Source organism: Manis pentadactyla, chromosome 2 (genome assembly GCF_030020395.1).
Source record: "Manis pentadactyla isolate mManPen7 chromosome 2, mManPen7.hap1, whole genome shotgun sequence".
NCBI classification, from domain to species: domain Eukaryota; kingdom Metazoa; phylum Chordata; class Mammalia; order Pholidota; family Manidae; genus Manis; species Manis pentadactyla.
The window spans coordinates 183,764,958-184,053,315 of NC_080020.1; the positions used below are offsets into that span (position 1 = coordinate 183,764,958).

The 288,358-nt window shown below is 38.6% G+C and overlaps 3 protein-coding genes and 1 pseudogene across 7 annotated transcripts; 3 read left to right on the plus strand and 1 right to left on the minus strand.

Annotated features, from left to right (window-relative positions):
- Window positions 1–2,146: 2,146 nt before the first annotated feature.
- Window positions 2,147–176,830, minus strand: COMMD1 (copper metabolism domain containing 1). Of its 2 annotated transcripts, XM_057497159.1 has the most exons (4): window positions 176,621–176,830; window positions 131,089–131,370; window positions 66,978–67,026; window positions 2,147–2,359 (listed from the first exon to the last, which is right to left on the minus strand). In XM_057497159.1, the coding sequence occupies exons 1-3, from the start codon at window positions 176,795–176,797 to the stop codon at window positions 67,024–67,026; spliced, it is 462 nt and encodes a 153-aa protein (XP_057353142.1). In that variant the 5' UTR covers window positions 176,798–176,830; the 3' UTR covers window positions 2,147–2,359; window positions 66,978–67,023. The 2 variants fall into 2 exon arrangements, with proteins under 2 accessions (XP_057353142.1, XP_036760199.1); XM_036904304.2 differs by lacking the exon at window positions 66,978–67,026 and having other exon boundaries at window positions 176,621–176,829.
- LOC130679716 (40S ribosomal protein S20-like) lies at window positions 134,406–147,253 on the plus strand (annotated as a pseudogene).
- Window positions 176,831–197,868: 21,038 nt separating the features above from the next.
- On the plus strand, window positions 197,869–211,985 carry CCT4 (chaperonin containing TCP1 subunit 4). The gene is made up of 14 exons (XM_057497172.1): window positions 197,869–198,138; window positions 199,906–199,958; window positions 201,642–201,731; window positions 202,629–202,737; window positions 203,382–203,524; window positions 204,444–204,565; window positions 204,887–205,019; window positions 206,031–206,170; window positions 207,200–207,296; window positions 207,381–207,491; window positions 207,596–207,726; window positions 207,841–208,075; window positions 209,438–209,551; window positions 209,799–211,985. The coding sequence occupies exons 1-14, from the start codon at window positions 198,012–198,014 to the stop codon at window positions 209,811–209,813; spliced, it is 1,620 nt and encodes a 539-aa protein (XP_057353155.1). The 5' UTR covers window positions 197,869–198,011; the 3' UTR covers window positions 209,814–211,985.
- A 14,351-nt stretch (window positions 211,986–226,336) lies between these two features.
- Window positions 226,337–262,720, plus strand: FAM161A (FAM161 centrosomal protein A). Of its 4 annotated transcripts, XM_057497170.1 has the most exons (8): window positions 226,886–227,006; window positions 236,100–236,173; window positions 248,436–248,674; window positions 249,807–250,973; window positions 251,335–251,502; window positions 253,130–253,229; window positions 261,694–261,848; window positions 262,305–262,720. In XM_057497170.1, the coding sequence occupies exons 3-8, from the start codon at window positions 248,499–248,501 to the stop codon at window positions 262,441–262,443; spliced, it is 1,905 nt and encodes a 634-aa protein (XP_057353153.1). In that variant the 5' UTR covers window positions 226,886–227,006; window positions 236,100–236,173; window positions 248,436–248,498; the 3' UTR covers window positions 262,444–262,720. The 4 variants fall into 4 exon arrangements, with proteins under 4 accessions (XP_057353151.1, XP_057353152.1, XP_057353153.1 ...); XM_057497168.1 differs by lacking the exon at window positions 236,100–236,173 and having other exon boundaries at window positions 226,337–227,006; XM_057497171.1 differs by lacking the exons at window positions 226,886–227,006; window positions 236,100–236,173 and adding an exon at window positions 246,809–247,450.
- The last annotated feature ends 25,638 nt before the right edge of the window (window positions 262,721–288,358 follow it).

Consider the following 288,358-nt stretch of genomic DNA (forward strand, 5'->3'; position numbering starts at 1 on the left):
TCAGGTGAGAAATTGGGGATCAACAGAGGGGAGGCTTAGAACCTCACCCCCCCTGTTTTGAGAGAAATCTTCTGCATCCGTGGATGTTTTGTTGCCCTTGTCTAGCTTGGATTAATACTTAGTCTATAGGCACAGACCTGATCATCTACATTTGCCCTCTTACAGCACTAAATTATGTTTTCTACCTTTATCTTGCATCTACCTACCACTCCAGCGTTTTATTAAAAAAAAATAATAATAATAATAATAAGGGAGAAATGTGGGATTCATATGTAAATCAAGTACAAAAATCGAATGAATAATCATATCTGACTTGATTGTTTATAGTTCATGATGCGTGATCAAAACCGAAAGTTTCTGTGATATGACTGCCCTTGCACTGTTCACCATGTAAGAACTTGTTCACCATGTAAGAACTTGTTCGTTATGCTTCAGAAGATTGGAGACTGTTGAGAAATAGGCTTGGGGTTGATTAATGACTGTGCATTGAGTCCCCTATACAGAATTTTATTGTTGTTAACAACCATTTGATCAATAAATATGAGAGATTCCCTCTCAAAAAAATATATATATATAAAACACATGCAAACATTCCCTTGTCCAAAACCACTTGCATTCTAAAAAGTGTTTACTGTTAAATGTGGGGACCATCTTCAGCAACCAGTTTATTATTAATACTATTCTGAAAACTCACTATACATTAACAGTTTTTCCAACAACCTAGGGCCTGGGGATGTAAGAAAGCCCACGTCCACTTTTATGGCTATTACTTTCACAGGATGACCTAAATAGAGTGACCACGACAGTGTCTCCCAGGTGAGCCCACGGACTATTCCTTCAGGCTTCCACAGACTTTCACTGGATATGTGAATCAATACTAATGTGGTAGCTACACTTCTTCCTTTCAGTGACATCTGGAATCCCATTATCTGATGAGATACTCTTTTCTTCCATTTTACAGCAGGAGACATTATCTAAATTCTCCTGGATCACATGACAGTAGCCCTGGAAACAGAAAGCAAGTCTTAATATTTATCTGGCCAAATCAAATGCATTTTCTGAATCTATTTACTATACTGTTTCAAGAAGTTTTCTGAAGGGCCCACAGGGGCTACATTTAAAACCTTTGGGTCACTGTTGGCTAACTGCTGAGATGGTTTTGATCAGGGAGAAAGCCAATATTTTCAGAGTGGGTGTTGGAAGAGCTCCTAAAATGTCTCCAAACTAATTTAGGAGGAAATGCTTAACAGAAGAGGGCTTATTCCTGCCTTGAAATAAACTCATTAAAACTGACATGCTATAACTGCCCACCAAGAGAGGTACATTTTTTTAACACATTCATCCCAGGCAACTGAGGTTTCTAAATGCTATCAGTATCAGGTGACAAAACCTGTTCAACAAAGACCACTGCCTCAATACACTAGTTGACAGCTTCCTCCTCTTAGAATATGCTTGATGTTTGGTAAAACTTCTCTACTAGGACCTAGTTTTTACACTAATTTTCTTGAAGACATTTCCTTGAACAGGTTTTACTTGGTGACTCTGGTAAAATTTTGAGGTAAAAGACCTCACATCGCCTCAGTAGACATTTTTCCCTTCCCACAACCTAACCTGAAGTCAGTGAAGGAAGTCATGTAACAAGACCAGTTTAGTTCTAGGTTCCAGAAAAGCCCAAGTTTCTCAATAGCTCAGATCAAACAGGAGACCTCAGATTTAGGCAGAACTAATCTAAATGACAGAATCAGTTCCAGAAGCATCTCAGGTTTTATTAGGGTCAGTAAACCTTTTGTAGGTTAGGCAGGCTCCTATAGGCCTCAGTTTAGGGCATATGGCACTTGGTCAGTCTTGTATTTGCATGAGTAAAATGTTTTCTTCCCCTTTCCTAACTCTTACATGATTAATCGTGTATAAATTCCTAAAATCGGACCCAGGAACAAACTACCATAGCAAGGGTTTCTAAAGTTGGCTCCATCCCAGTCCCACTGAATTCAAGTCTCTGGGGATAGATGGTCCTGGAAGCCTTTTTTAAAAATGCTTTTGTGAGTTCCTCTGCATGATGAAGTACAAGAACCTCTGCAGTAGAACAACTATATGAGTGCATAAAAGAGAAAGAGAAAGAAATTTCAGCAAGCAGAGGCAAGCAAGATTGGAATTTGAGGATTTAATATTAATGGGGGAATAAGACTTTTTTTTTAAACAGGTCACTGGGGAGGGATCATGAACATCTTTGCTTCAGTAACTCCATCTTCAGCTAGGCTGGCTGCATCAGTGTACTGATACTTTCTTCTATCTCTGAGAGCTTCTTCAGAACTTGGTTAATCTTGACTTCATCAAATTCCAAACAGAGAAATTCCGATTCCTGCAAAACATAAAAGGATGTTTTAGAAGAGCCCCTCAAGGTAGCCAAGGCTGTGGATCTGGCATGAATCAACTCTAAAGGCTCAAGGCCACTACCCAGCAAGCCTTACTTAAGCCTCAACACCTAATAATATTTAACCTAGCAAAGCAAATCCACACAATGCCCAAAATGAACCTATTTCTATGAGGTGTTTCATAAATGGTAAGGGAGTATACAAATGTCAGTTATTTTCATAAAGAAGCATGGGAGAAGTTCAAATCAAGAACATTTGATCCCATGATAACTTTTAAGGTAAGTACTTAAGTATTGCTGTTTTATAGATGACGACCCTGGGGTAGAAAGAGATTAACCTGTAACACAAAATCAGAAAAAGGCAGAGTGAGATTGTAAATGCCCAGCTCTAGCTGACTCCAAAGTCCATGCTGTCTCCAAAGCACCCTGTAGTACAATGATGGAAGGAGGGTTTGCATTGGCCTCCGTGTTAGCCTGGGAACTGGGCTTCTGTGGATTTAAGAGTTAATTAGAAATTGTGACAAGTTGTGACCAAGTTGCTTGGGTAACATCAGATAATTGAAACAGACTTCTGGTGCCTTCTGCTTGCTGCAAGCCCAATCTCCCAAGATTTCTCTCAGACACACTCCCTTCAATCACTGTTACGGTCAGTAGGATCAATCAATCAACCCTAGATTAAGTAGATATCAAAGAAAAAGGCTTCTGAAGTGTGGTGATAGAAATTTCACATACATCAGACAATGCTTAGGTCCACATTTTTCTCAAAAGACAAGGAAAATTATATGTATTAAGAGTGACTATATTCAAGACCCTTAAGGACAATAATCATGTAATTTTAGAGCCCTATGAATTGTTTTTGTTATATTTTATTTTTATTTACCTATGGTATCATTAATACACACTTACATGAACAACATTGTGGTTACCAGATTCTCCCCATTATCAAGTCCCCACCACATACCCCATTACAGTCACTGTCCATCAGCATAGTAAGATGCTATATAATCACTACTTGTGTTCTCTGTGTTACACTGCCTTCCCCGTGCCCCTCCCCCCACATTATGTGTGCTAATCGTAATACCCCTTTTCCCCCTTTATCTCTTCCTTCCCAACCATCCTCCCCAATACCTTTCCCTTTGGCAATGTTAGTCCATTCTTGGGTTCTGTGAGTCTGCTGCTGTTTTGTTCCTTCAGTTTTTTTCTTTGTTATTGTACTCCACATATGAGTAAAATCATTTGGTACTTGTCTTTCTCCACCTGGCTTATTTCACTGAGCATAATACCCTCTAGCTCCATCCATGTTGTTGCAAATGGTAGGATTTGTTTTCTTCTTACGGCTGAATAATATTCCATTGTGTATGTGTACCACATCTTCTTTATCCATTCATCAACTGATGGACACTTAGGTTGCTTCCATTTCCTGGCTATTATAAATAGTCCTGCGATAAACATAGGGGTGCATATGTCTTTTTCAAACTGGGCTCCTACATTTTAGGGTAAATTCCTAGGAGTGGAATTCCTGGGTCAAATGGTATTTCTACTTTGAGTTTTTTGAGGAACCTCCATACTGCTTTCTACAATGGTTGAATTAATTTACATTCCCACCAGCAGTGTAGGAGGGTTTCCCCTTTCTCCACATCCTCGCCAACATTTGTTGTTTGTCTTCTGGATGTTGGCCATCCTAACTGGTGTGAGGTGATATCTTGTCATTTAGTTTGCATTTCTCTGATGACAAGCGATGTGGAACATCTTTTCATGTGCCTGTTGGCCATCTGAATTTCTTCTTTGGAGAAGTGTCTGTTCAGATCCTCTGCCCATTTTTTAATTCGTTCATTTGCTTTCTGTTTGTTGAGGTGTGTGAGTTCTTTATATATTTTGGATGTCAACCCCTTGTCAGATATGTCATTTATGAATATATTCTCCCATACTGTAGGATGTCTTTTTGTTCTATTGATGGTGTTCTTTGCTGTACAGAAGCTTTTCAGTTTGATATAGTCCCACTTGTTCATTTTTGCTTTTGTTTCCCTTGCCCATGGAGATATGTTCATGAAGAAGTTGCTCATGTTTATATTCAAGAGAGTTTTGCCTATATTTTCTTCTAAGAGTTTTATGGTTTCATGACTTACATTCACATCTTGGATGCATTTCGAGTTTACTTTTGTGTATGGAGTTAGACAGTAATTCAGTTTCATTCTCTTACATGTCACTGTCCAGTTTCGCCAACACCAGCTGTTGAAGAGACTTTCATTTCCCCATTGTATATCCATGGCTCCTTTATCATATATTAATTGACCACATATGCTTGGGTTAATATCTGGACTCTCTATTCTATTCCACTGGTCTGTGGCTCTGTTCTTGTGCCAGTACCAAATTGTCTTGATTACTGTGGCTTTGTAGTAGAGCTTGAAGTTGGGAAGAAAGATCCCTCCTGCTTTATTCTTCCTTCTCAGGATTGCTTTGGCTATTCAGGGTCTTTGGTGGTTCCATATGAATTTTTAAACTATTTGTTCTAGTTCGTTGAAGAATGCTGTTGGTATTTTGATAGGGATTGCATTGAATCTGTAGATTGCTTTAGGCAGGATGGCCATTTTGACAATATTAATTCTTCCTAGCCAAGAACATGGGATGAATTTCCACTTATTAATATCCTCTTTAATTTCTCTTAGGAGTGCCTTGTAGTTTTCAGGGCATAGGTTTTTCACTTTCTTCGTTAGGTTTATTCCTAGGTATTTTATTCTTTTTGATGCAATTGTGAATGGAATTGTTCTCCTGATTTCTCTTTCTGCTAGTTCATTGTTAGTGTCTAGGAATGCAACAGATTTCTCTGTATTAATTTTGTACCGTGCAACTTTGCTGAATTCAGATATTAGATCTAGTACTTTTGGAGTGGATTCCTTAGGGTTTTTTATGTACAATATCATGTCATCTGCAAACAGTGACAGTTTGACTTCTTCTTTACCAATCTGGATGCCTTTTTTTCTTTGTGTTAGATTGCCATGGCTAGGACTTCTAGTACTATGTTGAATAAAAGCAGGGAGAGTGGCTATCCTTATCTTGCTCCCAATCTTTGGGGAAAAGCTTTCAGCTTCTCACTGTTCAGTATGATGTTGGCTGTGGGTTTGATATATATGGATGGCCTTTATTATGTTGAGGTACTTGCCCTCTGTACCCATTTTGTTGAGAGTTTTTATCATGAATGGATGTTGAATTGTGTTGAATGCTTTTTCAGCATCTATGGAGATGATCATGTGGTTTTTGTCCTTCTTTTTGTTGATGTGGTGGATGATGTTCAAATGTTGTACCATCCTTGCATCCCTGGGATGAATCCCACTTGGTCGTGGAGTATGATCCTTTTGATGTATTTTTGATTTTGGTTTGCTAATATTTTGTTGAGTATTTTTGCATCTACGTTCATCAGAGATATTGGTCTATAATTTGTTTTTTGGTGGGGTCTTTGCCTGGTTTTGGTATTAGGGTGATGTTGGCTTCATAGAATGAGTTTGGGAGTATTCCCTTCTCTTCTATTTTTTGGAAAACTTTAAGGAGAATGGGTATTATGTCTTCTCTGTATGTCTGATAGAATTCTGAGGTAAATCCATCTGGCCTGGGGATTTTGTTCTTGGGTAGTTTTTTGATTACCGCTTCAATTTCTTTGCTGGTAATTGATCTGTATAGATTTTCTGTTTCTTCCTTGGTCAGTCTTGGAAGGTTGTATTTTTCTAGGAAGTTGTCCATTTCTTCTAGGTTTTCAAGCTTTTTAACATATAGGTTTTCATAGTATTCTCTAATAATTCTTTGTATTTCTGTTGGATCCGTCGTGATTTTTCCTTTCTTGTTTCTGATTCTGTTGATGTATGTTGATTCTCTTTTTCTCTTAATAAGTCTGGCTAGGGGTTTATCTATTTTGTTTATTTTCTCAAAGAACCAGCTCTTGGTTTCATTAATTTTTTCTATTGTTTTATTCTTCTCAATTTTATTTATTTATTCTCTGATCTCTATTATGTTCCTCCTTCTGCTGACTTTGGGCTTCATTTGCTCTTCTTTTCCCAGTTTCAATAATTGTGAATTTAGACTATTCATTTGGGATTGTTCTTCCTTCTTTAAATATGCCTGGATTGCTACATACTTCCTCCTTAGAGCTGCCTTCACTGCATCCCACAGAAGTTGGGGTGTTCACTATGAATTCTTAAAGATCATATAAACCAACTGACTTGTTTTTAAGATAATGAAATTGAGGCCCCAGAGCATGTTAAATGGCATGCCTATTGTCCAACTATTGATGCGGAGCCACCAGATCAATGCTCTTTTCTCTAAATTTTCCTCTCTAAATACACAGCATTTTCCACCCTCATTCCCAAAGTGGCAGATACAAAGGACAACCAATAAGCTTCTTCAGAGGGAGGGAATAACTCTGTCATCAACTAGAACCCTTGGGAGTTGATTTTGGAAAAGTAAGTTTGCTGTTGCTAAGCTGCTTTGCTGAGTCTATACTGATGCCACTAAACATTCCCCAGGAGAAACAAGTGCAGAGGGAAAGAAGGGACCTCTCGGATGAAAGTCTTCCAAAGAGAGGAAAGGCAGCATTCCCCTCAAACATGTATTTAGATAGGAGAGGGGTATCATCTCTTGTGAGCTTAGAAACTGCCAGGTTTCATTTAGTCAAAAGTAAAAAGCAATTAAAAAAAAAAGATGCTCCCTTTCTTGAGCTGCAGGAAGGATTATATCCTTTTGGAAAGAAGAGCATATTTATGGCAAATTAGGCAGTTCACATGGCTAGATTAAGAACAGATCTTAGATCTGAAGGTCTCTTATTCTTCTTTTAGGCATTTTTTTTTGGAATTTTATTTATATAAAATATTATATTGGTTTCAGATGTAATCACCCAGTTTTACTGAGACCTTAAGCCTGTCTAAAACATTTCTTAACATCCGGCCTCTGAAACAATGGTCTAGAAATTAACAATTACCAGAGTTTAACATATATATTCAGGAATTGACAGATAAGAGGATATAATCCATGTTTCACCTCAGTGAAAGAAAGTCAGTTACTTTAATAAACTACCTAGTTTTATATTTATATAAGAAGAGATTACCAAGAATAATGTTCATAGAGACTGGAATACCTGGCTAAGAAAGAGCTAGGATCTTTTCTGACTGGGGGTCATTAATTTGTTGTAGGTTTCAGTACTCAATTATCTTTGATTGAACCTTTAAGTATCAATGAAACTCAGTTTATTCTTAAGGAAAATCAAATACTAGAGAGAAATAGCAGGCTAAATAAAGAGTCTGAAGTTAAACACTTCCATCCACTCCCAACATTTACCTCTCTGCCCTTGAAATAATGCACACTAATGGTCTTAGAAAGACACATCCATACATGACTCTTTAAGAAACATTTACCTGAAACTCTATTATCAAGACCTAGCTTCACCTACTTATGCTATCAAGGTATTTTATGAGGAATTCAAAAGGTTTTACACTTCGGCTTAACACACTTAAGAGAATTGTTCAAATTTCACATTCGGCTGGAGTACCCTACAGAAAGTATGTTTAATTCACTTGAAAATATCTTTAGAAATGCAGGTGATGCTTATCCAACCAGAGGAAGAAAGCACAAAAGCAATCTGAAATACTTGACTTTTTTTTCAAAGTCATCCATCCTAACATAGGCCTAACTGGTCATAATAACAAGGGATGACAAGACTAAATTCCTATATATAAGTATCTGAGTCAAGAATTCTTTTGGTAGAGTGTAGATACAGAATGTGGTGGAGTCAGAAGGTGCTTAGCAGATATATAAGCAAGCACATCATTATTAAGAATATGCACTTTGTGATAATTGGGAGTAAGTATATCAGTGTGTTAATAAGCTGAAGAGTTTAATAACTATTCCAAATTAGGAAAGGCAAAAATTCAAATACTCTCTTCAAGTGCAAAAGCTGAAGTCGTAAAATCCCAAAAAGAGGTATTTGAGAGGCCATCCTCTTCAAACCAATCAACCACTACCACCAAACAAACAAACAAACAAGCCAGCTCTAATAACTCTGACAGGACATCTCACAGGCTGGAACAGGAACTCCTCTCCCGGGTTATAACCACTCTAACATTCTTCGGGAAAACTCTTACTTGTAAAGCCTAAATCTTTGTTGCTTTAGCTGAAACTCATTTCCTACCAGGGTCAGAGGGTATAAATGATTATTAGTTTACATAATAATTGAAGGCTGTTATTAAACAAATGTTTGGTTTTCTCCATATACACATTAAATAACCTATTTGTGTATAATGTCTGTTTAAATGACTTCCTTATCTGGGCCCATAAACACACCCTGAGCAATTCTTTGGCAAAACAATACTAAAGTGACAAAATGCTAAAAAGAGAAAACAAAAGGACTGTGATTTATTAAATACTGGAGTGGAACCATTTAGAATAAATTCAACAGGAAACAAAATAGAAATCCTATAGCCTATTTTCTGTATTATTATATATTTTACATTATCTATCTATATTATTATTACATAGTTCCAATGAAAAATTTCCACAGAGCTTTAAACCAAATTTATTGGGTTATATTTGGCATTATAACACAACTTTGGCAAGCCCTAACACGTTGTGGTTTCTTAAAAAAATCCTAAAGTTTGGAGTTGAAGGGTGAGAATGGGAAAGGGTGCCTTTGGATACTGCTAACCAAAGCTGTCCAGAAGGCCACATAAACCTGGCCAGATTTCAAAAGGTTTATTATTCCCCCAATTTTTCTTTTGGTTTCATTTACTGACACAATGGGACTGTGGGCTGGGAAAAAACTTTCATAAAGCCTATCCCTTTGTTGGGGCTGTCATTTCATAAACTTTAATTAACCCTCTGACCTGCAGCTCTGCCACTCTGTCTTCTGTGTTTAACAACTGGAGAGAAAAAGAGAACATGCACCAAAGGTCATAATTGGCAATGGCTTCTTGAAGAGTAATTATATAATAAATAAGATACCCAGTAACTTTAACACTGCCCTCCAGAGAAGTTCAAAATATCTTCATAAGCAAATCTGTGTTCACCACTCATTCCTATACTTCCTGCAGCTTTCTCAGGATTATATTGATACTGCTCCCAAATTACTTCAGTAGACCTTGATATAGCTTCTCTATAGCAAAGGCTTGTCCAAGTTCCTTCCCAAGGAATCATTTATCTAAAATTAAATTTTATAGTCCCCTGAAAACTGTGCTGATTATTCTCCATGTGCTTTTTTATATCCATTCTCCACCAAATACAAACTCCAAAGATTCAGAGCAAGGATTTTCATCATACATAAGCTGGTAGGAAGGCTGCCCTCCATATGATAAATAATAGGATGAACCAGAACCACTATCTGACTTTTTCTATTTATGTAAGTCTTGTATAGTAGCACTTTGATATTAAAGAAGAGGAACAGTAGCAACAACAACTGTAGATGCGATTTCATTAAGAATTTGCATCAACGTTCTTGATAGAGAAACATGGCTAAAGCAATGGATAGCTTATGCTGTAGCTTAAAACAATACTTCAAAAAAAGAAAACATTTGATTTATATATTTTAATTAGCAATACATATTATAACCAACCGTCCTTACTCAGGCCATTTTTATCCTGAGGAAATCCTCATTTCAAATATAACAGCCAAAAAGGCCTATATCTACTGTCTAAAGAGCATGTTACCCCAATTTTTCAAAAGGGAAAAAAAAATTTTATTGTATATCACAAAGCAAGTCATCCTGAGAATGAAAAAAGACTAAAATCAGACTCTCTGGAGCCTAAGACTGCTACTTAATGACCAAGCAATTAAAACTCAATAGGTGTCCATAATGTGCTAAGAGCTAATGTGGGACTAAGACAGGGTCTTCAAGAACGAAAAAAATTCACTCTAATAAACAAATACAGCAGTGCTCAGCACATACCATGTGCTTTCAGAGCCAGAGAGCTTCTAAAGGAGGTGTTTATCCATATTCTCACGATCTCCTAGAAGAGGACAGAGTATTACCAGTGAAGTATAAAAGCATTAAGCATTGCTGGAAAACAATTAACTAAATTCTCTAGAGTTGTCAGTCAGGCATTTCAAAGCACTTTGGTGAGGACAACTTGACAAGGGGAGTTTACAGTGCTTTAAAAAAATTTAAAAGCCACCACTCCCACAAATTCTTATTATATTAAGATATAAACCTTTAGGGAAAACATGAACTTTTAGTAAGTTAGCTAGAAATTCAAGGGAGAAAAGAGACAATGGGAATTTAAGGAGTTTCAGGTATACTACTGGTGTAAATCAATTACTGCTAAACAAACCTAAGGTTACCTATCTTCAACTTTCCAAGTGGTACACCACAGGTTTTACATAAAGTGTCAAAATTTTTAAATAAAACAACATCATATCTTGAGAACTATTATCTGGGTCTCTGCTCTTTCATTTCCTCCTCCTTTTTTGGTCTACCTTTTAAATATTTCCACAAGATGGAAAATGGAAGTGAATTTAAACTGGTTAATCTGAATAAATCACAGTAGCTCAGCAAAAAGTTTTTATAGAAAAGGAGATTAGCACTATTGGGAGAAACTTTATGTCTTCATTGCTTTTGAAAATCATATCCATATGGTGCATTTTAAGCCAGAAGGTCTTCTAATCCCAAATATTTCCCTTCCTTTAGTTAACAGGACTACTATTCTAGTCTAGATAATACCTTTAAAATATAAATACTCCCACAGAAGAAGTAATACAAAAAAAATCATTAACACCTTCCTCTTACTTAAATCAGGAGATTCATTTTCTTTCAGGAAGAATAAATCTTAATATTCTGCCTTAAAACCCAGCATTCAGAGGGACTGAAGGGAAGCAGGTTCCATGGGTGAAGCACCTTAAGCTCCTCAGATCCCTGATCCAAACTCTCCACACCTTTCCATGCACCTAATCACCAAGGTTGCTAGGCACCAGGAAAACCTTACAAAAGGGGCATTAGTAAGATAATCTAAATGAAAACCAAAGGTTGAATTTACACACACAACCTGCTGCTGCTGTGCATTTTTATCTACAGGGGCTTAAGGCCTGTGAGCCAAAAAGGCAATGAGAGTCCAAGAACTCTGTCCTCTGAGTTGACTGAATTTCTAAGAGAGAGAGTACAAGTGTGCTGAGAAGAGGACCCTGAGGTTCTTTTGGTTTAAGATTTTTAGGCTAGAAAAATTTCAAAGCCATGATTTAGAAGAAAACTAGACATGCCTGTCCCACCAATGTGTGGTCAAAAGCAACATGTATTTTGCCCAGGCACCTCCGACTTGTTTCTGAAAGAGAAAATAGTTTTGACTTCACAAGGAGAGCTTTTTTTATTGGCTGAATTATGTACTGCTAAACCAAGACTACCACTATTCTTTTTCTCCCAGAGATTTCAAAGAATCCTGACATATATCCTGCTCCCTGTTACAAGTCAGTGGATAGTGAAAGGTAGAGGCACCATCAAGTTTCATTTTATCACTAAAAAAAAAAAAAGAAACCCAGCAACAAGCCCATTATGTGAAGCACAGGGTTCCCAGTTCTTTGATTCAACCCAAAGACCTGCTAACAGCCACATCTGACTCTGAATTTGGATACTTTCAAACCCAACTAGCATACATTCAGCAGAGCAGAATGGGAACTAATTAAGAAACACCTGATTCTGTGCTGATTTACATAAGTACCAGCACTCTTAAGCATTTACAAAAACTGTTTAAAACACCCAACAAAAGAAAATAAAACAGAGCCAAGTTATATAACATTAAAGGCTCAATACAATTAGATTGTTGGCTGATTTCTATGTTTTTCTAAATATTTTGCTCCAGTTCACTTTACTACTTTTCATCTTTGGCTGGATTTAATGTTTAACTGTTAAGATTTTCTGTATTTTGAAAAACATTGGCTGAAAAATATCTGGGTACAAAACTATTTTTAGGTGTTCTGGTTTGATATGCAGAAAATCATATTAGCATTTGGCTAAACAGAACTAGTTCCCATGGAACAATGGACAAAGAACAACCGCTAAACAGATGAAATGGCAAATCACACTGAGGAAGGAGAAACTTCACTTAAATCCTAGAGAAACCAAATGACAAATCTCTTCTGCACATGAGAAAAAGAGCATTGCTAATATTAGTCTGAAGTTCAAACTGGGGCCCCTCATCATTCCTGATGAGGTACATTCCAGAGCAAACTCATTTGCAAACAACTCTGACAAACAAACTAAAATATATTTACATGAAAGGAACAGAGAAGATTTAACAAAACTCATCCAGAGTTGCTCATTTAGGCAATAGCTTTAGGCAAGCAGAACAAAGTATACTTTCTAGGGGGGCGTTCTTGATAATCTACAGATTACGATGGGAGAAACATCTTAATACATCCAATAAACAGGAGTGCAGCAATGAATAACACCTTGGCATGAGAGGAAGACAAAAGCTGTACTCATCAAATCAACTCCGGGATCAGATTTTCTCCAACTAGTGGGATCACCAACTTGCTCTGCCAACAGCACCACTAGCTATTCCCAGCTTTCTCAGTGTGGGTTCTTGTAAGTCAATCATGACAGCACAATTAAGCAGAAACAGGCACAGTTAGATAACAGCATTTCCCTCCACCCTTCTCTATCAAGGAAGCAAATAAGGAGTAAGGAGGGCAAAGATCGGATAGGATGGCTTTGAAATTCAGAAAATGCTGACTTGGGGAGAAAAGGTTTTGAATTAATTTTTTTTTTTTTGCCAAGGTTGTGGAAAAGGGGACTAATTTTGTTAAGTTTCCAAAAAACTCCAAATACAGTTACATTCTGAGGCACTGAGGGTTGGGACTTTTAACATATGAAATCGTGGGGGAACACTATTTAGTCCCTAACAATCTTACTGCTTCGAGGGTCCTGGGTTTATCAAGCATCTTGTAAGCATCTCCAGCAGATGATGATTCTACATTTGCTGTTCATACTGTACAGAAAAGAATTTCTAATAGTTCAGAAACAAAAACACACATACACAAAAGCTGCCTGCTGATTGTTCTGACCTCATCCTCACTGGACTTGATTTTGAAATGCCAATTAATCTATGGAGGCTGCCAGGATAAAAACTTCCAGGATGGGAACTGGAAAATGGCACAAAAGAAATTTTTCCTAATCCTCACTTTCTGATGCTATTAAGCACCTGCTTGTCATACTGTGTCCCAAAGTCCAGCCTTGAAAGCTGATTCAGAATCTGGCACATGATTCTGTGGGAGAATATGGGAATGAGGGAAGAAGAGAGGATTTACAGACACTGCATGAAGTTAGTCACCAGCTTCTGAAGTTCAAACAGTTTACTGAAAACTTCTGGAGGTGGAAGGAAGAGAGGAAATCACATCATTATGATCTAGGGTTGAATTCTGACATCACTTAGGTTGCTGGAGCCTTTGTTCAAATGCAATAGCCAATTTAGGTCTGTCTGGCTTCAGAGTCTGCCTACTTAACCATTTCATAACCCTGACTCATATTCATACGTAACATAAACATCACTATTAGTCACTAACTATGCACATGTGAAAATTATTCTGATTCAGGTAACTTTAGCAAAGACTCAAAAGAAAGCTGAGTTTTGATAGTGTAATAACCCAAAGTCAATCTAAAGTGGCCTATAAAACATCTGGATAGGCAATAAGCATATCCTGGCTACATATGAAGATTTCTAGCATTATTTTACGTGTAATGATGCAATAGCATAAGCTGAATTAATATGTGCATGAGATCCAGGCAGAGAAGCATATTAAGAGACTAAGTTCTTACTCTGAGGCAAGATGCCCTTTAATTCCCTTTCTCTTTGTGTGTGTGTGTGTTGGGGTGAGGGATGGGGAAGACCAAAGTGTGGGGAGAGTTCAGTTTTATATATATGTATATATAGCTAACTTGACCCTATCAGCAGAAGAACTGTTTACCTTTGTTGTTCTATTGACTAATATGCGGAGCACCTTGATTGAGACTCCTTCTCCCAAAGTACAGTCAGGAGAACCAAAATGCCTGTTTAAATCCAGGGTTCTTTCCATCCATAATCATAAGTAATCCCCAATTCTGCCTTGTTGTCTAACCCAAGAACATCAAATTATTCATCTGGAAAAAGATCTCATCAACATTTATAAGCACTTTTGGAATGCAAAAAGATAAATATGATCATTTTGCAATATATACAAATATCAAATCATTATTGTACAGCAGAAACTAATATAATGTTACATGTCAATTATATCTCAATTGAAAAAAAGGAAAGAGTAGATAAATACTGAAAAATGTATTATATTATGAGTTTAAACTTTAACATTCTTTATATTTGGACAATATCTATTCTCTGGCCAAGCCAAGGGTAAACAGGACTGGGTGGAGTGAAGGGGAAGAAAGTCCTTGATAACGACCTAAACAGCATCATTCATACAAACACAATCAAACTTAACCAACAATCACCTAAAACAGGATGAAAATAAAGTCAGCATATACACTGTTAGAAATAAAAACAAAACAAACATAAATAATAAGTAAAAATAATGTTTACTTTGTAGTCTACCCTTTGGTTACAAAGGACACATTTACCACTCTCCAAGATAATGTCAATAAACCAGAAATATAAACTATGTAAGAGAGATCAAAAGATATAGGGACAAAAATATTAGCGAAAGCAACTATTATGAAGAAAAATGAGGTATATCCCCAATTGGAGGTATAAGAAAAACACCTTGACAGTATGACTTGTATACATTTCCTCTGTGTTTGTCTCCTCAACTTGACTTAACAAGTTATTTGCCAATGGAGCTGGCATGAGTAGAATGTGATCCTAACTCCTGGCCAAGATGCCTCAACTTGGGTTTTGCTGGTTTCTGAAGAATTTTAGCCACATTTGTAGATAATAAAGCAGTTTAAATATTTCATTCCATAACTTCAAGTATACCAAAAATATGACTCTCCCATACTTGTTCCCCTAATTCACCATTTGTTCAATTGTTTACAAATTTGGCCACATTTGCTTGTTCATTCTTTTTCTCTTTCTCATAACCACTTGAGAGTAAGCAGGGGAAGTCATGCCCTTTGATTCCCTAAAAACTTCAGTGTATATTTCCTAAGGACAAGGTCATCCTCTAATATAGTCTAATATAGTTATATAATAACAATGAACAGTACTATCTAATCTGGTCTATATTCAAATTTCATCAAATGCCCCAATAGCATCCCTTTCCCTACTCCCAAATCAAATTCCACAATCACATATTGTTTGCATTTCGAGGTCATGCATCAAGAGTCTCCTTTAATGTAGAATAAAGTTTCTCAGTCAGCCTTTCCTGTGTTTTTTGAGCTTGACATTTTTGACAAATACAAGCTAGTTTTTTTTATAGAATGTTGACTTGGGTTTGTCTGATGTTTCCTCATAATGAAATTCTGTGTGTGTGCAAATGCCTATCTACTAGTTACTATCCCCAATGATTAGTGAACATGGGTTTTGAAGCCATACAAACCTAAAATCAAATCTAAATCAAAACTCTATTACTTTCTAGCTATATGGCTGGCTAGTTTTAATTTCCTAATCTGTAAAACAGTGACTTTAACAGACTTAACTGGTAAGGCTGTGGCTAAGATTTAAGAGATGATGCATCTAAAGCAACTTAACAGTTTTTTTCTTGGTTAAGGGGGCGGAAGGGGGTACTGTATCTTACACCTCTCTGGTTTTACCACAGTATCTCATACCCAGCAACATTAAAAGAGTATTGGCTGATTAAGCAACATCTCTACTTTCCCAAAGGGAACAGGAAGTACTTCACTCTGTCATAACATGTTGCCTCTAGCAATCTAGTCTGGCCAAGGTACTTCATTGCCAGCCTGTGCCTAGCAGCAGCACCTCATTTCCTGCATGCTCCCAACAGCTGCCTCCAGATATCCTGCTGCTTGCCTGTACCAGCCCAATAAGTACATGGCATTGGCTAGTAGGAGAACACCCTAAGTGCTACAGAGAGTGTTCCTTCCTGCTGGGCCCCTGCCTGGGGACTGGCCAGTGGACAGGAATGGAAGAGTTATGAGAAAGGCACCAAACCAAAGAAGACTCCAGGCTAGAACTGCTAAGAACATGAGCTTGTGTAGGGGACTGCTAATGAGTGCTCTGACAACAAGCATGGTCAGGAGCTCAGGTGCAAAAACTGTCCTTCCTGTCAAACTGTCACTGTCAATCCTAAGAAAGAATACCCAAATTAAGGAATTTTCTTATAGTCAAATTGACAGATAATTTTAATATTCAACAATAACACTGCAAAATCAGGAAGTCCACAGTTAAGATGGCATTCTTACTTCATTTCCATAATTACCTCTCCAATAGCAAGGGCAAGGGAGCTGGTATGCAGAGCATTTCCAATCTACTGTTTTCATATGAAAATTTCATCCTCCCCACCTTTTCTCAGAAAACATCAATACAATTATTCTATTTATGTTAAATTATTCTTCTAAGCCAGAGATTAAAAGAAATGGGTTACAGCAGCTACAGTAATTCTTCAAGGCATAAAAGTACAAACACACTTTTTAAATTAAGTTTATCATTGATATACAACCTTATGAAGGTTACTTCACATGAGCAACATTGGGGTTACTACATTTACCCGTATTACCAAGTCCCCCCCACATACCCCATTGTAGTCACTGTCCATCAGCGTAGTAAGATGCTGTAGAGTCACTACTTGTCTTCTCAGTACAAACCCACTTTTGAGATTTGGAATAGAATTTCATTTGGGTTTTTCTATGTTATTAACTCAAGTATTCCATCATTTTTCTGGCTTTCTCCCTCTGTCAATTAAAACTGCAAATGAATCAAATGATCCCTAAAGGTAAAAAAGTAAATAAAATGAAACAAACAAGAAAAGTACTGCGTCCAACATTTCAAACTCTTTGAGGAGGGGCCTCTAGCAAAGCAAATGGAAGTTTACATCTGTAGTCTGAAAAAAGAAAGAAAATTCTAATGCAAAGCCTTTACCTTCATCAGTGAAGAGTACAAATATTGCATTGTGAACATTAAGCTAGAACTTCTAATAATTCTGTCAATAGTTCAGAGGCCTTAAGTCTGAGTCTGCTGCCAAGGAATACTTAGTTAGAATCAACTGCTTTAGAAATGGAATTCTCACCTGGGGGTTAAATCTAAACATAGGACAATGAGAATACTATACTCTGAAGGTTACTATTAGCCTCCGTTCCTTAGGACATAATGACTCTTAGAAATTTCAAAAGTCATATGTAGTTCTGCAAACATCTTTACTTTGGCAAGAAAAACACTTCTGAGTTCACTGTACTACATCACTCATGGAATCTCAGTATTATGTCTAAAGTTCAATATTTTTAAAATGTTTTGAAGGTTAGGGTTAGAAAGGAGTACATCAATGCATGTTAATTCTTCCACTTAATGCTCATTTTCCTTTTCCCCCTACAGAAAGATCAGTAAGTGAGCCGTTGCTATCATTAACCATTGAACCCAAAACAGTTATTGGGGGGAGGGTGGGAATCTTTGGTTTGAAAGTTTGACAATTTGGATTTAGATCTGGCTCCATTATTTTTAGCAGCGTGACCTTGGAAAAGACATTTAATTTTCTTGAGTCTTGGTTTCCAAATCTAGAAAATGGAAAAATACCTATATTCTAGGAAGATAATAAAGACTAAATAAGACAGCATATGTGCAAACACCTATCACTGGATCTTGTGTGAAACAGTCACCATAAACGTTAGTCTCTCTTTCTACTGTGTTAACACACATCCTGTCCCCTGGCACTTCCTAAGGAGTTCTACTGAACACTTTTAACTACCACCTCTGTTTTCTTCAAAACAGGGACTTGGCTCTTAATAGTGACAAATAGTCATGTGAAAGACTCCTGGGACCTGACATTGTCCTGGAGAAACAAAAAAAGCTCTCACACTGGGGAACAGCACCAACTGCTTCAGGCTATGACAAGCCCCAAACAGTAAATCAGGTCCTACGTTTTTACAGTGTTACTTAACATCCTGAGAGCTCTGTGCTCTTTCGGCAGTCTTTTTCTCCCTGTGAGGATCAGACACACTACTTGCCCTCTTTTCCCTTCTTAATAGAGGTCTTTATTCAACAAGACCACCCAATGGATTCAAATATTAGGAATCAGAGAAGGCCAGGTTCAACCACGAAGGAACTGGCAAAGTCTCAGAACTAAACAGTACATCCTTCTTAACCATGTAGAATCTGGATTTTTATGGTTTCTGTTCTTGGAACTAGAAGACTTGATGATGTACTGGATCAAACATGTCTATTTATTTACTTCACCTACGTTATCACAGAACTCTTACCATGTAGAATATTTCTTACTGGAGTCCAGAATCTCAGACTGACTACAATCTAACAGAGTAATGCTTCCCAACCTCTCCTACTTCTTGATATACGCAGACCTTGACAAATGACAGCTCTTAACAACAGGGACCTGAAAATATTGATGGCTAGAAACAGTCAAAGTACAAGCAGCACTGAGAGAAGAGGTATACCAACATAAAAACTATTTGCCACCTGACTTTTACCACACAGACATAATTGTTTCAACTTCAAGCAGATCTAGGTCAATATCCACACTCCTTCTCAGGGCTGACCATCCCTGTCAGACCTAAAGGAGAAAAGTGTCGGTCAGAAAAGCAACCAACATTTGATTTGGGGCAACAGGTTCTCAATGTAAGGATCCATACAAGGTCAATGAATTAGGCATCAAATACCTATTGTCTTATACCTGCCAGGTATAGTTCTAGACACTGAGGATTTAGCAGTAAACAAGACAGTCTCTGTTCTTGAGGAGCTCATGTTCTAATGGGGGAAAAAAGACAATAAATTAAAACAATTTAAAAGGGAATTTCTGTGGATCAGTATGTTATCTACAGTACATATGCAGATCAAAACTTTTGATGTACGAGAAAACAGCTTCCTCCCAGATAGTTTATTCAAGGAAGAAAAGAGGACTGAATAAATTATAAAGGTTGACCCAGTTCCAAAACTTCACTCTCACATTATTGTCCCCTTGCTATGGACTTAGTGTCATTGCCTCTGTCCTTTGGGAGTACATACAAAAGCAGGATGAGATCATTCATAGGAAGATAATGAAGACCCAGACAGTATAAGATTACAGAGCACAAGACCAGAAATCCCAAGGTCTAGGATCTACTTTCAATTCTACCACTTAATATTCACATGAACTTGGGTAATTCACTTAAACTCCTAGAGCCTGACTTTCTTCATTTATTCTATCCCACTCAGTAGGGTTTTTAAGTTTAAATGAAGCAATATAATAAAAGAACCAACTATTTTTGCTTAATCAAAATGTTTATAGGAAGAGTCAGATGAGAAAAGAGACAAGGGTAACATTAAAAACAAAATGAATCCTCACTCCTGTATATAAGCTGTTTTGAAATCTTCCATTTCTATTCTATTGTCCCAAAGGGCTCACCCTTTGGAGAAAATGGGTCCTAAGAAGTGATGTCACGGTTCAGACAGTTCTTCTTAGTGACCATTCCCCACCCTGAGCCAAATTATTTCCTATCTTGGTATCCTACCCCATGATTACATAGCTTTACTTTACGAGTTATTCTCACTGATCATTATCAACTATGAGACAGGAAGTAAGTATAAACTCACCTCTTTCAGCTGTTAAGACAGACTATCAAGGACCTTGATATCTTTTTTCCTTGGAAGATTACCCTTTCATTTTCATTGGATATCTCTATAGCCACCATCTTAAATTCAACCGCCCACTGGGCAAATGGACCAAGTAGAGAGCCAGACCAACCTGAGGGAATATGAGGACAGAATAAGGAGTAGTGGGACTAAAGTGATGAATATAGGTATCATTTAAATGGATAATTTCTCAGCTCCACTGTTATTTGTAGCAAACTGGGCCCAGTGTTGACAGTTCTGTTATTTCAAAAGATTCTAGAAACTACATTTTTGTGAGACATCTCTGAAATTTTATTTGCAAAATGTCCAGCCACCCGGGGCTACTATAAATTTATAGTGCAGATTTCTTTTGCCAATGAAAAGATAAGCCACTTATTTTGAAAGCATTTTTGATGATGATATATGATTTATCATTATTCTGATTTGAGGAAGTAAATATTAAGCCAGGCCTTGCAAGCTAGAGTTAGGAGAGACAGAATTTCAAGCTAGGAAAATTATGTGTGAAGACACTGAAGTAGAAATATGCCTGGAATGTTGGGGGCAGGAAGAAAATGAATAGACTAGTTTGGCTAAAAAAAGAGAATTCCTTTAGAAAAGGAATGGGATGGGGATGGGGAAAAATTACAAAAGACACAGATTTCTAAAGTAAAGAGTTAAGATTTTTACAGATAACCTTTAAAAGATAAAGGCTATAGACAATGGAGAGCCATTATAAGGAGGGAGGATCATTTCATTTCCTATCTTGCCAAGAGTTATATGTTGATGTTCTTCCCACCTTTTTCAAAAATAGATGAGGCCAAATTCTGACCCATGAAATTTGGAGTTCTGAAAAATCCCCAAATGAATGCCAGTTTAATCAACTGCACTGTAAGTCAACTCTGTTGGCACTGTGGTGGTCAAGGCTTTTAAAGCAAAAATTAAATGGTCTCTACAGGGCTATTTTTTTCTGATCAATAAAAACATTTAGAATTTAAAACTCAAAGAAAAGGTCACTGGACAGTTTGGCGCACTGTCAGATTAATCACCAGACAGAGCTCTCATCAGACTGTCAGCTTGCAAGATGCTAGATGGGGGAGGCTGACCTCCTAAAAGACTTCCACTATGAGCAGACTCCCCAGAATGCACCTACATTCACCATGTAGACACATGCCTCTAGCAGCTCTGAAACATTTGTTTTCTTATGCAACAAATGATTCTGGGGCTTCCAGTCCAGTTGATACTCTCATTGGAGACAAATGGCCAAGAGAATACAGCTACTGACTTTCACCATGACCTGATATACTAAAACCCAAATTAAATAAATTTTTTTTCTTTTAGACAAAACATCTTTGAAGGCAGAGTTGAAAAAGGCCACACACACATTGCTAAGGAACTTAAACTTTATATGAAGGTAATGCAGGAACCACTAATGATTTTTGGCCAGATAAATATTATGATCAGAGCAGATTTTAAGGAACACTATTGTGGTGGTAATACTCAGAATGGCCTGAAGTGAGGAGAAAGAGCAGAAGTAGGGAGACCAACTTAAGGAAATGCAGCATTGATAATGAGCACCGTAGGTCCGTAGGATGTTAAGGAGGCCAGTCTGGGCCTCTCAAGGCCTAGGAACCCATCAAAACTGTTGTTACTCCCTCTCAGACATACGTCTTTCTCTTACATACACACAAATCCTCACACAAACATGCATGTGCACATCCCACACACAGGTGTCTGTTTCTGCTAATCAGTTCTTTTTTCTTCTCCTTCTAGAAAAACTAAAACAGTATACAGATGGCCAATAACTACTACTCTAAAGGAAGCTCTATGTGACCTCTCAGCTACAGTGCTCACCACTATATGGCAGTTTCCCTAAATCAGTAAACTGAAAATCCTGAGAGGACTTTATCTCACCCCAAAACAATTATCTCTGACTGAACAGAGCCTGTAATGCCAAACCATGTCACAAATGCCTGTTTAGCTTATGGATTGGTGACCCTTGTTCAGGGTTCCCTCTGATCTATTAGCTGGGGCCAGTGGGTAGGGCTGAAAAGCTGTCACGATGTACTACTCATACAGCAAGGGCTGTAGGGAAGGTAGCTTCTCTTAGGTCAATTGGCAGGGTGGGGCAGACAATAATAGACATTTTTTGCTATAGCATGTGAAGAGCAGAAAACAAGTTACCCTAGGTAGAGCACAGAGAACTTTTAAAGCCAAGTAGAGTGATGGCTGTTTAAGATTAGCAAACAGGTAAGATTAACTTATACCCAATGAAAACAAATAGTTCATTTGACTGAATACAATGTCTGTGTATGTATATGTGTATGTGTATACACTTTAATTCAAGCAAAATAACATATAAAAGGGCTTAGCTTCACACAAAAAATGACTGTTCATTTTCTAAAGTTTTTCATCAGTCTTTTAAATCTCCTAATGCTGAAAAATTATTAAAATTTAAAAAATTTGATGTTCATGTGATTTTTCTAAGAAGTTACATATTATTTAGCATGAGTAATGCATTTACTTTAAACAATGATATTTGTTTAACAAATTCTATTTCTATTTAATATTTATATAATCTGGAACTCAAAATACAAACCCTAAACAAAATTAGCATAAGCAATGAAGGTGACAGACAAGCAAGGATTTAAACAGAAATTTAAACTTAAAGCAAGTAATTTAGCACAATTCTGACAATCATATAGAAATAGATTTTCTGTGTTTTCTTAGCATTTTGTGGAGATCTTTACCTACTACTATACTGCATATATTTGTTTTCTTTATATGACTGTTTCCTGAACCTACAAGACAGCCTATGTTTACAGTTTTATCTCTAGCACCTAGAATTGTGCCTGGAACATAGCAGACACTTCTTTTTTTTCTTCTTGATGATATTCTGAGCTTTTTTCATTAAAGTATAGTTGATATATAGTATTATATTAGTTACAGGTATGTAACATAGTGATTGAACAGTTATATACATTACAAAATGCTCACCACAATAAGTGGTTACCAACTGTAACCATACAAATATTTCACAATATTAGACTATATTCCCTGTGCTGTACTTTTCATCCCTGTGATTTATTTTATAATTGGAAGTTTGTCCCTCTTTATCTCTCTAAGTCCAGGGACAGGAAATCCTGGGGCAAAATACCTCTAAGACCAAAATCAGTCAAAGGGAGAAATAAAGTTTAAAACCTGTTTATTGCTTACAAACTGCAGTCCAGGCCCTTCTCTTTTTCCTGCTCCAGCAGAAGCAAAACAGGCCCTCCCCTCACCTCTCAGGTACAGGTAAGCCCTCCATTGCCCAGGTAATTACCCATTGATATGGAGATGAACTTCTCTTCATCCTTGAGGAATGATGCAAATGCACTAAAGCCATACTTCTCTCTACCCTTGAGCACCTGTTGATATGCATATGTACTAGAGCGCAGACGAGATATTCTGGAAATACTACAATTTTACCCACAATCTCCTTCACCTATTTCACACATTCTCCCCCAATCCCCTCTTCTATAGCATCCACCAGTTTCCTCTATATTTATGAGTTTCTTTCTGTTTTGTTTGCCCATTTACTTTTTAGATTTAACATATAAGGAAAATCACATGGTATTTATCTTTCTCTTACTTATTTCACTTAGCATAATACTCCCTAGGTCCATCCATGTTGTCACAAATGGCAAGATTTCATTCTTTTTTATGGCTCAGTAGTATGCCATTATATATATATAGGTACCTCCTCTTCTTTATCCATTCATCTATAGATGGACACTTAGGCTGCTTCCCTATCTTGGCTATTGTACATAATGCTGCAATGAACACAGGTGTGTATGTATCTTTTCAAATTAGTGACTTTGTTTTCTTTAGGTAAATTCTCAGATAATGAAATTACTAGGTCATATGGTATTTTTATTTTTAATCTTTTGAAGAACATCCTACTGTTTTCCATAGTGGCTGTACCAATTTACATTCCCAAAAGTACATGAGGATTCCCGTTTCTCCACATCCTTGTCAACACTTGTTATTTCTTTTCTTGCTTTTTTATGATATCACTTACTTAGTGATAAGTAGAACATCTTTTCATGTGTCTCCTGGCCATCTGTATATTTCCTTTGGAAAAATATCTATTCATATTTTCTTCCCATTAAAAAAATTTTTTTTTATTGGTGTTAAGTTGTGTGAGTTCTTTATATATTTTAGATATTAACCCCCTGTTGAGTATATCATTTGCAAGTATATTCTCCCATTCAGTAGGCTGCCTTTTTGTTTTGTTAATGGTTTCCTCTGCTGTGCAGAAGCTTTTTAGTTTGATGTAGTCAAACTAAAATAAACAAAATTTTTTTATGTAAAACAAAATTTTATGTAAAAATTTTTTAATTTGATGTAGTCAAACTAAAATAAAATAAAATAAACAAAATAAGCTTGTTTATTTTTGCTTTTGTATCCCTAGCCTAGGGAGACATATCCAGAAAAATATTACTAATGCCTATGTTCAAGAGTTTACTGCCTATGTTTTCTCAGAAGAGTTCATTTCAGGTCTTATATTTAGGTTTTTAATTCATTTCAAATTTATTTTTGTGTATGGAATAAGACAGTGGTCCAGTTTTCCCAAAACCATAGCAGGCACTTCTAAATGATGAGTATGTGGCTGCTGAGAAGGATGTAACAATGGAACAAACCAAGGGATGCTTTTGAATTCTGTCAGTCTGTATTAATGTCCTACAACAATTTCACAGGAAATAATACAGTCAGAACACATAAAGTTCAAAATTTTAATTGTTTAGAGTGGTTTACTGTGGACAATAGAAAACTCTATTTCTAGCAACATTGCTGATTCCAGGAAACATGTACAAAAAGAGCAGTTTTTCCTGAGCTTTTATCTGTTAAACAAATTATTCCTTCTAGAAAATTTTTAGAGGTAGTATGAAGATGAATCAGTTGTTGAAATTGCTCGACTGATATGCTCAATGAATTACAGAGTTGAAGTAGAAGTTGAAAGCAAAGATTACTAAATGTAAAGTTATTAATGTTATACATTCTCCACCCACAGCAAGCTCATGGTAGTATAGGAGAGATATATCTATACAATTATAATTCAAAATAAAATGTCAAAGATGTAGTACAAAAGGCTTATTCCAGGTATTATGAATGTATGTAAGAGAGATATTAAATCTAAATGGAGGAATGAGAAATTTATGAAGGAAATGGCATCTGTATTAGAATTTCTACAGGAAGAAATGGATAAAGGGGTATTTCAGAGTGTAGGGAACAGCAAAAAGTACAAAAACAGTGAAAACAGTGTTTGTATGAAGTTAAAAAATCTAATCTGATGGAGAGCCAGGCTGGGATACAATCAAGGTGACATTTCATAATAAGGCATTAGGACTTCAGGAAGCCATTCAAGAGGACTTAAATGGTCATGTATATTTTAGGAAGCATGTGAAAGACTAGAGAAGCAAAAGATTGGTGACCAGGAGAAGAAGATCTGATCTAAGCCATGGCCATAGAAACGAATGGATAGATAGTTACCACAAAATACTGTAGACATGCAGGACGAGGTAACCAAATGGACTGGAGGCAAGGGAGAGGAAATAAAGATCACTGATATTTCCAGCCTGGGTTATAAGTATGATGCCATTAATTGAAACAGGAAATGAGAGAAAGAAGTGTTTGAAGCAAGAATAATAAACACTGATGTGTAGAACTGTCTCCTTTCAAAAGGTATCAATGCTAATAATTGGCACCCAAATTGGCTTTGGATCCTAGGCATATTGTCTAGTCCTGGAGAGCATTTAAAAACAAAATGTTATTTACACTGAGGACATTTAGGTGATAAATAATAAATGATAGTGTGTCCATTGTTCTCTGTAAAGTCTTGAATATTTTTGATAAGAGGGACCATCATCATTAAATATTTATTAAGCAACCACTAGAAATGTTTGGTTGAGCATGAAATGTACTAACAGAACACACTGAAATTTTCACTTCATGTTTTTATCTTTTATTTAGAAAAACTTCAAACTATATTATAATAATACTTAGAGTTCTAAAAAGAGTAATTGTGAACTTAGAGTGGTCTAGAAAAAGTAAGAAACAGTTTTTAAAATTCATTCGTACTTTTGCTTTTAACTCTATGTGAAGCAGCTCTCTAACCTTTTAAAGACTACAAGATACTTCTGCAAACTGGGGTAATACTTATTTGCCAGCCAACGTCAGAGAGCCATTTGAGAATTATGAGATAATGTTCTTGTAGTTCTCTGAACTATACAGATAAAAGGCCTTAATTATCAATTATCAGTGGAATTATTCTGATGTCATCTTTCCTACCTCATGTTTACCTGAAGTCTGTTTGGAAGAGGCTACAAAATAAAAATATTTTAGATATAAGTCTGGGCTTGTCTAATCTAGGTGTAGGCCAGTTATAACAATTACAGAGCTTATATAGAGCATTTAAAAGAATACCAGTCAGACAAGACGTGTATAAAAATAATGGTTGCCATCTAAAGAACAGAAAACCATGATGGTGGCATATTTTCACCTATTTACAAAAAAAGATCAAATGAACCATTTTGAACTGATCCTATAAAGAAAAACAAAAACCAATCCAGAAACCATTTGAAAGTTTAAAATTTGCTTTATTTAGGAGAGAATATAGAGATTAAACACCAGAATTCCAGTAGTCAATATCAGTAGGTCGAATACTTTGAGGATAATGCAGCCATTAATGAATGGTCAATAGAAATGCTTCACAAAAACTAAAAACCCCTTTGTTCCAGTACACAGAAATATTTTTTGTCATTCCCTCTGTTTTGTCCAAACTTTTCTCAGATGCTGGATCTCTTAAGAGTTCAGGTATCATTCCTAAAGCTCTATACTCTAAAAACTGTCTCTGCTTCTTCCACTGGAACAAAACTTCCATTTAAAATTTCACCTATAAGATTGACAAAAAATGTTTAATCTGAATCAAATCAAATCTCTGGACTTAAGTGTCATTTTACAGGAAACACAAGAACAAAAAGAATATGACACATGAGGAAGTACTGGGATATCCAGAAGTGGGACATTGTATAATAACATTGGTGTAGACTCTTCAAAAAGAAAATAAAATGAAGAAAGAAAGAAGGGAAGGATGAGAAAAGACAAGGTGACAGTACTGCCTAGATCAGAAACTGGCAAATTTCAGCCCATAAACCAAATGTAGCTTGCCCCTGTTTTTTTTCAATTTAAGTTTTATTGGAAAACAGGCTCATTAATTTTGTTGCCTATGATTGCTTTTGCATTATAATAGCAGAGTTGAGTGGTTGTGATAGAGACCATATGGCCCACAAAGCCTAAAATATTTTCCGTTCAGGTTCTTTACAGGAAAAATTTGTGAACCCCTGCTCTAGAGTAACACAGATTTAAGGGGACACAAAACAATGCAATGTAAGAATATTTATTTGATCCTGGTTCAGGTAACTGCAAAATATGCATTCAGAACTGTAAAAGGCTATTTTCTGTTCTTCAGGATCACAGAGAAGTAAGAAATTCAGCATCACAAATCAAAAATTTATACAAACTTTTGGAATTTGATCCAATTTTTAACCTTCTACCTAGTGACAAATTGTATTGAATGAATGGATACAAGATTAATTTTGAGGTCCAATGATAAGTGTATATATATATATATCTAAGCAACACTTTTCTAGCTACTAGAAAAGGGAAATCAGACCCTCAATTTTCACAATATAAAAATTCCTAATGCGTTATAAATTAATGTCAAAAAAAGAAAAGGAAAACCCCCCAAAAAAACAGGAGAATATTTTTAGAGCTGATCTAACAAAAAATCAGCAGACTTAAAAGCATAAAGAAAAAGACTGACATAATTGAATATACAGAAATTAAAAATCTTTCTAGAGAAAAAAATCATCATTAACAAAGTAAAAAAAGAGCAATGAGCTGTAATATATAATAGATATAAAATTCCTATAATACAAAAAACTTCTTTAAGTTTATAAATCACAAGCAATCCAATAGAAAAAAAACAGCCACAGGATGTACACAGGCTTTTAAGAGGAGGAAATACTGATGGCTAATAGACATTTACCAAAAGACTCTACTTCATTAGTGGACAAGGAACTGCAGAACAAAGCAACAATGGGGTATCATTTTTTTAAATCCAGGTTAACATCCAGGGATAGTAAAGATGTAGGCAAAGGAGCAATCTTATGTGTTTCTTGCAGAAGTGTGAATTAGTACAACCTTTTGAAAAGTGATCCAGCAATAACTATTAAAAGATAAAATACATATACACCTTACAACAGAAACTCTGAACTTTTAAGGTTCCCTTATACAAACAAAAGCACACGTACATAAGGATACATATGTGTATATGTGTTTGTGTATGTATATATATATATACACAAGGATATTTCTTGCTATATTATAGTGGCAAAAACAAGAATTAAAAACAACAAAGGTAAACATCTGGAATGTCACTAATAAGAGCATAATTGACTAGGATGTGGCATATTATGCAGCTATTAAAAAAGAATTATTTATGCCTGTATCTATTGATGGGGAGAGTTGCCCATGACCTATTTAGAGGTAAAGCAAGTTAGCACAGTAGTATATATGATATAATCCAATTTTGGTAAAAACATCCAACGACTGTTCAAAACCTCTGAGTATGATTATATTTGTATTTGCAAGGAGACAATGTGCAAGAATACTATCATTGATAGAATTGGGGGATATCTTACTAAGTTTTATGTATTTTTGTACTTTTCACTAGATTTATGAGCATGTATTCTTTTGTAATTTTTGAAAAGGAGCTTAATAAATAAAATGTACTTGAGAAGGGGGCTCTTTATCCCACTTAGTGACTGTTTAGAGAGAGTTGGGACTATATACCAATTCCTCTGCTGGAAGTCTTTTGCATAAGCTTCCACTAATACTGTGGTCAGGCCCTGAACAATTTCTCTCCTGACCACAATATAACCCAAATATATATCTCAGGTACCAATTCACATACACCAAGTGCACAAGTTACTCACTTAATCAAACAACAACTTACTTACAGCCAACTATGCTGGACACTAGAGATATAACAGTGAACAATGCGAACAGTGCTAGTCCTAGCATTCTTTGGAGACATTCATTGGAAGCATATTCTTTATATGACACGTGTGGTATGAGAGCAAATCATATAGAAAGCCAGCCATTCCTACAAAAGGAAATCTGGGGCACACAACCATTTATATTTCCCAGGGAGTAGAATTCCTTCGGGTACTTACTTCAGACCTTTTGGAAAGATTACCTCAGACAGTTACTTCTTATTGTTTTACATTCTAGCATTCCCCACTTATTTAAACACTGCATAAAATCCTTATGTATCAGAAGGGGATTAAGGGGCATTACGATTAGCACACATAATGTAGTAGAGGTGGGGCACAGGGAAGGCAGTATAGCACAGAGAAGACAAGTAGTGATTCTATAGCATCTTACTACACTGATGGACAGTGACTGTAATGGGGTATGTGGTGGGAACTTGATAATGGGGGGTATTTAGTTAGAACCACAATGTTGCTCATGTAGTTGCATATTAACGATACAAAAAAAAAATCCCTATGTATCAATTCTCAGTGAATTGCCAGTTCATTCAATTTTTCTCTACTGATGTCTGACCAAGGCATAAACAGAAAGAATTTGCTTTAGAAAATGAGGTCTACAGGATTACTGTCTAACTCCATACACAAAAGTAAACTCGAAATGGATCAAAGACCTGAATGTAAGTCATGAAACCATAAAACTCTTAGAAGAAAACATAGGCAAAAATCTCCTAAAGATAAACATGAGCAACTTTTTCCTGAACACATCTCCTTGGGCAAGGGAAACAAAAGCAAAAATGAACAAATGGGACTATATCAAACCAAAAACCTTCTGTAAAGCAAAGGACACCATCAGCAGAGGAAAAAGGCATCCTGCAGTATGGGAGAATATATTCGTAAATGACCTATACAATAAGGGGTGAACATCCAAAATATATAGAGAACTCACATGCCTCCACCACCAAAAAACAAATAACCCTATTAAAAAATGGGTGGAGGACCTGGACAGACAGTTCTCCAAAGAAGAAATGCAGATGGCCAACAGGCACAGGGAAAAAATGCTCTGCATCGCTTATCATCAGGGAAATGCAAATCAAAACCACAATGAGATAGCACCTCACCTCACACCAGTTAGAATGGCCATTATCCAAAAGACAAAAAACAATGAATACTGGCGAGAATGAACAGAAAGGGGAGACCTCCCACACTGCTGGTGGGAATGTAAATTAGTTCAACCATTGTGGAAAAGCAATATGGAGGTTCCTCAAAAACCTAAAAATAGAAATACCATTTGACCTGGGAATTCCACTCCTAGGAATTTACCCAAAGAAAACAAGATCCTGGGTTCAAGAAGACATATGCACCCCTGTGTTTATTGCAGCACTACTTACAATAGCCAAGATATGGAAGCAACCTAAGTGTTCATCAGTAGATGAATGGATAAAGAAGATGTGGTACATATACACAATGGAATACTATTCAGCTGTAAGAAAGAAACAAATCCTACTATTTGCAACAAGATGGATAGAGCTGGAGGATATTATGCTCAGTGAAATAAGCCAGGCAGAGAAGGAGAGGTACCAAATGATTTCCCTCATTTGTGGAGTATAACAATGAAGCAAAACTGAACGAACAAAATAGCAGCAGACTCACCGACTCCAAGAAGGGACTAGTGGTTACCAAAGGGGAGGAGTGTGGGAGGGAGGGAGAAGGGGAGTGAGGGGTATTATGATTAGTACACATGGTGTGGGGGGGATCATGGGGAAGACAGTGTAGTACAGAAAAGACAGGTAGCGACTCTGTGGCATCTTACTATACTGATGGACAGCGACTGCAATGCAGTATGGGGGGACTTGATAATATGAGTGAATGTAGTAACCACATTGTTTTTCATGTGAAGCCTTGATAAGATTGTATATCAATAATACCTTAATAAAAAAATTCTTGGCTATTATATATAGTGCTGCAATAAACATAGGGATGCATATGTCTTTTTGCATCTTAGAACTTGTATTTTTTGGGTAAATTCCTGGGAGTGGAATTTCCGAGTCAAATGATATTTCTATTTTGAGTTTTTTTGAGGAACCTCCATATTGCTTTCCACAATGGTTGAACTAGTTTACATTCCCACCAGCAGTGTAGGAGGGTTCCCCTTTCTCTGTGTCCTCACCAGCATTTGCTGTTCTTAAGTCTTTTCGATGCTAGCCATACTAACTGGTGTGAGGTGATATCTCATTGTGGTTTAAATTTGCATTTCTCTGATAATTAGCAATGTTGAGCATCTTTTCACGTGCCTATCGGCCATCTGAATTTCTTCTTTGGAGAAGTGTCTGTTCATATCCTCTGCCATTTTTTAATCGGGTTATTTGCTTTTTGTGTGTTTAGGCATGTGAGTTCTTTATATATTTTCGATGTTAACCCCTTGTCAAATATGTAATTTACAAATACATTCTCCCATACTGTAGGATGCATTTTTGTTCTGCTGATGGTGTCCTTTGTTGTACAGCTTTTCAGCTTGATATAGTCCCATTTGTTCATTTTTGCTTTTGTTTCCCTTGCCCGAGATGTGTTCAGAGCAATTTTATTAAAAACAAATTAACAATTAAATAAATATCATAGCCTCATTATCTGAATATTATTCTTGAAAGAGCATTTAAAATGAAAATAACAATTCCAGGTTCCCTTTAAAGTAAGTACATACAAAATGTCACTATTATAATTTTCTGGATCATGGTAGCCTGGAGTTATAATTTGTATTTTGAATTTCTGCATTCTATTGATAGTATTTCAATCTTCATCATCCACTTGCCACATTAACAATAGTGTATATTTTTACAAAGACAGATACTGACATAATGGGGCTAATTAAGTTCCTTTGAATTAAGTATTTACATTCATCCAGTGCAGAATAACTTTAATAATACTATAGGGTTAAAGTAACTGAAGACTTGAGTTTCTGAGAACATAGTGGGCAATCTCCCTTACAAGACATAAAATCTCCCTTAAAAATCATTTAGAAATGTTGGATAAATATGCATCTTTTAAAATAAATAGCTAGGCTCATAAAAAAGCAACGTGGCAAAAACCAAAGAGCTGAAAAGCAGTGGATTTTAATTCACACAATACAGAAGACAAAGCCTTAGTCCATACATGTCAGAGAGAATTGAGATTCCTAAATAAAGCTACAACCTTCACAATTCCTTCTCCTCAGAAAAAGGTGAACAAGCCAAAAATCTGCTTCCCATAAGGGAAGGAAACAGAGAGAACACATAAAATCTCCATCCCCAATTACACAACACAGAAAGAAAAAAAAAGCCACAGCTAAAGGTTAATTTTATGTGTCAACTAGTAAAGGGACACCAAGATAGCTGGCAGAACATTATTTCTGGGTGTGTCTGTGAGGGTGTTTCCAGAAGAGATCAGCATCTGAGTTAGACTGAGTAAAGATCTGCCCTCAACAATGTGGACAGGCATCATCCAAACCAATCAGAGCTCAACAGTACAAAAAGGAGGAGGAAAAATGAATTTTCTCTCTCTCCTTGAGCTGGGACATCTGTCTTCTCCTGCCCTTGGACATGGGAGCACCTGGTTCTCAAACCTTTGGCCTTGTATTGGGAGTTATACCACTGGCTCCCCTGGTTCTCAGGTCTTCAAACTCAGACTGAATTATACCACTGGCTTTTCTGGTTCTACAGCTTGCAGACTGCAGATGGTGGGACGTATAACCCTCAATAACTGTGTGAGCCAATTCCTATAATAAACCTCCTCTTACCTCTGTATCTATATATTACCCTATTAGTTCTGTTTCTCTGGAGAACATTGACTAATACAATCACCATGAGTGAGAATAAGCAGAAATGAAATGGGAATTTGACCTTCAAGAAGTTCAAAAAATGGAATCACAAGATACAGAATGAGGAATAATATATAATTTTAATGACCAGATAGATTTGAAGAAGAGTCAAGTAAAATTTCTAGGGATAAAAATAAAATCAGTAATTCAAGTGGCCATACTAATCAAGTAAAAAATGCTAAAAATGCTCACACTGGTGTTAGAATTTATACAAGAGATTCTTAAGTTAATTTGTATATAAAAAATTCTAAAACTACAGACCAATACCCCTGATGAACATAGATGCAAAAATACTCAAAAAACATTAGCAAAACGAATTGAAAAATATACCAAGAGGATCATACACCATGATCAAGTGGGATTCATCCCAGAGATGCAAGGATGGTACAACATTTGAAAATCCATCAACATCATTCACCACATCAACAAAAAGGACAAAAACCACATGATCATCTCCATAGATGCTGAAAAAGCATTTGACAAAATTCAACACCCATTCATGATAAAAACTCTCAACAAAATGGATGTACAGGGCAAGTACCTCAACATAATAAAGGCCATATATGACAAACCCACAGCCAACATCATACTTAACAACAAGAATCTGAAAGCTTTTCCCCTAAGATTGGGAACAAGACAAGGATGCCCACTCTCCCTGCTTTTATTCAACATAGTACTGGAGGGCCTAGCCATGGCAATTAGACAACACAAACAAATAAAAGGCATCCAGATTGGTAAGGAAGAAGTCAAACCATCACTGTTTGCAGATGACATGATATTGTACATAAAAAAAACCCTAAGGAATTCACTCTAAAACTACCAGAACTAATATCTGAATTCAGCAAAGTTGCAGGATACAAAATTAATAAACAGAAATCTGTTGCATTCCTAGACACTAATGATGAACTAGCAAAAAGAGAAATCAGGAAAACAATTCCATTCATAATTGCATCAAAAAGAATAAAATACATAGGAATAAACCTAACCAAGGAAGTGAAAGACTTATACCCTGAAAACTACAAGACACTCTTAAGAGAAATTAAAGAGGACACTAACAAATGGAAATTCATCCCATGTTCTTGGCTAGGAAGAATTAATATTGTCAAAATGGCCAGCCTGCCTAAAGCAATCTACAGATTCAATACAATGCCTATCAAAATACCAACAGCATTCTTCAACGAACTGGAACAAATAGTTCAAAAATTCATATGGAACCACAGAAGACCCCGAATAGCCAAAGCAATTCCTGAGAAGGAAGAATAAAGCAGGGGGAATTATGCTCCCCAACTTCAAGCTCTACTACAAAGCTACAGTAATCAAGACAATTTGGTTACTGGCACAAGAGCAGAGCCACAGACCAGTGGAACACAATAGAGTCCAGATATTAATCCAAACATATATGGTCAATTAATATATGATAAAGGAGCCATGGATATACAATGGGGAAATGACAGTCTCTTCAACAGCTGGTGTTGGCAAAACTGGACAGCTACATGTAGGAGAATGAAACTGGATTATTGTCCAACCCCATACACAAAAGTAAAATTAAAATGTATCAAAGATTTGAATGTAAGTCATGAAACCATAAAACTCTTAGAAAAAAACATAGGCAAAAATCTCTTAGACATAAATATGAGCAACTTGTTCATGAACTCCCTGGGCAAGGAAAACAAAAGCAAAAATGAACAAGTGGGACTGTATCAAACTAAAAAGCTTCTGTACAGCAAAAGACATCATCAGTAGAACAAAAAGATATCCTACAGTATGGGAGAATATATTCATAAATGACATATCCGACAAGGGGTTGACATCCAAATTACATAAAGAGCTCACGCACCTCAACAAACAAAAAGCAAATAATCCAATTAAAAAACGGGCAGAGGATCTGAACAGACACTTCTCCAAAGAAGAAATTCAGATGGCCAACAGACACAAAGATGTTCCACATTGCTAGTCATCAGAGAAATGCAAATTAAAACCACAATCAGATATCACCTCATACCAGTTAGGATGGCCTACATTCAAAAGACAAACAACAAATGCTGGCAAGGATGTGGACAAAGGAGAACCCTCCTGCACTGCTGGTGGGAATGTAAATTAGTTCAACTATTGTGGAAAGCAGTATGGAGGTTCCTCAAAAAACTCAAAATAGAAATATCATTTGATCCAGGAATTCCACTCCTAGAAATTTACCCTAAGAGTGCAGGAGCCCAGTTTGAAAAAGACATATGCACCCCTATGTTTATCGCAGCATTATCTACAATAGCCAAGATATGGAAGCAACCTAACTGTCCATCAGTAGATGAATGGATAAAGAAGATGTGGTACATATACACAATGGAATATTATTCAGCCATAAGAAGAAAACAAATCCTACCATTTGCAACAACATGGATGGAGCTAGAGGGTATTATGCTCAGTGAAATAAGCCAGGCGGAAAAAGGTAAGTATCAAATGATTTCACTCATCTGTGGCACTTAAGACCAGAGGAAAAACTGAAAGAACCAAACAGCAGCAGACTCACAGAACCCAAGAATGGACTAACAGTTACCAAAGGGAAAGGGACTGGGGAGGATGGGTGGGAAGGGAGGGACAAGGGGAACAAAGGAGCATTACGATTAGCACACATAATGTGGGGTGGGCACACGGGGAAGGCAGTATAACACAGAGAAAACAAGTAGTGATTCTATAGCATCTTACTATGCTGATGGACAGTGACTGTAATAGGGTATGTGGTGGGGACTTGATAATGGGGGGGAGTCTAGTAACCATAATGTTGCTCATGTAACTGTACATTAATGATACCAAAATAAAAAATTTTTTTAAATTATAGCAAACATGCAATTTGGAGTAACTAATGTTGCTTTAAGGAATCTAGTCCTGCCCTCTTGAACTTGATAATTTGATTTTATTATTAGAAAAACTGTCTTATTCATTCATTTAACCATTTAAGAAGTATTTATTGAGCATCTCCAATGCACTTGGCAGATATAAATTAAATTAAGGAAAATCCAGCATCTACCAGTATGAAAATAAGAGATGATAACTTGGTTTATGGTTGTTTTAAAAGAATTCTAATTTTATTTTTATGGTGTTTCAAATAGACAAAATGACCAAGAAATATGCCAAGATTGTGGAAACTTTCATTACTAGATTTAGTAAAGAATGTATGATTGGCAATCAGAATACTTACACAGCTAATAAACTCTTTCTCAATTTCTCATCTTTTAAAGATTGGGTTCACTTGCTCTATAACTTTTATAGAGAGATTGAGAAGAACACAAAAATAGATGTGAATAGGCTTTAAATGTGCCAAACAGATGGAAGGTATTGGTCAAATAATGTTTTAAGAGCAAATGGAAAAAAAGTATTCATGTATTGGTTGATCCATGTAATATTTTGTTTTAAAAGAAACCTTAAAGGACACCATAGGGAGACAATTCTCCACAGGTCTCTCACATTTATGGGTGGTTTGTACTCTGAAGCACTGACTGCTCTTGTTCAACACCAGCGTTTCAAAAATGCTCATATAGCAAACCGCTTTGGAAGATAATCACCCTTCCCAAGAGAGGGCAGGGTTGGTTACTGTCTAGTATTATCAAGATAGTATCTCCATTGAGGGGTTAGGGCTCCTCTCCTATAACATACACAACTACACATGCAGGATTACATGATCCCCTCTCAGCATCACTCTGCTAGAATTGGGGCTTGGACAAATGGTGCAAATGCTGATGCTCTGGCTACTCCTACTACTACAACCATGAGTAGTAACGTCTTTTGTCTTTGACCCAGGAATCTGCCAGCATCCATATAACTGTGGCAACTAACCTTTTAGCTGGCAAGTAAGGCAAAATCTTAAACTCTTCACAGTTCTTGAGAGACAAGAACCACAGCAATTCATCTTTATTCTTTAGTCAGCACAGCACTCTAAGTAATGACACATTGTTTTGAGTTCAATAACTCTGTAACCACCCAATGTTTTCACAGTAAACAATTTATCTAAATGTCTATATTCTTCTGCTCCAAGATGGTCTTCAGTGGCTTTCCAAATCAACATTATGGACCTATCAGAGCTCCTCACTAGGGCCGACCCCATGCTCATTTGTGAATAGAAGTAGTTCATGAATAGAAGTTCATCACAAATAGAAATTATTTAGGATTTAAATTCCTCATCCCTGGCTTTCCTTCACTTTTTGGAAGGGAATATTTTTATAACCTTAGATGCAACTAATGTTAGTATTTGGAACAATCTTTTGAGTCCAGAGAATTTGAGTTGTAAATATAGGAAGAAAAAAAAACACCACAATGAAAAACATAGTGTAAAGAATATAAATGTGAAATGTCAGGTTTAAAACATTATTTAGTAGCTGAAGATTTTTCCTTATGAACACATGCCACCAGACACAAGAATATGTACAGTAGATCTATACAAGTGCATACCTGCTATTGGAAAAACAACTCAAAGTGTGGATCTCAATTAGAGTAAGTTTATTATCCAGGGATGGTTCAGGTGTGAAGTGTTTAATAGTTTCATCTTCTCTCAACAGCAGCTGGTTAAACAGGTGAGCCTTTGTTACTTGTTCTGTACCTTGTAAATTGAAAACGGTTGGTGGGCAATGTATTATTTTACTACTGATGATGATGACACAACAATACCTAGCAGATGTATTATTAGCAGCACTAGCATAAGGACTAAAGACCTTAACTCCACATTCTGCATATAAACTCTTCTGAAATACCTGACTGATAAATTCTGTGTGCATGGGACAGATTCTAAGCAGCCCAGATAAAACTAAAAGATCTGAACAGAAGTTTCAATTATTACCTACTGTAGGGAAGAGAGTTTTGTGTTGGATTTAGGCAAATTAATTGCTTCAGAACACAAACAAAAAATCAACATTCCTCAGATATCATAACATAATTCATAATATCTACAATGCATTATTCATAATGTGTACTATACATATAAAAATTTTAGACATATGAAGAAACAGCAAAATGTTAGACAAACTCAAAAGAAAGGACAACAAATAGACACTAAATTTTAAATGACCCAGTTATTGGAATTAGCAGATACAACTTCAATGATACCTGTTTAAAGATGTAAAAAAAAAAAAAGATGTTTGAAATGAATGCATACATAGGAAATCTCAGCAGAGAAATAGAAACTATAAAATAACCAAATTGAAATTCTAAAAGTGAAAAATATAGTATCCGGAGCAAAAAATTCAATAAATGGGTAAAAAAGCAGGTTGGAGATGAGAGAAGAATCAGTTAACTTGAACACAGACTGATAGAAATTACCCAGTTTGAATAACAGAAGGGAAAAAAAAAGATTGAAAAATGGGGAAAGGTTGGGGGGGAGAAGAGAGCATTAAGGGAAAGGTGAGACAACATTAAGAGATTTAACTTATGTGTAATTGAACTTGCATAAGAAAAAAATGTGTATATTTTGGGAGTTGGGGGTTGGGGGGAATGAGACAGAAAAAGTACTTGAAAAAAACAATAGCCAAAAATTTCCCAACTTTGGTAAAAGACACAATAGTATAAATTGAATAAATCCAATGGATGATAAATACTAAGATATCCACACCTACACACATCATATTCAAATTGCTGAAAGGCAAACATAAAGATAAAATCTTGAAAGCAACTAATGAAAAATGGCACAGTACATACACAATAATACACATGACAACTGCTGTTACACTGGAAACAATGGAAATCTGAAAACAATGGAACAACATTGTTCCTGAAAGACAAAGTCCTGAAAGAAAAACAGTATTTCATATTCAGCAAAAATATCCATCAAGAATAAAGATGAAATAAAGTTATTTTCAGGTAAGCAAGAACTAAGCAAACACACAGCCAACATACCTGAATGCCACAAAATACTATAGGAAATTCTTCAAAATGGTGAGAAAGAAAACCAGATGGAGAAATATTTTCAAAAAGAGAGGAAGAACAGTAGAACTAATAAAAATGTTTGAATATATAAGGCTATGTTTTATTTTCAATTTTAAGAACTACATATGACTAAAGAAAAAGTTATATAGAAATATGGAGTTTATCACATATAAAGATAAAAAGCTATGACAACCATTGCATAAAAGATGAGACATAAACAGAACTCTATAGCAATAGGACTCATACACAAAATAGCATAGTTTTAAGTATATTGTGAAAAGTTAAGGATGTATACATATACAATCTCTAGTGTGATCCTATAAAAAGATGTAGCTGAATTCTACCAAAATTCAGAAAGTCAAACCTAAGAAAATCTGTAGGTATTGTGAGTCTTGACTTCAAACTATACTAGAAAGCTACAGTAATAAAAAAAAGTATGGTGCTGGTCCAAGAACAGACCCAAAAGAATAGAGAGGCAAGATATAAACTCATGCATATATGGTCAATTAACATATGATAAAGGAGCCCTAAATATACAGTGGGAAAAAGACAGTCTCTTCAGTAACTGGTATTGGGAAAAATGGATAGCTATGTGTAAGGCAATAAAATTGGGTTACACTCTACCTACATACACAAAAGTAAACTCAAAATGGATAAAAGACCAAAATGTAAGATATGAAAACATAGGCAAAAATCTCTTGAACATAATAAGCATGAGCAATTTTTTTCCTGCACACATTTCCTCAAGCAAGGGAATCAAAATGAAAAATGAACAAGTGGGACTACATCAAAATAAAAAGCTTCTGTATAGCAAAGGATACCATAAGTAGAACAAAATGTCAACCTGCAGTATGGGAGAATGCATTCATAAATAATTTATCTGATAAAAGGTTACCATACAAAAAATATAAAGAACTCATGTGCTTCAACAACAAAAAAACCAAATAACCTAATTAAAAAATGGGTGGGGGACCTGAACAGACATTTTCCAAAGAAGAACTACAGATAGCAAACAGGCACAGAAAAAGATGCTCCACATCGCTAATCATCAGGGAAATGCAAGTTAAAACCACAATGAGGTATCAACTCACACCAGTTAGAATGGCCACCACTCAAAAGACAAGAAATAATAAGTGTTGATGAGGATGTGGAGAAAAGGGAACCCTCCTACACTGTTGGTGGGAATGTAAATTGGTGCACCCATTCTAGAAAGGAATATTGAAGTTCCTTCAAAAAACTAAAAACAGAAATACCATATAACTTAGTAATTCCACTTCTAGGAATATACCCAAGGAAACAAAGTTCCTGATTGGAAAAGATATCTACATCCCTTTGTTTACCACCACATTATTTACAATAGCCAAGATATGGAAGCAACCAAAGTGTCCATCAATAGATGAATGAATAAAGAAGATGTGGTGCATATACACAATGGAATATTATTCAGCAATGAAAAAGAAAGAAATCCTGCCATTTGTGACAACATGGATAGATTTAGAGGGTATTTATGCTCAGTGAAATAAGCCAGGTGGAGAAAGACACATGCCACATGATTTCAATTATTTGTGAGGCCTAAAATCAAAACAAAACAAAATAGCAATAGATTCAGAGCTACTGAGAGGTGACTGGTGGTTACCATAAGAGAAGAGGATGGGATGGGTGGGTGGTGAGGGGAATAACAAAGCATAAAAATTCTCAATCAGTCATAGGGATGGTATGGCAAACCATGCAGAATACAGCCAATGATTCTGTGGCATCTTTCTATGTTGACATACAGGAATTGCAATAGTTGGGGTGAGGATTTAGTAATGTGGGTAACAGGATTGGCTTAAAGATGGCAGCATGAGAGGTGAGACAGAAACCTCCTCCCAAAACCACATATAATATGAAAATATAGCAAATACAACTAATCCTGAAAGAGCAACAGGAGAAAAGGGTGCAACAGACTGCCAAAACCTGGGAAAAGAGCAGACCTCAAGGAAAACGGTAAAGTAACAAGGCCACTATACAGTGGGACCCAAGCTCTTCCCCCACTCCAGCTCACCTGCAGGAGGAAGAAAAATGGAGTAGGGAGTGGGTGGAGGCCTAAGATTGCTGACCATCCAGGCCTGGAAATCTGTGCTGGGATCATGAACCTACATTACATGGTGCTCTGGAGATTAGTGAGGTTGGAAAGCTAAGACACGCAGAATACTCGGAGAGACTGAGATTCCAGTGGCTTGTGGAACAGTTACCCACAACTGGCCGCTCTGGGACAAAAGAGAGGAAGGCACTCTGAGAGACTTCCTAACAGTAAGAAGGCTGCTGAAGGGGCAAAGATTACACAGAGCAGGCTCCTCAGGAGAAAGGACAGGTGGACAAACTTGTCCCAGCACAATCAGCCCAACAGGTTGGGAACTTTCAGGAGCTTCAAGCACTCCATCCCCGTGGCTGACAACACAGAATCAAGGCCCACCACCACGATATGAAGCCTGCCACTCCTTCCTCCCAGCTGACACGGGATCACGAACCTGCTGCCCCCACCATTGTGCCAGGACAGTCAGAGGGCAGCCCCGCCTATGGGAGATACAAGGGTGAACCATAGAAGTTACTCCCTGCACACTTAGCACACTGGCCCTGGCAGTGGAGGCAGGCACTGCAGCCAGGAAGCAGGAAAGAGCTCTCTCCTCCCGGCAGTGACCACCACTGTTTGTTTCTGACGTCCACCATTGCTCAAGGGGCTGAGCAGCTCCACAGAGTAGATAGAGCTTCTGGGCACTGGAGGGTGGCACCTATACCAAGTTATTACTACAAATATGAGATGTCATATTTTGGTAAAAACCAAAATCCAACAAACAACAGAAAAAGGGCCAAGTGAAATTGAATGCACCAATCTTCCTGAAAAAGATTTCAAAATAAAAATTATACACATGCTCACAGAGCTACAGAAAAATACACAAGACCTCAGAGAGGCATTCAAGAAAGAGATAGAAACTTTGAAAAATACAGTATCTGAAATGAAACATATAATGGAGGGATTTGAAAGCAGATTAGATGAAGTAGAGGAGACAGTAAATGAAATAGAAATTAGAGAACAGGAATACAAAGAAGCTGAGGCACAGAGAGAAAAAAGGATCTCTAGGAATGAAAGAATATTAGGAGAACTCTGTGACCAATCCAAACAGAAAAATATTCACATTATAGGGGTACCAGAAGAAGAGAAAAAGAAAGGGATAGAAAGTGTTTTTGTGGAGGTAATTGCTGAAAACTTCCCCAGTCTGGGGAAGGAGATAGTCACTCAGGCCATGTACGTGCACAGATCTCCCAACACAAGGAACCCTAGGAAGACAACACCAAGACATATAATAATTAAAATGGCAAAGATCAAGGATAAGGACAGAGTATTAAAAGCAGCCAGAGAGAGAAAAAAGATCACAAACAAAGAAAAACCCATCAGGCTATCATCAGACATCTCAACAGGAACCTTACAAGCCAGAAGGGAGGGGCATAATATATTTAATGCAATAAAACAGAAGGGCCTCACACAGAGAATACTCTACCCAGCAAGATTATGATTTACATTTGAAGGAGGGATAAAACAATTTCCAGATAAGCAAAAGTTGATAATTTGCCTCCCACAAACCGTCTCTACAGTGCATTTTTGAGGGACTGTAATAGACGGAAGTGCTCCTAAGGCTGTCACCAGAGAAAATAAAACCACAGAAAAGGAAGCAGACCAATTAGTTACTAGTAAATGCAAAATTAAATCAACTACCCCCAAAACCAGTCAAGGGATACACAAAGAGAAGAGAATATGATACCTAATATCTAAAAGAATGAAGGGGGAAGAAAAAGAAGGAAACAAAAAAAGGACCTTTAGATTGAGTTTGTAAGAGCATAATAAGTGAGTTAAGTTAGACTGTTAGACAGCAAAGAGGCTACCCTTGACCCTTGGTAACCATAAACCTAAAGCCTTCAATGAGAGTAAGTACATATCTATCGATAAACACCCTAATTGTAAATGGGATGAATGCTCCAATCAAAAGACACAGAGTCACTAAATGGATACAAAAACAAGACCCGTCTATATGCTGCCTACAAGAGACTCACCTCAAACCCAAAGACATACACAGACTAAAAGTGAAGGGATAGAAAAAGATATTTCATGAAAATAAACCAGAGAAAAAAGCAGGAGTTGCAATACTTGTATCAGACAAAATAGACGTCAAAACAAAAAAAGTAACAAAGGAGGACATGATGTAATGATAAAGGGGTCAGTCCAACAAGAGGATATAACCAATATAAATACCTATGTACCCAGCACAGGAGGACTGACATATGTGAAACAAATACTAACAGAATTAAACAGGGAAATAGAATGCAATGCATTCATTTTAGGAGACTTCAACACACCACTCACTCCAAAGAGCTGATCAACCAGACAGAAAATAAGTAAGGAGACAGAGGAACTGAACAACACACTAGAACAAATGGACCTAACAGACATCTACAGAACACTCCACCCAAAAGCAACAGGATACATATTCTTCTCAAGTGCACCTGGAACAGTTTCCAGAATAGATCATATACTAGGCCAGAAAAAGAGCCTCAGTAAATTCAGAAAGACTGAAATTGTGCCAACCAGCTTCTCAGAACACAAAGGTATGAAACAGGAAATAAATTATGCAAGGAAAACAAAAAAGCCCACAAACACACGGAGGCTTAACAACATGCTCCTAAAGAATCAATGGATCAATGACCAAATAAAAACAGAGATCAAGTAATATATGCAGACAAATGAAAACAGTAACTCAATAGCACAAAATCTGTGGGAAGCAGCGAAGGCCATGCTAAGAAGTAAGTATACTGCAGTACAGGCTTACCTCAGGAAGAACAATCCCATATGAACAGTCTCAAGTCACACTTAATTAAACTAGAATAAGAAGAACAAATGAGGCCTAAAGTTAGTAGTAGGGACACAATAAAGATCAAAGCAAAAATAAATGAAATAGAGAAGACTAAAATAATAGAAAGAATCAATGAAACCTGGTGCTGGTTCTTCGAGAAAATTAAAAAAATATATAAACACCTAGCCAGACTTATCAAGAAAAAAAGAGAGTCTACAACACATAAACAAAATCAGAAATGAGAAAGGAAAAATCACTACAGACACCACAGAAACACAAAGAATTACTAGAGAATACTATGAAAAATTACATGCTAACAAATTGGATAACCTCGAAGAAATGGACAACTCTCTAGAAAAATACAACCTTACAATGCTGACCCAGGAAAAAGCAGTAAATCTAAACAGAAAAATTACCAGCAATGAAACTGAATTGCTAATCAAAAAACTACCTAAGAACAAAATACCTGGACCAGATGGCTTCACCACTGAATTTTATCAAACATTTAGAGAAGACATAACACCCATCCTCCTTAAAGGTTTCTAAAAAGTAGAAGAGGAGGGAATACTTCCAAATGCATTCTATGAGGCCAGCATCAATCTACCAAAACCAGGCAAAGCCACCATCAAAAAAGAAAACTACAGACCAATAACCCTGATAAACATAGATGCAAAAATGTTCAACAAAATATTAGCAAATCAAATTTAAAAATACATCAAAAAGATCATCCATCATGATCAAGCTGGATTACAATATTTGAAAATCCATCAACATGATACACTACATCAACAAAAAGGACAAAAATCACATGATCGTCTCCATAGATGCTGAAAAAAACATTTGACAAACCTCAACATCCATTCATGATAAAAAATCTCAACAAAACGGGTATAGAGGGCAAGTACATCAACATAATAAAGGCCATATATGACAAACCCACAGCCAACATCATACTTCACAGTAAAAAGTTGAAAGCTTTCCCTTTAAGATTGGGAACAACACAAGGATGCCCACTTTCTCCACTATTATTCAACATAGTACTGGAGGTCCTAACCATGGTAATCAAACTGCACAAAGCAATAAAAGGCATCCAGATTGGTAAGGAAGAAGTGAAACTGTCACTGTCTGTAGAAGACATGATATTGTACAATAAAAACCCTAGAGAATCTACCCCAAAGCTACTAGAACTATTTGAATTCAGCAAAGTTGCAGGATACAAAATCAATACACAGATGTCCATTACATTCCTGTATACTAACAATGAACTAGCAGAAAGAGAAATCAGGAGAACAATTCCATTCACAATTGCATCAAAAAGAATAAAATACCTAGGAGCAAACCTAACCAAGGAGGTGATAGACCCATACTCTGAAAACTACAAGACACTCATGAGAGAAATTAAAGAATACATCAATAAATGGAAATACATCCTGTGCTTATAGATAGGAAGAATTAATATTGTCAAAATGGCCATCCTGCCTAAAGCAATCTACAGATTCAATGCAATGCCTATCAAAATACCAAAGGTATTCCTCAATGAACTAGAGCAAATAGTTCTAAAATTCATATGGAACCACAAAAGTCCCCAAATAGCCAAAACAATCCTGAGAAGGAAGAATAAAGTGGGGGGGATCTCACTCCCCAACTTCAAGCTCTACTACAAAGCCACAGTAATCAAGAAAATTTGGTACTGGCACAAGAACAGAGCCACAGACCAGTGGAACAGATTAGAGACTCCAGACATTAACCCAAACATATATGGTCAATTAATATTTGATAAAGGAGCCATGGACATACAATGGCGAAATGACAGTCTGTTCAACAGACGGTGCTGGCAAAACTGGACAGCTACATGTAGGAGAATGAAACTGGACCATTGTCTAACCCCATACACAAAAGTAAATTCAAAATGGATCAAAGACCTGAATGTAAGTCACGAAACCATAAAACTCTTAGAAAAAAACACAGGCAAAAACCTCTTAGACATAAACATGAGTGACCTCTTCTTGAACATATCTCCCCGGGCAAGGAGAACAACAGCAAAAATGAACAAGTGGGACTATATTAAGCTGAAAAGCTTCTGTACAGCAAAAGACACCATCAATAGAACAAAAAGGTACCCTACAGTATGGGAGAACATATTTGTAAATGACAGATCCGATAAAGGATTGATGTCCAAAATATATAAAGAGCTCACCCACCTCAACAAACAAAAAACAAATAATCCAATTAAAAAATGGGCAGAGGAACTGAACAGACAGTTCTCCAAAAAAGAAATACAGATGGCCAATAGACTAATGAAAAGATGCTCCACAACACTAATTATCAGAGAAATGCAAATTAAAACCACAATGAGGTATCACCTCACACCAGTACGGATGGCTATCATCCAAAAGACAAACAACAACAAATGTTGGCGAGATTGTGGAGAAAGGGGAACCCTGCTACACCGCTGGTGGGAATGTAAATTAGTTTAACCATTGTGGAAAGCAGTATGGAGGTTCCTCAAAATGCTCAAAATAGACTTACCATTTGACCCAGGAATTCCAGTCCTAGGAATTTACCCTAAGAATGCAGCACTTCAGTTTGAAAAAGACAGATGCACCCCTATGTTTATCGCAGCACTATTTACAATAGCCAAGAATTGGAAGCAACCTAAGTGTCCATCAGTAGATGAATGGATAAAGAAAATGTGGTACATATACACAATGGAATATTACTCAGCCATAAGAAGAAAACAAATCCTACCATTTGCAACAACATGGATGGAGCTAGAGGGTATTATGCTCAGTGAAATAAGCCAAGCGGAGAAAGAGAAATACCAAATGATTTCACTCATCTGTGGAGTATAAGAACAAAGGAAAAACTGGAGGAACAAAACAGCAGCAGAATCACAGAACCCAAGAATGGACTAACAGGTACCAGACAGAAAGGGACTGGGGAGGATGGGTGGGTAGGGAGGGATAAGGGGGGGAAAGAAGAAAGGGGGTATTATGACTAGCATACATAATGGGGGAGTGGGACAAAGGGGAGGGCTGTACAACACAGAGAAGACAAGTAGTGATTATACAACATTTTGCTATGCTGATGGACAGTAACTGTAAGGGGGTTTGTGGGGGGGACCTGCTTTAAGGGAGAGCCTAGTAAACATAATGTTCTTCATGTAATTGTAGATTAATGATAACAAAAAAAAAAAGAAAAAGAAAAGGGGGATTACTCCCTGATAGGATAAAACTAACTGCAAATCACCGATTAATGCATGCTTTAAACATCCTTAATTTTGATCATTTAAAGAGTGTCAGATGATCAGCTATGGAAGTACATTTTTCTGATAATATTCCTTTCTCTTAAAAAAAAAAGCAGTTCCTGTGTGGTGATCTCCAATAAGTTCTTCACAATGGTATAAAGGACATACCAAAGTGTGGGCAAAGGGTTTGTTTGTGTTTATACAGAGGATCAAAGCCTAATTTGGCTACCCAGAAAATGAATTAAGATACAATATGAAGAAGAACTTCCAACATCAACATTCTCTGGAAGAGTCATTCCAGAAGGCGATCATCAAAAAACTTCAACAAATATCCTGGTGCTGTTGCAGTTGTAGCTGCATTCATCCCACCAGTACCTGGACTTGCCACTGGAAGGAAGAAGGAGATATCTAAGCTGGCCTGTGCATACAGTAAAACAACAAATTTGACTGGATCTATACTGTCGGAACTCAACCAAGAATTAGGAGAAGTGCAAGTTGCAGCGCTCCAAAATCTTGCAACTATTGACTATCGACTGTTAAAAGAACATATGGGATGTGAACAGTTCCCAGGAATGTGTTGTTTTAATTTGTCTGATTTTTCTCAAAATATTCAAATTCAGTTAGACAATATCCATCATATCATTGATAAGTGTTCACAAATGCCTAGGGTGCCTAACTGGTTTTCTTGGTTTCACTGGATATGGCTGGTAATTGTAGGTCTGCTTTGGTTATGTAGCTGTATTCCTATTACGTTAATGTGTGTGTGCAATTTAATTAGTAATTTAAAACCTATACACACTTATGTTACACTACAAGAAGATATGTCAAAAAAATAATCAATCTTCCCATGTTTTCTTCCGTCTGCTACTTCTATAGCTTCTCCTCTTCCTTCATAATTATAACCCCTAAGTAGAATTTGTGCCTCATATTGAAATTACCGAGTATCATAATTCTTCCAAGTGGTAAAGATACCTCAAGACAAATGCTGGGCATAGAAGCCACAGGGCATAAATCTGCAAAGAAGTAAAAAGCTAACCTTTTCAAACAATATTGCTTCTCTCTCACTTACCAACTTTACATTTCCCTGTATGGTCCTGGAAGATGACTGGTTAGCCAGAGACGGGTAAGATTCCTCAAGGGAGGAACAACCTAAGACAGGCACAGTTGCAGGGGGGCCATCAGGTGAGAAACTGGGGATCAACAGAGGGGAGGCTTAGAACCTCACCCTCCCTGTTTTGAGAGAAATCTTCTGCATCCGTGGATGTTTTGTTGCCCTTGTCTAGCTTGGATTAATACTTAGTGTATAGGCACACACCTGATCATCTACATTTGCCCTCTTACAGCACTAAACTATGTTTTCTACCTTTATCTTGCATCTACCTACCACTCCAGCATTTTATTAAAAAAAAAAAAATAATAATAATAATAATAATAATAATAAGGGAGAAATGTGGGATTCACATATAAATCAAGTATAAAAATCAAACGAATATTCATAATTGACCTGATTGCTTATAGTTCATGATGCGTGATCAAAACCGAAAGTTTCTGTGATGACTGCCCTTGCACTGTTCACCATGTAAGAATTTATTCACTATGTAAGAACTTGTTCACCATGTAAAAATTTGTTCATTATGCTTCACAAGATTGGAGACTGTTGAGAATTAGGCATGAGGTTGATTAATGATTGTGCATTGAGTCCCCTATACAGAATTTTATTGTTGTTAACAACCATATGATCAATAAATATGAGAGATGCCCTCTCAAAAAAAAAAAATGAAGATGACAGGAAGCCAAGAGTAGACACTTGGAATGAAAAAAGGGGGTGTGACAAGGGAAACAAAAGCAGAAATGAACAAGTGGGACTATTTCAAGCTGAAAAGCTTCTGTACAGCAAAGGACACCACCTACAGAACAAAAAGGTACCCTACAGTATGGGAGAATATATTCGTAAATGACAAATCCGAAAAAGGGTTGACACCCAAAATATATAAAGAGCTCATGCACCTCAACAAACAAAAGGCAAATAATCCAATTAAAAAATGGACAGAGGAGCTGAACATACAGTTCTCCAAAGAAGAAATCCAGATGGCCAACAGGCACATGAAAAGATGCTCTACATTGCTAGTCATCAGAGAAGTGCAAATTAAAACCACAATGAGATATCACCTCACACCAATAAGGATAGCCACCATCCAAAGACAAACAACAACAAATGTTGGTGAGGTTGTGGAGAAACGGGAACCCTCCTACACTGCTGGTGGGAATGTAAATTAGTTCAACCATTGTGGAAAGCAGTATGGAGGTTCCTCAAAAAGCTCAAAATAGAAATACCATTGGACCCAGGAATTCTACTTCTAGGAATTTACCCTAAGAATGCAGCAGCCCAGTTTGAAAAAGACATATGCACCTCTATGTTTATTGGATCACTATTTACAATAGCCAAGAATTGGAAGCAACCTAAGTGCCCAGCAGTAGATGAATGGATAAAGAAGATGTGGTACATATAGACAATGGAATATTACTCAGCCATAAGAAGAAAACAAATCCTACCATTTGCAACAACATGGATGGAGTTAGAGGGTATTATGCTTAGTGAAATAAGCCAGGCAGAGAAAGAGAAGTACCAAATGATTTCACTCATATGTGGAGTATAAGAACAAAGAAAAACTGAAGGAACAAAACAGCAGCAGAATCACAGAACCCAAGAATGGACTAAGAGTTACCAAAGGGAAAGGGACTGGGGAGGATGGGTGGGAAGGGAGGGAGAAGGGCGGGGAAAAAGAAAGGGGGCCTTATGATTAGCATGTATAATGTGGGGGGTGCGCATAGGGAAGGATGTGCAACACAGAGAAAACAAGTAGTGATTCTATAGCATCTTACTATTCTGATGGACAGTGATTGTAATGGGGCTTGTGGCGGGGGCCTTGGTGAAGGGGGAAGTCTAGTAAACATAATGTTCTTCATGTAATTGTAGATTAATGATAACAAAATGAATTTAAAAAGGGGGTGTTGTGCTATATAGACACAACAATAGATTTGAATTCTTTTACCCCATTCATGATACATAGAAGTATGTTTCTTAGAATTTAGTTAAGATTTCCATTAGTTTCTTGTATTTATTTTAGATTTATGATGTTTTCTCTTTTCATTTTTTTTTTCTTAAGTATAATAACTCTACACTGTCCTGGGAAAATTACTCAGTTCTTTTAAATTTCTGCATTCAAAATTATTTTTTAAGCACTCTGATATATCTCAAAAGTAGTATATGACTAGGAAATGTATCTTTCAGCTTCCCTTATAATTATTTCTATTAACATTTGTAATTGAATAAAGGATACTAAAATTCTTGCTTTTCCAAGCCTCATTTTAAATGGATAAAAATAAAAATGAAACATTCAGTGACATATAAATACCCTATGTATATAAAAAATATGACAACACTCTCAAAGAGCTCTTTTCTCTAGAGTAAGGGGTGTAATGTCCATGGACATGCCCATTCCTCCTTGGAACTTGATCAAATGTATTTTTCAGATGCCTGCTGGACTGCATGACGGACAAGCCAACCATCTCAGTCATTCCTGAAATACAATTGCTGAGGTCAGTCAATCCCACCGGAACTCACTGAGCTCATTCACAGTTGAGAAGAAGGAACTGGCCCTCTCTGTTCTTTTTTCTCAGTCCCATCCTTAGACTCAGTTCATTAGCTTCAAAAGTGCTTTCAGATCATTCAGAATACTGTTTCTCTTATCAACTGGGTAAGCAAGGTAGAAGTAGCACCCCATTCATTTTATTTGTACAAGATACTATTTTTAAATTTTTGATACTTAAAAAAAAGCCAGACAAGTACCTTTCATAATACAGAAACAAATTATTTTCCATTAGCTGGTCTTGGTCTCAATTTCCTTTCCAGCGATCCCAAGTTCTCATGGTTCAATGTTCTGTTTCTATGAAAAGCATCCTGCCTTAAACACCCTGTATTATTAGGAAAACTTCTCTATTAATACTGTGTCTTCTTTCTGTAAAAGCTCCCACACTCATCTTCCCTTCATACTCATAATCATATTCCCCTCATTTTTTAATACTCTGATGCACTCAGGAGCACAGCTTTCTAAGGAGGTGAAGTAGGCATCAAAATTATAAAAGGTATTATATTATAAATGACACTTTTTAATGAGTCTAAGTTTTGTGCCCAGAATTCTTTGAAGACAAGAAGAATCTTGCAAAAACATGACCTCCAGTCAGCTGTCCCTTTGGACCGAATGATAAAGAAACTGCAGTGATTAGTGAGAAAATAAACTACTAATACATGGAAATTCAAAAAGAGAAGAACTATATGAATACCCTGATACATAGCTCATGTTAGTTCTATTTTCTTCCCTAATCTTAGTTTACCAAGTCTTTATCAATAATATCCCCAAAAGACACCATCCTAAGATTAGGATAAAATGTGTTGAAATTTATTCTATTCAATGACAATGGATGAAACAGAATCATAGTGAGTATGACTCTCTCACCATCTGTTCCCCAATATCCATTATCCCTTCTTCCATAATAGTAAATTGGACATGTAACTACCCAGAATCAAAATATGTCTTGTCAATGGGTTTCAGCCCCAGGCAAGTTCACTGTGGATTCAATATGACCAAGAAAATGAGAGTAAAATGTTCTTGGAGTGAAAGGGTTATACCCAACTTTATTTCCACAGTCGCAGTTAAATCACTAAAATTCCATTCACTCAGAGCAAGTCTGCACGCAGCAAGCCAGTCTCTGCCTCTGGGCCTCTCTGCCCGCACAGCTGTCCTCTGGGCCTCTGCCTGCACAGTCATCCCACACAACTGTCCTCTGGGCAGCTGTCCTCGGCGATGCCACCACTCCAGCCTCTGCCCTGCTCTCTTGCAGCCTTGCAGCCATGCCTCCAAGTTGCCCCCCTCACTGGGTGGAGCTCCTTATTTAGAGTCAGTAACAACATATTGTCCACTCGTGTGTAGTGAGCTGGTCAACCAGGGCCATGTAAGAATCCTGGCCACAGGACCTTTCATTGTATTCACACTCCACCCCTCCAGGATTCTCTCTCAATCTATGTGCCCTCAGTCATCTACAATGGTCCCTGTGCAAGGATGCTGGAACAATGTTCGCCAGCCTCTCCAGCAAAAAGTCTTGCAGACACACAGGCCTATCTTGTTGCTCTGTCTCTGACCTCTGCCTCTTTGGTCTTAATGGCTTGAACTGCTGCTCTGGTTTCAGTTGTTGTCATAGCTCCAGTAAGATCCTATTTGGCTTCACGTCTAATTTCCTTCCATCTGCTCCTGCCCATCACATATGGGTCCTCATAACCTTCATGGGGCCCTTTACATTCTTCTTGTGAGTATCAGACCTTCCATGTTCTTATTCCTTCAGCCTGAGTATAGGGGCGGAGCACAGAGTGCTCCACAACCTGGGGAGGGGGCTGCTCCACGACCTGGGGAGGGGGCTGCTCCTCTCCTTGGGGAACCCTCGGCTGCTGGGTCTTTTGCCTTTCTTTACAACCACTGGATGTGCTTTCAGTAGAGGTGGGGTCAGTGCCCCCGGCACCACCCCTTCATCCTTCTCCAGCTCCTCCATTTCTGGGGCTGATGGCACCTTTCTCTCCCCTCCCCCTAGTGCCTCCTCTGCTACAACCTTTACCTTTTCTAATGTGCCTCGCAGCAATGCAACCTCAGTCTTCAGAAGGTCTCTTACCTTCAGCTCAATGCTTCACAGCTGATGTTCTCATGCCACCTCCGCCTGTGCTTCCCTCAGGAGTTTGTCTTTTTCCTTTATGGCCTTTTCCTCCTTCAGAGCACCTGGCTGCGCTGCTGTCTCATTCTGTAAGGAATCTTTTACCTCTTCAAGGCACCTCCCAGCTGGCATTCTCGTGCTGCCTCCTCTCATATCAATGCCATTTCCTTCTTCGGTGAATCCACAGCAGTTTGCAGCTCATGTTCTCATGCCATTTCTTGGGTCTTTTTTAGGAGCATGTTCTTCTCTTCTGTAGACTTTTTTAATACTGTGAGAAGCAGCCAACCCACAGTCCCTGCTGCCTCATGAGCACTCTGTCTCTCAAAAGACCTACTTACTATACCAAGGGCCACCCCTACTGCCTCAGGTGTCACCTCCACTTGCCTCCAGTCCTGCGGTGGGGCCCAGTCCTCTAGGAGGCAAGCCAGCTCAAACCACATACTCAATAGGGGAAAATCCACTGTCTCCCCATTCACAGGGACAGCCTGCTGAAGCACCCCTCCTATGAGGGCAGCCTGTCTTTTTCCTTGGTCAACAACGAACCCTGTCGATTATGCCAATTGTCTTGCCAATGGCTTTCAGCCCCCGGCAAGTTCACTGTGAATTCAATGTGACCAAAGAAATGAGAGTAAAACGTCCTTGGGGTAAAAGGGTTATACCCGACTTTATTTCCACGGTAGCAAGTCAATCACTAAAATTTCACTCACTCACACTGAGTCTGCATGCAGCAAGCCAGTCTCTGCCTCTGGGCCTCTCTGCCCACACAGCTGTCCTGCACAGCCATCCTCTGGGCCTCACTGCCTGCACAGCTGTCCTCTGGGCCAGAGACAGAGAGCCTGTACAGTTGTCCTGCACAGTCATCCCGCACAGCCGTCCTCTGGGTGGCCATCCTCAGTGCTGCCATCACTCCAGCCTCTGCTCTGCTCTCCTGCAGCTTTGCAGCTGTGCCACTGTGTCACCCCCACACCACTGGGTGGAGCTCTTTATATAGAATCAATAGCAGCGTATTGCCCACCCATGTTTAGTGAGCTAGCCAAACAGGGCCAGGTGAGAATCCTGGCCACAGGACCTTTCATTTTATCCACAATGTCTTTTCCTTCCTTGCAGCTAACTATGACCATGTCAATAATTTCTAACCAATGGGAGAGATATAAGTGGAAAAACTGTTGTGTCAGCATCAAAGAATCTTCCTTCAAGGACAGGGGATATGTACCTGTCTTGCCAATGGGTTTCAGCCCCAGGGCAAGTTTGCTATGGATTCACTGTGACCAAAGAAATTGATAGCAAAATGTTCTTGGAGTGAAAGGGTTATACCCAACCTTATTCTCACAGTGGCAGGTCAGTCACTAAAATCCCATTCACTCAGAGTGAGTCTGCACGCAGCAAGCCAGTCTCTGCCTCTGGGCCCCTCTGTCCACACAGCTGTCCTGCACAGCTGTCCTCTGGGCCTCTGTCCTTGGCACTGCCACCACTCCAGCCTCTGTTCTGCTCTCCTGCAGCCTTGCAGCCCTGCCACTGTAAAGGAATGCAGGAAACACTCTAGAGCAAGAGCCACTTAGTTTCCATACCCTAAGGGGGACAAAACTCGTGACAAGACGTTAAGGGATGCTCGTGCAAAGGTCAGGCAAGCGGCGGGTCCCCGTTTCAACTTTATTGGTTAAAGCATGGGGTGTGTTTTAAATTCATTGGTTGTGGTAATGTATGGGCTTTGGTGTAATGGCTGTGGAAATCCTATATAATCTATACCTAAAGTTGCTTGGGGGTCGACAGCTCGGACTCGACCTATGTGTCAGGGGAGGTGCTGTCGGCCCCAGCTAGCTGGCTGAATAAAGACTTTGCTTGGATTTACATCTCCGTGCCTGCGTGGCTTGTTCTCTGGAAAAGCCCTGGAGTCCCGAACCCTAACATTTTGGGGGCTCGTCCGGGATCCGAGCGACTTCCCGGAGAGCAAGGGACGGCTGGAGGCAAGGTCTGATTGTCCGGACGGGGCAGTGTAATTCAAGGTTCGCCCCCTCGTGTCTGCATAAATCCAGTATAAAGCGGGAGTCGCCATCCCGTGTCTGGTCTCGGGTTAGTGATCCTGAGTAAGGAAGTCCGAGTTGTTAGTCCCGGCCCCCAGGTTAGTGACCCTGGGTGAAGCCCAGGTAACCAATCCTGGCCCTAAGATCCGAGTGATTCGGCCTTAGGAAGGGAAGTCCGATCGGCAGGAACCTGGCGCCCGAGGAAAAGATCGAGCTCGTCACCCTGCGGCAGTCCGAGTGGATGCCTTTCGGGAGAATCACAAGAGTTTTTGAGGATCCTGAAAGTGGTGAGTGTGGTGCGCACCAGAGTGAGAGAAGGACCGGTCCAAGTGAGTGCAATCAAATGTGGTGTGTGTGTTTGGTGTTATTGTTGATTGTTTTATTGTGTATTGATTTATATTTCCTTTTGCGCTTTTCCCTTTAAGTTTCTCTTACTCTGAGGCTCTCCTGTTCATGTTCTCTCCGTCCCTCCTTTCTGCCACTAAATCATTCCCCTGCGGGCACGGGTCGGGCAATTAAGAGCCATTAGGGCGCCCGCCGCTGGAAGACTCCCGTGACAGGATAAGGGGGTCACAGCCGCGAATCCCAGATAAATTCGCGTTCCCCGCAGAAGAAAAACTGTGCAATGACAGGCACCCGTCCACAAGCACATACACCAGTCATCATCTTGTTTAAAGTGGCACTTCTACTTTTTGCCTTTTGTCTTCCTTGCATTATTCACCATGGGCCAGACTCAGGCTACTCCTAAAGGTCTGATCCTTTCCCACTTTCCGAAGGTCAAGGAACAGGCCCTAAACATGAGTCTTAGTATCAAGAAAAGTAAGCTTGATACCTTTTGTTCAGCCGAGTGGCCCTCCTTTGGAGTAGGCTGGCCGACCCAGGAGTCTCTTTCCCTGGACCTTATTGGCAAGGTCAAAGCCGTCATCTCCCGGCCAGACCCTGAGGGCCACCCTGACCAGCTTCCCTATATTCTTGTCTGGGAAAATTTGGCCAAGAATCCCCCTTCCTGGCTGAGGCCTTTTTTGGTGGGGAAATTTCACACTGACCCACTAAAAACCTCCGTCTTAGTTGCCCCTGTCATAGAGGAAGATCTAAAACCCCCTGATCATAGGGCCAGAAACCCTGTGCGCCCAAGTGTGCCACCTGTTCTCCCTGACAGTTCCCCCCTCTACCCCCCTCTGCCGATTGAGCGGCCACCCCTGTATGCAGGAGAAGGGGGTGAAGCTGCCGGAGGGGTAGAGAACGAGGTTGGGGAGCCCAGCAGGGATCTGGCGGCCACAGCTTCCCCAGACTCTTCAGCAGGAGAAGGCAGGAGGCCGGAAAGAGCTTCCTCACGCTCTCCCGCCCTGGCTCCACGCTGGGCACCAGGTAGAGTGGGAGGAATGCAGTTGAGGCCTCGAGGGGCGAGGGAGCAAGAAGGGAAGGTCCCCTCCTCCACCTCAGAAGAAGCAGTACCAGTTCTGCCCGTGCGTGCCATCGGTGCAGGCGGTCCAGGCGGAGCTCAGCAATATCAGTATTGGCCCTTTTCATCTAGTGACCTTTATAATTGGAGGACTCAGAACCCTCCCTTCTCGGAGGACCCCAAGTGTCTTATAGGTCTGGTAGAGTCCATTATGTTCACCCATTGTCTCACATGGGACGACTGCCAGCAGTTGCTCCACACCCTCTTCACAACGGAAGAGCGAGAGCGCATCCTCAATGAGGCCAGGAAAAATGTCCTCGGAGAAAATGGAAGACCTACTACCCTCCAGCCCATCATTGATGAAGCGTTTCCACTTACACGCCCAAACTGGGACTTCGGGACTGCAGAAGGTAGGGAGCGTCTCCGGGTCTACCGCCAGACTCTGATGATTGGTCTCTAGGCGGCCGCCAGACGGCCCACTAACCTACCTAAGGTAAAAACTATTGTTCCAGGAGAAAAAGAAAGCCCGGCCACGTATCTGGAGAGGCTGTTTGATGCTTACAGGCAATATACCCCCATAAACCCAGAGGCAGAGGAACACAGATCAGCTGTAGTCCTCTCATTCATCAACCAGGCAGCCCCCGATATCCGGAGGAAACTCCACAAGCGGGATGACTTAGGAGAGATCTCTATTAGAGAAATGCTGCAGCAAGCGGAGAAAGTCTTCAATGCTAGAGAGACTCCGGAAGATAGGGAAGAAAGGCTGAAGAAAGAGAAATGGGAAGTGCAAGAGAGAAATAGGAAGGAAGACAGAGAATTTCAGAAGAGGGAGAACAAGAAGCAGAGAGAGGAGATGGCTAGGATATTCTTAGCTGGAGTAGAGGGGAGCCCTAGATCTCCTCGAAGGGACCCCGCCTATCCCGGCTAGGATGAGATCAGTGCGCCCTGTGTAAGGGATATGGGCACTGGAAAAGAGAGTGCCCCAAAAGGAAGGAACAAGGAGGAGGGAACCCCGTTAAGACCCTGCACCTAGGAGAGGAGAATTGACAGGGACGGGACTTGGCACCCCTCCCCGAGTCCTGGGTAACCGTGTGTGTGGAAGGGACTCCTATTGGGTTCATAGTAGATACAGGGGCACAGTATTCAGTTCTCAACCAAGCCCATGGTCCCCTAAACCCAAGATACACAAGTGTAGTCCAGGGAGTAAAAGGGTCCAAGAAATGTGCGTGGACTACTAATAGAAAAGTAGACCTAGGAAGACATCAGGTCTCTCACTCATTCCTGGTTGTACCCGAAAGCCCCGCACCGTTACTGGGCAGAGACTTATTGACCAAGGTCGGGGCACGCATTCATTTTGAACCCGAAGGGATAAAGATCATGGACAGAGAAGGGCAGTCCCTACAACCGGTGCATGTGCTAACCCTATCCCTAGCCGATGAGCATCACCTGTTTCAGGCAGATCAAGAAAAGGGGGGCCAGGGAGAAATAGACTCTTGGTTGCAGAAGTTCCCTTCTACATGGGCCGAAACCGGAGGAATTGGTCTCATCAAACATCTGCCTCCAGTTGTTGTTCAGCTCAAAGCCACGGCCCTGCCCATCCGAGTCCGGCAGTATCCAATACCGGAAGAGGCTAGGAGAGGGATAGCACCCCATATCCACAGACTGTTAGAGGCTGGAGTCCTTAAATCTTGCCAATCTGCATGGAATACGCCCCTGCTTCCAGTAAGGAAGTCTGGCGGCAGAGAATACCAACCGGTGCAAGACTTGCAAAAAGTTAATGAAAAGATCGAAGACATCCACCCCACAGTGCCCAACCCTTACACCTTGCTCAGCCACCTGCCACCCTCACATGTGTGGTATACTACTCTGGACCTGAAAGATGCCTTCTTCAGTATTCCCCTTTCTGAAGTTAGTCAGCCTTTGTTTGCCTTTGAGTGGCAGGAACCAGGGAGAGGAAGAAACGGGCAGCTTACCTGGACTAGACTGCCACAGGGTTTCAAAAACTCTCCCACTTTATTCAATGAAGCCCTAAGCCAGGACCTGGAGCCCTTTCGCAGGAGCCACCCCCGCGTGACATTGCTGCAGTCTGTGGATGACTTGTTGCTGGCCACAGAAACCCGTGAGGAGTGCGAAGAAGCCACAGGGAACTTGTTGGCTGAACTAGGCAAACTGGGATATCGAGCCAGTGCCAAGAAAGCCCACATCTGTCAAAGGTCAGTGATCTACCTGGAGTACAAAATATCTAACGGAGCCAGGTGGCTAACGCAGGCAATGAAACGAACTATTCTGACTATCCCCGTCCCTTTCTCACCCCGGGGAGTGAGAGAATTTCTTGGCTCAGTCGGGTTCTGCAGGCTCTAGATTCCAGGGTACGCAGAAATAGCCCGCTATATGAGGCGACCAAAGAAGGGCAGGGCTGGCGATGGACTCAAGAACAACAAGAGGCTTTTGACAGACTAAAAGAAGCTCTCCTCCGGGCCCCCGCCTTCTCTTTGCCAGATCCAGAAAAACCCTTCATCCTGTTTGTAGATGAAAAGAAAGGAGTGGCTAAAGGAGTCTTAGCTCAGCAGCTAAGCCCATGGAAAAGACCTGTGGCCTATTTGTCCAAGCGACTAGACCCCGTGGCCTCCGGATGGCCACCTTGTCTGCATATCCTAGCAGCCATTGCTCTACTGGTAAAAGAGGCAGACAAGCTCACTTTTGGCCAGAACTTGAGAGTAACAGCCCCACATACTGTGGAGGGGATCCTCAGGCATCCTCCAGGAAAATGGATGATGAATACAAGACTCACCCACTACCAAGGGCTCCTACTAGATTCTCCACGAATTGCCTTCTCCGACCCTGTGACCTTAAATCCTGCCACCCTTCTGCTGGACCCAGATTTGTCAACCCCCATCCATGACTGTAGAGACATCCTCTCCGGAATTATCCAGATGCGAGCAGACTTGAAGGACACACCATTACCAAACTGTGAGCTAAATTGGTACACAGATGGGAGCAGCTTTGTGCAGAAGAGAGTCAGGAGAGCAGGGGCAGTGGTAGTGACCCACGAGGGAGAAGTAGTCTGGAGTGCAGCCCTGCCCCCTGGCACCTCAGCACAGAAGGCGGAACTTATTGCTCTTGCTGAGGCCCTGGAGACAGCAGAAGGCAAGTGGGCCAACATCTACACAGATAGCAGATATGCCTTTGGCACTGTCCATGTCCATGGTGCCATTTACCGGGAAAGAAGATTCCGCTCCGCAGAAGGAAAGGAGCTGAGGAATCTACAAGAAGTCCAAAGATTACTGGCTGCTATCGAAAAACCGAAGGCAGTAGCAGTTATACATTACCGGGCCACCAATCAAAGAAGACGCCTGAGGCCATCGGCAACAAACATGCTGATGCAGAAGCTAGGAGGGCGGCCCTCTCAGACTCCCTTGTACTTGCAGCCCTCGAGGTACCCATACCTGAACTGCCCGTCTTGCCACCCAAACCTGAGTATTCCCCTCAGGATCTTGAGTGGATTAGGAAACAAGTCTCAGGGAAAGTGTTGGAGGAGAGAAATTGGAGCAGGGACCAAGAAAGTAGATTGATCCTGCCAGAAGCATTAGGACAGTACATGCTTGCTAATCTGCATAAGTCCACCCATCTAGGCTGGAAAAAACTGCTCAGCCTTTTTCAGTCTGCGCAGTTGGTGTTTCCCCACCAGAATGAGGCAGCTTGTCAGATCACGAGAGAATGCAGCAGCTGTGCAATGCTGAAACCAGCCCCAAGAGGGCCCCACCCGACAGGTACTCGGGAAAGGGGGAGGTCTCCCAGGAGGAGCTGGGAAATAGACTTCACCGAAGTAAAACCAGGGAAGTATGGGTACAAGTATTTGCTAGTTATGGTAGATACCTTCTCAGGGTGGGTAGAGGCTTTTCCAACCAAGCATGAGACAAGCCAGGTAGTAGCAAAAAGATTAACTGAAGAAATTATCCCCCGATATGGGGTCCCTGAAGCCATAGGTTCAGATAACGGCCCGGCTTTCGTTAGCAAGATCCTGCAGGGACTGGCCCAGGCTTTGGGGGTAGATTGGAAGTTACATTGTGCTTATAACCCACAAAGCTCTGGGCAGGTAGAGAGAATGAATTGGACCTTGAAGGAGACCCTTTCTAAATTAGTATTAGAGACTGGCGGGGACTGGGTGACCCTCCTTCCCTTAGCCATCTTCCGTGCTTGAAACTCCCCCTATGTACATGGTTTAACTCCATTTGAGATAATGTATGGGGCTCCTCCACCCATAACTCGGCGAGTACAGCTTTCCGGGGCAGGGGACCCGGCCCCTGACGACCTGAATGTGTTGCAAGCTCTCGCTAAAATGCAACAGTAAATCTGGCCCCTGATTAGAGCATATTATGAGGGCGGGAAGATTCCGAGCCCGGAACATGGCATAGTCCCAGGGGACATGGTGTGGGTCAAGAGACACCGAGTGAGGACACTCGAGCCCAGGTAGAAGGGACCTCACGTTGTATTGTTTACCACCCCTACTGCCCTCAAGGTAGATAGTATCGCTCCCTGGGTGCATCACACCCACGTTCGGAAGGTCCTGCCTCATAAGGATCCAGGAGCCCGCGAGGAGGAGTGGAAGGTGCAGCAGCATCCTGCAAATCCTCTAAAACTACACCTAAGCCAAAGATGAAGGGGATCCTGCTGATAAGCGCCTTAATATGGACTTTCGAGGGAACCACATCTGTGAAGCTGATTCCAGAACCCGCAGGAAGACCGGGTTTGGGTCCGTCCGGGTTAGATAACCCCTTGTGGGAGATGGTGCAGGCAGTAGCAGAAACTCTGAACCACACCACTCCCTCCTTCACTGATCCCTGTTGGTTATGCTACCCAGGTTCACCCCCCTTCTATGAGGCAGTCGGGATAAATGGCTCCTACACTATCAACGACTCCTATCCCACTCCTTGGGACAGGGGACCGAGGGGACTTACGATCGCTCAGGTCTCAATCGCTGGTACATGTGTGGGCACAGTCCCTACGGCCCAGAGTCAGTTATGCTCCTCCTATAATAACACCACGTGGGAGCCGGAAAAGTGGATTATACCCTCCTCGGGTTGGTGGCTCTGTTCAAAGGCAGACCCCTCCCCGGCCCTATCCACCCTTGTGTTCAATGCTAGCAGTGAGTTTTGTGTGCTCGTGGCCATTCTACCTCGCCTAATATATCGTTCTCATGAATCCCTCCTTTCTTTTTGAGAAGAAGTGCCGAGCCCCCACCGGAGAAAGAGAGAGCCCGTTACTGCCCTGACAATTGGGGCCCTCTTCTCCCTAGGGATAGCAGGGGCAGGCGCTGGGGTCACAGCCCTTGTAACTCGGGAACAAGGGCTTACAGCCCTGAGGCTGGCAATTGATAAGGACCTAGAACAACTGTCAGACCTGGAGCAATCCCTCACTTCCTTGTCGGAGGTGGTTCTACAGAACCGAAGAGGCCTGGACCTCCTGTTCTTAAGAGAAGGTGGGCTGTGCGCAGCCTTAAAAGAAGAATGTTGTTTCTATGTAGACAAAACAAGTGCAGTAAGAGACTCCCTGGCCAAACTGAAGAAAGATCTAGAGAAGAGACGTAGAGAATATGAAAGTAGCAAAAGATAGTTTGAGTCTTGGTTCAAATACAAACCTTAGTTCGCTACCCTCCTCTCGGCCATTGCAGGGCCACTGGTCATCCTGCTGTTGCTGCTTACGATTAGCCCATCCATAATTAACAGGCTTGTTAAGTTTGTGTGGGAAAGGATTGACACTGTCCAACTTTTAGTCCTTCGTCAAAGGTATCAGGCCCTAGATGCCACTGTGGAAGATTCCTCAGTTTAGTCAAGAAAAGGGGGGAATGTAAAGGAATGCAGGAAACACCCTAGAGCGAGAGCCACCCAGTTTCCATACCCTAAGGGGGACGAAACTCGTGACAAGACATTAAGGGATGCTCGTGCAAAGGTCAGGCAAGCGGCGGGTCCCCGTTTCAACTTTATTGGTTAAAGCATGGGGTGTGTTTTAAATTCATTGGTTGTGGTAATGTATGGGCTTTGGTGTAATGGCTGTAGAAATCCTATATAATCTATACCTAAAGTTGCTTGGGGGTCGACAGCTCGGACTCGACCTGTGTGTCAGGGGAGGTGCTGTCGGCCCCAGCTAGCTGGCTGAATAAAGACTTTGCTTGGATTTACATCTCCGTGCCTGCGTGGCTTGTTCTCTGGAAAAGCCCCGGAGTCCCGAACCCTAACACCACCATGTTGCGCCGAGAGCACTGGGCGGAGCCCTTTATATACAGTCAACAGCCATGTATTGCCCACAGGTATGCAGTGAGCTAGTCAACCAGGGCCAGGTGAGAATCCTGGCCACAGGAACTCTCATTTTATCCACAGTACCTTTTGCCCTTTTCTTCACTGACCCTTTCCTGCATTATATCCATGTGGCTATAATGGCCTTTTAGGCCATGAGGACAAAGATCCCCTCCAAAGGAAAATGGAGTGATCTGATGGAAGAGTCTGGGACTCTGAGGACTGTGTGGAACAGAGCCTGCCTTGGGATTATAAAGAACAGAAATAAACTTCTGTCTTTTTAAAGCCTTCGTTAATTTGGATGTCTGTGATGGACAGATGAACTTAATCCCAAGTATTATGGTAAGTGAAGAAAAATAGAATGGTAAAGAGATTTCTTCTGATTGAGTTGTAGAGTCATTCTACTAAAGCAGAATGAAAAAGGGGATGATAATTCTCTGAAAAGAAGATGAGGAACTTTTAATTACTATTACTCCAATATAATGAGGCAAATCTGAAGGGTTGTTTGTATAGCATAAATTAGAGTCCTTTAAAAAGTGAACTCAGCTGAGTGAATGCGCTAAGTCTGGCATATTCACAGAATGCTGATAGTTGCTATGAGGCCTAATCACGTTGGTGACTTGACAGAGTACATGAGCTTATTGAACCATTAACATGCTTTGCTGAACATATGGTTTCAAAAAACCTTTGGACTATTTACAGTGTTGCATTCAATCAATTCCTGGAGGCCCAAATGGAGACAGTTATGATATAACCATAGGAGACTTAAAAATCCATCCCTCAAAGAGTCAAACCTAAGAAAATCTGTGAAAGAATCACTACTAACAGCAGTTACAGAGCAAAATAACCAATGCAATACATCATTTAATAACTCTCAATTTTCAATTTAAAGAAAGTACTAAGAGGCTTAAAAGATATAAATGTCATAAAAGACAAAGAACAAAGATGAGCAGAAGAAATGTTATAAATCACTGACTTAGATTGACAATTAAGATGCAATATGAAGAAATGGTCAACTCTCCAGCACAGCAATAAAATTTCTTATGACTCTACAAAATGACTCTGTAATTTTAAAAAATGATGCTTTCTAGAAATTATGAGTTGAGATGAAAGAAGTGTATATGGTTCACTGAAACTTCAGGGACCTCAGATGGCTTGGAAGTTCAATGGACTTTAAAAATAATCAATAACACCAGAGTATAAACTAATTGCTTGTCAATCTGGAAGTCTATCATGAGATATACTGAACCTATCTAAGGGAAGCACGTAATAAATGGCATCAAAATCATAGAGCAAAGGGTAATTTTCTCTAACAACCTGTAAATTTCTTTATAAACTTCTCATTACAGGGCATATCTGAACCAATAACTTAAGTAAATGGAAAAACATTCATGATCACAAATACTCAACTCAGTTTCAGTAACTGCACGTATGAAGGCTCTCTTGTACTTTAATCTCACATTTGTTACTGAACTTCCAATTACAAGGAAAAAAGTTAGTTCCTTAAGGAAAAAAAATGTTCAACTTTGAACAGCAATAACATATTTCTTGACTAAGTCAAGTTTCAGAATATCAATTACCTATCTTCTAGGAGAAAGAAAACAAAATGTAAAGGGACAGACTTTACTCAGTTTTGTTTTTCTCAATGACAAGAAATTTATTTTTAACTGCCACATGACATAAGTCAGCTTAAAAAATGATGTCTTCACAGCAAGGCATGTGATCCTTTATCCCTCTCAGCAGGCCTCTTTCTAAGTGATAAATTCTTTCCTAAGCTTAATTATTCAAAGCTGAACAATATAATTAAGTAGAAGAGAGGACAAGGAAAGTAAGAAAAAAGAGGAGGGACATTTTTTCTTCCTTCTTTTCAACAAAAGCAGATACAAAATTATATAATACATACATTGATTTAAAGGATAAAAACTAAGGCCCTTAGAATAAAATAACTGAAATATACAAAATACTAGCAACTTCACTAGAGTGGAGATTACTACTAATTTCCCATATTTTTTGTTTTTCAATTTCTCCTTTAGTTTTGTCACTTTTATAAGCTAAAGTGAAATTATAAGGAAGTTAAAAGTAGGAAAAACATTTTAAATTTAATCTCTTTGGTCAGTGAATAGTGATATTTCAAGCATATTTATTTTGTGCTATGATTTAATGCTTCATTTAACCTTGCTGGTCAGAAGCTTGATAGAAATTTGGAATTGCAGGCTTCACCTCAGAGGTACTGAGCCTACCTTTTAGTAAGATTTCTAGGTGTTTTATAGGCACATTAGGCTAGTGAAGCACTGTTCTAGAGTATTCATCTAGAAATAAACACCTATTTTGATCCCTTTCTAAGTCCTCCCAGACTTAACTAATTATATGTTAGTTTACAGTGAGTGATTATGTTGTCAGCTTTACCTGTTAAATATATACATGCAATTCAGTGAAAATACTGATGATGAGAGAGATAAACAATATGGCTATGTTAATCATACTACCTTATGGGCAATGTATTTAAAGGAAAGCATAGTGCCAAACTTGAAACGCAAGGCACCATTCTCTATTACATTAACCACATTGTTGAAATGAACCAAAAGTACATGAGTATACCAGAGAGTCTTTCAATAAAGTCTGAAACCCCACTAACGAGAAAACACTGAACCACAGGGTAGAATGATACTGCAAAACCAGAGTGCCGGAGTAAGTACTGTCTCTGCCTTATTAAGGCCTCCTAGCATCTTTGTTCATTTACTTTGAACAACTTTACCACATAACCTTGGTGCTATAGACAATTTGTGCTGGATAATTCTTTGTTGTGGAGGCTGTCCTGTGCAGAAGGTTTGACAGCATCCCTAACCTCTCCCTATTCGATGTCAGTAGCATCTTCCCAGCTGGAATGACCAAAAATGTTTCCAGATAATGCCAAATCTCCTTTTGGGGCAACTCTTCCCCTGCAAGCCCCAATGAGAACCACTTATCTACGAAGACACCAACCATCAGAAAGGGGTTCTGTCAATACAGGTCAATGATTTTTATTTGGGATTTTCCCAAAGACACACATGTAAGAGTATAAGTTAATAAATTATAGATACATTGGTGAGATTTATTTTGAAAGCTCCAGGACAGCAAAGGCTAGGTCTGTTTTTTCTGGCTGTTATATTTGCAGCAGTTTCTGGCCCATGATAGTGTTTGACAGTGTTTGTTAAACAAGCTAAAACATGTAGATACTAAACTGTTAGTAGGGGCTGTGAATTACTATTCAATTTTCAGGTTAAACCATCATGATTTCTACTACATGTATTATAATTTCTTAATGTATTTCTCTCACCCACCTTAACTAGAAAAAAATTCTAATAGTTAAATCACATCCAAAAATTATTAAGACTATGATATAATCAGCCAACTACTACATCCAAACCAATTATGACTTGGAACATAGGGGATAGCAAAGGCAAATAGGAACACTGCCACGGAAAATAAGCATAAGAAAGAAAGTAAACTCCACGTGGAATCTAGGCTAAAGATCTAACAGCTTAGGGCATTACTATTTGGAGAAGATAAAAGAAATTTAGGGTGTTATCGTCTTTCTGCCCAGATTGCTCTTTGCTTGGCTTATTGTTCAGGACTCAACTCAAGGTCTCACTCTCTAAGTGTTCTCCAAATACTCTAGACAAGTAATTTTAAAACTTCTTTTTGGAGCCACAGACTCATTTTCAAAATCTGATTATAAACAAATGGCAATGATGCATAAGTTTTTTTAAAAAGGGAAAAAAATCTGACTCAAACTATGAACCCTCTTCCTAGAAAAATGCACTTACATACAAACTTTACCACATAAATTCAGGGAGTTTGTGTATCTCCTAAAATCTACTGATAGACAATGGTTTCTCTCATTTCTGCATGACCATTAATACTTATTGTCCATACCACACAATTTAGCATTTCAAGTAAGTTCTGGTATCTAGTTTCTTATACCCAAATTGAGTTAAATCATGTACTTCTAGTATGTCAACTAAGTAGCTGGTAAGGTGATTCTGAGAATCTCATAAAATAGAACATGTGGAAAATGCTTATAAACTGTAAAGTACCAATACACATTCTTCTATTATATTCTTCATTTCCATCTCCTCCACCATATTATAAAGAACTTGGGAGTAGGGACTGTCTATTGCAAACTCTCCTGAATACTTTTTAGTGTCCAGTAAAACTGAATGGATCTTTCTTAGTATCTATCTCAAGCAAGGAACCCTGGCTTATTTCCAAGGTTGAGGGTGGTGGTGGGAGTAACCCCCTCTAATCTGCCTCCAAAGGTAACAGAGAGAGATGAAACACTTTGCTTCACAAGAACTTCAATTGTCCTATCTTTGTAAGTCATGTATTAGTTTACATACTCCAATATATAGCTACTGTGGACAGCTAAATATTGAAAAATGTGAAGGGCTTGTAAATATTAAATCGAAGAGAAAGAAAAAAAAGAAATGCATCAAGTTTCTTACCTTAAAATTGGCATCTGTTGAATTCTTTGAATCATGTTGCCAAGATTCACTGCAAGAGAATGAACTATATTTGAAGGGCCAAGCCAATAGATAATAGGTGTAAGGATTCATAAGCTCTTCTCTTTGCTTAACTTCTTCAGACAATGTTTCATGGTAAGTTCTACATTAATTTTAATTTTCAGGAATAAAGTGGTGGCATAAAACAAATACCATAATGAACAACAAAACCCAAGCTCTGTTAAAAGCTAAGGAGCTATACCTAGGAATTCACCCAAAGAATACAAGTTATCAGATTCAAAAAGACATATGCACCCCTATGTTTATCGCAGCACTATTTACAATAGCCAAGATATGGAAGAAACCTAAGTGTCCATCAGTAGATGAATGGATAAAGATGTGGTACATATACACAATGGAATACTGTTCAGCTATAAGAAAGAAAGAAATCCCACCATTTGCAACAACATGGATGGAGCTGGAGGATATTATGCTCAGTGAAAAAAGCCAGGCAGAGAAAGACAAGTACCAAATGATTTCCCTCATTTGTGGAGTATAACAACGAAGCAAAGCTGAAGGAACAAAATAGCAACAGACTCACAGACTCCAAGAAGGGACTAGCGATTACCAAAGGGGAGGGGGAAGAGGGTGGGTGGGAAGGGAGGAGAAGGGGAATGAGAGGTATTATGGTTGGCACACATGGTGTGGGGGGGGATCATGGGGAAGTCAGTGTAGCATAGAGAAGGCAAATAGTGACTCTGTGGCATCTTACTACACTGATGGACAGTGACTTCAATGAGGTATGGGGGGGGACTTGATAATATGGGTGAATGCAGTAACCACATTATTTTTCATATGAAGCCTTCAAAAGAGTGTGTATCAATAAAACATTAATTTAAAAAAGCTAAGGAGCTATAGATTAATCCTACCCTCTTTTAAAGACCAACTCAAGTCACCATTTCTTAACTTTTTTTTTTACTTGTCTCATTTTACTTGACTTTGAGTTGCCTAGCATTTTGTCCACAATCCTTCAGGTTACATTATCATAAATTTTACTGGTCAGAACTGCACACACCGAAGTACCTGTCTTATCTCCTCATCCAGATCATGTTCTCTGTAGCATATCTGTGTAGCACAGAATCAGCTACACACATAGTACCTGCTAATGAATAGCTGAAACAGAATGAAGTTAAATGATTTATTCAGGACTCAAATTCTTCTTCTATAAAAACAATACTAATAATCCCAGTTTTCCAATTTCTGTATCACAGATGAAATCAATGTGAAGGTAGTGACAGAAGACCTCTAAGAATTTATACAGGAAGAAAATAGGTCATTCTTTTCATGGTCAGGAGCCTATTTTTTTGAGTGTTTCCTACACACAAATGAGCAGAAGCCCATTCTCACCAGATTGTTTCTTTGGTAGGTGATAGGTGAAGGAATGGAACTCCCACCCCTAAAACTCCTATTCTGTCATTTTTTTCCCCACCTTTCTTTGACACTGGATGCTAGTCTGGAATACTTGCTTGGTTCACCCTTTGAGTAAATATAAAAAAAGGAAAACAGAATAATTCCAGCCCTTTTACTCTATTTTGCAAAGATACCAAGAAGATAAATAAGAAACTTACAGAATCAGGAAGTACTCTGGAGGAAAGACACTATGCAAATGAAATACATTAAAGAGTTACTTTCACATTTTTAATTATGTGCCTAATTTCCAATTTAAACTGGTACTTTTTAAAAAATAGGGCCAACAAAGAAATCAGTAAAAAGAAACCAGAAAACTGAAATAAACAAAAAGCAGAACAGATTAACCAGGAGGTAGATTAGAAGGCTATCAGAAATAATATAAAGACCTCTCCCTTCAAAGTGACACGTCTACCTGATGTTACAAAGTCTAATTGGACAAAATGAAAGTCTGACACACAGGCCACATATTTAAATAAATGTGCAAATTAAAATCTAGTCTTCGTTAATCATAATGAAGAAAATAAACAAATGGATTACAAATTTGCCAAAATTTACAAAACTTTTGCACTGTAATTACAGGTTTATTTAATATAAAGGAAGGAAGCCAAAAAGCAAAAAGAACTCCTGGAGGTTAACAGCAGGAAGGGCATAAAAAGAACAAAGAACAAAACCTTACTTCTTAAGGATCAGGGTTATTCTGTGGAAAATGTTTTGATGTTCCCTCCCTCCTAGAGAAAGAAAAATGTTCTGCAAATGTTATAACAAATATTCCTAAATACCACAGTGCTACAGGGCTATTAAACCAATAACCCTTATGATTTTAGGTTTGGTTTAAAGGGTCATTCAAATAATTATTTTATTTCTTATCTTTCAAGCACTACCCACACATGAATGTACATACAGCTAGTTACTATGTGAAAACTTATAAATCTGTAATCCCTTCTATAAATCAAAACCAATGAATGCTCAGACAAAAACCAAAAATTAACACGAGTATCCAAGAAAATACTAATGTAGAACCTAGCCAGAAAGTAGAAAAATAAAATACACATAACCAAAAAACCCAGTGTAGGTAAAATTGCGGTATTTCCAGAATCTCTTGCCTGGCCTTAGTGCACCTCCATTTCAATAGGTGTTTTCCAAGGGTGGAGAGTAGTCCATCTCCATATCAATAGGTAATTACAAGGGCCACAGAGGGCATATCTGGACAGGAGAGGTTAGATGTGGTCTCTTCTGCAGCCAGGTCACAAGAGACACGGGAGAGCAGAAGTGGAAGACTGCTTGTAAGAAATAAATGGGCTTCTCCCATTTTTACTTCTCCCTTTGACTGATTTCAGTTTCAAAGGTAGTTTGCTCTGGAATTTTCCCCCTGGAATTACATCTGGTGGTAGTTGGCAGGACCACTGCACCCAAAATCTGTCTATGTGGGTGCGACCCTTGGGCGGGCTGCCACTAGAGATGGCCGGAACCCCCTTGTGGACAGTGGGGAGGCCCCAGTGGCTGCAGCGGTAGAGGGTGCAGCTTCACCCAGGAGCCCCCTACCTGTGTGGTTTCCAACTGGGAAGCCCCTAGGGTAGAACTCATCTAGGGTAAAGCACCTCCTAGAAGGGTGGGGCCTTCCCCAAAATTGTGGAAGGGTGGAGACACCAGAAGCTGTGGAATTAGCCCTCCGTGAGATGGAAGACTGCTTAGAGGCCCTGAGTGGCCATGTACCAGCTGGGTTTGTAGGACCTCTATCCCTCAAGATACTGGAAAGTGTTATCAAAGTAAGAGGGGGTTTTCAAGAAGAGAGAGAGGGTTATTGAGGTGAGAGAGAGACTTTGGCAGGAGAGAGACACACCCCAGCATTGCCTGCAGGAGCTGGGCAAAGTCCTACAGGATAACTGCAAGAAAGAGAGAGTTGTTGAGAAGACAGGTTGTGCTCCTGGAAGATTCCCTAGCAGCAGCGAGGGAAGAGGCAGCAAAAGGAGCCACATTGCAGGAGGCCATGGAGGAGGGAGAGGAAAGAGAGGTGCCTTCAGCCCTGGAGATGATAGAGATGTTGGGAGAGGATGAGGGGGTGGGGCCAAGGGCCGACCTCCTGCTGAGGCCACAGCCGGAGGCACCAGCCTGTCCCATAGTAAACGCTGGCCTGGTTGTAATTAAGAAGGTAAAAACAGAACAATCACAGGCTCCTCAGTGGGAGGAGCCACCCCTCCCAGGATGTGGAGCACTCAATGCTCTGCCTCTATACCCAGGAGGAACTGGTGGACATGAGCATCTGGTACCAGCAGGAACTGTCAGAACCTCTGCCTGCATGGCTTTTGTGTCTCTAGGATATGGGGTGGAAAACGTTGTGTCAGGCTCTGAAATGACTAGACTGGCTTCCCTGATGACTCACCCTTCCCTCTGGCAGCGGTTGCAAAGTTCCCATCACACCTCAGGGAATCAGGCGCATCTGGATTGGATGACAGCAGCCATCAGGGCAGTTTGGCCTAATCAGAGTGATTCACCATACTCACCCATGAGCTGAAAAACGTATGCAGACCTCTAGCAGGTGTTACAGGAGGTGGGCATGAAAAATATCACCTATAATATTGACCCACCAGGGTCTTGAAGAGCTGTTGTTCACCACAGGAATGAGAAATATGGTGCTCCATACAGATCACCCATCTCTCTTTGGGTCCCTAGTGACTATTCTTGCCCCCCACATAGGACAACCCATAAGTGAGGCTACTCATACTTTAGCAGATCTGGGGAAGGTTGAAACAGTAAGAGCATGGAAGGAAGAGCAGGCTATGACTGAAAGGAGAGGTGCAAAGGGCCCCATAAAGGTCTTGAGGACCCAGATGTGAGTTGATTAGATAAATAAAAACCAGGGTAGTGAAGGAAAAACTTGATGGGCAGCCCACAGGATCTTGTTAGAACTGTGGCACCAATTAAAGCCAGAGCAGCAGTTCCAGCCACTAAGGTCCAGGACATGGAAGCTGGGGCAAAGCCCAATGTCCGGCCCATGTCCCCACAAGACTTCCTGGGGAACAGTACTCAGGCTCCACCTGGGCCCTCACCCCGACAGGACAATAACTGGGCACTGTGGTTCAACTGAGGGGGAGGTCAAGGTCCCCACCTTGGGGGATGTGGTGGGGACCAGAGGTCACATGTAGAATTAGCAATTCATTGGTCCCCTGTGACTGTACAACGTTTCCTGGAGCTGGTGGACACAGGAGCTGAACGTTCTCTGATTTATGGCAACCCTGAGCATTTTCCTGGGACCCTGCTGTGATAGATGGCTATGGGGGTAAGGCAATTAGAGTGAAGAAAGCCCAACTCTCACTGGGGATAGGGCATTTACCCCCAAAGGAGTATACTGTGTACATTTCTCCCATCCTTGAATATATTTTAGGAGTACACATCCTACAGGGCCTGTGGTTACAGACCACTGCAGGTGAGTTCAGACTGAGGGCACACGTGGTAAAGGCAGTTCTGAGGGGATATGCTAAGCACCCGCCTATAGCTCTTCCTGTACCTCAGCGGCTCACAAAAAAAAGGCACAAGGAAATTGGAGAAACTCTACAGGAGTTGGAGATGGTAGGCATCATAAAGCCCAATCACAGTCTTTTTAATTCCCCAGTGTGGCCAGTGAAAAAGCCAGACGGCTTCAGTGAATGACCATAAATTACAGGGAATTGAATAGTCACACCCCCTTTGCATGCTGCTGTCCCCACTATAGCAGACATTCTGGACACCCTCAGCCATGAACTGGGAACATATCATTATGTAGTAGACCTTGCTAACGCTTTCTTCTCTATTGACATAGCACAGGAAAGTCAGGAACAGTTTGCCTTCACGTGGGAAGGCTGGCAGTGGACATTCACTGTCCTCCAACAAGGATACCTCCACAGACCCACCATTTGTCAAAGACTTGTAGCCCAGGACTTGGCCACATGGAAGAAACCACAAATGGTGTGGCTGTATCACTACATTGAAGATATCATACTCACATCTGATTCTCTTGCAGATTTAGAAGAGGCAGTTCCTAGACTGCTGAACATGTACAGGAGAAAGGATGGGCTGTGAACAGCACCAAGGTTCAGGGACCTGGTTTGTCCGTGAAATTCTTGGGGGCTGTCTGGTCAGGTAAAACTAAAGTTGTTCCTGAAGCAGTCATAGACAGGGTCCAGGCTTTCCCCACTCCTACCACTCTGGCAGTATTACAACAGTTTTTGGGTCTTTTGGGCTACTGGAGAGTGTTTATCCCACACTTGGCACAAATTCTGAAGCCCTTATGCCAGTTGGTATGAAAGGGCATCAGGTGGGACTTGGATGAAACATGTGCAGCTTCTTTCACTGTTACGAAGTGAGCAGTCAAGGCCGTACACAGGCCTTGAGTGTAATGGACTCAACAAGGCCCTGTAAGCTAGATGTTCATGTAACAGAAGATGGTTATGGATGGGGCCTTTGGCAGTGGTTTGAATGGACATGCTGACCTATTGGATTCTGGTTACAACTATGGAAAGGAGCAGAGTCCAGTACACCTTGATAGAGAAGCAACTGGCTGCTGTGTAACATGTCTTGCTGGCTATGGAGCCCATCACTGGAACAGTTCCAGCCAACATAATAACTACCTATCCCATCACACGGTGGGTGCGAGACTGGACCCAAAGGCCATGGAGTGGCATGGCACTGGCCAAATGGTATTCATATTTAGAGCAGCATATCGCCCTCTCTACTAGCCCCTTAAGTGAAGAACTCCAATGCTTATTGGGGTGAGTGATGTATACCAGTGGAAAGCAGGAAGAACTTGCTTTTGAACCACTGGTAGTTGAGAGTCCTTATCAGGAGGGAAAAGCCCCTAAATCTAAAAATGCTTGGTATACATATGGTTCCAGTCGTGGGCAGTCCCTGAAGTGGAGGGCTGTGGCTTTCCATCCTAAGACTGAGACAATATGGATGGAGGATGGAGAGGGAATGGGCAGCCAATGGGCTGAGTTGCAGGCAGTATGGCTTGTGATCACTTAGGAGCCCTCCCCTAGTTATCTGCACTGTGAGCTCTAAGAGGGACTTACACCAATTCCCACAACAACATGGCACAATAGTACAGGGGCTGATACCCCTTGTCAGATGGCAGATAGACTACACTGGGCCTCTTCCTATATCAGAAGGGTATCGGTATGCCATGACTTATGTGAACACAGCTACTGCCTTGTTGGTTGCTTTTCCTGCACATCATGCAGATCAGCAAACCAACAAAAGGGGTCTAGAGTCTCTTTGCAGTCTATGGCCAGCTGCAGGTGATTGAGAGCGTTCAAGGTACCCACTTTACCAGACGTGCATTACAAGAATGGGTGCAGCAATTAGGAATAAAGTGGAAGTTTCATGTACTATATAACTCTACCAGGGCAGGCATGATAGAGAGGTACAATGGTTTGTTGAAATCTAGCCTGAAGTCAGACACCAATAGTCTATGGGGCTGGTCAGTTCATTTATGAGCAGTGCTACAGTGTTTGAATGAGAAGCCCCGAAAAGGAGCCTTGAGCCCTGTGGATATGCTAACACACATTGTGGCCTCTCCTACACAACTGTATGTGCAAACTAAAGAGGAGTTTTTGAAGCCAGGATATGGCCAGTAGAGCAACATCCTACTGCCAGCCCCAACTGCATTAAACCCTGGAGACTCAAGTGGACGTGACCCTAGACGTTTCGACACATGGACCAGCGATGACTGGCCCTTCTGGCACCTTAGGGAAAAGGTCTGGAAGCTGGCCTCCTGTGTGCTCCTGGAGTAACAGCAGAGTGGCCCCCCAAGGATATACCAAAAAATGACCAGGAGGTAAAAGCATCTTATGGGGAAGTTTTGTTTTCTCTTTATGGCCAGTGCATGTATCTTCCATAGCCCTATATATTGACCCATCAGTAACTCCCCCAGGGAGGGGAGTGAAAATCTGGTATACTAGACCAGAACGAAATCCCATTCCTGCCACTGTCCTATCACAGGATCACTCTCTTGAATGCATCCTACCTGACAGACAAGATTTGCCTATACCTATGTATCTTATTGCCCTTAAGGTTATTTTCTTCTAAAGTCCCTGTGACTCGAACATGCCCCCTGGCTGCAGCTGCTGCATGATGATTGCTTTGAACTCCCTACCTGTTCAGCTACTGACTGCCTCTGGAATGGGCAAGCTATGGATTTAATCTTGCTAGGACTGTGAACCTAGCTGAAGCCTCCAGCTTGAGGACTATACATTTTACTGCTGTTGATGTTATATGTTATTACTTTGGTTACAGTGCTCCAGTGTTCTCACACAGAGGCCATTGCAGAAGATTGCAGTAGATTGTAAGGTGAGATTTCTGGAGGAGTGGGCTGTGGATAAAATAGCAGTATTTCCAGAATCTCTCGCCAGGCCTTAGTGCATCTCCATATCAATAGGTGTTTCCAAGGGGTGGAGAGAAGTAATCCATCTCCATGTCAATAGGTAACTACAAGAGTAAAGGAGAGGTTAGGTGGGGTCTCTTCTTTTGCAGCCAGGTGGCGAGAGACAGGGGAGAGCAGAAGTGGATGACTGCTTGTTAGAAATAAACAGCTTTCTCCCACTTTATTTTTCCCTTTGATTTCGGTGTCAAAGGTAATTTGCCCTAGGATTCCCCCCACCCCTGGAGTTACACCCAGCAATAATAAATTTAGAAACAAATGGCTCAGCACACCTGTGGCTACTAAAAAATAGGTTACCACTTAGCTTGTAAAATCATATACAACTTCCCTTAAAAAAGCTAACTTACTCCATATTCATCCTTAATGTTCTCTCAATCTCTACATAGACAAGGTAGTTTGAACATTTTAGAGAGGAGTTCTTTATTAAGGAAACTAAAATTCTGGCAAGAATGAGTTAGGCAAGTGCTCATCCAGAATTATTAGCCTCTCATAACATCTGACCACTCATTTGCTCACTAATGCAACAAGTTTATATTTAGCATCACTATGCCTGATGTCATAAGCACCTGTGATTCAATAAGGAATAAAAACAGCATAATTCCTACTTTTGTGGCTCTTAATGTTTGGTGAGACAGACAGTAAACAAACTATAAATGAAACAGACATTATAAAAAGGGAAAGGGAGGAGCTGTGGAAGGTACTATGATAGGCACAACACACACATACACACACACACACAAGTCAAGGAAAAACCTACATAACAATGGACATTTGAGATACAGAGGAAGAAAAGAAATTGGTAAAGCTTCCCAGGATAAATAAGCATCTAAGCTTCCTTCTACTTATTCATATGAATAATAATAATAGTAATCCTTCACCTTCTCTCCTACACCAGTTTGCCATCTTTGTTTCAGGTTCATTGCATTTCAAACTTTAGGACATCCTGAATAACTTGACTATGAGCAGAAAGAAGAACATACCAGAAAAGTCTATTCTGCCACTGTTTGCAATAATTTGGTAGGTAGATTTAGTTGGACCTAACTTCCCAAAATATAGTTCAAACTGACTTAAACTTAGAGGTAAGGACAGAGCAAATAGGAATATACTTTCTACATATGAGATACTGTAAAATGAAAACAAATAAATCTAAAAACCTTTCCTTAAGGGATTGAAAAATGATTCCAAAGAGATTTGTTTCTAAAAAAAACTAAAATATACAAAAATGAAGAGCGCAGTTAACAAAAAAATATGAAATAAGGCAATGAACTCAAGTTTGAGAATTTAAAGAGACACCCTTAGACCACCTAGCCATTATTAAATAGGGGCATCTTCAGTGAACAGTAACTGCTATTTTGTTTAATCTCCAGCTGCCCAAGATACAAGCTATTCCCTTGCCTAAAGCTACACCCAGTGTCACTGCCTTAGCTGGTATTTGCAAAGGCTCTGTATGACTTATAGACAAATCTCAAGATGATGACAGTGTTAGGCAGGAAAATAGATATGAGTGGGGTGGAAAGAGAACAAGATCAGTAAAGACCCCTAGAAAGGATTCAATTAACCAGTTAAAACTAGAAATCCAGAAAAGACTCAGAGTTAATGAGTTAATCAGTTAAGGCTCAAAAGGTCAAGAGCAACTTGGCCTTGAATGTTTGAATATTCTCCAGATAAGGAAAAGTATCTGAGCACAGCCCACATCTTCATTGTATCAATTACATTATGCCATTCTAAGATTTACTCTAGACTGCTAAAAGGCCCACCTATAAACAGCATAATAAAGACAGGGAGATCCCACCTTAAAGCCAAAATTGACTTTTGAAAAAAAACCTAGGAAGTTTAAGAAGAAAGATTCTTAACATACTCTTTAGCAAACAAATAACTCTGCCCACCTTAGAGGAAGGGCAAACAGTCTTGATTGATATGCTCCCAAACCAGGAAGTGCTATCCTGGGAGGGGACCAAAGCAGTAAATTTCCTGTGTTAAGCTAATTTTGTAGAATTACCTAGAGGACTGATAGGAAACTTAATGTCTCATCAAAAATACTTGGGACCGAAGGAGAAGCCAAGATGGCAGTGTGAGTAGTTCAGTGAAAATCTCCTCCCGAAAACACATATATTTCTGAAAATACAACAAATACAACTATTCCTAAAAGAGAGACCAGTGGATTCAGTACAACAGCCAGGCTACATCTACATCTGCGAGAACTCAGAATCACGCGAAGGGGGTAAGATAAAAGCCACGGTCCAGCGGGACCCAAGTGCACCCTCCACCACAGCTCCCCAGCGGGAAGAAAGGAGACAGAGTGAGGAGGGAGTGAAAGCCCAGGACTGCTAAACAAGCAGCTCTAGTAATCTGCACCGGGAGCGCAGACACATGGTGCATAGTGTGCTGGATATCAGAGAAACAGAAAAGCAAAATCTGCAAGCGGATTCCCGCAACCAGCTCCCCTGGGACAAAAGAAAAGCAAGTGCTTTTTGAAAGTCTTAAAGGGACAGGGACTTCACAGATGGACAAAATCGTCTCAGCAAACTCAGCCCAGCAGCTGGGAATCTGGGAACTCCAGGAAACCTAACGCCCTGGGCGGCACCGCAGCTCTGTAGCCCCTCACGGCGATAAGCAGCCAGCGAGTCGTTCCCCCGGCTGGGGCAAACCCCAAAACACCAGCCCAGTAGCAGGAGAGCAGCTGCACACGCCAGTGGCAGGGAGCACAGACGTGCACCAGCAGCGGTGGCGCCACAGGGGTCCGGGAGAGGCCCACCCGAGCTGGCAGCGGCCAAGTAGCACGGAAGAGAACTGAACGAGCCTGCGGTGATGGCCGCCGAACGGCCTGAGAGTGGCTGTGCCCCCAGCAGGCGACCAGAATCTCCTCCCAGCGAACAGGCCCCAGGCCAGACCCAAAGGCTGCCACCAGTGCACAACTGCCCAGCAGAAGCAACGCTCTCACAGGAACTGCACACCTGGCATGCTTGCCACTCCCCGCAGGGCTCTGCCCTACCCTGACGAAGACCCCGCCCACAGCAGCTTAGGCAATTAATCCACAGGCTGCTCCAGGAGTGCGGGTAACAGACACAGGCAGCAGAAAAGCACAAGGCGACCAGCAAGCAAGAAAGGACTTTGTTCTCCAACCTAACAGACGTGCTACCTGCCTATAGCTACCTCCACTACCACAAAAAGGCAGAAGAATTTGGTCTGGTAGAGAACCACCCAGACAACCCCTGAGAGGGCCTGGGGAGATAGACATAACCAATCTCCCCAAAAAAGAATTCAAAATAAAGGTCATAAACATGCTGATGGATCTGCAGAGAAATATGTAAGAGTTAAAAGATAAAGTTGGGAGGGAGAATACAGAAATACAACAATCTCTGGAAGGACTTAAGAGCAGACTGGATGAGGTGCAAGAGGCACTAATGGAATAGAAATCAGAGAACAGGAATGCAGAGAAGCTGAGGCAGAGACAGATAAAAGGATCTCCAGGAATGAAAGAATAATAAGAGAACTGTGTGACCAATCCAAAAGGAACAATATTCGCATCATAGGGGTACCAGAAAAAGAAGAGAGAGAAAAAGGGATAGAAAGTGTCTTTGAAGAAATAATTGCTGAAAACTTCCCCAAACTGGGGGAGGAAATAGTCTCTCAGACCATGGAGATTCACAGAACTCCCAACACAAGGGACCCAGGGAAGACAACACCAAGACACATAATAATTAAAATGGCAAAGATCAAAGACAAGGCCACAGTACTAAAGGTAGCCACAGAGAGAAAAAAGGTCACCTACAAAGGAAAACCCATTACACTATCATCAGACTTCTCAACACAAACGTTACAGGCCAGAAGAGAATGGCATGATATATTTAATGCAGTGAAGCAGAAGGGACTTGAACCAAGAATACTGTAAGCAGCACAATTATGATTTAAATATGAAGCCGTGATTAAACGATTCCCAGATAAGCAAAAGTTGAGGGAATTTGTCTCCCACAAACCACCTCAAAAGGGTATTTTAGAGTGACTGCTCTAGATGGAAGCACCCCCAAGGCTAAATAGATGTCAACAGAGAAAATAAAATCACAGCAGAGAAAGCAGAGTAACCAAATACTAACTAAATGCAAAAAATAAAATCAACTACACAAAAAAGCAGTCAAAGGAAGCACAAAAGAAAACAGAATAAAACACCAAACATATAAAGAATGGAGGAGGAGGAATAAGAAGGGAGAGAAATTAAGAATCATCAGACTGTGCTTATAATAGCTTAATAATCGAGTTAAATTAGACAGTTAGATAGTAAAGAAGCTAACCTTGAACCTTTGATAACCACAAATCGAAGGCCTGCAATGGCAATAAGTACATATCGTTCAGTAATCACCCTAAATATAAATGGACTGAATGCACCAATCAAAAGACACAGAGTAATAGAATGGATAAAAAAGAAAGATGCATCTATATGCTGCTTACAAGAGACTCACATCAAACCCAAAGACATACACAGACTAAAAGTCAAGGGATGGAAAAAGATATTTCATGCAAACAACAGGGAGAAAAAAGCAGGTGCACAGTACTGGTATCAGACAAAATAGACTTTAAAACAAAGAAAGTAACAAGAGATAAAGAAGGACACTACATAATGATAAAGGGCTCAGTCCAACAAGAGGATATAACCATTCTAAATATATATGCACCCAATACAGGAGCACCAACATATGTGAAACAAATACTAACAGAATTAAAGGAGGAAATAGAATGCAATGCATTCGGTCTAGGAGACTTCAACACACCACTCACTCCAAAGGACAGATCCAACAGACAGAATATAAGTAAGGACACAGAGGCACTGAACAACACACTAGAACAGATTGACTTAACAGACATCTCCAGAACTCTACACTACACCCAAAAGCAGCAGGATACACATTCTCACATGCACATGGAACATTCTCCAGAATAGACCACATACTAGGCCACAAAAACAGCCTCAGTAAATTCAAAAAGACTGCAATTCTACCAACCAACTTTCAGACTACAAAGGCATAAAACTAGAAATCAACTGTACAAAGAAAACAAAAAGGCTCACAAACACATGGAGGTTTAAAAACATGCTTCTAAATAATCAATGGATCAATGACCAAATTAAAACAGAGATCAAGCAATATATGGAGAAAAATGACACCAACAGCATAAAGCCCCAGTTTCCATGGCATGCAGCTAAGGCAAGTCTAAGAGGAAAGTATATTGCAATTCAAGCCCATCTAAAGAAGGAAGAACATTCCCAAATGAATAGCCTAATGTCACAATTATTGAAACTGGAAAAAGAAGAAATAATGAGGCCCAAAGTCAGCAGAAGGAAGGAAATAATAAATATCAGAGAATAAATAAATAAAATTGAGAAGAATAAAAAAATAGAAAAAAAATCAATGAAACCAAGAGCTGGTTCTTTGAGAAAATAAACAAAATAGATAAGCCTCTAGCCAGACTTAAGACAAAAAGAGAATCAACACACATCAATAGAATCAGAAACGAGAAAGGAAAAATCACGACGGACCCCATAGAAACACAAAGAATTATTAGAGAATACTATTAGAATCTATATGCTAAAAAGCTAGAAAACCTAGAAGAAATGGACAACTTCCTAGAAAAATACAACCTTCCAAGACTAACCAAGGAAGAAACACAAAATCTAAACAGACCAATTACCAGCAATGAAATTGAAGCGGTAATCAAAAAACTATGCAAGAACAAAAGCCCTGGGCCAGATGGATACACCACTGAATTTTATCAGACATATAGAGAAGACATAATACCCATTCTCCTTAAAGTTTTCTAAAAAATAGAAGAGGAGGGAATACTCCCAAACACATTCTATGAAGCCAGCATCACTCTAATACCAAAACCAGGCAAAGGCACCACACACAAAAAAATTACAGACCAATATCCCTGATGAACACAGATGCAAAAATACTCAACAAAACATTAGCAAACCGAATTCAAAAACGCATCAAGAGGATCATACACCATGATGAACTGGGATTCAACTTAAGGATGCAAGGATGGTAGAACATTCGAAAATACATCAACATCATCCACATCAACAAAAAGAAGGACAACAACCACATGGTCATCTCTGTAGATGCTAAAAAAGCATTTGACAAAATTCAACATACATTCATGATAAAAACTCTCAACAAAATGAGTATTCAGGGCAACTACCTCAACAAAATAATGGCCATATATGACAAACCCACATACTACATCATACTTAACAGCAGGAAGCTGAAAGCTTTTCCTCTAAGATCGGGAACAAGACAGGGATGCCCACTCTTCCCACTGTTATTCAATATAGTACTGGAGGTCCTAGCCACAGCAATAAGACAAAACAAAGAAATACAAGGCATCCAGACTGGTAAAGAAGAAGTCAAACTGTCACTCTTTGCCGATGACATGATCTTGTACATAAAAAACCCTAAAGACTCCATTCCAAAACTATTGGAACTAATATCTGAATTCAGCAAAGTGGCAGGATACAAAATTAACACACAGAAATCTGTTGCTTTCCTATACACTAACATTAAATTAACAGAAAGAGAAATCAGGAAAACAATTCCACTCACAATTGCATCAAAAAGAATAAAATACCTAGGAATAAACCTAACCAAGGAAGTGAAAGACCTACACCCTGAAAACTACAAGACACTCCTAAGAGAAATTAAAGAGGACACTAACAAATGGAAACTCATTCATGCTCTTAGCCAGGAAGAATTAATACTGTCAAAATGGCCATCCTGCGTAAAACAATCTACAGATTCAATGCAATGCCTATCAAAATACCAACAACATTCTTCAACAAACTGGAACAAATAGTGTTAAAATTCATATGCAACCACAAAAGACCCCGAATAGCCAAAGCAATCCTGAGAAGGAAGAATAAAGCAGGGGGCATCTCGCTTCCCAACTTCAAGCTCCACCACAAATCCACAGTAATCAAGATCATTTGGTACTGGCACAAGAACAGAGCCACAGACCAGTGGGACAGAACAGAGTCCAGATATTAACCCAAACATATATGGTCAATTAATATATGATAAAGGAGCCACGGACATACAATGGGGAAATGACAGCCTCTTCAACAGTTGGTGTTGGCAAAACTGGACAGCTACATGTAAGAGAATGAAACTGGATCACTGTCTAACCCCATACACAAAAGTTAATTCAGAATGGATCAAACACCTGAATGTAAGTCATGAAACCATAAAACTCTTAGAAAAAAACATAGGCAAAAATCTCTTGGACATAAACACGAGTGACTTCTTCATGAACATATCTCCCCAGGCAAGGGAAACAAAAGCAAAAATGAACAAGTGGGACTATATCAAGCTGAAAAGCTTCTGTACAGCAAAGGACACCAGAAAGAGAACTAAAAGGCATCCTACAGTATGGCAGAATATATCTGTAAATGACAGATCTGATAAAGGGTTGACATCCAAAATATATAAAGAGCTCATGCACCTCAACAAACAAAAAGCAAATAATCAAATTAAAAAATGGGTAGAGGATCTGAACAGACAGTTCTCCAAAGAAAAAATTCAGATGGCCAACAGACACATGAAAAGATGCTCCACATCGCTAGTCATCAGAAAAATGCAAATTAAAACCACAATGAGATATCACCTCACACCAGTAAGGATCGCCACCATCCTAAAGACAAACAATAATAAATGTTGGCGAGGTTGTGGAGAAACAGGAAACCAGCTACACTCCTGGTGGGAATGTAAACTAGTTCAACCACTGTGGAAAGCAGTATGGAGGTCCCTCAAAAAGCTCAAAATAGAAATACCATTTGACTGAGGAATTGCACTTCTAGGAATTGACCCTAAGGATGCAGGAACCCAGTTTGAAAAAGACATACGCACCCTGATGTTTATCGCAGCACTATTTACAATAGCCAAGAAATAGAAGCAACCTAAGTGTCCATCAGTAGATGAATGGATAAAGAAGATGTGGTACATATACATAGTGGAATACTAATCAGACATAAGAAAAAAACAGATCCTACCATTTGCAGCAACATGGATGGAGCTAGAGGGTACTATGCTCAGTGAAATAAGCCAGGTGGAGAAAGACAAGTACCAAATGATTTCACTCATATGTGGAGTATAAGAACAAAGAAAAAACTGAAGGAACAAAACAGCAGCAGACTCACAGAACCCAAGAATGGACTAACAGTTACCAAAGGGAAAGGGACTGGGGAGGATGGGTGGGAAGGGAGGGATAAGGGTGGTGGGGGGAGAAGGGGGACATTACAAGATTAGCATGTATAATGTGGGGTGGGCACGGGGTGGGCTGTGCAACACAGTTAAGACAAGTAGTGATCCTACAGCATCTTACTATGCAGATAGACAGTGACTGTAATGGGGTTTGTCAGGGGGACTTGGAGATGGGGGGAGTCTAGTAAACATAATGTTCCTCATTAATTGTAGATTAATTATACCAAAAAAAAAAATACTTGGGACCACTTAACAAGTTCACACCCCTAGTCCTTTGTCATTCCTGAAAAATCCTTAAAGGGTGAACCCCCAAGCTTTCAGTGCTCCTCTCTCGGAGGTCGCCCACACTTTCTAGGTGTGTAACCTTTTATTTTATTTTATTTATTTATTTATTTATTTTGAGAGGGCATCTCTCATATTTATTGATCAAATACTTGTTAACAACAACAAGATTCTGTATAGGGGACTCAATGCACAATCATTAATCAACTCCAAGCCTAGTTCTCAACAGTCTCCAATCTTCTGAAGCATAACGAACAAGTTCTTACATGGAGAACAAATTCTTACGTAGTGAATAAGTTCTTCCATGGTGAACAGTGCAAGGGCAGTCATCACAGAAACTTTCGGTTTTGATCACGCATCATGAACTATAAACAACCAGGTCAAATATGAATATTTGTTTGATTTTTATACTTGATTTATATGTGAATCCCACATTTCTCCCTTCTTCTTATTATTATTTTTTTAAATAAAATGCTGAAGTAGTACGTAGATGCAAGATAAAGGTAGAAAACATAATTCAGTGCTGTAAGAGGGCAAATGTAGATGATCAGGTCTGTGCCTACAGATTAAGTATTAATCCAAGCTAGACAAGGGCAACAAAACATCCATGGATGCAGAAGATTTCTCTAAAAACGGGGGGGGTGAGGTTCTAAGCCTCACCTCTGTTGATCCCCAATTTCTCACCTGATGAATCCCTGCGACTGTGCCTGTCTTAGGTTGTTCCTCCCTTGAGGAATCTTACCCGTCTCTGGCTAACCAGTCATCTACCGGGGCCATACAGGGAAATGTAAAGTTGGTAAGTGAGAGAGAAGCCATATTGTTTGAAAAGGTTAGCTTTTTACCTCTTTGCATATTTATGCCCTGTGGCTTCTATGCCCAGCATTTGTCTTGAGGTATCTTTACCACTTGGAAGAATTATGATACTCAGTAATTTCAATATGAGGCACGAATTCTACTAAAGGGTTGTAATTAGGAAGGAAGAAGAAAAGCTATAGAGGTAGCAGATGGAAGAAAACATGGGAAGATTGATTATTTCTTTGACATATCTTCTTGTAGAGTAACATAAGCATGAATAGGTTTTAACCTATGAATTAAATTGCGCACACACATTAACATAATAGGAATACAGCTACATAACCAAACCAGACCTACAATTACCAGCCATCTCCACTGAAACCAAGAAAACCAGTTAGGCACCCTAGGCATTTGTGAACACTTATCAATGATATGATGGATATTGTCTAACTGAATTTGAATATTTTGAGAAAAATCAGACAAATTAAAACAACACATTCCTGGGAACTGTTTACATCCCATATGTTCTTTTAACAGTAGATAGTCTGTAGTTGCAAGATTTTGGAGCACTGCAACTTGCACTTCTCCTAATTCTTGGTGAGTTCCGACAGTATAGATCCAGTCAAATTTGTTGTTTTACTGTATGCACAGGCCAGCTTAGATATCTCCTTCTTCATTCCAATGGCAAGTCCAGGAACCGGTGGGATGAATGCAGCTACAACTGCAACAGCGCCAGGATCTTTGCTGAAGTTTTTAGATGTTCATCTTCTGCAATGACTCTTCAAGAGAATGTTGATGTTGGAAGTTCTTCTTCATATCGTATCTTAATTCGTTTTCTGGGTAGCCAAATAAGGCTTTGATCCTCTGTATAACACAAACAAACCCTTTGCCCACACTTTGATATGCCCTTTATATCATTATGAAGAACTTATTGGAGATCACCACACAGGAACTGCTTTTTTTTTTTTAAGAGAAAGGAATATTATCAGAAAAATGTACTTCCATAGCTGATCATCTGACACCTTTAAATGATCAAAATTAAGGATATTAAAAGCATGATTTAATCGTTGATTTACAGTTAGTTTTATCCTATCAGGGAGTAACCCCCTTTTCTTTCCTTTTTTTTTTTGTTATCATTAATCTACAATTATATGAAGAATATTATGTTTACTTGGCTCTCCCCTGTACCAGGTTCCTCCCACAAACCCCTTTACAGTCACTGTCCATCAGCATAGCAAAATGTTGTAGAATCACTACTTGTCTTCGCTGTGTTGTACAGCCCTCCCCTTTCTCCCACCCCCCATTATGCATGCTAATCATAATACCCCCTTTCTTCTTCTCCCCTCTTATCCCTCCCTACCCACCCATCCTCCCCAGTCCCTTTCCCTTTGGTACCTGTTAGTCCATTCTTGGGTTCTGTGATTCTGCTGCTGTTTTGTTCCTTCAGTTTTCCCTTTGTTCTTATACTCCACAGATGAGTGCAATCATTTGGTATTTCTCTTTCTCCGCTTGGCTTGTTTCACTGAGCATAATACCCTCTAGCTCCATCCATGTTGTTGCAAATGGTAGGATTTGTTTTCTTCTTATGGCTGAGTAATATTCTATTGTGTATATGTACCACATTTTCTTTATCCATTCACCTACTGATGGACACTTAGGTTGCTTCCAATTCTTGGCTATTGTAAATAGTGCTGCGATAAACATACAGGTGCATCTGTCTTTTTCAAACTTGAGTGCTGCGTTCTTAGGGTAAATTCCTAGGAGTGGTATTCCTGGGTCAAATGGTAAGTCTATTATGAGCATTTTGAGGAACCTCCATACTGCTTTCCACAATGGTTGAACTAATTTACATTCCCACCAGCAGTGCAGGAGGGTTCCCCTTTCTCCACAACCTCGCCAACATGTGTTGTTGTTTGTCTTTTGGATGGCAGCTATCCGTACTGGTGTGAGGTGATACCTCATTGTGGTTTTAATTTGCATTTCTCTGATAATTAGTGTTGTGGAGCATCTTTCCATGTGTCTGTTGGCCATCTGTATTTCTTTTTTGGAGAACTGTCTGTTCAGTTCCTCTGCCCATTTTTTAATTGGATTATTTGTTTTTTGTTTGTTGAGGTGGGTGAGCTCTTTATATATTTTGGACGTCAATCCTTTATCGGATCTGTCATTTACAAATATATTCTCCCATACTGTAGGGTACCTTTTTGTTCTATTGATGGTGTCTTTTGCTGTACAGAAGCTTTTCAGCTTAATATAGTCCCACTTGTTCATTTTGGCTGTTGTTGTTTTCCTTGCCCGGGGAGATATGTTCAAGAAGAGGTCATTCATGTTTATGTCTAAGAGGTCATTGCCTATGTTTTTTTCTAAGAGTTTTATGGTTTCATGACTTACATTCAAGTCTTTTATCCATTTTGAATTTACTTTTGCGTATGGGGTTAGACAGTGGTCCAGTTTCATTCTCCTACATGTAGCTGTCCAGTTCTGCCAGCACCATCTGTTTAAGACACTGCCATTTCACCATTGTATGTCCATGGCTCCTTTATCATATATTAATTGACCGTATATGTTTGGGTTAATGTCTGGAGTCTCTAATCTCTTCCACTGGTCTGTGGCTCTGTTCTTGTGCCAGTACCAAATTGTCTTGATTACTATGGCTTTGTAATAGAGCTTAAACTTGGGGAGTGAGATCCCCCCTACTCTATTCTTCTTTCTCAGGATTGCTTTGGCTATTCGGGGTCTTTGGTGTTTCCATATGAATTTTTGAATTATTTGTTCCAGTTCGTTGAAGAATGTTGCTGGTAATTTGATAGGGATTGCATCAAATCTGTATATTGCTTTGGGCAGGATGGCCATTTTGACAATATTAATTCTTTCTAGCCATGAGCATGGGATGAGTTTTCATTTGTTAGTGTCCCCTTTAATTTCTCTTAAGAGTGACTTGTAGTTTTCAGGGTATAGGTCTTTCACTTCTTTGGTTAGGTTTATTCCTAGGTATTTTATTCTTTTTGATGCAATTGTGAATGGAATTGTTTTCCTGATTTCTCTTTCTATTGGTTCATTGCTAGTATATAGGAAAGCCACAGATTTCTGTGTGTTAATTTTGTATCCTGCAACTTTGCTGTATTCCGATATCAGTTCTAGTAGTTTTGGAGTGGAGTCTTTAGGGTTTTTTATGTACAATATCATGTCATCTGCAAATAATCACAGTTTAACTTCTTCTTTACCAATTTGGATTCCTTGTATTTCTTGGTTTTGTCTGATTGCCGTGGCTAGGACCTCCAGTACCCCGTTGAATAACAGTGGGGAGAGTGGGCATCCCTGTCTTGTTCCCGATCTCAGAGGAAAAGCTTTCAGCCTCTTGCTGTTCAGTATGATGTTAGCTGTGGGTTTATCATATATGGCCCTTATTATGTTGAGGTACTTGCCCTCTATTCCCATTTTGCTGACAGTTTTCATCATGAATGGATGTTGAAGTTTGTCAAATGCTTTTTCAGCATCTATGGAGATGATCATGTGGTTTTTGTCTTTCTTTTTGTTGATGTGGTGGATGATGTTGATGGATTTTCGAATGTTGTACCATCCTTGCATCCCTGGGATGAATCCCACTTGGTCATGGCGTATGATCCTTTTGATATATTTTTGAATTCGGTTTGTTAATATTTTACTGAGTATTTTTGCATCTACATTCATCAGGGTTATTGGTCTGTAATTTTCTTTTTTAGTGGGGTCTTTGCCTGGTTTTGGTATTAGGGTGACGTTGGCTTCATAGAATGAGTTTGGGAGTATTCCCTCTTCTTCTTTTTGGAAAACTTTAAGGAGAACGGGTATTATCTCTTCTCTGTATGTCTGATAAAATTCCGAGGTAAATCCATCTGGCTCAGGGGTTTTGTTCCTGGATAGTTTTTTGATTACCACTTCAATTTCTTTGCTCATAATTGGTTTGTTTAACTTTTGTGTTTCTTCCTTGGTCAGTCTTGGAAGGATATATTTTCCTAGGAAGTTGTCCATTTCTTCTAGCTTTTCCAGCTTGTTGGCATATAGGTTTTCATAGTAGTTTTTAATAATTCTTTGTATTTCTGTGGAGTCTGTCGTGATTTTTCCGTTCTCATTTCTGATTGTGTTGATTTGTGTTGATTCCCTTTTTCTCTTAATAAGTTTGGTTAGAGGCTTATCTATTTTGTTTATTTTCTCAAAGAACCAGCTCTTGGTTTCATTGATTTTTGCTATTGTTTTATTCTTCTCAATTTTGTTTATTTCTTCTCTAATCTTTATTATGTCCCTCCTTCTGCTGACTTTAGGCCTCATTTGTTCTTTTTCCAGTTTCATTAATTGTGATGTTAGACTATTCATTTGGGATTGTCCTTCCTTCTTCAAGTGTGCCTGGACCGCTATATACTTTCCTCTTAAGACTGCTTTCGCTGCGTCCCACAATAGTTGGGGCTTTATGTTGTTGTTGTCATTTGTTTCCATATATTCCTTGATCTCTATTTTAATTTGGTCGTTGATCCATTGATCATTTAGGAGCATGTTGTTAGGCCTCCATGTGTTTGTGAGCCTTTTTGTTTTCTTTGTAGAATTTATTTCTAGTTTTATACCTTTGTGGTCTGAAAAACTGGTTGGTAGAATTTCAATATTTTGGAATTTACTGAGGCTCTTTTTGTGGGCTAGTATGTGGTCTATTCTGGAGAATGTTCCATGTGCACTTGAGAAGAATGTATACCCTGTTGCTTTTGGATGCAGAGTTCTATAGATGTCTAATAGGTCCATCTGTTCTAGTGTGTTGTTCAGTGCCTCCGTGTCCTTACTTATTTTCTGCCTGGTGGATGTATCCTTTGGGGTGAGTGGTATGTTGAAGTCTCCTAAAATGAATGCATTGCATTCTATTTCCCCCTTTTGTTCTGTTAGTATTTGTTTCACATATGCTGGGGCTCCTGTATTGGGTGCATATATATTTAGAATGGTTATATCCTCTTGTTGGACTGAGCCCTTTATCATTATGTAGTGTCCTTCTTTATCTCTTGTTACTTTCTTTGTTTTGAAGTCTATTTTGTCTGATATTAGTACTGCAACCCCTGCTTTCTTCTCTCTGTTGTTTGCCTGAAATATGTTTTTCCATCCCTTGACTTTTTATCTGTGCATGTCTTTGGGTTTGAGGTGAGTTTCTTGTAAGCAGCATATAGATGGGTCTTGCTTTTTTATGCATTCTATTACTCTGTGTCTTTTGATTGGTGCATTAAGTCCATTTACATTTAGGGTGACTATTGAAAGATATGTACTTATTGCCATTGCAGGCTTTAAATTCGTGGTTACCAAAGTTTCAAGGTTAGCCTCTTTATTATCTTACTGCCTATCTTAGCTCGCTTATTGAGCTGTTATATACACTGTCTGGAGATTCTTTTCTTCTCTCCCTTCTTATTCCTCCTCCTCCATTCTTCATATGTTGGGTGTTTTGTTCTGTGCTCTTTTTAAGAGTGCTCTCATCTAGAGCAGTCCCTATAAGATGCCCTGTAGAGGTGGTTTGTGGGAGGCAAATTCCCTCAGCTCTTGCTTGTCTGGGAATTGTTTAATCCCTCCATCATATTTAAATGATAATCATGCTGGATACAATATCCTTGGTTCAAGGCCCTTCTGTTTCATTGCATTAAATATATCATGCCATTCTCTTCTGGCCTGTAAGGTTTCTGTTGAGATGTCTGATGATAGCCTGATGGGTTTTCCTTTATAGGTGACCTTTTTCTCTCTAGCTGCCTTTAAAACTTTTTCCTTGTCCTTGATCTTTACCATTTTAATTATTATGTGCTTGGTGTTTTCCTCCTTGGGTCCTTTCTTTTGGGAGTTCTGTGTATTTCCGTGGTCTGTTCGATTATTTCCTCCCCCAGTTTGGGGAAGTTTTCAGCAATTATTTCTTCAAAGACACTTTCTATCCCTTTTCCTCTCTCTTCTTCTTCTGGGACCCCTATAATACGGATATTGCTCCTTTTAGATTGTTCACACAGTTCTCTTAATATTGTTTCATTCCTGGAGATCCTTTTATCTCTCTCTGTGTCAGCTTCTATGCGTTCCTGTTCTCTGGTTTCTATTCCATCAATGGCCTCTTGCATTCTATCCATTCTGCTTATAAATCCTTCCAGAGTTTGTTTCACTTCTGTAATCTCCTTCCTGGCATCTGTGATCTCCCTCTGGACTTGATCCCATTGCTCTTGCGTATTTCTCTGCATCTCCGTCAGCATATTTATGATTTTTATTTTGAATTCTTTTTCAGGAAGACTGGTTAGGTCTGTATCCTTCTCTGGTTTTGTCTCTGTCATCTTGGTTGGCCTGTAATTTGGCCTTTTCATGGTAATAGAAATAGTTTGCAGAGCTGGGAGGAGTGAAGGCTGGAAGGACTTCCTTTCTTGTTGGTTTGTGGCCCTCCTCTCCTGGGAGAACAGCGACCTCTAGTGGCTTGTGCTGGGCAGCTGCGCGCAGACAGGGCTTCTGCTTCCTGCCCGGCTGCTATGGAGTTTATCTCCGCTGTTGCTGTGGGCGTGGCCTGGCTTGGGCAGCTACTCCAAAATGGTGGAGCCACGTTGGAGGGGGAGCGTCCGGGAGGCTATTTATCTCCATGAAGGGCCTCCGTGCTCCCTGCTGCCCAGGGGATTAGAGTGCCCAGAGATCCCCAGATTCCCTGCCTCTGGACTAAGTGTCCCGCCCTGTCCCTTTAAGACTTCCAAAAAGTACTCGCCAAAACAAAGCAACAACAAAGAAAATAAATTAAATAGTTAATTAATTAATTAAGTTAAAAAAAAAAAAAGCCACTCGCTTTTCTTTGTCCTCAGGCGCCGGCCTCAGGGACCCGCTCACCGGTCTTGCTGCCCTGTTTCCCTAGTATCCAGGACCCCATGCATGCACTGTGTCTGCGCTCTGGTCCGGATGTCTGGGGCTTGGTGTTCAGCAGTCCTGGGCTCCCTCTCCCTCCCGCTCTGACTCCTCTCCTTCCGCAGGGAGCTGGGGGGAGGGGCGCTCGGGTCCCGCCAGGCTGGGGCTTGTATCTTACCCCCTTTGCGAGGTGCTGGGTTCTCGCAGGTGTGGATGTGGTCTGGATGTTGTTCTGTGTCCTCTGGTCTCTATTCTAGGAAGAGTTGTCTTTGTTATATTTTCATAAATATATGTGGTTTTGGGAGGAGATTTCCACTGCTCTACTCACGCTACCATCTTGGCTCTGCCCCCCTAGGTGTGTAACCTTTTAATCTTAAACTCTTGCTCTCCCACCTTTCAGGGTGCTCCTCTCTCTAAGGTTGCCCACACTTTCTGACTGCGAAACTTTAACTTTTCCCAACCTTTCAGGGTGCTCCTCTCTCTCTGAGGTCGCCTGCTTTCTCTCTAAGTAACTTTAAATAAAACTTTTACTCTGCTTCACTATTGTGTCTCTTCCCTTCAATTCTTCGTCACAGTGGGGACAAGAACCAAGGAAAATACACAATACCTCTCCCCCAACAACAGGACTTAGCCCTTTTGAATAAAACAATTGTGTTTAATAGGTGAAAAATTGAACACTCCATTTCCTTAGTCCTAAGCTAAAAGAGACTTGACAATCTTCCCTAGTGTCTAAATCATCACAGAAAAATAGGTTTGAAGTATTGTTTGGCCTTAAAAATAAAACCAGGTATTTCAGTTTCACATAAATATCTTTGGAAGGTAAAAGCATTAGCTGGACTGCTATCTCACCTTCATCAAAGGGCTGTTTTCACCAGTGGTACCATTACTCCAGCACCAAAAAAACAACTCATTTACTACTAAACATCTTTTATTAATAAAACAGGCAGAAAAGAAATCCAATTTTAAAATATAATTTATCAAGCAGAGAAAACTAGAAGTATTTTTGATTATAAACAAATCAGAGATTCAAATTTTCTAATCCAGAGAGTAGAAATGGATTCATTTAAAATAAACTAAAGCTATGAATAAAAGGAGTTCCAGGCTTAAGCACATTATACATTAGATGACGGTACCTACTGACTAAATGTAATATTGCATGCCTACATTAGTCGTGAGCATCTGGAGGAAAAACTTTCTGGTGGTGTGAACTGAAAAGATGTCCATAGTCTCTCAGGGGTAGGGAGTACAGTAGTGTGAAGAGGAAAATCGTGACGAATGGTCAAAGAAAAAATTTCATACTAAAGAACATAACACAAAAAGCAAGCTGACAGGAGTATACTATAACCCACAGCAAGGCAAATCAATGCTGGGATATATAATTTCAAGAATTCTGACCTTAACTCTCTTCCTGAAATATTTTAATGTAGTCTTTTGGGGACTTTAATTTTTAGGTATATAGTATGTCTAATTTCACTATGAAAATAAAGGTAAAGTAGGATTCACTGGATATAAGTTGTTTTAAAGGGAAACTATACTCTGAGAAGTAAGATACATATTTTATAAATGATTCTTCACTGAGAGGAAGTGTGGTTAGGGAGAGAAAATGAGTTTTACAGCCACAAAGAATTGTGCTCAACCTTCTGACCCTCCTTCTTGAACTGAATGACCTTGAGCACATTGTTTAACATCCCTGAAACTTTTTCTTCATTTATGTACCTTAAAATATTATTTTAAGAACTGGCACATAGGAAGTACTCAACAAATGGAAATTGTTGTAATTATTATACAATTGCTACATTTTTCCCAGGAGTACTTTGGTCAATAAAACTACATGATACTATGCCAGAAAATACCTGACCAGTTAAAAGAGTTCCTTAATTTCTATGGAATTCCTAGATCTAAGGACTTTTTTTGCTCAGTAGAAAAAATTTTAAATAAGGAAAAAGAATACTTTTTCCTCAAATATTTAATTTTGTTAACCTCCAAAGGATAGGAAATATTACCCTTCTGGTATATCTGACAATTAATACTCCATAAGCAGATATATTCCTTTGTCAAAAAGATTGTGCTTTCCTGTATGTCCACAGCTACCTATCAGAAACTGGTCAGCTATGCTCAAAATTGTAACTTGGGCTGTCCAACCCTTGTGGTGTGAGGCAAGAAGAAGCTTAATTCCCCTGATATTTATGATACATATGTTGTGCAACAGCTAGAAAATCAGCCAGGGCTACCTAACCCTATAGCACTACTCTCACTCTTCTCTTTGAATCAAGTTGGCTAATCAACTCCTTAAGTGAGACCCTTCTAATACTTCGTCATGTAAAAGCAGGACAGAGGTTTCTTCTCTTTAAGGCTGGAACACAATTATTGAGCCTTTTCTGAACAAGATTTATTCTTTATGCTTCTCTTTAAATTTCACAAACTGTGTAATTTAAATAAATATACAAGGTAGGGATGGTTTCCTAAAGAAAACATGAAGCTCATGTTCTCTGTTTTAAGTAAAGAAGAAAAAAAGGAAATGGCATCCAACCCAACAAAGCAGAGTAATTTAACAATATCAGATTCAGAAATGTCTTAACCCAATTTAAGGCAATATTTTCTGGCTCTTCAAAGACTGGCAATAAATGCAACCATCCTGGACTTGATGTGTCTGGAACGCAGATAAGCTTAAGGTTTTCTCCAAACTCAGCTTCATTTATCTACTTAAATTCTTAGAAACTGTGACAGAAAATAAATATAAAAATATAAAAATTTTAAAATATATACACACATGAATATGTTTATAAATAGTCATTGCCTTCCATTAAAAATAAAGTTTTAAGGAAGGCTGCCAACAAATCTTTTTTAAAAAAAGGAAGAAATAATGATGCCCTAGATCACAGAAAATTGGAAAAAGAAAACCTGTAGTTATGATAAATTCTACAACAAAGTTTAAAACTATTTTAGATTTCTCACTTATTGATAATTGCTATTATCAACAGTATCTTTATTATACTTTTTCATTCATCAGTTTTTAAAACGACTCTCTGAAAACAACTCTATGATGGATACAGAATTTGTTCTATTTTATATATGAAAAACTGAGAAAGCTATATTAAGTGACTTGCCTAACACTACAAAACTGGTTAATGGGATAGTGTGGATAAAATGAGAGTTCCTGTGGCCAGGATTCTCACCTGGCCATGGTTGACTAGCTCACTGCACACCTGTGGGCAATACATGGATGTTAACTCTATAAAAAGAGCTTCGCCCAGTGCTCTGGGCGTGACACGGTGGCAGGGCTGCAAGGCTGCTAGAGAGCAGAGCAGAGGCTGGAGTGGTGGCAGCGCTGAGGACAAAGGCCCAGAGGACGGCTGTGCGGGACGACTGTGCAGAGAGGCCCAGAGAACAGCTGTGTGGGACAACTGTGCAGGAAGGCTGTGCAAGCAGAGAGGCCCAGAGGATGGCTGTGTGGGATGGCTGTGTGGACAGAGGGGCCCAGAGACAGAGACCGGCTTGCTGCGCGCAGACTTGCTCTGAGTGAATGGGATTCTAGTGACTGACCTGCCACTGTGAGAACAAAGTTCAGTACAACCCTTTCACCCCCAAGAATGCTTTGCTGTCATTTTCTTTGGTCACACTGAATTCATAGTGAAGTTGCCCAGGGCTGAAACCCACTGGCAAGACAGACAGCCAAACAAGAACCTAGTTTTCCTAACTCCTAGGTCTTTCTACTAATGTGGTTTTCAATTTTAGCCCCAGAATCCTCTTTCAAAATAGGTTTTTTGTGCAACACCACTAATTCAGCAAATGTAATTGCAGCTGTTCTAACTGAAGAAGATATTGAGGCCAGAGCCCTGTATGCCTATGCTTCACCTTTCCTCCTCCAGGATGGTTGGAAGAACTCTTGGGGACCATCATGATTCCAGGAACACTGTAAAAAAATCCCATCAACAATCATGTCTCTGATTCATTCCCTATGGGAAATCCATAAAGTTAAATTCTAAACACAAATATGAATAAGACTAACAACTAATAAAATGCCACTTCTCATGGCTATCATATCTTAAGATTTTTATACTTACAAATATATATTGAAGGAAGTAAAAGTTACATCCAATAGGTACCATCCAAAGATCATAGGCACATATGGTTTACTAATTACTGAACTACTCCCATGCACTGTGTGACAGGATAGGAAGAGAGGAAGAGCATTCCATTTCTTTGGTAGTACTATTACCTCAGTTGAAAATTCTGAGATGATAACACCAGCTAAGCCATGTTTCCAAAGTTAAATAGATACCTTTCTTCAAATAAAATTTAAATAAAATCATATATGGAAAGTATATTATGAAATATTCTAGTTAAATGAGGTTGTGCCAGAAGAGCCAGCTAAGCCTCTCCAAAGCAGCCAAGGCTCTAGGAACACTGAAATGGAGGAATAGCTGGCAAAAGTCAAGGATTATTTCAAGGCTTCTGAGCACTTCCTGAAAATGTAAATGGTAAACAGCATGGTAACAAGCATCATTTCCAACAACAGTGGTACAAAACTAGAACTCAGAGACAAGAAAGAAAAAAACTGGGAAAAACACAGACACATGAGACTAAATAACATTCTACTAAATAACGAGTGGGTCAAAGAGAAAATTTAAAAACACCTCAAGACAAATGAAAATAGAAACACAATGGTTCAAAATCTTCAAGACAAAGCAAAAGCAATTGTAAGAGGAAATTTCACTGCCTACCTCAAGACACAAGAAAAATTTCAAAAAAATCTAAGCTTACACATAAAGAACAAAGCTCAAAGTTAGTAAAACGACAGAAATAATAAAGATCAGAGTGGAAACAGAGTTAAAAAACACAAAAGATCAATGAAATAAAGAGCTGATTCTTTGTAAGAGGAAATTTCACTGCCTACCTCAAGACACAAGAAAAATTTCAAAAAATCTAATCTTATACATAAAGAACAAAGCTCAAAGTTAGTAAAACAACAGAAATAATAAAGATCAGAGTGGAAACAGAGTTAAAAAACACAAGAGATCAATGAAATAAAGAGCTGATTCTTTGAGAAGATAAACAAAATTGATAAACCTCTAGCCAGAATCATCAAGAAAATAACATTTGAAGAAAAATAATATTTACTTTGTTACTGAAATTTTAATAAAATTTATTTGAAGAGGATTCAAATAAAATCAGAAGTAAAAGAGAAGTTACAATTGGCACCATAAAAATACAAAAGGTTTTTAAGAGATTACTACGACAAAATTATAAGCCAACAAATCGGACATGAAGAAATGAATAAATTCCTAGAAACATACAATCTTCCAAGACTGAACCACAAAGAAATAGAAAATCTGAGCAGACAGATTACTAGTGATGAAGTTGAATCGGTAATCAAAAAATTCCCAACAAACAAAATTCCAGGAACAAAAGGCTTCACAGGTGAATTCTACAAAACATTTAAAGAAGAATTAATACCAATTCTTCTCAAACTATTCCAGGGAAGAGAAGAGCAACAAATGCTTCCAAATTTATTCTACAAGGCCAGCAAACCCTGTCACCAAAACTAAACAAAGACACTACAACAAATAAGAGAAATTACAAACCAATATCCCTAAAGAACATAGATGTAAAAATCCTCAACAAAATATTAGCAAACCAAGTACTCTAGGGATACAAAAGGAAAAACAAAGAAAATAAAAAATCAAATGAAAAATCTTCTACACAGCAAGGGAAACCATCAACAAAACAAAAAGGCAACCTACCAAATGGGAGAATATGTATGCAAATGATAGATCCAATGAGGAGTTAATATTCAAAACATATAAAGAACTCATACAAGTCAAAACTAAAATCCATTAAGATAATGGGTAGAAGACCTGAACAGGTCTCTAAAGAGGACATACAGATAGCCAAAAGACTCATGAAAAGATGCTCAACTTTACTAATCATCAGGGAAATACAACTCAAAACCACAATGAGATATCACCTCACACCAAGTAGAATGGCCACCATCCAAAAGACAAAAAATAACAAGTGTTGGTGAGGATGTGGAGAAAAAGGAACTCTTCTACACTGTTGGTGGGAATGTAAATTGGTACAGCCACTCTGGAAAGCAGTACGGAGGTTCCTCAAAAAACAATAATAGATATAGCATACAACCCAGTTAATTCCACTTCTAAAAATTTACCCAAAGAAAGCAAAACACTAATTTGAAAAGATATATGCACCCCTATGTTTACTGCCACATTATTTATAATAGCCAAGATATGGAAGCAACTTAAGGCTCCATCAATAGATGAATAGATAAAGATGTGGGGTATAAATACAATGGAATATTGTTCAGCCATAAAAAGAATAAACTCTTGCCATTTGTAACAGTGTGGATAGACACAGAGGATATTGTGCTAAGTGAAATAAGTTGAAGACAAAGACAAATACTGTAAGATTTTGCTTATATGTATAGCAGAAAACAAAGTAAATAAACAAGCAAAATGGAAATATATTCATAAATAAAGAGAACTGGTGGTTGCTATAGGGGAAGGTTATACAGGATGAAATAGGTGAAGAGTATAAAAAGGTACAAACTTCCAACTATAAAATAAGTTACAGGGATAAAAAATACAGCATAGGGGATATACTCAACAATAATGTAATAACTTTGTTGACAGATGCTAGCTATACTTACCATGGTAAGCATTTGGTAATGTAAGTAATCATCAAATCACTATGTTATTTACCTGAAACTAATATATGTAACTATAGCTCGATTTTTAAAATTGTAAGTAAATAAACAGAAGGCTCAGGAAGAACCTATGACCTTCATCCTAACTGCCTAAAAGAATTTAGATAGAGTTATCTGCTCTAGGAAGAGAGTTATCACAATAGATACTATAGCATAATATAAACTAGGTTGGGAGACAGGGAGGAACTTAATAAATTCTGTTTGTTAAAATTCCTCTGTGTCCCATTGTTTCTGTGTGGCCCAGCAAACATTGGTTTACCAAATATTTACTCTTTTTCATCTTCCTGTTAATTGTCTTCCTTCCCTTTGAAGTCCCAGACCCCTAGCCCTCTTCTCCTGAGCTCTGGATGGCATATAAACATCAATTGCCTGACTGACTGTGGGCCTCACATTCTTAAGGAGTCCCCATACATATGTAATTAAATTTTATTTTCTCCTATCAAATCTGTCTCGTGTCAATTTAATTATTCAACCAGCCAAAAAAAACCCTAAATCATAGAGGAAAAATTTTCCTCTTCTACAATAGGCATAAATAAATACATTTGAATGCAGAGTACAGCATAAATTTCCTGTCCACACCCAACTGAGCAACTACCATGATATCACTATTCCTATGGACTTCTGCAAAAGGTCTATTGCCAGTGACACACACACAAAACAAGTAAGTATTATTTTTTAAAACACTAGCACAAATCATCTAGGGTTTGATCAGTGATCAACCAGCAGGTCAAGTTTATTAATTCCAGGTGCTAAATAAAAAGCACACTTTAACTTAATTCACCTTTGAAAATAAACTTTAAATTTGGAAGAGAACCAGGGTGGAGATGACTGATAGTGTATACATAAAACCACCTAAGAGTATCTACCAAAACCATCAGGGAGGTCAGAGTTTATGTCAAAGTTTAAATCATACAAGGTCAGGAAACATAGACACACACAAGCAAGCACCCCAACCCTTGTATCAGCTTCAGAGAACCCATTATCAACTCCACTCCTTTCTTATTACCAAACACATTACATCCAATAAACCAGCTGTTGTACCCAAAAGTATTCATCATGAAGTTGTAACTCCGGATAATTTTAAGACTATGTGGTCTTCCAAAGGAGAGCAAACTAGAATTTAACTTTTATTCTTGTCTGTGCTACAAATTGCCCAAATGAACTAAAGCAAATATTTGTGTCTCTCTGCCTTTTCACCTGTTAAAAAGGGATTCTAACAGTTACACTACTTACCTCACAACATTGTTGTAATTATATGATAAAATCATATATATCAAAGTATGACTTAAAGTACAAAATAACATGCAACTTGTACAATGTGAAAGATACCCATTTTACCAACATGTGATAGCAAATAGAAGGTTTAATTTATCTTTGTTAACTAAAAGATTCTATATTAATTTACCATTATTGACCCAAGAAGAAAAATCCCTGTAACTTTATGTGGAAAAATCATCCTACTCTGATAGCCACAGATTATGCACAAGCTCTGGCTCTCTCTCAATATTACAGATACAGAACTGAAAATCTTCACCAGTCAGAGGGCACTGTCAATAAAAATTACTTCAATTGCCTGAGCAACTTTTCAGTCATCTTTGAATCCTAATATAACAAACTATGTATTAAAATAAGAGTGGGAGATAAATTGTGAAAACTTTCAGAGAAAGATTTAAATGAGAAGTGCCATCTTTTTGAAAGAAAATGTATCAGTATAGAAAATGATTCATTCATTTAAACATAAAATGAAGTTTCACTTCAGTCTGTTCAAGCCCTGTGCTACAGAGCTTTGTGCTATAAACCTGCAAGCATTTTAACACAAACTTTTATCTAAACCAAATATTGAAATCTTGTTATAAACTTCCTGCTTGCTGGAAGAACTGAAAGAACTGAACATGTGAAATAATGTCTTAGAACACTCAGTCATACTTCTTGGTTGTTTTGAGAACAAAGAGGATGGCAATAAAGTATGTGATTTGGGCCTCATGTACTAACTGCCTGGAGTATCACTTGGTTTTCTGATTTAGAATGTGACTAAACTGAAGCTCTCAACATTCTAGCATTAAAAAACAGGAGTCAACTTTTTTTTTTTAACCATTTCTCCTTAGAAATCAAAGAGCAAAGATACTTCTGGTGTTAAGTACACTGGGAAAATTTTACTGTTGATCCATGAAACAAAGACGTGGTGACTGGCCATTATACTACAACTTCCAGGTCAAGGTAGATATGGCCCAATTATAAAACGATGAGCTGAGCCCTGAACATCTGGAAACACGGGAGAGTTTATTAGTTGCTAGTTAAAGGTTAAACTGAAAGGTTGTGATGGAGAGAAGAGCTGGAAAAGAAATTAGAATTACACATACAACAGCTATGATGGAACAAGTAAAAGCAGCCAATCCAAAGGAAGAAGAGAATGGATTAATTATGCAGAGAAAGGCTAAAAATGATGATGCAGGAAGAAGAGGAAAAGAAGAGGTAGACAGAGACAAACAAAAAAACAGAGGGTCAAAGAGAGACTAAGTACTGGAGCAATCCTGGGGCTAACCTAGGCTCAGTTCCAATTTACATGCACCCTTATAATAAATCCTCCATTCTTTGACATAATGACAGTATAACTATTAATGGAAATCAAAAAGGACCTAACTAAATCACAGTCTCCTACCTGACACCTCCACCCTAACAGGCTTAATTTCTAAATTCATAATCTCTCTTGATACCTTTTCTAACTTGAGTTTTCATTATCAACTGTAGAGGTGGGTGGCCACACTTTTTTATGGGTGTTCCTCTTATAATATGATACCTATTATATCCACTAGCTGACCACCTAAGATTCAAATTTAACAACTAAATGTAGTAACTTGAGAGCAGGGCAATTCAAATAATCACATATTTGAATTCTTACTATGCAAGGCTCTTCTTTCTACTATCTTTTAAAGAAGATATTTTTCTGTTCTTCCCTCTTCTAAGCTCTCCTAATTCAATGTTTTCAATCCAAAAAATTATCTTATAATTGTCTCTGTTCATTATCTGAGGAGAATGCTAAGTAGAGAAGCATAATCAGGTGTATTTTATCAGCAGACATCATCTAAGAACCATGGTTTCCTCATTCCTCTCTGGTAAATTACTCCTTCTACCACGTATTCTTGTTTCCAAAGACACAGGGAAGTAAACTATGTCCTATAATAGTCATGTCTTTTTGTTAGTACAAAAAGAGTTAGTACAAAAGAATAACAAAATACAGAGAAGTCAAAAATGGCCCAGGAATCTAAACCTAAGATTGAAGGTAATATACTTTTATTTCTGTCTGTTTTTAAAGAGGCTAAACCAATAGTCTGTACAGGGGAAGGGGAAGTCTGTATGAGTGTTTTAGGTCCCACTAAAGTAAACAATTCTCAATCTCAAAGAACATACTTCAGGCTATGAAAAGCAGACAGATGACTTTTATATCTCTGAGTCAATGGTTTCCAGTACAGTAAAGTTTGAAGTAATTATTCCTAAGAACAATTTCACAAAATCTAAACATTCTGCACAGTCTTTAATTATGCCAATCTCAGGCATATTCTGAGTATTTTCCCATGTATTCAGTGTAATACATGTATCGTATCGAACAATTCCTGTACTCAAAAAACGTTAATTTGACCAGGGAAATAAGAAACCATATGGTGGAAGAACTTGCCAATAATAAAGAGACATGTAATTAAGTGTTAGACTGTGTTATACAAACTAAAGTACCTAAAGACTATAAAGGCAAGGTAGACTGTGTAGTGGTAGAAAAGACCATTTCACAGAAGTAATAATTAACTAAGTGTGGTAATAACAGATGCTCTTAAAAGCAAATTTAAAGGAAGCTAAAACAACTGTTTCTTTCTATGTCACAGATAACCTGAGTAAAGATCACCAGAATTCTAGAAGCCTGTCCTTCATGACTCATTAGAGATCAAATTCTAACTTTTCCATAGAATGCAAAATCATTTTTATTTTAAAAGCCATTAGGGGGGAGCCAAGATGGCAACGTGAGTAGAGCAGTGGAAACCTCCTCCCAGAATCACATATATTTTTTAAAATACAACAAATACAACTCTTCCTAAAAGCCACCAAAAATCAAAAAACAAAGGTCTTCAAAAGCAAAATTCAATGCAAATATGGCATTATTAAGTAACCAAACAAAATTTAATTTAACATAAATAGGCCCCTAGAGAAAAGATGAACCCAGTGAAAGATGATATTCTGGCTCTTCAGTTTAATCGAAACTGAAAAACCAGATATGAGTTTATCAATTTTTAATTACCAACAGTTTTCAATGGCCACGTATATTTTGGGAAAGTATTTTTGCTTCTATCCTACCAATGAGTATTACGCTTCTTAACATGCTTCAGTCAAGCCAGTTACTGAGATGGAAAAATACCTTATCTTTAGTAACAGAGTTGGGTGCTTCCTACTGGGAAAAAAAACCCTAACTGCAGACCTAAGCAAAAGCTTAAAGACAAAATGATTATACTAGAAACCTCTCCTCTGCAAAGACTCTTACAGAAAACCATAATCACTAGAGTTATTGGGGCAGCAAAAACTCTCCCTGGTGACATTAGTTCCTACTCTGTTCTTCTGAATACTCTGGCATGGTCACTGGGTCTCTAAAATGAAGTACTCTAAAATAAAAAGGATTCTCCACTCCACTGTTTCTCTTAATACTCAAAATAGGCTATTATCAACTATCACAATCAGTCACTTAACTTAGTTGCTATTACTACTCATTTTTAGATGAAGGCACAGAACTTATAGACACTGGTATTCTTTTCTGCCACAGAATTATGTTAAAGATTGAAATATCTCCAAAATATGTAGAATAACACCCATGTTTCATATGGTCCTGAAGGAGGTACATTTCCAGTAACTTTTACCTAACATGTGACAAAAATTTATGAGTGAAAATACCCTACAGGGTATGTTACCAACAATGAAACAATAATCATTCTCAGGGGAATAATTACCTATGCTCTTCTAAAGATAGTAATAACATAGTCAATTCATTAGGTTAAATTAATATGAGATGGTAAACATTACAACTATGGTTTATAAAATCTTATAGCTCTTGATTTTGTACTAGCCAGAAAAGAAACATGAGCTTTAAATGCTGAATGCTACACCTATAGTCCACATAATTCAGAACATATCCATGATATAATTAGACATATTCAGAATGAAACTTCCAGACTACACCCTATCAATGATAACAACTTAAGGTTTTGGGCTAGTGACTACTTGAGAAAACTATGAATAAAAATTGCACACTGTATCTTTATAGTACTAAAATAATGGTTTATCATTAAAGAAATCCAAAAGGATTAGGGTATACACCAACCCAGGTGGTACCAAAATAAGTAGCAAAAGAGAAAACTAGAAACCCTCCAAAAAATTCTGACTAAATTTAAAAGTACAGGTGACAATAGTATAAGATAAGCTTTGAAAGCAATGAATGTTTTTTTAACTATTTAATTATTTTTCAGATATGGCAGGCACTAAAATATATATATGTAACCTGGACCTTATATATACTAATCATATATATATATATATACACACACACACACACATATATATGTGTGTGTAATCTGTACCTTATATATATATTCATATATGTAATATATATTATCTTTAATTTTCAGGACCTTTAAAAGTATATGTTACTGTACCCACTCTATGAATGAGAAATCTATGGATCATAACAGCTTACTGACTTAGCCAATAAGTAGTAGAGGTGTAATTTAAGTCTAGGAATGTCAAGGATCTAGAATTTACCATCTTTCCCTATACCTCTCATGACAACAACATTCTGTCTCTAAAGAACACACTGGCCTTGGTATCAAAGGGTAGAGTAAAACCCTGAGAGAGGATACTCCTGGGTGGCTACAAGTGACCACACAGCAGCAGGTAACTAGAGGGGTTACTAAATTATGGCATAAGATCTGATTAGACTCAAACAGGCCTGTGCCTGAATTCTGGCTCCATTTTGTACTAGTTGTGTGATCCTGGCCAAGTTACTTCACCTCTCCATGCCTGAGTTTCCCTATGTGCAAGATAGGGATAAGAACACTACATCCCCACTGGGCTTTTCCTAACTTGTCAAAAAGCAAATGATATTTTCTTATTATTATTGGCCTAGCACCTTCTCTACTTTCTTCCTCTGGAGTTGAATTTAAAAAGAAAAAGAAAAAAAACTTCAACATAAAGAGAAAATAAATACTGCCATCTGCAACAACATGGATGGATCTAGAGAATATTATGCTCAGTGAAATAAGCCAGGCAGAGAAAGACAAATACCATATGATTTCACTTACTTGTGGAGTATAAAAACAAAGCAAAACGGAAGGAACAAAACAGCAGTAGACTCATAGACACTGAGAAGTGACTAGTGGTTACCAAAGAGGAAGGGTTGGATCAGGTGGTGGGGGAGACTGACGGGGATAAAGGGGCATACTAATTCACAATCACAATATAAGTTGACCATGGGGATGGTAGCACAGCATGGAGAATATAGTCAATGATTCTGTAACATCTTTCTACGTTGATAGACATTAACTGCACTAGAGGGGTGAGGATTTAATAACATGGGTAACTGCTGAACCTCTGTGTTGTACATTTGAAACAACATAAGACATATCAATGACACTTCAATTTAAAAAAGGGCATCAAAATTGCACAGGAAACAAGAAAACTACAGTTTTCTCAGAGAGAAAGAACAGAACATTACATTAACATTAGTGACTGCTTCTTATGTGTTCCAATTATTTTGGACTTTTAAGCCTTGACTGAAAAAGCAAAAATAAATAAGGTGGACTACATTAAACTAAAAAGCTTCTGCACAATGTAAGAAACAATCAGCAAAATGAAATTGCAGAATGTTAGAGAATACTGCAAACCATCTGTCTAGTAAGAGGTTAATATCCAAAATATGTAAGGAATTCATATAACTCAATTATCAAAAAAACAATCAATCTGATTGAAAAACAGAGACTATGAATATACATTTTTCAAAAGACATACAGATGGCCCACAGGTACATGAAAAGGTACTCAACATCAATTATCATTAGGGAAATGAAAATCAAAATCACGAGATATCATCTCACCCCTTTTAGGATGTCTATTATCAAAACAAGAGACAAGTGTTGGAGAAGCAGTGGAAAAAAGGGAGCCCTTGTGCATTGTTGGTGGGAATGTAAATTGGTATAGCCATTATGAACAGCAGTAGCGAGGTTCATCAAAAAATTAAAAATAAAGCTCCCACATGATCCAGCAATCCCACTTCTGCGTATATATATGAAGGAAATGAAATCACTAACCCAGAGAGACATCTGAACCCCCAGGTTCATTGCAGCATTATGCACAATAGCCAACATGGAAACAACCTAAGTGCCACTGACAGATGGATAAAGAAAATGCAGTATATATACACAATGGAATATTATTCAGCCATTAAAAAGAAGGAAATCCTGCCTTTTGTGACAACATGGATAGCCCTTTAGGGCATTATCCTAAGTAGAATAAGTCAGACAGAGAAAAACACTGTACTGTATGCTCTCACTTACACACAGAATCTAAAAAAGCCAAACTCAGAAGTGGAGAGTAGAACATTGGTTGCCAAGTGTTGGGAAGAGGGGGAAGTAGTAAGACACTAGTCAAAGGGTACAAACTTCCAGCTACAAGATACATACATTTTGGGTGTTTAAGGTACAGCTTGCTGAATATAGTTAACAGTATTGCATTATGTATTTGAAAGTTGCTAAGAGAGTAAATTTTGAATGTTATTACCACACACACACACACACACACACACACACACAAAAGGTAATTATGTGAGGGGACAGAGGTCTTAACTATCCTTTGTGGTAATCATTTCACAATCTATATGGGTATCAAATCATCATGCTGTATACCTTAAACTTACATACAAGTCAACAGCTCAATAAATCTGGAAAAAAAATTAACTTGGTTGAGAGGAAAATAAATTATAGGTCAGAAAATGATATTAGAAAAGTTTGGGTAGGAAAGAGTATTATAGTAAATATTCTGAAATTTCAAAATACTGTGCTGATAAGGTAATTTACATTAATTACAGTAACATTACATTGCATGCTTATAGGAGCCTATAAACAAAAACACTCTTAAGAGACTAGATAGGTAGGGAAAGGTCTTGTTTAAATTTGAATTTTTGCAGGCCCTGAAGAAGCAAGATCCTCTGAGATATTCACAGAATTACTTCCAAGTTCTTTGCAACAGATTCAATACAAAATTCCTATTTATATATTTTGATGGACTGTAATAATCAACAGCAAAGGATATATGCATAATTCACTTATCTATAAAGTATAATCACATACTTTTTTAGTATAGTATCATTGATACACAATCTGATGAAGGTTTCATGTGAACAACATTGTGGTTTCAACATTCACCCATATTATCAAGTCTTTACCCACCTCCATTGCAATCACTGTCTATCAGCATAGTAAGATGTTATCAAGTCATTACTCATCTTCTCCATAATCACATACATTTTTATAAAGTAATTCACTAGGCTTGTAATCAATACTTTAACAATCTTGTATTTACAGATTCAATGCAATCCCTATCTAAGTATCAACAGCATTTTTCAATGAACTAAAGCAAATAATCCTCTATGATTTTTTCCAAATTCATATGGAACCATAAGAGACCACAAATAGCCAAAGCAATCCTGAAAGAGAAGAACAAAGCTGGGAGTATTATGCTCCCTGACTTTGAGCCATACTACAAAGCTTCAGTAATCAGAACAGTATGGTACTCACACAAGAACAGGCCCATAGATCAATGGTACAGAACAGAGATCCCAGGTATAAACCCACACATACATAGTCAGTTAATACACAATAAAGAAGCCATGAATATACAATGGGGAAAAGACAGCCTCTTTAACAACTGGTGCTGGGAAAACTGGACAGCTACATGTAGGGAATGAAACTGGATTATTATCTAACTCCATACACAAAAGTAAACTCAAAATGGATCAAAAAACCTAAATATAAGACATGAAACCATAAAACTCCTAGAAGAAAACATAGGCAAAAATCTCTTGAATACAAGCTTAAGCAATTTTTTCCTGGATACATTTCCATGGGTAATAGAAAGAAAATAAAAAATGAACAAATGGAACTACATCAAACTAAAAAGCTTCTGTACAGCAAAGGTTACACCGTCAGCAGAACAAAAAGACATCCCACAGTATGGGAACATATTTGTAAATGACTCATCTGATAAAGAGTTAACATTCAAGATATATAAAGAATTCATAAGCCCCAACAAAAAAAACAAATAACCCAATTAAAAATGGGTGGAGAAAAAAAAAATGGGTGGAGGACCTGAACAGGCATTTTCCAAAGAAGAAATACAGATAGCACATGAAGACACTCCACACCACAAATCATCAGGGAAATTCAAGTTAAAACCACAAAGAGACATCATCTCATACTAGTTAGACTGTCCAAAAGACACAAAATGACAAATGTTGGCAAGTATGTGAAAAAAATGGGAACCCTCCTACTACTGTTACTGGGAATATACCAATGCAGCCACTATGGAAAGCAGTATGGAGGTTCCTCAAAAAACTAAAAATAGAAATACCATTCAACCCAGTAACTGCACTTCTAGGAATTTACCGTAAGAAAACAAAATCTCTGATTTAAAAAGATATGCCCTCCTATGTTTATTGCTTCATTATTTACAGTAGCCAAGATATAAAAGCAATCAAAGTGTCCATCAGTAGATGAATGGATAAAGAAGAAGTGGTACATATACACTGTAGAATATTATTCAGCCATAAAAATAGAAATCCTGCCATTTGCAGCAACATGGATGGACCTAGAGGGTATTATGCTAAGTGAAATAAGCCTGACTAAGAAAGACAAATGCCCTATGACTTCACTTATTTGTGGAATCTAAAAACAAACCAAAACAGCAGAAGACAGAGACACTGAGAAGTGACTGGTGGTTACCATGGGGGAAGAGTTGGGGTAGAAGGGTGAGTGGGATAAAAAGGCACAAAAATTCTCAATCATAATATAATTTGGTCATGGGGATGGTAATACAGCATGAAGAATATGGCCAATGATTTTGTAACATCTTCCTATGTTGACAGAGAGTAGCTGCACTAGTGGGGGTGAGGATTTAGTAATACGGGTAACTGTTGAACCACTGTGTTGTATACTTGAAACCAGTAATATTGTATATAAATGATACTTCAATTTTTAAAAACCTTGTAACCATTTCCTTAAGTTGAAAAAGATCCTACATCTAGCTTTTCTTTGTGCAGACTGTAAGTAAAAAAAAAAAGTAGTCTCCAGTGGAGTTAAATCCAAACACAGTGCAAAGATTTCTTCCACAACTTCATCACCTAAATACTACTAATTACAGTATAAAACATATATGGAGAGCATTTTATGACCAGAAAATATTAACACAAATATTTACTCATAAATTTGAAAACCTCCATGAAATGGTAATCTTCTTTTCTGAATGTTGTCCAAAAACCAAAAAGGAACATGAAAACGTCATGAAAGAGTTTAATTCCAAATCTCTTCCAATTTTTTAATCAATCTTTTTCTTACTATTAGCCAAATGCAGTATAGCATTTTCTTGGAAGTGTGCCAAAAATGAATCATTTAAGCCTTCCAGCCTTTTATAAGACATGCAAAATAAACAAAAAGAAAATAAACACTTTATAAAAATGATTAAAAATGAAAGAAATAAGCATTAATATCTTCAAGGTTAGAATGACTTTTTATAACTGGGAAAACCACCAAGGCATTTTCACTGCAGAAAACATGGAAAATCCAAAAAAAGGTAAACAATAAGAAATACAAATATCCCCAACACTCAAATTAATGTCTGAGAACAATTTTTCTAGGATCTGAGTATTTTTTTCACATGCAAGTACATATGTATTTATAAAATTTGTATTATGATGGTTGTACAACACCGTGAAAGTACTAAAATGTCATTAATGGTGAATTTTATGTTATGCATATTCTACCAAAATAAAAAATACTTAATTTGGAACATACTATGTTTTCTTCCCTTATCCCATTTTCCTCTACCCACTCCTCAGAACTTTCACTTACCATTCCCATGTATATTTTTTAAGTGATCTGGATATATTTTTTTAATTTATATAAATACTATATGTCAAGTGCATTTACTTCCCTTGATTGCACAGGAACCAAACTCTCAGCAACCAACACTTACTTTGGAACCCAAAAAACTCATGGCTTTAGCCCCACTTGTCACTCTACTCTCTGATTTATTTCAGGTTCACTGAAAAGTTTATTTTTTTTAATGTAGCTAAGTCTTTTGATTTTCTGTTTTTTATTTTATTTATGATTTCTACTGGAGAAGCAGGGGCACAAAGTATGAATTCACAAGAAGCATGTTATTCCGAAGTACCCCCTACTCAACTCTTAAAAGCAAATAAAAGCAAGCAAGAAATAGGTGAAGGGGATAAAGAGGTACAAACTTCCAATTATAAAATAATTAAGTCATGGGGATGAAAAGTACAGCATAGGGAATATAGTCAATAATATTGTAATAGCTCTGTATGCACTAACCATAGTGAACTGTGTAGTGAGTCAGTGTCGATAACTGCTGAATCACTATACTGTACACCTGAAAGTAATATAATGCCAACTACACTTCAATAAGAAAAAATTTTTAATAAAAATAAAAGCAAAAGAATGAGGGAGGTAATGAGCTCCTCCCACTTCTCCTAGAGAAGCCTCCTAAGAAACAAAACACAAATAAAAACCTGAAACTAGAATTAAAGCACGTTCCAAAGGCATCTAAACAGATTGCTAAACATACTTTACCCTCATGATTTGCTCACCAACTACCTCAACTTACACTGTTCCCCACTTCGTGTAAAGAGAAAGGAAAGCACTGGTAAATAATATTATAAAATTGACCCTAGAATATCCTACTTGCAGTTTCTAGAACTATCCTCCTTCATAATAAAAATTCAAAAGATTAAAAAAAGTATAATAAACTCAAAAATTCTTTTAGCAATTTTCTTACAGTCTGACAGAGGAATTAAAAACCACATTATAGAAAAATTAATAAAATAACCTATAACCAGAATTAGATATAGCCTGTCTTCAATGTATAAGACCAAACTTACACATTCACAGGTTGGAGTTCCTCTAAAATATATGTCAAAAAGAAAAATTCATTCAACTCCTACCTCATTCCATATATAAAAATTAACTCAAAATGGATCAAAGACCTAAATATAAAAACTACATAGGAGTAAATTTTCATGACTCAGATTTGGAAATGGATTCTTAGATTTGCCATCAAATCATGAGCACCAAAAGAAAGAATAAACTACATTTCATAAAAGTTAAAAACTTTTGTACATCAAAGGACAGGACCAAGAAAGTGAAATGACATTCTACAGAATGGGAAAAAATATTTGTGAATCACATATTTGATAAGGGTTTAACATAAAGAATACACAAAGAACTCTTAAAATTCAACACAAAAAGACAACCTTTTGTTTTTTTGAAGTATGTATGAGTTAAAGTATGTAGCATTCCTTCTATGGAAATTATTTCTACACTCACACTTTATGGCCACAGGTGGCAAGCTGTTTAGGTATGTCCCTCAACTTTTGCTTCCACAGTGGTGTTTTCATCCTTCAGCTAATACAAAGGCTAATACCGTAAACTTTAGATATAAAAGGTAATACATTTGCAACAACATGGATGGGGCTAGAGGGATTATGCTCAGTGAAATAAGCCAGGCAGTGAAAGACAAGTATCAAATGATTTCCCTCATCTGTGGAGTATAAGAACAAAGAAAAAACTGAAGAAACAAAACAGCAGCAGACTCACAGAACCCAAGAATGGACTAGCAGTTATCAAAGGGAAAGGGACTGGGGAGGATGGGTGGGAAGGGAGGGATAAGGGGGGAAAGGGGTAATTACAATAAGCACACATAATGTGGTGGGGGTGCACGGGGAAGGCAGTACAACACAGAGAAGACAAGTAGTGATTCAATAGCATCTTACTACGCTGATGGACAGTGACTGTAATGGGGTATGCAGTGGGAACTTGATAATAGGGGGAGTCTAGTAACCATAATGTTGCTCATGTAATTGTACATTAATGATACCAAAATTTTTAAAAAAGGAATTAATCTCCTTGATCAAAGACTTTATATGAAGAAAAAACTGGGAACTTCCCACCAAATCCAGTATGTAAAGAAAGTAAGGCAATTCCATTATCAATATTTCTCTGATTCTGTACTAAGCAAGGAACTATGAATCTGTGCCCAACTTAATTTCAGAGGCAGTATGAACTAATGACACCTTTGTGCCAACATTTTCCCTCTTTTTGAACAGAAGTGCCCATGATGGTTATCTTATTCCTGCCCAACCACTGTACTCTGGACTTAGTGACTTGTTTATAACAATAAAAGAAGTAACTTCCAAAGTATAGAGTAGGGCAAGGGAAAAATAGTAACTTTCCAATGGAGAAACTTGGCAAACACTACCTTAACTGTGTGAGGAAGGTTAACATCAATAGTCATGTTACATGGATTGCACTTCATCACCTAATACAGTGTGATGAGAAAGGTATTTGACCTCTGTCTTATTCTTTCCTGAAATCCACGGTTCCAGTCTAACCATCAGAAAAAACAACAGACAAGCCCAGATTAGGGGATTCTACAAGATATCTAGCCAGTACTCTTCACGACTGTTACAGTCATGAAAAATAAGGAAAGATGAAAGACTGTCAGAGTCCAGAGGAGACTGGAAAGATAAGACAGCTAAATGTAATTTAGTTAGTTTAGTTAGCAATTTAGTAGTACCCTGGACTAGATCCTGGAACAGAAAGAGAACACTAACAGAAAATAGAAATAAAATCTTTAGCTACTAACAATGTACCAATGTTAGCTTATTATTTTTATAATTGTACCATGGTTACATAAGATGTTAACAGGAAAAACTGGATGAGGAGTGTAAGGGGAACTCGTATTATCTTTGCAACTTCTGCGTAAATGTTAAATTTTTCAAAAAAAAAAGGTTGAACTATGACCTACCCTACCCCAACTGTACTTATTTCAGAGGGTTGGTAAAAGAACTAAATGAATCAACACATAAAGTATGTTTAGAACAGTGCCTGAACATGGTGAAGATATAATAAATCATGGCTATTATTATTCTTACATTAAACACTAGCAGATATTTGCTAAGTGAATAAACACTAAAATATATGATAAAAAAATCAACAAGAGCTAACTTCATTAATTCCATAACTGTTATACTATTCTATTCTTTATTATTTCCCAGCAATATGATACATGTTTATTATTTTTTTAAAACAGCAGAAGTAATTGTATACAAGTCAGAGACTCAGTCATACAAGGCACTGTGATTTCGGGCTTGCTTTTCTTTCTTGGATGACTCACTATCGACAAAATCAGTTGCTGTGCTACTTTATGGCCAATAAGCACAAAGAAACCGAGGTCCCTTACCACAGCCTCATGAGTGGACCTGGAGGAAGATCCTCTAGCTCTAGTCAAGCCTTGGGATGGCTGCAGCCCAGCCCAACATCTTATGAAGGACCCTGAGCTAGAATCACTTAGCTAAGCTGCTCCCAAATTTCTATCTCAACTCCTATGTGAGACAATAAATATTTGTTGTTTTAAGCCCCTAATTTTGAGGGTAATTTGTTATACAGCAGTAGATAACTAATACATGGATTCTCTCCCTTATTAATTCATTCAAAAATTTGTCAAACACCTATCTTTAATATTTTAAGGCTTTAAGAAATATACATATTAATGGTAAATTTTAGGTTTCTTGAAGGCATAATCTAGCAAGACTCTTAGCAGACATAAATCAGTTTGTCCAATATGCCTAATTCCTTTGGGAAACTACTAACCTATTCCCTGTGGTATCAGTTGTAATAATCTACACCTTACCTTACCCTTGGTCAAAGGGCTGGACAAATACTATAAACTCAAATTACCCTAATTTCCATAAACAGTGATTTCTCCATGGGTAGTCATGTGACCTAAGCAGGAAAAATAAGGATCAGTCTTTAATCAATATACATATGCAAGAAGAGACAAGCACCTCTTTCCACTGGTATTACTAAGCTCAAAAGATGAGCCTGGGCCTAACAGTCATCATCTTACTTCCATGGAGAGTAAGCTTGTTTACAGAATGACATAAATAGAACAAGAAAAAGCCAAGATATACAAAGCCAGGAACCACATTTGAGCATCCTAAGTACATAACCCACTAGCCCCCTTTTTTGCTTGAAGTTAGACACTAATATAGATGCTTTGTTTTTTTGTTTTAAATCTAAGTTGCATGCCAAAGAAAAATTCAGAACATGAAAAAATTCAGATTATCAAATCCAGTTGAGATAACTGGGGGTGGGGGGTGCTTATGGCAGAGGTATTCAGTAATTCAAACTTTGAAGAAGAGAGAGGATTTTCCTAAGTAATAATGGAAATGGATAAAGAACATTGCAAGTAGCAAAGGAAAGGATATGTATGTATGGAAAACAGAGTCCCACTTGGTTGGGCTGTACACTATAAGCAGGTGATAGAGCATGGAAATCTCAAATTATATTCTTAGAAGACTATGCTGCTTTCTCTAGACTAAGAGAGAATGTGAAAGGAGGTATGGATGACAGGTCAAATTCTTGTGATCAATATATTTAGATGTCACTACTCAATTAGCTATGTACTCAGTAGTTTTATCATCATAACTCAGTTATTGATTCCCTACTGTATCTACAAGACTATTCAGTGACTTATTCAGACATACACCTCCTCTGTTATTGACTTCCTTTAATCTACTTAGGTTAATAACTCTGACAATAAAAAGGAAGTAGAGCTTATTTGGCAGTTAACCTGAGCTGGTTCCTAGTGACTCTTGGGTGATACTACTGAGCTCTAATTAATTATAAACAAAGCTACCTAGAAAATTCAGAAACATGATAAACCTGAAACTTAGATCCAAGTTCAAAAGTCCCACTTTTCGTTTCCCTGAGAAATCATTTATAAAAGTCCACACAAAGGTGCTAAGAATGGCCTTATACCATATGCAAAAATTAACTAAAACTAGATCAAAGGCCTAAACCTAAGAGCTAAAACTACAAAACTCTTAGAAGAAAACATAACGGAAAAGTTTCATGTACTGGATTTTGTAGTGATTTGTTGGATATGACACCAAAAGCATAGGAAACAAAAGAAAAAATAAATTGAACTACATCAAAATTAAAATTTCTTGTGCATCAAAGGATATTATCTAGAGAACTAAAAGAAAACCCACAGAATGTGAAAGAATATTTGCAAATCAAATATCTGGTAAGGGACTGATATCCAGAAACTACAAAGTACTCCTATAACTCAACAATAACAACAAAAAACAACAACCAGGTTAAAAAATGGGAAAAGGACTTGAGTAAACATTTCCCCAAAGAAGAATTATAAATGGCTGATAAGCACATAAAAAGGTGCTCAACATCACTAATTATTGGAGGATGTAACTCAAAACCATAATGAGATACCATTACACAACCATTAAGATGGCAAATTGGTTAAAAAAACACACACAGAAAGTAAGTGTTAATGGGGAGGTACAGAAATTGCAACCCTGTGCATTGCTGGAAATAATGTAAAATGTAGCAGCCATTTGGAAAGCAGTTTGGCAGTTTCTCAAAAAGTTAAATTTAAACAGAACTACCACATGATCAAGCAATTCCATTCTAAGGTATATATCCAAAGCAATAAAAGCAGGGACTCAAACAGCTATTCGTATGTCCTTGTCCACAGTAACATTTTTCACAACAGCCAAAAAGTAGAAACAACTCAAATTTCCATCAACAGATTAATGGATAAATAAAACGTGTGTGTGTGTGTGTGTGTGTGTGTGTGTGTGTGTGTGTGTATAGTATACATACGTACATATATATATGTATGTATACACACACATGCACATAAATTTAATAGAGTATTACTCAGCCTAAAAGGAATGAAATTCTGACATATGCTAAAATATGGAAGATTCGAATTTTAAGACATTATATTAAGCAAAATAAACCAGACACAAAATGACAAACAGTGTATGATTTGACTTATGTGAGGTACTCAGAATAGGCAAATCCATAGACACAGAAAGTAGAAGGAGGTTGCCACTGGCCAGAGAGAGGTGGGAATGGGGAGTTATTGTTTAATGGATGCAGAAGTCTTGTTTGGGATGATGAAAAGTTCTAGAAATACAACACTGTGAATGTACTTAACACCACTGAACTATACACTTAAAAAAGGTTAAATGGCAAATCCTATGTTATGTATATTTTACAAAATAAAAAGGAACTGTTAAAATGGGCTTGGGCCAGAGGCCTTCTACAGTCATCTTGGCAGCAGAGCAGTGGCATACACGGAATGAAACCCACAGCCAACCAGCCAGTACACAAATACCAGACAAACACAAGCAGTTTCAACACTGCTGGGCAGGATACACTGTCACCCTGGTTTAGCACAAAGGACTTACATCCAAAAATTGTTTCCAAGTTCTCTAAGGCTTGGTTTCCTGGCTTCCTCTCAAGCACCCCCATCTGCCCACAAGAATAGAACCAGAGATCCTGAATGACAACAATCTGAAAGAAGTCCAATACCAGGGGCTGCCTCTTGGCTGGCTACTAGTCAGAAGCGGAGCAGGGTCAGTGAGTTCGCAAAGACAAATGTTCCCATCTCTCTCTTCCGGTAAATCTTTTTTATTGAAGTAAAACATACACACAGAAAAGGGCACACATGATAAGAAGCAATGATTTTTTAAAGCCTATTAGGAAAAGTTTAAACTTAATAATCTCAAATGTATTTCATTATAAATTGGGAGTTTAAAAATAAAATTACTTCATCACAAATAGCATTTTCTTCATTGCCGAATGTTAAATAATTTCTTCTGATTTATTTTTTTCCCAAGTGGAAGGGTGAATTATAGCCACCATATTAGATGGTCAGCTTTGCAACAGACTGTTAAAGACTAGGAATTACCAATTTATACTAACATATTCATGCAAAAACAAGAACAAAGAATTATCCCCAATTCCTCACATTCTTTCATTTTCCATATCCCTTCCAGCTCATCTCAAAGCAACTCATCTATATTTAAAACATTTCTCTGTCTGCTCACTTCTCTCCACCTTGAGTGCTAAAATTATCTCCATCTTTCTTGGCAACACTATCTCACACGGACCACTACAATAGCTCCAAGTGTTCTACTGGCATCACTTTTTTTTTTCTTTTGACACAATACTGACTTTAATTAAGTTATCCATGAGCTTGGCAAACAGATTTCAAAACATGTTACAACAAAATTCTAAAAGGAAGGGAACTGTCATAATTGCGGAACAAAGTGAAAATGTAGAATGGAGATTGTCAGAAGCCCACATAACCCCATTTTGAAGTGGAGTATTAATTTGGCTATGTTCATTCTGGATACCTAACTTTGTTAACAGAGTGAAGGATGAAGTGTTTTGCTTTTAGTTTTTACCTTGAGATCCCATTTTATATGACTATGATCATAAGAGATCTGTGAGGAAAAGAGTTGCTTTTAATGTGAAAAACAATTCCAACCTTAGTGATTTCTTTTCTTTGGATCTCAGTATTGCCACTCTTGACTATTATATAATCCATCCTTCACACATGAAATCAAAGTGATCCTATGAGAACATAAATCACACTGCACCATTCCCTTCTTAGAAGTCTTCAATGGTTTCCTATTATATTTAGAATAAAAATCTAGATTTCCTACCAAGACCACCTTCTTGACTTTGCTGTTCCCTCTGTCTGTATTTTGTGCTCCCAGATTAGCCTGCCCCCTTTGAGGAACCTTCATTCATTCAAACTAAAGCAGCAGCCACTACTCTGAGATAGGGTCTGGGTATCTACAATTTTCAAAGTTCCTCAAGTCTGATACACAGTGATGCTGAGAACCACTGAACTAAATGAGTCTTGCTTTTGTTTGCAACAATTTTCCTGCCTATTTATTTCTTGCCACTTCCTACTGCCTGTGGGTTGAGAAACTGAAAAACCAACATGTAGAAGCAGTAAAAAAGAAATGGCAATCATCAGGAACCTGTACTAAACAACTGCCAAAGGCCACAGGTAGTATTCAATGCAAGGGTTATGTTCATAACTCTAGGGAATTTGTATTGCTTATACCAACTTTTTTATTGTTCTTAATTCATAACTCCTAGCTCTGATTAAGAGAGTTAAAGTTGTCAGAGAAATCAAATGTATGTGATACCTCCTCAGAACTGCGTTCTTCAACTTCCTGGGTAAAGAAAGTCATTTTCTCTTATAAGCTTTGGTAAAGTTCTTCAGTTCCTGATATACTTTCTTACACTAATCACTACCTTTTTTTTTTTTTTAACTGGTATCTCCATAAGATAAGGGACTTGTCTGTATTGTTTACTGGTATATAGTGAACACCTATACAGTGCCTGATACAAGGCAGATGCTTAGTAAACAGTGAGCTACATGATTCATTTATTCATTCAATAACTATTTACTGAACACCATGTGCCAAGCAGCATAACAGACCATGAGGATATAGCAATGAACAAAAGAGCAAAAATTCTTGCCCCCTTATTCTAACACAGAGCACAGATAAGATTAACAAGTAAAACAAAATATATACCATGCTAGTTAGTAATATGTGACAAGAAGAAACAAATCTATGATAACAAAAGGTAGATCAGAGGTTGCCTAGGAACTGGGGTAGAGAGAGGGATAGACTGTAAAGGGGCACAAAGCAACTTTCAGGAGGTGATAGATACATTTGTCTCTTAACTGTAGTGGTAGTTTCACAAGTGTATATACAGCCAAAATTAATCAAATTGGACATTTCAAATGGATACAGTTTTTTGTATGGAAACTATATAGTTCAATACAGTTCAAAAAAATAAAGCAGGAAGGGGAACACTGAACTTTTGGAGAGGTGGTCAGTGAAAGCCTTACTGAAAGTATAAATTATTTTTTTTAAAAGACCTCAGTAACATAGAAAAGCTAACTATGCAAGTGTCTGAGGGAAGACCAATCCACAGAGGGAACAGTAAGTACACAGACCCTAAAGAGGGAGCATGACCAGCATGTTTATGGAATCAACAAGGAGGCCACTAGGTCCTGCTCAAATAGACTTGAGTAGGGAAAGAGCTATTGATCTGACTGAGATAAGACACACTGCAGCTAGAAGAAAGTCATGAATTCATTACCTGACTTAGGCTTTAACAGTCACTCTGCTGACACACTCCTGTGAGTTGAGAATAAGCTAAAGAACAGATGCAGAAAGATCAGTTAGGAGGATGCTATTACAATCGAGGAGAGAAGTGATAGCGATCTGAATAGAGAAGTGGGGGGTGGTAAGAAGTAGTCAAATTTTAGGTATATTTTTAAGTTATAATTTAAGTTTAATGATGGACTGGATGTGGGTGTAAGAAAAAAGAGAGGAGGGGGGCGGAAGATGGCGGCGTGAGTAGAGCAGCGGAAATCTCCTCCCAAAACAGCATATATCTATGAAAATATAACAAAGACAACCCTTCCTAGAATAAAGACCAGAGGACACAGGACAATATCCAGACCACATCCACACCTGAGAGAACCCAGCGCCTCGCGAAGGGGGTAAGATACAAGCCCCGGCCCCGCGGGAGCCGAGCGCCCCTCCCCCCAGCTCCCGGCGGGAGAAGAGCAGGCAGAGCGGGAGGGAGACGGAGCCCAGGGCTGCCGAACACCCAGCCCCAGCCATCCGGGCCAGAGAGCAGGGCCCTCGATACTGGGAAAACAGGGCAGCAAGAACAGTGAGCAGGCACTGGAGGCTGGGCGACAGAGGACATAAGAAAAGCGCAAGACCATTTTTTTTTTTTTTTGCTTTTTTGCTGCTTTGTTTTGGTGAGCGCTTTTTGGAAGTCTTAAAGGGACAGGGACCCCAATATTAGGGAAACAGGGCAGAAAGACCGGTGAGCAGAGGCCTGAGGCTGGCACCGGAGAATAAAGAAAAATGAACGACCACCTTCTTTTTTTTTTTAATTAAAAATTTTTTTTTTTTTTAATTAAAAAAATTTTTTTTCTTGTTTTTTTTTTGTGGTCGTTGTTTTGTTTTGGCGGGTGCTTTTTGGAAGTCTTAAAGGGGCAGGGCGGGTCACTTAATCCAGAGGTAGGGAATCCGGGATCTCTGGGCACCCTAACCCCTGGGCTGCAGGGAGCAGGCAGGCCCCTTACGGAGATAAATAGCCTCCCAGCAGCTCCTGCTCCAACGCGACTCCACCATTTTGGAGTAGCTGCCCGAGCCAGGCCACGCCCACAGCAACAGCGGAGATTAACTCCATAGCAGCCGGGCAGGAAGCAGAAACCCTGTCTGCGCGCAGCTGCGCAGCACAAGCCACTAGAGGCCGCTGTTCTCCCAGGAGAGGAGGGCCACAAACCAACAAGAAAGGAAGTCCTTCCAGCCGTCACTCGTCCCAGTTCTGCAGACTATTCCTATCACCATGAAAAGGCAAAGCTACAGGCAGACAAAGATCACAGAGACAACACCAGAGAAGGAGACAGACCTAACCAGTCTTCCTGACAAAGAATTCAAAATAAGAATCATAAACATGCTGACAGAGATGCAGAGAAATACGCAAGAGAAATGGGATGAAGTCCGGAAAGAGATCACAGATGCCAGAAAGGAGATCGCAGAAATGAAACAAACTCTGGAAGGGTTTATAAGCAGAATGGATAGAATGCAAGAGGCCATTGATGGAAATGAAATCAGAGAACAGGAACGCATAGAAGCTGACATAGAGAGAGACAAAAGGATCTCCAGGAATGAAACAATATTAAGAGAACTGTGTGACCAATCTAAAAGGAGCAATATCCGTATTATAGGGGTCCCAGAAGAAGAAGAGAGAGGCAAAGAGATGGAAAGTATCTTAGAAGAAATAATTGCTGAAAACTTCCCCACACTGGGGGAGGAAGTAATCAAACAGACCACGGAAATACACAGAACCCCCAACAGAAAGGATCCAAGAAGGGCAACACCAAGACACATAATAATTAAAATGGCAAAGATCAAGGACAAGGAAAGAGTGTTAAAGGCAGCTAGAGAGAAAAAGGTCACCTATAAAGGGAAACCCATCAGGCTAACGTCAGATTTCTCAACAGAAACCCTACAGGCCAGAAGAGAATGGCATGATATATTTAATACAATGAAACAGAAGGGCCTTGAACCAAGGATACTGTATCCAGCACGACTATCATTCAAATATGACGGTGGGATTAAACAATTCCCAGACAAACAAAAGCTGAGGGAATTTGCTTTCCACAAACCACCTCTACAGAACATCTTACAGGGACTGCTCTAGATGGGAGCATTCCTAGAAAGAGCACAGCACAAAACACCCAACATATGAAGAATCGAGGAGGAGGAACAAGAAGGGAGAGAAGAAAAGAATCTCCAGACAGTGTATATAACAGCTCAATAAGCGAGCTAAGTTAGGCAGTAAGATACTAAAGAGGCTAACCTTGAACCTTTGGTAACCACGAATTTAAAGCCTGCAATGGCAATAAGTACATATCTTTCAATAGTCACCCTAAATGTTAATGGGTTGAATGCACCAATCAAAAGACACAGAGTAACAGAATGGATAAAAAAGCAAGACCCATCTATATGCTGCTTACAAGAAACTCACCTCAAACCCAAAGACATGTACAGACTAAAAGTCAAGGGATGGAAAAACATATTTCAAGCAAACAACAGTGAGAAGAAAGCAGGGGTTGCAGTACTAATATCAGACAAAATAGACTTCAAAACAAAGAAAGTAACAAGAGATAAAGAAGGACACTACATAATGATAAAGGGCTCAGTCAAACAAGAGGATATAACCATTCTAAATATATATGCACCCAACACAGGAGCACCAGCATATGTGAAACAAATACTAACAGAACTAAAGGGGGATATAGACTGCAATGCATTCATTCTAGGAGACTTCAACACACCACTCACCCCAAAGGATAGATCCACTGGGCAGAAAATAAGTAAGGACACGGAAGCACTGAACAACACAGTAGAGCAGATGGACCTAATAGACATCTATAGAACTCTACATCCAAAAGCAGCGGGATATACATTCTTCTCAAGTGCACATGGAACATTCTCCAGAATAGACCACATACTAGGCCACAAAAAGAGCCTCAGAAAATTCCAAAAGATTGAAATCCTACCAACCAACTTTTCAGACCACAAAGGCATAAAACTAGAAATAAACTGTACAAAGAAAGCAAAGAGGCTCACGAACACATGGAGGCTTAACAACACGCTCCTAAATAATCAATGGATCAATGACCAAATCAAAATGGAGATCCAGCAATATATGGAAACAAATGACAACAACAACACTAAGCCCCAACTTCTGTGGGACACAGCAAAAGCAGTCTTAAGAGGAAAGTATATAGCAATCCAAGCATATTTAAAAAAGGAAGAGCAATCCCAAATGAATGGTCTAATGTCACAATTATCGAAATTGGAAAAAGAAGAACAGATGAGGCCTAAGGTCAGCAGAAGGAGGGACATAATAAAGATCAGAGAAGAAATAAATAAAATTGAGAAGAATAAAACAATAGCAAAAATCAATGAAACCAAGAGCTGGTTCTTCGAGAAAATAAACAAAATAGATAAGCCTCTAGCCAGACTTATTAAGAAGAAAAGAGAGTCAACACAAATCAACAGTATCAGAAACGAGAAAGGAAAAATCACGACGGACCCAACGGAAATGCAAAGAATTATTGGAGACTACTATGAAAACCTATATGCTAACAAGCTGGGAAACCTAGGAGAAATGGACAACTTCCTAGAAAAATATAACCTTCCAAGATTGACCCAGGAAGAAACAGAAAATCTAAACAGACCAATTACCAGCAACGAAATTGAAGAGGTAATCAAAAAACTACCAAAGAACAAAACCCCCGGGCCAGATGGATTTACCTCGGAATTTTATCAGACATACAGGGAAGACATAATACCCATTCTCCTTAAAGTTTTCCAAAAAATAGAGGAGGAGGGGATACTCCCAAACTCATTCTATGAAGCTAACATCACCCTAATACCAAAACCAGGCAAAGACCCCACCAAAAAAGAAAACTACAGACCAATATCCCTGATGAACGTAGATGCAAAAATACTCAACAAAATATTAGCAAACCGAATTCAAAAATACATCAAAAGGATCATACACCATGACCAAGTGGGATTCATTCCAGGGATGCAAGGATGGTACAACATTCGAAAGTCCATCAACATCATCCACCACATCAACAAAAAGAAAGACAAAAACCACATGATCATCTCCATAGATGCTGAAAAAGCATTTGACAAAGTTCAACATCCATTCATGTTAAAAACTCTCAGCAAAATGGGAATAGAGGGCAAGTACCTCAACATAATAAAGGCCATCTATGATAAACCCACAGCCAACATTATATTGAACAGCGAGAAGCTGAAAGCATTTCCTCTGAGATCGGGAACTAGACAGGGATGCCCACTCTCTCCACTGTTATTTAACATAGTACTGGAGGTCCTAGCCACGGCAATCAGACAAAATAAAGAAATACAAGGAATCCAGATTGGTAAAGAAGAAGTTAAACTGTCACTATTTGCAGATGACATGATACTGTACATAAAAAACCCTAAAGACTCCACCCCAAAACTACTAGAACTGATATCGGAATACAGCAAAGTTGCAGGATACAAAATCAACACACAGAAATCTGTGGCTTTCCTATATACTAACAATGAACCAACAGAGAGAGAAATCAGGAAAACAACTCCATTCACAATTGCATCAAAAAAAATAAAATACCTAGGAATAAACCTAACCAAAGAAGTGAAAGACTTATACTCTGAAAACTACAAGTCACTCTTAAGAGAAATTAAAGGGGACACTAACAGATGGAAACTCATCCCATGCTCGTGGCTAGGAAGAATTAATATCGTTAAAATGGCCATCCTGCCCAAAGCAATATACAGATTTGATGCAATCCCTATGAGACTACCAGCAACATTCTTCAATGAACTGGAACAAATAATTCAAAAATTCATATGGAAACACCAAAGACCCCGAATAGCCAAAGCAATCCTGAGAAAGAAGAATAAAGTAGGGGGGATCTCACTCCCCAACTTCAAGCTCTACTATAAAGCCATAGTAATCAAGACAATTTGGTACTGGCACAAGAGCAGAGCCACAGACCAATGGAACAGACTAGAGAATCCAGACATTAACCCAGACATATATGGTCAATTAATATTTGATAAAGGAGCCATGGACATACAATGGCGAAATGACAGTCTCTTCAACAGGTGGTGCTGGCAAAACTGGACAGCTACATGTAGGAGAATGAAACTGGACCATTGTCTAACCCCATATACAAAAGTAAACTCAAAATGGATCAAAGACCTGAATGTAAGCCATGAAACCATTAAACTCTTGGAAGAAAACATAGGCGAAAACCTCTTAGACATAAACATGAGTGACCTCTTCTTGAACATATCTCCCCGGGCAAGGAAAACAACAGCAAAAATGAGTAAGTGGGACTATATTAAGCTGAAAAGCTTCTGTACAGCAAAAGACACCATCAATAGAACAAGAAGGATCCCTACAGTATGGGAGAATATATTTGAAAATGACACATCCGATAAAGGCTTGACGTCCAGAATATATAAGGAACTCTCACGCCTCAACAAACAAAAAACAAATAACCCAATTAAAAAATGGGCAGAGGAACTGAAGAGACAGTTCTCCAAAAAAGAAATACAGATGGCCAACAGACACATGAAAAGATGCTCCACATCGCTAATTATCAGAGAAATGCAAATTAAAACTACAATGAGGTATCACCTCACACCAGTAAGGATGGCTGCCATCCAAAAGACAGACAACAACAAATGTTGGCGAGGCTGTGGAGAAAGGGGAACCCTCCTACACTGCTGGTGGGAATGTAAGTTAGTTCAACCATTGTGGAAAGCAGTATGGAGGTACATCAAAATGCTCAAAACAGACTTACCATTTGACCCAGGAATTCCACTCCTAGGAATTTACCCTAAGAACGCAGCAATCAAGTTTGAGAAAGACAGATGCACCCCTATGTTTATTGCAGCACTATTTACAATAGCCAAGAATTGGAAGCAACCTAAATGTCCATCAATAGATGAATGGATAAAGAAGATGTGGTACATATACACAATGGAATACTACTCAGCTATAAGAAAAGGGCAAATCCAATCATTTGCAGCAACATGGATGGAGCTGGAGGGTATTATGCTCAGTGAAACAAGCCAAGCAGAGAAAGAGAAATACCAAATGATTTCACTTATCTGTGGAATATAAGAACAAAGGAAAAACTGAAGGAACAAAACAGCAGCAGAATCACAGAACTCAAGAATGGACTAACAGGTACCAAAGGGAAAGGGACTGGGGAGGATGGGTGGGTAGGGATGGATAAGGGGGGGAGAAGTAGGGGGGTATTAAGATTAACATGCATGGGGGGGTAGGAGAAAAGGGAGGGCTGTACAACACAGAGAAGGCAAGTAGTGATTCTACAACATTTTGCTATGCTGATGGACAGTGACTGTAAAGGGGTTTATAGGGGAGACCTGGTATAGGGGAGAGCCTAGTAAACATAATATTCGTCATGTAAGTGTAGATTAGTGATAGCAAAAAAAAAAAAAAAAAAAAAAACGGCAGTTCCTGTGTGGTAACCTCCAATGAGTTCTACACAAGGGTATAAAGGGCATATAAAAGTGTAGGCAAAGGGTCTGTTTGTGTTTATACAGAGGATCAAAGCCTAATTGGGCTACCCCGAAAATGAACTAAGATACGATATGAAAAAGAACTTCCAACATCTGCACCCTCTGGAAGACTCATGCCAGAAGATGATCATCAAAAAACCCCAACAAAGATCCACGCACTGCTACAGCTGTAGATGCACTCATCCCACCAGTTCCTGGACCTGCCATGGGAATGAGGAAGGAGATATCTAAGCTGGCCTGTGCATACAGTAAAACAACAAAATTGGACTGGATCTATACTGTTGGAACTCAACCAAGAATTAGGAGAAGTGCAAATTGTAGCGCTCCAAAGTCTTACAACTACAAACTATTTATTGTTAAAAGAACATATGGCATGTGAACAGTCCCCAGGAATGGGTTGTTTTAATTTGTCTGATTTCTCTCAGACTGTTCAAGTTCATTTGGACAATATCCACCATATCATAGATAAGTTTTCACAAATGCCTAAGGTGCCTAACTGGTTTTCTTGGTTTCACTGCAGATGGCTGGTAATTACAGATATGCTTTGGTTATGTAACTATACTCCTATTATGTTAATGTGTGTGTGCAATTTAAGTAGTAGCTTAAAACCTATACATGCTGAAGTTACTCTACAAGAAGATATATCAAAGAAATAATCAATCTTCCCATGTTTTCTTCCGCCTGCTACTTCTATAGCTTTTCTTCTTCCTTCCTAATTACAACCCTTAAATAGAATTCGTGCCTCATATCAAATTTACCAAGTATCATAATTCTTCCAAGTGGTAAAGATACCTCAAGACAAATGCTGGGCATGGAAGCCACAGGGCATAAATATGCAAAGAAGTAAAAAGCTAACTTTTTCAAACAATAAGGCTTCTCTCTCACTTACCAACTTCACATTTCCCTGTATGGCCCCGGAAGATGACTGGTTAGCCAGAGACGGGTAAGATTCCTCAAGGGAGGAACAACCTAAGACAGGCACAGTCGCAGGGGGGCCATCAGGTGAGAAATTGGGGATCAACAGAGGTGAGGCTTAGAACCTCACCCCCCCGTTCTGAGAGAAATCTTCTGCATACGTGGATGTTTTATTGCCCTGGTCTAGCTTGGATTAACACATAGTCTACAGGCACACACCTGATCATCTACATGTGCTCTCTTACAACACTAAACTATGTTTTCTACCTTTATCTTGTATCTACCTACCACTTCAGCATTTTATTAAAAATAATAATAATAAAGAGAGAAATGTGGTATCCACATATAAATCAAGTATAAAAACCAAATGAGTATTCATATTTGAACTGACTGTTTATAGTTCATAATGCATGAGCAAAACCGAAAGTTTCTGTGATGACTGCCCTTGTACTGTTCACTATGTAACTTATTCATTATGTAAGAATTTGTTCTACATGTAAGAACTTGTTTGTTATGCCTCAGAAGATTGGAGACTGACAAAAATTAGGCTTGGGGTGGAATAATGATTGTGCATTGAGCATTGACTCCCCTATACAGAATTTTATTGTCGTTAACAACCATTTGATCAATAAATATGAGAGATGCCCTCACAAAAAAAAAAAAAAAAGGACAGACTTCCAATGGTAAAATAAATTAGTAACCGGGATGTAATGTATAGCATAAGGAATATAGTCAAGATATTGTAACAGCCTGGTAGGGTGATAGCTGGAACCTAGAATTATGTATATAAATGTTCTACCACTGTGTTGTACACTTGAAACTCATGTAATGTAATACTGTGTGTCAACTACCCTTCAATAAAAAATAATTATTAAAAAAAATAAATAAATAAATAAAAAATAAAAACCAAAAAAAAAAAAAGAAAAAAGAGAGGATAAGAACTGAAAGAATGAAGGTGCCACTAACTGAGATGAGAAAAAATGCAGGAGCAACAGGTTTGGGAAGCATATGAGGAGCTTAATTTGAGACACATTCAATTTTTTGATATCACTTTCCCATTTAAGTAGAATTATCAAGCATGTCATAAATATATATCTGGAATTTAAGGGAGAAATCTAGCTTGGAGATATAAATTTGGGAGTTGTTAGCATATAGATGGCATATCAATCTATGAAATTAGGTAAGATCACCTAGGAGAGGGCCAAAGACTTGAGTCCAGGGACACTTCAACTTTTAGAGGTTGCAGAAATGAGAAGGAACTATTAAGAGAGATCTAAAATGGAAAAAAAAAAAAAAAAAGAACAGACTAGAAAGTTAGGAAAATCAAGTAAATGTGGTGTCCTGGAAGACAAGTGTTTCAAGGAGAAGAGTATTTTAAGTATGTCAAATGTTGCTCATGGGTTAAGTAACTGAAATCTCAAAAGGCTGTTACTTAAGACCAAAATAAATGCAAAAATATTATATAGAATTTTAAACAAAGAGTTGGCTAATAAAACCAGGTAGTATGTTTACACAAGAGCAATCTAAATTCTGACAAATTCAAAATATTAAATGTCACTTATTATTACACAATTTTTATACAAAACATACTCTGAGATGTCTACTTTTCAACTGGTAAATTATAAACTACTGCATAATGCTGACTTTAATTCTTTCAAAACTAGATGACCCCTTTAAACATATTTTTTCCCACTGGCTATTACCTGCTCTGTTATGTAACTATTCATTCTAATTAGTAATGGTTACAAAAGTTTTTGGCTCTTTTTTTTTTGTAATTTCCTTCTGTATAAAGTAATTTCTTTCTGTACAAAGCTAATTCAGAGTTAGTCAAAATTTAAATATTAAGTTTTGGATCTCCATGTTTATTTTTCAGTGAGCATGAATATAATAAAAATCACAATGGATTCCAAGGGGGTCCAAATTTCTTACCTTTTCCTTTTCTGTGTTGTTACAGACATTAGGCATTATCTTCTATAAATTATATCTTGGGACCCTAAGTTTAGGATCCCACCTTTATAACACAAACTACAGTTTACCCTTGAACAACATGGGTTTGAACTGTGCAGATCCACTTACAGGTGGATTTTTTTCAATAAATATATTGGAAATTTTTTTGGAGATTTGCAACGACTAGAAAAGACATTTTCTTTTCTCTAGCTTATTTTATTGTAAGAATACAGTATATACTATATATAACATGCTAAATATATGTTAATCGACTGTCATCAGTAAGGCTTCCAGCCAACAGTAGGTTATTAGTACTTAATTTTGGAGAAGTCAGAAGTTATATAGAGATTTTAAACTTCATGGGTGGTCAGCACACCAAACCCCAGCATTGTTCAAGGGTCAACTATATTATGAAATACATCTTAGACCTACAAAAAAAAGGGCTGACCATTTCAGAATTAAAGTTTAAATTGAACACCATGTTCTAAAGATGATATAAAATATAAAATGGAAAATTCCTTTATTTAAAAAAAAATTCTAAACTGATTTAAGTATCCTCAAGATGTTAAATTTCATCAATCCCCGCTGACTGACAAAAGGTGGGGTTTTTTTATTAGTTTAGATTCACTAATTTCTCTGGAGGCTTTCCTTTATTACACTGCTAAAAAGTGAAAATCAATCTTAAATACAAGAATTATCAGAAACAGGTCAACCACTACAGTTTGTATAACCAAGCAAGATATCTAAGCTCCCTCCACAGCTATTTAGAACAAGGCATCGTGATTTCAAAATGGTAAATGAGTGTTGATAAAGCACAACAGCATTTACTCTCTGTACCCTACCTTCATATATCTTAATTTCTTAAATTTCCTCATGTATTTATAGACATACATATAAGTATATACATACATATGTAAGAAAGAGTGTGTGTATGTGTGACAGAGTGAGAAAGAATATGTATGTTTTAAACTTTGCTCCTTCTCCTATGACACAAAGCAGGGAGTCTGGTGGCACCGCTCAGGCTTGTGAAGCTACAATGGTGCATAACAGAGCTCAGCATAAATTGACTGTTAATTAGAGGTTTTGGCAGATTCTTGCTCCTTACCAGCCAGAATTACACAAGGAAAACAGTATCTTTAGTTTTAGCAGGAATTGTGGAATTAAAAATAAGTGAATACTTTCCTTTGGAGATGTTTACTGATGCTTCAGACAAAATGCTAGCCTTTAAATAGAGTCTAACCTGCCTTGATTCTGTAAATTAGGATAAGTATATCATTGCATATTCCTCTCATATAATTGCCTATAAATGACAGGACTGAACATATTTTGAGGTGGTCAGAAGTAAAATTAGATCAGTAAAGGCAGGCTCTGTCTTCTTCCCTATGTCTGCTGAAAACACAACCCAAAACAAATGAGTGCTTGGTACACTAGAACTTAGTCTAGAAGAGGCATTAACATCAACCATTCAAGAAAAAAAAAGGCAATAAAGAAGCAGAGTTTTATACTTCAGGATCTCTATAGGCAGGGCATCTTTAACTGTATATGAAAGAACAATTCAGCAGAAAATAGGAGATAGGATAGAATATTACTAAATGGTTCAGCACTGAGGCTATGGCTAAATGGTTGCTCACAAAATATCTTACTGGTCTTGAAAAACAAGAAGTCACAAAAGAAAACCCAACACATCTTTGTAAAATACCAACATTCAGTCCTAAAAAAAGAAATAACAACTAACAGAACAAGACAGACAAGGTGTCTTACCTATCACCCCAATTTCCATTCAAATTCCAGGAAAGGAAAACACAACAAAGTTGTAAAGTAAGCAAAACAGTCAAACTTTCCTGAAGACACGTGCCAGATTCTAACAGTCTTCAAGTCTTGGATTCCTTAATGATGTATGACCAAATATGATAGGGTCTCAATCACACACATAAAGCACGAAATGCTCTTCCTCATATGTGAGATATTCATCTCGAGTATTGCTTATTTTTACAACTGAATTCATGTTTTACTCTTGCAAAATTTTTATTTCTGTCGAAGAAAAAGATTTACTACAAGAAAAGCAACCAGGTCACTAGTACTTAATAATAAAAAGTATGCAGTCACACCCACTCAAAATTAAAAAAAAAAAAAAAAGGATGGCTATTAGGTCTTCTTTAAATGTTTGGTAGAATTCAGCTCTGAAGCCACCTGGTCCTGGACTTTTGTTTGTTGGGAGTTTTTCAATGACCAGTTCAATTTCATTACTGGTAATTGGTCTATTCAGATCATCTTCCCGGACCAGTCTTGAAAGGCAGTACTTTTCTAGGAATTTGTGTATTTCTTCTAAGTTGTTTAATTTATTGGCATGTAATTTTTCATGGAATTCTCTAATTAAATTCTTTGTATTTCTGTAGTGTCTGTTGTAACTATTTGCTTTTCATTTCTGATTTTGTTTATTTGTATACTCTCTCTTTTCTTGGTAAGTCTGGCTAGGGTTTTGTCTATTTTGTTTTTCTTTTCAAAGAACCAGCTCCTGGTTTCACTGATTTTCCCGATTGTTTTATTCTTTATTTATTTCTGCTCTGATCTTTATTATGTCCCTTCTTCTACTAGCTTTAGGTTTCATTTGTTCTTCTGAAAAAGAACTATCTTTTAAAAGGAATTATCTTTTAAATTAAAATTAAAGTTATTATGGAACTATGAACACTGAAAAATCCCACGAAACTCTAGAAGGGATTATGTGAGGGAAGCTGCCTGCTAAAAATGGTCATCTTTAGAAGGAAAATTAATTTTTACTATAGGATGTAACAGAAGCACTTATTTGATTATTTATCTGAAAGTAAATCTGGTTATCTAATTAAGTGATCTGGCTTTTCTCTTCCTAATAATAAGCTGCTGCTTTTTTTCTCCCAAAAGTCATACACTAGATCACTAAACATCTGATCTGGCAGTCATCTGGAGCACAAACTGAATGACTTCAAGAAAAACAATAGATGCAAAAAAACTACCTGCTACATTGACTATGTAAATAGCAAGGTAAAACAGGACTGTTCTGTAAATAATCAAGATCAGATTAGGAATTATTTGTGGACTCCAGGACAAAGATAAAGATAGCATACTTAGGGTCTACAGGGACAATATATTACCCCTTTTCAAGATACACTGCCTCCTGTACCTGACCGTCTATAAAGATGATGAGTAACATAGTTTTGCTCTATATTATTTTATCTCAATTCCAGGTCTTTATTTAGCATCTTTATGATTATCTTGGAGATTCTGACCAAATGACAAGAATTTTCAGATCTAATCAGTAGTGGCCAACTCCTGGGCAATCACCTAATTGACCCATTTTGTTCTTCTGAGATAACTGTCAAGAACCTGAGGCTGGTTTCTAGACTCTGTCCACAGTTGGGAATATACAAATTTTCAGATAATTCTATCTCTCTGAAAAGGGATTCTATGAAACAGGATCTTTTCCTACTATTCTTATTATCTCTACAAAAAAGACTGTTACATAAAATCAATCTGAATGTATGGCTAATATGTAACGGAAAATAAAGCTTACAAAGGGAAATTAATTGAAGTTGAACTCACCTGTCCACTTTTCCCTATTTCCAGCTCCATTATGGCAACAGGGATGTGTATCTGAGCTGAGTGCCTTGACTGTGATTTGCCATCAACCCTCCAGCTCAGGCCCCTAAGCCCACTGTCCCAGCGGCTCTGGTTAATGAGGCTCTCTCGGATCTTTGTCTTGTGGCTCTTCCAGAATTTGGAAATGACAGCAGCTTGGTCAGATGTGATCCCAGCCTGCTTTTTGGTTTGAGCAGTCAAGAATGCCTCCAGCTGGTTGAAATCCATGTCTGCAGATGCAATAGACTATAATGACAGAAAAAGTAATAAATTTCAATCTGGCCAGTAACTAGAAAAATAACTTCTTAACTACAGATCATATTTTGAGTGATTCTTAATCACTCAAAAAGCTTTCAGAAATGGCCATCAAGTGACACTAATGAGAATAAGCAATTCATAAGTACAAAAATATTCCCTTTGCAAATATCAAATATTAGAAAAGCTGTTAAAAAAATTACATGTCATTAAAATTCTATTATCAATAAATAGACTCTAGTTTTTAAATATCCAGCTCCATGGTAGGGAAATGAATTTTTAAAATTTTAAATAAAATAATAAAACAAGAGAATCAAACGTATCTGATGAATTTTCACTGATGAAATCTTACATAATTTCACAGTGCCATACAGCCAAGCTTGATTTGATATCCTATAACCATACAATGACTTGTCCATAAGGAGCACCAAGTAAATTTTGTTAAATAGACATATTATTTTAGCTTTGTAGTCCATCTTCAGCCAAATAGCTCATTCACAATAATAATACTTTGAAATTGTGTACTACTTATGTTTTTCCATAAATTTTCAAAACTTAATTGCCATTGCTGTTCTAAGCAAGCAGCTAAACTAAAATCAGAGAGCTGGGGCAACAAAGCCTTAGAGAAGACAGTGATGGTTAATGATTTGGTCTGGGACAAGCTTTTCCTTGCATCTTCTTTGGTATATCCTTATCCTCTTCTGGCCACTGGCACTGGCATGAGCTCCAAACAAGACAAATCATAATACCCTCCTTTCTCTCGTCAGAATGACTGATCCAAATGAATCTGCCAATTTAGAGCAGAGGAGAAATGGTCTTGCCTCTTTGGGTAATGGTACCAGAAGGATATGAAGCTAAGGATGCAGACAGCCATCTTTGAACTTTTAGTAAAGACCTGATTATAATAAAAAAGAATGAATCCAAGCAGAGATGACAGTGGGTTCTAACTGAGTGATATCCCTGTTTTATAAGCCCCAAGGCCCTGGTTCCTGCAGACCGTATTGCTGTGCATTCACAGTGAGTCTACATAGAGGTCCAAGTATTCTATTAATTTATTACAAGTTCTAATGCAGCAATGATTGAATATTTATATTTTTAAATATGTATTACAAATCACTTAATTTTCCTTTATATTTATGTCATCATATTGATTTGTTAGAAATAATACATGTTAATTTTATTTTACATGAATTATATATAAATTCTACTTAAGAATAATAAGGGAGGCATTAGAAAATATTTACGATTAAAAGGAGATTTTGGACCTGCTAGGTTTGAGAACTACTGAGGATCAAGTCCATGCTCAATGCAACAGGCCCTTCAAGATCTGAGCTGGCTTATCTTTCAGTGCCTCTTTCCTGCTTGCCACACTTGCCATCAAACAGCACTAACCTGTAATTCTCTACTAGCCATCTTAATATGCTGCTTCATTCTATGTACCTCTCACGCTATTCTAACTGCTTAAAATGTCCTTCCATTACTACTTTCATCAGATTAACTATTCAAACTTCAGTTCTAGCATGGCTATCCCATATTCCTCCTCCCCTAGTAAGGTAAGGACCCCTTTCTATTCCAAAAAGCCCTAGCATCTCTATCACTGCATTGAGGTCAATGTAATGAAAATATCTGTTTATAAGTCTATTTCACCCAACAGATTCCAATCTTTGAGGGCAGGGTATACATATTTCTCTGCAAATAAGGTCTAACACAACACCTGAATTCATGTACTAAAAAGCAGTCGCAACCATACCAACAACTTTTTAAACCAAAAATAATAATCAATTTTAAGTCTAGAATTATTTAAAGTTACCAACTTGTTGCTTTATAAAACCCTCCCATGTATATCACAAACCATAAACTCCTAGATAAGGATAGAAAATAATCCTGGGGTGCTGATTTCTGTTTGCCTAGTCTAATCTTACAAATTCGTAAGGGGCTCAGAGCCAAAGAAAATTTAGGCTACAAAATCAGGAGACAGGCAGAATTTGAATGAAAGATCAAAATGTAAACCATCATATTATTGACAAAACTGTTGCTGCTAGAATATAATCATACACATGGTGGGGTTGATGGAGGGCAGCTCAGAGAAACCCATAAAAAGTTATGTAGTAGGAGATAGGAAAAGAAAAGTAAAAGCAGGCCAAGTTGTTTCTAGCTACTTTAGAGAAAAGAGACACACTGTTATATATGCAATTCCTATCAAAATCCTAGCAAATATTTTTGTATATATAGACAAAATTATTCTAAAATGTATATGGAAAGGCAAGGGAAGTAGAATAGACAAAACAATTTTGAAAAACAATAATGAAGGAAGAGGAATCAGTCTTCCCCATTTCAAGACTTAATATATATCTACAATAATCAAGACTGTGGTATTTGTAGAGGGAATGATACATAGACCAATGGAACAGAATAAATAACACAGAAAGAGACCCACACAAATATGAACAACGATTTTTGACAAAAGTGAAAAAGCAATCCAGTGGAGGAAAGACAGACAAGCCTTTTCAACAAAAGTAGAGCAAGTAGATATTCACAGCTTTAAAGAGAAAAAAAAAAAAAAGAACCTCAACCTAAGTCTTACAACTTATATGTAAAAATTAACTTAAAATAGATCATGGGCTTAGGTATAATGTAAAACTGTACATTTTTTTTTAATAGAAGAAACTCTTCGGGAGATAGGGCTACACAAGAGTTCTTAGACTTGATTCCAATATATGATTCATAAAAGGAAAAACTGTTAAATTCGACCTTACCAAAATCAACTTCAGCCCTGTGCAAAAAACCCAGTAAGAAAATAAAAAGACAAGCAACAAACTGGAAAAAAATATTTCAAACCACATATTCAGTGAAGGACTAGAATCTAGACTATATAAAGAACTTTTAAAATTCAACATTAAAAAACAGTCTCACTAGAAACTAGACAAAAGAAAGACATTTCACCGGGTGGATCAACAGATGATAAATAGGTACATGAAAAATGTTTAACATCATTAGCCATCAGAGAAATGCAAATCAAAACCACAATTAAATATCACTACATGTTTTATCAGAATGGCTAAAATTAAAAAATAGTGACAAGACCAAATGCTGCCAGGAAGACAAAGAAACTGGGTGACTCATACATTGCTGGTGGGAATATAAAATAGTACACCCACACTGAAAAACAACTTGGCAATTTATTAAAAAACTAAACACACAATTATCATATGATCCAGCAGTAACATTTCTGGGCATTTATCCCAGAGAAAGAAGGACTTATGCCCACATAAAAACGTATACACATATGTTTCTAGCAGCTTTATTTGTAATAGTCAAAAATTAGAAACAAACCAGATGTCCTTTAATGGGCAAATGTTTAACTAAACTGTGTACATCCATACCACAGAATGTCACTCTGCAAAAAAAAAAGGGACTGGGCCCCTGATACTGCAAACTGCATGAACTCCCAGAGAATTACGCCAAGTGAAAACGGCCAATCAGAAAAAGGTTACACACTGTTTTATTCCATTTATATAATATTCTTGAAATGACGAAATTACAGAAATGCTTAACAGATTAGTGGCTGCCAGGGGCTAAGAAAGGGCTGGGGGCTCTTTGAGGAAGAAGTGATTGCAGTTGCAGATGCAGCAAAGCTCACCTCCCCTGGCTCATGCTCCCCACTCATCACTGTTCACTCTCCTAGGAAAAGTCAACCAGGAAGTCACAAGTCAACCAGGAGGACATGTCACAGCCATAGCTTTTAGAGATATCAGAAAAACACCTGTCAACCAGAGGTGGCGAGTCACTGAATTGGAATGATCCTAACCAGCTGCAGTGTAAAGTCTCTGCAGAAGGTGTGTGTTGACTTGATCAGAGGCACGAAGGAAAAGAATCTCAAAGCAAAAGGACCAGTTCCAAGGCCTATGAATACTCTTTAAGAATTACTATGAGAAAATTCCTTGTGATGAAGGTTCCAAGACTGTTTGGATCTTTTCCAGAGGAGGATCCTCAAGTGATTCATTGACCTGCACAGTTCTTCTGAGACTGTTAAGCAGAGATTACTTCCATCAGTATTTCTGCAGGAATTGAGGTCAGTCACCAGGGCAGATGCCTATATCAACTATTTTAATAAACTGATTCTCAGTTGTTTTTTTAAAAAGGAAGAAGTAAGGATGGGTGGGAGAAAAATTGGATATGCTATAATTCTACAACATAAGGGATTCTATTGGCAACAGGAAGTTCTGTATCTTGGCTGTATCAATGTAAATATAGTAGTTGTGATACTGCAAAAAGTTTAAAAGCCAGTAATGAAAGCTCCCAAATGTCATTCAGGATCGAATGTACTTTAATAAAAAAATTTAAATTTAATAGAAAAAAAAGATGATAATCTGATATGGAAATATGGAAACCCCCAAAATTACTACTTTTACAATCAGCAATTTTGAATATTTGCAGAATTTGTGCTTACACATTGTTTTGTGACTCCACTTATTATCACTATATAATCACTATATAATATCAGGTTCTGTCCTAAACTCTCAAACAAGATGAATAACATATGAACTTGCCTTTGCAGAGCATTCAATTTGATGTGTAACTGAAAGCACAATACAGTATCCTTGGTCTTCCCAATTTGCCGAAAAATCTAGAACAGTGCTCCCCAAAAATGCAGTCTGCAGAACACTGCCAGGCCACAAACTTCACTTCCAGTCGACTATGAGAAGAATAAATAAACTGAGAGTAAACATGTAGGAACCTTTGTAGCAAGTGACAGTATTTTTAAGACAACTAATAAAATAATTGGAGCTTATATTTTTATGTATTTTTGGTGACAGATTGAAAATCACTGATTTAAAAAAAAATACACACACACAAAACAAAACTGGTGCTCAAAAGAAATCATTTAAGAAACACTGATTGTCCAGCAGAAAAGGTTTGCAGTCCAAGATGGCAGAATAGGTAGATCCAAAATTCATCTCCTCCCACAGACACACCAACTCTATAGCTACATATAGAACAAATCCTTTTGAAAAATAACTGGAAACATGCTCTTCTACAACAAGGGATTAAAATACCACATCAAGACTGATAGGAGAGGCAGAGAAACAGTCTCGCCAAAAATTCCACAATCAACATGGCAACCCGTTAATAGGGAGGGAATCTCACAATCCAGAGTCTCTCCAAGAGGGGTGGGGGGTTTATGGCCCATATAAGCCACCCAACACTTGGAACCTGTACCTGAAAGGGAAACCTCCAAAACATATGGCTTAGAAAAGCAATGGGGTTTTCATCAAGGGAACCCAAAGGGTTAAAGGGAACTGACATTCTCCTTTCAAAGGGCTCATATGCAGTCTCACTTGCCCTGGAACCTAATGTAAAAGCAGCCTAGACTATGGGAAGGAGATTCATTTGCTAATCTTGAAGCATCTGCTGACAGGACAGGGGACAGCTGAGACTCTTCATAGAGGAAAGAGCTGAAGGATGCCATTTTTGTACTCTCCCTCTACCCTAATAGCACAGGTGAGTGCATATGGACATGGCACCCTCCCACTGCCTTGCTAATACCAGTGGGGCAAGTAGTTGTGGCACTTCCTGATCTCTGGCTGGGCCAGCAAGCAGAAGCAGTCATGGCATTCTCCTGCTCCTTTGCTCAAGCTGGTAGGCTCAAATGGTTGCAATATTCCCCCGATCCCTTGCTGGGATTGGTGAGTGTGAATGGTCATGGTATTCTCCTGCACCCTTGCTAAAGACAGTAACTACAGGCGATTTCAGCACTGTTCCATTCCCTGGCTAGGGTCAATGAATGCAATAGCTGGCAGGGTATGCCAATAAGGCAACCTCCTGATGAATCATGGAAGGCAATGGGTGTGTGAAATCAAGACATTTTCCTGCTACTTGCTGAAGCTGGGAAGCATGTCCTGCACCCTACACTCTCCAGCTGCCTTGCTAAAACTGACAGGCACTTGAAATCTGCACAAGAAATTTCCCTTGATCACTTGGCCTCTGTGGCCAATGGTGTTTGCTTTCCTGGGCCCCACAGGCCTGTAACTATCAGGAAGACAGTCCTGGCAGATTACCACCCACAGGACACTGCACAGACAGTATACTGAAACACACTCCCAGTACTTCTAAGAAAAAGGCCATTTACTAGTTACTGAAGGTTGTTCAGCCTGAGGGACAGGCTGCTGGTTTGCCACATATCTAGAGGCTATATCTCAGGAAACATCATCAGGGAGACACCATCCTTGCGCATGCACTCCCTTAGCCAATAATATCTCCCAGAAAGGAGCTTATACACTTGTCTGGAGCCCCAGTTTTTGCAACTGTCACTCAGGGAACACCTCCAGATCTTCCAATCTAGAGGCCAGCAAGGTTTATTGACCACTGACCCACAGGACTGTATATTTTTGCAATGCATTCACAGCTACTGCCTGAGAGTCTACCTTCCAGTCAGCCTGAAACTAAATGATAAATGAGATCCCTCGTCTTTGATCACTAACAGGTCTTGGCACACCTTACAACAGGGCATATCAAGAATAAATCAGGCTGTTTAGACAATCACAGGCTCAAGAGACAACCATCAGTTAGGGCAACATTGAACAAAAAGGTTCATCACTTACAAGGCCACTCCTTCAGATTTGGGAGAGATAGCTGTTTTGCCTGATAGAAAACACAGAGAGTCAAACTAAATGAAAAAAAGAGAGGAATATGTTACATACAAAAGAACAAGATAAGCCCTCAGAAAAAACTTAATGAAATAAAGATAAATAATCTACTTCATAAAGAATTCAGATAGTCATAAAGATGCTTACCAAACGTGGAAGAAGAATTAATGAACACAGTAAGAACTTCAACAAAGAGAGAAAACATAAGAAAGTACCAAACAGAAGTCAAAGAGCTGAAAAATACAATAACTGAATTAAGGAATACAATAGAGGTGTTCAACAGCAGACTACATGAAAGAAAAGAAGACATCGGTGATCCAGAAGACAGGGCACTGGAACTCACATGAACAGAGCAGCAAAAACTAAAAAGAATTTTTAAAAAGTAAAGATAGCTTAAGAGACCAATGGGGTAACATCACGTAAAATAACATTCCCATTTATAGGGTCCCAGAAGGAGAAGACAGACAGAAAGGGGAAGAGAACTTACTTGAAGAAATAATGGCTGAAAACTTCCCTAACTGGGAAAGAAACACTCATCCATGTCAAAAGTTTCACATAAAATGAACCCTAAGAGACACACAAGTCACATTATAATTAAAATGACAAAAGATAGTTAGAGAGAATCTTAAAAGAAGCAAGAGAAAAACATCTTGTTATGTACAAGGGAAATCTCAAAAGACTATTAGCAGATTTTTCAGCAGAAATTTTGCAGACCAGAAAGCAGTGGCATGATGTATTCAAAGTGCTGTAAGGAAAAACTTCCAACCAAAAATATTCTACCCAGCAAAGTCATCATTCAGAGTTAAAGGAGAGATAAAGCATTTTCCAGACAAACAAAAACTAAAGTTCATCACCATCAACTGGTCTTACAAGATATGTTAAAGGGACTTGTTTAAGTTGAAAAGAAAAGGTATTAATTAATAACAAGATAATATGCAAAAGTAAAAATCTCACTGGTAAAGGCAAAAATATAGTAAAGGTACTGAGTAAATCACTTAAAGACTACTATGAAGTTTAAAAAACAAAAAATGAGAAATGGGAACCCTCTTTCACTGTTGGTGGGAATGTAAACTGGTACAACTGCTTTGGAAAGCAGTATAGACGTTCCTCAAAAACTAAAAATAGAAATACCATTTGATCCAGTAATTCCATTCTTATGAATTTTCAAAGAAAGAAAAAAAAATCTTCTGATTAAAAAAAAAAACAATATTATGAAGAAAACAAAATCCCTGATTCAAAAAGATGTATGTACCCTTATGTTTACTGCCACAGTATTTGCAATAGCCAAGTACTGGAAGCAACCTAAGTGTCCACTAACAGATGAATGGATAAAGAAGATGAGGTACATTTTCACAATGGAGTATTATTTAGCCATAAAAAGAAAAGAAGTCCTGCCATGTGCAGCAACATGGATGGATATAGAGGGTATTACGCTCAGTGAAAGCCAGGCAAAGAAAGACAAATATATGATTTCACTTATTTGTGGAATTTAAAACAAAACAAAATGAACAAAACATCAGTAGACTCACAAACACTGAGAAGTGACTAGTGGTGACCAAGGGAGAGGGGTTGGGGTGAGTGGCGGGGGAGGGGGAGGGGAATAAAGGGGCACAATAATTTGCAATCACAATATAAGTTGGTCACGGTAGTACAGCATGGAGAATACAGTCCATGACTCTGTAACATCTTTCTACATTGATAGATAGTAACCCCACTAGAAGGAGTGAGGATTTACTAATATGGGTAACTGTTGAACTACTGTGTCATATATTTGAAACTAACATAAGATTGTATATCAAGGATACTTCAATTAAAAAAAAATAGTACTATACTAATTGGGTAAAGTTGGGTGAGTTGCTTAATCTTTCTGAACCTCTGTTCTTCATATGCAGAGAAGAAAAATAATTTTTAGTTCAGCTAGAATTAGTAATAGATCTAACACATGTAATAATATGTGTAAAGATCCTAAATAGTGCTTGGCATATAGGTTTATATTTAATAACTACAGCCAAAATTACATTAAAATCCTACTACATGATAAAGTGTTAATTCTCTCCACTCTTTCAGAAAATCATTTACTTCGGGGATCTCCATGTAAATCCACTGGATATAAAATATATTACAAGAGTCTTTTAACAGCTAAAAGAAGAGGCCAATTGTAGAGTTAGTGTTTTTAAATTAAACATAAACACTTATGTAAATAATGTATAAGACTTTCATTATATAGTTAAATTTTACTTTTCTTTAAGAACCATGTCCATCTACAGTGGAATACACATTTAGACACAATGACAACAATCCTATGAGAAGCTAAATAATACGCACTTGGGGGCTTTTTAATATCTTTGGTCATTATCCTAAAGAGCTAAGTTTTTCAGTTTTGGAAAGAATTTGTTGTGTAATGGCTTGTTTTTGTTTTTGTTTTCCAGAAATACCACCTCATCTATATAATCATGACCAAATATGTTAATAAAATAGTGACTGCTATTGAAGTTTAAGAAAAATAAGAGTTATCCAATACAGATAAATCAGCCAAATCCCAGGACAGTCACCTTTGCATGGCAGAATTTGAAGAGTCACGAGGATCCAGCATTGATACGCTACAAATGTTACTTTTTTGTCCTGGCATTTTCTGAAATTTCTCTGGGCAGTTTCCCAGAGAATGAGCTAAATAGATTTCTAAGAGACTGCTAGATAAACTAGAGGATTCTTTTTTTTCTGTCACCCTATGGTTGATCTCACATGTCCACTGACCAAAATATTTGTATTCCTCATTCACGACACCTCTTTCTAACATCAGAGCATAAAAAAGTAAAATGGAGTCACTCATATTAAATCCCAAATCAGCAAACCAAGACTTAATACCTAGCCTAATTGCAGTTTCAGCCTCTCCCAGGATGTGACCTTTACCCAGTCAATCTGGAATTACCTGCTCAGCACCAGGGAGCTAATCCACCCAATAGACCCCATCCATCCCCCATAGGAAGGTGACCTTGTCTGAAACAATTCACTCTGCCAGACACTTTTCTTTCCCCTTCTGCCTATAAAAACCTTCCATTTTGCAGTTTCTCAGAGCTCCATTCTATTTGTTAGCTGGAATGTTGCCCAATCCATGAATTGCTTAATAAAGCCAATTAGATCTTTAAATTTATTCCATTGAATTTTGTTTTTTAATAGACTATTTTCATAACTCAAAAATTTTTGTTTCTGTCTAATAACTGAAGCACAAATTAAGTGATTTGCTCAAGATTACAAACTGCAAATGGCACAGCTGGGATTCTAATCCAGTCAGCCTAGCTCCCAGTCTTGGCTCTCTGCTTCTGCACTACACTGCCTCTTGATCACAGTTTGTGAGGCACCAGTACCTAGATTGGATGGGGAGGGTGGGGAGAGAAAATAGGAGGCATAGCAAAAATTAACAAATTAATGTATGTAAAGCACTTAAAACAGTACCTGGCATATAGTAAGAAGTATGTTAAGTATTAACTGTTACAGACCACTCGTTCAACAGAAAATTATTGCAGTTGCTGTCAGGGAAAAAAAGGAGGTGATGTTCCATGGATGGACTAAGTGTGAGAAATCCTGCCAAAGTTAAACATGTCTCTTTACGCAGAATGTCTTGGTGTCTTTAATAAGTTAATGTCCTCCTCCAAGAAAGGAATACAGTATGCAGTATTTTTCAAGCTTAACTGATCAATGAATGCTTTTTCTCAAAAAAGTAAGTAGAGGGACTGATATTCTGAAGAACAAACTAAAGTTTCCCTGAATTATATGAAGAAATCAGGACCTCCATAAAGAAGCAACATTGTACTTCAACAGTCAGAGAAAAATAATTAAATGATAAATCCATAATGATTTACTGGACAACCACAATGTTCCCTTTCAAAGGTTTATCATCAATATACCTAACAAATAATCTTTCTGAAATTTGCCAACATAAGATTACTGGCTCCATCTCTGTCCCTTCTCCAAGCTTGAGTATCATGAAATTTTATGTCCTCTACCTGAGACTCACATCTCCTTTTTCCTACCTGAGGGTAATAAGAACTCTCCTCCCTGATGATAATGTCAATCTATCCCACCCCTACATACACACACAAAAACGTCTCCAGTAAAAAATAAAAAATATAATTTTGATGTGCTGAGGCAATGAGGTGGTAATCCTCACCCTCTAACTTGGGAGCATTCCCCTCCTTCCTTCCTGCGATGCAGTTCTTGTAATAGCAAAATCTTTATTTTTAAATTCTGAATCTGTAGTCTTTTTTCTATTACAAAATGACTTAGCACACTGCTGACAAATTTGTTTTCAAGTATTATTCTTGCTTTGTTTGAAGAAAAACACAAACCCAGGAGAATATTTGTCAAATTTCAAAGGAACCTAAGAGAATACATGTAACAGCAGAATTTAAGAATTTTAAGGTGATAAGTCATTTAACAACCCATGAATATGGTATTTTAGGCATCATTAATGTTTTAAATGTACAAAGTCATTAAAAGCCATGGTAGCCCACATTCCATTTCTTCTCAAATGCCATATTTTTGGAATATAATCAAACATACAATAAAAAATGACCAAGTTTAAGATTTTGTTAAATGTGTATCTAACAAAAACAAGTGTCACAAAGACTTCACAAACAGCCTGAATTATAACTAAAATCAACTCAAATATTAAATATTTAAAACATATCCTAAAAGCTAAACTACTCAAGCTTCCCTTTACTTTATCATAAACACTATACCTCCAATGAAAACAAAAGATGAGCGAATAAATCACTTTTTTAAAGTTCCCTTCTAACTCTTGTTTATATGCATATATGATTTGTGATCATAGTTGTAATCATAGTATAGATATACTTTAAAGCAATATAAACATTTAGATACAACTCTAAGACTATTTGGCACTTAGATTCTATTCTGGGTAAATATATTGTCTAATGCATGATATTAAACTTTCACATAGTCAAGCAGCTCCTACAACTTTCAGAAATAAATGATCAAATCAAAAAGTAACCGCAAGGCACCTATTAGAATGGACAAAGCCCAGAACACTGACATTCACTGCTGGTGGGAATGCAAAATGGTACCACCTCTTTGGGAGACAGTTTGGTGGTTTCTTACAAAACAAAACATACTTTTACCATAAGATCCAGCAATTATGCTCCTTGGTATTTACCCAAATGAGTTGAAAATTGGTGTCTACACAAAAACGTGCATACAGATATTTACAGCAGCTTTATTCATAATTGCCAAAAACTTGGAGGCAACCAAGAAGTCCTTCAGTAGGTAGAAGGATTACCTGTGGTAGACCCAAACAATGGAGTATTACTCAGTACTGAAAATAAAAGAGCTATTAAGCCAAGAGCTGTCAGTGTGTGGGAACAGGGTCTATATGAGAACTTTCTATACTTTCTGCTCAGTTCTGCTATGAAATTAAAACTACTCTAAAAAATTAAGTCTGATCATATTTTTTAAAAGTTAACAGTACTGTGTTTCAGTGATCTTAGTTATTATGAAGAAAATTAAATGCATGTTTTCATATCTGGAAACATACATGGTCAAAATAAAATTTTTGTTATTTTGTTTTTCAAAGCGAGCAGGAGACAGAGTTGTGTCCCAAGAGCTAACACTGTTACCTACCTACCTCTATTAGCAAAGTTAAAAGATAGGAACAAGCCAGCACCACAGCTTAAATACATGTCCAGATCCTGTTCTGTTTACTGCTTGCTCTCTCTGTGGAAAAAACAATTTGCATTTGGTAGACCTCAGAATGAGAACGAGGTTCCACAGGTTTTGATAGATGAATCTAAAAAATGTCAAACTTATTAGCTAAGAGATTCAAATAGCTACTAATTTCTCAAAAAGAAATTATAGGTTTAACAGTAAGCATTAAGATTAATTTCCTCTTCAAATATGTGGTATTCAAACAATTTATTATCATGGAGTCAAAAAGTCTGCAGTATATGGACTAAACGTTTTTTTCCCAACAAAAATTCTGAAGCCTTAACCTCCAATGTGACGGTATTTGAATATGAGGCCTTTAGGAAGTAATTAGGGTTAAATGAGTTCATGAAGGTGAGTCCCTCATGATGGGATCATGAGGACTCAGAATGAAACCTACCTTTTTGGCACCTGCCTCCAGAACTTTGAAAAATAAATTTGTTGTTTTTAACCCTCCTACTTTATGGTATTTTGCTATGGCAGCCCAAGCCAACTAAGACATGGTCGAAACTAAAAGCAATTCTACTGGTTTGTCCCAATGAGAGCCTAATCCAATCCATTGACACAAGCCCATGACTTCCAGATTTATACCCTTTAGTTTTGTAAGTTAATTTGCTATACAATGGATACAAATTCACAATAGGATAGGAAATAAAAATAAAAAGTATCATACTATGGTAATCAAAATTCAGTATTTATTACTGTGAAAAAAAAACCACAACTTTACAATTCAGGACCATCCTCCCACCTTGTGGCTGTCAGTTGCTTTGCTTCATTCTGCACTCATGTGACCATCTGTTGCTTATACTGAAAATGTGAGCTGAGTAAGTAGCAACCGGATGTGGTAAAATTCAAACGGATTAGTTTTGATCCTTCTGAACAATATAAATGATGAAAATGAAGCCTTGCTGACACAAGTTTGACAGGTGGTTTAAACATTTTTAAATCTGGAATGGTGTGAGGCAGTATAAAAGGGCAGATGTGTAGCAAGAATTAATTAAGTTTTGCAGGCAAAGACAGTGAGGGTCAGAAGAAGTCAAGTGAAATGTGTTTGCATTTTCTCCTATGGGACCACTTCCCCTCAGAGAGAAATTCTATATCCCCCAGACCCAACTTAAATGTTGTTATAGCCTAATAACTGAAATTAATCAGGAATTTAATCTTGTCTTACAACGGGTAAACGTGGGTGGGTCATGTCTTCTCACCAAACAGGAAAACCACCTGAAAACTGCAGAGCTACATGGCTAGGTAGCTACACTGGAACAGTCCCTGCTTCAGAACACTCATGAGGTTCTCTTTCTAAATATAAATCCGATTTTACCTTACTTGCCCAATCAAAACCTTTCACTGGCTCCTTGCTACCCACAGAACAAAGTCCAAATGTATTACTAAAGCAATCTTGACAATTAGGTCCCCTTTATCATCCCATATCTCACATGTTGGAGAGTGACCTTGCCACTCCCTGGACTTAACACATATTTCCATGTTTACATGTACTGCTGTTCTCTACCTAGAACCCCTTATTCTGCTTGTAGAAATCTTATCTTCCAGACCCAACTTAAATGTTGTGATATCCTAATAACTGAAATTAATTACAACTCACTGATAACATTATTTTGCTTTTAATTCTTATCATTTACGTACATGTTCATCTCCCCCAGTAAACTACAGGCTCCTTATGAAATACACACTGTCTTACTCATTTTATATGCCCCCTAATACTTAGCACAATACTTTGCACACAATTTAATACAGGAATAAAAGACTGTATTGTTTCATCACCTGATTTAAATGAATACTCTAATTCTGTATCATCTATCATTCAGTTTATTCACCTAGACAGAAAGAAATTAATGACTAAGCCTAACCTCATAGAGTTAAAAGGGTTTACAATAACAAAAAGATCTTGACAGATATTCTCTAAAAAGGGTATTTTCTGTTTTCAAGTCCACTAATCAAGCCAACTTTCAGATCTTAATATTCTGAATGCCTAAAAAGAACAGCCTCGTATCTGCTTCCGCAAAACCTCTCAAGGCTAGATATCTTGAAAGCAATTTGCTGCTTTCCTTAGTAATTGTCTAATTACAGAACATTACATTAGGATTTTATTAAATTACACTGTTATTCAACAAAAAGATCTACAATTTCAGTCACTCAAGAACAAATTTACATGCTAACCCAGAAATCATGCAAAGCAAAGTCAGTGGTGATTTTATGAATTTGATTCTTAATTGTTTTCCTCCAAACAGATGTCTAGCTACATCTTAACCTTCTCCTGCCTAGGTAATACACAATCTTTGGCCAATGTCTATACAGTCTTTTAAAGTAATTATGATTAATAGTATCTCTGAAATTACTTCCCATTTATCTTAATCAAATTCAAGTTGTGTAAAATTGCAAAAGGGGAAATAAACTAAACCTCACAAATCTTTATATGATAATAAAATGGCCACAAAGCTATAAAAATAGGGTAGAAAAAGAACCTTAAAAACCAGACTAACAATTTGGTTATCTCTTCAGGGCAAGTCTTCAGAATGCTTCTTGCACTGGCCTGATTCCCCATGTCACTGTTAAACACCAAAATCACCAAGTTTTCTGATGTGTAATACAAAACATTATAAACCAAGACCTGGTTATCTACATTAAAAGGGCTACAAACCTAATTACTATCTCACGCATTTCTTCTTGTGTTGTCTATTATTATAGTAAAATGATAACAAGCATAATATTTGAGTCCAAAACATTCTACAGAACACATCACAAGAAAAAAATTGTTACGTTAAATAGGGTTCTAAAAACTAATTTTAAAGTTTGTACCTATATAATTAAGAAAACATAAATTAATAAAATAAACAGTAGCCCTGCCAATTTTAGACTACCTAAGAGACTAAGATAAAAAAAATTTCATGCAAAACAGGTAGGTAAAGAAAGGTAAAACAAATTCACTAATCACCCCTCCTCCCCAAAATAATACATACTGGGTGGGTCTAATTCTCAGAAACAATGACCAAAGGATACATTTACATAACATTTCAATAATCCTGTAAAAGCCTAAATTCAAGAATTTAACACATTTTAAATCATTACAAATGTATTACCTCACAGTATTACGACTGAAGACAGAAAAAATATTTTTTAGTAAACCCAGGATTTTCTCTAGTAAAAATCGTTTAGGCTTAGGATTCCCTTTACACTCATTGGAAAATCAAGAGATTTGGATCTGTTAAGTGGCTATTTATGCCACAAGAAGAGCACCTAGTGTTCAAGATACTTCCAAATTACACTCTAGCAGCAGAAGCTCACTGTTACCAACAGGCTTCCATTCTGCCAAACCCATTACAGTAACTCACTCATCATTTGTGTTCTTCCAGTTTTGGGAACGACTGGTGCCTGTCACCAAGGGGGGAAAAAAATCCATGACGAAACACAATGAATGTTTCCTGCTGTTAAATACTCCAAGCAACACATTAGCCTTTAACTTCATGGAGAAGGAATTTAGCCTTTTCTAAAAGAACATTTTGTGGTCAGCTCAAAGATCCAAGTGTGAGAGAGTCTCTAAAAGCAATTACAAAGTAAAAAAAATTCCCACTCTTCCCTTTCTCTGCAGTGCCACTGACAAACCATAAAACTTCCTCTTGGGGAAGAGTACATGATTCACACAGTATCCACCTCAAGTACATAAATTAATATTTATGTAAAAAAAATTCTGTTCAAGAAACACAATTGCTTAGAGGTCATTTCTTATAATGAGAGCCCCACTACCAACTGAAGAGGAAGTCCTGAACCTATGGAAATATAAATAATAACAATAACTTAACTTCAAAAATAAGAATGAGAGAAAAGACAAAGAAAAATACTGTACTAGCTATACTAGCTAGTAAGACCATTAAAGAATGAGATAGGCTGTAAAATGTTTGACAAAAGATTAAGTAGAGGCATAATATACAAATTTAATTATTTGTAGCTTGCAAACACATCTCAGTTATAAAGGAGATTAAAAGAAATATAACTGAGGGCATGGGTTCCTACCTACAATCTCTTTGAAAGGACAAAACAGAGCCCAATGAAACCATATAAGAACTTGTAAAATCAACCTCTGTGAATAGATGAAAAATGACTCTCAAGAAGTAGAGTATTCCTCAGCCTTTCAACAGAAGGAATATGCAACAACATAAATGAACCTTTAGGACATTATGTTAAGTGAAATATGCCAGTCACAGAAAGCCAAATATTGTATGACTCTACTTATATGAGGTACCTAAAATAGATGAATTCATAGAATCAGAGTGGAAAGATGGTGCCAGGGGTTATGAAGAAGTGAAAATGAGGAATTATTGATCAACGGGCATAAAATGCAGAAAGACTAGAGATCTGCTGTACAACACTGTACCTATAGTCAGCAATACTCACTGAATACTTAAAATCTGTTGTCTTAGCACAATAAAATAAAATTTTGCATAAACAAAAATGTTGAGGTACTTGCCCTCTATACCCATTTTGTTGAGAGTTTTTATCATGAAGGGATGTTGAATTTTGTTGAATGCTTTTTCAGCCTCTATGGAGATGATCGTGTGGTTTTTGTATTTCTTTTTGTTTATGTGGTGGATGTTCATGGATTTTCAAATGTTGTACCATCCTTGCATCCCTGGGATGAATCCCACAGGCTTAACAACATGCTCCTAAATAATCAATGGATCAACAACCAAATCAAAATAGAGATCAAGCAATATATGGAAACAAATGACAACAACAACACAATGCCCCAACTTCTGTGGGATGCAGTGAAAGCAGTCTTAAGAGGAAAGTATATAGCAATCCAGGCATACTTAAAGAAGGAAGAACAATCACAAATGAATAGTCAAATGTCGCAATTATCAAAATTGGAAAAAGAAGCACAAATGAGGCCTAAAGTCAACAGAAGGAGGGACATAATAAAGGTCAGAGAAGAAATAAATAAAATTGAGAAGAATAAAACAATAGAAAAAAATCAATGAAACCAAGAGCTGGTTCTTTGAGAAAATAAACAAAATAGATAAGCCTCTAGCCAGACTTATTAAGAGAAAAAGAGAATCAACACACATTAACAGAATAATAAACATAAAGGAAAAATCACAATGGACCCCACAGAAATACAAAGAATTATTAGAGAATACTATAAAACCCTATATGCTAACAAGATGGAAAACCTAGAAAAAATGGACAACTTCCTAGAAAAATACAACCTTCCAAGACTGACCAAGAAAGAAACACAAAAATTTAACAAACCAATTACGAGCAAAGAAATTGAAGTGGTAATCAAAAAACTACCCAAGAACAAAACCCAAAGTGGTGCTGGCAAAACTGGACAGCTACATGTAAGAGAATAAAACTGGATCACTGTCTAACCCCATACACAAAAGCAAATTCAAAATAGATCAAAGACCTGAATGTAAGTCATGAAACCATAAAACTCTTAGAAAAAAACATAGGCAAAAATCTCTTGGACATAAATATGAGTGACTTCTTCATGAACATATCTCCCCAGGCAAGGGAAACAAAAGCAAAAATGAACAAGTGGGACTAGATCAAGCTGAAAAGCTTCTGTACAGCAAAGGACACCAGTAATAGAACAAAAAGGTACCCTACAGTATGGGAGAATATATTCATAAATGAGTTATGATAAAGGCATGACATCCAAAATATATAGAGCTCACGCACCTCAACAAACAAAAAGCATATAATTCAATTAAAAAATGGGCAGAGGATCTGAACAGACACTTCTCCAAAGAAGAAATTCAGATGGCCAACAGACACATGAAAATATGCTCCACATCGCTAGTTATCAGAGATATGCAAATTAAAACCACAATGAGATATCACCTCACACCAGTAAGGATGGCCAGCATGGAAAAGACTAAGAACAACAAATGCTGACAAGGATGCGGAGAAAGGGGAACCCTCCTACACTGCTGGTGGGAATGTAAAATAGTTCAGCCACTATGGAAAACAGTATGGAGGTTCCTCAAAAAGCTCAAAATAGAAATACCATTTGACCCAGGAATTCCACTTTTAGGAATTTACCCTAAGAATGCAGCAGCCCAGTTTGAAAAAGACAGATGCACCCCTATGTTTATCGCTGCACTATTTACAATAGCCAAGATATGAAAGCAACCTAAATGTCCATCAGTAGATGAATGGATAAAGAAGATGTGGTACATATACACAATGGAATATTATTCAGCCATAAGAAAAAAACAGATCCTACCATTTGCAACAACATGGATGGAGCTAGAGGGTATTATGCTCAGTGAAATAAGCCAGGCAGAGAAAGACAAGTACCAAATGATTTCACTCATATGTGGAGTATAAGAACAAAGGAAAACTGAAGGAACAAAACAGCAGCAGAATCACAGAACCCAAGAATGGACTAACAGTTACCAAAGGGAAAGGGACTGAGGAGGATGGGAGGGAAGGGAGGAATGAGGGTGGGGAAAAAGAAAGGGGGTATTACGATCGGCATGTATAATGTGGGGGGGGGTGAATGGGGAGGGCTGTGCAACACAGAGAAGACAAGTAGATTTCCACAACATCTTACTACGCTGATGGACAGTGACTGATGGGGTTTGTGGGGAGTACTTGGTGAAGGGGGGACCCTAGTAAACATAATGTTCTTCATGTAATTGTAGATTAATGATAACAAAATAATTTAAGATAATAAATAGATAGATAAATAGATGGATGGATGGATGGATAGATAGATAGATAAAATGGTTCTCTACTCAATGGAAGAGACCTAATGACAAAATAATGGCTAATCTTAAGGACAAAAAGTTGTATCCTCTATTTATAATAAAGCAAAAACTGTAACTTCTCAAAAACTCATCAACAGTACAATGGATAAACATATTGTGATATATTCAAACACTGGTGTACTCAGCAGGAGTTGGCAAATTTTTCAGTAAAGTGGCAAACAGTAAATTATTTTAGGCTTTGCCAGCCATCAGTCTGTTCCAACTACTTAACTCTGCCCTTGTAGAACAACAACTTCACACTCTAATATGAACATTGAAATTTGAATTTCATGTAATTTTCCTGGGTCACAAGAAATTCTTTTTTTCTTAAAACAATTTAAAAATGTAAATACCGATTTGAGCTCATCAGCTGTACAAAAACAGGCAGGGCCAGATTTAGCCTGAAGGTCATAGTTTGCTGACTCTATAGCAGTAAGAATGAATGACAGGTTGAACAGTGACTGCAATGGGATATCGGGGGGACACCATAACATGGGTGAATGTAGTAACCACATTGTTTTTTCATGTGAAACCTTCATTAAGAGTATAGATCATCACCGAGTATCATAATTCTTCCAAGTGGTAAAGATACCTCAAGACAAATGCTGGGCATAGAAGCCACAGGGCATAAATATGCAAAGAAGTAAAAAGCTAACTTTTTCAAACAATAAGGCTTCTCTCTCACTTACCAACTTCACATTTCCCTGTATGGCCCCGGAAGATGACTGGTTAGCCAGAGACGGGTAAGATTCCTCAAGGGAGGAACAACCTAAGACAGGCACAGTCGCAGGGGGGCCATCAGGTGAGAAATTGGGGATCAACAGAGGTGAGGCTTAGAACCTCACCCCCCCGTTCTGAGAGAAATCTTCTGCATACGTGGATGTTTTATTGCCCTGGTCTAGCTTGGATTAACACATAGTCTACAGGCACACACCTGATCATCTACATGTGCTCTCTTACAACACTAAACTATGTTTTCTACCTTTATCTTGTATCTACCTACCACTTCAGCATTTTATTAAAAATAATAATAATAAAGAGAGAAATGTGGTATCCACATATAAATCAAGTATAAAAACCAAATGAGTATTCATATTTGAACTGACTGTTTATAGTTCATAATGCATGAGCAAAACCGAAAGTTTCTGTGATGACTGCCCTTGTACTGTTCACTATGTAACTTATTCATTATGTAAGAATTTGTTCTACATGTAAGAACTTGTTTGTTATGCCTCAGAAGATTGGAGACTGACAAAAATTAGGCTTGGGGTGGAATAATGATTGTGCATTGAGCATTGACTCCCCTATACAGAATTTTATTGTCGTTAACAACCATTTGATCAATAAATATGAGAGATGCCCTCACAAAAAAAAAAAAAAAAGGACAGACTTCCAATGGTAAAATAAATTAGTAACCGGGATGTAATGTATAGCATAAGGAATATAGTCAAGATATTGTAACAGCCTGGTAGGGTGATAGCTGGAACCTAGAATTATGTATATAAATGTTCTACCACTGTGTTGTACACTTGAAACTCATGTAATGTAATACTGTGTGTCAACTACCCTTCAATAAAAAATAATTATTAAAAAAAAAAAAAAAAAAGAGTATAGATCAATAATACCTTAATAAAAAAATAATAATTTTTTTAAAAAAAGAATGAATGACACAGAACTATATGTGGTAATGTTGACTCTCATAATGTTGAGTGAAAAGAAGCCAGACACAAAAGAGTATGTACTGTAAGATAACATTCATACAAAATTCACAAACAGGCAAAACTGAACTATGGTATTAGAAATTAGTTCTAATAATTAAAGCTGGAGGGCCTAGTAACTGGAAGAGAGTATAAAGTGGGTTCCTGGGGGCTGGTAACATTTGATTTCTTGATCTGAGTAGCGGTTATGTGGATATGTTCAGTTTGTGAAAATTCCTTATTCTGCATATGTGTGATTTGTGTATTTTTTTGTATATATGTTATATTCAATATGTTTTTAAAAATAAAATTATTCTTTCTAAAGAACTAGCTGGGCTTGAGATTCAAGATTGCGGCATGAGAGGTGAGACAGAGAACTCCTCCCAAAACCACAGAGTATGAAAATATAGTTAAGAGAATAGGCCCTAAAACAGCAACAGGAAAGAAGGCTGCACCACACTCCATACAGACCTCACCAACAGGGCAGACCTCACAAAACAGGGAAATGTACGAAAGCCTTGATCGGCGGGACCCAAGCCCTTCCCCCATCCCACCTCACCAGCGGGAGGAAGAGAAACAGAGAGGGGAGAGGGTGGAAGCCTGGAACTGCTGAACACTCAGCCCTGGAGGTCTGCTTTGTGAGCAGACACCTACATTGTGTGGTGCTCTGGAGGTTGGGGAGCTGGGACAGGCAGAATGCTTGAGAGACTGACATTCCAGCCATTTGTGGAGGAGGGGATCCACACCTGGCAGCTCAGGGACAGATGAAAGAGAGGCGGTCTGAGAGGCTTCCTAGCAGTGAGAGAGTTGCTAAAGGGGCGGGGTTTGCACAGAGCTTGCAGTGCGGGAGAAGGGAGAGCTGGACAACATTGTCTGGGCATGCTCTGCCCAGCAGGTTAGGAACTTTGAGGAGCTTCTGGCACTCCATCTCTCTGGCTGGCTACTCAGCTCTGAGGACCCCTACTTTGACACAGAGCCTGCTGCTGCACCTTCCTCCTGGCCTGTGGCACCTGATTGCAAACCAGCAGTCACTGCACTGGCCTCAGGCCAGCCTGAGGGAGGCCCCACCTACAAAAGCAGGAGACACCAAGCACAGAGGCTTACACCACTGTGCTCGGCCCACTGGCTCTAACACTAGAGACAGGCACTGCAGACAGAAAGCAGGAAACAGCTCTTTCTGCCCCCCAGGCACCAGTGTCACTCCCCTACGACCCCCAACCTCACTCTAGGGGCTGAACAGCTACAGAGACTGGAGCATCTCGGTACTAGAGGGCACCACATAGAAATGTGAAATGTCGAAAGAACCTGGTTCAGACCAAACTTTCATATACCCCAGAAAAAGTGCCAAATGAAACTGAACTCACCAATCTTCCTGAAAGAGTTCAAAATAAAAATCAAACATGCTTATGGAGGTATAGAAAAATATTCAAGAACTCAGGAACGAATTTAAGATGGACATTCAATCATTAAGAAATTCCATATCTGAAATGAAACACACAATGAAAGGATTTAAAAGCAGATTAGATATAGTAGAAGAGACAGTAAATGGAATTAGAGAAGAGGAATACAAAGAAGCTAAGGCACAGAGAGAAAAAAGAATCTCTAAGAATGAAAGAATACTGAGAGAACTGTGTGACCAATCCAAATGAAACAATATTCGCATTAGAGGGGTACCAGAAGAAGAGAGAGAAGAAGGGATAGAAAGTATCATTGAGGAAGTAATTTCTGAAAACTTCCCCAATCAGGGGAAGGAGATAGTCGCTCAAGCCATGGAGGTGCACAGATCTCCCAACACAAGGGACCCAAGGAAGACAATATCAAAACATATAAGAATTAAAATGGCAAAGATCAAGGAAAAGGACAGACTTTTGAAAGCAGTTGGAGAGAGAAACAAGATCACATACAAAGGAAAACTCATCAGGCTATCATCAGATTTCTCAAAAGAAACTTTACAGGCCAGAATGAAGTGGCATGATATATTTATGCAATGCAGCAGAAGGGCCTTGAAACAAGAATACTCTACCCGGCAAGGTTATCAATTATATTTGAAGGAGGGATTAAACAATCTTCAGATGACAAAAGCTGAGAGAATTTACCTCCCACAAACCATGTCTGCAGTGCATTTTGGAGGGACTCCTATAGATGGAAGTATTCCTAAGGCTAAATAGATGTCACCCAAGGGATAGACAAAGAGTACAGAATATGATTCATAACAAAGACTGGAGGAGGAAGAAAAAGGAGGGAAAAAAAAAGATCCTTTAGGTTGTGTTTGTAATAGTATACAAAGTGAGTTAAATTAGACTGTTACATAGTAAGGGAATTACCCTTGACCTTTGGTAACCACGAATCTAAAGCCTGCAATGGCAATAAGTGCATACCTATAGATAATCACACTAAATGTAAATGGTCTGAATGCACCAATTAAAAGACATAGAATCACTGAATGGATAAAAAAACAAGACCCATCTATATGCTGCCTACAAGAGATGCACTTCAAACCCAAAGACATATACAGACTGAAAGTAAAGGGATGGAAAAAGATATTTCATGCAAACAATAGGGAGAAAAAAGCAGGAGTTGCAGTACTTGTATCAGACAAAATAGACTTCAAAGCAAAGAAAGTGACAAGAGACAAAGAAGGACATTACATAATGATAAAGAGGTCAGTCCAACAAGAGGATATAACTATTAGAAATATCTATGCACCCAACACAGAATCACCTGTATATATATGAAACAAATACTAACAGAACTAAAGGGGGAAATATAATGCAATGCATTCATTTTAGGAGACTTCAACACACCACTCACTCCAAAGGACAGATCAACCGGACAGAAAATAAGAGACAGAGGCACTGAACAACGTATTGAAACAGATGGACCTAACAGACATGTACAGAACACTCCATCCAAAAGCAGCAGGATACACATTCTTCTCAAGTGCACATGGAACAGTTTCAAGAATAGATCATATACTAGGCCACAAAAAGAACCTCAGTAAATTCAAAAAGAAAGAAATTGTACCAACCAGCTTCTCAGATCACAAAGGTATGAAACTAGAAATAAATTACACAAAGAAAACAAAAAAGTCCATAAACATGAAGTCTTAATAACATGCTCCTAAATAATCTATGGATCAATGACCAAATAAAAACAGAGATCAAGCAATATATGGAGACAAATGACAACAATAATTCAACACCGTAAAACCTGTGGGACACAGCGAAGGCCATGCTAAGAGGACAGTATACTGCAATACAGGCCTACCTCAGGAAAGAAGAACAATCCAAATGAACAATCTAAACCCACAATTGATGAAACTAGAAAAGGAAGAATACACAAGGCCCAAAGTCAGTAGAAGGAGAGACAAAATAAAGATTAAAGAAGAAATACATAAAATTGAGAAGACTAAAACAATAGAAAGAATCAATGAAACCAAGAGCTGGTTCTTCAAGAAAATAAACAAAATAGATAAACCCTTAGCCAGACTGATCAAGAAAAAAAGAGAGTCTACACACATAAACAGAATCAGAAATGAGAAAGGAAAAATCATGATGGACTCCACAGAAATACAAAGAATTATAAGAGAATACTATGAAAATGTATATGCTAATGAACTGGATAATCTAGAAGAAATGGACAACTTCCTAGAAAAATACAACCTCCCAAGGCTGACCCAGGAAGAAACAGAAAATCTGAATAGACCAATTACCAGCAAAGAAATTGAATTGCTAATCAAAAGACTACCTAAGAACCAAACACCTGGACCAGATGATATCACTGCTGAATTTCATCAAACATTTAGTGAAGCCTTAATACCCATCCTCCTTAAAGTTTTCCAAAAATTAGAAGAGGAGGTAATACTCCCTAACTCATTCTACAAGGCCAACATCACTCTAATACCAAAACCAGGCAAAGATACCACAAAAAAAGAAAATTACAGACCAATATCCCTGATGAACATAGATGCAAAAATACTCAACAAAATACTAGCAAACCAAATTCAAAAATAAATCAAAAAGATCATCCATTATGATCAAGTGGGATTCATCTCAGGGATGCAAGGATGGTACAACATATGAAAATCCATCAACATCATCCACTACATCAATAAAAAGAAAGACAAAAACCACATGATTATCTCCATAGATGCTGAAAAAGCACTCGACAAAATTCAACATCCATTCATAAAAACTCTCAACAAAACGGGTATAGAGGGCAAGTACCTCAACATAATAAAAGCCATATATGACAAACCCACAGCCAACATTATACTTAACAGCGAGAAGCTGAAAGCTTTTCCTTTAAGCTAGGGAACAAGACAAGGATGCCCACTTTCCCCACTTTTATTCAACATAGTACTGGAGGTCCTAGCCATGGCAATCAGACAACACAAAGAAATAAAAGGCAGCCAGTTTGGCAAGGAAGAAGTCAAACTATCCCTGCTTGCAGATGACATGATATTGTACAGAAAAAACCCTAAAGAATCCACTCCAAAACTACTAGATCTAATATCTGAATTCTGCAAAGTTGCAGGATACAAAATTAATACACAGAAATCTGTTGCATTCCTATCCACTACCAACAAACTAGCAGAAAGAGAAATCAGGAGAACAATTCCATTCACAATTGCATCAAAAAGAATAAAATATCTAGGAGCAAACCTAACCAAGGAGGTGATAGACCCATACTCTGAAAACTACAAGACACTCATGAGAGAAATTAAAGAAGAAACCAATAAATGGAAACACATCCCGTGCTCATAGATAGGAAGAATTAATATTGTAAAAATGGCCATCCTGCCTAAAGCAATCTATAGATTCAGTGTAATCCCTATCAAAATACCAATAGCATTCTTCAATGAACTAGAGCAAATAGTTCTAAAATTCATATGGAACCACAGAAGACCCCGAATAGCCAAAGCAATCCTGAGAAGGAAGAATAAAGCAGGGGGAATTATGATCCCTAACTTCAAGCTCTATTATAAAGCCACATTAATCAAGACAATTTGGTACTGGCACAAGAACAGACCCATAGACCAATGGAACAGACTAGAAAGCCCAGATATAAACCCAAGCATATATGGTCAATTAATATATGATAAAGGAGCCATGGATATACAATGAGGAAATGACAGCCTCTTCAACAACTGCTGTTGGCAAAACTGGACAGATACATGTAAGAGAATGAAACTGGGTTATTGTCTAACCCCATACACAAAAGTAAACTCAAAATGGACCAAAGACCTGAATGTAAGTCATGAAACCATAAAAGTCTAAGAAAAAAACATAGGCAAAAATCTCTTGGACATAAACATGAGCAACTTCTTCATGAACATATCTTCCTGGGCAATGGAAACAAAAGCAAAAATGAACAAGTGGGACTACATCAAACTAAAAGTCTTCTCTACAGCAAAGGACACCAACAGTACAACAAAAAGACATCCTACAGTAAGGGAGAATATATTCATAAATATTCCTATGGGTGAAGAGGAAGAAGTATGTTAAAAAATGAATATATTTTCTGCCATCATGTACATATTCTTGTTTACTATCAGGATATTCTTGCTCCCCTTGAATGTCAGGTCCAAAAGGCAGGAAAATGCTGTTTGATTCACTTATGTTTTCAGTGCCAAGCACAGGACCTGGCACATAGCAGGTACTCAATAAATGTTCATGTAAATAAATGAACACATTTTAAATAAATGATAAATGATCTGTAAATGATTTTATTATTTCTTAAGTAACATATGCTTAGGATAAACATAATGCAAATTTAAGGGTTTCATAAATGGTAGGTAGGTTCTCTGTTTAGAAATAGATCTGTAGAATTTGTGGAAGAGAGCTGTACCATGATCAAATGTCATGACAAAGAATAATGTCCAAAATCACATCGTTCAAAGATAATTCCATATTGCCATATAAAGATACTAAAAATTAATTATATATAAAGCACATATAACACAACCCATACCAAAATTTCTACAATTTAGTATAACATGGCTTTTATAAAAAGGAATTCACTGAAACATAAACTTTCATTGAAGATGAACCATAATGCTATGCTGAGAGTAACTACACTTGTTGTGGTGAGCATTGATAATGTAGATAACTATAGACTCACTATATTGTACACTTGAAACCAATATAATACTATGTATCAAATGTACTTCAATAAATTTTACTACTTTGAAGTGATAAGAATGTACTTCAAAAATGATGAACCATAATGGAAGTCAAAATTTATAAAAATTATATTCTAACTTAACACAAAGCCAAAAATGTGGGTGTTTTATAAGGACAAAAAGCCTGATTTTTTATATTTCTGTAATTCTAAATAAGGATCCATTCCACAAGAACATATCACATATACCTTTCTTAGGGTATTTACCACATAAGATATTCTTTAAGATTGGGACATGATATTCACCTTTGTATACAGAGCTAAGTATAGCATATTCGGGGTTCAGTAAATAATTGAAAGGCAAATCAAAGACAGAAATTTTCCCTAAAATCTCCCTACCCAGGAACTCCTTCAACTCAAATCAAGTTTCCAGACCCAGAACACTTGCTTTGAGAAAAGGAGAATCAAAAACAGACCTTCAATATGGGTTTCACACTAAACCAAGACAGGGAAAACTTACAGAACACCTCATTACAGGCCATTCGAGCCTATTAAAATAAACGCCAGCTGGTGTTCTGCAAATGCTGCTTTATCAAGTGAAGTCCAGAGACATAAGAAAGTAACATCTTATCAAACAGTTGCTTGCCAATCCTTCAGAGAAGTAGGAACACATCTCATGAGCTACCATTTAAATTCTCAAAAATGTTTTACTGAAATAAGCAAAATTTAGTTACATATAAAAACTAGAAAACTTTAACAAAAAGAATCTATTTACAGATTTCAGAGAATATTCCCGAAAATATTTCTAAATTTAAAATATCAGACCTCTTTTTGGATAAGAAATTCTTATAATGAGTTGCCAAGTTTGTTTTCTGAACTACAACATTCCAGAGAAAGAACATTTTAAACAGCATGCTGCTTTCAGCATATTTTACCAGTGTATTAGCAAACCAATATTCTACTGCCACCTAAAGTAGGAAAACAGAATTACTGCTTATAATTAAGAGGATGTAGACAGAAGACAAATGAATCCCGAAAGTATGACAGAATAAGTCAAATGTTCTCAGTCTCTTCTACTCATGTCTCCTAATCTGAACATTTTAAGACCCGACATTTTGCATTAACTTTTTATATTCAAGTTAATTTCCTATTAATACTGATGTCAAAAATGTGAAGTTCAGTTTTAATTGATTCAAGTATCAGATACTGCTTTACATATTTTCATTTATGAAGTGACACCAATAGATTAAAAAGTATCTTACACAGTAAAAATCATTCTACATTATATAATAAGTGCAAAAACAAGAAAGTGCACTATTAAAAAGCATTCTAGCTTTTTCACAAAAATGAGGTATTGGATACATTCCACAAAATAAATCTCAAAGCAGAACCTAGTAATACCATACCGAGCAAATTTTTCTAGGTTACTTGGAAGCTAGAATCAAATTGTGCTTTTAAAATAATATATATTAATAATTTAAAAAACTAAAAAATGTATACCACAGCATGCAGAACATTATAGACTATTGGAATATTAAAAAGATTAAGCAGGATAACCCCACAGGCATTTAACCTCTCCTACTTCATACCCAAAAACATCTTAGCAATATAATGTTCATCAAAAACCTCTGAAAAAAGCTTTAACCAGTGCTGAGTACAAATGTACTAAATTTCTAATACTGAAGAACAGCGTAAAAAAATCAGTTGAGATGATAAACGTTTTAAAAGCCAAATGCAGATAAGTATGCATTGTATGCTACCCCTGTGTTTTAAAAAAGAGGGAGAGACTGTTGTTGATGGGGACACACTACCCAAAATACAGCAACTTGGCACACTGAAGGTCAAGCTGAAGGAGTGTGAGAAAAGGCAGGTCAGGAACGGCGTTCTGACCTCCTCCCCACCCTTTTCCCCTGAAATAGATCATAAAACCCTCATGTGAGAGGTACCCTACTTAAGCCCAGAGGAAAGGAGCATCCTTATTTCCAAAGACAAAGGAATACCGAGAAGAACCCCCACAGAGCAGGCCTTGTTAAGTCCCTGTCCCCCACCCCCACCTACTACAATTACTTCCTATTTCTTTGAATATCATACTCCTCAATGACTGTCCCCTCTTCATCAAACCTAGCACTGAAACACTCAGCTCTGTTACTTTGCGTCTTCATTGCCTTATGAAAGATAAATTTATATTATATAAATTAATCTTATGATGGTTAGACTTACATTAAATAGATCTGTATGCTTCTCTTCTGTTAATCTGTCTTTGTCAGTTTAATTTTCAGACCCGGCCAAGGACCACAAGAGGGTCAAGGTAAAACCTTTTACTCCCTACATTGACTAAACACAGTATATGATCTATGATCCATGTCAAAAGGAAACTCTTGGGAAGTAAACACATGATAAAGTGAAAATTTCAATTAAAAGGCTAGAAGATAAAATTGAAGACATTTATCAAAAAAGTGGAAGAAAAAAACAGACAAATAGAAATTTGAGAATATAAAAGAAAATTAGAAGATTCAGTCTAGAAGGTCCAGCATTTGAAAAATGAGTGTCCTAGAAAGAGAATAGAGAAAAAGAGGTAAGAAAATAATATAAATCGTAATACTACTTTTACTGGACCTAAGTCATGAGTCTCCAGATTGAAAGGGCCCACAGTAGCCCAAATAATGAAATGACAGAAAAACCACACATCAAGGACATTCAGTGAAATCAAGGATAAAGAGTAAATCCTAAAAGCTTCCAGAGAGAGAAAAAGACAAGTCACATTCAGAGAAACAATGCCTTCAAAATTGTTAGTCAGTTATTTCACAACCTAAAATATATTCTTAGACAAACCAGAATTAAGTATGAATAAAATTAAAACACTTTTTAGGTTCAAAAGAAAAAATGACCATAAGGGCAGGGACTATAGCTGTCATGTTTACTGCTGTATCCCAAGCACAGTGCATGGTATATATTAAAATGCTTAATATTTGAGATAAGTGCACAAAAATGTTAATGCTGGTTACAATAGCAGAATGGTATTACGTGTGCTTTTACATGTCTCAAATGTCTACATGTTCTTTAATGAAATTAAATAATGCTTATAATAAACATTAATAAGAGAAAGCATATGGGCAGCTGAATTTCTCTGCAAAACAAATAAAATCCAACATTCTTAAGTAATATACCCCAATTACAAGATATATAAAAACTGTATTACCATACATCTTTCCTTTCCAAATTATAAATTTTCATGATTTCAAGAAAAGAGAATGTGTTTAAAATTCAAATTTTTTACAGTCTCTTATATTATAAATTGTATTGTTACTGATAAGTTTATATAAATCTAAACTACTTTTCATATGTTGACAGTTTACACTGATTCTGAGGCTCACAATCTTAAATTTTATAGTATTTTATATTATATTAATGAACATATAAATTTTCATCCTCTGAATATGAAAAAAAATTTCATATTCAAATTCTGTCTTACCAAGAACACTTATTTCAGAAACATTAAAGCTCATTTTTTAATTTACCAAGGATCTCATGAGCCTAAAGAACAAGTTAAATTCCTCAACAGGATGTAAGAACAAATAATAGTCCCTATTTCCAACTTAGAGTTTTCTCAAGTAACCAACTTCTGAACATATTAAATTTTCCAAATATTAAAATTATGAGTTTAATAGAGATGTCTGAAACGGCAGTGAACAAATTTTTTCTGTAAAAGTTCAGATAGTAAATATTTTAGTCTGTGAAAGCCACAGTATCTCTGTCTCAACCACTTTAACTCTGTTGTTACAATGATGAAATCTGCTATAGAAAAGATGTAAATGAATGAGGACATGGCCACATTCCAATAAAACTATTTATAAAAATGGACAGCAGGCCAGATTAATCCCATGGGCTATAGTTTGCTGACCTTGATTTACAGCATTACACCTTCCAGCTGTCCCCATACAGAAGTAGTGTAGGTTTTCTTTCATGCTTATCTTTTAATGGTAATCTCCACATTTTAAACACTATCTATTCATGTACTTATTCTCCAGACTTTCCTACCACATGCGAGAAACAGTATTAGGAGTTGGGGATAAAGAAGAAAATAATAATAATAAAGGAAATGAATAATCCATATGAATATCTAGGGGAAGAGCACTGCAGGCATATGGAAGAGCAACTTCAAAAGCCCTGAAGTGATTCAGATAGCACTTAACATGTTTAAATAAAGACAAGAAGATTAGTGTGGCTGGAAATAAGAAAAAGAGGTTGGTGACATAGGTAAGGGGGAAATCATACAAGAGCTTGTGAGTTATCGTAAAAGGACTGGATGTTCTTTGATGTGAAGCCATGAATATGGAATAGTTGAAAGCACGAGAGGAAGAAGATACTAATGTTCCAAAAGGATCACTGGTTTATTTGTCAATTATATCTCAATAAACCCTGGGAAAAAAGGATCACTGGTATATATACTGAAAACAGACTGTAGGGAGCAAGAGTACAACTGGAAGACCAATCCATAAGCTGTTACATGTGTTTCTAGACTTCTAAACTAGGATCTAAACATGTTTTTTAATTCCATTTACAGAGGAAAAGAGAAATGGATAAATTAACTTTTGACTGACAGAATTGAGTACAGGAATATATCAACAATTAACAAAACAAAATTCAGAGAAATTAAGAGGATACTAACAAATGGAAACTCATCCCATGCTCTTGGCAAGGAAGAATTAATATTGTCAAAATGGCCATCCTACCTAAAGCAATCTACAGATTCAATGCAATCCCTATCAAAACACCAACAGCATTCTTCAACGAACTGGAACAAATAGTTCTAAAATTCATATGGAACCACAAAAGACCCCAAATAGCCAAAGCAATCCTGAGAAGGAAGAATAAAGCTGGGGAGATCTCGCTTCCCAACTTCAAGCTCTACTACAAAGCCACAGTAATCAAGACAACTTGGTACTGGCAGAAGAACAGACCTACAGACCAGTGGAACAGAATAAAGAGTCCAAATATTAACCCAAACATACATGGTCAATTAATACACAATAAAGGAGCCATGGATATACAATGGGGAAATGATAGCCTCTTTCAACAAGTGGTGTTGGCAAAACTGGACAGCTACACGTAAGAGAATGAAACTGGAACACTGTCTAACCCCATACACAAAAGTAAATTCGAAATGGACCAAAGACCTGAATGCAAGTCATGAAACCATAAAACTCTTAAGAAAAACACATAGGCAAAAATCTCTTGAACATAAACACAAGGAACTTCTTCATGAACATATCTCCCCAGGCAAGGGAAACAAAAGCAAAAATGAACAAGTGGGACTACATCAAGCTGAAAAGCTTCTGTACAGCGAAGGACACCATCAATAGAACAAAAAGACATCCTACAGTATGGGAGAATATATTCATAAATGACATATCCAATAAGGGGTTGACATCCAAGATATATAAGGAGCTCATGCACCTCAACAAATAAAAAGCAAATAATCCTATTAAAAAATGGGCAGAGGAGCTGAACAGACACTTCTCCAAAGAAGAAATTCAGATGGCCAACAGGCACATGAAAAGATGCTCCACATGGCTAACCATCAGAGAAATGCAAATTAAGACCACAATGAGATATCACCTCACACCAGTGAGGATGGCCACCATCCAAAAGACAAACAACAACAAATGTTGGCGAGGATGTGGAGAAAGGGGAACCCTCCTACACTGCTGGTGGGAATGTAAATTAGTTCAACCATTGTATGGAGGTTCCTCAAAAAACGCAAAATAGAAATGCCATTTGACCCAGGAATTCCACTCCTAGGAATTTACCCTAAGAATGCAGCAGCCCAGTTTGAAAAAGACATATGCACCCCTATGTTTATCACAGCACTATTTACAATAGTCAAGAAATGGAAGCAACCTAAGTGTCCATCAGTAGATGAATGGATAAAGATGTGGTACATATACACAGAGGAATATTATTCAGCCATAAGAAAACAAATGCTACCATTTGCAACAACATGGATGGAGCTAGAGGGTATTATGCTCAGTGAAATAAGTGAGGTGGAAAAAGACAAGTATCAAATGATTTCACTCATATGTGGAGTATAAGAACAAAGAAAAAAACTGAAGAAACAAAACAGCAGCAGACTCACAGAACAGAACCCAAGAATGGACTAACAGTTACCAAAGGGAAAGGGACTGGAGAGGATGGGTGGGAAGGGAGGGATAAGGGGGAAAAAGGGGCATCACAATTAGGAGACATAATGTAGGGGGTGGGACATGGGGAGAGCTGTACAACCCAGAGAAGACAAGTAGTGATTCTATAGCATCTTACTACGCTGATGTAATGGGGTTTGTTGGGGGGACTTGATGACGGGTGAAGTCTAGTACCCATAATGCTGCTCATGTAATTATAGATTAATGATACCAAAATAAAAATAAAAACAAAAAAATTCAATAGAATTTTCATTAAAATTTTTCATTTAGTATGAAATTTCAGTGAGAAAATACAAAATCATTACCAACTGATGGTAGTAGTGAATACAGAATTTAAGTATACAAAAGATGATCTAGCTTCATAGTTACGATCTTTTTCTAGAATTCTAGCAAACTAGAATTAAGAAGCACACCCACAAAGTTAACAGCAGAGGCAAGAAATACAGAGCATACAAGCACATATCTACCAGAAGTTGAAATTAGAAATGTGAGCCAAAATTAATTAGATAAAAATGGCAGAGAATTTATATGGGATGTTGACACACCACCACTCTCAATCCATAGATTGTCACTATTCCTTAGGAGTCACAAAAAATAAAACTAGAGCAAGGGAATGGCCAGCTTTATGAATCTATAAGCAGATGAAAAGTCTGCCCTTCTGTGATCAATATGCAATGCTAGAGAGAGAGGGTCAATGTCCCAGCCAAGTAGGGTAGGAGAACTCCATTCTAAGTAGAAAACACGGACCACTACAAATGCCAACAAACAGTACATTACAGCCAGACCCACAGTGTGAAGGTTGGAGGGAAAGACTGCAGCTCAAGGAGCACCTAAACCTGAAACATAGCCTATGCATTACGGGAGACAGCTGGCAATAAGAAGCTTGTTAACATGTGTATGTGCTGCCTTTTCCCTGCTGGGACTTACACATCCCTTCCCTCCTTTCCTCCAGCCTGTTGTTCCTCTTCCTTTTCACTTTCTTCACGTAATTTGATTTTCTATAGATGACTGAAAGGTATGACCACCAAAAGAGAATTGAGGTACTACTCCCTTTTTATCCTCAGGTCATTTCCCTTCGCTTAGACTCCTGCATTTTTTCTGTAATATTTTCCTCACTGCTTTTCTTCTAGCCTGCATGTTGAATTCAAGATTTCTGAGACACCACAAAGACAAAAGAAAAAAAAGTTTTGACCTCTATTGTCACCTGTATGTAAAAATGTATACCCTGCCCACTTCATACTCATTGGGATGGCTACTACCACAAACACAGATAATACCAAGTGTTGACAAGGATGTGAAGAAATCAGAACCCTTGTACATTGTTGGTGGGAATGTAAAATGGTACAGCTCCTGTGGAAAACAGTATGGCAGTTCCTCAAAAAATTAAAAATAGAATTACCTTGTGACCCAGCAGTTCTGTTAGAGTAGGCAGACAGCTAGACTTAAGCAGGGAGAGGGAAAGGGACTTCAGTTGGATGCTTGTTTACATTCTACACATTCTGTGCAAGCTTTTCTCTTGGGATATGGAGTGAGGATGTAAGAAATAGGCTGGCTATACCCTGCTTAAAAGCAAGAATAAAGATTAGTGCTAAAGGTGATTTCACTTTTCCTGACTGTTGGGAGCCACACAAAGACAACAAGATGGCCACAGTTCATGAGGTTCCTGCTTCACTTCCTGGAGATTAGCTGCGAGCCCGCGCGCGCCAACAAGAAAGCCCGCGCGCGCCAAGAGATACTCTTCTCCCCCTCCTTCCCCATTATCATATACCAATCAGAATGTAACTCGCTGCGCCATCCCTGCTATGCAGCCAATCCCCTGCTTACAAGTATCCTATGGCCCACTCTGCCCCTGAACACTGGTGTATATCTACCCCCGTCTTACAATAAAATTTGAGGGCTTGATCAGAATACTGTCTTGCCTTCGCTCTTCTCTCGCCCCCATTTTCTTTCAGGTCGGATCCCCCTCGTCCCCACAAATAACTAGGTCCCGCTGGACGGGACAAGTGGCGCCCAACGTGGGGCTCGAGGCGCGGATCCTTCGCAGGCGGACCCCCGAGTAAGATATCGTCTGGCCAGACCCCTTCTTGATGAAACAATAGGAGACGCCTTTCGCCGCTCACGGAGGTCGTCGTCCCTGGTGAGTACCGGCCGCCTTACAAGAAAATGGGAACTAAATTAAGTAAAGAAGCGGTCTTCATAAGAGACCTAAAAAGTTCACTTAGGGAGAGAGGAGTTCGAGTTAAAAAGAAAGACTTGGTAAAGTTTTTTATTTTTGTTGATGAAGTCTGTCCGTGGTTTATCATTAATGGCCCCGAAATTCATCCTAAAAAATGGCAGAAAGTAGGTAGAGATTTAAATGATTATCTTATCAAAAACGGCCCTGACTCTGTTCCTGTTTCAGTATTTTCCTATTGGGGTCTTATCAGAGATATTGTTGAAAATACTGACCCTGATAAACGTCAACTCTTGTCAGTGGCAGAATATTGCCTCCGCCCCCTATCTCGGGCGGCCTCAAAATCGTCTCTTTCGAGTGATCCCCCTGCCCCAAAATCAGCTAAATCCCCCTCCCCTAGCCCGACACCATCTTTGCTCGGTGCCCTCCATGATACCCCTCCCAAATGTTGCATTTATCCGCCTCTCCCTCGAGATTCGGACTTTGTCGATACACAAAAGGTTTTTCCAGTCGTGACTAAGAGCCAAAATGGCGAGCCTTTAGATCCGGGAGACGCGGCTGAACTAGAAGACGAAGCGGCCAAGTATCACAACCCAGATTGGCCCCTTGCCGCCCCGTCGCTTAACCCCCCTTCTTACACACCCCCAGTTTTGAAAAGAGCCTCTTACACTCCCTCTATTCAGCCTCCCAATGTTTGCGCCCCGGCCTTTTTGCCCCCGTCGGCCCCTCCGCTACCCCCTCCGGCTCCCGGTCCTGTTAGCCCCCCTACCAGCACTGAAGACCTAATAGCACAGATAGTAGAACAAAGAATAACTTGCCATCTCCAAAAATTAGTTGTCTCCCAACCAGTTCGTCCCGCATTATATTCGCAAAGGGGCCTCTCTAAGAAACCGCTTACAGCCACAAAACCTAAAAAACAACCTAAAAAACTGCTCTTTCCTGTTCTTACCCGGGCCTCCGCCCGCTCTGGCCCCACCTCCACAACACATAGCCCGGAGGAGGGCGATCTTGAAAGCGACGGCGAAGACGCCCCTGCTGCTCAGGAAATAGAAAGTGAGGGAGAGGAGCAGGCTGAGCCAGAGCCGGCCGAGCCTGCTGATGGCCCTAGAGAATTTCACAAAATCCATTTCAAAAGCTTAAAAGAGCTGAACGCGGCCGTTAAAGCTTATGGCCCCAATGCCCCTTTTACCCTTTCTGTTCTTGATTCGCTGTCTCGAGGAGGACATTTACTCCCAGGTGAATGGCTGCGTATAGTCCAGGCTGTGCTTACCCGTGGTCAGTTTTTAACTTGGAAGGCAGATTTTGCTGACCGCTGTCAGACCATCGCTGCTGCCAATGTAAAAGACCCTCATTCCCCAACAGCGTCCTGGACTTTTGATAAGCTTACGGGACAGGGCAGATATATCTCTGAAACCAGGCAGCAGCGCCTTCCCCTTGGTCTTTTATCTCAAGTGAAAGATGCCGCTTTGGGCGCTTGGATATCACTCCCTGCTTCCAGGACTGCTAACACTCCTCTAACTAAGATCACTCAAAGCTCGCAAGAAGACTATAGCGAATTTGTTAGCAGACTGTTAGAGGCCGCCGAAAGGACCCTTGGTTCCGCGGCTGCCAATGATAAGATTGTAAAACAGCTAGCCTATGAAAACGCCAATTCGGCATGTCGAGCCGTCCTCCGCGGTAAGACTCGAGACAAAACTCTTGATGAAATGCTGAGAATGTGTAGAGATGTCGATCCTTTTACATCCAAAGTCCAAGCCCTTTTAGCTGTAGGTGCCGCTGTTCAAACTCCCCCGGCTTCTTATCCTCCTTCCTTCCCCAGGGGCGCACCGCCTATGCGTAACTGCTTTAAATGTGGACAGCCAGGCCATTTCGCTCGCCAATGCCCTACCACAGCTCCTCCTCCTAGAGTTGGGTCAGTCCCCGGTATTTGCCCTCGCTGCCATAAGGGGCGGCACTGGGCCAAAGAGTGCCGTAACAATCCAACAAATCCTTTTTACAGTACCACAAATCCTTTCACCCCCCCTTTTCAGGGAAACGAGCTGAGGGGCCAGCCCCGGGCCCCCCAGCCAATTCCATTTCAGCCGGCCTCGGGGAACAGCCTAGCTGTAGCACTCCCGCCCTCTATCGGGCCACACCCGGGAGTGCAGGACTTGACCTCTGTGCCTCCTCCTCAACAATATTAACGCCTGAAGAGGGAATTACAATTATTTCCACAGGAATTTATGGCCCACCTCCCAAAGATACTTATTTTCTAATTTTAGGGCGAGCTTCCACCACAATAAACGGCCTTATTGTCCACCCTTCCTTAGTTGACAATGACTATACTGGAGAAATAAAAATTCTTGCTAGTGCCCCCCAGTGCCCTGTCAGCATTATGAAAGGTCAGCGCCTTGCGCAGGCGCTCCCCCTCCCTTTAAGTACATCTCACCCTGCTATTCATAAGCAGCGAGGCTCCTCTACCCCAGGTTCTTCAGACTTATATTGGATCCAAGCTATTACTAAAGAACGCCCCACTCTTAAACTTAAAATCCAAGGAAAAGTATTTGAAGGAATTTTAGATTCGGGGGCCGACTCTACGGTCATATCTCAGGCTTCATGGCCCTCCAGCTGGCCCTTACACGCTTCCTTGACCCATCTACAAGGAATTGGGCAGTCAAGAAACACCTTACAGAGCTCACAGTTATTAAACTGGGAAGATGAAGAAGGAAATACCGGATTCATTCAACCCTTCGTAGTTCCTGGGTTGCCGGTAAATCTTTGGGGAAGAGATATCCTTTCTCAAATGAAGGTCATCATGTGTAGCCCTAATGAAGTTGTAACACAGCAGATGCTTTCACAGGGTTACCTCCCTGGTCAGGGGTTGGGCAAACTAAAACAGGGAGATCCCAACCCGATACTGGCCACGCCTAAGATAGACCGCTCAGGTTTAGGGTTTGAAAAACATTTTTCGTAAGGGCCGTTGCTCCTCCTGCACTCCAGGCAGACAAGATTACTTGGAAAAGTGATGTTCCTGTCTGGATCGATCAATGGCCCCTTACCACTACAAAATTAAATGCAGCCATAGAGTTAGTGCAGGAACAGCTGGCTGCTGGACATATTGAACCTTCTACATCCCCTTGGAACACCCCAATCTTTGTAATCCAAAAGAAATCAGGCAAGTGGAGGCTCCTACAAGACCTCAGGGCGGTTAATAAGACTATGGTCTCTATGGGCGCATTACAACCGGGAATTCCCTCTCCAATAGCCATCCCTAAAGGGTATGTCAAATTAGTAATTGATCTAAAAGATTGCTTTTTCTCCATACCTTTGCATCCTGATGATTGCAAACGTTTTGCCTTTAGTATACCCATTACCAATTGTGTAAGGCCTTCTCCCCGGTTTCAGTGGAGAGTTCTCCCACAAGGAATGGCCAACAGCCCCACTCTTTGCCAAAAGTTTGTAGCCCAGACTATAGACCCCTTTAGGTTGCTCTTCCCCACTTTGTATATTATCCATTATATAGATGATATTCTTCTTGCCGGTCCTGACCAGCAACAGCTCTATGCGGCCAGTCAACAGCTAGTCACTGCCCTCCGAGATCGAGGACTACAAATTTCCCCAGAAAAAGTCCAGGTCCACCCCCCCCAACTTTTTTTAGGCTTTGAATTATTTTCTAATAAAATCCTCACTCAAAAAATTCAGTTAAAGAGAAGCTCCTTAAACACTCTTAATGATTTTCAGCGTCTGCTAGGAGACATCAACTGGCTCAGGCCTTATTTAAAGCTGACCACCGGAGAGTTAAAGCCCTTGTTTGATGTCCTACGTGGAGACCCTGATCCTTCCTCCCCCCGCTCGCTTTCATCAGAAGCACAAAGGGCATTAACCATTGTAGAGCGGGCTATTTCTGAACAGACCATTAGCTACTTCTCTCCACATCTAAGTTTGTGGCTGCTCATTTTCCCTACCCCCTTCTCCCCTACAGGAGTCCTTTGGCAAAACCATCCACTATTTTGGGTTCATTTGCCAGCCTCCCCCCCTAGAGTCTTAGCTACCTATCCTCAATTAGTTGCTGCCCTCTTACGTTTAGGCCGAGAGGCAGCTCTCAAGTTGTTTGGGAGAGACCCTGAAGTTATAACCCTCCCATACAATACATCTCAATTACAATGGCTTATTCAACATGATGATGATTGGGCAATTAGCTGCACCTCCTTCCAGGGGACAATAGACAATCATTACCCTGCAGACAGATTAGTCCAGTTCCTTCAAAAGACCCCGGTTGTCTTTCCCAAGAGGACTAAAACCACGCCAATTGCTAGGGCCGTAATGGTGTTCTCTGATGGGTCCTCCTCCGGTATAGCCGCTTTCAGTATTAATGGGCAAGTTACTCGAATACAGACAGACCTCTCTTCTGCACAACTTGTTGAACTAACTGCAATAATCAAAGTTTTTGAGCTTTTAATAGATGCCCCCTTTAACCTTTACACTGACAGTGCCTATGTAGCAACCTCTGTTCCCCTATTAGAGACAGTGCCTTACATACGTCCCTCTACAAATGCTTCCCCCCTATTCGCAAAATTGCAAAAATTAATTCTAAACCGCGATGCCCCTTTTTTCATCGGGCACATACGCGCTCACACTAGCCTTCCAGGGCCGCTTGCCAAAGGCAATGACAGAGTTGATCTGGCGACTCAATTAGTAGCCTCTGTCACGTCAGACTCACCCTTGGCTGCAGCCCAACGGGCTCATGAACTACATCATCTCAATGCTCATACTCTTAGACTCAAATTTTCAATCACCCGAGAACAGGCCCGCCAAATAGTTCGGCAATGTCAAGGATGTCTAACTCTCCTCCCAGAGCCTCATAACGGAATCAACCCCCGGGGGTTGGTTCCAGGAGAGATATGGCAAATGGATGTCACTCATTACCCTCCCTTTGGTAAATTAAAATATATCCATGTGTCTATTGACACATGTAGTGGTTTCCTATGTGCATCCTTGCAAACGGGAGAGGCAACTAAAAATGTTATTACCCATGTTCTCTCATGCCTGGCATATCTACCACCACCTAAAATCTTAAAAACTGACAATGGGCCTGGATACGCCAGCTCTAGCTTTAAACAGTTCTGTGCGCAGTTAGGTATTAAGCACATAACAGGAATTCCCTATAATCCCCAAGGCCAAGGCATTGTTGAAAGAGCCCACTTAACCCTTAAAAACATGTTATTCAAACTTCAGTCGGGGGGAGAAGTACTCTATCCGAAAACAGGTAATGCAAAGACACTCCTAAATCATGCACTGTTTGTTCTTAATTTCCTTACTTATGACTCCGCGGGTAAAACCGCTGCTGATCGCCTTTGGCATCCCTCCACGGCAGATAATTATGCACAGGCTATGTGGAGAGATCCGATGACCAACACATGGCACGGGCCTGACCCTGTGCTCATATGGGGGAAAGGACATGCTTGTATATATGATGCTAAGGCACAAAATGCCCGATGGCTCCCAGATAGGCTCATTAAACTCCTAGACACAAATAGAGGCAAAAACAATAATAATTCCAGTCCAGGGCATATTAACCCCTGAGAAGCCTTCCCTTTCTGTTTATTTTCAGGAGGCAAAAATGAAGATTTGTACACTATTGACCCTCGTCATGACCTTTCGCCCCGTTTGGACCCATCAGATTTTCAATTTCACCTGGACAGTCACCAGTGAAGCAGGAGACGTCGTTTTCAGTTCTTCTACCTTAGCAAGTTCCCCCCCATGGCCTGTTCTTGCCCCTGACCTCTGTGACTTGGCCGCTGGAGCTTCTGCGGCCTGGGGGACCCCAGACATTTACTTTCCTTTTTCCACCTCCCCTGAGACCTACCCTGAGGGACAATCTACCACCTCTCCTGGGTGTAACAACACCCCTAGGAGAACCTACCTCAGAGAAACAGAATTTTATGTTTGCCCGGGAGCTCATAGAGATCGAGCCCTTAACTATAAATGTGGATATAGAGACTCCTATTTCTGTGACTCCTGGGGGTGTGAGACTACAGGAGATGCTAGTTGGAAGCCTAGCTCCACCTGGGATTATATAACTGTAAGTAGGGCTTGGAATCCCAAGCCTAACTCAACTGTTACCCCAGAATGTCAAAGCACCCAATCCACAAGGGGGCGATGTACACCGCTCTCCATTGCCTTTACTGACAAGGGAAAAAGGGCCCCTATTGATGGATGGCTCAGGGGACATGAATGGGGGCTAAGGCTTTATGTTTCAGGGAAGGACCCTGGGCTCACTTTTAAAATCAAATTAATTCGATCCATTCCAAACGCCAACAAGCACGTTGTCCTTGGCCCTATTGCCCCTAAGGCAAGAGACCCAAGACCTTCTAACCCTTCTCCCCTGTCTACTAGTACTGTTTTCCAGGCCTTGCTCCCCCCAGTTTTACCCTCTACAGGCGAAATCCTTAAAGGCCTGGCTAATGTGACTGCAGAATCCCTTAACTCCACTGGATATAGCGAGTGCTGGTTATGTTTCTCCCCCGTTCCCCCGTTTTACGAAGGGATAGCAGTTTTAGTAAACACCTCAGCAGACCTCATACTTACCAATGACTCCAGCAAGACTCGCTGGTCAGACCCCTCCCGTTTTTCAGAGACCTCTCCGGGTCTCACATTGACGCAGCTTTCGGGAATAGGCCTCTGTATACATAGCCCCATCTTGCGTCTACCCCCTCAGCTAATACCCATTTGTAACAGCTCCTTCTCACCCCCGCTGTCCTATGAATTCCTTGTCGCGCCCAACGGTACTTATTTTGCTTGCTCCTTTGGCATAACGCCCTCTGTTAACCCGCGCTTGCTAATATCTAACAATGAATATTGTGTTTTAGTCATACTCATGCCCAAGATTTCCATACATCCCACCGAAGACCTCCTTCCATATTACTCGGGCTCTACTCGCACTAAGCGTGAGCCAGTAACCGCCATTACCTTATCTGTAATATTAGGATTAGGAGCAGCTGGGGCTGGAACAGGCATTGCCTCCATAATTACTTCTAAACAACAATATTATGCTCTTAGTCAGGCTATTGATAAAGACATACAAAATCTGCAAGAAGGTTTAGACAGCCTGAAAGAATCTGTTGTCTCTCTCTCTGAGGTAGTGCTCCAAAATCGCCGAGGGTTAGACCTCCTTTTCCTGAAAGAAGGAGGCCTCTGCGCTGCTCTTAAAGAAGAATGTTGCTTCTATAAAGACAAAACAGGGTTAGTGCAAGATAGCATTGATAAAGTTAAGAAAAACCTAGAAGCCAGGCAAAAACAAAGAGAAAAGGATGAGGCCTGGTATAAAAACTAGACCTCTGCCACCCCTTGGTTAACTACTCTGATCCCCACCATCCTTGGACCCTTGGCAGGATTCTTCCTTTTAGTGTCTCTTGGCCCTTGGGCCTTAAGAAAACTGACAGTTTTTATTCGAGAGCAGGTTGACCAGCTCGTCAAGCCAGCAGTTGCTGTTCATTATCACAGACTTACAGCCTGTGATGAAGAGTCTTACACCGAACCAACCAATGCTCCCGGTCTCCAGTTCTCAACTTTACAGGCGCCTCAACCATGGTACCATCGATTCTGGCACCGTACTTAATGTGGCCCATATGCTGGTCAGCCAGAACCAGACATACCCCTAACTATGAGGGTATGGGCATCGAGATGAGTGCGAGACAAAGTACCGCAAGGGAGGGTTCTTCCTAGAACCTCTCTGGTCCTCCCTGAGAATACGCCTGGCTTGCATAGAGGTTGGTATCCATATGTACATAAAGCCTTGATATATTAAGATTAATTTGGCTTTCAGCTCTGCCTCTCCTCCCTAAAAGATACCGAGAGCATTTGCGAAATGTTACCCTGCTGGAGGAGCCAGGCCTCTATTCCCTCACTCGATTAAGGCCCACCTTTCTGAAATAAATAGAAAGGGAGGAGATGTTGGGAGCCACACAAAGACAACAAGATGGCCACAGTTCATGAGGTTCCTGCTTCACTTCCTGGAGATTAGCTGCGAGCCCGCGCGCGCCAACAAGAAAGCCCGCGCGCGCCAAGAGATACTCTTCTCCCCCTCCTTCCCCATTATCATATACCAATCAGAATGTAACTCGCTGCGCCATCCCTGCTATGCAGCCAATCCCCTGCTTACAAGTATCCTATGGCCCACTCTGCCCCTGAACACTGGTGTATATCTACCCCCGTCTTACAATAAAATTTGAGGGCTTGATCAGAATACTGTCTTGCCTTCGCTCTTCTCTCGCCCCCATTTTCTTTCAGGTCGGATCCCCCTCGTCCCCACAAATAACTAGGTCCCGCTGGACGGGACACCTGACTCCTCCACCAATATTCCATATTGGGTACTACCATTTTTTGGTCAAATTGGAATATTCACCATTTCCTGAACTGCTCTAGGTTTTCCTGCCTCAACCCTGCTATTTCTTAACCTAGAATACCCTATTTTCTGCCCCTCATTTCAGCCTAAAATATTCTACACTTTCTTTAAGAGCAGCAAAAATGGAATCTCCAAGAAACCTGCCAAAAAGAACTAGTTCCATTTTTCTGTCCACAGTAGCTTACTCAGACCTCTATTTTAAAATATTGCAGTGTCCTTCCATAGTGATTATTTGTGTATGTTCTCTTTTATTGCAGATGTACATTCTATCACCACTCAAAGTCTTTTTGCTTAAAAACCACATTTGCTTCTTATGGGTCCGTAAGAATTAGCAAGGTATACCCCTGCTTACAAGGTTATGAAACTGGGAACTAAATGTCATCTAGAACCCACAGTGTCACACAATCAAAGGCTTTCCCTCTTGGTACCTCAGACCAATCAGCTATGCAGAGGCTGCTCTACTCCCAACACCAAGAGAGACACGCAACTCTTCAACCCAGAATCACTCAGAAAACTGAAGCATTCCATCTATAGGCACAGGACTGAAAGCAGTGAGAGCAATGTCTGTATATAACCAGCAATGTATTTAAAAGAAAGTAAGAGAGTTCCCAGGCAATCTCTTCTCTGGATATCCTGCACTTTTTATCTCCTAACAAAATAAGAGAATCAAAAATATTGTCCATCTGGTGAGAAGTAACCCCCAACGTTTGGAGGTCCTAAGACATTGCCTGCACATGCACTTCTGACTTCCGGACCTGCAGTCCCTTATTCTTCTAGTATGAACCTGATTTGTGTTTTAAGCGTAAAATACACACCATATTTCCATTACTTAATGGAAAAGTAATATAAAATATCTTAGTATTTTGTATACTGACTCTATGTAAAGAGATAATACTTTGGGTTAAATAAAATATATTAATCTCACCTGTCTTTTTTTATTTTTTTAACGTGGCTATTAGAAAATTTTAAATTACATGTTTAGCTCTCATTCATTTCTATTGAATAGGCTGACTATACTTTTGACTTCAAGCTGGTAAACACGCTCTCTTAACCATATAGTTGACTATTTGACAAGGATTCATTACAGCCAATCAACCCTTATCCCCTGCAAACACTGGTTCACTTTAACACTCCAGACTTCCCAGACTAGAAAAGCTGATGACCGAATGGCTCTTGATTTTTAAAAGTATGGAGCTCATAGATTCGCCGAAACAAATCGAAATTGTTATCCACACAACAATAAATAAGTGTTTTGAGGAAAAAAAAAAACCGGGGGGGTGGGCGAGGCCTCCTTTCCCGTAAGTGTCGGAGGTCAGCACTGCTGGAATGCTGGAGCTTGGGCAGAAAGAGGTCACCCTTAAGTGAGAAGAGGCGACAGAGTCAGCACTCCGATCTTAAGGGGTGTAATGTGGCGCCCGTGGTGCACACACAGGTGGGCAGAGGAAAGCCTTTCCAGCTTCTGTGAGCACGAGTCTTAGGGCGGCGGGGAAGGGCTGCGCTTCCCGGCAACGGTGCAAGGAGGGGAGGTACCTTAAGAATCCACCTCATCTTCGCCAGAAAGGGGCGGAACTCCTCGGACGGCACGTCTGGATAGAGCTGGCTCCGCAGCAGCTCCTCCGTGATGCCTGAGTGCCCGTGAAAAGCTTCCTGGGCCAGGCCGCTCAGCAGAGCGCTTAGCGGTTTGCAGCCCTCAAGCTCACCCGCCATGGTCAACGAGGGCGTCACCCGCCATGGTCAACGAGGGCCCCGCCCCCCAACAGCTGAGCGCGGCTCAGCCACGGCAGCCGAAAGGGCCCAAATACTCCGAGCAAAGGCGCGCGGAGAAAGAAGGCGTGGGGTCCCACCAGGGTGGGTTCTCTACAAATCCGTCCTCTTAGGTTGCCACCAAGGAGGTATCTGTTCAGTTCCAGATCATTTTGCTTTATCTTATTTCCTTCGCCACGCCAGGGCCTACTCCAAGGAGAGATCACTTGGTGGAGGTTCATTCGAGATGGGGTAACATCTAACAAAGGCAGTTTAATTTTGGGGGATGTTGCATCTCATTCCCGGCCTTCCTAATCCACTAACAGGATCCATCACTCAGATCCGATCTTTGCCTAATTATTAGCTGTCTAACTTCTGTCCGAGAAACTTTATCCCCTGATAACATAATGTGTTTGTTTGCATTGTTACATTTGTGTCTGTCTGGTCTGCTCAGCTAGATCAGTGGCTCTGATCCAGTGTTCCTTTCTATAACAAATATTTTGTTAACACCTTCTTTACTTTTCTGAAATGAAATGCATAAATAATAAAACTTTCTACCCACATAATTTCAAAAATTAAATGTATTATTCACCCATAAAAAGGAATGAGATGATACATGCCACAACATGGATGTACCTTAAAAACATGATAAGTTACAGAAGACAAAAACAAAGCCAAATATTTTATGATCCCATTTATACGAAATGTCCAGAGTAGGTAAATCCATAGAAACAGAAAGCAGATTCATGGTTGCCAGGAGCTCAAGGAAGGAGGAATGGGGTTGGTTAACGGATACTGGATTTCTTTTGGGTATGATGAAAATAATATAGAATTAGATAGTGGTTATGGTTGCACAACTTTGTGAATGTACTAAAACCCACTGAACTGTATGCTTTAAAATAGATGGAGGGGATAGAGAGGCACACAATATCAATCATAATATAAATTAGTCACTGGGATGAAAGCATAGTGTAGAGAATATAGTCAATATTTCAGTAACATCTTTCTATGTTGACAGATAGTAACCACACTATTTGGGGTAAGGATTTAATAATGTATAAAACCGTTAAATCACTATGTTGTATACTTGAAACCAATATAATATTTTATATCAACAATACTTCAATTAAATAAATAAAATCTACCCCTTTATAAAAATGAAAAAATAAAAAAGGATGAGTGTCAGTGTGTGAATTATATCTCAATTTAAAAACTCATATAATGACCTAATTGTAATTTAGAATAAAAATAAGAGGAAAGCAATTCATATATGTATTTCAATGTGTAAGTGTTTGGGCACAAATACAGTAGGTGACTAGGATTCATATGAAGTAACCCCATGCCTGCATCTTTATGTAGAACCACCTGTGACTTCTACAAATACAAAATGATATAAGGGTGCTGTATTGGTAACTCCAGAGAGAGAGCAGTTGTTACTGGTAACATGATGTTCTGAAATGTGAACAAAGGTTGGTAAAGTTCAGAACAGAACATTCCCTCACTTTATCCAGTAATTGCAAACCAGGAATGGTCTGTATAATATTAGAGCCACATGAAAAATCCACTGTGTTTATATATACCATGGAGTTAGATTTCAGGCTCAGACACGAACAAACAGGTAGGCTTTTCACCTACATGAATCTTACATGGCAGGATCTTATATCCCTGGTCTGGGCCAAACCTCCCCTTCCATGATTCTGACAGCTGAAATACCCCTTTCAAGGTAGTGTCACCTTGTTGCATTGGTGAGAATCACTGATCTAGACTGCTGTAATTAATGTTTATTCAGTGTTTGCCTGAAGTCAACAGACATTCTTTACAGTAGAGAAGATATAAAATATTCTTTCCCAAAAGGAATTAATTTCCTAAAGGCAAAGTAAGAGATGCTTTTATAGACCCAAGAAAAGCATACCTAGAAATAAACCGTACACTGTGTTAAGTGTGCTCAGGAGTTGTGGAGTGGCCCACATAAGAGGAAAATAAAAGGGTTATGAGTGGGAAGAAACAGCACTATTAACCTCCTGGCTTCCAAATTACCCACCAGAAAGGTTGTACCCATTTATTTTCATGAAACTTCACTAACACTAACTAGTATTATTCTTTATAATCTTTGCCACTTGATACATGAGAAATATCATATTATTGTCTTTGTTATTTCTTATGTAGAACCTGAAGAATCAAAAGTTAGCATAAGCACAGCCATCTTAAAGGCTCAAACACCATTTTCTAACCTAGAAGGAGAAAAATTACTAGAACTTTGAAAAACAAGTTAGTCAGCCAGTGTTAATTGTAGTGACCTTTAGTTAGCCAACCTCAATCAGTTAAGCTTATCTTGCTAGAACCACCCTAAACATTCCGAAAGTGATTTTATCTAATCAGACCCCCAGGATGAGGCGTCAGCCGAAAATTTATGTGTCTATGAAAAAAAAAAAACAAAAAAAACACTGTATTGTGACTGTAGAAAATACTGCCCCTTTGAAAATGCTATAAAAACTTCTAGCTTTGTGAGTTCGGGGTCCTCGCTGAGACCCGCTGCGTCGGGCTAATGCATGGACCCCAGCTAGCTGGCCTCTGAATAAATTCCTCTTGCTTGTTGCATCAAGAGACGCCTTCCGTGAGTGATTTGTGATTTGGGGCGGCGTCCTCCTCTGGGAGAATCCAACACTTAAATTTTAAGAGTGAATACTTTTATAGGTAGATGATAGATTAGATAGATAGATTAGATTAGATAGATAGATAGATAGATAGATAGATAGATAGATAGATAGATAGATAGATAGATAGATAGATAGATAGATAGATTAGATAGATAGATGATAGATAGATAGATGAGATAGATAGATAGATAGATAGATAGATAGATAGATAGATAGATAGATAGATAGATAGATAGATAGATAGATAGATGATAGATAGATGATAGATAGATAGATAGATAGATAGATAGATAGATAGATAGATAGTATTACTTCCCATTTCCTTGACAATCCTCTATAGGGATTTCTGTCAGTTCAGTGATTTTTGAAAGCTCCTTAGATATTTGGAACATTAATGTTTGTTGCCTATACTGCAATATTTTCCTTGTATTTATATAGTTGAATCTATCAACCTGCATAGAAAAAAATATGAAAGGTTATTCAACAACATGGTTATAGAGAATATCTTTGAGTAACTAAGGATGGCTTTTTTTTTTTGCTTCTTTCTGCTTACCTGATTTTTTAAATATCTGTACAGTACATGTAATACTTTTGTAATAAAAAGTTATGTAATGAAAAGATAAAATAAGTAGTATGTCCTAAAATCAAAATTATTTTAATGAAAAGCCTCAAAGAACATATGTGCTTTACATGACTGAGAAAAGCCATTCACCTTGCATAGCGTTTCTTAAATATTTTGATAACATTAGATGCTTTCAGAATCTGACAGAAGCTGCAGATAAATGTAAATGCACATCAAATGTAGCCTACAGTATCTAGGGGTTAGTGTACCCTCTGAAGTTTTCCCATAAAACTCCTACTTTTCCACTGGCCCTACAAACTCCTTCCTGGTATTTCCAGTTCTAATTAATCCTCACAAGAAATAAATTACTCTTAGAAGCTGGAGGAAATACTGGATATCACTATCATTGTTTAACTCTTATTCCAATGTATTTAATACCTGGACATACTGTTGCCTGCCTGAGCCTACAGCAAGTTCCAATCACCAGATACTGCAATATAAGCAACAAACATTAATATTCCAAATGTCTAAGGAGCTTTCAGAAATCACTGAACTGACAGAAACCCCTATAGAGGATTGTGAATCAATAAAAGAAAATCATCCCATGCCACCAGGGCTGCTGTTGCCAATACAACTGCTCAAGGTTGGTAACATTTTTAGAATGCCTTTCAAACAAAAGGATCAAAGCACAAAAGCTTTTTTAATTTCAAAATACATCCTGTTCCACAGATAAAAAGCCTGGACACCAACCTATTAAAAGAATTGCCAAAGGCAAGGCAACAGCAAAGAAAAATCCCTGAAGCCTAGGCTCAAAAGAACACTGCAAGCACCTAGTAACACCCCTCCTGCAAACCAGATTTCCTTTTCATTATGGGCCAGATAGACTTCCATTCTAGGTTCCATTAAGTAAGCAACTGATCACTTCTATTAAACTACTTCTTTTGGAGTTCACAGGCTGTTTGGTCCCTGGCCAGCAGTGTTTTTGTAATGTTGTCCATATCTGAAAATGCTAAAACAAAAAATGTAGACTGAAATAATATGCAGCCACAAGGGTCCCAAAGTTTTGCAATAAACTCTCCTTGCTCACTGTCTCTACTCCACCTATTCTGGTTCTACTTATTATCATTCACTTTCCACTCAGCCAGCCACTCAACAGATATTAGTGGAGTACATCATGCCTGTTATTCTGCTAGGTTCCATATTTCCATGGATATGGAAATGAGTAAGATAGCCTCTGCTCTAAAATCTTACATTCTGGTTAGGGAAAATGATATATAAATGAAGGGTAGCAGAATATGCCACCCTAAAACGTTCCACTTTGACATAAGGATTATTTTGACCTGAAGGCACCTAAGAAGTCTTATATATATAAGAAAAGCTTCTAGCCATCTGTAAGTCTGGGCAGAGAAAATACTGGGGCAAAATACCTCTAAAAGCAGAAATCAGTCAAAGGGAGAAATAAAGTTTAAAACCTGTTTATTGCTTACAAACTGCGGTCTGGGGCCTTCTCTCTTTCCTGCTCTAGCAGAAGCAAGACCGGCCCTCTCCTCACGTCTCAGGTACAGATAACCCCTCCTTGCCCAGGTAATTACCCATTGATATGGAGATGAACTTCTCTCCACCCCTGAGGAATGATGCAAATGCCCTAAAGCCATACTTCTCTCCACCATTGAGCGTCTGTTGATATGCATATGTACTAAAGCCAGGTGAGATATTTTGGAAATATTACAATTTTACCCACAGGCCACCCCTCCAGAAATCTAACCCTACAATTTACTCGTTCCCTCTCTTCTGACGAAATTATAATGACATACAATAGCAACAGCAATAAAATCATGATAATCCTCAAGCCAAAGGATTCAGTTTATACAGATTAAGTAAATGTACTTTACAGCACAATCTCTAAGCACAAAATATGTTTCTAGACTTGTTTACACATTCCTAACAACCATGCTAGATTACTCAGAAAACTTTTACCGAACATTAGACAAAGTCAAGCCTCTCTTTTAAGAATTTTTTTCTTGACAACAGCAACACAATCATGATAATTCTCAAGTCAGAGGTTCAAAGTCCCATGCAGATTAAGTCCAAAGCTCATCCATTCCAGCCATCACGTGGCAGCTGCAGTCAGGGGGGCATATCCAGGACACAAGGACTGTAAAAGCAAATAACCATGATTTGGGGAAGCCACTTTGCTGTTATTCCAGGAATACACACGAGGCCAGCTTCCTGGCCTTTTCTCCAAGGTGCCAGAAGAGTCAGCCATCACCTGTCCATGTGTCAAAATGTCCAGGGACATGTCCATTTTATTCCTAATTGCTGCACCCATTCTTGTAATGCATGTCCAATAAACTGGGTGCCTTGATCATTCTCAATCAATGGTGATGAGCCACAGGCTGCAAAGAGATGCTCTAGGCCCCTCTTGGTGGTTTGCTGAACTGCACAACGTTCAGGGAACTCCTTCCAGGCTCAGCTGACATCTTCAAAGGTCAGTGGGAAGCCCCACCAATGGGCTACGGCCCACATTGTCTTTTGCCCCACATGCAACAAATACTGATGTATCCATTGGGCCACATCAGAGGCAGGCTCTCCTTCTAGCCAGCACACCTGGGCCAGTGCATCTGCTTCGTTATTCTCTAGGGATGCCAAAGGCAAATGGCCAGTCACATGATATACGGTAGGTGTCTGTACCACACACTCTGTGGCCTTTGGCTCCAGTCTCACACCCACCCCACGATGGGATAGGTGGTTATTACCTTGGTCGGATCTTTTCCAGCGATGGGCTCTGTAGCCTACAAGGCGTGGTACACAGCAGCCAGTTGCTTCTCTATCAAGATGTACCGGACCTCTGCTCCTTTCCATAGTTGTGACCAGGCTTCAGCCGGCAGCAGAAGCAGCAGCAGTGGCAGAAGCAGTAGTCTTAGACTCAGGCCACAGGCTGGGTCAGCATGGTCATCAGTGGTAGTGGCACCTCCACGACCACATGAGTGTAGACACACTTCCCTTGATGTGAGCGCCACTTCTCCCCGTCATTTCTAGGGATGGCCCTCCCAAAGGCTGCACCCATTATAACAGATTTCGGATTCAGAGGAACCCTGCTAACTGCCACCAGATCCAAGTCCGGGGAGAGGAAATCCCGGGGCAAAATATTTCTAAAAACCGAAATCAGTCAAAGGGAGAAATAAAGTTTAAAACCTGTTTATTGCTTACAAACTGCAGTATGGGGCCTTCTCTCTTTCCCGCTCTAGCAGAAGCAAAACCGGCCCTCCTCCTCACCTCTCAGGTACAGATAAGCCCTCCATTGCCCAGGCAATTACCCAATGATATGGAGATGAACTTCTCTCCACCCCTGAGGAATGATGCAAATGCCCTAAAGCCATACTTCTCTCCACCCTTGTGCACCTGTTGATATGCAGATGTACTAAAGCCAGGCAAGATATTCTGGAAATATTACAATTTTACCTACCTCCTCCCATTTGCCTAAAAGCAGATGCTTTGAAAATATAAATTTTCAAAGGTATCCCTCCTCCTCTGTCTACCAAGGAGGACAAAAAAAAAGGAGGAATCCCAGGAGACATCTTTAACCCCTTATCAATGGTAAAGGGTCTAAATCAAACATCATTTAAATCAGCCTAACAAACTCTTGTTTTGTGCTTTTGTTTACTTTTCTTTACCAACCTTTTCCTAATCATCTCCTATAACGGGCCTTCTTGAAAAATTACCCTTCTTTCTTTTGTTTTCAGCTGAAGACAGTATATGAACTGGAGTTCTAAGCCATGACTTTGAGTTATTCATTTTTCCCTGGGTATCTTGCATGTGTACCTAAGATATGCATGTTAAACTTACTATGTTTTTCACGTTAATCTGTCTTTCGTTAAAGGGGTCTGAGTCAAGAACTCAAAAGGTTAAAGGAAAAATAATTTTTCCTCCTCTACATAAACAAATGATTAAAATACAATAAATTAAGTATTGCTACTACTTAGCACCTAGAAATACCTACCTGATTTGGTGGTTGTGGGTAAAATTGCAATATTTTCAGAATATCTCGCCTGGCTTTAGTGCATCTGCATATCAAAAGGTGTTCAGAAGTGGAAAGAAGTATGGCTTTAGTGCATTTGCATTATTCCTCAGGGGTGGAGAGAAGTTAGTCTCCCTATCAATGGGTAATTACTTGGGCAACAGAAGGCTTATCTGTGCCTGAGAGGTGACCAGGAGGGCTGGTTTTGCTTCTGCTGGAGCAGGGAAGAGAGACAGCCCGGGACTGATGTTTGTGAGCAATAAATGTATTTTAAACTTTATTTCTCCCTTTGACTGATTTTGGTTTTTAGAGGTATTTTGCCCTGGGATTTCCTTTCCCTGGACTTACAGTGGTGAAAGAAAAAATTAACTAACTCAGCTTGAGTAGGTTAAGGAAAGTCTTAAATGATAAATAGATCTGGTGGAAGTAATTGAGGGGATGGAAATGCTGGTAGAGCCATGAGCTGGACCTGGCATTCAGAGGCTCCTGTACCCCACCCTAGTCTTTAGTATATAGGTTTTGCCACTGTTCCCACAGTGAGAACTGTTCCAAGAACACAGCCTTGTGGGGGCCAGGCCTAGGATCCAGGCACTGTAGTACAACAACCCCCCAGGGGCCAGGCATTATAGCACATTCATGTGTAACTCCATTTTATGTTATTTGAAGCACCACTTGTACCCACTCTCATCAACTCTATATACTTAGGGATCCAAACAGAACTAGTAAATACAGGTGTTTACTTCTGTATTCTGCACACTATTAGGTTCCCTGCCACTACCTATTACTCTAATCTCTATCCAAAATGCAGTAAGCTCATTAAATTCCCTGTTAACCTAGCTCTGGGTCCAAACAGTATCTGATTCTTGATCTAATATTTTCCTATGACTAGTTTGCATAATGGCATTCATAGTAAACATACCACTGTATGACCTACACCTTTGACTGCCAAAAGTGTGTGTAGAAATGCTGATTACAAGTCCCCCAGCCATGTTTCTAAACCAGGTAGCCACCTGTATAGAGTACTACAAATTACAACCATATTAAACCCAGTAACAAACTACACAGTTTACCTCTTTCTCTTACTGTCTTTATGCAGAATGATTATAACAAGCTCCATCTGCTTAAGCCAAACAGACCTAAAATCCCTCCTTGCATATGCCTCAGTAAGTCAAATACCACTTGTAATTGTAACTACCTTATCCAAACACCACAGAACTATATAGGAGCCACCACTGTAACAACTGCACGTGTTAGGGTGCACATCATCTTACTATTTTGCCTAGCAAATTCACAGCTGAACTACAATTCTACTCTGTGGGCTATACATGTTCTTACCACTGATAGCTGCCTGATCTAGCTCGCCAGTCTAGCTCTACTCCCTACAATCAACCTAATTGGAGAACTATTCATAGTCATCATTCTCATGTTCTAACTTTACCACCATCTTAATAGGAGTAAATATTATTACCACCCTATATTCCCTTTACATACTAATCAACAATACACCATGTCAACATCAGACATCAAACCATCCTCTATGTGAGAATATGCTCTCATGTCCCTATATCCATTACCCCTCCTACCATTGTCAATTAATCCCAGAATTATTTTGGGAACACTCTACTACAAATATAGCTTAGTAAAACATTAGATTGTGACTCTAATAACAAAAAGTCATCATTTCTTATTTAAGGAGACAGTATGCAAGAACTGCTCATTCATTACTCCATATGTTAACAATATGGCTTTTTCAAACTTTTAAAGGATAGTAGTCATCCACTGGTCTTAGGAAACAAAAAATTGGTTCAACTCCAAACAAAATAAACCTATTTGCCGCTCAATACTAATTTCACTATCCATACTAACTGTACAAATTGCGATAATTCCCTTTAATTTTTACAAAAGTAACATGTATTCTTATTATGTAAAAACTACCATTTCATACACTGTTATCACCAGTCTAATCCCCACAGTAATATTTATCTACTCAACCAGTCTAATCCCCACAGTAATATTTATCTACTCAGGTCAGGAAACAATGATCTCCAACTAATATTGAATAACCCCCCAAAACTTTAATTTATCACTTAGCTTTAAACTAGATTTATTTTCAATAATATTCAAACCAGTAGCACTCTTTGTCACAGGGTCAATCATAGAATTTTCAATATGATGCATATACTCTGACCCCTATATTAATCCATTTTTTAAATATCTACTGACATTTCAGTGTTAATCTTGGTAACTGCTAACAATCCCTTCCAACTGTTTTATCACCTGAGAAGGAGTAGTAATTATGTCCTTTCTACTAATTGCTTGTCTGGGAATTGTTTAATCCTTCCTTCATATTTAAATGATAATTGTGCTGGATACAGTATTCTTGGTTCGAGGCCCTTCTGTTTCATTGCATTAAGTATATCATGCCATCCTCCTGTCTACTAATTGAATGATTGCACAGAAAAACAGATGCAAACACCACTGCTCTAGAAGCAATTCTACAGAACTGCTTCAGAGAGGCTGGATTCATGGCATCAATAGCATGATTCGTATTCAAATTAGACTCATGAGACATCCAGCGTGCTCAATCCTGAAAACATCAGCTTCCCTTAATGGGACTTCTTGCTGTAGCTGTAAGTCTGCCCAGTACAGCCCCCCCATCATGACTTCCCTTCGGCTACAGAAGGCCAAACACCCATATCAGCACTACTCCAGTCAAGAACAAGAGTTGCCACAGGCATATTTCTTTTGATCCAATTTCACCCTTTAGTAGGAAATAATAAAACAATCCAAACACTAACACTATGTTGAGACCATCTGCACAGTATATGTGACTGAAGCCAATCACTGCCTCTATATAAACTTCAGATTCTAGTGGGACAGGGGTAGAGATCTACTGTGTTGCAGCTGCCCAGGACAAGCCTTGTAAATTCTGCTGCTTATTAAAACTACCACCTATAAACGTGTATTGGCCTGCCTCTTTCTTTGGTCTCTCCCTGACTTCCCTGTATCGGGCTGGTTTCAGATTTCACCCAGGGTTCAGGACATACTACCCCAAAATATGGTACTGTGGCATATTAAATATTTGGAGGAACACAAGAAACAATTTGAGGTACAGAAAGACTCTCTGACCACTCCCTTTTATCCTGAAGTGGGCTCTAAGACCCTCCTGTGCAAGCGCTTTCCCTACACCCAGAGCATTCTTAGCTCCAAAGACAGAGGCCCGCCAAGGAGGACTGTGGATAAAAAGACCTTGCTAAGTTTTCACAGTTTATTACCCTTAGCTCATGTTCTTTCTCCTATGACATTTTTCTACAACTTTCCACTTTTCATCAAATCTAGCATAAAGTGCTCAAGTTTAACCACTTCTTTAGTACTTCATTCCTTACCAAGTTTCTCATGTCACATCAAACTTAAATAAATTCATACACTTTGTTAATCTCTTTTCTTACAGATCCCAGCCGAAAAGCTAGAAGAGTAAAAAGGGAAAGATAGTTTTCTTCCCCTAGCATGAGTGGAACTAGGAACCTAGGTTAACAAAGCTGGAATGGTAAACAGGGTCATAGAGATGGAGAGTTTACACATAATGCCTAATTTCATACTTCTTGTTGAGGAATCACTGAATGGCTTTAAGTAAGGGAGTAATAACAAGAACAGATTTAAATTTTTTTAAGTGTCCTCTGTGGCAGCAGTGTGGCAAATGAACTGGCAGTGGAGGGGGATAGGCTAAAAGCTAGACCATCGCAGTAATCAAACAGATGAGGATGTGGGTCTGATCTAAGGCAGTGGCACTTAGCATGGAGAATATGAGGTGGTTCTTGATACAAAGGTGAAATTAGCAGGCTTTGGATGAAGGAAGAGCAAAAGGAATGACTCCCAGGTTTCTGGCTCAAGTGACTGAGTAGATGATCCTTCGGTGTTATTAAATGCAGTGGGTCCACCTCCGGTTGAGCTTCAGCCCAACAAAGTCACACCAAGCAAGGTTCAGCTAGGAACAAGCTTTATTACCAGGTACAAATAAGGAGAACACTGGGGATAATTCCCAAAACAGCGTCTGCCTGATGCAAAGGCGAGGTTTTATTTTTAAAGGCTATTGGGCTCAGGGAGCCAGGGTATGGAGCTCGTCATTACACGTAGAGATAGAGGTGGGGTGAAGTCAGCTCAAATGCTTGAGCTGATCATGCTTCTTCACACATCACGTGTTATATTGATTAGCTCTTAGCTCCTCCTTGGGTAGAGATCTTAGCATTATAATGAGGGAAGTTCACTTTAGGTGGCCCCAAATGCTGTCAGGACCATTCTCAACTGGCTCTCAGGCGTTCTTTGTGGGTTTTCTCAGGCAGAAACTGCTTGTCTGGAGCTTAGCAAAGACACAGTGGCAAAACATGCTGAATGTTGCCTTTCAGCTTTAACTTCACGTTCTCACCCTTGGACTCCTGCTCATAATCCTGATACCCTATCCTAGGTAACAAGAGCAAATGGGTTCATTTTATCTGTATGCTACCCTTCCAAGTATCTTGTGTATGCTTTCATTCTTCAATGAGCTGTGTTAATCAAAACAGCTATCATAGCAAGCATTTGGAATGAAACTGCCACAGAGTAAAACTCTTATTCTGCCTTTTAAAATATTTTAACTCAAATTCAGACTCAAGAGATTTAGAAAATAGGATTGACTTCAGGAAAATAAAAATTATTTAGTGAAATTTAGTTTTGAGTATCCAAGCATCCTTTTTCTAAACTTTTCTCATGGAAAATTTCAAGCACATTGAAGTAAAAGAATAGTATAATGGGTTCCCCATCATCAGCTTCAACCCAACACACTGCCTATCTTGTTCTCTATCTCTACTGTCATCCACTTCCCCCTTCTCTTGTTATTTTGAAAAATCCCAGACATCATAACAGTTTATGTGTAAATATTTCACTACATTTCTCTACAAGATAAAGCTCTTTAAATAACCATAATACATTATTCCACATAAAAATATAACTTTCTTAATAATCAATCATTAAATGTCAATCAGTATTCAAACTTAAAATTGTCATACAAACTTCACACTTTTAATTGCTTGCCTGCATGTGTAAATAGGAGTTCAGGGTCAAGTGAGGATCCTGGCCATAGGAACTTCCATTTTCCTTACACTTGTTTACCTAAAATATCTCACAAACTTCTAAGTTTGCTATCATCTGCTTTTGGTTTTTCCTCTTCCCATTTTTAGACAGATATTTTAATTGGGAGGGTTAGAAAGTGATAAAAATGTGACTAGAAACCTTTCAAGGAAAGTTAGGAAAATCAAAATATATTTAAGGAAAACAGGCATCTGCTTCATGCTAATATTACAAGCTAACCTTAAAAAAAACAAATGATGCAAATAACATAAACTAATTCAAAATAGAAGGAAAATAGATAATATTGAACACAATGGGCTTGCCTCTCAGGGAGCTTTTAACCAAGGGAGGTCCAATAAGAACAAGCTATTAATAATTGACACAAGTAAGAACACCAGGGATAGTTACCAAAGCACTGTCTCCCAAGAGGTAGTCAAAATCTGTTTTTTAATTTTTTTTTTGCCACATAAGTTTCTCAGGAAGGGATCTTCATCATAAGTAGAGGCAGGGAATAACTGGCAATGGCACAATTGCTGTCCATGCTTCTTCAAACATCACCTTATGTTTATTAGCCAGTTGCTCCTCCCTGGGTGTTGTTATATAATGATAATGAGGAGAGTTCACTTTGGTTCAGGCAGAAGTGTACTCTGGGTGGTCAAGATCAGCCCTGACTGGCTTAATGTGCTTTAGGTGTTGTCTTATGTGCTCTGCTTCCTGGAACCAAAAAAAAAAAAAAAAATGAAAAACTGAAAAACTAAAAAGACAACTTAGGAATGAACTAAGAAGGGCTTTAAACAAATGTGCTAGGAAGGACTAATTGAACATACTAGATGTTCCCTACCTCTGGTAACAATAACAAAAATTAATAATAAAAAGTTGTCTTTGAAGTTGAGTAAAAACCTAAGAGAAGATACACACATCTCTCTCTCTCCTTTTCCAACTTCAACCAGTGCCTGGCTTAGTCCTGTTATTATGGGTTTAGCACTCAGTTAAGCCTATATCCTAGAGAAGAGTGCTCTCACCCGGATGGTTGGCCAAATGTTATGGTTTTATAAAACCTATTTTACAAGTCATTAAAGAAATTCTATGAAGCTATTAGTGCCAATATTCCCTCATATGCCTTGCTTCTGCTTGGATCTGACAGGATTTTTTTTTGCATTTCTGTGGGGTCCATCGTGATTTTTCCTTTCTCGTTTCTGATACTGTTGATTTGTGTTGACTCTCTTTTCTTCTTAATAAGTCTGGCTAGAGGCTTATCTATTTTGTTTATTTTCTCAAAGAACCAGCTCTTGGTTTCATTGATTTTTGCTATTGTTTTATTCTTCTCAATTTTATTTATTTCTTCTCTGATCTTTATTATGTCCCTCCTTCTGCTGACCTTAGGCCTCATCTGTTCTTCTTTTTCCAATTTCGATAATTGTGACATTAGACCATTCATTTGGGATTGCTCTTCCTTTTTTAAATATGCTTGGATTGCTATATACTTTCCTCTTAAGACTGCTTTTGCTGCGTCCCACAGAAGTTGGGGCTTAGTGTTGTTGTTGTCATTTGTTTCCATATATTGCTGGATCTCCATTTTGATTTGGTCATTGATCCATTGATTATTTAGGAGCGTGTTGTTAAGCCTCCATGTGTTTGTGAGCCTCTTTGCTTTCTTTGTACAGTTTATTTCTAGTTTTATGCCTTTGTGGTCTGAAAAGTTGGTTGGTAGGATTTCAATCTTTTGGAATTTTTTGAGGCTCTTTTTGTGGCCTAGTATGTGGTCTATTCTGTAGAATGTTCCATGTGCACTTGAGAAGAATGTATATCCCGCTGCTTTTGGATGTAGAGTTCTATAGATGTCTATTAGGTCCATCTGCTCTACTGTGTTGTTCAGTGCTTCCGTGTCCTTACTTATTTTCTGCCCAGTGGATCTATCCTTTGGGGTGAGTGGTGTGTTGAAGTCTCCTAGAATGAATGCATTGCCGTCTATTTCCCCCTTTAGTTCTGTTAGTATTTGTTTCACATATGCTGGTGCTCCTGTGTTGGGTGCATATATATTTAGAATGGTTATATCCTCTTGTTTGACTGAGCCCTTTATCATTATGTAGTGTCCTTCTTTATCTCTTGTTACTTTCTTTGTTTTGAAGTCTATTTTGTCTGATATTAGTACTGCAACCCCTGCTTTCTTCTCACTGTTGTTTGCTTGAAATATGTTTTTCCATCCCTTGACTTTTAGTCTGTACATGTCTTTGGGTTTGAGGTGAGTTTCTTGTAAGCAGCATATAGATGGGTCTTGCTTTTTTATCCATTCTGTTACTCTGTGTCTTTTGATTGGTGCATTCAACCCATTAACATTTAGGGTGACTATTGAAAGATATGTACTTATTGCCATTGCAGGCTTTAAATTCGTGGTTACCAAAGGTTCAAGGTTAGCCTCTTTAGTATCTTACTGCCTAACTTAGCTCGCTTATTGAGCTGTTATATACACTGTCTGGAGATTCTTTTCTTCTCTCCCTTCTTGTTCCTCCTCCTCGATTCTTCATATGTTGGGTGTTTTGTGCTGTGCTCTTTCTAGGAGTGCTCCCATCTAGAGCAGTCCCTGTAAGATGTTCTGTAGTGGTGGTTTGTGGAAAGCAAATTCCCTCAGCTTTTGTTTGTCTGGGAATTGTTTAATCCCACCGTCATATTTGAATGATAGTCGTGCTGGATACAGTATCCTTGGTTCAAGGCCCTTCTGTTTCATTGTATTAAATATATCATGCCATTCTCTTCTGGCATGTAAAGTTTCTGTTGAGAAGTCTGAGGTTAGCCTGATGGGTTTCCCTTTATAGGTGACCTTTTTCTCTCTAGCTGCCTTTAACACTCTTTCCTTGTCCTTGATCTTTGCCATTTTAATTATTATGTGTCTTGGTGTTGTCCTTCTTGGATCCTTTCTGTTGGGGGTTCTGTGTATTTCCGTGGTCTGTTTGATTACTTCCTCCCCCAGTGTGGGGAAGTTTTCAGCAATTATTTCTTCTAAGATACTTTCCATCTCTTTTCCTCTCTCTTCTTCTTCTGGGACCCCTATAATACGGATATTGTTCCTTTTGGATTGGTCACACAGTTCTCTTAATATTGTTTCATTCCTGGAGATCCTTTTGTCTCTCTCTATGTCAGCTTCTATGCGTTCCTGTTCTCTGATTTCAATTCCATCAATGGCCTCTTGCATTCTATCCATTCTGCTTATAAACCCTTCCAGAGTTTGTTTCATTTCTGCGATCTCCTTTCTGGCATCTGTGATCTCCTTCCGGACTTCATCCCATTTCTCTTGCGTATTTCTCTGCATCTCTGTCAGCATGTTTATGATTCTTATTTTGAATTCTTTGTCAGGGAGACTGGTTAGGTCTGTCTCCTTCTCTGGTGTTGTCTCTGTGATCTTTGTCTGCCTGTAGCTTTGCCTTTTCATGGTGATAGGAATAGTCTGCAGAACTGGGACGAGTGACGGCTGGAAGGACTTCCTTTCTTGTTGGTTTGTGGCCCTCCTCTCCTGGGAGAACAGCGACCTCTAGTGGCTTGTGCTGCGCAGCTGCGTGCAGACAGGGTTTCTGCTTCCTGCCGGGCTGCTATGGAGTTAATCTCCGCTGTTGCTGTGGGCGTGGCCTGGCTCGGGCAGCTACTCCAAAATGGTGGAGTCGCGTTGGAGCAGGAGCTGCTGGGAGGCTATTTATCTCCGTAAGGGGCCTGCCTGCTCCCTGCAGCCCAGGGGTTAGGGTGCCCAGAGATCCCGGATTCCCTACCTCTGGATTAAGTGACCCGCCCTGCCCCTTTAAGACTTCCAAAAAGCACCCGCCAAAACAAAACAACGACCACAAAAAAAATAATAATAATAATAATAAAAAATTTTTTTAATTAAAAAAAAAAAAAAAAGTTTTTAATAAAAAAAAAAAAAAGGGGGTGGTCGTTCGTTTTTCTTTATTCTCCGGTGCCAGCCTCAGGCCTCTGCTCACCGGTCTTTCTGCCCTGTTTCCCTAGTATTGGGGTCCCTATCCCTTTAAGACTTCCAAAAAGCGCTCGCCAAAACAAAACAGCAAAAAAGCAAAAAAAAAAATGGTCGCGCGCTTTTCTTATGTCCTCTGTCGCCCAGCCTCCAGTGCCCGCTCACTGTTCTTGCTGCCCTGTTTCCCTAGTATTGGGGTCCCTATCCCTTTAAGACTTCCAAAAAGTGCTCGCCAAAACAAAACAGCAAAAAAGCAAAAAAAAAATGGTCGCGCGCTTTTCTTATGTCCTCTGTCGCCCAGCCTCCAGTGCCTGCTCACTGTTCTTGCTGCCCTGTTTCCCTAGTATTGGGGTCCCTATCCCTTTAAGACTTCCAAAAAGCGCTCGCCAAAACAAAACAGCAAAACAGCAAAAAAAAAAAATGGTCGCGCGCTTTTCTTATGCCCTCTGTCTCCCAGCCTCCAGTGCCTGCTCACTGTTCTTGCTGCCCTGTTTTCCTAGTATCGAGCGCCCTGCACTCTGGCCCAGATGGCTGGGGCTGGGTGTTCGGCAGTCCTGGGCTCCGTCTCCCTCCCGCTCTGCCTGCTCTTCTCCCGCCGGGAGCTGGGGGGAGGGGCGCTCGGCTCCCGCGGGGCCGGGGCTTGTATCTTACCCCCTTCGCGAGGCGCTGGGTTCTCTCAGGTGCGGATGTGGTCTGGATATTGTCCTGTGTCCTCTGGTCTTTATTCTAGGAAGGGTTGTCTTTGTTATATTTTCATAGATATATGTTGTTTTGGGAGGAGATTTCCGCTGCTCTACTCACGCCGCCATCTTCCGCCCCTCTCAGGATTTTTTTTTTTTTTATATCATTCAGTTTAGTTTAGTTTTTTTTTTTTGGTATCATTAATCTACAATTACATGAGCAACATTATGGTTACTAGACTCCCCCATCATCAAGTCCCCCCCACATAACCCATTACAGTCACTGTCCATCAGCGTAGTAAGATGCTATCACTACTTGTCTTCTCTGTGTTGTACTGCCTTCCCCGTGCACCTCCCTACACTATGTCTGCTAATTGTAATGCCCCTTTTTTCCCCCTTACCTCTCCCTTCCCACCCATTCACCCCAGTCCCTTTCCCTTTGGTAACTGTTAGTCCATTCTTGGGTTCTGTGAGTCTGCTGCTGTTTTGCTCCTTCAGTTTTTTTTTCTTTGTTCTTATACTCCACATATGAGTGAAATCATTTGATACTTGTCTTTCACTGCCTGGCTTATTTCACTAAGCATAATACCCTCTAGCTTCATCCATGTTGTTGCAAATGGTAGCATTTGTTTTCTTCTTATGGCTGAATAATATTCCATTGTGAATATCTACCACATCTTCTTTATCCATTCATCTACTGATGGACACTTAGGTAGCTTCCATTTCTTGGCTATTGTATTGTAAACAGTGCTTGATAAACATAGGGGTGCATATGTCTTTTTCAAACTGGGCTGCTGCATTCTTAGGGTAAATTCCTAAAAGTGGAATTCCTGGGTCAAATGGTATTTCTATTTTTAGTTTTTTGAGGAACCTCCATACTGCTTTCCACAATGGTTGAACTAATTTACATTCCCACCAGCAGTGTAGGAGGGTTCCCCTTTCTCCACATCCTTGCCAACATTTGTTGTCGTTTGTCTTTTGGATGGTGGCCATCCTCACCGATGTGAGGTGATATCTCATTGTGGTTTTAATTTGCATTTCTCTGATGATTACTGATGAGGAGCATCTTTTCATGTGCCTGTTGGCCATCTGAATTTCTTCTTTGGAGAAGTGTCTGTTCAGCTCCTCTGCCCATTTTTTAATTGGGTTATTTGTTTTTTGTTTGTTGTGGTGCATGAGCTCTTTATATATTTTGGATGTCAACCCTTTATCAGATCTGTCATTTATGAATATATTCTCCCATACTGTAGGATGTCTTTTTGTTCTATTGATGGTGTCCTTTGCTGTACAGAAGCTTTTCAGCTTGATATAGTCCCACTTGTTCGTTTTTGCTTTTGTTTCCCTTGCCTGGGGAGATATGTTCATGAAGAAATTGCTCATGTTTATTTCCTGACAGGATTTTTTTTCAGTATTTCCATCCTTCACTAGCAACAGTCCTTTGCATATGTTAAGTACCTTATAAAAGTTTAATACTTCTTGGAACGCTACTCTAATGGATAATTAATGTACATCAACACTTTTAAGCAAACAAATTGTTAATGTTTACTTATTGCTTAATCTCAGGAAGAAAAATAATTACAATTTCAATTGTCACAGAAAAAGAAAGAATATATTTATAGCTTGAAACATTTCAGGTAGTTAAAGCAATTGTCACATCCGTGGAGACTGTCCCAAAAAGCCAATAATGGAATCTTTCAAATTCTGCTCTCTCCTTTATGGCTGACAGGTCGACCCCTTACATTGATAAAACTAGATGAGTTTAGTAATAAACCTTATAGACTGTCTAATTCAAACCTCTTACTTTACCGATGAGGAAAGTGAGACCCAGAGAAATTAAATGATTTGCCCACATAGCTACTAAGTAGCAGAGGTAGAACTCAAAACCAGGATTTTTGGATCCTCAAGTTAATAATATTTCTTTTCCATGTGAGTTTGTTCTCCTCTGTTCTTTTCCCCGCAGAAACAAAAGAACTGAAAGGCAGAGACATGTAGCCAGTCAGAGTAGAAGTTTATTTTGAATACACTCCGCCAGACTTAAGGTAGAAAAAGGACCAGAATATTTAAGAGAGGGTCTATTTATCATGTTCCAGCCCAGAGGCTCCTCTTTGATTGACAGGATGAGGTTATTTGATTGACAGTTCTAGTTACACATCCCTTTCTCTTGTTGCCCATCTTTTCCCAAAATACAAACAGGAAAGTCCACAGCAGAAGAGCAAAACCGCAATTTTATTTTAGTAAGATTATAATGAGGTGTGATTTGGGCAGTCCTTAGTTTTACTTGATTGCACCTGAGGTTGGGACCAGTTGGCCTGATCCTAGTAAGCAAGGAAGTTATGAAGTTATCTCCCTGAAAAGCCTTTGTTGTCTTCAAGTAGGACACCCCTAACCGGGTGATTTTTCCTTGAACCTTATCTTCCCCTTCCCAGGCTGCTCATGTCTCTTTCTGCCTGTGGCTCCAGGCACTATCTAACATTTCCATCATCACACACATTTCTATACTACATCAGTTGTCTTAAATAATCATAGGATGTTTGCAGGCTACACGGAAGTGTGAAAATTAATAAAGGAAATTTCATTGACATGACTGTTGTCAGGCCAAAAAGGGGAAGCTGTCATGCCCACCAGTCCTAATAAATCTCAGACCTCCACAGAAGATGCAGTCTTGCAAGTCCCTGTTGTTTTAGCTATTTTGTTACCCAGAAGGAGGAAGGTTTCTGTCCATTCAAGCAACAGCCCAGCCAATGAGAGAGTGTCACCATTCAGTCAATGGGAACCCATAACACAGGGGACTCCAGTTTACTCCAATGGACTTTTTGCTTAACACATCCCAACTTGGCTCTTTTCCTTTATACAAGGGCATTCCTCACCTTGTTCTCCAGACATGCCTATGGGTTTGCTATAGCTAGTGTGTCCTGAACTGCAATTTCCTGCTATTCCCAGATAAATCCACTTTTTTGATAATAAATTAACTGTTTTATTTTTAAGGTTAACAGAGGAAAACTGGTCCTTCGAAGAGAAATCAGCACCAGAGGCTAAAGGATCACAGAGCACCTGGGAAGCTTCATGTTGTAGTACTGATATCCTGAATGCCTGTAAAAGCTCATAATAATCACAGGATTAAGTACTTTGAACAACTGTCCTTGAGCTTATCCCAAGCATCCACCACTTTATGAGCACTTAATAATTATCTGTGCACAAATAGTGAATGAACTGAATCTGCATAAACTTACATATTAAAATGCCCAACAGGTGAGCTCATGGACCTCTTAAGTGGTTGCTCTGAATTGGAATATTGTTTCCATCTATTTAAGGTTTACTTTGGGTTTCAGTTCTTTGTGCCTCAGTCTCCTTAACTACTAAAGAAAATGTTAAGGGCACCTAATTCATAGGACTCTTCTGAGGATTAAATGAGACAACCCGTGTAAAAAGTTTAGCGGTGCCTAGCATACACTGAACTACATGATAGTTATTAAAATGCTCAGGCTCCCCAAGAACCAGAGGTTAAGTACAAGAAACTATCATAAAACGAGAGCGCTGTCCTAAGCAGACAGGCAGTCCTGATTTGACAGGCAATCATAGACTCAAAACTTAAGATTCTCTGGTATTTAATGAGGGTGTATTTAAATCTCTGCGACTCGGTATCAAACTTTTAAAGCAAAGTATAGCAGACACCTGTCCCGAATCTTTCTTCCGGATCTCTATCAAAATGAATAGAATTGAGTAAAATTCAGCTCTACGCAGCATGGGAAACACCGGCTCGGCGCCACCTGTTCGGAGGTGATCCGGAAGCACCACCACACCTAGCAGACGCGTCGGATTTGAGTTAACGCAAGGGTCCTCACGACAGAGGGTGGGGTCGAGTTGTGGGTGTCCCAACACTCGCCTCTAAAATCGCGGGTGGTCCTTTCTGCCTCTCAAGAGTCCGCCCCACGGCACACCCAACCCCAAGCACCCAATATTCCGCAAGTTCCGAGTTCGCGGGCGCAGCCACTTGACCCGGCGCGTGGCGGGCAGCCAGCTACGTCATGACGGCGCAGCACGCCAGGCAGGCCCCTTTCTCCGCCTTTCCGTCTTCCTGGCGCCTGCGCCGCTTTTTGGAACGTTCGGGAAGGCGGTGGTCGCGTTCCGTTAGTCCGCGGCGGGCCGGAATCCGCATCCATCCGTCCTCCCTGACCTCGTGCGGACCCAGCCGAGCTTACCATGCCAGAGAACGTGGCACCCCGTAGCGGGGCGCCCGCCGGGGCTGCCGGCGACCGCGGGAAAAGCGCCTATCAGGACCGCGATAAGCCGGCCCAGATCCGTTTCAGCAACGTCTCCGCTGCCAAAGGTATCGCTCCCGGGCCTGGTCCACGGCCTTGCTGGGTCGAGCTTGCTCTTAAGCTGGTCTTGGATGGACATGGCTCATTGCCTGTCCCTTCACATGATCCCTTCTTGTCGTTCCCGCAGAATCAGCTCGGTAGAGGGATCCTTACTGCTTTCTGCCAGTAAGTCCTGACTCCGAGTATGCAGGCCTTTGGACTTGCCCCATTCTGAGTCTCAGACGCCGGTACTTTTTCATTCTGGGTTATATTATCACGACCCCATATATAGCGGTCCTTTGAGATCTGACACTTGAGGGCTGTTGCTTAACCTCTGTATCGGTTCCACTGATAGAATGTTGTTTGCACAATACTCCGTGTTCTTGTTTTTAAAGAAATACTATTTAATAAGCTTTCTTCGGCACAACTAATGAAATGAATCAGGTGAAATTTTAGTGCCTAAATTGGGGCGGGGCCCTTTGCATTGGGCTGTGGGGAATAGACAATCCGTCTTAATTGCGAGTAGTTACGAGAACCTATTTTGTGCTTTTATATTCTCTCTGCATGTGTACCCAAACACAAGCATCTCAAGAAACAAGGACGGTTTCCTGGTTGTTTATTTGTAGAACAGTCTGGCGAATGGTGGAACTGGGACCATTTGGAGGGCCGAAAGAGCTACATAATATGGTAGATTTTCGACAAACAAGGAAAATACTGAATGGGAGGTTTACTTTAGTATCCTTTGAAACAGCAGTGAACAGAGAATTGAAAGTGGTTAAGGAAGGTAGCATGTGGGAAGGATTGTGAACCTGACCCTTTTAAGTGAGGAGAGCTCATAGAATGGAGGCGCAGCTACTATTCTTTTTATTTTTAGGTGGTATGTACCTTTATAGAGTCTTCACCTAGATGAATGTAACAGCATTCTCAAGGCAGTTGGTCTGCTTGGAGAATCATGGCTTGTGGATCCACTGAAATCTGAAAGGGTAATATTGACTGGGTAATTAGGAACAGGAGCCCAAAATTGTGAAACGTTTAAGTGAAAAATAATTTTTGAGTTACAGCAAATACTTTCTTTCAAGCTCTTTACATATTGTTCACACAATATGTGGGGAAGCACTACCCTATTTGGGGAACATAAAATGGTTAGGATGCAGTCTCAGCCTTGTGTATACATCTCTGGGATGTGAGAAAGGGGAAGATCTAATCATTTGTTCTATACTTGTCAAAGAGGATGGAGTACTGTTCAATTCCAATTTCTCTTAAAAAATATTATGTGGACTAAGAAGATAAAAACATTCTCATGGACAGGTAGTAAGTCACTTTTAAGTGCTAGTCTGCATATCCAGAGATGTTTCCTAACACTGATAATTGAAAGCTGTGATTTTTTTTTAGTTGTTGTTGTTGTTGGTTTTTTTTAGTTGTTTTGATTTTAAAGGTGGGGTGGTTACGGGTGCTTTTTTCCAGTGGGCCATCTACACCAGCTTCACATTAGTGAAAAAAGTCTTCCTGTTCAGATACTACACTATATAGTGGAGACAGAGTAAACAAATAAATGTATTAGGAAGATTCGGTAAGTCCTTAAAATTTATTCTGCCATAGAGCATATAAGTACTATGTATAGTGACTTTTACAACAAAAGATGAAGCATCATATAATTACAGGAATAAATTACTCTGTTTCCAGTAGATTATTATTAGACAGTGGATTTCTTCAGTGGACACAGGACAAAATGATCATTTGAGAGAAGAAACAGTTTGATCTTTGAAAGCTGATTTCTTTTTTTCTTCTGTTTACAGCTGTTGCTGATGCTATCAGAACAAGCCTTGGACCAAAAGGAATGGATAAAATGGTAAAAAGCTATCATTCATTACATCTTGAGTACTAGTCCACTCTATAAGATCTTGATAGAGGGTTAAGATAGGCTGTTTAAATAGTAAAAAGTGTTAGAAGAGTACTTTGAGGATTAAGAAGAGTGATAGATTACTTTAAACGAACGGGATTCACATTTTATTTAATGCTTTTTAAACAAAATACATACAAAGAAGTAATCTGTTGTGTAGTTAGATGGGAAGTACAGTGAAGCTGCAGGTATAAGGGCTTGAGTTAAGTGTACCTTATTGATATAACTGTGACATTTGGCATAGATTTTTGGGAATTCAGCTCTACTTCTAGCTAGGTTGACCAGCAGCATAAAACAGGTGCATTCCAGTAATAATAATATACCATCAAATTCAGTGCTAGTTAACATACTGAATTAGAGATAAGGAAACAGTATGGATAATTGTCTGGATGATGTAAAAATCATCATTCCATCTGGATGTTTTCATTTCTGTTCCTGCTAGTAATGCTATTGACCTGTGTTGAGGATACTAAGAAATAAGTTACTGTGTTGACTCTAAGAATTGTGTTCACTGTGCTCATGGTGTTGTCTTTTGAGGGGATCCATTGTGGTGTTTCCTGCTATTGATATGAACCCAGTAATGATAGTGAGGTGTTTTGTTTGAACCTGAGTCCAGAATAGCTGAGGCAGCCTAGAGCACCTGGGTCACCTGGAGGGCTCCTTTAAATTATCATCTTGTTCTAACAAGACTTGACCCTCCCCCAGCTGTTCATAAGGGGACACAAAAGCATTAAAAATGAGCTCTTCTTGAAGGAAACCATCTCTGGTTAGTGTGGGCTCCTAGCTCATATTGGTTGTTTTTTGGAAGAAGGTTTGTAAAAAATTTCAGTCTGCTGAAATTTATCCTGGTAAATTTCTTGCCATTTTCAGTGACCATTTCTCAATATTTTTCCTTCTGTACCTGTCAGTGACATTTGACACTAATAACCACTGCCTGCTCCAAAACTGTTCCTTTGGTCTGCGGCTCCTTTTCTACCTCTCAACTATTTCTCACCTTCGCTCCCTGGTCTTGGTCCTCTGGTCATCTACTTAGATCACTTTAAGTCTGACTTCTATAATGAGTCTCTGATACAGTCACACCCAAGCTATATTCACAGTATAACTTGTGAATGCCTTTTACCTATAAAAACCAAGCTTCTCCCATTTTGTATCACCCTTAGTGCTTGGGAAATTACTGCCACTCATAACATTGCTTTCAGTCAATTTAATTGCAACAAATGTTAATTGAGAACCTAACCTGTTTCAGGAACTTTAATTCAGGGGATCTCGAATATACTCACAATGACCTCATAGAAAGAGTTTTTATAATCAATTTATGCTCTCAGGCAGTGCTTCTCTAGAGTATCTTTTCTACTCTTCTTTTTTTTATTTGTCTAGATTCTTTCACTTTTAAACAAAAAATAGCTGGAACAAAGCCAGCTGTTTCACTTGTAAAGTTGGATCATGACTGCATGTTCACAAATCTTTATACCAATGTAAGGGAAGAGAATTTGAAATAAAGCACAGTTGTAAGCTATGCAAACCAAGTAACTTCTACAGAGTGTTCAGATCAGATCTTTTAGGGTGTCATATTAATGCTGGGTAAAGAAAATATGTTTGAAATACAGCATTTTTTAAAAACCAAATTGACAGATTCAAGATGGAAAAGGTGATGTGACCATTACAAATGATGGTGCCACCATTCTGAAACAAATGCAAGTGTTACATCCAGCAGCCAGAATGGTAAGTATAATTTTTTTTAAGTATATTGTTTGATATTTGGTAAATAGTTAAATTTGTCTTACTTAACCACATATTATCAGTTAAGCATTGTGGAATTTTTTTCTTTATACCAAACAGGCATATTTTTAGGCTACATTGTGTGCCTTTCATGGTACTCTTCAGTGTAAAGTCATAATAAAACATGAATCACCTTGTTCTTGTTCACAGGAATGTGCCATACAGTTGAAGAAGGAAATAAAAACAAGAAATGGTATAAATTATTAGTCCAATGGATGTTCGCTGGAAGACAGCAAAAAATTTTTAATTGTGTACAAAATAAATCTGAACTTACTCTGACATTTATTTAAAATAATTACCTATTTAAGGATTGTGATGATGGTTTTAGTGTCAAGTGAGAAGTTGCCATCAGCAAAAAGAAATTTCTGTCAAATCCCGTTTAATTATAGAAAGATGACTTAAAATGAATCAGATTATGCTCATACAGGATCCGTTCAGATAAATTTGGTGAAAGATTCCAAACTGGCGCTCTTAATCTGGAATGCCCCATTTCATAGCTTCCAAAACCTATAATACAATAAGATTTAATCTTTCTGACAGGAACTTTCAACTTAGCTGGGAAGAAAAAAATGTATAACCCACAGTCTGAATTGGAGACCATAGTATAGCTTCTTATAGAGTATATAAGTAGAATTTTGTGTGCCCACATATATATCAGTCATCATTTTAAGGTGAAATTCAAGGTGGACAACAAGTGAAAAGTCAAGAATATATTGAATATTAAAGTGTTAAAAATCAAGTAGTTTGTGACACTGACGGCCAATCATCTTAAATTTGTATTTGATGTTAGTGGCTTCTCACATTTCTGATTGAGCAACTGAGCATATTCTGTTCACTTAGCTGGTGGAGTTGTCTAAAGCACAAGATATTGAAGCAGGAGATGGTACAACATCAGTAGTCATCATTGCTGGCTCTCTCTTAGATTACTGTACCAAGCTTCTTCAGAAAGGTATGTAGAACATAGGACATGCTTTATTATGGAATAAAGGCAAAAAATTATTAATATGAAATTTAATTTGGAGAAACTTTTTTATAAGAATTTGTAGATTAAGTATTGCTATGTTTATTATGGGAATTAGATAAGTTTTTCTTTTTGCTGCTGCTGCTTTTTTTTTTTTTCTGCCAGGCTTCTTTTTGAATGGAACTTGATTGATACAATTTGCGCTTTCAAAAATAAGTGGCGGTGGCCTTAACTGATCTTAGGCACTAGATGAGAATGGTGATTGGTGATTAAGTAGAGAAAGTATTGGTTCTTGCTCTGATAAATAGGGCTTAATTCATGGTAGTAACTCTCTAGTCATTTATTTTACTTTGTAAATTTGTGGTATTTTGAAAAGTATGAAATTGTTTGTCTTAAATATCACAGGAGTATGTAATCTGTTCCAAATCAAGTAGAAATAAATTATTAGCCATAATTAAAAGTTAAAATTATTCAAGCCATTGTTTAAAACTATGAAGCATAAGCTAATTCATAGTTAATAATTTAAACTATGTGACTGGTTTGAAATTTTAATGAGTAGAAAAAATTTAAGTCATATCAAGTATGTACTTTATCTGTTACAGTCAAATAACTTAGATTTTCACAAATGACAGGAATTCATCCAACCATCATTTCTGAGTCATTCCAGAAGGCTTTGGAAAAGGGTATTGAAATCTTAACTGATATGTCTCGGCCTGTAGATCTGAGTGACAGAGAAACTTTGTTAAATAGTGCAACCACCTCATTGAACTCAAAGGTGAGACAGTCACTAAGGTATCATTGTAAAATTAGTTTTAAGTTTAATTAAGAACTGCAACTCTTCTGTGATTTCTGATGCTGTACAGTTCATAAATGTTAGGTCTCAAGAGTGTCTAGTAACAACAGTTTAACCGAATTAGTTGAAGTAAAATTCACTCACTTGACAGATTTTCAGATAAGTTATATTGCCATTTTACTAATGGGAAAACAGGTATAGTGAACTTAAATAACTCATCTTAGACCCACTAATAAGAGCTGAAATATGGACCCAGGACACTTCTGTCTACCCAGGGTCCCTCTCTTAACTAATATCTATGTTACTTTACTTAGTTAACCAAATTTAAAGTAGTGTTCTTTGAAATTTCTTGAGAACTCATGTCACCTGTTTAAGTGGAGCACTAGTTGGTATTAGTGATAATAAGTTATACTATGTAATGTTCCCAGATCTAATATAGACAATAGTATAATGGTTAGAAGCATTGGTCAGTGACTAGACTGGCTCACACTAAGCAGTGTAAGTTTGAGTTTTTTCATCTAAAGATTGAATAACTATACGAATGTAAAGTACCACTATCATCACCCTCAGTATTTGGAGTGCACATTTATAGCATCTGATGACAAATTCATTTTAGATTGGAAGCCTCTAAATAAAATGTATTTGTATTATTTTGGAGTTCCTATAGAATTATTAGTGATCTAGACAGTCCTATCTACAGCAAGTATACATATTTTTATTTTGTGCCTTTGGGAGGTGACTGACACCCTGAGCAGAAAAGACCCATTTGGATTGGATGTTATCTCATATGTTCCCACTCTCACCCCCCACTCCCAAAATGATTAAAGTTCCTTGAATATCTTTGTTATTAAAGAATTAGGACTTTTTCTATTGTGAATCTGACTTTTTTTTTAAATATTAGGTTGTCTCTCAATATTCAAGTCTGCTTTCTCCAATGAGTGTAAATGCAGTGATGAAAGTGATTGATCCAGCCACAGCTACTAGTGTAGATCTGAGAGATATTAAAATAGTTAAGAAACTTGGGTAAGCATTTCTAATTATGACTTCCATTAATAAAAATTAATTTTGAAATAGCTTAAGTGAAAAACACCTATATGAAAGTCACAATGCTTTCTTTGTGGTTTTGATTTCATGAGAACTTAAATTAATGTGGGAATCTAAAAAATGTATTTATATTCCCTTACGGGCAGTAGTGCGATCAAAAAGGTTTTGGAATGGTGCACTAACAAATGTGTTTGAGGCTGAAGCACATATTTTTGGACAGATTTTAATATATTAGCAGTCTATTAAACTTACAGATTTCTACCCCGTTAACTCTCCTGTCCTTGTTTTGCCTTTTCTTAGTGGAACAATTGATGACTGTGAATTGGTGGAAGGCCTGGTACTCACTCAAAAGGTGGCCAATTCTGGCATAACGAGAGTTGAGAAGGCTAAAATCGGGCTTATTCAGTTTTGTTTATCAGCTCCCAAAACAGATGTAAGTAGAACTAAATGAAACTGGTTCCTTGTTTAGGTATTTAACTTTCTAATACCTCACACTTTTGTTCAGTATTTTAAAATAGAAAATACTGATTCGAGTGATGAGAAGCATAGATCTCAAAAGGATTAGTAAAATTGAGGCAAAAGTAGAAATTGTTGGATGCCAGACAGGACAAATCTATAGCCTCAGTTGGCTAGTCATTGAAATTGAGCCATTGGTTTACTTCACAGATGAAGACAAACAACAATAGGGATATGTATGAAATACTAGGTTGTGTAAAAATTCTAGTGTAAGTGGAATTTGCAGATCCTTTCTCTCAGAACTGAAACCTCCACCCATCCTACAGTATCAGGCTCATCTTTTGTCCTGCATTTTCACATATGAAACTTTAAACCAGTTTAATATCCATATTCTAAGGAAATTGTTTTTTTATCTAAGATACTCCTTTGTCTTTAGTGTATTTAGTCTTAAGTGCCATTCGCTAAAGAGGGTGGTTGATCTTGTCACCTTACTCAGATCTGCTCTCATTTTACGTTGTGTGGGCATGCACTTTTCCTGTTTTGTCATTTGTTTCCCAAAAGTTTAATCCATTCAAAAATTATTTTAAAGTTCTTTAGATGCGAACAAAATATATGCCCTTGGTGTACCTCCTTTCAGCATACCAGTTTTTATAACATGCAACTGAAATTATTTCAGTAATACATATATTTATATGAAGACAGTTGACATATTCAGGAAATAGGATCATAATTTTTACTTTTTTTGATTACCAGAAGTATACCTGCAAAAATATAAATAAACAGTAAGGTATATAGGTGGAAGTAGAAAAGACATGAGTTAAGGATGTGTATTTATCTTTCCAGAACTTTCTGTGCTTGTCTGTATAATTTGTTTGGTGTGATTTTGGTTGAATTTATACTATGCATAATATTTTCATTAAAATTCTTTTTTTTTTTTTCACTCAAAAACTTACACTGCAAGTTATTAATATGTTCTTTTTCTAAACAGATGGATAATCAAATAGTAGTTTCTGACTATGTCCAGATGGACCGAGTGCTGCGAGAGGAGAGAGGCTATATTCTAAATTTAGTGAAGCAAATTAAGAAAACAGGATGTAATGTCCTTCTCATACAGAAGTCTATTTTAAGGTGTGGGGCTATTTATCTTGTTCACCTCTTAATGATGATTGTGGATTCCTTCTAGCAGTTTTTTAAAGAAACATTTGAGATGGCTAAACCACTAGGAAGCTAGAATGTGTCTTCATTTTGGGGCATCATTGTATTCTGATAAGTCTTCTAAAGTGGGTTCTCTTCCCATTAGGGTAATTTAAGTGTGGGATATATATTCCTTCTAGACCAGGATCTTACGTATCAAGTAAATAGAATGCTTTGTTTTTTAAGAACTATCTTTGGTCTAAAGTTAATTAGTTGAAAAGAGGCATTTACTTAAAGGTCCGTGCAATTGCTTGAAATTTAAAAGTTCTTTTGGTGGTTAATGCTGGGTGATAGTCCACAGATTCAAAGAATTCTCCAAAGTTTGAACTGATGCCTCTTTTCCCCATTGTTTCCTTCCAATAGGTAAACACATTCCCATATACTCTATTAATATGTTACACCAAAAAGTGTTTTGTGTGTTCATTTTATACAGAAACCTTGGTTAAGAATTGGAATATCTGATTCTTATCCCAAGACTTGTAATAGCTAACAACCTTGAGTAAATTGCTCTCAAAATTCAGTTAGCTTATCTGTAAAACAAGGATAACGTCTGTCCTTCCAGTATCACAGGGTTGTCAGGGGGATCATTCCAGATAATTTGTAGGAAAGTATAAATATATGCCATCTTAAATTAGTCATACATAATTCTAATTTGGTGAAGTATCAATAAAGTTTTATTTATCAGACGTTAATTGAGTATTAAAAATGACACAGTCATCTTTATTGTGTTCTACAAATAGTGTCATTGGAGTACATTTTAATACTATCTATTGGAAATCTGATTTAAGAATTTTGAGCTCATACACTTGGTAAACTAGTGATTTTTTAAATCTTCCTTTACAAGTAATTTGAGTCATTGTCATTTAAACAACAGTAAAATAATGAAAACCTTAAAAAGTGGTTGCACAGCAAAATGCTTTCTTTCTAACCTAACATTGAATACTCACTGATTTTGTATTTTAGAGATGCTCTTAGCGATCTTGCATTGCATTTCCTGAACAAAATGAAGATTATGGTGGTTAAGGATATTGAAAGAGAAGACATTGAATTTGTTTGTAAGGTAAAATATTCCAAACATCTGTATGTGTGAAAATGTCCAATAATCAAATGTTGTCTTAATACATGGATTTGATGTTTTTCCCAGACAATTGGAACCAAGCCAGTTGCTCATATTGACCAATTCACTGCTGACATGCTGGGATCAGCGGAGTTAGCTGAGGAGGTCAATTTAAATGGTTCTGGTAAACTGATCAAGGTAACAGTATTATAATCAAGGTTTTATTTGCCTGAGTTGTTTTTTTTTTTTTTTTTTTTTTTAGCCCTTACTCAAATACCTAATTTGGAGTTTGTTTACTAAAGATTACAGGCTGTACAAGCCCTGGAAAAACAGTTACAATTGTTGTTCGTGGATCTAACAAATTGGTGATTGAAGAAGCTGAGCGCTCCATTCATGATGCCCTATGTGTGATTCGCTGTTTAGTAAAAAAGAGGTAATATAAATTGCTAACAGTTTGAACCTTAAAACTTACATATTTTGAAATAGTAAATTATTAAAAATAACATTCTTTGGATAAAATAGCTAAAAGTGTATTTGTGAATTTCAGAGCTCTTATTGCAGGAGGTGGTGCTCCAGAAATAGAGCTGGCCCTACGGCTAACAGAATATTCACGCACATTGAGTGGTATGGAATCCTACTGCGTCCGTGCTTTTGCAGATGCTATGGAAGTCATTCCATCTACACTAGCTGAAAATGCTGGCCTGAATCCCATTTCAACAGTAACAGAACTAAGAAATCGACATGCTCAAGGAGAAAAAACTACAGGCATTAATGTCCGAAAGGTAATAATTTTACTGTTTCATTATTGCAGAAAATGTTGGTTAATATAAAAATATTAAAATCTTCCTGATAACCTATTGGATGAAAAGTTTTGAAATTTAATCTTGGATTTAAATATGAGACCTGCAGGTTAATTAATGCATGCCATTGAGTCTGAGAATGAAGATGATGCCTTAAGTGAAATGTAGTATTTGTTCATTAACTCTCCCACTCTGTTGGCTATGTGACTTTAAGCAAGTTAGTTTGTGCTTCAGTTTCCAAAGTTGTAAAAGTAGGGAAAATATTTCCCCCATAGTCTTGCTATAGTAATTAATTAAATGTATTACTAACCAGAAAACTCTTAACAAAGATGCCTGGCATAGAATAAACACTATGTAAGTGATCACTATTGCTGCTTTGGGGACCATTAGCTTGGTACAGTTGTATAGGGTAAACACAGAATGGTAATAATTCCCCCTTTTATATTAATGCTTTATTAATATCTCCTTTTATTTGAGGAGACATATAGTTTATAATGGAAAAATACTGACAACCCAAGGTGTAATATATTTTGAATGGTATGGAAATGAAAAGGAGAGTGCTAGTTTGTTAGGGAAAGCTTTATGAAGATGCACCTTTGGTTGGTAGGGGATGAGATTTCAGGTAGATAAGTAAGTGGCTTACAGGTAAGAGGGACCAAGAAGTGACTCACTCATTTTACCTAGAGGAGTGTGTGTGGGTGATACAGTGGACTTAGTTTGGAAAGCTCAGATAGAAGCATGAAGAGGCCCTGGAGTATTGGGGCAGCTATGTTAGTTTTTTGGTTCATTTTGCTTTTTTTTATTATTATTATTCCAGTAGTTACAAGCCACTGAAAGTTTGTTTTTACACAAGAGGCCAGGATGAAGAAAAGAGTAGTTTCAGGAGGAAGAGTGGAGACAAGGGTTGCCTGTTATAGCCATCATAACATAAGCAATGATGCTGGAGAAGGGATAGTAGGTTAGTGTCAATGAAAATATTAAAGTGGGATTTGAGAAAGACAAAGGCAGAGGAGACCAGACTTAGGACTCAGATAATTTAAGCATTAAAGATCTCATAATTCTTAATTATTGTGATCATTACCTAATTTTTGTCAGGATATTTTTTAAAGATAATCAGGAGGAGTTGTCTTGGAGGCAGGATTAAGGGAATCCAGCAATAATTCAGTTTCTCCAAGTTTTAGTTGAAATACAATTTACAGGGTAGAGAAGAGCTTAGTGGAGGGTATCTTTTTTGACTACACCAAGGGAAAACTGGGTTTCAACAGGCCTTGAGCCGTACTGGCAGCAGTGTAGTTGGGATGTGTATAACTATAAACACTAAGAGCAGTTGGTGCTGTTTTGCAGGGTGGTATTTCCAACATTTTGGAGGAACTGGTTGTCCAGCCTTTGTTGGTTTCAGTCAGTGCACTGACTCTGGCAACTGAAACTGTCCGGAGCATTCTGAAAATTGATGATGTGGTAAGTGTACATAGAATGTGAATTTTCCTACAAGGTCAAAATGCCTATTTCTTGAAGGTTTTTTTTGAGGGGGTGGGGGGTAAATAATGGTTCACTAGTCATCAAGGTGATAGTTCATACTTTTAAAGTACAGTCTTCTCACTTGTTAAAAGTAGGGGTGATTTGAGTAGTTGACTTGTCTTAAGTATCTTCCATCCTTAAAATTCTCTCATTACAGATTCTGAAACTCAAGTTTTTCTCTTCTCAGGTAAACAGTCGGTAATCTGGGTAACACTGGCTTACTGGTACCATCATGGCCATTAATGGTGCACCTGGAGTGGAATATCAGCTGGTGGTGGCATTTGGAAGATTGTTTCCTCTGTGAATTCCTGAGCCTGGTTTTCCAGGTGCAATTTGTTTGAAATTGTACTGACACATTAATGAAAATATTAAATATTTGGTTTCAAAAGGCAGATTAATTTATTGTGGCCCCCTGCCCCCAATATTTATATTATTTCTGATAATCTTGAAAACATGTAAGAAGGAAAAAAATTCACATTACCTGTTGACTTCCTTGGGTCTTAATCCTAGGTGCTTCTATTTAAATTTATTTTAAACAAATATGGAGAAGAAAAAAATGGCTCAATGTGCTCATCACCCTGATAAATCCCATTTACATAAAAATAGCAAAGTGATATATATGCCTTTTGAAAATTTAACAGTATAGAAAGATACAAAATAAAAAATGAAAGGCTCCCACTACTGTATTTCCTAATTACTATCTCCAAGAATAATCACTGCTGTGTTAATTTGGATTTCTTCTACAAATAAAAGTGCATATATAATATAGCAAATCTTAACACAAAAGATTCTTAACTACTATGTATTGTTTCAGTAGTTTGTTTTAAACATCTGCAATGCTTCTGCCTTAATCCAAGCATTATCTCACCATGAATAGTATGAAGTCTAATCCTCTGCCCTTGCTTTAGTCTCCTTGCAGTCAGTTCTGCACACAGTTTGGCTAGTGTTTCTTAAAATTTGTCAGGCACTCCCCTTATAAAAGCTTTCATAGCTTCTCACTGCCTTTGAATAAAGACCAGACCTTTGAGATGGGTCATAAATTGGACCTATATATTGTGGTAACAAACGGTTCACCATCTGGTATTTCATAAGGAGTGTCAGGAAAACAACTGTGGCTCAAATTTGTGGAGAAAGAATTTGAGCCAACCAGTCTGAAGCTGCTTTTTTATCTGACAGCTCAAAAACAGTTGACTAAAGTTACTAATTTGATCAATGGTAGATCTTAATATGTTTAGATACCTATTCCCAGATTGTCTGGAATTCAGTGGTTTGTTCACTCCCCATTTTAATGTGTATTTATGGTAGCTAGAAAAAACATACCGCAAAACAATTGAATGAGGTATATCCTAAAAACTTAAATTTAAGTCAGAATACTTCCATGACCCAAAGTGTGTGTATTGGAATTTTTGTCAGTTATTCAGCACAAGATTCTTAAGCTATGCCTATATACCCAAATAAGGCAGTCGCATAATTCTTAAAAGGGAACTCCCAAGATAAAGTTCCTTAATCATTTATTGTGTTAAATTTGTTTTGATAAACCACACCTTTTTTAGGATTTGACTCAGGTTTACAACAGTTTATGAAATAATCTAGTTCTATTTTAGGAAATTGAAGTAACAAATGAGAGCTCATAACAGAGGTTTACTGAAGATATAATTCTAAAGCAATAAAAGGGAAATACATCCTGTTTATGTGTTAATAGTGAGAAAGGCTATGACTAATGGGACCAGAAGTTTTACATACTTTTTTCTCTTAAGTGCAATTTATCCTTCAACCTCGATTTTTTATTATGAAAAATTTTAAATACATAGTTGTTTAAAGAATAGTAAGAACATCATAGACCATCTAAATTTAACAATCACACTTTGCCATATAGTTATGTACCATGATACATACCTAAAAATCACAATATGTAAAATTGTGCAATAGAAACCACAAGACTTAGAAGTGTGATTTTGTCATAACCCTCAAACTTCAGTGACGAAACCTAATAACAGGTTTACACTGTTAAATGGCCAAGAAATACATATTATATTACATGTGGCACTTTACCTTGAAACACTTAACACTTGAAGAAATAGATGTTGGAAATGCAGCTAATGTCATTGCAAAGTGGGAGGTTATCTGAAAAATGACTTTTAACACCAGATGTGGATGAGTGTGGCTCATAATAGTGAATTGATGTACCCAGGTGTTATGAAGTGTGTTTCATGTGTTATTTGACTCAGGTGCATTTTTCTTTGTTGACTCTTCTGAGGACTCAAAGCAAACAAGATAAGCATTTTGTCAAAATTGCTTACTTGCCACTCTAAGTTTATCCTGACAGTTTGATTATGATGTTTATTAAATGTGGATCCCTTTGACTTGTCTTTTACCTTGGATGTACAGATTAATTTCCAGTACTGCTAAGTTGCAGAAATGGGCATCAAAGTTCAGGAAGACGGGTGGCTAGAAGTTGGTGGGACAAAGTATGATAAGGAAGCTTTACAGAGATCATGTATAATAGTAGTCTTGAGTCCTTGAATGATTCTTCTGTACCTATGGGGTAAACCTATCTTAGAGTATGGAACAACCCCTGGAAAAAAGTAGACCAGAGTTATAAAGGGCCAGGAATAATTCAGTAGAACCTTCAAAAGGATACTGCCTTAGTAATGAAGATAAAATTAGCCAGCTCCAAAAATTAGTTCGGACTCTTGCAAATTTCTTTAAAGGATCAAACCAATCCCAAGTAACTTAATCTACATATCAGAACAAAGCTTAAAACTCTTTAAAGGGTACAATAAAATCTAGGACTCACTAATACAAAATTCATGTCTCACAGTAAGTTACTGGTCATACAAAGGACAGTAGACAGCAACTCACACAAATGGATAAATAAGGATCTCAATAAAGGCAAATACATGGGCAATTATAAAATCTAGTGTTTTTGTAATACTGGCTTGTAACTACTTTTTAGTCTTCAGCATGATTTAAGAGACGGATAACACTTAAAAGTTAGTCTAAAAACTAGTAGTATTGTAACTGGTTTATAACCAAGTGAGATGAATTTAAAAGAAACTAGTTTGAAGTTTTGGCCACACAATGCATAAAGATGTAATTTTGTGACCTCAGTAACCAAAAGGGGTAGGGATGTCTATAAAGGAGCCGAGTTTTTGTATATTACAAGATGGTATAAATTCAAATTAGAGTGCTATAACTTTATAGTTATAGTGTTACTTTATCTCCACAAAGAAAAAACAAAATAATACATTAAATGAATTTAAGCATTTCACTAGAAAAAAAAGACTAATTCAGGAAATGAGGGATGAAAAAACCTGTAAGGCCTGCAGAAAAGTGACAGAAGTCCCTTATCAATGATTAAATTGTAAACAGACTAAACTCTTAAAAGATATTGGCAGAATGGATACAAACTCATGATTCAACTATATACTTAAAAGAGACACTTGAGATCCAAAGACACGAGATCCAAAGATCAAAAATGAAAGAATGAAAAAAGTCCATGTGAATAATAACTAGAGTAGCAGGAATGGCTCTACTAATATCAGACAATAGAATTCAAAAAGTTACAGGAAGTAGGACATATACTAGTAAAAGGTTCAATATACCAAGTAGATAAAATTATTTATGCACCTAATGACATTAAAATGAAGCAAAAACTAACAATTGAAGGGAAAAAGACTTCTATTTATATTATTAAAAACAAATAGTTGGAGACCAGTAAGTACCCCACTAATAAAAATGGGTAGAAAAGACAGAAGTAAGGAAATAGAGGACTTAACAAGCCAACTAGATTTAACATACAGAACACAATAACAGCATACACATCTTAACAGCACGGGACATTTTTCAGGATCATATGTTAAGCCATAAATTAAGTCTCAATAGAGTTTAAAGGTAGATAACATACAAAGTATCTTCTTTGACCACAATGGGACAAGTTAGGAATAACAAGGTATATATATGGCCAACAGGTACATGAAAAGGTGCTCACCACTCATCAGATAAATGCAAAAGCACAATGAGGTCATCTCATACCTGTTAGAATGGCGATTACAAAAAAGATTAGAATGAGGATGTGGAGAAAAAGGAACACTTGTGCACTGATAGTAGGGATGTAAAATGGTACAGGTGTTGTTGAAAACAGTATGACAGTTCCTCAATTAAAAATAGAGTTACCATATTTCCCAGAAATTCAGTTTCTGGGTATATACTCATGATAAGGAAAATATTCAACATAGCCATCAAGGTCAGCAAACCGCTTTTTTCCTCCAGTTGGCAAAGCACTCTCAGCTCCCTCCTCCCCTCCTCCAGGCTCCTCTTTTGCCCTGCGCATGCCGAAATGCCACGTATCAAAATAATATAAATTGCTCCCCTTGCTTGTGCTCAGGGCTCAGACCTTGGGAGATAACTCACCTCTGGCCTGCCAGTGTAAAATAAACCTCAACACTCCGAGACCTCCAAGTGCCACTTGGTTCTTCCGTCAGTGATCCAGTCCAGGTTTTCCAGTACTTTCCGTAACACTCAAAAGAGTTGAAGGGTTCTCAAAGATATATTTGCACATCAAATCCATGTTTGTAGTAGTAGCATTATTCACAATAGCTAAAACATTTGGAAGCAACCCAAGTGTCCACTGACAGATGAATGGATAAGCAAAACGTGGTATATACGTACAATGAAACATTCAGCCTTAAAAAGGAAGGAATTTCTGACACATGGACCAACCTTGAGGACATTATGCTGAGTGAAATAAGCCAGTCACAAAAAAGACAATACTGTGTGATTCCACTTACATGAGGAAAGAGTATTCAAAATCAAAGAGCAAGTAGAATGCTGGTTGCCAGGGCTGGGAGGAGGGAAGGATAAGGAATTCTTTTTTGTTTAATGGGTATGGAGTTCCAGTTTTATAGGAGGAAAAAGGTCTGGAGATGGATGGTGGTTAGTTGCACAGCAATGTGAATGTACTTAATATCTGTATACTTAAAGATAAACTATATACTTAGCTGCATACTTAAAAACGATTAACATGGTAAATTGGTAAATTTTATGTGTATTTTCTCACAAAAAAAAATTGATAAAAAGATGTCATGGAAAGAAGCAGTAAACTATGACCCATAATGGAGAAAAATCAAGAGAAACACACCCATGAATGACAGAAATGATAGAATTATCAAAGATCTAAAAACAGCTTTTATAAATCTGCATATGCTCAAGGATGCAAAAGAAAATATGAACATGATGATGAAGAAATGGAAGATATAATAGAGACTGATGTGAAATGTCTAGAAATTAATAACTCAGTATTCTGGATAGGATTAATAGAAGATTAGACATTGCTGAAGAAAAGGACAATAAACTGGAGGATATGATCTTAGAAACTACCCAAAATAATGCACAGAAAGAAATTGAATCAATTTTGTAAGTTTTTTTGTGTCCATCAACCTTGTTAAACTATTACTCCAATAATTTACCTTTGTCTTGTTGGGAGATCTATACAATTAAATCATCTAAGTGTTGAGAGTCCCCCTACCTCCCCTTCCTTTCCAATCCTTATACCTTTCATTTCTTTTTCTTTCCTTTCCTTGCTAGCTAGGACTTAATAAGAGTGTAATGTAGAATAGAAAATGATCACAGTAGGTGAGGTGGCGAACGTCCAAAGTAGCACCTACCAATTCCTACCTTCTGGGATCCATACTCTTGGGTAGTCTTCCCATATGGTTCTGGGGTTTATGATAGTATATGATCAATAGCATAGTGCAAAAGTGACAATATTTCGCTTCCAAGATACGATTATGAAACACGGCGGTTTCTGTCTTGGGCCTTCTGGCTTTCCCTCTCTCTGGAATCATTTGCTTTGGGAGGAACAAGCTGCTATTGCGCTTTGTGCTCATCAATCTTTTTCTAGGCATTCTGCACATTTCAGCTACTTCAGTAGCTTCTGTTTGTTGCTGAACCAATGATTTTATTTTGCACTTGTTCTGCAGAAGAACAAGTGATGTTAATCTGAGATCATTCCCTTATCCCAAGGTGCACCATAATATCTATATCCATCTATATATGTATGTTTATATTTATTTAGTACATATTTTAAGTGGTTTAAAACCACCTAACATATTGATATTATTATATATTAACATGTAATATATATTTTGTGTAATATCATTTATATTATTTTTAAATATCTACTAATATTTTATTGGGCCATTCAATCCCAGGACATCAAGAATGTGGAAGAGGGGGATCAAGGGAAGATGGTGGCATGAGTAGTTCAGAGGAAATCTCCTCCCCAAAACATATATATTTATGAAAATACAATAAATACAACTATTACTAAAAGAGACACCAGTGGATGCACTACAACAGCCAGGATACATTTACATCTGCGAGAACTCAGCATCGCATGAAGGGGGTAAGATACAAGCCACAGCCAGGTGGGACCCGAATGCTCCCCCACCCCAAAACCCAGTGGGAAGAAAGGAGTTGGAACGGAGAGGGAGTGAAAGCCCAGGACTGCTAAACAAACAGCTCTATAAATCTGCACCTGGAACGCAGACACAAGGTGCACGGGGTGCTAGATATTAGAGAAATGGAAAAGCAAAACCTGTGGGCAGGTCCCCGCAACCAGCGCCCCTGAGACAAAAGAAAAGCAAGTGCTTTCTGCAACTCTTAAAGAGACAGGGACCCCATAGCTGGACGAAGTTGTTGTGGCACACGTACCCAGCAGCTGGGAATCTCGGGGAAACTTAGGCTCTATAAACTCCGGGGAGGCAGTGCAGCTCTGAAGCCCATCACGGCACTAAGCAGCCTGCCAGTCATTCCTCCAACTGGCGCAGACCCCAACACACTGGCCCAGTAGTGGGAGAGTGGCAGTGCGTGCGGAGGACGGCGGCGCCGGAAGGGACAGAGATCAGATCCATGCGCCAACGGCACCAGAGGAGACCAGGAGAGGCTTGTGCAAACCCACAGCAGTGTGACTGAACAGCCCAGGTGTGGCTCGTGTGCACCAGTGGCAGGGGAGCCAGAGGAGCCCGGTAGAGGTCCGTGTGCACCTGCAGAGGAGCCAGAGGGAGCAGGCGCGCTCCCAGAAGCCGACTGGAATCCAAGCCCAAGGCACAGCTGCCCGGGACAGACACAAAGGCTGCTGCTGGTACAGAGCTGCCCAGCAGGGTTGCCGCTAGCACGGAGGAGCGTACCTGGCATGCCTACCACTCCCCTCAGGGTTCCACACTGCTCTGACAGACACCACGCCCACAGCAGCTTAGGGGACTAACTCGGTGGCTGCTCCAGGAGTGCGGGTAACCATCACAGGCAATGGAGAAGGGCAAGACATCCAGCAAGCAGGAAAGGACTTTCTTCTCCCACATGACACACCTGCAAGCTGCCTACAGCCACTGCTATCACCATGAAAAGGCAAAAAATTTGGTCCAGTCCAAGATACTTCAAACAACACCTGAGAAAGGATCTGCAGAGGCAGACCTAACCAGTCTCCTGAAAAATAATTCAAAATAAAAATCATAAACATGCTGACAGAGCTGCAGAGGAATATGCAAGAGCTAAGGGATGAAGTCCAGAGGGAGATTACAGATGTCCTGAGGGAGATTACAGAAGTGAAACAAACTCTGGGAGGATTTATAAGCAGAATGGATAAGATGCAAGAGGCCACTGATGGAATAGAAACCAGAGAACAGGAACGCATAGAAGCTGACAGAGAGAGAGATAAAAGGATCTCCAGGAATGCAACAAATTTAAGAGAACTGTGTGACCAATCCAAAAGGAACAATATCTGCATTATAGTGGTACCAGAAGAAGAAGAGAGAGAAAAAGGGATAGAAAGTGTCTTTGAAGAAATAATTGCTGAGAACTTCCCCAAACTGGGAGAGGAAATAGTTGCTCAGACTATGCAGGCACACAGAACTCCGGAGAGATGGGACCCAAAGAGGACAACAACAAGACACATAATAATGAAAATGACAAAGATCAAGGACAAGGACAGAGTATTAAAGGCAGACAGAGAGAGAAAAAAGGTCACCTACGAAGGAAAACCCATCAGGCTGTCATCAGACTTCTCAACAGAAACCTTACAGGCCAGAAGAGAATGGCATGATATATTTAATGCAATGAAACAGAAGGGCCTTGAACCAAGGATACTGTATCCAGCACGATTACCATTTAAATATGAAGGAGGGATTAAACAATTCCCAGACAAGCAGAAGTTGAGGGAATTTGCCTCCCACAAACCACCTCTACAGGGTTTCTTAGAAGGACTGCTCTAGATGGGAGCACTCCTAAAAAGAGCACAGAACAAAACACCCAACATATGAAGAATGGAGGAGGAGGAAAAAGAAGGGAAAGAAAAAAACATCAGACTGTGTTTATAAGAGCTCAATAAGCGAGTGAGGTCAGGCAGTAAGGTAGTAAACAAGCTAACCTTGAACCTTTGGTAACCACAAATCTAAAGCCTGCAATGGCAATTAAGTACATATCTTTCAGTAATCACCCTAAATGTAAATGGACTGAATGCACCAATCAAAAGACACAGAGTAATAGAATGGATAAAAAAGCAAGACCCATCTATTTGCTGCTTACAAGAGACTCACCTCAAACCCAAAGACATGCACAGATTAAAAGTCAAGGGATGGAGAAAGATATTTCATGCAAACAATAGGGAGAAAAAAGCAGGTGTTGCAATACTAGTATCAGACAAAACAGACTTCAAAATAAAGAAAGTAACAAGAGATAAAGAAGGACATTACATAATGATAAAGGGATCAGTCCAACAAGAGGATATAACTATTATAAACATAGATATGCACCCAATACAGGAGCATCAATATATGCAAAACAAATACTAACAGAATTAAAGGAGGAAATAGAATGCAATGCATTCATTTTGGGAGACTTTAACACACCACTCAGTCCAAAGGACAGATCCACCAGACAGAAAATAAGTAAGGACACAGCAGCACTGAACCAAATTCAAACCTATATGCTAACACACTAGAACAGATGGACCTAATAGACATCTATAGAACTCTACATCCAAAAGCAACAGGATACACATTCTTCTCAAGTGCACATGGAACATTCTCCAGAATAGACCACATACTAGGCCACAAAAAGAACCTCAGTAAATTCCAAAAGATTGAAATCCTACCAACCAACTTTTCAGACGACAAAGGTATAAAAGTAGAAGTAAATTGTACAAAGAAAGCAAAAAGGCTCACAAACACATGGAGGCTTAACAACATGCTCCTAAATAATCAATGGATCAACAACCAAATTAAAATGGAGATCCAGCAATATATGGAAACAAATGACAACAACAACACAAAACCCCAACTTTTGTGGGACGCAGCAAAAACAGTCTAAGAGGAAAGTATATAGCAATCCAGGCAAATTTAAAGAAGGAATAACAATCCCAAATGAATAGTCTAATGTCACAATTATCGAAATTGGAAAAAGAAGAACTAAAGAGGCCTAAGGACAGCAGACAGAGGGTCACAATAAAGATCAGAGAAGAAATAAATAAAATTGAGATAATAAAACAATAGAAAAAATCAATAAAAACCAAGACCTGGTTCTTTGAGAAAATAAACAAAATAGATAAGCCTCTAGCTAGACTTATTAAGAGAAAAAGAGTCAACACTCATCAACAGAATCAGAAACAAGAAAGGAAAAATCACAACGGACCCCACAGAAATACAAAGAATTATTTGAGAATACTATGAAAACCTATATGCTAACAAGCTGGGAAACCTAGGAGAAATGGACAACTTCCTAGAAAAATACAACTTTCCAAGACTGAGCCAGAAAGAAACAGAAAATCTAAACAGACGAAATTGAATCGGTAATCAAAAAACTACCCAAGAACAAAACCCCTGGGCCAGATGGATTTACCTTAGAATTTTATCAGATATACAGAGAAGACATAACACCCTTTCTCCATAAAGTTTTACACAAAACAGAAGAGGAGGGGATACTCCCAAACTCTTTCTATGAAGCTAACATCACCCTAATACCAAAACCAGGCAAAGACCCCACCAAAAAAGAAAACTACAGACCAATATCCCTGATGAATGTAGATGCAAAAATACTCAACAAAATATTAGCAAAGCGAATTCAAAAATACATCAAGAGGATCATACACCATGACCAAGTGGGATTCATCCCAGGGATGCAAGGATGGTACAACATTTGAAAGTCCATCAACATCATCCACCACATCAACAAAAAGAAGGACAAAAACCACATGATCATCTCCATAGATGCTGAAAAAGCATTCAACAAAATTCAACATCTATTCATGATAAAAACTCTCAACAAAATTGGCATAGAGGGCAAGTACCTCAACATAATAAAGGCCATATATGATAAACCCACAGCTAACATCATACTGAACAGTGAGAGGCTGAAAGCTTTTCCTCTGAGATCGGGAACAAGACAGGGATGCCCGCTCTCCCCACTGTTATTCAACGTGGTACTGGAGGTCCTAGCCACAACAATCAGACAAAACAAAGAAATACAAGGAATCCAGATTGGTAAAGAGGTAGTCAAACTGTCACTATTTGCAGATGACATGATATTGTACATAAAAAACCCTAAAAACTCCACTCCAAAACTACTAGAACTAATATCGGAATTCAGCAAAGTTGCAGGATACAAAATTAACACACAGAAACCTGTAGCTTTCCTATACACTAACAAGGAACTAATAGAAAGAGAAATTAGGAAAACAATTCCATTCACAATAGCATCAAAAAGAATAAAATACCTAGAAATAAACCTAACCAAGAAAGTGAAAGACCTATACCCTGAAAACTACAAGACACTCTTAAGAGAAATTAAAGAGGTCACTACCAAATGGAAACTCAACTCATCCCATGCTCCTGGCTAGGAAGAATTAATATCATCAAAATGGCCACCCTGCCCAAAGCAATATACAGATTCGATGCAATCCCTATCAAATTACCAACAGCATTCTTCAATGAACTGGAACAAATAGTTCAAAAATTCATAGGGAACCATCAAAGACCCCGAATAGCCAAAGCAATCCTGAGAACTAAGAATAAAGTGGGGGGGGGATCTCTCTCCCCAACTTCAAGCTCTACTACAAAGCCATAGTAATCAAGACAATTTGGTACTGGCACAAGAACAGAGCCACAGAGCAGTGGAACAGAATAGAGACTCCAGACATTAACCCAAACATATATGGCCAATTAATATATGATAAAGGAGCCATGGACATACAATGGAGAAATGATAGTCTCTTCAACAGATGGTGCTGGCAAAACTGGACAGCTACATGTAAGAGAATGAAACTGGATCACTGTCTAACCCCATACATAAAAGTTAACTCCAAGTGGATCAAAGACCTGAATGTAAGTCATGAAACCATAAAACTCTTAGAAAAAAACATAGGCAAAAATCTCATGGACATAAACATGAGTGACTTCTTCATGAACATATCTCCCTGGGCAAGGGAAACAAAGGCAAAAATGAACAAGTGGGACTATATCAAGCTAAAAAGCTTCTGTACAGCAAAGGACACCATCAATAGAACAAAAAGGTATCCTACACTATGGGAGAACATATTCATAAGTGACAGATCTGATAAAGGATTGACATCCAAAATATATAAAGAGCTCACCCACCTCAACAAACAAAAAGCAAACAATCCAATTAAATAATGGGCATAGGAGCTGAATAGACAGTTCTCTAAAGAAGAAATCCAGATGGCCAACAGGCACATGAAAAGATGCTCCACATCGCTACTCATCAGAGAAATGCAAATTAAAACCACAATGAGATATCACCTCACACCAGTAAGGATCACCACCATCAAAAAGACAAACAACAACAAATGTTGGCGAGGTTGTGGAGAAAGGGGAACCCTCCTACACTGCTGGTGGGAATGTAGGTTAGTTCAACCATTGTATAAAGCATTATGGAGGTTCCTCAGAATGCTCAAAATAGAAATACCATTTGACCCAGGACTTCCACTTCTAGGAATTTACCCTAAGAATGCAGCACTCCAGTTTGAAAAAGACAGATGCACCCCTATGTTTATCGCTGCACTATTTACAATAGCCAAGATATGGAAACAACCTAAATGTCCATCAGTAGATGAATGGATAAAGAAGATATGGTACATATACACAATGGAATATTACTCAGTCATAAGAAAAAAACAGATCCTACCATTCACAACAACATGGATGGAGCTAGAGAGTATTGTGCTTAGTGTAATAAACCAGGCAGAGAAAGACCAGTACCAAATGATTTCACTCATATGTGGAGTATAAGAACAAAGGAAAACTGAAGGAACAAAACAGCAGCAGAATCACAGAACTCAAGAATGGACTAATAGTTACTAAAGGGAATGGGACTGGGTAGGATGGGAGGGTAGGGAGGGATAAGGGTGGGTTAAAAGAAAGAGTGCATTACGATTAGCATATATAGTGCATGGGGGTACGGGGAGGGCTGTGCAACACAGAGAAGACAAGTAGTGATTTTACAGCATCTTACTACACAGATGGATAGTGACTGTGAAGGGGTATGTGAGGGGGACTTGGTGAAGGGGGGAGCCTAGTAAACATAATGTTCTTCATGGAACTGTAGATTAATGATACCAAAATAAAAAAAATAAAAAATAATAAAAAAAAGAATGTGGAAGAAAGAAGTGAGACAGTGAAAGTTAGAAAACAAATACAAGATATGAATTACTGACCTGGCCATAGCTTTAAAGAAAATAAAGGTTGTTTTTTTTGTCCAATCTCCATTTAATCATCCTACCATCAAAGACTCCATCAGGTAAAGGAAGGGAAAGAAATTTGTTTGCCTGTTTCCTCTCTTTCTCATTGGTCCAAGCTTGTTCCAGAGGGCTGATCCTTGCCCAAGGCCTCCAGTCAACTGCTAGAGAAGCCAAATCTCGGCTAACTGGTTCAGTGCTTCGTCTGAGTTGGGAAGTGGTATAAGCACACAGAGGCTCTACTGGTGTAGTCAGCATTGCTTTAGTGAGAGAGGTGCAGACTCTGCTACTGCAGCAGGGGACGAGGGGGCAGGAAAGCAAGGGGAACTGAGGAATAGCATCCTAGAGAAGAATCAGAGCTGTGGTTCTCCAATCTGTAATACAGTGGAATCACCTAAAGCATTTTGGAAGCTATACTGAGAACCAATGTTAAAATTATTTCTGCATTAAAAAATGACTAACAGCTATGATTTGAAAACCACTTAAAATGTTCCTTAATATATTATTACAAATCAATGCATAATTATGTAATATGTTCTATATTAATATATAAATAAAATGTGATTGACATTTAATATATATTTAAGTGGTTTCTAGGCAATTTAATATTAATGTTGATATATTTCATACATAGTTTACATATATATATATGCTTGTTATACATATTTTATAATTTCTGTCATGAATCCTTCTGTAATCCATGAATTGTTTTTTAGAAGTATTTTAAAGTTTCCAAACTGGAAAGGCTTTTCTAGTTATTTTTCTTTTATTAATGTCTAACAATTGCATTAAGAGATTAGAAGATTGTGTCTGTATGATATTAATCCATAGTAGCTTTATGGCATACTACTATAGTTACTTTTCATAATGTTCCATGTGTTCCTAAAATTATATATATTCTCCAATTGTTTTATATACATATGCTTACATATGTATATATACATATTAGCTATTTTCATCTGATATATATTATCTAGTTATTAAATGTGCTGTTCAAATCTTCTGTACCTCTTCATATGTACACAAATATATACAGGGCAGCTCATAGCTGCCTTTTATTCACAATAGAAAACGTGGGAGCCATATAGCGGAGCTGTTTAGATCTCCCTTAAAGAAAGGATCTGCTCTAAGGAGTGCAGTCAGTAGATGAAGCAGTGTTCTGGAGCCTGCTAGTACTGCCTTGAGAGAGTTGATTGTAACATTTTCAGGATATTTGCAAACTGGTTGTTAAACACAGCCCATTATAAAAATTAAGTTTTGCTAAATTACAATTAAATAAGCTGTGTTCAAAACAAAGAAAATTTCTCAAAACTCTTCACTTCTTCTATACCACATTTTTCTTCTACATATGCTCTTGAGCTTATTTGCATTTACTGTATCTGTATAGTGGAAACCTATACAATGGTGTGCTACTGGACATTTTTTCCCAGTGTTCAGTGTTCAGTGATGTCACAGTGATAGCTTGAAATTGGCCTTGGTGAGAGTACTGACACCATGGAAATCAGCAAATGCTACAAATTGGACTTTTAAATTTAAGTGATGGGGAAAATGTTAATAATGCAGAAAAAACTTAAAAGTGTGTGGTGACTGTAGCCATACATTGTGAATAACATACAGAATTAAAGATAATTCCTACAGTATTAGAAAAGTATTTCAGTAAAGATGTTGCTCACAACATTGACAAGTAAAATTCTGACATACATCTTGGTTGTTTCACTTTCATCTTACCCACTAATATGAACAAAAACATTATCCAACATTCATATTGAAACTACATTGTTAACTGATTGCAACCATAGGTTGGCTAGACACAAGAGTATGGCGAGATCCAATGAAAGTATTCTGGGAGAATCAATTGCTTATGAGGAATTTACAGTAAAGAGTATATTTTACTATTTAAGTTGTGTGCTACAATCCTTTATACCATGAAAATTTATAACAAACATAATCACACACACACACATTTTCCCTTGAGAGCTGGGCACTAACCATTTACCAGCATACCACTGGCTGACAGCCTGCAGCCACAGCACTTTAAGATTCTTCAGTGTTCCATCTGAAAACATGCTCTTCCGGGATCTCTAGCCAGTGGTTGATGGCAGAACTAGAAGGGTCTGGCCATTTCCACCCATTAAGACCCCCTCTATGAACAATCGTTGTGCTGTAGCTCTCTTCTTAGCTGGCTGAGACTTTTTCAGAGCTGCACTGCATTTTCAACCTCCTCCTAGACGACTATTCTGCCATTCCTCTTTCCTTTCTAAGGTGTCACTGTATCTTGGCCTGAAGAATTTTCTGCTCCTCTCTTTTTATCTTTCACAGGAATTTCCCCCAGTAAATTTACTGAATGCCTAACTCCTCCTTGGTGTCTGCTTCCTGAGGGACCCAAACTGCCAGCCAAAAATGGAAACAACCAGATGACCATCAACAGGTAAATGGATAAACTTAAGAAAGTGATAAAGATAATGTTGATACTGCAGATTAAATTTAAGAGTATGCCTTGTCTGTAACTGCTACATTATGAAAAGCACAAAGAAATCAGGAAAATTCTTCCAGTATTGGAAAACTATCATCTCTTTTAGCAAAGAATATTATTCAGCAATGAAAAAGAAACAGAGCACTCATACCTACAACATGGGTGAATATATATATATATATATATATATATATATGTGGAACAGCATACTGAGCCCAGAAGCTGAGCACAAAAAAGAGTCCATATTGTGATTCTATTTATATGAAGTTCTAGAACAGCCAAGGGGATGGAAAGAGGAGCAGACTGGGAGGGGCAGAAGGGATATTTCTGGGATGATGGAAGTGTTCTATATCTTATTAGGGGCATGTTTTAAGTTTTATGATGGTATTCATTTGTCAAAACTCATCCAACTATACATTTAAGATTTATTCATTTCACTCTATATGTCACATTTCAGTACAAAAGTGCAAAAAAATTCTTCCTATGAAGATGTAAGATTTGTCATTTTCTTGTAGATCTGTCCATTTCTACTCTATATACTTTAAGACTATGTTATTGGATTTCTGAATATTTAGAATATTGCTGGTGAATGAAAGCTTTTCTGTTCTCCAACATACACACACATGTGAGTCCATACACAAATTACCATGTCCTCCACACTAATTCCCTCTAAAATATCCTATTCTAATTTTATTCTTGCCTAAATCTTCCATTTGCAGTGCTTCAACATGTAGAACTCTCTTGCTGTTTTGGGGTCGGGCTTACACCAAATCCCAAAGAGACACATGAAGCCACAGAATCAGCTACATGTGACTGACTGGAAATCCCTACTCTGGTCACTTGGGGTGTCCATACCTTATGGGCTTCCAGTTCTGGCTTCTGCTCAGAATTGAACCAGTGTCTGTTCTAGTGTGCAAAGCAAAACTCAGCCAAAACAAACAGCAGCCTGAAGGAGGTGGGGAGTGGGGGATTTTCCAAGTGTTCACACTCCAGACCTGCAAACAAGAAGGCTTGGTAAAACCTCAGTTTTATGTAAAACCTCAGTTTATGGTGGCATAGCTGGTTGTAGGGCCCAGGGGTGGAGGAGAGTGAAGGATAGGGAGAGGGAGGGTGCGAGAGCCTCAGTCTGAGAAAGGCGATTAGGTAGTAGGTGACAGACTGTACTACACCTGCTATTTTAAGGCTACACCTCCCATACAGTCACGTGATGTAGAGGGAAGGCGCCGTTTGCAGCGCCCAGATCCCTAGAGGGAAATGTTACTGCTCGCACCCTCCAACCATACCACTATTAAGTTGATGAACCCAAGCAGCAAAAACCCGGTTTATACACCTGCACTGTCACTCTCTGGTGGGTGGGCAAGGGTCCACTCAACTCTGGGCTTTTATTGGTCAGACCAAGAAAAACGCGAGTGTGGTAACAAGCAGCCTCCTTCGGATTGGTCGATTACTGCTAGGTCTCAAGTCAATCAGACTAGACTGTATGCACTCCCCATTCTCTCTCGGGGTAGACATGTTAGGTAGCGGGATGCAACCTTGCTAGTGTCCTGAGGCCGCCACACAAAAACATGCCCTGCTTTCGTCTGCCGCCGCCGTCTCCTCCTAACATGTTATTTCAACGAATGCAATGTGCTTTTTTTCCCCCTACAAAACGAGTTGTTTCATTATATGAGAGGTCTGCGTTTAAGCAGCACGAAGCTGGGGAAGCGGTGCCCGGTTCCGCCTGCCAACCTAAACCAGAGCAGACTCAACACTGACTCCCAGTGTCTAGAAGCCTGTCTCAGGTCTTCCGCAGCGTGAGCGGATTTTGAGTGACTTTTGGCCCTCGCGGCCCCTGTAGCGTCCCTAGTTACTGGGCTCTTAGTACCCGCCCGCCCCAAGAAAGGAGCCGCCGGGTAGATTAAGGCCGCGCCAGCTTCCCCGCCCTGGGCCAGCGCGGGCGCTCAGGCCTCCGCGGCGCGGTGATGGCCGCCTCGCACCGAGCGGCGAAGCTGACGGCCTCCAGTCTCCAAATCCCGGTAAATCCCAGCACTGGAGTGCGGGTCGCCCAGTGCGAACGCGAAGACCCATTGGAGGCTCTGGTGGCTGCGGCAGCGACAGCGGCCTTGGAAGAAGAGGAGGAGGAGGAGGAGCCGGAAGAGGAAGAGGAGCGGGGGGCGCTGTGGTCCGCGCGGGCGCGGGTAATGCAGGGGCGGGACGTGGGCTGCGGCTGGGCGTCGCCGGGGCGCCCGCGGGGCTGGTACGCGTCCCTGCCGGACGGAGTACCCCGCTTGGATACGCGGCGCCTTGTCCCAATCTTCCACGCCTGGTAATCGGGCGCACCACCTTCTCTCTGCCCTCACGAAAAATACTCAAAACGTAGGCGTTGAAGTATTTTATTTTCACCAAAGAAATTTCTTGGAGGGCATTTACTTCATTTCTAGAGAGTGCAGATTACAGACCTTACTGCTTTTGCCCCAGCAACTGTTGGAAATAGATACTTTTCTTGTTTCCCTGGGGAAAACGGACCCACATCATCGTGGATAAGCGATAAAACTCAGGTGAATCAGCTGTGCAGCCAGTGTGTTTAGTTGTCACCTTAAGGTTGTTTTGATGCCCTAAGTGCATCTTAATACATAAGAGGTGGTGTTTAAAACCATGAAAAGGGTCGTTGGTAGATCATACACAGGTATAGTTAGGCATCTTTGAGAGGCAAATCACTAAAGTTCCAGTGTTTCCTAAACGGCTGTTCAAGGTAGGGTGAGACAGCATTTTCACTTATTTTTCAGTGTCAGATGTGTTTTACCCACCCACCAGGTAGAGGTAGAGTCTGCCATCTGCTGTATTCTAAAAATGAGAACTTTGAACTAATACCCTGCAGATACAAACATCATTACCCCTAGTTAAAGATTCTTAATACCAAATGTCCAAACCTTCTCAGATATGAAGTATTATGATCTAGGGTTAATAGAAATCACTGGATAGTTTGAAACCTTAATCTCTTTAATCTGCACTAAACCTGTTAATGAGAAAATCTGTAGCAACACCTTTTATGGAAAATACTAGAGGTTAGCCAGAGTAAAGCAGACCCTGTACATGAACCCGGGTCAGAGTCCTAGGAATAGTTTCATTCCTGATAAAGCTTTCCTGCAACACAAGTTTCAGTAGCCCACAAGGGAGGCAAAATGATGGAGGAAAAAGATTTGAATGAAGGAAAAGGATTTGAATCCAGATTAGGATACATTCTCTGCCATTTGCTAGATGATATTAAAATGTAACTTCCTTTAATCGCAGTTTCCTTATCTGTAAAGGAGCTGTAATTAACTGTCTCTTTCTTGTCTCACTGGGATGTTTTGAGAACCAAAAAGGACAGTTTGTGTAAATTAGTAATAACACCTGCCAGTGGGACTCTTCATTTGAATAATGCCTAAAGATTCAGTTCTGCTTTGGCTTGCTCTGGTAGAGGAATGAATTATTTCTGTAATTACAAGTGTACTCCTGTTAAGGTACAAATTTGTATTAGAAACTTACTACGTTAGTAGAGATTAGTGTCTTTAATAAGCTAGTTTCAGAGGGACAAGATCCTACTGGAAAAAAAAAAAAGGAAGCTGAAGCTTCCGAGTTTGATGCTGTTCTGAGACCACCACACTTGAAGGATGGGAAAACACACCTGGATAAGCTGCCACAGTAGGCCTGGGACGCCATGGACGCGGCAGGGAGGAAGCAGTGAAAAGGCAGGAGAACGAGAGCAGGAGCCAAGCTTTGCTTTCTTCACAGTTTGACTTGGGTCTCCATCTTGATTTTTAAAGGTTAATTTGAAGTCTCAACTTTGTCATCTATAAAATGTAGTAAACTCAGGTACTATACCCACCACACAAGATTGATTAGAAAATCAGCTGTCACAGTAGGACCCTTTCAGTCCTTTGGCTTGCCAAAGCTACCCCACCCCCACCCCGGGCCAAGGACTCTGTATCCATATTGGGCACTGAGGCATGTTCCTTGAATCTAACCTCAGCTGCAGATAGCAGTTCATAGGCCTTGTTATACGGTTGATGACAACAGGGGAAAGAAATATTCTATAATTCACAGTTGAAATTTCACTGAAATTCCTAGTGGGGTGATTTTCTCTTTTCAAACATTGAACATTTATTAAGTGCTAGTCAGTGACTGTTCAGTGGTGAGTGAAGTAGACATGCTAACATCACAGAGCTTCCAGTCTGGTGGGGAAGTTAGTAAAAAAATGAACAAATGATTATAAGACAAGAAATGCTGGGAAAGAAATAAACAGGCAACTATAATTAAAAAAGAAGTAGGAGGGGACCTACTTAAATGAATTAACATCTAAGTTGATGTCTGATAGATGAGATAGAGGAGCCATTTGAAGAGTGGGGTGGGAGAAGCATTTGAGGCAGAGGAAACAGTGTATGCAGAGGCCCTAAGATAGGAAGAGGAAGAGCTTTGTGTGATGAAGGATCTGAAAGAAAGCCAGTCGAACTGGAAGAGAGAGAAAGAGAGGAAGAGGGGAGGAGATGAAGTTGGAGCGTTAAGCAGGGCCTGATCATTCAGGGCCTTACAGACCAAGGTAAGGTCTTTCACATTTATTGTACGTGCAGTGGGAGGTCCTGGAAGACTTTTAAGAGATGTGACATGTAACTGTTTACATTTTTTTAAATTAATATTTTTATTTTGGTGTCATTAATCTACAATTACATGAAGAACATTATGTTTACTAGGCTCCCCCCTTCACCAAGTACCCCCCACATACCCCTTCACAGTCACTGTCCATCAGCATAGTAAGATGCTGTAAAATCACTACTTGTCTGCTCTGTGTTCCACAGCCCTCCCCGTGTCCCACACACACTATACATGCTAATTGTAATGCCCCCTTTATTTTTCCCCACCCTTGTCCCTCTCTTCCCACCCATCCTGCCCAGTCCCTTTCCCTTTGGTAACTATTAGTCCATTCGTGGGTTCTGTGATTCTGCTGCTGTTTTGTTCCTTCAGTTTTCCTTTGTTCTTATACTCCACATATGAGTGAAATCATTTGGTACTTGTCTTTCTCTGCCTGGCTTATTTCACTGAGCATAATACCCTCTAGCTCCATCCATGTTGTTGCAAATGGTAGGATCTGTTTTTTCTTATGGCTGAGTAATATTCCATTGTGTGTATGTACCACATCTTCTTTATCCATTCATCTACTGATGGACATTTAGGTTGCTTTCATATCTTGGCTATTGTAAATAGTGCAGCAATAAACATAGGGGTGCATCTGTCTTTTTCAAACTGGAGTGCTGCATTCTTAGGGTAAATTCCTAGAAGTGGAAGTCCTGGGTCAAATGGTACTGTTTACATTTTTACGAAATGACTGTGATGGCTTTGTGGAGAATGATTGAAGGGCTTGACAAAGCAGAAGTAAGGAAAATGGTTTGGAGGGTACTGGAGTAGTTCAGGAGCCAGAGGGGTGGCTGGGGCCTAGAGTCCAGGGGATACGTGGGTACGGGCAAGAAGTGGATCAATTTCTCTAGAATGGATAGAAATTACTGTTAGATTGGGTGTGTGGTAAAGGAAGAGGAAGAAATAAAGAAAGCTTGTTACTAGGTTTCTGGTTTGCATGGAAGTTAATGCCATTTACTAAATTGTGGAAAACTTGGGGAGAAATAGGTTTAGAGGCTGAGTGGGGATCAAGGTTTCAGTTTTGAACGTGGTAAATTTGAGGTGCCTGTGAAATTACCAAGTGGAAATGTGTAGGAAGCAGCTGGGCCTATGAAACTAGTCCTGTGGGGTCTGGGCTGGAGATTTCTATCCCGGAGTTTTCAGCATTTTTAAAACAATGGGCATGGATGAAGTCACTTCCATGTGAAGGGAGAGAGTACAGAGAAAGAAGAGAAGGGGCCTAGTATAGAACTCTTAAAAACTTTAACATGTAGGTGGAGAAAAAGGGGCAAAAGAGATTAAGGACCAGCTATAGTGGTAAAAGGATTTTCACAAGAGTGTGGAAGTCCCCCATTCACTGATTTTAATGATGAGGGAAAAGGTCAGATGCTGCTTAGAGAAGGGACATTTCACCCCTGAAGCAGGAGGGAAGGAGAAAAGGTGCACAAAAGCAGGCAGTTTTGTAGATGGGAAGAGGGAACTTCCTCTGATGGTTTATGTTTTCTTAAAGAAATAAGAGATATCCCCCAAGGATAGTGGTGGGGTGATGGTGGGAGCAGGTAGACGAGCAAGGGAAAGGTAAGCAGTATTGCTTGGGGAGTGTGAGGGCCACGTTCCAGAGGAATAAGCGGTGGCGGGGGAGGGGGGTGTTGTCAGGCAGAACAAGAATCCATTAGAGATTATTCAGTTAATTTAGTATTAATATTCATAAAATACTCTTCTTTTCTTTTTTAATTACATTTTAATTATGGAAGTAATACATGAACACATTCTCTTTTTAAAATTTCAAATGTTACAAATAAGGCTTAGGCCCTTTTAACACCTCCCCAAAAAAAGAAAATCTGAGTCCCTGTTCCCCCCCTATTGGTAGCCACTGTTTTGAAACATATATTATTCTTGGCTTTTTCCTATCTCTTGTGGGTATATTTTAATTTATGGTAACATTTTATATATACATATTGTTTTGAAACTTGCTTTTTTCTCCTATTATTTATTGGGATTTTACCCATGTTAGTACATGTAGATCTGCCTCATTTGTTACAAAAAAATGTTTAATAAAAATTCCAGAATTACAGATGATATGATACCAAGTAGATTATAATACAAATAATTATGAGTGGTGATTTCTAACGAAGCATCATGTGCTGGAGGGATCTAAATGGGTCAAACCAGTCTAGGGAAGATTATCCTCTAATCTAATGGCTGCATGTGCAACATTCCACAAAAAGCTGGACAATTAAAGGGAAAGGGTGCTATTTTAGTATTTTGGAAAATAATATCTTGGCCTGGGTTATTTGACCTACTAAATGTTTTCTTCTGTGTGGGGACAATGAAGATGACGTTAGAATTGAACTCACTTATTAACCCTATTTATCTGTTTTAGGTAGAATACTGTGAGATTAGTTTATCTGAAAAGTTCAGGCCAGTGTTAACATTATTAACCAGAAATGGAATGGATCCTTGCAAACATCGGTGCCTAAGGATCATTTATGAGATCTGCCACATCTCTTGAGGCTACTCATCCTTCTTTATCTTTTTCAAACAGTTTTTCCATCCATGTTGTTGCAAATGGTAGGCTTTGTTTTCTTCTTATGGCTGAATAATATTCCATTGTGTGTATGTACCACATCTTCTTTATCCATTCATCTGTGATGGACACTTAGGTTGCTTCCATATCGTGGCTATTGTAAATAGTGCAGTGATAAACATAGGAGTGCATATGTCTTTTTGAATCAGGGATTTTGTTTTCTTTGGGTAAATTCCTAGGAGTAGAATTACTGGGTCAAATGGTATTCCAATTTTTAATTTTTTGAGGAGCCTCTGTATTGCCTTCCACAACAGCTGAACCAATTTACATTCCCACTAACAGTGTAGGAGGGTTCCACTTTCTCCACATCCTCGCCAGCATTTGTTGTTGCTTGTCTTTTGGATTTTGGCCATCCTAACTGGTGTGAGGTGATATCTCATTGTGGTTCTAATTTGCATTTCTTTGATTATTAGTGATGTGGGGCATCTTTTCATGTGTCTGTTGGCCATCTGAATTTCTTCTTTGGAGAAGTGTCTGTTCAGATCCTCTGCCCATTTTTTTATCTGGTTATTCGCTTTTGGGGTGTTGAGGCATGTGAGTTCTTTATATATTTTGGATGTTAACCCTTTATCAGATATGTCATATATTAATATATTCTCCCATACTCTAGGATGCCTTTTTGTTCTGCTAATGGTTTTTTTGATGTATTTTTAAATTTGGTTTGCTAATATTTTTGCTGAGGATTTTGCATCTATGTTCATCAGGGATGTTAGTCTGTAATTTTCTTTTTTGTAGTGTTTTTGCCTGGTTTTGGTATTAGAGTGATGTTGGCCTTGTAAAATGAGTTAGGGAGTATTCCCTTCTCTTATACTTTTTGGAAAACTTTAAGGAGGATGGGTATTAAGCCTTCACTAAATGTTTGCTAAAATTCAGTAGTGATACCATCTGGTCCAGGAGTTTGGTTCTTAGGTAGTTTTTTAATTTATTCAGTTTTATTGCTGGTAATTGGTCTGTACAGATTTTTTGTTTCTTCCTGTATCACTCTTGGAAGATTGTATTTTTCTAGAAAGTTGTCCATTTCTTCTAGGTTATCCAATTTGTTAGCATATAATTTTTCACAGTATTCCCTCATGATTCTTTGTATTTCTGTGGTGTCTGTAGTGATTTTTCCTTTCTCATTTATGATTATGTTTATGTGTGTACACACTCTTTTTTTCTTGATAAGTCTGGCTAGGGTTTATGTATTTTATTTTCTGGAAGAACCAGCTCCTGGTTTTGTTGATTATTTCTGTTGTTTTATTCTTCTCAGTTTTATTTATTTATGCTCTTTATTATGTCCCTCATTCTATTGACTTTGGGCCTCATTTGTTCTTTTTCTAGTTTCATTAATTGTGAATATAGACTGTTCATTTGGGATTGTTTTTCTTTCTTGAGGTAAGCCTATATTGCAGTATACTTCCCTCTTAGCACAACCTTCACTGAGGCCCACAGATTTTGTGGTGTGCGTTATTGTTTTCATTGGTCCACATATATTGCTTGATCTCTGTTTTTATTAGGTTATTGATCCATTGATTATTTAGGAGTATGTTGTTAAGCCTCCTGTGTTTGTGAGCTTTTTTGTTTTCTTTGCATAATTTATTTCTAGTTTACTACTGTTATGGAAAATACTGAAAAAAAGCCTGGACTGGATCACCAATGGAAAAACCAAGCAGCATTGGGAGGTCGTGGAGTGTTGAGGCTTTATTTCACACCGGTGGGCTCAGAGGGGAGTAATCTCCCAAAAAGTCTGAGCCCTAAACAGAGGAAAAGGGAGCAATTTATATCTTCCTGCTTCCTTATCTGTAACATTCCTATGTGCACATCAAGCGAGCAGGCAAGGGGGAGGGAATTTAGGGAGTGAACCTTGGGAACTGGTGCTCAGCAGAGTGGGAAACCGAGGGAGTGTTTTTTTGTATGTGTGTTGAGGAGTGGAGCAAGGCAGAGGGGAGCCACCTCGTAAATTACTGTCCTTGTAGTGTTGTTTGTGTTGAAGAGGGAGGGCTGAGAGAGAGTGGAGTCACCCACTAGGTTGCTGTCCTTGTAAATCTTCCCTGTCACTACCTTTGTGGTCTGAGAAGCTGGTTGGTACAATTTCAATCCTTCTGAATTTACTGAGGCTCTTTTTGTGGCTTAATATGTTATCTGTTCTGGAAAATGTTCCATGTGCACTTGAGAAAGATCTATATCCTGCTGCTTTTGAGTGTAGAGTTCTGTAGCTGTCTGTTAGATCCATCTATTCTAATATGTTGTTTGGTGCCTCTGTCTCCTTACTTATGTTCTGTCTGGTTGATATATCTATCGATAAGAGTGGTATGTTGAAGTCTCCTAAAATGAATGCATTGCATTCTGTTTCCCCCTTTAATTCTGATAGTATTTGTTTCACATATGTAGGTGCTCATATGTTGGGTGCATAGATATTTATATTGGTTATATCCTCTTGTTGGACTGACCCCTTTATCATTATGTAATGTCCTTCTTTGTCTCTTGTTACTTTCATTATGTGAAGTCTATTTTGTCTGATACAAGTGCTGCAACTCCTGCTTTTTTCTCCCTCTTATACGCATGGAAAATCTTTTTCCATCCCTTCACTTTTAGTCTGTGTACGTCTTTGTGTTTGAAGTGAGTCTCTTGTAGGCAGCATATAGATGGGTCTTGTTTTTTTATCCATTCTGGTACCCTGTGTCTTTTGATTGGTGCATTCAGTCCATTTACATTTAGGATGATTATTGATAGATACATACATACTGCCATTGCAGGCTTTAGATTCATGGTTATCAAAGGATCAAGGGCAGCTTCTTTTTTTTTTAGAAAAAAATTTAAAGACATTATACTGAACATACTTAAAAGCATACTTTTTTGTAAGTTGACATAAGTATACACTCATGAAACCATCACCACAACCTAGATAATGAATATATCCATCACCCCAAAAAACTTCCTCATGAAGGGCAGCTTGTTTACTAACAGTCTGACTTATCTCACTTAGTACACTATTTCAAACACAGTGTAAAGTTTCTTTTTTTGCCCCCTTCTTTTTCTTCCTCCTCCACTCTTTATGTATTAGGTGTCATACTCTGTACTCTTTGTGTATCCCTTTAATGACTTTGTAGGTAGCTGATTTAATTTTGCATTTGCTTATTTTCTCTGGTGACAGCTATTTAGCCATAGGAGCACTTCCATCTAGAGCAGTCCCTCCAAAATACTCTGTAGAGACAGTTTATGGGAGGTATATTCCCTCAAAATTTGCTTATCTGTAAATTGTTTAGTCCCTGCTTCAAATTTAAATGATAATCTTGCCAGATAGAGTATTCTTGGTTCACAGCCCTTCTGTTTCATTGCATCAACTATATCATGCCACTCCCTCTGGCCTCTAAAGTTTCTGCTGAGATGTCTGATGACAGCCTGATGGGTTTTCCTTTGTATGTGATCATTTTTCTCTCTCTGGCTGCTCATAATACTCTGTTCTTATCCTTGATCTTCATTATTTTAATTATTATATGTCTTCTTGTTATCTTCCTTGTGCCCCTTGTATTGGGAGATCTGTGTACTTCCATAGCCTGAGAGAGTATTTCCTTCCTCAGACTGGGGAAATTTTCAGCAATTATTTCTTCAAAGAAACTTTCTATCTCTTTTTCTCTCTCTTCTTTTTCTGGTACCCCTATAATGCCAATATTGTTCCATTTAGATTGGTCACATAGCTCTATTCTTTCATTCCTAGAGATCCTTTTTTTTTTCTCTCTGCCTCAGCTTCTTTGTATTCCTGTACTCTAATTTCTATTCCATTTACCATCTCTACCACATCGAATCTACTTTTAAATCCCTCCATTGTATGTTTCATTTCAGATACTGTATTTTTCAAAGTTTCTCTTTCTTGAAGTCCCCCTGAGATCTTGAATATTTTTCTGCAGCTCTGTCAGCATGTTTATGATTTTTATTTTGAAATCTTTATCAAGAAGATTGGTGATTTCATGTTCATTTTGTCCTCTTTCTGGTGTTTGAGGGATTTTAGTTTGTACCAGATTCTTTTGCTGTTTCATATTTCTAATGATTACTATGAAATAATAACTTTGTGTAGGTGGCACCTTCTAGTGCTCAGAATCTCGACTCTCTGGAGCTGCCCAGCACCTGGCGCGATGGCAGGGGTCACAGGTGAGCAGTGTCTGTGCCTGCTGGGAGGCAAGAGCTCTTTCCTGCTTCCTGGCTGCTTTGCATGCCTCCACTGCCAGGGCCAGTGGGCCAAGTGTGCAGGGAGGAGCTTCTGCAGCTGCCATAGGCAGGGTCACCCTCTAGTTGGTCTGGAACGATGACCGGGGCAGCACGTTTGCGAACTGGTGCCTACCAGGAGGAAGGAGTGGCAGGCTGCATATCACAGTGGGGTCCTCAGCACTGAATTGCCAGCCAGGGGAATGCATTGCCTGGAGCTCCTCAAAGTTCCCAACCTGCTGGGCTGAGTGTGCCAGGATGATTTTGTCCACCTGTCTTTTCTCCTGAGCAGCAAGCTCTGTGTAATCCTTGCCCCTTTAGTGCCCCCCTCACTATTGGGAAGTCTTTCAAAGTGCTCGCCTTTCTTTTGTTCCAGAGCGGGTATCTGTTCTCCACAAGTGGCTGGAATCTCTGTCTCTCCATGTATTCTGCCTATGTTTTCTTTCCAATCCCACTAATCTCCAGAGCACCATGTAATGTGGTTTGTGTTCCCAGAGCAGATCTCCAGAGGTGGGTGTTTAGCAGTCCCGGGCTTCTACTCCCTCCCCATTCCATTTCTCTTCCTCTTGCTTGTGAGCTGGTGGGGGAGGAGGGCTTGTGACCTGCCAGATCACAGCTTTGCTACTTTACCCTCTTCCATAAGGTCTTCTCTTTTCCCCAGATGTAGGCCATCTGTTGCAGTCTTCTTTCCCATTGCCCTTTCAGGATTAGTTGTCCTTGCTGTACTTTAATGTTATATGTGGTTTTGGTAGGAGGTTTCTGCCTCATTTCTCAAGCTGCCATCTTTTCTCCTCCCATGAGGATGCTTTAAACTCTAAAGTTACTTAACTGCCATCCAACTCTTTCATCTTTGAAAGGGCCATTAGGGGGCTGGAACCACTTGACCAGTGAGTGATCAGGAGCCAGTAGTAGGTATGGAATGGAAACCACCTCCTGCTTGCCCTAACCTCCCTTTCCAGGCTCCAGTTCCCAAATTGCTTTATGCCATTTTTACTCTCCTCTTATCCTGCAACTGTGTAGGTTGGGCCTGGCTCTCCACCATGTCTCCAACCTCTACTCACTGCTTTTGCTAATGTCATTTCCTGTGTCTGGAGTGCCCTTTCCCTCTTTCCCCCTATATTTGCTCTAATCCTTCAGATTCTTCCATTCTTTGACTCAACTCAAATATCCCATCCTCCAGGAAGCCTTCCTTCCCTTCCAAACTCAAACACACAAAAGCTCCCTTCATTTGAATACCTTATCACTTGGTCTTTTTATCTCACAATACCACTTTCTACTTCATCTTAGTCCCTCTTTCACTGCTTATTTAAATGTTGGTGTTTGCCAAAATTTCCATCCTCAGGTTCTTATCTCTCATTACACCCACTCTCCCTAGGCAGCCTTGTCCACATCTGAGGCCCCACCTACCCCCTTCTGTGTGCACTGGTAGCTTCTGTATCTCCATCTCCAGTCCAGCCTTCTTATCAGGTCTTCAAAGATATTTTACCTGTTACCTGGACATTTGACTGCCTTACTGTCCCCTCAAACTCAGTGTGTCTAAGCAGACATTAGTTTCCTTTCCTAAAACACTCTGCTCTCCTCTATTTCCTATGCTGATGAATCTCAACTTCATCATCTACCCATACATAGAGCCAGTGCTCCAAACAGAAACATTTTCATTTTCTTGCCTACAATGCAGGGCATTATTGGGTTGATGATTTAGCCTCCTAAATCTCCCAAGGGAACCTCCTTTCTTTAGTCCCTGGTGCTGCTCCTGTAATACATCTAACTAGGACCTTTGCTTCCCTAATATCTCCAACTTTGTCCTCATCCAATTTTATGTTTCCAGTCTGGCTCACCTATGGAAATTCTGCCTCTTCTTTTCTCCCAGGTCAGAATTACGTATTCCTACTGTGAGCTGTCATGGTGTCTGATATTGTGACATACATTGTCACTCATCACTAGAAGTAGCTCATGGGCAGGAATTGGGAGTTCTATCTCATTTAAAGTCTGTTATTGATTTATATATATATATATATATATATATATATATATATATATATATATATATATATATCCTCTCCTAAATTAGCTGGAAGTTTCTTGAAAGTGGAGGTTTGTTTTTTTTTTATCTGATTTGTATCTTTCAGCAGCTAGCTGAATCAGGGTGTCTCTAAATATTTCATGAATAGGGAAATTAACAAAGTACTCACCTCACAGATAAGAAGACAATGGTAAGGAGCACATACTGAAACAGTAGAAGGTATCAGGAAATCCTTTTATGACATACAGAAAGCAATCCTCTGAGTCATAGATTTGATGATAATAATTACTGCACACCAGTTCTCTTGAAGAAAACAATAGAGCTTATTTTCCTTCATTTGTTTTTTTCTAGGTTACCCCAACTGGTACAACAGTGGCTGGCCTCTTGTACACTGTTTTTAGCCCATTAAAAACACACACACACACATGTATCTATAACTATTATATGCAATTGACTTTTCTGAGTTTTCCTGTTGGGAGAAGCTACTCAGATTTATTTTCTAGAGCCTTATAAGATTGGATCTCTAATTTTCTATGGAAAATACATTTTTTTCATTTTGAGTGTATTTCAGGCATAGGTTAAATTTAAAACCATGATCAGCAGCTTTTTATGCATAGTATTATAAATAATTTCAACTGTTTCTCAACCAAGAAAATATTAAGATGTGTATATTTATGGAGAAAATGAGATTTAGCTCTTTAATTGCTTCAGTTAAAAGAACAAAGAGGTATGTGAAAGGAGTGAGGTCAAAAGATTAGTCAGACCCTTCCAGGCATGACCTGTATATAGAGTAAGTGGATTGTGTGTAGTTAACTATACAATACAGTTGACCCTGAACAGCATGGGTTTGAACTGCATGGGTACACTCACACATGATTTTTTAAAAATTTTTATTAAGTTATGATTGATATACACTCTTATGAAGGTTTCACATGAAAAAATAATGTGGTTACTACATTTACCCATATTATCAAGTCCCCACCCATACCCCAATGCAGTCACTATCAAACATGATTTTTTTTTTTTGTAGATAATTATTTTTTATTGAAGGGTAGTTGACACACAGTATTACATTACATTAGTTTCAGGTGTACAACACAGTGATTCAACATTTATATACGTGGTAATTCTAGGTACCAGCTATCACCATACCAAGTCATTACAATATTTTGACTATATTCCTTATGCTATACATTACATCCCGGTTACTTATTTATTTTACAATTGGAAGTATGTACTTTTTTTTTTGTGTGTGTGTGTGTGTGTGTGTCAGGGCATCTCTCATATTTATTGATCAAGTGGTTGTTAACAACGATAAAATTCTGTATAGGGGAGTCAATGCTCAATGCACAATCATTAATCCACCCCAAGCCTAATTTTTGTCAGTCTCCAATCTTCTGAAGCATAACGAACAAGTTCTTACATAGTGAATAAGTTACATGGTGAACAGTGCAAGGGCAGTCATCACAGAAGCTTTTGGTTTTCTTCATGCATTATGAACTATACACAGTCAGTTCAAATATGAATATTCATTTGATTTTTAAACTTGATTTATATGTGGATACAACATTTCTCTATTATTATTATTATTTTCAATAAAATGCTGAAGTGGTAGGTAGATACGAGATAAAGGTAGAAAACAGAGTTTAGTGTTGTAAGAGAGCAAATGTAGATGATCAGGTGTGTGCCTGTAGACTATGTGTTAATCCGAGCTAGACGAGGGCAATAAACATCCATGTATGCAGAAGATTTCTCTTAGAACATGAGGGGGGAGGTTCTAAGCCTCACCTCTGCTGCTCCCCATTTTCTCACCAGATGGCCCCCTGCGACTGTGCCTGTCTTAGGTTGTTCCTCCCTTGAGGAATCTTACCCGTCTCTGGCTAACCAGTCATCTTCCGGGGCCATACAGGGAAATGTGAAGTTGGTAAGTGAGAGAGAAGCCTTATCGTTTGAAAAGGTTAGCTTTTTACTTCTTTGCATATTTATGCCCTGTGGCTTCTATGCCCAGCATTTGTCTTGAGGTGTCTTTACCACTTGGAAGAATTATGATACTCAGTAAATTCGACATGTGGCACGAGTTCTATTTAAAGGTTGTGATTAGGTAGGAAGAAGAAAAGCTACAGAAGTAGCAGGCAGAAGAAAACCTGGGAAGATTGATTATTTCTTTGACATATCTTCTTGTAGAGTAACTTCAGCATGGATAGGTTTTAAACGACTAATTAAATTGTGCACACACATTAACATAATAGGAATATAGTTACCTAACCAAAGCATACCTGTAATTACCAGCCATCTCCAGTGAAACCAAGAAAACCAGTTAGGCACCTTAGGCATTTGTGAAAACTTATCTATAATATGGTGGATATTGTCCGACTGAACTTAAACAGTCTGAGAGAATTCAGATAAACTAGAACAACCCATTCCTGGGGACTGTTCATATCCCATATGTTCTTTTAACGATAAATAGTCTGTGGTTGTAAGATTTTGGAGCGCTACAATTTGCACTTCTCCTAATTCTTGGTTGAGTTCCAACAGTATAGATCCAGTCAAATTTGTTGTTTTACTGTATGCACAGGCCAGCTTAGATATCTCCTTCATTCCCATGGCAAGTCCAGGAGCTGGTGGGATGAGTGCATCTACAGCTGTAGCAGTGCGTGGATCTTTGTTGGGGTTTTTTGATGATCATCTTCTGTCATGAGTCTTCCCGAGAGTGCTGATGTTGGAAATTCTCTTTCATATCGTATCTTAGTTCATTTTCGGGGTAGCCAAATTAGGCTTTGATCCTCTGTATAAACACAAACAGACCCTTTGCCTACACTTTTATATGTCCTTTATATCATTGTGTAGAACTCATTAGAGGTCACCACATAGGAACTGCATTTTTTTTTTAATCATTAATCTACACTTACATGACGAATACTTTGTTTACTAGGCTCTCCCCTATACCAGGTCCCCCTATATACTCCTTTACAGTCACTGTCCATCAGCATAGCAACCTGTTGTAGAATCACTACTTGTCTTCTCTGTGTTGTACAGCCCTCCCCTTTCTCCCACCCTGCTATGGATGCTAATCTTAATACCCCCCTACTTCTCCCCCCCTTATCCCTCCCTACCCACCCATCCTCCCCAGTCCCTTTCCCTTTGGTACCTGTTAGTCCATTCTTGAGTTCTGTGATTCTGCTGCTGTTTTGTTCCTTCAGTTTTTCCTTTGTTCTTATATTCCACAGATGAGTGAAATCATTTGGTATTTCTCTTTCTCTGCTTGGCTTGTTTCACTGAGCAAAATACCCTCCAGCTCCATCCATGTTGCTGCAAATGGTTGGATTTGCCCTTTTCTTATGGCTGAGTAGTATTCCATTGTGTATATGTACCACATCTTCTTTATCCATTCATCTATCGATGGACATTTAGGTTGCTTCCAATTCTTGGCTATTGTAAATAGTGCTGCGATAAACATAGGGGTGCACTGATCTTTCTCATACTTGATTGCTGCATTCTTAGGGTAAATTCCTAGGAGTGCAATTCCTGGGTCAAATGGTAAGTCTGTTTTGAGCATTTTGATGTACCTCCATACTGCTTTCCACAATGGTTGAACAAGTTTACATTCCCACCAGCAGTGTAGGAGGGTTCCCCTTTCTCCACAGCCTCGCCAACATTTGTTGTTGTTTGTCTTTTGGATGGCAGCCATCCTTACTGGTGTGAGGTGATACCTCATTGTAGTTTTAATTTGCATTTCTCTGATAATTAGCGATGTGGAGCATCTTTTCATGTGTCTGTTGGCCATCTGTATTTCTTTTTTGGAGAACCGTCTGTTCAGATCCTTTGCCCATTTTTTAATTGGGTTATTTGTTTTTTGTTTGTTGAGGCGTGTGAGCTCTTTATATATTCTGGACGTCAAGCCTTTATCGGATGTGTCATTTTCAAAGATATTCTCCCATACTGTAGGGTTCCTTTTTGTTCTATTGATGGTGTCTTTTGCTGTACAGAAGCTTTTCAGCTTAATATAGTCCCACTTGTTCATTTTTGCTGTTGTTTTCCTTGCCCGGGGAGATATGTTCAAGAAGAGGTCACTCATGTTTATGTCTAAGAGGTTTGTGCCTATGTTTTCTTCCAAGAGTTTAATGGTTTCATGACTTACATTCAGGTCTTTGATCCATTTTGAGTTTACTTTTGTATATGGGGTTAGACGATGGTCCAGTTTCATTCTCCTACATGTAGCTGTCCAGTTTTGCCAGCACCATCTGTTGAAGAGACTGTCATTTCGCCATTGTATGTCCATGGCTCCTTTATCAAATATTAATTGACCATATATGTCTGAGTTAATGTCTGGATTGTCTAGTCTGTTCCATTGGTCTGTGGCTCTGTTCTTGTGCCAGTACCAAATTGTCTTGATTACTATGGCTTTATAATAGAGCTTGAAGTTGGGGAGTGAGATCCCCCCTACTTTATTCTTCTTTCTCAGGATTGCTTTGGCTATTCGGGGTCTTTGGTGGTTCCATATGAATTTTTGAATTATTTGTTCCAGTTCATTGAAGAATGTTCCTGGTAGTTTCATAGGGATTGCATCAAATCTGTATATTGCTTTGGGCAGGATGGCCATTTTGACGATATTAATTCTTCCTAGCCATGAGCATGGGATGCGTTTCCATCTGTTAGTGTCCCCTTTAATTTCTTTTAAGAGTGACTTGTAGTTTTCAGAATATAAGTCTTTCACTTCTTTGGTTAGGTTTATTCCTAGGTATTTTATTTTTTTTGATGCAATTGTGAATGGAGTTGTTTTCCTGATTTCTCTTTCTGTTGGTTTATTGTTAGTGTATAGGAAAGCCACAGATTTCTGTGTGTTGATTTTCTATCCTGCAACTTTGCTGTATTCCGATATCAGTTCTAGTAGTTTTGGGGTGGAGTCTTTAGGGTTTTTTATGTACAGTATCATGTCATCTGCAAATAGTGACAGTTTAACTTCTTCTTTACCAATCTGGATTCCTTGTATGTTTTTGTTTTGTCTGATTGCCGTGGCTAGGACCTCCAGTACTATGTTAAATGACAGTGGGGAGAGTGGGCATCCCTGTCTAGTTCCCGATCTCAGAGGAAATGCTTTCAGCTTCTCGCTGTTCAATATAATGTTGGCTGTGGGTTTATCATAGATTGCCTTTATTATGTTGAGGTACTTGCCCTCTATTCCGATTTTGCTGAGAGTTTTTATCATGAATGGATGCTGAACTTTGTCAAATGCTTTTTCAGCATCTATGGAGATGATCATGTGGTTTTTGTCTTTCTTTTTGTTGATGTGGTGGATGATGTTGATGGACTTTCGAATGTTGTACCATCCTTGCATCCCTGGGATGAATCCCACTTGGTCATGGTGTATGATCCTTTTGATGTATTTTTGAATTCGGTTTGATAATATTTTGTTGAGTATTTTTGCATCTACGTTCATCAGGGATATTGGTCTGTAGTTTTCTTTTTTGGTGGGGTCTTTGCCTGGTTTTGGTATTAGGGTGATGTTAGCTTCATAGAAAGAGTTTGGGAGTATCCCCTCCTCCTCTATTTTTTGGAAAACTTTAAGGAGAATGGGTATTATGTCTTCCCTGTATGTCTGATAAAATTCTGAGGTAAATCCATCTGGCCCGGGGGTTTTGTTCTTTGGTAATTTTTTGATTACCGCTTCAATTTCGTTGCTGGTAATTGGTCTGTTTAGATTTTCTGTTTCTTTCTGGGTCAGTCTTGGAAGGTTGTATTTTTCTAGGAAGTTGTCCATTTCTCCTAGGTTTCCCAGCTTGTTAGCATATAGGTTTTCATAGTATTCTCTAATAATTCTTTGTATTTCTGTGGGGTCCGTTGTGATTTTTCCTTTCTCGTTTCTGGTACTGTTGATTTGTGTTGACTCTCTTTTCCTCTTAATAAGTCTGGCTAGAGGCTTATCTATTTTGTTTATTTTCTCGAAGAACCAGCTCTTGGTTTCATTGATTTTTGCTATTGTTTTATTCTTCTCAATTTCATTTATTTCTTCTCTGATCTTTATTATGTCCCTCCTTCTGCTGACCTTAGGCCTCATTTGTTCTTCTTTTTCCAATTTTGATAGTTGTGACATTAGACCGTTCATTTGGGATTGCTCTTCCTTTTTTAAATATGCTTGGAGTGCTATATACTTTCCTCTTAAGACTGCTTTTGCTGTGTCCCACAGAAGTTGGGGCTTAGTGTTGTTGTTGTCATTTGTTTCCATATATTGGTGGATCTCCATTTTGATTTGGTCATTGATCCATTGATTATTTAGGAGCGTGTTGTGAAGCCTCCATGTGTTTGTGAGCCTCTTTGCTTTCTTTGTACAGTTTATTTCTAGTCTTATGCCTTTGTGGTCTGAAAAGTTGGTTGGTAGGATTTCAATCTTTTGGAATTTACTGAGGCTCTTTTTGTGGGCTAGTATGTGGTCTATTCTGGAGAATGTTCCATGTGCACTTGAGAAGAATGTATATTCTGTTGCTTTTGGATGTAGAGTTCTATAGATGTCTATTAGGTCCATCTACTCTACTGTGTTGTTCTGTGCTTCCGTGTCCTTACTTATTTTCTGCCCAGTGGATCTATCCTTTGGGGTGAGTGGTGTGTTGAAGTCTCCTAGGATGAATGCATTGCAGTCTATTTCCCCCTTTAGTTCTGTTAGTATTTGTTTCACATATGCTGGTGCTCCTGTGTTGGGTGCATATATATTTAGAATGGTTATATCCTCTTGTTTGACTGAGCCCTTTATCATTATGTAGTGTCCTTCTTTATCTCTTGTTACTTTCTGTGTTTTGACGTCTATTTTGTCTGATATTAGTACTTCAACCCCTGCTTTCTTCTCGCTGTTGTTTGCTTGAAATATGTTTTTCCATCCCTTGACTTTTAGTCTGTGCATGTCTTTGGGTTTGAGATGAATTTCTTGTGAGCAGCATATAGATGTGTCTTGCTTTTTTATCCATTCTATTACTCTGTGTCTTTTGATTGGTGCATTCAGTCCATTAACATTTAGGGTGACTATTGAAAGATATGTACTTATTGCCATTGCAGGCTTTAAATTTGTGGTTACCAAAGGTTCACGGTTAGCCTCTTTAGTATCTTACTGCCTAACTTAGCTCGCTTATTGAGCTGTTATATACACTGTCTGGAGATTCTTTTCTTCTCTCCCTTCTTATTCCTCCTCCTCCATTCTTCATATGTTGGGTGTTTTGTTCTGTGCTCTTTCTATGAGTGCTCCCATCTAGAGCAGTACCTGTAAGATGTCCTGTAGAGGTGGTTTGTGGGAAGCAAATTCCCTCAGCTTTTTTTTGTCTGGGAATTGTTTAATCCCACCATCATATTTGAATGATAGTCGTGCTGGATACAGTATCCTTGGTTCAGTCCCTTCTGTTTCATTGGATTAAATATATCATGCCATTCTCTTCTGGCCTGTAGGGTTTCTGTCGAGAAGTCTGATGTTAGCCTGATGGGTTTTCCTTTATAGGTGACCTTTTTCTCTCTAGCTGCCTTTAAAACTCTTTCCTTGTCCTTGATCTTTGCCATTTTAATTATTATGTGTCTTGGTGTACTTCTGGCCTGTAGGGTTTCTGTCGAGAAGTCTGATGTTAGCCTGATGGGTTTTCCTTTATAGGTGACCTTTTTCTCTCTAGCTGCCTTTAAAACTCTTTCCTTGTCCTTGATCTTTGCCATTTTAATTATTATGTGTCTTGGTGTTGTCCTCCTTGGATCCTTTCTGTTGGGGGTTCTGTATATTTCCATGGTCTGTTCGATTGTTTCCTCCCCCAGTTTGGGGAAGTTTTCTGCAATTATTTCTTCCAAGATACTTTCCATCTCTTTTCCTCTCTCTTCTTCTTCTGGTACCCCTATAATACGGATATTGTTCCTTTTGGATTGGTCACACAGTTCTCTTAATATTGTTTCATTCCTGTAGATCCTTTTATCTCTCTCTATGTCAGCTTCTATGCGTTCCTGTTCTCTGGTTTCTATTCCATCAATGGCCTCTTGCATCCTATCCATTCTGCTTATAAACCCTTCCAGAGTTTGTTTCCCTAGTATCCAGGGCCCCGTGCAGACACTGTGTCTGCGCTCTGGCCCAGATGGCTGGGGCTGGGTGTTCGGCAGCCCTGGGCTCCGTCTCCCTCCCGCTCTGCCTGCTCTTCTCCTGCTGGGAGCTGGGGGGAGGGGCGCTCGGGTCCCGTGGGGCCGGGGCTTGTATCTTACCCCCTTTACGAGGCACTGGGTTCTCGCAGGTGTGGATGTGGTCTGGATGTTGTCCTGTGTCCTCTGGTCTTTATTTTAGGAAGAGTTGTCTTTGTTATATTTTCATAGATATATGTGGTTTGGGGAGGAGATTTCTGCTGCTCTACTCATGCTGCCATCTTGGCTCCCTCACCAGACATGATTTTTTTAAAATAAATATATTGGAAAAGTTTTAGAGATTTGTGATGATTTGAAAAACTGTTTTATTTTCTCATGTTTGCTTTATTGTAAGAATACAGTATATAATACACATACAAAATGGGAATTAATCAACTGTTTACGTTATCAGCATGCTTCCAGTCAACAGAAGACTATTAGTAGTTAAGCTTTGGGGGAGTCAAAAGTTATACGTGGACTTTCAACTGCATGGGGTTTGGTGCCCCTAATGTTCACATTGTTCACGGGTCAACAGTACTGTACTTCTCTTGTTACTCCGGTAGTCCCTGTCACCCTTACGAGCTACAGCTCATTGCCCAGAGCAATGGTTGTTTTGAAAATCCCTCCTACCCCCTCCTGCTCCCTCTTGAGGTTTCCTCCCAACAACTAGGAAGGCTTCTTCCTGGCTCCTTGATGAGCCACTGAGAACATTGTTCCCTCTATCCACTGGCACAGCCTTGGGGCCCACACTGCAGGAGCCCAGCTTGGGGAGGGCACTAGGCTATGGTTGGTTGGTTTACAGCAGGAGGAGCTGTGGTGTTCATCTCAGTTAAAAAGTACACCTCAGAAGGAGGCTTTTTATAAAGGGTGGTTTGGTTTTATCCCATTACAGTGTTTCAGTTAGTACATGATCTGGGAATCTAACCATTCTTTTTCTTTTCCTTTTTTCATTAAGGTATCATTGATATACAATTTTAAGAGGGTTTCACATAAACAACATTGTGATTTCAACATTCACCCATATTATCAAGTCCCCCCACACCCCATTGCAGTCACTTTCCTTCAGCATAGTAAGATGTTATAGAGTCATTACTGGTCTTCTCTGTGCTGTACTGCCTTCCCGGTGACCTACCTGTATTGTGATTGCTAATTATAATGCCCCTTAATCCCCTTCTCCCTCCCTCCCTCCCCACCTACCCTCCCCTACCCCTCCCATTTGTTAACTGCTAGTCCCTTTGTGTAGTCTGAGTCTGCTGTTGTCTTATTCCTTCAGTTTTGCTTTGTTGTTATACTCCACAAATGAGGGAAATCATTTGGTATTTGTCTTTCTCCACCTGGCTTATTTCATTGAGCATAATATCCTCTAGCTCCATCCATGTTGTTGCAGATGGTAGATTTGTTTTCTTTTTATGGCTGAATAATATTCCATTGTGTATATATACCACCTCTTCTTTATCCATTCATCTACTGATGGACACTTAGGTTGCTTCCATATCTTGACTACTGTAAATAGTACAGTGGTAAACGTACGGGTGCATAGATCTTTTGGAATCAGGGATATTGTTTTCTTTGGGTAAATTCCTAGGAGTGGAATTACTGCTTCAAATGGTATTTCTATTTTTAGTTTTTTTGAGGAAACTCCATACTGCTTTCCACAATGGTTGAACTAAGTTACATTCCCACCAACAGTGTAAGAGGTTCCCCTTTCTCTGCGTCCTTGCCAGCATTTGTTGTTTCTTGTCTTTTGGATGTTGGCCATCCTAACCTACCCATTTTTTATAAAATGGATTGAAGAGCATTTATTTTCTGGCAACTTGGCCTCTCCCTCCCCCGTCTCTCTGTCTCTGTCTCTCTCTCTTGCTCTTAATAAAATATCATTACGTGAAAGTGTACATAGCGCATGAGCAATGTATAATCCATTAAGTGTATGTAGCCCACAGGTAACATATAACCTAACTAAGTGGACTCTTTAAGAAGCAGCATTAGGAATCTGTGTCAACTTAAATTTTCTTTCAATTCCAAACACCATATAACAGGTTTTTTTCCTCCTACCAGGCTGATTTTAACACCAACATTTCTGGGGTGGATGAACAAACATGTGTAAGCTCTGAGGACTTTATGGACTTCTCTGATATTTACCATTCTAATGAAGAGTATTTTAGGAAACTAGATGAGCTAAAGGCTGCCCACATGGAAACTATGGCAAAGTTAGAGAAAATGTACCAGAATAAACTGAATTTAAAGGAGGCTCAGCCAGTGATCATCAGAGAAGAAGCTTCTAGTGTCTCTTCCAGGTAAGTTTGTATATAATGTTATTTGTGGACTGTACAATAAAATGTATGCTTAAAAGTACAGGACAAATTTCTGAGTATTTTCTCTCAAATATCCCTTTGTACTTTTTGTGATACATGAAAGTGAGATTATATTCAAAATGTTTAATGGCTTATCAACCTATAGGTGGCTTTTTGCTTTGAGGGTCATTTAGTGTCCATTTGGTCTTTTCTCTCCAACCCATCTCTCTTAGAACTGTAGGCATGTATCAGAATGTTTTGTCTGGATCATTTTTAAGTGATTAATAGTAAAATTCAATTTTAAGAGCTTTCTATAATATGTGGGTTAACATGAGCTCGTTTAGGTATATATAGTACAAGGAATTCAGGACTAAGATATAAATCTGATTCAACTTTTCAAAGTAGTTTGTCATTTCAAGACCCATTTCTGCTATAAATTTGCGTGTTTTTTAAGCTTGAAGCAAACCCCTTAACTCATCCAGTTCATTGGCACTGATTACCCATCTGTAGGCCAGACCTTGCCTGGGCACTGAGGAGTCAAAATCATGATGCCCTCAAGGGACTCAGAGACCAGCTGGAAACTCAGTGGAGGAACGCAGGCAGGGATTTTTTACCTGAAGTGGCATATCTGAGTTCAGTCTTAAGGAGGAGGAGCTCCAGCAGATACAGGAAATAATGACTGCAAAGTCATGGTGGCATGAGAAATCGTGACTCGGTATGACTTAAGAATGGTGATTGGGTACAGAGAGAGGCAAGAGGTGAAACAGCAAAGATAGGCTAGCCTTTAAGGGCTTTAAAATCTAGACTTGTCTTTGTAACAATGACAAATCAGGGAAAAAAGGAAGTGATGTGATCAGATGTATGTTTTAAAATGATGACTGAAAAATGTGTGGAAAATTCACTAGAGATTAGACCAGGAGCCTCTGCTGTCGCAAGTTCCTCCCCTGTATTATAAGGGAGTTGAATTAGATAATTTATAGGTATCTCCCAGGTCTATTTTAAATGAAAGTGATAATTTTTACAAGCCTTGTCCAGCTTCTGTCTTCTGACTATACCTTGATCTTAGAAAACATGTAACTCTTAATTCTTATGTGGTTACAACTGAAATTATAACATAATTATTATTCTTCCTTAGGTCTGTATCAGAAAAGGGCTCTTATCACCATGTCTCGTTAATGACATCGCCTTCAGAGCCTGATTTAGGTCAATCTTCCTCCTCGATTTTGTCTTCCTCTGAAGATGAATTACCCAGCTTAGAAAAAGAGTATCCTGAGAAAAGCAGAGTCATGAGCTATGCTATGGAACTGATCAACAATATGTGGACAAACTTTTCTGTTGAAGATTATATTCAGTGTGTAGATGCTGATTTCCCAGCAGTTGGAAAAACAAAGAAGAAACCAAAAGAATGGGTGCCAAAGATTACAGTACCTGAGCCTTTTCAAATGATGATTAGAGAACAGAAGAAAAAAGAAGAGAACATGAAATCTAAATCAGATATGGAAATGGTTCACAAACTGCTCAAAAAGCAAGAGGAAGATTCAGAGTGTAAGAAAAAATTCCGAGCCAATCCAGTTCCTTCATTTGTCTTTTTACCCCTTTATCATGATACAGTCAAGCAAAATGAAGAACGGAGGAGATCTAGGAAGGAGAAAAACAAAGAAGCCCTTTTGGCCTCACAAAAGCCATTTAAGTTTATTGCAAGAGAAGAACAGAAGCAAGCAATTCGGGAAAAACAGCTGAGAGACTTTTTTAAGTCTAAAAAGAAAAATCGATTTAAAGCCAGACCAATACCTCGATCTACTTATGTTTCAAGTACCAATAACAAGTTGAAAGAAGACGAGCTCTGTAGAAACATTAGGATGCAGCTGAAAGCCCCTGAGCTCTCAGAGGATCCATCCCCTTCGCCTTGTAGGACAAATCACAGAAGTTTTGCTACACATAGGCTCAAAGGTCCTGAACAGGCTGAAAAGTTGAAGTATAAATACAAGATTAGGTGCCAGACTGCTGATTTTGAAAACCTTCCTGAGCGATATCAGAAACGCCTCTCAGAACAGAAATATCCAAAACTTCTAACAGTCTGTAAATCACCTGATCCTCATGCAGCCTCACATGCATCCACTGAAAAAGAGAAGATTTTGGCAGACATAGAAACAGATGAAGACAATTTAAAAGAAACACATAGGTCTTATCTATCTCCAAGGCACAAGTCACCAGTAAGAAGTGCAAGTGCAAAGCCTGTGCCTTGTAACTGCAACCCTCCAATGCCCACAGTATCTTCCAGAGGAAGAGAGCGAGCCACAAGGTAAATAACTAGGATGCAATATACCGATGAACTCACCGTTGCTGACATAGTATATATAGCTCTGTTGATTTGATGTTGGTGAGATGTTGGTGACTTTGAAAATAGGAAAAAGTTATGATATTTGGTAATATATTTTACTTTATAATATAGAACATTTTGCCAGAAGGTGTTTAAGAAATGAGTGTATTCTCCATTTTATGAATCATTGGGGATCGCAAAGGTTAAAGTCAGCCTATTCACAAGGCAGATCCTTCTCAAAAGGCTGCCTTTTTTCAACCTTTGAATTATCCCATGCTAAATCTTTGCTAAACAACATTCTCATAGGCTTAAAATGAATTAAGCCTTAGTTTGTTGCCCTCAGGAGATCACTTGAGGAAAAGAAAATGTTGGAAGAAGAGAGAAATCGGATCCTAACTAAGCAGAAGCAAAGAATGAAAGAATTGCAGAAACTCCTGACAACCCGGGCTAAGGCTTATGACTCACATCAAAGTTTAGCTCAAATGTCTAAGTCCAGAATAAAATCTCTCAGGTATCATGAAAGAATCCTGAATCTCCAGATCATTGGTTTTCAAACTTTATTTTTTAAATTAGTAGATACCAATATATGAACAGATTAAGAATAGTATTAGGACTTTAGTTTCTGGATTCAAGTTACTATCAGTTACTTATACTCAGCGTACACACACATATTCGCACTCCCTCACCCCCACATGGTGAGAAGGTGAGAATCAACAACATGTATTCTCACCTCATGGTGAAGACCATGAGGCCATGTTGATGAGCAGAAATGTTTGTATTGTGCCCATACTTAATAGTTGTTATCTTTTATCAGCATCTAACCTTTTTCTTTATATTAGTTTTGAGTGCACAGTACAACATTGAGAAAAAGTTGATTCACACAGATAAAGCTCTTTTTTAATAGCTTGCCATGTAATTTCAGAATAATTCTTTAATAAACAGAGCTTTATTCTAAGGTCTGCATGAAATCTAGTAACACAGATTGACACCATCTATTATGTGATGTCAATTAACACGTGTTTAGTGGTATATGTTGCATTTTGTTACAGTTCTAATATAAATGAATAAAAATATTTGCAGAACACTAAAATTCTGCAGTACAAAGTTTGAAAACCATTGTTTCAGAGGAGCATTTTTATGTTATAAATAAAAATGTTTGATGCTTAAGTGGGAAAATATCTTCTCCAAAACCAGGTAATTAATATGATTTATTAATTTTAACCTGATTTATAAGTACAAAAAATCTGTATTTGCTTTTTTTTTAAGTATTTTTTTTAAGTATTTCTTTTTAAATGTATATTATATGTAATAATATATTCCTTTATAATGTATACTCTGTATACTTAATAATGCATGTCAATGTAATTAATTGATAGAGGGAACTTAATTTGATGAACTTGAGCAGAAAAATCTTTAGAAATATATATTCACTCTTAGAAAATAAATTGGATTTTTCATATCAACTTACATATGATTAAGCATAATTATCACTTTATAGTGTAATTATTTTCTCTAGTCCATGAAATCTTATTATCTTGGTAGAGTTAGTATATTTTACACGGAGAAAATAGCATAGTTTAATTCATTATAGAATCTTGTCCAAATAATAAGTACACTTACTGTGAATTTATGTATCTTGGTTCCTGTTCCTTTCTCTATGTTATATTCCCATACTTCCCATTTCTCCCCTGACCTGCTCCCATTTAATTAACTTTGCCACCAACCTACAGGCCATCTCATTTAGGGGGAAGAAAGAAGAGCAAGGTCTTGGTTTCAGAAAAATCTCCTTAAAGAGAAGATACCTAATTTAGACCAAGTTTTCTTGTGTTTTTACACCTATGAATGAGATAAGAGGGCATTCATTCATCTTTCAGGCCAGTTTGAAGCCTTTTAATACATTCTGTCTTGAAGACTGCAGAAACCTCTAAGTACTTAAACTGTTCCCAGGTTATAAAATGTGTGCTCTCAGAACCTAGGATTTTTATTTTGCATTCTATAAAAATGTACCAGTCTAGAAAAGGAATTGTGGTGAACTGTGCTCATAATTTAATTTCTGATTTGTTATCTAAAGATGCTAAATGTTATATATGCAAATTCTTTTTTCTTTCTAAAATTCTCTTCCTTTTATTTGATTTTAGAAAGAGTGAAAAGGAAAGGATGAGAGAATACCGACGAGAACTAGAAGAAAGAGAAGAAAAATTAAAAAATAGGCCACTGCTATTTGAAAGAGTTGCTCAGGTTGTATTTGTTGAAATTTAAGAGCTATTGTCAGCTTTAAAAAAATATATATCTCCAGTTCCTAATTTACGGTCTTTTTCTGTGTGTTATATAATTCACTGAGACATACTGTTTCTGTGACAGCTTCATCAAGTCAGTCAAGTAAGTAGTTTTGCTTAGATCTGAGCACTGAATCTTGTTGATGAGACATGTAAGCTTGATAAGAACGTGCTGCTAATCCAGTCATTTTCAAAATAAGTTTCACAATTTTTGAGGATCTTTTTTCATTACCAACTTGGCCAAATACTAACGTTGGGCTTCATGTGATTTGGAGGTCTTTGAAGCATTAAAAAATGAAACAAAATAGCTAATTGAATCAGATTTATTTCTGCAAGTTTTTAAAAAATTTTGACATACAGCATTGTGTAAGTTTAAGATGTACAGCATAATGACTTGACATACATATACTGTGAAGTTAGTTAAGTTTAATTAACATCAATACCTCTCATATAGTTACCCCCCTAAAACCCCTAATTTTTTCCTTGTGACGAGAACTTTGAGGATTTACGTATTTAGCAACTCTCAATTATACCATACAACAGTAACTACAGTCATCACGTTATAAATTACTTCCCAGTACTTATTTATCATATAACTGAGTTTGTACCTTTTGACCACCTTCATCCAATTCCCCCTGGTAGCCACAAATCTGATCTCTTTTTCTGTAAGTTTGGTTTTTTGTTTTTTAGTGAAATCACCTATTGTCTTTCTCTGTCTGACTTGTTTCACTTAGCATAATGTCCTCAAGGTCCATCCATGTTGTCACAAATATTAGGATTTCCTTTCTAGTGGCTGAATAGTATTCCATTATATATATATATATATATATATATATATATATATATATATATATATGTACCACATGTTGTTGTGTTTTTTTTGCCCTTCATGTCTTTTATTTTATTTTATTTTTTAAAATTTTTTATTAAGGTATGATTGATATACACTCTTATGAAGGTTTCACATGAAAAAACAATGTGGTTACTACATTTACCCATATTATCAAGTACCCACCCATACACCAATGCAGTCACAGTCCATCAGTGCAGCAAGATGCCACAGATCCACTATGTGACTTCTCTGTGCTACACTGTTCTCTCTGTGATCCCCCACACCATGTGTACTAAACATACTACCCCTCAGTCCCCTTCTCCCTCCCTCCCCACCTGCCCTCCCACACCCCTCCCCTTTGGTAACTACTAGTTCATTCTTGGAGTCTCTGAGTCTGTTGCTATTTTGTTCCTTCGATTTTGCTTCATTGTTATACTCCACAAATAAGGGAAATCATTTGGCACTTGTCTTTCTCTGCCTGGCTTATTTCACTGAGCATAATATCCTCCAGCTCCATCCATGTGGTTGCAAACGGTAGGATTTGTTTTCTTCTTATGGCTGAATAATATTCCATTGTGTATATGTACCACATCTTCTTTATCCATTCATCTACTGATGGACACTTAGGTTGCTTCCATATCTTGGCTACTGTAAAAAGTGCTGCAGTAAACATAGGGGTGCATATGTCTTTTTGAATCTGAGAAGTTGTATTCTTTGGGTAAATTCCAAGGAGTGGGATTCCTGGGTCAAATGGTATTTCTATTTTTAGTTTTTTGAGGAACCTCCATACTGCTTTCCTCAATGGTTGAACTAGTTTAAATTCCCACCAGCAGTGCAGGAGGATTCCCCTTTCTCCGCATCCTTGCCAGCATTTGTTGTTCTTAGTCTTTTCCATGCTGGCCGTCCTTACTGGTGTGAGGTGATATCTCATTGTGGTTTTAATTTGCATTTTCCTGATGATTAGTGATGTGGAGCATCTTTTCATGTGTCTGTTGGTCATCTGAATTTCTTCTTTGGAGAACTGTCTGTTCATATCCTCTGTACATTTTTTAAGCTGGTTATTTGCTTTTTGGGTGTTGAGGCATGTAAGTTCTTTATATATTTTGCATGTTAACCCCTTGTTGGATATGTCATTTACAGATATATTCTCCCATACTGTAGGATGCCTTTTTATTCTGTTGATGATGGTGTCCTTTGCCGTACAGAAACGTTTTAGTTTGATGTAGTCTCATGAGTTCATTTTTGCTTTTGTTTCCCTTGCCCGAGGAAATGTGTTCATGAAGAAGTTGCTCATGTTTATGTCCAAGAGATTTTTGCCTATGTTTTTTTCTAAGAGTTTTATGGTTTCATGACTTACACTCAAGTTTTTAATCCATTTTGAGTTTACTTTTGTGTATGGGGTTAAACAATAATCCAGTTTCATTCTCTTGCATGTAGCTGTCCAGTTTTGCCAACACCAGCTGTTGAAGAGGCTGCCATTTCCCCATTGTATGTCCATAGCTCCTTTATCATATATTAATTGACCATATATGGTTGGGTTTATATCAGGGTTCTCTAGTCTGTTCCATTGGTCTATGGGTCTATTCTTGTGCCAATACCAAATTGTCTTGATTACTGTGGCTTTGTAGTAGATCTTGAAGTTGGGGAGTGAGATCCCCCCACTTTATTCTTCTTTCTCAGGATTGCTTTAACTATTTGGGGTCTTTTGTGGGGTCTTTTGTGTATGAATTTTAGAACTATTTGCTCTAGTTTGTTGAAGAATGCTATTGGCATTTTGATAGGAATTGATTGAATCTATAGATTGCTTTAGGCAGGATGGCCATTTGACAATATTAATTCTTCCTATCTATGAGCACGGGATGTGTTTCCATTTATTGGTATCTTCTTTAATTTCTCTCATGAGTGTCTTGTAGTTTTCAGAGTATAGGTCTTTCACTTCCTTGGTTAGGTTTGTTCCTAGGTATTTTATTCTTTTTGATGCAATTGTGAAGGTAATTGTTTTCCTGATTTCTCTCTCTGCTAGTTCATTGTTAGTGTGTAGGAATGCCACAGATTTCTGTGTATTAATTTTGTATCCTGCAACTTTGCAGAATTCAGATATTAGATCTAGTAGTTTTGGAGTGGATTCTTTAGGGTTTTTTATGTACAATATCATGTCATCTGCAAATGGGGACAGTTTAACTTCTTCCTTGACAATCTGGATGCCTTTAATTTCTTTGTGTTGTCTGATTGCTGTGGCTAGGACCCCCAGTACTATGTTGAATAGAAGTGGGGAGAGTGGGCATCCTTGTCTTGTTCCTGATCTTAAAGGAAAAGCTTTCAGTTTCAAGTATGATGTTGGCTGTGGGTTTGTCATATATGGCCTTTATTATGTTGAGGTACTTGCCCTCTGTACCCATTTTGTTGAGAGTTTTTATCATGAATAGATGTTGAATTTTGTCAAATGCTTTTTCAACATCTATGGAGATGATCATGCGTACCACATGTTCTTTATGCATTCATCTTTTCATGGCCACTTGGTTATTTCTATGTCTTGGCTATTATAAATAATGCTGCAGTGTACATGGGTGTGCAGTTCTCTCTTTGATAGTGATTTTGTTTCCTTCAGATTCATATGCAGAGTGGAATTGCTGAATCATACGGTAGTTCTGTTTTTAATTTTTTGAGGAAACTCTATACTGTTTTCCATAGTGGCTGAACTAATTTACATTTCCACCAACAGTGCACCATAGTTCCCTTTTCTTCACATCCTCACTAACATTTATCGGGTCTTTTTGATAATAGCCATTTTAACAGGTGTGAGATGATACCTCATTGTGGTTTGGATTTGCATTTCCCTAATTAGTGATGTTGAGCACCATTTCATGTACCTTTTGGTTATTTGAATATCTTCTTTGAAAAAAATGTCTGTTCAGATCCTTTGCCCATTTTAAAATTGTATTTTCTTTTTCTTTTTTTGTTATTGACTAGTATGAGTTCTTTATATATTTCAGATATTAACTCCTTATCAGACATGTGATTTGTGAATATTTTCCCCTATTAAGTAGGTTGCCTTTTCATTTTGTTGATCAGTTTTTCTTTAAGTGAGTCTATAATTTTCAGCCTTATCTACAATTACTGAAAAGACTTCCTTTTTATTAAGAAAATAATTAGGATTTATGGACAGTGAATACTGATTTTACTAAATTTATACTGTTTTGCAATCTTTCCCTTAAGAGAGATTTGTCAATTTTAGATCATCTTCTCCTTTGTACACCTATGGGTGACATGGTTTCACAGTGATCACGGGAGAGAACAGGTGCTATGTGGTGAATTTCAATCTGTTATATTTGGAGTGTCCTGTCCACTCATGCCTGGGGCAGATGAGTGTTGTTACAGGACTGTCCTTATCAGTGACTCATTGAGGACAAGGGATATATATTGTGGGTGAATGTACATAATTACAATCTCTCAAAATTTTAGGAACCCTTTACTTGCTGATTGGATATAATTTTATGTGGTGCTTTTCATTTTAAGAGTTGGATTTCTTTTTTTTAACATTTCAAGTTCAACTTTAGGGGAAAAGAATCATCATAAGCTGTTGTCTAATACTCAGCATAAAATGATTGACTCTTAGCCCAAAGTAGTTATCTCCAACTCCCAACTGTAGGTTTTTATGTTCACTTGTCTGGTAGCTATGTCTACCCAGATTTCCCATAGCATCTTACATTCATCTTGCCTCATACTAGATTCTTTTCTGTGATTTCCAGTTTTGGTTGGACCCCCATCTAGATGACTGGGACACTTCTCCCCATTCAGTTGTTACTGAGGGGCCTGATAAATTTTCTTCCTAAATAATTTTTGGATCTGCCTTTTTCTGTTCCTGATGGTGAAATGCTAGATGAAACCTCTATTAATTCCTAGCTGAGTTACTGTAATAGTATGACTGGTTTTCCAGTTTTGCAAAGCCACCATTGTATCTTCACTTTGCCATTCCCATTCCCTTGCCAAAAGCTTAACTCTGGGCAGGTAGTTAATAACCCCTGATAATTGATTTTTCTCTGATTGCATTCATTCTTGTTTTCAATGAATGGTAAAGGGGCCTTGTCAATGACTTCTCCAAACAATGCTATAAGGTGAGTGTTCCTATATAACAGAGGAAGAAAAGAAGGTAAGTCATTCATAAGGTTTACAGTTAGTAACTAATGAAACTAGGTTTGGAACCCAAGTCAGTCTGCTTCTAAACACTTAACGCTAGCTGTCTTGCTTCCTCTCAGAAGATAAATTCATGAATCTTAGCATGGTATACAGAATCCTCTGTGTTCTGATCCCTGCTAACCTCTGTAGTTCAGCTATCACTGCATTCCCCTTAACCCCACTATGTACACCCATTATTTTCAGGTCATACCAGACTGCTAGTTTCAAGCATGAAATCTTTATTCATACTGTTTCTGAACACCCTTACAGCTTCTTCCTATCTTTCCTCCTACTCTTTCAAGTCTTAGTACAAAATCATTTCTTGCATTGTGTCCCATCTTGAGTTGGGTGTCCTTTCCTCTGTGTTCTCTATCACCCTTTGCGAACCTCTATCTTTACTCCTACCACATTGTATGGTAATTATCTGTTTAATGATCTCTCTTCCCTTACAGCTAGTTACTTTTAAAGGTGGTGGTCAAATTTTTGTATTCCCAGAAACTAGCACCTAGAACAACATCTGGCACAGAGATGTTAAAAAAAAATTTTGCTGAACCAAAATTGAACCATTATGATCAAATTAACCAGATAATGACCTCTCCTTTTCTTTCTGGAATTAGCCCAGGCTGAGATCACTACTCTGACATATTAATGATGAGTCTCAGCATTAATAAGCAGTTTTGCCATGCTATGAGTTTCCATTTGTATGAGCACCAGAGAAAATGTAGCAAAATAAGTGTGTGTGAAATTAAACCCATAAAGAAGTTTCAAATGTTGAGAACATAGGTTACCATCATAGCTTGTATTTCTTCTGCCACTTTCAGCCTTCACATATGCTGTTCCCTTTTCCCTTTGTCCAAAACACTTTTCTCTCCCATATAGCCCCTACCTTCCATGAAGGCTTGTCACAAAATAGGTATTAACTAATTTTTAAATAAATGAAGGAATTACTATAAACTAAATTTATGGTTATAAAAAAAAAAGTATTATTTTTCCTTTAAACTAGGGCATTGATTGTGGATAAACTTTCATCATTACTTGTTATTTTGTTTCCCTAAAAGCTTTTTTTTTTTGGCAGAGTCTTTGATAATAAAATAAAATAACCTTAGACTTGTTTTAACTGTTCATTTTATCACATAGTATTTACAATTCTTTTGCATGGTGAAATGCGAAGAGGAAATGTTTGTTTCAATTAAGAACAATTATACACTTCACCTTGGTATAAAATATTAGAAGGTAATTCTACATACACAGTGACTGGCAGTGACACAATTTTCTTTGGTTTTGTTCATGTAAATTAGTACTTTTTTTCTTGCAGTCTGTTTTGCTGTGACTACTGCTGCTAAGTAACAGTTACTGAATAAATTCATTCACAACTTTGTGTATTACTCATCTATAGGTGTTAATTGTGGTCTTGCTGCTGAGTTATATCCTCTAGCAGAGCAGACCTATGATCCAGTACAGAACAAACCCATGTTGTACTGTTTCTTGAAAATCAGAGGGTTTATTAACTGAGCAGATGTTAAATTAAATTTTAAACTGAATTAAGATGAAGGCTTATGAGCACTGACTTTGGATTAGAATCATTTTAATCTCTCTTATTTATATATTTGCTTAAATCAAAATACACTGTTCTTAATGCATTCAAAGTTAGGCTTGGGGTTTCTATATTCTGCTTTATAGTCTTTGGGGCATAGTTCTCATCTTCTCACTTTGCCATATCTTTCAGTCCCCACAAGGCTTATCTGGTATTCATAGCCTCTGGATGCATTTTTATTTACTTTTCTAAAAATTGCTATTTGCAGTGGGTACGTTGTAGCGGCAGTTTGAGTGTTCTTTTTTCAATTTCCCAGAGCGTCAGGAAATGCACTGGTGACAGTTTTATCCACTGAATCAGTCTTGCTATTTTGGTTTCTCTCATGGAACACTAGCCTCCATGGTCCTTAAGTGTGCTGCAGTCTCTGGGTTAGGCAAGTATCTGACACCTGCATTGCTGATGTCAGGCTGTACTTAGGCTACCTTCAAACTCCAGGAAGACCACTGCTGCTTAGGGAAAGAAGCATGGAGTGGGAAAGACCCAGGAAAGAGTTAAGAGACTTGGTTCTGCAGCTCACTGTCCTTGTGACCTTAAGCAGACTGCTTACCATTAGTGGGGTGGAGGAGGAGTGTCTTGGTTTCCTTATTTGTTAAATTGGGGGGTGAGACTGGGTACTCTCCCATACCCCTTCTAGGAGCTGATGCCATTGGTACATTGGCACTGGTCCATTCCTAGTCACCTTGCTTTAATTGGAGTCTAGGTAGCAAATCTCGGCCCTGTACTACTTCATATTCACTCACAGGAGCTACAGATTGATTAAAGCTGAGGCACTAGTGTGCCCACCAGTCACCCTGTGGCTCCATGAAGCCTGCAGTTTCAGGAACTGTGGTGACTTCTGACTCGCTTCAGATATGAGAGGGTCATCACAGCTCCCACAGGTCCCAAAGCCAGGAAGGAATATTCTGGAAAATTGAACCCAGTTCTGAATTCATGTTCATTGTGGTGTATCCATTACTTCCTCCACAAAGAAAAGATGACAATGCTGATGATTGTATCACCTTTGATGGATTGGAGATACGGCTTATAAAGAGTAAAAATTACAGTAGGCATATAAAATAACCCTCTAACAACTATCATATGAACTTATTTTCTTACTGATTTTTCTAGATATCTTTCAACAGTCATAAAAGTGTATAAAGCAGATACAGTGTAAAGAATAATTATAAATCAAAACTCATGTGCTCACCCAAGTTAATAAATGGGGCATTATGAGCACCCCAGAAACCCTCTGTGCCCTCCCAGATCAAAACCCTTTCTTCCCCTACATGAAACCACCATCCTAACTTTTGAGGTAAGCATTTCCTTGTTTTTCTTTGTAGTTTTACCACCTATGCCCCTATCTCTAAACAATATAGTTTAGTACTACCTGTTTTTGTAAATGAAAAGACTTTATGTAAATGAATTATGGTATATATACTCTTCTGTGTTTTGCTGCTTTTGCTTGATATTACGTTTTTGAGATCCATCAATGTTGTTGTGTATAGCTAGAGTTCATTCATTTTCATTGCTTTATTTCACTCTTTTGTATGAATAGAACACAATTTATTTATCCGTCCTCCGGTTGATAGAGGTTTGGGTTGTTTCCAGTTTGAGGTTGTTAAAAACAGTACTATCCTGAACATTTCTGTACATGTCTCCTGAGGCACATTGTAGGAGTTTCTCTGGGTATATATCTAGGAGTGGAATTGCTGATCAGAAGGCATGCGTATTTTCAAACAATTGTGATTATTGAATTTAGTTTTCACTGGAGCTTTTAACCAATACATTTTTAATGGAAATTTAAAGTCTTTTGTTCTCATTTAAAAAGGTTTATTTTTCCTATAGAAAAATGCAAGAATGGCCGCAGAAAAGCATTATTCTAACACTCTAAAAGCACTAGGGATATCTGATGAGTTTGTTTCAAAGCAAAGCCAAAGTGGAAAAACATTTGAGTACTCCAATAACCAAGAGATGAAAATTTTCACTGAAGATAAAGAAAGGTAACATATATAAGATGTCTGAATGGTTTGCCTTTGAAAAAATGCTTACCTGCAGGAAAGCATAAAATTCTGTTCTGTGATGTTATAGAAAGGTCATTTACCTAATGGGATACATGTGAACTATTATAAATCATACTGATATTTTAACATTTTTGACACACTCAAAATACAACACAGAGATGAAGTATCTTATTTTTAAAGCAGAATAATTTAAATTTCTGACATAAATGATGAAAATAAAACATGTTTTCAAATGAAGTTTAAAGAGTTTTGAAATAAATTAGTTCTTAGAAGAAAATTTACTTTCCCAATTGGCACCTTTATAGTTTTCTTGATAAACTGGAGCTTGTACACTTGAGGAAGACTGACTGCAGGATGGAATACATTGCAAAGGGTTTGTTTACCTTTAAACCAAATCATTTTTCCTTTGAAAGACTGATACATTTCTTCCTCTAGCTTTAATGAAGAAGAAAAAATAGAAGAAAGTGAGAATGGAGAAGAAAGTTATTTTATTGATACCAACAGCCAAGATTCTTCTAAGGAAAAAGATGAAGCCAATGAAGAGAGTGGAGAAGAGAAATCTATTGAAGAATAAGACAAAATCAGCAGCACCTCTTCCCTGTGCTGGTGCTGCCATTTGCAGCATCAGGTGTCCGCAGCCATGCTTGTGTTAAGAGCATTGATGGGAACCCATCTGAATATGGCACAGGGCTCTTGAGCAAAGTCATCTGTAGCCTGAAAAGGCTGAATCCAGCTGTTTTGGTTTTTGAGAGGTGACACCACTTTAAAATTCATCTTTGTATTCCTTTAATATTTTGTACGGAATTGTGCATATTGTAGGTACCTAATAAAGGCTTGGATGAGTAAGTAGATGAATTTGGCTTTTAATTATAATTACTTCAAAATGAGTACACATGAAAGTGGAAGCATTTCCCTTCTAATTTATTGAGAACCCGAGAAACACAAACCACAAATTGTAATATTTAAAACGTGACTTGCATCCAAAGATTAGCTCTTCATTCTGTCCCTTCTGAGTCTCATGGGGAGAGTGTATGACTTGGTTCCAGGACCAATCTTCAGTTTTCTTTTTTTTTTAAGTGGGAATAGTACCTTTCTTGGGTGGCCTTAGGAAGGATTAGGTGAAATCATATATGGAAGGTTCTTTGTAAACTAGGCTATCCAAATGACCGTGTCAGATGACAGAATATTCCTGAAGAAATGTTTAACTTTAAGTAAACATACTTATATTTAAATGTGAAACAAAGTGATTTCAGTATTATTTTGTTAGAAATAAGGTTTGAACCACTTTTTAAAAGACCATAATCTGGTAAACACAGAGCCAAACTTAAAAACACTAGCAGTTTCCAATCATCCTCTGCAAAATCACTTTATTTCTGGAAAGCCATCAAAATGACATGTGTGATATTTCCTTAGCATGTGGCATTACCATTACTTGTGGCCCCATATCAGTTTTAAAGATGAAATAAAATATATTTTTTAGGTAGTGGGTAACTTTGAAAATTTTGTATCATCAGAGTCTGCTCTGCAATTTTTTTCACTTATGGGATTGTCTGTTTTTCATGATTAGCCTAACATCAAGAAGAAGGTTATGCTCATTTTTCCTTCTATAAAGAAAATGTTACTGGGTTACCTAGTGACCTCATACTTACATATTTCTTCAGAAGAAGTGATCTGTGTGTTGGAGGATTAAGTGATCTTTACATATAGAAATATAGAATATATACATAGATATGTATCATATATGTTTATACTATATATCCTGTAGATACATACACATATATTATGATGGAAAATTTTAGAAATTATTTCTTTGTTCCATTTATTTAGTCTACACAATAAGACAAATAAGCATGCCTCTAAGAATATCAGTCATTTTTCTCATGGACAATAACTCTCAAGTTAATTCAATAACTTGAGAGTAGCAAAGATTTCAACATTTGGACCTAGGCAATAAAATCATACCTTAAACTAATTGCCTTATTGCTTTAAAAAAACTGTATACCCTTCTCAACGATCATATGCTTGATATGTGTTTTTACTGGTTGTGATAGAAGGAAGCAAGTTCTTATGAAATGAAGTTTTAGTCAGTGAAGTTTTATCAATATATTATAGCCTAAATAAAGTAATTACTTTGTCCTAAATGCTCTAGGCATTCTCAATTCTTATTGCTTATAAGTTGTCCTGATGTGGCCTGTGGGTGCCTAACTTATCTGTATTGTTTTTTAGAGAGGTTGTAGGAATAACTTTTTATAGCAGTCTTTTTTGTTTCTACAGAGGAAAAAAAACTAGGGTACCAGGATACAGTATGTTTTTGAAGTTCTACTTTAGAATCTGTTGAGAAACGAATAAAGATTGAATACATGGCAAAACCACAGTGTAAGATTTCCTAACCATAAAAGCAGATATATTTAGATTATCTATTTAATCTAGTTATCTTTTCCTTATTTTAAGTTTTTTATCAGTTTTGTTGAGACAAAACTGTACATACAGCACTATATAAGTTTAAAGTGTGCTGCATAATGATTTGACTTACATATGTTGTGAAATAATTACAATAAGTTTAGTTAACAGCCATTATCTCATACAAATACAAATGAAAAAAATGTTTTATTCTTCTATGAGAATTTTTAGGATTCTACTCTCTTAGCAAATACACCATACAGCAGTGTTAATTACGTTATCATGTACATTATATTCCAATACTTATTTATCTTATAACTGAAAATTTGTACCTTTTGACCACTTCCATCCAATTTCTCACCCTCCACATTTTTCCTTTTTGTATAAATTAAGACTTTATGGTCTTTGGCAAGGTCTGAATCTTAATAAGAGAAGGAGAATAACAATTGAGAAAAATAGTAAAATGTGGTATATAACTGTCAAAAGTCAAGGAATAATATGCATGCTTATTATCTAACTCTGAAAAGATAGTAATACAAAAAAATGAGGATAGAATTTGCCTCTGGGAACAATAGCCTGGGAGTAGGCCATGGAAGACTTAGTTTTTTGTTTTTGTTTTTTCCCTTTCAACATGTATATTAAATAAAAATAAAATGAGGCTTTAACCTTGCTGGAAGCTATTTTCTGGTCATGGATTTATGGTATCCTGATACCAAGAAAACTGAAAAATATAATTTTTAAAAAATTGAAGTATAATTGATATATAAAGTCTTTTCTTGATACTGGCTTTATTGTGAGATATTATGGACATACACAAAATAGAATGGTCACGAACCCCAGTGTCAACAGTTATCAACTTACAATTAAGCTTATTTCTGCTCTGTTTCCACCCATTACCCCCTAATTACTTTGAAGCAAATCAGACATATTTCATGTATAAATATTTTAGTATATATCTTTAATAAAAGATAAAAACTGCCCCTTGTTACATTGCCAATGCTGTATCACACACATAAAATGAATTATAATTTCTTAATACTAGTTACCTACCAAGTGTTCACATTTAACCCATTGTCTTATACATGTTATACAGTTAATCTGAATCAGAATCCAAACATTGCAAATGGTTAATAAGTCTCTTAAGAGTCTTTTTAATACACCTTTTTTCTGTTGCAGTTTTGTTGTTGTTGAAGAGCCCAGGTCCTTTATGCTGTAGAGTACCCCCACTCTGAGTTTTGTCATTTAAGTTTTGTCATTTAATGTGCTCTGCTGTTCCCTGTATTTCCTGGGTGTACATGACGTCTAATGATCCTTCCTTTCGTGATGTTACCCACCACTGATGACCACTGCTACAGTTCCTCATGCAGTGTCTCTCCATTCATTTTTGTTATCTGAATTCTCTAGTAGATTCCTTAGGAAGGGCTCATGGAGAGAATATAACCTGATTTCTAAAATCTTCATAATGGTTTGTGGTCTTTATATTTGAAGATCAGTTTGGTGGGATATAAAAGCTGTTCCTCACATCGATTATCTTATGTATGCCTCTATTGTCTTCTGGCATAAAATATTGCTATTATGCTGTCTGTAAGTAATATTTTCTTTGTAAGTTACTTGGTCTTTTTTGCCTTATAACCAAAGGCTTGTTGTTTTGTTTTTTTCTGTTTCTTTAAGTCTGAAAATTTTACTAGATTGTATCTCAATGTTGACCTCCTCGGTCATTTTTCCCAGGTAGGTGAGGTTCCCTTTTAGTATTTCATCTCAGGTCTTCTTTTGTCTCAGAGAAGTTTTCTTGGATTACGGTTTTTGGTATACTTTTTTCTCACTTTGATTAAGAACTTCTTTATATATATTGGATTATCTTTGCCTATCTTCTATAGATTTCATTTCTTCCTGATTTTTAGAATTTTTCTCCAATTCTTTTTTATTTTTAACATTCTCGTTTTCATTTCCAATTTCTTTTAAGACATTTGTTGTTTATTCACTTGACTTCATTTTTGAAATGATTTTTTTCATTTATTTCTGATCTTACCTATTTCTCCCTCTTTTTAAATTTCTTCTCAAATCACTTCATTTCAGAGTGTTTCTTGTAGTAACTTATGTTTTCTCTTTTAGTTTGTATCATTTTATTTTAGCTCATTCTGAAATATTATGATTGCTGTAGTTTTCATTTCTTTTGTATGTTCCTCTGGTTTGCTTTCACTGTCCAATTATTCTTCTGTTTGTTCTGTTATTAGAACAAAACAAAAAACATTTTGAAGAGGATTCAATTGAGACCCTTTTCCTTTGTTCATATTTAAGTGTAACAACTTGTACTGTATGCCTAGAAGGGAGAAGCAGCCCAGAATAGCTTTCTTAGCTTTTACCAAGAACTGTGCAATGTCTAGGATTTTACCTTACTTATGAGTTAACAAATTAGCATACCACAGTTTCATGGATGTTGATGGAAGATATGAGACACCTGGGTCAAAGAGAAAGAACTTTGTTACTCATGGTGAAAGCAGTAGCTGAAGAGTCAGCATGATGTTCATTTGTGTTGGTTCCCTAGGTCCCGCAAGTTCCAAGGGAGAGGTGCAGAGGGACCTTCGTGGATGCCTTCACATGCAGTGGACTCTGTTATAGGAGAGAAACATTGAGCTGAGGGGAGTTACCACTTTCATAGTAAGTGGAAACGGGACTTTATTTGTCTGGAGGTGGAGGTGAGGAGACCCTCAAGGTTTTTATTTATTTCACTCCTCAAGGTTTCTTGCTGCAAACAAAACCCTATGGAAATGGCCCAGGTAGAGTGGTCAGGACCTTGCCTTCTGGCATTCCTAGCAAGAATGTGCACAGACTCTTAGGGCTTATGGCATATAACCAACCACCTTTAAACTCTGTTGTTTGTATGATGTTATTTAAAAAAATATGCACCTCAACTTGCTGAGATTTTTCTACTTGCTCACCCACCACCTTTTATCTGGATCTTTTTTTTTGGTCCCATTGACCCATACTCATAGAAGTTTCTCCTCAATGCAGGACTCTTCTCTGGGAGGATGCTTTGGTCATTTCAGGGCCTCCAAACCACTCCTGCATTATCAGACCCTTCTGTAGTCTCTTCAGACTCAAATGCAGAGTCTGTCCTGATTTCTGCTACTGTTCTCAGAACAGCCTCCTCAATTGTCAGGTAAATACCTGATCACAATTATAGGGTTCTCAGATTCTCAATGCTTTTGAAAGTGCCCTTGCCTTCTCTACTTCCTTTCACATTCTTCCTGACACTTTGAGCATCTTCTCTTTTTGAAATCTTTGGCTCTATATTATCACCTAATTTTATTATAGATGTTAGCTGAGGGTTTTTGGTTTTGTCATTGTCTTTTTACCTGGAGGATACAGGAAGATTCAAACACTAGACTGCTATCACTACCATCTCCCCAGAAAACTCTAAGGACCATAGTTTCCCTGTGTAATTTTTGAATTTTTTTTTTTGCTGTATTAGTTAGAAAAAATAATATAAAAGATTTTGGACTAGGAGTAAAAATTTTAGTCCCTTTCTACCACTTAAATGAAATGAAATGAAATAAAAAGATGGTGGTAATAAATGCAAGTGCTGTGGAAAAAAAAACTAAGCAGAGAAAGGAGATGAAGGGGAGCTTGTGCTGCAAATTTAATTGAAGTGGTTGGAAAGGGTGACCCTCAAACAGATCCCTGAAAGGATGCGGGGGTGGGCCCTGTGTCTATCGGGAAAGTGCTGCAGGCAGAGAAGAGCCAGTGCAAAAGAAAAGAGTCAGTGCAAAATATCTAGGGATATTTTGAGGAACAGCAAGGAGACCACAGTGGCTGGAGTAGAGGGAAGAGGAGGGAAAGACACCAGAGATGAGGTCAAAAAGAACATGGGATCATTTTGTGAAGCTCCTTTGTTATTCTTACAACTAGAAAATAACCATTGGTTTGCAGACATGATAGTGAAATAAAATGTTATTTTTCCAAGAAAAGAATGTAGAGACTGCCAATTGTTTGGCCAGTAACTATTTTCCCTTTCATCCTTACTGTTAGTCCCCTGCTTTTGCTGGAGGTGGCAATATGCCCAGCTGGAAAACAGAACAAAACAAAACATTGTATTTCCCAACATTCCTTGCAGCTAGGTGGTCATGTGATACCATCCTTGCAAGAGAGATGTAAGTGGGGTTTTCAGGAAAGGCCTTTAGAAGGGAGAAACTTGACTGGCTTGGCCTTTTGGTCTTTGCCTTTTCTCTATTCCTCCTTTTTCTTCCTAGAATTTAAATGTGATGGTAAGAGCCAGAGTACTAATCTTATAACCATGAGAGAAAGTCCAAGGGAAATCTGAGAAACTTTGGTCCTCATACCTTTGAGCTACAGAATCGATACTAGCAACTGCCAACCTCCAGACACAGTATTATCCTGTTTGAGCCTCAGTCATTTGGGTTTTCTTTTTTTTTTTTTTTTTTTTTTTGAGAGGGCATCTCTCATATTTATTGATCAAATGGTTGTTAACAACAATAAAATTCTGTATAGGGGACTCAATGCACAATCATTAATCCACCCCAAGCCTAATTCTCAACAGTCTCCAATCTTCTGAAGCATAACGAACAAGTTCTTACATGGTGAACAAGTTCTTACATAGTGAATAAGTTCTTACATGGTAAACAGTGCAAGGGCAGTCATCACAGAAACTTTCGGTTTTGATCACGCATCATGAACTATAAACAATCAGGTCAAATATGAATATTCGTTTGATTTTTATACTTGATTCATATGTGAATCCCACATTTCTCCCTTATTATTACTGTTATTATTATTATTATTATTTTTTTTAAATAAAATGCTGAAGTGGTAGGTAGATGCAAGATAAATGTAGAAAACATAGTTTAGTGTTGTAAGAGAGCAAATGTAGATGATCAGGTGTGTCCTGTAGACTATGTGTTAATCCAAGCTAGACCAGGGCAACAAAACATCCACGGATACAGAAGATTTCTCTCAAAACAGGGGGGGTGAGGTTCTGAGCCTCACCTCTGTTGATCCCCAATTTTTCACCTGATGGCCCCCCTGCGACTGTGCCTGTCTTAGGTTGTTCCTCCCTTGAGGAATCTTACCCGTCTCTGGCTAACCAGTCATCTTCCGGGGCCATACAGGGAAATGTAAAGTTGGTAAGTGAGAGAGAAGCCTTATTGTTTGAAATGGTTAGCTTTTTATTTCTTTGCATATTTATGCCCTGTAGCTTCTATGCCCAGCATTTGTCTTGAGGTATCTTCACCACTTGGAAGAATTATGATACTCGGTAAATTTGATATGAGGCACGAATTCTATTTAAGGGTTGTAATTAGGAAGGAAGAAGAAAAGCTATAGAAGTAGCAGGCGGAAGAAAACATGGGAAGATTGATTATTTCTTTGACATATCTTCTTGTAGAGTAACTTCAGCATGTATAGGTTTTAAGCTACTACTTAAATTGCACACACACATTAACATAATAGGAGTAGAGTTACATAACCAAAGCATATCTGTAATTACCAGCCATCTCCAGTGAAACCAAGAAAACCAGTTAGGCACCTTAGGCATTTGTGAAAACTTATCTATGATAGGTGGATATTGTCCAACTGAACTTGAACAGTCTGAGAGAAATCAGACAAATTAAAACAACCCATTCCTGGGGAATGTTCACATCCCTTATGTTCTTTTAACAGTAAATAGTCTGTAGTTGTAAGATTTTGGAGAGCTACAATTTGCACTTCTCCAAATTCTTGGTTGAGTTCCAACAGTATAGATCCAGTCAAATTTGTTGTTTTACTGTATGCACAGGCCAGCTTAGATATCTCCTTCCTCATTCCCATGGCAAGTCCAGGAACTGGTGGGATGAGTGCATCTACAGCTGTAGCAGTGCGTGGATCTTTGTTGGGGTTTTTTGATGATCATCTTCTGGCATGAGTCTTCCAGAGAGTGCAGATGTTGGAAGTTCTTTTTCATATTGTATCTTAGTTCATTTTCGGGGTAGCCCAATTAGGCTTTGATCCTCTGTATAAACACAAACAGACCCTTTGCCTACACTTTTATATGCCCTTTATACTCTTGTGTAGAACTCGTTTCATTTGGGTTTTCTATTAAATGTAGCAGAACACAGCTCCTGATTCAAGAGATATACCCAACTCAGCATACTTTGGAAAGATGTAGCATTTCTGAATTTCCACAAGCTACATGTGCCTGTGATGTTAGACTTTACAATGAGGTCAATTTTTTAGATCTCTGAATAATGCTCACTTTTTCCAAGAAGAAAAATGTTCCCTGCATTTATGAGGAAAGAAATGCAAAACAGGAAGTCAACATTCCTTAAAAAAACAGCAATGGAGAGCACTTCTCAAGCAAATAATATTTCTGTTCATCTTGAATTATTAATATAAAGCATGGTATATTTTGTTATGAAAATAAGCTATCTTGTGGCACCATAATAATGCTCAAACGCATTGAGTAAGCTACAGTATCCTTTTGCCAGCCTTAAATTTATGTTCCTGAAAACCATGCCAACAGAAAGCATAGCTGAGGTCTGGGGAAGGACAGGTTGTCTGCAAAGAGCTGACATCTCTGAGAGCGATGCAAGATCGTGAAACAGGGACCATGGGCTTAGACAGAATAGGAAAAAGCAAGGCAGGATATTTACAGTCAGAGCAACATAACTACATGCAAGGAAACCCCCTACCAAAACTCTGTGTTAAAACATTAAGCCCTAGAGTCATTCTTCAGTGAGACCAATTGATACTCCCCAGATAAAGGAAACAGAGACAGAAGAACAAAATAGGACAGGAGGAGGCCAAACAAAGTACTTTTTAAAAAGTATTCATTAATATTAAACACCCTACTAAACAAAGGTATTATCAATGATATTATGGATATACATGTAATTAATAATGAGTACCATACAATTCATTTCTTTTGTTATTCCTTGCTTATCCAGAAATTTTCCAAACTTCTCTTTCTCCCATAGTTTTAATGAGATCTTGTATAGTTTTATTCTTGGGAGTAAAGAGAAATTGTATTTTGCTTCAGCTTTATCATACAAGGAGACTGAACCAATATTTCCTGTTGCTGTGCTCTTAGCTTTAGTTCTCTCCGAACTCTCCAGTTTCTGATCTCAGACCAACTGGGTGAGCTGGACTTAGCTCACAAGGCTTCCTGGGGCCAACCATCACTTCCTCTGGAACCTTTAGGAAAATATGAATTTCAAGAAAAGGGGAAAGAAAGTAAGTTTAAAGGTAGGAAATAATAAATAAAAATCTTTTGTTTGTATAAGTCTTTCATTTTTTAATATTTTGCATGATATTATTGGAGTCTCACATCCAAACTGAGGCAGGTATTGTATCCTCTCCAATTTGCAAAGGAGAAAATTAAATAACCCAGGCAATGCCATGCAAATAGTTAATGACAAAATCTAAACCCGAGTCCTCTGCTAGCTTAGCTGTTCCACCCTACACTCAGGAACGCTAAATTCAAAACAAAAGATGGGGTCAATTCAAGCTCTAAGTTGACTCAGAAACAAACAATAGTTTTGTTCAAGGAAAGCACAGGGGTTTTTTGGTCCTTAGATCACACTAATGGTGTATAGCAACTTTTGTGTTTAAAATCTTCAGAATCTAGAATCTTAATACTGCAAATGTACTGTAAGATGCAACTAAGAAGGATGTCATAGTCCCGATTGGAAAACTATCAGAAGGAACTAATGAAAGACTTTTCTTATTTTAAAAGTATCCTTTATGTATTCATGGTAAACTCTCAATAATGTAGAAAGGTCTAAATTAAAAAAACAGCTTTGTGTGTATTCTTCCAGAAATGTTAAAAATATTCTATAATACATATCATATATATTCTAAAATGCATAAATGCTATACTATATATAACTATAAATTATATACTATATATAATTTTTATGTCCATATCCCATAAATGGCATCACAGATTTCATAAATATTAGCTCCCATTGGTGCTGGGGTTCTTGTTTGCAGAGCCGAAGAATGAATTTAGCAGACACCCAAGGTAGGAGAGCCAGGGAGAGGCTTTTATTGAGAGATACAGTGAGAGGACAGAGCTCCTGGGTCATGTCAGGAGGAAATAAGAGGGCCTGGAGTGGTGCATTGTCTAGGGGATTTATAGGCAGTTGAGGATTTTGGGGAACTGATAAAGGACTTAGGCTGTGGACTTGTTAGAAGTGGTCTTAGGATGTTTGTCCTTGATGAGACATTAAGTCCCTTTTAGCAGGCTAAAGTGAATCTTACACATTATTACAAACAATTGACATAATAAAAACATGGTCTACTTTCCTTTATCTGGGGAGTATCAACTGGTCTCACTGAAGAATGACTCTAGAGCTTAATGTTTTAACACAGAGTTTTGGTAAGGGGGTTCCTTGCATGTAGTTACGTTGCTCTGACTGTAAATATCCTGCCTTGCTTTTTCCGGAGGCCCTCACACTACTCTGACTACACCCATGGTGCCTGTCTCACCATCTTGCATGGCTCTCAGAGATGTCACCTCTTGGCAGACAACCTGTTCTTCCTCAGACCTCAGACTTTAGACCTTTGACTCCCTCATCCCCAGAGACCTCTTCTCTTCCACCTCATCCTGACACTCCAAAATCATTCCTTTGAGCCCCACACTCTGACTACAACTGCTACTGACTTCTATCTTAGTTGCTACTTCTCTTCTGTGTACATATTTCCAAATGCTGTTAAGCTTTAGATTCATCCACTCTTGTTTCTTCTCTTGCTTTGTTATTGGCTTTACACAGTACTTGTTTTATTCCTTTATTGCTATTTTCAGAGTTTCAGGAGGGACCAGGTGGTCAGAGCATTCCTCCTTTTATAGTGTTTTCTCTTCTTCTGGGCATTTTCCTGGTTTTCTGCCTTCTTTGGAGCTCTTATAACATTTGCCTCCTAAGGGCTCACCTGGGCTCCATCCCTGATCCCCTTCGTTTGTCTCCATAGCATCTTCCTCCCACCAATAGCATCTGTGGCTGAAAACTCTCAAGTCCATTTACCTTTTAATGACTCAAATATATCTCAAATACAATGTGTCCAAAACTAGTCAATTTTCTTGCTTTCCCATTGGGCAGCACTGCCATTCCCCCAGTTGCTCAAGTCAGAAACCTGGGAGTTTTTACCCTTGATTGGATTGGATATAGGAGTTGGATACAGGGCTTGGATATAGGAGTTTCACCTTCTCTCCTGTATCCAAGCCTTCAGCATGTCCTATTAGGAATCCCTAAACAAAATATTTAACAGACCACTTCTTTTCAATCCACCTCCCATATCTAGCCTTAATCACTGTCTCCTCTTGCCTACATCTGTGGAATGCAGTCTTTTAGCATTGGGTGCCCTATGAGAAAAATAAATTTGAGCATGTGCCTCCAGTGTATTTTATTTTTACATAATGTTAGTATCTATTATTATTATATTTTATTGCTTAACATATTATAAACATTTGTTATTTTATATTTAATGTACTTATATATTTATATAATTTTTACTTACATACATGTGCTATGTTAACATTATACACATTATAAAACATGTACAAAAAATATTTAAAGAATAAGATTAGAATATAACATTATCTTAAAGGTAATTTTTTAATGTAATAATCATAAAAACTTTTGCTTCATGAGAGGGAGGTTATTGAATACAGTTCTTTATTTTTAGAAGTGTTGGTTTAACACTTTGTGATAAAGCCATTTGAAAGCTTGGTTCTAAGTTGAGTGTATCTCAGTGCTGGGCTTGGATGTCTGTCATGCTGAGAAAGAGAACCCACAAAGCTTAATGCTCAGCACCCAATATTCACACATGATGAGATTTGTTAAATATAGTGGACATAAATCCTTATTTCAAGTCTTCTTGATACTTGTGAATTTTTTGGCTACTCCAAGTGAAACTGATTAGAATAGCATTGCATCCTCATGTTTCTAATTAAGAGCTCATACCAGATACAGGAGAAGTGCTCTGGTATTTTCTTAGTCCCTCATGCTGTGTTAAGAGTATTATCCTTAGTCCAAGGTTTTCTTTGCAGGGTTTTCTTTTAAAGCCACTTGTCCATTTTGTGAGGCTTGGTTTTGCAAAGCTGCTAATATTACTTGTGAAGCCACCTAACAGGCCACACACGACCTGAGATGCATGGCCACAAGTTCCATGTGAACAAAAGTGAAAGGCTCTGTGCCAGCGTGGCACTTGGCTGTCTGAGGACCAGACCATGTGAGCAACCAGTAACAATCCCCATATTAAATTTTGGTAAAGTTTTATTTCTTTTTTAGACAAAATTAGAAGTTTTCTAGTAGTAGTTTCTTCCTACACCAAAAGGGCATCTTGCTTCCCAATCAGCCTAGGTGTGTACATCCCAGCTTGGAAATGACTGGTATGAGTCCCGCTTCCTCTCTTGCTCATGCCTTCAGAGCGGCTAGAGTGAAGAGTGATTTTAAGAATGCAGTCACAGAGGCAAGTAGAGCACAGAATGAAGAGCCACTTGTTCTAAGTCAGGGAGTACATACATATCACCAAACTTGCAGAATAACTCAGTTTATAGTGAAGCAAGGTAGAAGTAGGGTAAATCATAACACCCTACTCAGTCCATGGGGATTTGGACAAGGAATGAAGGAATGCTTTGCTGTCAGTCAAGGTCAGAGTGCTTTGAAATGTGACCCAGGGAGGGGGAAGGGAGGATAAGGTAATGAGGCAAGAATATGTGTTAATAGGATTAAGACTTCTTTGTGTAGATCAGATGTAGGGCTTAAGAGGAACTTGCATCTTAGGTGCAGAGCTATGTTTGATTTTATGCTCTGGGAGAAAGCCAGCATAGAATGGAAGTTTCACTGGCATCCTAAGATCTAGAACTTAGCCCTGGTCAAAAGGTGGGCATGGGGGAAGCAAACAAGGGCTGAGTTTCCCTTTCTTCTTTGCAGAGCCAGCAGAAATGGGGTGAAGGACTCAGGAGAAGACACTGATTTTCAGTAGATACCCAAAGATGGAAAATTTGCAATACATAAGAAAGGGGATGGGTGGTCCTTGTTTTTGTTGGAAGGATTGGTTTGCCCTGAGTAGAGGACATCGTAGTGGGGAAGGAGGGACAGAAAAGAGAGAGATTACAGAAGAGAGATAAGGGAGAGAAGACTGAAGGAGGACCAGTCTTTACATCCTTGCCTTTGTGTATCCAAGACAGCAGGGCCTAGGGCCTGATTTCCCACTCCCTGCTCTCCTTTGCTCAGAAAAGACCTTTTATAATCTTTCTGGGGGCTCTGTGTGTGTGTATTTTTCCAGTATGGAGGTAACCTACAGACACTTGCCAAAATTCCTCAATTAAACCTAAATCAGTTCTTTCTCTTTTTTTTCAAATATAGTATGGTGGAATTTTCAGAATGGCATGATACCTAGAGACCAATCAAAAGATTATTCAGTTGTACTGTTTTCTCTCCACAAAATATATTACATAAAGTTCAGATATTACCACCTGGTTTCCACCTTTCACAGTAAGACCTTTTTATCTTCAAATGTCTGAGTATATGTAGTGCCTTACCTCGCACACACATTTCAGAGGGTGGGCCCAGCAATGGCTTCTGACCCTTGTGTGTGCTTTCCCAGAGCAGACAAATTGGCTACCAGGACATTAGTCATAATTCATCCCATCCCTGAGGCTGGTTCAATGGGCAGGTTCCTATCTGCTCTTCAGACATGTCATGAAGCAGCATGCTAGCATGCTTTTTAGACAAAGTTTTCCTCATAACTTTGTAATTACATGGAATCTCTTTGAGAAAGGTCCTCCCAGATCCTGGACCCCTGGGTGACCTGATTGGACAAAGGGAGCTGATACTCCTCAGAGTGGCTAAGGGACAAGCTTTCAAATTCAGAAAGAGGAGGGACCTGCTGGTTGACACAGACACTTGAGATGGCCAAGATTTTTCTTAAGCTTCTTGATTCTAAATGGGACACAGAAGAAAGTAAGAGAGGAAGAGATATAGAATATAACTGTGATAACAGTTGTCCAAGTATAACTATTACAGTATTATGACGACTACATTTCAACTCATGTTACAGCAATCATTTCAATTACACAAAAAAGTGTTCCTTAGAATAGGGGACTATTTAACCACCTATTTGGAATTGATATCACAACTGACTAGGAGAATCCAAGTTTTACCAAGATAATTGAGAGAGATGGTAAGTCAGAGAAGAGAGGAAGAAAAAAACACAAGAAGATGCAAGTAAAATACCACTTTTGACAAAGGCATTCTGTAGCTCAGCAGTGAGCAGACAGCAGTCAGAAGATCTACCACCACTGATAATAAGGGGCAAAATAGTTCAGAGTGCACTGTCAGGAATCTAGGAACTCAGGAAAAAATGTTCTGGATGAACTCCAGGTGATTCCTGGTAAAAAAAAAAAAAAATTAACAGTTCTAAATCTCAAACAATGGTCCACTGCCACAACTCAATCACATTCCTGAGAGGACCCAGAAATGCTCCCATCATCGTGCTACTTCATTGCATCTCTTGTAACAGAAATAGTTTGTTTCGACTTAAAACCAACAGTTTCAACTCAGTAGTCCATATCCCAGCACATTTCTAAAGCAATACTTTTCTCACTGGCAGGTGACATGCTGAAGCTACTGCACAGCTTCCACAAACCTTGCACCCCTGCTGCATGCTGCTCCCCCAGCCCTGAACTCTCCTTTCTCCCCTGGCCTGCATCTGGGGATCTGCGCATCTTCCCTCCTGTCTCTCCAGGGCTCTTTGTGGCACTCGTGGCACCTTTGACCTTACCTTGACAGGTGGCAGCACTGACTATGAAGCATCATATACACTCAACCGCTTACAATCTTGTTGTAATTGATTGCGGTATCATTATCTTTGAAGGCAGGACTTTTCTTTCAACCTTCTGTCCCCGTGGCTGTCCCAGAGTCCAGTACACAGGAAGGGCTCAGTCTGTATTCTTGATGACTGACTAATGAGTAGATCTATAATAATCGTGCACAATGTGTTTCTAATATTGTTACTTTAATCTTTGTATGATCATAACACAAGAGTATTCACTACCAACTTTATGACTTAAACATTCTCTTTAAAGTATGGAATGTTTTGCTAGAGGCTTTTGATTCTTTTATGTTGACCAAAGAACTTGCCTATAAATACATAATCTATACAAAATAATCAGAGTGCCCCATAATACATACTAATTCATTCAGTCAATAAAAACTTAATCTAGGTACTGAGAATACATTGGCAAACAAAGAGTTTTTACTCTTAGGAAATTTACATTCTATTGGTGGGTCAAGAGGGCTATAGGTACTATAAAAATTGTATGTCAGCTAATTAATAAAAATAAAGCAAAGTAAAGATAACTGGGGAGAGTTTTCCTAGTTTAGAATCAGGAAAGACCTTTCTGATGAAGAGAGACTTGAGCAAAGATGTGAAAAAAGTTACAGTTGTAGGTGTGTGCATAACTGAGAAGGGCATCTCAGAGGAACAGCAAGCACAGTGGCCCTGAGGTGGGATTTTGAAGGAATACAAGGAAACCAATGAGGCCAGAGCAATCAGACAGGAAGAGTTGTAAGATGTGAGGGGCCAAGTCCCATAGAGCTTTTTAGGCACTGCATAGTAAAGGCTGCTTTCTGAATGAGATGGGGAGTTTTGAGAGGGTTGAGACTGAAGAGGGGCTTGTGTTTTAAATGGTCATTCTGGCTGTTGCATGGGAGACCAGAGTGAAGGCATTTGAAATAATCCAAGTGAGAGATGATGGTGGCTTGGACCAGAATGGTAGTGAAGGAGATAATGAGAAATATTAGGATTCTGGATATATTTTTAAAGTAACATTAAAAGGATTTTAAGTGGGAAGTGTGAAAGAAATTACAAAGTCGAAGGATGAAGTTTCTTGCTTGAGCAACAGGAGAATGGAGTTGTCACTTACTAAACTGGGAAAGATTTGAGAAGAAATGGGTTTGAGGGGTTAGCAGATGATCCTGATGCCCTGTCCTATTTCCCCATGACACACTTCTGAGTTTACTTGCAGCTTGGCAGACAGTTCTACCTTCATCCCTCTGCTTCCCCACCTTAGGGATTTGTCCACTGCCAGGGAGCTTGTTCGGTTCTGTAGTGTGGCCCAGAAGTGCTGGGGACCTAAATCCCTTAGGGATCACTCTACCAGTGAGGCATGGGGAGGCAGTTATTAGATAAATAACCCAGGTTATTTCTTCCTGGGTGGGACAGTTCTGAGATGCTATAAGTCTGGGGAGAGGAAATCTTGGTGCAAAATACCTCTAAAAACCAAAATCAGTCAAAGGGAGAAATAAAGTTTAAAATCCGTTTATTGCTTACAAGCTGCAGTCTGGGGCCTTCTTTCTTTCCTGCTCCAGCAGAAGCAAAACCGGCCCTCCCCTCCCCTCTTGGGTACAGATAAGCCCTCCATTGCCCAGATAATTACCCATTGATATAGAGATGAACTTCTCTCCACCCCTGAGGAATGATGCAAATGCACTAAAGTCATACATCTTTCCACCTCTGAATGCCTATTGATATGCAGATATACTAAAACCAGGTGAGATATTCTGGAAATATTACAATTTTACTCACAGCCCACCCCTCCAGAAATCTCGCCTTACAATTTACTCATTCCCCCTCTTCTGGCCAATCTAATGACATACAATAGCAACAGCAATAAAATTTTGATAATCCTCAAGCCAGAGGATTCAGCCTACGCAGATTTAGTATTACAGCACAATCTCTCACTAAGCACAAAATATGTTTCTACACTTGTTTACTCATTCCTAACAACCATGCTAGATTGCTCACAAAACTTTTACTGAATATTAGACAAAGTCAAGCTTCTCGTTAAGCATTTTTTTCTTGACAACCATGATAACTCTCAAGCCAGAGGGCTCAGGAAGGTTCAAAGTCCCATGCAGATTAAGTCCAAAGCTTGTCCATTCCAGCCATCACATGGCAGCTGCAGCCAGGGGGCGCATCCAGGACACAAGGACTGTAGAAGCAAATAACCGCGATTGTGGGGGGCCAGTTTGCTGTTATTCCAGGAATACACAGGAGGCCAGCTTCCAGGCCTTTTTCCCAAGGTGCCAGAAGAGCCAGACATCACCGGTCCATGTGTTGAAATGTCCAGGGCTATGTCCATTTTATTCCTAATTGCTGCACCCATCCTTGCAACACATGTCCAATAAAGTGGGTGCCTTGATCATTCTCAATCACCGGTGACCAGCTATAGGCTGCAAAGAGATTCTCTAGGCCCCTCTTGGTGGCTTGCTGATCTGCACAATGTGCAGGGCACTCCTTTCGGGCTCTGTTGACTTCTTCAAAGGTCAATGGCAAGCCCCACCAATGGGCTACAGCCCACATTGTCTTTTGCCCCATGTGCAACAAATGCTGATGTAGCCATTGAGCCACATCAGAGGCAGGCTTTCCTTCTAGCCAGCATACCTGGGCCAATGTGTCTGCTTCACCATTCCCTGGGGATGTCAAAGGCAAATGGCCAATCACATGATATATGGTAGGTGTCTGTGCCGCACCACTCCATGGCCTTTGGGTCCAGTTCTCTCATCCACACTGCACTGGGATAGGTGGTTATTAACTTGGTCGGAGCTGTTGCAACGATGGGCTTCATAGCCAGCAAGGCATGATACACAGCAGCCAGTTGCTTCTCTATCAAGGTGACTTGGACCTCTGCTCCTTTCCATAGTTGTGACCAGGCTCCAGCTGGCAGCAGGAGCAGCAGCAGTGGCAGAAGCAGTAGCCTTAGGCTCAGGCCACAGGCCACAGGGCCAGCAGTAGTGGCGACTCTACGACCACACAAGTGTAGACACACACATCCCTTGGTGTGAGCGCCACTTCTCCCCATCATTTCTAGGGGTGGCCCTCCCAAAGGTTGCACCCATTATGACAGATTTTGGGTTCAGAGGAATCCTGTCAACTACCACCAGATGTAAGTCTGGGGAGAGGAAATCCCAGAGCAAAATACCTCTAAAACCGAAATCAGTCAAAGGGAGAAATAAAGTTTAAAACCTGTTTATTGCTTACAAACTGCATTCTGGGCCCTTCTCTATTTCCTGCTCCAGCAGAAGCAAAACCAGCCCTCCTCCTCACCTCTCAGGTACAGATAAGCCCTCCATTGCCCAGGCTATTACCCATTGTTATGGAGATGAACTTCTCTCCACCCCTGAGGAATGATGCAAATGTACTAAAGCCATACTTTTTCCACCTCTGAATGTTTATTGATATGCAGATATACTAAAGCCAGGCGAGATATTCTGGAAATATTACAATTTTACCCACAGATGCCTTCTACAAGATTCTGCAGAGGGTATCCAGTAAGGTTGAGTTTCTTGCCCACAGTAGTATCTGCTCCTTAAAACACTATTAACTTTTCTCCCTTCTCTTTCTTTCTTCTCTGATTTCTCCCCTTGCACTTCCTTGAGTAGCCTCCAGTATAAGTTAGATTTTGCTGCATAGCAAACTGCCACAAAATTTAGTGGCTTAAAACAACTATTGTTTTTGTTTATGATTCTATGGGTCAGCAATCTGTGCTGGACTCAGCTGGGTGATTCTTGTGCTGGCCTTGCCTGGGGTCACTTTGTGGCTACAGTTATCCAGTAGCTTGAATGAGGCTGTCTGGTTTAAGATGACATCCACTATTAGATGGCAGATGCCATCTGTCACATGGCCGATTTAAGAGGCTTCTAAGGGGATGGCTTATCTGCTCCCAATTCCTTCTCATCTTCCACTAGGCTGTCCACATGGCAATCTCGGGGGAGTATTCTAAGCAGGCAGTAGTGGGAGCAACAGCACATCCTGAGGCCTGGGGTCAGAAGTCTCAAAATGTCACCTCTACTGCTTCCTTTTGGTCAAAGCAAGACACAATGCCAGACCACATCCAAAGGGTGAAGAGATAAATCCCACTTCTTGATGGAAGGGATGTCAAAGTCACATTGCAGAAGAGCAGGCGTACAGAGAGGGAAGAAGTTTCAGTGATCTTTGCAAACAATGTACTCATCTTTCTTATTCCTCAAGTTAACTATTGCTCTAGGTTCTTGCCTCAGAGTGTACTTGGGAGAATCCAAACTATTCCAAAGCTCTGGTTTGTACATGAAAAATTTGGAATGCTTATTGGTGAAATCCAAGGGAAGATTTTGAATTAGCAGTTGGATATATGAGTCCAGAATTCAGAACAGAGGTCTGGGATAGAGACATTTGAGGAGTCATTGAAATGTACATAAGTATTTAAAGACATGGGTCTGGATAAGAGCATATAGGGGATGTGTGTATAGAGAGGAGAGGTTAGAAGACTGAGTCCTGGGCAACTCCAGTGTTGAGAGGGCAGGAAGAAGGAATGGCAAAAGATGCTGAGGAGGAGCAGCTGGTGAGGTCCTGAAATGACAGTGGTGTCCTGGAGGCCAAGGAAAGTGTTTCCAAGAATGACAAACAGTGACAGGAAAGAACAGTCCATAAATGCTCTTCTGTGTAAAGTGACTTGGGGTCATTTGTTTCATATGTGTCAGCAATTTTTTTGTCTTTCTTCATTATTTGCTCATTAGTTCACTTATAAGAATTTTTTTTAAACTAAAGGTTAGAAATAGAACATTTACCTTTGGGATAGGTCTGTGAACATGTTGTTGAGAAGTAAGCCAAGGAAAAGCAACAGTTCACAGATTCAACACAGTAACAAGTTAACTAACTAGACTGCAGCCCTGAGAAACTTTTAACAATTTTTATACAGTTGAGTCCTGGATACAGATTACCTTAGGCCTTACAAAGGAACTCAAAAGGAGCAAGCCATTTGAAAATGCATATTTAAAAGGAAGACAATATTACATTGCTTGTTTACAATTAGCTCACAATCTGGTATTACTCACTCCCACCTCAGATTTTATTCTTCTGTGCTCCTCGCACCTCATTTAAAAAAGTTTGGTCCCCTCCCTTCTTCGCCCAAGAGTAACAATTTACTCTTCTCTCTCCAAGTCTTCTTGAACCTGAACTTATTCTTGGTATGCATTCCAGATATAATAATGCTATAATTTCCTGGTTAGTACACTCTATGCCTAAAAGAAAGAAAGAGGTCGTGGGCTAAGAACATAATTAGAAAAATTTTTCCATGTCTGTAAACAAATTACTAAGAAGCTTTAAATAAATTTACTTGTAATAACTGAAACCTCAAAATACTTCTTTTGAAAAGACAAGGCAGATTCCCCTCTCTCCCCCACCCCTCAGAGTTTGCTAGATGGCAGCAGCTGCACTATCCCACTCCTTCACCAGCTCCCTGAGATCACCTCCCAGATAAACACTTGCCCCCAAATCCTTGTCTCAGGGTGGGCCTTTTGGGGAGCCTGAGCCAAAACAGTGTTCTTCTGAGTACCTGGAATGTCTAGCAGTGCCGGGCTCACACTTCAACTGGCAACAAATGGTGGCGTCCAGAGGCAGTTGACCATCCTGGCCATGTGTCCCCTCACTTGGGACAGCCCTCTCTGGGACTGGCCAAGTCAAGCACGTGAGTTGGCTATCCTAACACATAAGGTACAGGCAAGGGGCGTTCTCCTTTCTTTATAACACTTTCAAACAATGAGAGAAGAGACACAATGAAGAGACGTATTTTACAACTTCAAAACCATAATACAATCTTTGCAATGCATATAACTGAAAAAGCTTAATATATAATTAAACAAAAAAATCTTCCTTGTGTAAGTACCCCATATTCTGTCATGTTTTCTTTTTTCAAATTTTTTCCTTTACTGCTTTAGTTTCTCAAGTTAGGGTTTCAAGAGTTTCATTTCAAGAACTAACTTGCTTTGCCTAATCATTGTCTTCTGGGCTTTTGTTACCTCATTAGCTTGAGTGCTTTCAGGAGGACGTTTAAAGCTTCAACTTCAATTAGCAAGCTTTCCTGGAAGAGAGAACACACCACTGACATTTTAAAATTAATTCTACAACCCTACAAACTTTGATTTCCACAAAAGAATGTGAAAATCATCTTAGGCAGACTGCAGCAACTTCATCCACCAAATGTGAAATTTGATTCTTTCAAATAAAAGACGTGGAAGGCAAAAATGCCTTCTTGTGAAAAATACACATAACGTTTTAGTATCAGTTACTCATAAAATCTCCCTTCCCTAGATTTACTTCTAAATTCAATCTGAGAATTAGTATTAAGTTTTCAGGACCATTAGTCTTTCATCTGATTTGAAGTCAGGGTTAATTTTCCCATTCCCCAGATGTTTAAAATGGACATTTCACTCTGACAATGATAGAATAGCTACAGTCGCTGACTCATCTGGAACCTGCTCCTTGCATAGTGATGCTAAAAGTGACAGCTCTTTCAAAAGAATGGTTCTCAGTATATTTTGAGCCACTGTAGATCAAAACATACTTGAAATTGATTTGTGATCCTGGGGCGTATTCTTCTGAGTATCTTAATAATGCCAAATATTTCTTCTTCGAGAACAGGTTAATTTTTTTTTCATCATTAATCTACAATTACAGAAAGAATATTATGTTTACTAGGTTCCCCCCTTCACCAAGTCTCCCCAACATACCCCTTCACAGTCACTGTCCATCTGCGTAGTAAGATGCTGTAAAATCACTACTTGTCTTCTCTGTGTTGCACAGCCCTCCCCATGCCCTCAACGCACTATAAATGCTAATCGTAATGCTCTCTTTCTTTTTCCCCGCCCTCATTCCTTCCTTCCCACCCATCGCCCCCGGTCCCTTTCCCTTTGGTAACTATTAGTCCATTCTTGGGTTCTGTGATCCTGCTGCTGTTTTGTTCCTTCAGTTTTCCTTTGTTCTTATACTCCACATATGAGTGAAATCATTTGGTACTTGTCTTTCTCTGCCTGGCTTATTTCACTGAGCATAATACCCTCTAGCTCCATCCATGTTGTTGCGAATGGTAGGATCTGTTTTTTTCTTATGGCTGAGTAATATTCCATTGTGTATATGTACCACCTCTTCTTTATCCATTCATCTATAGATGGACATTTAGGTTGCTTCCATATCTTGGCTATTGTAAATAGTGCTGCGATAAACATAGGGGTGCATCTGTCTTTTTCAAACTGGAGTGCTGCATTCTTAGGGTAAATTCCTAGAAGTGGAATTCCTGAGACAAATGGTATGTCTATTTTGAGCTTTCTGAGGAACCTCCATACTGCTTTCCACAATGGTTGAACTAATTTACATTCCCACCAGCAGTGTAGGAGGGTTCCCCTTTCTCCACAACCTCACCAACATTTGTTGTTGTTTGTCTTTTCGATGATGGCGATCCTTACTGGTGTGAGATGATATCTCATTGTGGTTTTAATTTGCATTTCTCTGATGATTAGCGATGTGGAGCATCTTTTCATGTGCCTGTTGGCCATCTGGATTTCTTCTTTGGAGAACTGTCTATTCAGCTCCTCTGCCCATTTTTTAATTGGATTATTTGCTTTTTGTTTGTTGAGGTGGGTGAGCTCTTTATATATTTTGGATGTCAATCCTTTATCAGATCTGTCATTTATGAATATGTTCTCCCATACTGTAGGATACCTTTTTGTTCTATTGATGGTGTCCTTTGCTGTACAGAAGCTTTTCAGCTTGATATAGTCCCACTTGTTCATTTTTGCCTTTGTTTCCCTTGCCCAGGGAGATATGTTCATGAAGAAGTCACTCAAGTTTATGTCCATGAGATTTTTGCCTATGTTTTTTTCTAAGAGTTTAATGGTTTCATGACTTACATTCAGGTCTTTGATCCATTTGGAGATTACTTTTGTGTATGGGGTTAGACAGTGATCCAGTTTCATTCTCTTACATGTAGCTGTCCAGTTTTGCCAGCACCATCTGTTGAAGAGACTATCATTTCTCCATTGTATGTCCATGGCTCCTTTATCATATATTAATTGGCCATATATATTTGGGTTAATGTCTGGAGTCTCTATGCTGTTCCACTGGTCTGTGGCTCTGTTCTTGTGCCAGTACCAAATTGTCTTGATTACTGTGGCTTTGTAGTAGAGCTTGAAGTTGGGGAGTGAGATCCCCCCCACTTTATTCTTCCTTCTTAGGATTGCTTTGTCTATTCGGGGTCTTTGGCGGTTCCCTATGAATTTTTGAACTATTTGTTCCAGTTCATTGAAGAATGCTGTTGGTAATTTGATAGGGATTGCATCAAATCTGTATATAGCTTTGGGCAGGATGGCCATTTTGGCGGTATTAATTCTTCCCAGCCAGGAGCATGGGATGAGTTGAGTTTCCATTTGGTAGTGACCTCTTTAATTTCTCTTAAGAGAAATTGTAGTTTTCAGGGTATAGGTCTTTGACTTCCTTGGTTAGGTTTATTCCTAGGTATTTTATTCTTTTTGATGCTATTGTGAATGGAATTCTTTTCCTGATTTCTCTTTCTATTAGTTCATTGTTAGTATATAGGAAAGCTACAGATTTCTGTGTGTTAATTTTGTATCCTGCAACTTTGCTGAATTCCAATATCAGTTCTAGTAGTTTTGGAGTGGAGTCTTTAGGGTTTTTTATGTACAATATCATGTCATCTGCAAATAGTGACAGTTTAACTTCTTCTTTACCAATCTGGATTCCTTGTATTTCTTTGTTTTGTCTGATTGCCATGGCTAGGACCTCCAGTACCATATTGAATAACAGTGGGGTGAATGGGCATCCCTGTCTTGTTCCCGATCTCAGAGGAAAAGCTTTCAGCCTCTCGCTGTTCAGTATGATTTCAGCTGTGGGTTTATCATATATGGCCTTTATTATGTTGAGGTACCCTCTATGCCCATTTTGTTGAGAGTTTTTATCATGAACGGATGTTGAATTTTGTCGAATGCTTTTTCAGCATCTATAGAGATGATCATGTGGTTTTTGCCTTTCTTTTAGTTGATGTGGTGGATGATGTTGATGGATTTTCGAATGTTGTACCATCCTTGCATCCCTGGGATGAATCCCGCTTGGTCATGGTGTATGATCCTCTTGATGTATTTTTGAATTCGGTTTGCTAATATTTTGTTGAGTATTTTTGCATCTACGTTCATCAGGGATATTGGTCTGTAGTTTTCTTTTTTGGTGGGGTCTTTACCTGGTTTTGGTATAAGGGTGATGTTGGCTTCATAGAATGAGTTTGGGAGTATTCCCTCCTCTTCTATTTTTTGGAAAACTTTGAGGAGAACGGGTATTATGTCTTCTCTGTATGTCTGATAAAATTCTGAGGTAAATCCATCTGGTCTGGGGGTTTTGTTCTTGGGTAGTTTTTTGATTACCAATTCAATTTCGTTGCTGGTAATTCGTCTGTTTAGATTTTCTGTTTCTTTCTGGGTCAGTCTTGGAAGGTTGTATTTTTCTAGGAAGTTGTCCATTTCTCCTAGGTTTTACAGCTTGTTAGCATATAGGTTTTCATAGTATTCTCTAATAATTCTTTGTATTTCTGTGGGGTCCGTCATGATTTTTCCTTTCTCATTTCTGATTCTGTTGATGTGTGTTGACTCTCTTTTTCTCTTAATAAGTCTGACTAGAGGCTTATCTATTTTGTTTATTTTCTCGAAGAACCAGCTCTTGGTTTCATTGATTTTTTCTATTGTTTTATTCTTCTCAATTTTATTTCTTTCTTTGATCTTTATTATGTCCCTCCATCTGCTGACCTTAGGCCTCATTTGTTCTTCTTTTTCCAATTTCGATAATTGTGACATTAGACTGTTCATTTGGGATTGTTCTTCCTTCTTTAAATATGCCTGGATTGCTATATACTTTCCTCTTAAGACTGCTTTTGCTGCGTCCCATAGAAGTTGGGGCTTTGTGTTGTTGTTGTCATTTGTTTCAATATATTGCTGGATCTCCATTTTAATTTGGTTGTTGATCCATTGATTATTTAGGAGCATGTTGTTAAGCCTCCATGTATTTGTGAGCCTTTTTGCTTTCTTTGTACAATTTACTTCTAGTTTTATACCTTTGTGGTCTGAAAAGTTCGTTGGTAGGATTTCAGTCTTTTGGAATTTACTGAGGCTCTTTTTGTGGCCTAATATGTGGTCTATTCTGGAGAGAGTTCCATGTGCACTTGAGAAGAATGTGTATCCCGTTGCTTTTGGATGTAGAGTTCTATAGATGTCTATTAGGTCCATCTGTTCTAGTGTGTTGTTCAGTGCCTCTGTGTCCTTACTTATTTTCTGTCTGGTGGATCTGTCCTTTGGACTGAGTGGTGTGTTAAAGTCTCCCAAAATGAAGGCATTGCATTCTATTTCCTCCTTTAATTCTGTTAGTATTTGTTTCACTTATATTGGTGCTCCTGTATTGGGTGCATATATGTTTATAATGGTTATATCCTCTTGTTGGACTGAGCGCTTTATCATTACATAATGTCCTTCTTTATCTCTTGTTACTTTCTTTATTTTGAAGTCTATTTTGTCTGATACTAGTATTGCAACACCTGCTTTTTTCTCCCTTTTGTTTGCATGAAATATTTTTCTCCATCCCTTGACTTTTAATCTGTGCATGTCTTTGGGTTTGAGGTGAGTCTCTTGTAAGCAGCATATAGATGGGTCTTGCTTTTTTATCCATTCTATTACTCTGTGTCTTTTGATTGGTGCATTCTGTCTGTTTACATTTAGGGTGATTATTGAAAGATATGTACTTATTGCCATTGCAGGCTTTAGATTCGTGGTTACCAAAAGTTCAAGGTTAGCTTGTTTACTACCTTACGGTCTGATTTAACTCGCTTATTGAGCAGTTGAAAGCACAGTCTGATGATTATTTCTTTCCCTTCTTTTTCCTCCTCCTCCATTCTTCATATGTTGGGTGTTTTTTTCTGTGCTCTTTTTAGGAGTGCTCCCATCTAGAGCCGCCCTTCTAAGATACCCTGTAGAGGTGGTTTGTGGGAGGCAAATTCCCTCAAGTTTTGCTTGTCTGGGAATTGTTTAATCCCTCCTTCATATTTAAATGATAATCGTGCTGGATACAGTATCCTTGGTTCAAGGCCCTTCTGTTTCATTGCATTAAATATATCATGCCATTCTCTTCTGGCCTGTAAGGTTTCTGCTGAGAATTCTGATGACAGCCTGATGGGTTTTCCTTTGTAGGTGACGTTTTTTCTCTCTCTGGCTGCCTTTAATACT

Excerpts from the sequence above, each read along its gene's own strand:
- COMMD1 (XM_036904304.2), bottom strand. The coding sequence starts at position 176,797 with ATGGCGGGTGAGCTTGAGGGCTGCAAACCGCTAAGCGCTCTGCTGAGC. Across the intron at positions 131,371-176,620 it reads AGATGAGGTGGATTCTTAAG|TCTATTGCATCTGCAGACAT; the intron begins GTACCTCCCCTC and ends CTGTCATTATAG. Across the intron at positions 2,360-131,088 it reads AAATAGGGAAAAGTGGACAG|GAATCGGAATTTCTCTGTTT; the intron begins GTGAGTTCAACT and ends TATGTTTTGCAG.
- CCT4 (XM_057497172.1), top strand. The coding sequence starts at position 198,012 with ATGCCAGAGAACGTGGCACCCCGTAGCGGGGCGCCCGCCGGGGCTGCC. Across the intron at positions 199,959-201,641 it reads CAAAAGGAATGGATAAAATG|ATTCAAGATGGAAAAGGTGA; the intron begins GTAAAAAGCTAT and ends CCAAATTGACAG. Across the intron at positions 202,738-203,381 it reads TACCAAGCTTCTTCAGAAAG|GAATTCATCCAACCATCATT; the intron begins GTATGTAGAACA and ends CACAAATGACAG.
- FAM161A (XM_057497168.1), top strand. The coding sequence starts at position 226,791 with ATGGCCGCCTCGCACCGAGCGGCGAAGCTGACGGCCTCCAGTCTCCAA. Across the intron at positions 250,974-251,334 it reads GGAAGAGAGCGAGCCACAAG|GAGATCACTTGAGGAAAAGA; the intron begins GTAAATAACTAG and ends TGTTGCCCTCAG. Across the intron at positions 251,503-253,129 it reads TCCAGAATAAAATCTCTCAG|AAAGAGTGAAAAGGAAAGGA; the intron begins GTATCATGAAAG and ends ATTTGATTTTAG.